Source organism: Marmota monax, unplaced genomic scaffold (assembly GCF_021218885.2).
Source record: "Marmota monax isolate L192 unplaced genomic scaffold, Marmota_monax_Labrador192_F-V1.1 WCK01_AAM20220418_F8-fsc00012, whole genome shotgun sequence".
NCBI classification, from domain to species: Eukaryota; Metazoa; Chordata; class Mammalia; order Rodentia; family Sciuridae; genus Marmota; species Marmota monax.
This window is the reverse complement of record NW_026695227.1, coordinates 28,971,237-29,235,634: the sequence shown is the minus strand read 5'-3', so window position 1 is coordinate 29,235,634 and position 264,398 is coordinate 28,971,237. Positions and strand designations below refer to the sequence as shown.

Sequence of the window (264,398 nt, the reverse complement as noted above, 5' to 3'; positions counted from 1 at the left end):
GGAAGTGAAGCCTGGAACGCAAATAACATGCAAATCTGTGACTTTCTGGCACTTTTAAAAACCAAACCTGTCTGGAGCCTGCCAGAGAACCCTCCTGAGGCCAGCCATGCCAATCAGGACTTCCAGCCCCTGGCTGACTGCGTCCCTTGTCTCCTTTCTCCTCTCCTTCACCCCATTCCCCTCAACATATCACCAAAGTGCTTCCCACTGCCCTACCTGTAAAATTCACGCTCACAAGAGTGAAACAAATACCAACTTCTCAAATAACTACTGTGATAGAGAAACGTTCTATCTATGTTGGGCTAGGGGAGTTTTTCTCCCTGGGATGTTTTTGATTTCTAACTTATTTTTAGGCATGATGAAGATTTTTTTAGCCTTCTGACAGTGGTTGGAGTGAGGAGGGAAACCTTCAGGCCACCCCTTTGTTCTAATTCCTGAATGTAGTTGAAGGTAGCTGAAGATCACCTGGGTCTGTTCTGTCACATAACAGAGAAAAGACTCTCTCAAAGCAGAGACAAGAACCCAAGTGTGTCTTCTAGCTCTCCTCCACTACTCTGTGAGAGCCTGCTCCAATCTTGAATCTGCAGAAATGTCCAAAGGAAAGGTGGGTACCTGTTTCTTAAGAAATACTCTCCTGACACTCTTCCTAAACACCAGGAAAAATGTTTTACTTCCTTGCCTACAGCTGCCCATTTCCCATCAGCCCATCACCAGCCAATGATCTATATCAATGATGGCCTGTCAGGCCCTTAACAGCCCACCACATCTCCAGCAGTCACCCACTTCTCCTGACTGCTTCTCTGTCCTGTCCTCTGCTGTTGGTCTAACAAGCCCAGCTGCTTTCGTCTAACTAGGGTCTGTCTACTTACTGATTCCTTGGGGTTCTGGTGGAATATCAACCCACACTCCAATTTTCACACTTATCTAGCTCCCTTACATACATTTTTTTCTCCATAATACTTATTAGTATCTGAGTGCATTATTTACTGTTTTGTTTCATCTGTCTCTTGTTAAAATGTCTGTTCATCCAAATACCTAGAACAGTGAAGGAGAGAATAATTAAAGGAGTGAATTGAATTACCATTATTTTTTTAGCATCTCTGAGCTGTGCTTCACTTTTTTGAAGTGAATAGCTTTCATCCTATTCCAAATTCTCACTTACTCATGCCTGGTTTATAGTGCTTCCTATCTCAGGGTCTCTGGCTTCAAATTCATGTTCCACTTTGCAGTTAGAGCCATCTTTCCCCAAGAGTATTCATAAAAACACTGAACATTTATTGAGGCCCTGTCCCCAGTCTTACAGTCTTATATGCTAAACACATCATATGCGTTATTTCTTTGATCCTCACTAGTCTGCGATGTAGGTATCGGTATTCCAGTTTCACAGATAAGAAAATAATAATAGTAAAGAGATTGGACAACCTGTCCCAAATCTCACGGATCAGTAGTTATAGAACAGGGTCTCCAAGTCAAGAGCACATGACTCCAAAGCCCTTAAAAAGTACTAAGATCTGTTGCTTCCACATGACCACTATTTCATTCCCACAGAAAATGCCTGACAGATTTCATGGGGCTCTCCTAGAGTGAAACAAAATAAGAGACTCTTCCATGAAGCCCACTTGGCCATCTTCTCTCATCAGTAGAATTGGGGTTCTTATTAATCTTTTCACCTTAGTTTGGAGGGCTAAACTAAGGAATAGTAGGGTCACTGCCTTTGGATTGATCTCTTGACTTCCCTAGACAGGAGGTAAAAGGAATTCTCTTTACCTCTCCCATGGCAACTTTCCCCAGCTGTCCTCTATCTTTCATCTCCCCCTTTCACCCTCAGCTCTTAGCAAAACTCTTTTCTTTCAAAGTCTCAGTCCTAACCTAGAAAGAAGAAGCCTGAGGATTGAGGGTGGTTAGGTAGGGAAACATCAAGCAGACCCTGCCCATCCTCACAAGGGGACTCAAAATCAGGTTTGCAGGTGAGGTGTGTGTGTGGATAGGAGCCTCCACCACACTTGAGGACATTTCTAGTGGTCCATTCTCTCTTTTCACCTCTGTGTTTCACACTCAGTCTCCTTGGTGTGGTGTGGAGTTTCCTCTGCCATTCCTACTGGTTCAAGAATCTCAGGAATGCAAAGCCCAGTGCCCTCCCTCTGTGCTCCACCTCCTGCCCCCCTACAATGAACCCCTCTGCCCTGTAGAGGCGGAACTTAGCTCAGGCAAGGGGCTGAGGGGGAAAGAAAGACTGGGCACGCTCAGCCTTTCCTCCCACCCTCTTGCTTATTCCTTGCCTGAAATCAGCCTGCCACTTTCATCTTCCTCTCAAACAGATGGCCTTTCCCACCCTCACCCTCACTGGAGGCCTCTCTTGATGGTAATTACTCCTAATTGTTTTCCCTTGGCTCAGAAGCCTGTCCTAGCCTGCATTGGGCCAACAGCTCTCCTGTGTCTGCTTAGAAAATGGGCTTAACTCAGAGTGAAAAAAGACGCAAGTCTCTTTGGGCCTCAAACCCCTGGCTTTCTAGATCTAATGCAGAGGGAAGGCTCCCATTTGGACTCTCCCAAAGGATAATTGCTGCAGAGAATAGTGATCAAAGTTGAGGAGCAAGTCCCCCTGAGGACCTCTGAGATCTCAGCCACAGAGATCTCTGGGGTCTGGCTGGGGAAGGGACAGGACTTCTCAATGGAGCCTTCAAGCCCCATTACTCTGACCTTGGTGGTGAAGAGCTGCCTCTCTCTCATCAGCCTACCAGAGGACTACCCATCACCCCTGCCCAGCCCCAGTCCCACATGCCACTCTACTCCCCAGCTGATGAGGCAAGGAGGCCTTTGCTCAGAGCTTGAGACCATCACAACCTCCCCCACTTCTCTCTCATGCATACACACTCATGTACACACACAGGGTACCTTTGTGTTGCTGTCTCCTGGTACCTGCAGCTTCTGGATCAATGCCAGGGTGACTAGTGGTAGGCTGGGGATGGAGAGTGAGGTTGTAGGACCGTGGATAGTGCAGAATGAGGAGAGCCTGCAGGGTGAGACACCTTTCTCCTTCCAAGGGCTGCTGATCCTGATTCATTCAACCCCAAGGAAAGGGCCCTCAAGAGTCTTATCTACCCCTTGGAAAAGGATTTGGGGATGTCAGCCAGAGATAAGAGGACATAAAAAATGTTTCGTTCATTCATTCATTCCATCAATAAATATTTACTGAATGCCTACTGTATGCCAGGCCCCTGTGTTAGATACAAGAAACTACTTCCATGTCCTGGTCCAAGCATGTAACAACCTTTCTATAGCCACAGCCTAAAGTATCATGCCCAATTCCATGGCCCCTGGCAGCCTGAGTTGCATCTTAGCTCATCTCCTACTCATTTGACCCCAACTCATTGCTGCTTCAGTCAGCTGCAGAGCAATTTTTGTGGAGGCACAGCAAGAGGGGACCTGGGAAGTAGACATGAGGATATAGAAAATGCCAGTTTCACCCACCCCAGACCCCCAGGGGAGTCTCAAAGACAAGCCCTAAAGGATCTGGCCTAGAAATTTCTCTTAGATTCAGGGACAGCATGGTTGCAGCTTCCTGACCTAAGGTTTTCCCATGTTTCGGTCAAGCTATCATTAAATTTTTATCAGAAAGTCCACATGGGTGTAAGAGTCTTCTCTTATTTACCTACCCACGCCTCTACCCTTCTACCCATCCATCTACCAATTTCATTCATTTACTCACTATTTCCTTTCTTTTTTTCTTTGGTTTTTATTTTATTTTTTTCTTCAACCTGGGATTGAACCCAGGTGTGCTTAACTACTGAGCCATATTTTAAATTTTGAGACAGGGTTTTGCTAAGTTGCTTAGGGCCTCACTAAATTGCTGAGGCTAGTTTTAAACTTATGAGCCTACTGCCTCAGCCTCGAGGGCCACTAGTATTACAGGCATGTGCCATCATGCCCGGCCTACACGCTTTTTAGAATCTACTCTGTGCCAAGCACTGCGGAGTGGATAAGATATGGTTTCTGTTGCCTGTGGTCTCCCAGGGTACCTCACTGAGCCTCAGATATTTCCTCAGAACCCAGATCTCCCTTCTCCCTCATGCGGGGACCATACTCCAACCCAGGAGGCCTCCAGGTGGGTAACTAGGAGTCCTGAACCATAGGCCACTGGTAATTGGGGCCAGCCAGGAGAATGGAGGCCAGGATGGTGGTTGGAGGAAGGAGGAAGGTGTCCAGCCAGGCCACTGAACCCATCACTGTGGTTTGGCTCTGCTGGTGAAAAAATACCAAGCTTGGACAACTGTCTCCCTGTATCCTGAGCTCTGGGTTGCTCCCAGACAGGAGTTACTCCATTAAACAAACCACAGCCAAGGGCAGCAGAGGCCCAGACCAAGAAAGGATTAGAAGGAGGAGTGGGAACATAGGGCCCAGGACAGGATTTGAGCCAGACTGTCCATCACAGGCACAATGGTGCAAGTGTAGCCTGTTGGCTGGCTGGAGGTGTGAACGTGCACAGCAGAGGCAGCAGGTGAGGCAGGGGAGAGTTGCATCCAGACTCAATGGCACAGAGAAGGCAGATAAATATGGTGTGAACCTGACAAGGACACAAGCAAATAGGAGCTGCTTGCTGGACTGTCTTAGAATATTAGCTGAAGATTCTTCCCCCAAAGTGCCAGCTGGAGGTTGGCAATAGGGTTGAGAAGAGAAGGTAATGATGGGACACCAGACAGGTGGTGTGTATGTGTATGCACTGGGTGCTCATGCTATTCTATACACGGGTCAGGGTCTGTGTGATGTCTTTCTTTTGCATCTATTACTTCATTCTAAAATCAGAAGGACTCTGAGAGGTCTGGGCTTCTCTGAGCTGCTCCTCCCCTTTCCACATGTGGCTGAGGGTGAGTTAATAGGACCAGCACACACAGGCTCACCCAGCCTTGGAGACAGAGGCCCATTCATTCCAGGAGCACTGGGCCCCTCTCTCAAGCTGGCCCGCAGTCCTGGTCCTGAACCACTAACATGCACAAGTGAGCGACGTGCGCTCTTGCACAGGCAGCCTTGCTCTTGAGCACAGCACACAAAGTCACACTCAAGTTCTTTTAACCCTTCACCACCACAGGCAGGGTGGATCTTGGCTTGGGCTCTGGCTTTGCCTTTATTGGTCCCTTTTACCCAACTGTGTACCCACCAGAGCCAACCCTTAAAAAACCTCTTCAGGACCCCAAGCAGCTCACCTTCGGTTTGCAAAGCTTCCAGAGGTCTGGGAAGAGAACTAAACACAATCTTAGCCAAAGAATAGCATGGAGACATTACCTTCCGATGGAGAAAGACAGATTGACTTTCTTTCTTTCTTTCTTTTCTTTTCTTTTCTTTTCTTTGTTTTTTTTGTATCAGGATTGAACCCGGGGGTGCTTAACTACTGAGCCATATCCCCAGCCCTTTTAATTTTTTATTTTGAGACAGGGTTTTGCTAAGTTGCTTAGGGCCTCACTAAGTTGCTGAGGCTGGCTTTGAACTTGTGATCCTCCTGCCTCAGCCTCCTGAGCCGCTAGGATTATAGGCATACACCACAGTGCTCAGCGAGAGATAACTCTTAATGTCTGGTTTGAGTCACAGCTATGCCACTGCATGCCATGAGACCACATGCAAGCTGTTTAACCCCTCTAGTTTGCACCTGTGAACTGTGAGACAAGAGAGAAGAGCTTGAGTGGGGGGCTCCCTGAGGGCCAATAGGTAAACTGAAATGATGTGCAATGCATGTGGAATTCCACAATTTGCTGGAAGTGTTTTTATAAATTTTAGCCAGGATCTCACAGGTCCTGGGAGCCTCTCAGAACTTAAGAACCAGTGAATTTCCTGAATATTCTTAGGACTCTATGTGAGTTGAATTATTTCTAAGTGATGCAAATGTGGCCATTATAGTCCACTCAGTTATCTAAGGCTAGTATCAACCACATTCTGACCCTACTGACTGGAGTTCTCCCTGATGACCCCCATTCCTATAATCCCAGGCTGTGGAACCACACTCCCCCATCACTTCCACCAAAAGCCTATTAGGCTCAGACTGACACTCTCCCATCTAATGGACCCTTTTGTTGGATGGGATCAAGCCCAGCAGAGGCCAATAGGAGATGGTAGATATTAGAAACAATGACAATGATATAACTAATGTCAATTGTGTGTTTACTACATGCCAGACTTGTGCCACTAACCAATAAAGTCATCCAGATGAGGAAGCTGGCTTGGGATGATTGTCAGGCTCACTCATCCAGTAAGTGGTAGAAATTAGCATTGACACAGGTCTGTGACTCCAATGTCTTCACTCTTGGAAGAGAAGGAATGAGAGGACATTGAGGAGATGACCCCATTCCTGGTGATGTTGAAGATGAGTTGGGCACTGTGCTGCAGAATTTGGGGCCCAACACTGTATGAGGAGTCTCCTTCCGGGAGAAGAAGGTGGCGCCCACAGTCTGCCTGAGCCAGTCCCTGGGGGTTGAAGGCAGTGAAGAGGCGGGGCCAGAGGCCCCAGCTTTTCCTAGTGCTTGCCAAGGCCTGGCTCAAAGCCCTCTTTGTTCACTGCTCAGGTTTCTATGAGGAGCTTTCCATTCCCTGGGTCCTCAGGCACCTTGGGCTGCACCACAAGTATATGAGGGTCTCCAGTCCCTCCACCCTCAGCTACAGAACAGCCAGCCTCCATCATGCCACAGGTTTTCTGAAAGTGTGGGTGGCTCAGGGACAAAAAGCAGGATTGCTACAATTACTGGGTGGGAGGAGGGCCGTGCCAGAGAGAATTAGAAAGGATCTGCAAACTCTTGTTCCGTCCAAAATCAAGCACAATTTACTTCCTCAGAGACAGAGAATTAAAGTGTTATCAACTTTTATTTTTATATTACTTTAAAGAGTTTGTAGTGGGCGTGATGGTGCCTACTGGTAAATTCCAGCTACGAAGGTGGCTGAGGCAGGAGGATCTCAAACTCAAGACCTTGTTTCAAAAAATAAAAAGGGCTGAGCATGTAGCTCTGTGGTATAGTGCCCCTGTATGCAGTCCCTAGTACAGGGGAAAAAATAAGTTTTGCAAATTATTATTAATTTTAAATTATTAGCAAATATTAAATATTAATTGCTATTTTATTTGTCTATTTAATTGTTAATTATTATTAATTTTTTTAAATTAGGATATCCCCAGTCCCTTTCTGATCCCCTTCCCCTCTCCTCTACTCCCTGTAATTCCCCCATTCTCCCATTCCAACCTCTGCAGCATCAGAAAGAGTGAGGATGACTGGAAAATATGCCAACTGATGGACACCTTTGAATCTAACTCCAACACTACTCATCTCAGACTGGAACCTAAAAGGAACCAGAATGTGCAGGATGGAGCCGGTAGCCCCAAGGAGCTCTGAGGGATGAAGCCCAACTCCATCAGTGGGAAGGAAGTTGGGAAACTTCCAACTCCTTTGTTGGTCCTCCTGCTGGACACACCCCCAAACTCCATTCTTTTCTTATTCTTTTGTGAGTTGGCCCTTCTGGATTTGGGCTTTTTTTTTTTTTTTTTGCTACTGGGAATTGAACCCAGGGGCACCTAATCACTGAGCAACATTCCCAACCCCCTTTTATATATCTTTTGAGAGACAGGGTCTCTCCAAGTTGCTTAGGACCTTGCTAAATTGCTGAGGCTGGCTTTGAATTCGGCAGTCCTCCTGCCTCACCCTTCCAAGCTGCTGAGATTACAGGCGTGTACCCCGCCCATTTGAATTTGGGCTCTTCCTCCCTCCTGAGGGTAGGGATGGTAGTCATTGTTGCAGTTCCCAAGCCTGTGGGAAATGTATAACCCTTTGGGAGCCTTTCTTTCCTTGTCCCATTCCCTGCTTTTGCAGGAGTGAGCATAGGGCTGCTTCTAGATAGGGGCCTGCTCACCTGGCCCCTCTCACCAAGTGCCTCTGAGGTGTCCTGGTGTCTGTTCCTGCTCCAGCACAACCTGTCTTCATACTCTGGCATCCTGGCCCAGTTTTATGCATAATTCCAGAGACTCCCTTTCAGTGCAGAGTAGTGTAACTGAGGACCCTGGGGGCTTGTAATGGCAGGAAATTTGGGACTGGATGATCCAAAGGCAGGCTAGAAACTACGTAAGACACCAGGAAGGTAGGGGTGCTATGTGAAAAAATTGCTCTCTTTCAATATTTGATATTTTTAGCATCGAAATAATCATTGTTGCAAAAGTCAGAACTTTGGACTTCTTTACACTTTTCTCATTGCAATTGTTTTTATTTTGAATACCAATCTTTTCAAAGCTGGACACTTGTAAAGATTTAAAACACACACCAAGGACTCTTCATTGTCCCTAAATAAGAAAAGAAGCAGCCTGGAAAAGGGATTAAACCCAGGGTTGCTTAGCCACTGAGCCATATCCCCAACCCTTTTAAAATTCTTTTATTTTGAGACAGAGTCTGGCTAAATTGCTTAGGGTCTCACTAAGTGCTGAAGCTGGCTTTGAACTCTCGATCTTCCTGCTTCAACCTCCCAAACTGCTGGAATTACCAGCATGGGCCACCAGGCTTGGCTCTGTTACCTCCATTTTATCCTCTGAGATAGGCATAATAATATCCAGCTTTCTTCTATCTACATGATATTATTATCAGGTTACTTTAGCAAATTGCAATGATGGCAAATGGGATGGCAGATGTCAAGCACATTAAAAACAGTGTATCAACATTAGTCACTGTTAGAGCAAAGAAAAGAGGGCAAATCCTGGAGTGACACTGGAAACATCTTGTCAACCTCTCAGCCTCCAGTCCGACCCAAAGATACCCAGGGCAGAAGAGCCCAGATGTCCTCACTCCAATTCTGGGCTCAGATCTTGGTGAAGGTGATATTCCTGTTGTTGAGAAGAACAGCTTTTGGTCACGTGACCAGTGATGCTTTAAATGTAATTCAAGGCAAGTTTCTACAAGGATTCCTGTAGCTTTACAAACATTAAGTAGGCCTACAGGGGAGTGGGGCCGCTTTAAGGAGCCCCTGCAATGTTGCAGGGCTGCTTGGTCAGTGTGGCGTTGATAAGAACTGTCATCACACGACCACCGACCACCATCTTCTCTCTGGCCAAGGCAATACAAAGTCCAATGTGCTCCTCTTTGGGCACACCATGGTTGCAGCCAGTGAGTTGAAAATTGGCTCTCCTTGGATGCCTCTCAAGCACTGCATTTTTTATTTTAGTGACTCTACCCAGCCCCACAGATGAATTTATCTTCTCTGTGTGCGCCCTTTGGCTGTTCCTGTTTCAGGGAACTGTGAGTTCAATAAGCTCCACTGTTCTTACAGGCTGGCCAAACAGCGTGGCTCTGTGCTCCTGGCCAGCCCATGGGGCCTGGAGTCCTGCCAGGAATTCCAGAGAGTTAGAATGTTAGGGCTGGACAGGACATCAGCCCTCACCTGGCCCTGCCCCAACCACCCTGCACATGGGGAAACTGAGGTCTAGAGAGGGGGAGACTTAAGGAGCATGAAATATCAGGCTTTCTTTTGTTAGGTTCAGCATTGCCTTGTGTGGGCATCAGGTGTCTCCACAAGTTGTCTCCTGTGGTGTTGGCCTCAGCCTTGGAGAGCTCGGACCCTCTCAGGCAGCTCACTCCATTGCTGGAGTAATAGGAATGTTCTTCCTAATGTTGTGCCCAGTCTCCTGCCTTCCTTTATTGCTTATTTCTTTGTGCAGTTTCAAGGAAAGATAGGATACAGCCTCTTAGAGAATCAAGGCGCCCTCAAAGGGAGTGGCACAGATTGTTCTGAATTATTCCCGGGGAGCCTCTGCCCACCAGACTGGAGAGAAGGCCCCATACCCTCGGTCTCAGACTCTGAACATAGAGACCTGGATTTCAATCCTGCTGTATTGCTTAATTGCTACCTGGTGGTAAGCACAGACTTTGTTTAAGTGCTATACCTGCATCTGAAAAAAACAGGGATACTGGTAGCTTCCACCTCCAAAGGCCAGGTAAGGGTACAGTGAGATAAGCTGAAAAATGATGAACTGGTTTATGGTCCACGTGTGGTTGATGTTGACCTAAATAATGCTGTTGCAAGAGCTTAGGCTCTGGATTCATATTGCCCTGCTTTGAACCCCAATTCCATCTCCTTACACAATTTATTTAACTACCCTGGGACTCTTATTCTTTTTTTTTTTTTTTGGTATTGGGGATTGAACTCAGAGGCACTCAATCACTGAGCCACATCCCCAGTCCTATTTTATATTTTATTTAGAGACGGGGTCTCACTGAGTTGCTTAGTGCCTTGTAGTTGCTGAGGCTTGCTTTGAACTTGTGATTCTCCTGTCTCAGCCTCCCAAGCCTCTGGGATTACAGGCGTGCGCCACCACGCCCGGCTGGACCTCTTATTCTCTGCCAATTCGAATCAATTCAGTTTGAAGTTATAAAAAAATCCAACTCAATTGACTTAAACAATAATGGACTTTATTCACAGATCTGAAAATCTGAAGGTCTTCTGAGTGCAGAAGTGGTTTGATCAAGCTTCAGCTTGTTCTCTGCAAATCTTTTGGCTCTGTCTTCTGGTATGTTAATTCATCTCAATATGACTCACCTATAATCTGAAAATGGCCACCAGCAGTTCCGGGTCTTACAGATACATATATCACAGTCTTGCACAAAAAGACAAGATCTTCTCTTATCATTACACCAGGTTTGTCCTATACTTCATATGGGAACATCTGAAGGAACTTTTGTACTATGAGCAATGGAATTAGCCTGATTGGCCCAGATCAACCAGGGCCTACCTGGGAACTGGGACTAAGGCTGACTTTGTCCAGCTTGCTGCCCAATGGAGGTTGGAGTGTGACAGATGGGAACCACAGAATTATTTGCAGAGGACATTCATAAGGGCTACATGAGCTAAGGCATTCTGCGTTTAGAGCAGTGCCTCATACACAGTGAATGCTAACCATTTTTATTAACCAGTATTGCTACTGGTGTCCTGGGCACACACCATAAACTAGTTTTAACGTTTGCTGGAGGTCATTTTGAGTATATATATTTGTGCATAATTATGTGGTACAGTAGAATTACCATATGTACACAACATATAATGATCAAATCAGGATAATTAGCATTGCAGTTCCTCAAACATTTATCATTTGCATATAATGAGAAACTTTGGGTTCTTTTCTAGTTATTTTGAAATACATCAAATTGATACTACTATCAAAAATTCTACTGTGCTATATAGAACATAAAAGCTAATTCTTTTAATCTAATTGTATCTTGGTACCTATTAGTTAATCTCTCTGTACCCTCCTTGCACTCCCTTCCTCATCTCTGGTGACCACTATTTTTCTTTCTTTTCTACGAGATTGACATTTTTAGCTTCCACAAATGAGTGACAACATGGAGTATTTGTCTTTCTGTGTGAAAGGAAAGCAAAGAACTGGGAGGTGCAAGAAATGAAAGACAGAGACCAGACAGAGATACACACGAGTTTATTTGTCAGAGCTGATGAATAAAGGCGCATCTCTCCATAGACAGAGAGAGGCAAAACAAGCTTGGGATTCGAGACATTTATCCGGTAGACTCAGGGATTAGAGCTGGCGGGTCCTAATGCAGGTGGTTAAGGGTGGGGTTGGTATGAGGGAGTGGTGAGCCTTTCTCAGAAAGGCCCTTGGGTGAGAAAGAGAAATTTTTCTTAAAATGGCAGCTGTCACTTAAAAATGGCCATCCAGATGCTAAGCAAGGACCTTACATTCCCCCCTTTTTTGTTTGTTATTGGGCCCCTTAAGGGACAGGGGAGTAGATCAATCTTCTGTAGCTTCTTCCTGCTGGGAAGGGGTGGCATCTGGACTCTTGTTAGGTGCGTGTGGTGTATTGAGGCAATTGTGATGATCAGGAGGTGCTGGGCAATGCTGACTCCAGATGGCCCAAATTTGGTGAGGGGTTGGAAATCCTGTAACAGAAGCTGGTTCACAGTTTGGTTAGAGATCCTTTGAATCTGGTCTTGAATAAATCTAATGATGCAGGGGGCAAGCATTAGCAAAAGGCCTATGACAAGGAGAGAGGTCAGGAAAGGAAGTGCCCACTGGAGAAGGGGGTTACTTAGCTGCCATCCTTCAGTTCCAATGGCAGTGGGAAGCTTTGAGGCCTGAAGAGATAAAGGGGGCATTAGTAGTTGAAGTTTCCTTGGTGGTAAGGAATCCGCGCTCCTTCCAAATAGCAGAGTGGGAAAGAAGTATGTGGAAAGCATATTTAGAGTCAGTGTAGACATTGAGGGAGGCTCCTTATGAGAGCAACAAGTTCAGCCTGCTGATTGGATATATTATTGGGGAGGTGAGCTGCTTCCACAAACCAAGGATAGAAAGACTATAGCATACCCTTCCCCACAAACTCCCTCCTGAAGTAAGGAGGAGCCATCTGTGAACCATGTGTATGATGCCTGGAGCAAAGGGCCTTTCTGTATGTGGGAGAGATGTGGAAGAAACTCCTCTAGAGTTTTAGTGCATGAATGGGTAAGAGGAGAAGAGGTGGAAGAGTCCTGAGGAGCAGGAAGGAGAGTAGCAGGATTCAAAGGTGGGATCTTCCACCAGGGAAACCTGTAGAGATAAAAGGTAACAGATGGGTAAGGAATGTAAACCCTTGTAAGTGAGGAGTTTCTTTATGTGATGGGGAGCCAGGATGATGAGTGGGGTCCCAAAGGTGAGTTTCTTTGACTCCTTAATGAGTAGAGAGGCTATGGCCAATGTTCGTGGTCAGGGGGACCATCCCTGAACAGTAGGGTCAAGACCCTTTGATAGATAAGCCACAGGGGAAAAGGTTGGCCCCAGCATGTGTCTGAGGACCCCTAGAGCAAATCCCTGCTTTTCAGTTGCATAAAGGTGAAATGGGTGTGTGAGATCTGGGAGATAGAGAGAGAGAAAGTTTTGAAGTCATGGGATGTAGCCAAGGGAAAAGTTAAATTGACACTTTTTTTTTCTTTTACCTTAGGCCTCTTATCAAGCCTGCTGAGTCTGTCCTTTTTATTTCAACGTTAGCTTCAGTGTGGCCTTGGCCAGGGAGACCGCTGCCTAGGGCTTTACAATGTAGGAGAGTTCTGGGTCCCTTGTTTGTCTAGAAGTAGGGTCTCTGGAGGAATCCAAAGCTTTAGTAGAAGCTGGGCAAGGCAGCAAGAAGAGCAAAGGGGAGGCTTAGAATGGAGAAAGGAGAAAGCCTGCACATATGGGATTTTCTTCCATTTTCCTGAGCCCTCGCAAAAGTTATATTGGAAGATTGAATTGGTCGATGGGCCTTTAGATCGGGAGCCAAATGGAGTGGGGATAAGTGGGTGAGGAGGCAGCCGAGAGGTGAGTCAGATGGCATTTGGGAGTTCCCCATGGCAAGTTGGAGTCTGGGACTGAGAGAAGGGAGTCACCCACTACTTCCCTAGTCCCAGGCAGCCCAAAGTCTTGGTTGCCTGGCCAGGGCTTTCGTGAGTTCTGCTGAGGAGCTGAGAACCAAGACCTGAGAGTGAACTCACCAAGGGGAAAGGATTGGGAGTTCCCCATGGAGAGTAAGAGTGAACTTGCCAAGGGGAAGGGATGGGTGGGGATCTTGGTACTGGGCCAAGATCTAAGTTCTAGAGAGGAGACTTGTACCCAAATGAGGCCGGAGTGTGGATGAAGAAGAAGAGCGCTGGGTGAATAGAAGAAGGTGTGTGGTCATTATCCTGGGCCCTCAGGCCAGGATCCCAAAGCAGCTCAAATCCCCAGAGGGGAGAGCAAAGCTGATGGGAGAATGTGATGGAGTCACTGGCACCAATGAAAGACAAGTGGCGCAGGACTAATCACACACATACCTGGGATACGAAGCGGGTTTATTGTCAGGAGCCTGACAAGGCTGCTCCACAAAAAGACAAAGACAGCAGCAGCAAGCAGGGACAGCTGGTATTGTGATTGGGCCAGAAAATGGAGGGGGTTTTGAGACGGATGTGAACGGGCTCGTGATGTGAGGCGATGGAAGGACTTGAAACATCTCCAGACATTAGGGGTCCACCTTAAAAGGGGGTGATGGGAAGGCACTGGCAGACAGAATAGGGGATGGTCCTAAGGTAAGGGTGAGGATCAGGGGAGCAGCAAGTGAGTCTGGATGGAAGCATTTATGAGGGGAGAAGGAAAGCATAGCCTCCAACTATGTCCCTTCCCATAAGGGGGAACAGGGCACTGTGGAATGACCAAAAAGGAGTGGGTAAAAATTAGAGAGCCAAAAGTGCAAACAAGGCTAGGTGTCTGTAAGGATTGGTAGTAGGCCCCCAGAACTCCTTGAGAGCTGAACATGTAGCCCTGGTGTCTAGGAGGAAAGAGACAGACCCACCCGAAATATGCAGTTACCCTGGGTTCCCATGGAGTGATGGTAGTGGTCAGGTGATGGGGACATGGGTCCCGTCAGTCCTCTGCAGCCAGTTCCAAGAGTTGGAAAGGGGAACCAGAAGGGCTGGATGGCTGGGGGACACTATGGGCTCGGGGACAGACAATGGCCCAGTGTCCCTCCTGATGGCATTTAGGACAAGGGCCCGGAAGCTTGCAAGGCTTGGGACATGTAAGAGCCCAGTGACTCATCTGACCACATTTAAAACAGGGTCCAGGTGGTCCTGAGGGACCCTTCCATAGGCCAGGGACAGATGCTGAGGCTGCATGGATCGCTTGAGCGAGCATCTGATATTTCTGCTTCTGGGACTTCTCATCTCTCCCATTATATACCTTAAAAGCCACTCCCAGAACCTCAGCTTGAGACATCTTAGTTTGGCCTTAATAACAAAGAAACCCTGGGAGTTTGGGGTCATTAGTAGTTGTCTCAGGGTCCATATTAGTATATTGTAATAAAGCCTTGGTCAGGCAATATAAAAATGCTGAAGAGTTTTCATTTTTATCTTGGATGACTTCCTGGAGTTTCCATAATTGATAGCCTTATAGGCTGCCTTTATAAGTCCTGCCATGAGGCAAGCAATGAATTGGTTTCTACTAGTTACTCCTCCAGGTGACTTATAATCCCAGTTGGGGTTCTGATCAGGGACCACTTCAGTGCCAATTGGATGGACAGAAAAGGACTGTTGTTACCTCATCAGCATAATTTCTATCTTGCTCCCAAACTTGCCTGCACTCCTTGGGCAGGAGGGTGTTAGACAAGATCATATGAACATCAAGGAGGGTCAAATCATATGATTGGGTCAGATATTGAAACTCTTTGATATATGTGGTGGGGCTTGAAGTATAGGACCCAAGCTACTTTTCTATCTGTGAAAGATCTGATGAAGAGAAAGGCACATGAACCCAGATTATACCATCTACCCCAGCCACCTCACATAGAGGACACAGAGATGCAGGTTGGGCAATGGCAACTTGTGAGCATGTAGCAGGAGGAGAGAAGGGTGGAGGGGCCAAGGGGACAGTTGCTGTGACGGCTTCATCAGAAAGAGAATTGTGGTGTGGTGGGGACTCATCTTCTGGGTCAAAGGAGAAAAGGAGTCCTGGGTAGGATTTTCTGTTCCTCTGAAAGCAGGCATAGAGGAGGTGAGAGCTGAGAGGACTTGTTTGGGAGAGCAAGAGTTGCAGAGAGAGGGCTTAGAACATAGACGTATGATATCTCTTTCCATTTTCCCAAACACTTAACAATAGTTGAAAAAAATCCCTGATAATATTGCCATCTAGAGTGCCATTAAGTGGCCATTTAGAGCCCAAAGAATATTGAGACCAGATCTGATTGCCAGGGTGAGAGAGAGAGACATCTTAGGTTAGCCAAGAAACAGCCTAGAGGATTTACCTTCAGTGGTTTTTCTCATAACCCAGGACCCAAATAAAAGACCACCTATAGACCTGGTTGACAGTAGGGATCAGCTGTAGCTGTGAAAGCTGTGGCTGAGGGTGCCCCCAACCACATAGTAACCCTAGGAGTGCCAGATGATCAACAGTCACTTCCCAGGACCCATAGGTTGTTTAGGTCGACCGGAGACAGGGGTCTTACCTGGAATGTCCAGTGGTGGGTGCAGAGAGGGTGTTTGGCAGGATGGAGGGCCTGGTCCCACAGTGGAATCTGGATTCGAGGCTCAGTGACCCTCAAAGATGGAAGCGGGTACACCCAGAACCCTAACCTGGGTTTTGGCACCAATGAAAGGAAAGTGAGAAACTGCAAGATGGGCAAGCAAGAAATGGAAGACGGAGACCAGGGAGAGATACACACGAGAGTTTATTTGACAGAGGCACATCTCTCCATAGACAGAGAGAGGCAAAACAGGCTTGGGATTCTGGGACTTTTATGGGGCAGGCTCAGGGAATTAGAGCCAGGTGGGTCCTAATGCAGGTGGTTAAGGGTGAGTGGGGTTGGTATGAGGGAGCGGTGAGCCTTTCTCAGAAAGAAATTTTTAAAAAAATGGCGGCTGTCACTTAAGATGGCTGTCCAGATGCGAAGCAAGGACCTTACCCTGTGCTTGACTTATTTCAGTTAACATAATTCCTCTAAATTACTGTAAATGACCAGATGTTGTTCTTTTTCTGGTTGATTAATACTCCATTATGTGTAGATACCACATTTTCTTCATCCCTTCATCCTCTTATGGTCACCTTTCTATTTCATAGAAGCCTATTGTTGCAACTCCCTCCCTATTTCTTTCTCTTTTGGCCATCTGCACAGCCTCAGGCCATTGGAAACCCTTTAGGTCTGTGGCTCTACCAGCCCACTCTTTTTTTTTTTTTTTTTTGGAGGGGGGCTATCAGGGATTGAACTCAGGACCACTTGACTACTGAGCCACATCCCCAGCTCTATTTTTATTTTATTTAGAGACAGGGTTTCACTGAGTTGCTTAGCACCTCACTTTTGCTGAAGCTGGCTTTGAACTTGCAATCCCCCTGCATCAGCCTCCTGAGCCACTGGGCTTACAGGTGTGTACCATTGCTCCTGGCTCTACCAGCCCACTCTTGATCATGATTTCTGAAACCCCCAAGCCCTCTGCATATTCAGTGGACAGTGGTGCTGCCTGTGTGTGTACCCTCAAAGTAGCTTCCTTTATAGTCTCTCAAAATTTTAATTTCTGCCTCCTAGAACTGCTTTAAGGCATCCCAAGCCCCAGCTCTGTTCTCTCCTTTAGTTTGTGTCACTGAGACCCAGCTCCAAGCCCCACCCTCTGCTGGTCCCACTGTCTCCAAGGGGGAGATTAACCTTTTCTAGACAGAAGTTTCAGGAGCATAGGTTACATGCCTTATCAACCTCTAATTCTATATGGCTCCCTCTCAAGTTTTGGAGGTGGAAAACTATGGAAGAGTTCTATAAGCAAAGAAATCATGTACATAGTTAATGTTGAACCCACTCTTTTCCAGATGGTGATTCTGTGGCCTTCTCTTTGGTCTTCTTGTATATCAGAGTCAGCCTGTCCTGCAGCTTTCTGAGGGCACAAGTAGCACAGGTATCTTAAGCTTCTAGGCTGGCACAGCTCATTGCCAGCGTCTAGAGAAATACAGCTGAGTGGGGCAATCCCTCTTGTCTTATTGGCAACGTACAACTTACTCCATGTAGACCTTGACACAGATCTTCCCAGTGAGTAGGCAAGGAATTATTATTTATAGTAACAGATAAGAAAACCAGGCTGGAAAGCTTTGAGTGGTTTGTTCAAGATCACCCAACTAGAGCAGCTGGTCGTTCAGTGGTGAACACATGCTTAGCATGTTCAAGTCCCTTGGTTCCATCCCCAGCATTGGGAAAAAAAAAAAAAAAAAGAACACCCAGAATTGGGACTCAAATCTAGGTCTTCTGGATCCAATGTTGTTGGGTCTGGTTCCTGGAAAGGAGAAACTTGTGAAACCGAGTCAGTGGCATCTCATGCCTAGCCCTGGTCCTGGCCTGGTACTTGGGGATCTTTGTCTTTTCTGTCTGAGCCTGAGCTTTCCAAGAGCTGGGTGGTGCAGCAGAGCAGGAACCCAGTGGGCAGTGGGAGCACCCTGCCCCTGCCTTGCCTTCTCCTCAGTCACAGGGACTCAGCAGGGTTCCCAGAAATTGGATTAAATCCTTAGCCACACCTATAAACATGGCCTGAGTCTCTTTCTGTCCTTGAGCACCAAGTCTCTCCCTGTCTCTGGGTGTACACATCTCAGGGTTTTCTTTCTCCTCTGCCTTCAGTCTCCCACTGACCCTCCCCACGTCTGTTCTTTCTGTTGAACTTGACTGTCTTTGCCTCCTGGCCTCTTTTGACATTCAGTGTCTGGGCTGTTATCTCTTTTGGCTTCGCCTTTCTCTCTTCTTCTCCCTCCCTCAGTTCCTCCTTTGGACCCTCTGGATCTAAAGAGGGGCTTCTGTGCAGTCTTCCCAAGAGCTCCTCCCCCTCTGCAGCCCACTCCCTGGGCCTGCCCTCATCACCTTAGGCGCCCCTCCTTGATGCCTGGGGCTGAGGCAGGCACAGGGAGGCTGTCAGAGCCACTTCCCTGGATACAAAAGCTTCTTTCTCCCCCTCAGAGATGAGGTTTCCAGGCAGGTTATTTTTATAGCAGGGCTCAGGCAGGATCCTTCAGAGAAAATAAACAAAGTCACACACACCAGTCCTTCACACCCTTCAGCCCCTTCCCTGGAAAGGGGCCCAGCCTGACTGAGCCGACATAGGGACGCCCACTGCCCCAGAGGGGCCATGCGGGCTGCTGCTCCCAGAGGCCAGGAGGTCCAGGCTGGGGGAGGGGAACCTGAGTGGGGAGTCTGCTTTCCCCTCGCAGGCTGGAGGAGACAGCCGGACTCAGGACCTCGGACCTCGGGGGGCACCTCACAGTCTGGACCAAGTTCTGCCTCTGTAGGGGAGAGTCATATTCACATGCAATCTTAACCCAAATTTTCTAAATGCTGACCAAGGGCCAGGCACTGTAAGAGCTTTCAAATACATATCATATATTCCTCATCCACTGACTTCAGTAGAATTCAGCTCTACAAATTGCTATTTAGTAGTCACTGCTATGCTCCTGGCACTCTTGTAGGTACCAGAGACAAGAATCAACAAAACAGGGAGGGCTGTCCTCGGAGAGCTTCCCAACTGGTGGGAGAGGCCTTGACTCTATACAGCAGTACAAGAAATAGAGGCAGGTAATTTTATCCTCATTTTGTAGTTGAGAAAACTGAGACTTTAGGCTAAGTGACTTGTCCAGGGAAGCTCATGCCTGTGAAGCTAAGGGGTCTGGGATCAGAGATGTCTTGAGTCAGGTTTCTTGGGGTAGGAATTTCAGCTGAGGGAATGGGGGATAGGAAGATTGAGAGGAGGATAGGGGAAAGAGCACAAACCCAAGTGCAATTTTCTTGGGCTCTCCAGACATTGCGGACTTAGGTGGGGCCCACACAGTTCTCTCCCTAATCCTGAGCGTGGGCAGTCAGCAAAACCTCCTCTCAGAGTCCCAGAAAGGAAGGCCTTTCATAACTAACTTTACTGTAGTCTTCTCAAAGCTCCTTTATGAGGAAGCCTTGAGTTTAAAAAAAAAAAAAAAAAAAACTTCATAAATTATGTGCATTCCCCGTCAGGCAGGACAAAAATACCCAGCCCCTGTGGGCCCTGCCCAGCTAAGGCAAACAGAGATCCCTGGAGCAACCTGGGAGTTCACACAGACTGGCCACTGTCCTCAGCCTCCCTCAGCCAGGATTGTCCCCTCACTCCAGAGAGCCCTCCTCCCCTCTTCCTCGGCAGGACAAGGCATTCCAGATCCCAGACATTCACACTAATTGCCCTTCAATAGGAGTAAGTTTTAATGTGTGGCCTCCGTCCCAACACACATTCGGCCTTTTTTATGACTAATCATAGAATGAAGGAATGTGTCCCTGCTTCAGAAATTCCAAGTATCATCAGTAGGTAGAGTTTCAGTGAATTCTCCAAGAGTCAATGGAGCCCCAAAATAACCTTCTGGTATCTACATTTCTTTATCTTTAAAATGGAGCTAATAATACATCTTTGAGCTACTAAGAGCTTAGAGATAGGCAGTGCTAAACACAGGGTCTGACCTGAGTGCTCAGCGTGTCAGAACTATTGGCCTACCTTCCCGAGTCTCAGCTTAATCCTCGTTCTTCAAGATTTGGGGGTGCCTATGCTGAATTTGGGCTGGGTGCTGGAGAGTCTCCTGGGCCTACACCATCCTCTGGGGTTTCCACCATGGAAGCTGGTCAGATCTTGCCTCCAGGACTGACAGAATCAGGCAAGAGAAGCTGGCAGCCCCTCCCCATTCCTGAGAATCCGGATTCTTTCCTTCCCAGACCCGAGCAGGGGGCAACACCCCATGTTAACTCTCCAGTTACCTTCCACCTTCTCCCAGGTCTCGGTTTATTATGTTTTGTTCTACTGGGAGCTGACCTTAGCTTTGCTTTAATGGCCTTTCCTCCTGCTGTCCCTCTTAGCTTTTGCATTGCCTCGCTGAGCTGCCTCCCCCGTTTCTGTCTCTGCTAATGAGGTTTCTAACAAAGCCATGTGTCACTGGAAGTCTGCTCACAGAGGAACTGCTGGACTGCAGCCTGGGGGACCTGGGCTCTGTGGGAGGAAGGGGATGTGGCAAGGGGGAAGGGAGGGACACAAAGTTTCTTTCAGAAAAGGCTGGGAGCTGGGTGGGGGAGGGAATGTATGTGGCAAGCCCTGCTTTCCTTCTGGCATGTTCCAGGGTGGCCACGGGTTGGTACCTGGAAAACTCATCCCAACCCCCACACTTTGTAAAGGCTGAAGAGCCGGGACCAAGCAGGGCCTGTCCTTGTGGGACACACCTAGCTCAGTGCCTGGCACAAGGAGATGCTGGGTAAGTATGTGTGATAGCCTCTCTCTATTCTACCCATGCAGGTGGCTTCAGAGCCCATGGCTCTGTGCATCCGCAGGTACCATCTCTGTCCCTCTGCACTGGGGAAGTTTCACACACCACCTCCACCAGCCATGCCTGCTCCTGGGAAGACTCTGGCTATTAGGTTAAACTTGATGGAAGAAGCAGCTCCAGAAAGAGCCTTGAAGAACAAACATAGTTGTGCCCAGAGGACAGAAGACTGTGAGTGGCATGGAATAGATATTCTTCAAGTCTCCAAAGGGCCATTAGACCCAGGAAATGGAGTTTGCTGTCAGGTTCCATGGAGCCTCTGACAAGAGAACATATGTAGAAAATGCATCACAATTCCACAAGCAGTCAACAAGTGTTTATCAAATACCTGCTCTCTGAAAAATGAGTTTTAAAAGGCTGCATTTGGCAAAAGCTAAACTCTAAGTTCAATGAAGGCACAACCTCCTCCGTTTGCCTGCTTTGGCTGTGTATTGGGTTCTATGCCAGGAGCATCATGTCATTCTGGTCTCCTAAGAAACCTGGGAGGAGGTAGATGTTGCTACCGTTACTCCTCATTACAGATGAGGCAACAGAGTAACAGAGAGGACACATGGCTGGCAAGCAGTAGCGCTAGGATCACACTCACAGATGGCTTTGAGCATGTGCTGTACTAGCTGTCCCACTTGCAGGGAGAAAGTCAAGATGGAGTAGGAAAAGGCTGTTGGACAATTCACACTAACAGAGCGATCTGAGCAGAGGTCTCGCCAGAGGCAGGAGCCCCCTGTCCTGTGCAGGTCATGCCCTAGACCTAGTAGAAGGGCCAGCCTGGTCTGAGGAGTTGCCCTCTCTCCTGATAGCAATAAGCACAGTGTTTTAGGGGAGCAGGCTGGCTGCTGCAGATAGGACAACCATGGCAGAGTGAGGTAGGACAAATCACTAGAGCTCTTTAGAAGTTCAGCAGCCCTTCTCTCTGGGAAGCCCAGGGCAGTCCCTTCCTGTTTAGATCAAAACTGCATCTGTCCATCAGACTACCATGTCCAGGCATCTTCAACTGAGGGCTGAAACCAAGTGGGCCATGTTCCCAGATCCATCTGCCAGATCCAAGGACTACTTAGATTGCTCTTGACTTAGTAGTTTCCTTAAATCAACTTTCTTATTCACTTCTGCTTTACCATAACTATTAAAATGAGAAACTGCCATCCAGAATCCATGCCAAATCACCCAGGGACCTCTGTATTGAAAAGTTGCCTTGTGACTGGTCACTCGCTCTTTTAGTTGAAGTGACCTCATTTGAAGATTTCACTTTAGGAAAGGGCAAGTTGCTTAGTGCAAGGGGATGGGGGAGGAGGGCAGGCACTGTGGGGTGGGGGGCTAGTAAACAAGGTCCTGGGGGACCTGGGTGGGTGTGAGCCTGAGAGGATAGGGAAGCTGAGAGTGTAGTCTGGAGAAGTAAATGAGGCCCTATTGAGGCTGTGGCTGCCAGGCGGTGTGCAGAGATACACTACAGATGTGAAGCTCCCCATAACTTTTATGGATGGTTTCTTCATAAATATCAGAGCAGTCTGTCTGCACTGGGAGCTGTGTTGTCCCAGGCACCTAGAGGGAGTTGGACAACGGGGCTGCTGCAGGGCAGGGTTCTGCACCTCCCCCCCAGCATCCCTTACTTTTTGCCCTCCCATCCCTTTGCCCTTTCTTTTTATCATGATTAGAACAGCTTCCAATTGCTGAGTGCTTTCTGTGAGTTTGACACTATATTAAGTTTTTTTCTCTGTTTTAACTTAATCTTTACAAGCACTTCAAAAAAGTAGGAACAAAAGCAAACAAAGGAAAGAATCAAAAAACAAGCAAATAAAAGACACAAACAAAAGGTGGATATGGGTTGAGCATTCCTAATCCCAAAATCCCAAATCAGCAATGCTTCCAAATCTGAAAAATTTTTGAGCTCCGAGCTGATGCCACATGTGAAAAATTTCACACCTGATCTCATGTGATAGGTAGCAGTCATAATTCAAGTGTGCTAAAAATAGAATATAAGATCATCTTCAGGAGGCTAGGAGTATGGCTCAGTGGTAGAGCATTTGCCTAGTATGTGCAAGGACCTGGGTTCAATTGCAAACACTGAAAAAAAAATTACCTATGCATATAGGTCTATATGAAATAATAAATTTCATGTTTAGACTTGAGTCTCAAGATGTCTCATTATGTATATGTAAATATTCCAAAATCTGAAAAATTTCAAAATCAAAAACACTTCAGCTCCCAAGAATTGTTTTAACAAGACATACTCAACCTGTATTAGTACCGTGTCACTTTCACACATCAGGAAACATGTAAACACATCCAATTGCACAGTAAAAAAGTAGAAGGGCCTCACTAGTCTCATGGACCCAGATCTGTGTGACTATGAAGCCCAAGCTCTGAGCTACTTGCACCCTGGCAACTCCTGCTATATCACACTCTCCCTCACCCTCCTCAGTACACCCCACTTCTTGTTCATCTTCTGCATCTCTTCTCAAAGCTAACCTCAGCTAGTGCCTCTCCCTCTGGGAATGCCTCTCAACAGGTCAACACCCCCCCATGAGCAGCCCTACTCATGAATAGTGCAGGTTGTTCTCATATCAGTTGACTGTCCTGTAATGAGACAGATTGATTAGTCTAATACAGCCATTGAAAGCCACTTGGATTATTGGCCTGGCTTCAGATAAACAGGATAAATAAACCTCAGCCAAAAAGGCAGTAGCTTCTGGGGTCTTTCTCAGAATGACACATCAAGTCAAGTTCTAGCTGGAAGCATGAATTTCTCCGAAGCACCTTTAAACAGTGTTCCTTGCTTTGTTTGGTTGACCTATCACAAGGACTCTATGTATTGATAATATTTTTTAAAAGAACGGAAGACACTCAAAGATCTTCTTGGGTCTATACAAAGACAGAATGTTCTAGGAAAGGAAAAATGCCTCAAGGAGAAAGTTCTTCAGTGATTGAGAGACAGAAGTGGTAGCCTGGAGCATTCATTCTGTCTGCGTAGCTCACAATGAATCAATCAGCCTACTGCATTCAACCACCAGAACTAGCCATACTGACTTCAACTCCATATTTCTTAACTCTGGAGCTTTTTGTCAAGTTATGTTGGTCTATTGATATATAATTTGAAAACATCCAACCCAGAAGCAATCAATTGGCACTTATGAACAAGTGATTCTCTGCCCATTAAAATTTCTCGAAACCCTGAATCACAGGTGCAGATATGTATGTCACTCAAACTCTGCCTTATGACGACTCCTATGTTGGGTTTTCCCCCTGAGGGCAAAGATCATAAACCAGAACACCTTTTCAACAACCTCCCCGGCCCAGGTGGGGAGTGCAGGCCTCAGGCTCCACTAGGTACTTGTCCATACTTCACATTGGGCTAGCAGTGCTGCTGGGCCTCTGAGTTGGGGGCACTCCAGTGTTTTGTTTTGTTTTTTAATTCTAACCCAATCAAGAAAGATAAAATAGAAGCTCTTAAGGAATCTCAGGAGCTGATGAACCCAGGCACAGGCCATCCACTGGATGGGGTGAAGACCTGGCTGAGAATCAGACCTAAGAATTGGTCCCGTTACTCCTATTGCCTTCTCTGTGGAGGCTGCTGGGAGGGAAAGCAGCTCAGACCCAGGCCCTCAAAGGCTTCACCAGGACAGACAGCGCTTGTTCCAAGCAATTCCTTCAGGGTTGAAATTCCGCTTCAGGTCTCAGCACCTACAGTCATTTTTCTTCCTTATTTATGTTTCCTGTGGAAAGTCTGAAGAAAAACCCATGGAGCATCTTCTGAGTTTGCATTTGGAAGGGAGAAAATATGCCTCTTCTCTGCTGGACAAACACTGAAGACATTGGGGCTTTCACAGCTCAAACACAAGTGGGTTTTCAAAGCCTCTGGCTCCGCGGCCCAGGCCTGGGAGCTGTTGGAGGGAAAGAGAGGGATGCAGCCACCTGGGCTGGGGAGGTTTGCTTTGGGAGCAGAGCTTGGAATTTGTGAATTTTCTACTCCAAGCACATTCTAAAGGTGCAGCCCTAGCCCCTTCTGCCCAAGCTCACCCAGGCAGTGGAGGTTCTGTGCCCTCACACAGGGCAAAGACCTCAGATGACCACCTCCCTGCCTCCATGTAGCCCTGGAGTGGGCGTGATAGAGGTTTAACAGAGAGGGTGCAGATGGTCAAAGATGGCCTCAGGGGCTCTGGTTCTTCTCTCTGGGTGATGCTGAGGATAGAACCATAGGGTGATAGTGAAGGAAAGAATTTGCCTTCGCACCTGCAAATTTTCCATGTTTTAGACACTAATCAGGGAGACCACTGGACAGTTGTTCTTATAAAGCCAGAACCAAGCGAATGGGAGATTCTTAAAGGTACAGGTTAGGGGTTTGGGTTGTGGCTCAGTGGTGGAGTGTTTGCCTAGCACATGTGAGGCACTGGGTTCAATCCTCAGCACCACATAAAAATAAATAAATAAATAAAAAGCATTGTGCCCATCTACAACTAAATATATATATATATATTATATATATATGTAAAGGTGCAGTCTAGCACCTTTATATATATACCTTCCTCCCTCTTTCTTCTTTCCTTCCCTCTTTCCTCTGTCCCTCCAGCTTATACTATTTTTTTTTTAGGAGAAACTAATATAATGAACTCCCAAATACCCATTACTAGTTCAATAGAAGTCAACTCATGAACAATCCTATTCAATCTACAGTTGCACCCACCCCATTCCCAGCCCCCACCTGGAATATTTGCAGCAAATCCCAGCCATCATATCATTTAATCCACAGATATGAGTTTTTGTTTCAGTGTTGAATTCATGAACTCTAAGGAAACTCCCCCACTCTACATCTCTACATACTTAGAAAAAATGTCCCTCTAGACATAGTGCGCTTTTGCTCTCTCTCTATATATAGATATAGATATAGATAGATAGATAATCTCCCCTGCTGGGGATTGAAACCAGGGTGTTTACCACTGTGCAACATCCTCAGACCTATTCAAATTTTAAAAATTTTTATGTAGGTCCTTGCTAAGTTGTTGGCCTCAAACTTGAAATCCTCCTGCCTTAGCTTTTTCAGGCATGGGCCACCTCACCAATAGCCACCCCAGCTAGGCACCTGAGCCTAGCTGTAAATTTCAAATCATTGCAGGGACTCAGGGAACCTCTGAAGTTCACCCACTGACTTGAGATTTAAAACTGCAGGCCCATAGGGAATCACTAGCTCTTGAGAAAAGCATTCCTTTCCATCTTTTAGAGCTGTTAGCTGTGCCTTCGAAGGAAATGTCTTTCTTATTTTAGTTGCAATTAGTATTTACTGACTGTGCAGTGACTGTCCTGGGCAATCCTGGGGAATGGTGAAAGCAGGTCAAGGCCAGCAGTGATCCCAATGCACTCACAGCCATCAGCCCACTGGGTGAGCACCAGTAAGGAGACCTCTTCCGTGGCAGCTCTCCTGAGTTTTCTATTGACCGGCTTTAGTGAGAGCTCTCAGCAGCTGCTAAGGTGTTTGTTTAAGGTCCTCATAAAGTCTTTAAGACAAAGATGGTGGATTTACCCATGACCTTCAAGTGTGGTTGGGAGTGAGTGCAAGGAGCTGTTTGAGATGCCTTTTCAATAAGTGAACAAAGCCACAGCTCTGAGGCCTTCAAGGCCTTCATGGGTGCCCAAGATGGACCAGGAAAGGAGAGGGGTTCCCTCAAGCCTGGATAATAGTCAGATTTTTTAACGAGGAAATGAACTTCTGGGTTTTGTTTTTCTTTTGAGACAATATATGGGAACAATGCTGTTTTAGAAGTGTGGGGTTCTTCTAAGACAGTAAAGCAGTGATCCCACCTGAATGCCCACTCCTTTGGCTATTCCCCATTGACATCCTACCCCCAGAGCCTGTAAACTTCATGCCTCAAACTTGAAATCCTCCTGCCTTAGCTTCAGGGACAAGTCCACATGGTGCCTAAAGAGAAAGAAAGTGTGGAGCTGGTGCAGGGATATGTGGGGCAATGCCACATGAGGAAATGCCATTGATGTGCATTGACACACTCTGGAATTGTCATCGAGTGAAGAGCACATCATCCAGAAAAGAAAGAAACTTTCCAAAAAATCCCAGAACAACTGAATAGACATGACGATGGTGGTGGGGTGGTGTAAATTCATATTCATCCCTCATGTCATAAAATAAAATCAATTGTATGTGGATCAAAGGTTGAAATAGAAAAATTAAACCCTTTAATTAAAAGAACTATGAGAATTTTTTTCGGGCTCATCAGTAGAGAACTTTCCTCACATGTGGGAGGCACTGGGTTTGAACCTCAGCACTACAAAAAAATAAACAAAATAAAAGTATTTGTCCATCTACAACCAAAAAAATGAAAATTTTCAAAATGTCTATGAATGAAACCATAAACAATAAAATAAAATGGTAAATATGACCATTTAAAGCAGAAAGTATTTGCACTGTACCCCCTCTGAAAACTGGGAGGATTGAACCAGCTTTGCCATGGAGAACCCATGAGGAGGAAAAAGAGAGGGCATGGTCCAAAAGTTAAGGAGAGATAGGGAAAATGCCAAAAAAGCAACGGGAAATCCACCAACAGGCCACTGGTAAATTATGGTTCATGAGGAAGGCCAGGCTGTGCGGCCATTACTTAGAAAAGGAGGGGATCTTTGTGATCTGTCATTGACTGTTCTTCACCCTGTATATACTGTGCCCTTGCCGTGAGCAGCAGGTGTGTAGAAGAAACACAAGTGTATAAATTTTGATCAAAGAAACAAAGCTCTTTGGAGGATGTTAACTGGGTTTGGCAGGAATAGAAGGGACTTCCTCATTTCCAAAGTGGTGCTGGTGACAGAGGGTTCAGCTGGGAACTGGTCCACATTTTGGCATGTGTTCTAGGTCTCTTGTTAGCTCGATAATTTATCATCAATGTCTTATTCAGGGAATATATTTGCCCCTTATTGAATTTTTATACATAGTTGTTTCTGTGGCTGGGCAGTAATCATGCACGAGTGTTACCATTCCACCAGTTCAGAGCACTCCATTTACCTGGAGAAACACGACTTTGCACTTGAAGCGGACAGAGAAAAAGAAAGTGGACGAACTGGAAGGCCCCAGCTCTCCTTTATCTCTGGCCCAAACTAGGTACCCCTTGGACAAGAGTCCCGCCAGGGCAGGGCCCAGAGTGGAAACTTTAAGGGGCACCGAAAAGCTCAGTGATCAAGATTAAGAGGATTTTATTGTAACATTTCAAAGATAAAAACGAATGCATAAAATCCATGATGAACGAAATATCAACATTTTAAATAAAGACAGGTCAGTGTTACTGATTTTTCCTTTTGCTTGGGCTCCAGTTTGGCTGGACATAGCAATGCCTCTCCACCAACCCAGTGTCTCATTTTCCCCATCTCTAAGTCAAGAGGATTAAGGCATTTGACCACTAAGGAGCCTGCTGGGCCCTAATGTTTATGGCTTGGTAATGAAGTGCCACTGAATAATGAGAGAGCATTTAACAAAGTGCTAATTGTGTAGCCTGGACAACAGTGCTGGTGGGGTGACAGAGCATCTTAGTGGAGACAAGGGACAGCAACAGGGTTGAGGCAGCTGGAGGAGATAAAGACATTTGGCCAGCTTTCTCTTGCTGTTTCCCACTGGGCACAGGTTACCAACAATGGGAGGGAGACGATTCGCTGTCCTTTTCTGACTCTGCTCTGGAGCTGGGCTTATATCCAGTCTAAACCCAGAGAAGGTTCATTCAGGTGTGGCTTGTGACCCAGGGCCTATGGCTAACAAAGCTTTCCAAGCTTATCTGCAGGGTGCTTGTAATCTGCCCATGGAGGGGCAGCTGCAGAGGTAACTTGCTCTGATATCCTGAGACGCAACCAGTACTTGTCCACCCTCCTCCTTTGCCCAGGGATGGCCAAAGCATCATGGCTTACTCTCATATAACCTTCCTGAACACACTGCTTTCTGTACTGAACCTTCTAAGTTTGGCATGACATGAATACATGAGAAGATCTGTGAGCACAAAGCTTACGAAATTCTATGGCTATGTCAAGACAAATCAGCTAATAATCACGTAGTTGGGGAATCCCATTTTCAAAGTGAATCACTTGCACCTCCACATCACCCAAGTCAAGAAGAAGTTCTCAGTGAGACTCTGTAAATTGATGCTCCACCCATTGGGACAGCCTTGTTGCCCGTGGGACTCAATTTCCTTAGAGCCTATTTCAGATGTACACATTTCCTGAACCTTCACAAGCTGAGAGATGAAGACTCAACTCTGCAATGTCATTCATCACATCACATTTGATGGTCCTCTTTAGAACAGCAAGAGTATCTAACTCTTCAGGAAAACCCACCTCTTCTCTTTGGCCCTAGTGTTTCTCAGCTGCTTGCTGAGCTGTATGTAGGAGGGGCAGCTAAAGACACATGGCATTGGAAAAAGCAGTGGCCTCCACCCTGGATGGGAAGAATAGCTCCCTTCATGGGGACTGCACTGGGAGCCAGGGTTCTGCAGGTCCCAGAGCGAGGAAGTGAATCAGCCCTTCCCGACCTTCAGCCACCCAGGCCCCTTCAGTCCCCTTTGGTGGTGTGGTATTTGGACATATTTTGTCAAAAACTAATGAACATCTCGCTTAGACGCTGGAAACAAACATAAGCCGCAGCCAATTCTTACACTTGCTAAGGGATGAATAAGTCCCTCTGGCTTCCCAACCAGCCAGGCCCAACAAGTGAAGTTAGAGACTGAGAAGTGAGTCCTTGGCCTTCACAGGGACTCATCCATCAGAGTGTGACCCTAGCTGGCTGCAGAGCCCGAGAGTATCAGTTCTCAACCTTGGGCATATGTTGGATTCACCTGGGGGGCATAAAAACTGTTGATACCTGGGTCCCCCCTCCCAGAAATCCTGATTTATCAGGTTTGGGGTGCAGTCACAGCATTGGGATTTTTTTTAAGTTCTCCAAGAGATCCAAATATGCAGTCAACTTTGGGAACCACTATCTTAGATCCACGCTTCTCAAACCTCAATGTACAAACAAATGATCTCAGGATCTTGTTAAAATGTAGATTATGATTCAGTAGGTCTGAGGAGGAACCAGAACTTGTGTATGTCTGACTAGCTCCAGGTGATGTAATGCAGCTGGTTTGCAGACTAAACTTTGAGTAGCAAGGACATGCTGCATAGTCCAATATGGTAGCTACCAACCATATATAGCTACTTAATTAAAATTAAAAGCAATTAAATTTAAGTAAACTTTAAAAATTCATTTCCTAAACTGCCTTAGCCACACTTCAAGTGCTCACAGCCACATGTGGTTGAAGCCACAATATTTCGCAGCACACATAGAGAATATTTTCATCATTCCAGAAAGTTCTGTTAGGCAGACCTTAGAGCAGCTGCTTGTCTCTGAACTTCTATTCAAGTTGCCACATCTTGGAATGTGAATGGAAGCTTTCTTGGTGGCAGGGAATATAAAACAGTTTTTATTTTTTGTACTGATCACATAGTGCCTGTACACTATACACTATATACTATAATAGATGCTCAGTTAATACTAGATCAGGTTAGGGCATTTATGTTTGGCAGGAACTACTGTCAAAGTAAGCACTAGCTGATTAACTGATGTCTGTTTGGGTATCAGCATTCCCATGGAGTAGTACTCAGGAAAGTTCAATGGACCTGTTTTCTTGGCAAACAGCAGTTTTGAAGTTGACTGCATATTAGATAACTATTATAAAGCAACACTGTAACTGCACCCCAAACCAGTAAGTGACTATATTGCAATGGGAATGTTTCCCTTACACCTAGCTTTCCCAGGATTCAGGCAAGAATAAGGAGGGCTTCATGAGGTCTCCCCTACCAGATCATCTGCCCACCATTCATCATTTTATAGCTCTGGAAGTGGCTAAGTTGCCAAGGTTCAGCTTCATCTCTCAAGTCCAATTCAGAAGAGAAAAACTGAGACATTCCCTCTCTCTGTGTCTCTCACGGCATTTTTCCTGGGCCTTGGGAAAGGGAAATGCCTGGAGAAGGCTTGCTTCCATTCCTGGGTAACTGTACTCTCTTCTTGGGCAACTGGACACAGATATATCTGGACAAGGATGCTGAGTCCCAGGAAGCACAGGGAGACTCCGTCTGTTGTAGTCATACTGGGTGGGAAAGTTACACCTTCAGCCAAGTGATCCCTCGTTTTAACTTCACAGTGGTTCAATCATGGATCATTGGTATAAAACTAAATTCTGCTAGGATCAGAGAAGTAGTAGAAAGGAAACTAGAGCTGGTATTTCTCATCACAAGTAGCCAACCCATTTTACTGATGACAAACTGGAGTCCACAGAAGAAAGCAATATGATCAAGATCACGTAGCAGGTTACGTGTGAAATCGAGGTTTCCTGACCCCGGGGGACAGTGTTCTTTTCGCTACTCTATGCCCAAGAGATTTTCAAGAATGTATAAACACTCAAGTAGAATAGAAATAAAAATAGAATTTTATATAAATTTGTATTATATTTCACTGCATTATTGTCACTATGGCATAATTGTTGCACCTTGTTTTTTCAGTCCAAAAATTGGTTTATGACTTTTCATCAAGTTATCATCACATGGTATGATTCTGTTCATCATGCCATTTAAAAGGTAAACAGCAGCAATGTGTTCACCAGTAGCATATAACACACATGATTTCTTGTATACTGCAAGACCCCAGCCCCAGAATTCTCAGCGTTGTCAGATTCTGAAAGCTGACTTGCATGACTTGTTTAGTGCTCTGCAGAACTAATGCAAACACATCTTGTATGCATGGCGCTGAGTACAGCACGCCAGATCAGAAAACCAGGTGGCATACAGAATCTTCAGACACGCAAGATTAAATTTTGCAAATCCATAGTTTTCAACAACGTAGTAAATCTTCTTAAGTGTAATATTTCAACTACAATGCATAAATCATTAACAACCAATATGTTAATATGTCAGATCAGAAAATTGTTCACTAAACTCATGAAGAAATGACATGCCTTGATTTGGACTATTTAATTTTAGCATATATTCATGAATATTTTGTGTATCTTTTTTGGAGGGGAAGGAGTACTGGGGATTGAACTCAGGGGCACTTAACCACTGAGCCACATCCCCAGCCCTATTTTGTATTTTATTTAGAGACAGAGTCTCACTGCATTGCTTAGCACCTCATTTTTGCTGAGGCTGGCTTTAAACTCATTATTCTCATGTCTCAGCCTCCTGAGATACTAGGATTACAGGCATGCACCACTGTGCCCAGCTATTCTGTGCATTTTAATCTGGCAACAAAGACTGTTAAGTAATAATTTTTTTATTTTTAAAAAAGCTTTACATAATGGTCTCACCCCCCCCCCTTTTTGGGGGGGTACCAGGGATTGAACTCAGGGACACTCAACCACTAAGTCATATCCCCAGCCTTTTTCATATTTCATTTAGAGACAGGGTATCACTGAGTTGCTTAACTAAGGTCTCCCTTGATTTTTGCGGAGGCTGGCTTTGAACTTGTGATCCTCCTGCCTCAGCCTCCTGAGCTCCTGGAATTATAGGAAGCTGAGACAGGAGAACTACGAGTTTAAAGCCAGCCTCTGCAATGGCAAGGTGCTAAGATACTTAGTGGGACCCTGTCTCTAAATAAGATAAAAAATAAGGGATGTGGCTCAGTGGTCAAGTGCCTCTGAGTTCAATTCCTGGTACCCACCCCACAAAAAAAAAAAAAAAAAAAAGGCTTGCAGGTAGTTTTCTTCCAAATACTGGTCTTTCCACAATATATCCAACTTGTCCGTTGGTTTAAGCTGATAGTTATTGATAGCTATCTGTCTCCCTACTAAGCTTCCTGATAAACTTAGGAGGTCCTGTTTTCCTAATTGGGGAAAAGACATGCTGAAATATTGGGTCTATTTATCTTCAGTGCCAAGTTTCCTTCCCAGGTAATATTGAAAGTTTGTGAATCCAGAGTTTGGGTTACTGACTTCACAATAATTAAAACGTCTTCAACTTCATACCTTAAATTCCAGGATATCCATCAATCAACCCAGAGCCTATCAGTTGTAATCCAAATTCATAAAACATAACTGTTCAGACAAAAATTTTAACAGGACCCAAATAATTAAAAACAGAGAAGTGAGATTGTTGTGTGTGTGTGTGTGTGTCTGTGTCTGTGTGTGTGTGTCTGTGTGAGATTGTCTCCTTATGTTATGGTAGGCATGTAGTAAATATATAGGGTGGAGACCCAGGAATGAGACACTAATGACAATAAACCTATACTCTGAGCCTCCCAGGTAAAGCATTCTGCTGAGGCTTCACTCATGTTACTTCAATTACTGGTTCACAGGGTGCTCTGCACAGCGGAGCTAAAGGAATGCTGGCCTAGGAATGAGACGGGGAAGGGGACAGGAGGGAAGTGGGAGAGACAAAGAGAAGGAGTGAGGGTACTGGGTGGGTTGTGAGCTGAGGGGCTGGCCCGCAGGCTGGAGTCGGGGCATGGGGGTGCAAAGGACAGCGATGACCTGGCTGCCCCACACAGGTGTCTCTGGTGGGGGCAGACAAGGTCCCTCACTGAGTTTGTGGCACACACTGTCCTTCTAGTCCCTCTCCAGATTGTTTTTGGCAGCAGAGCCAACTAGAAACTTCTCACATGTTCCCTTGAGCTTTTCAGGGACTTCCTGGAGGGCAGGCCCACCCCACAGAGCAGGATAAACTTGGTTTCCAGGGGCCAGCTGGCTTTCTCTGAGTAGTGAATAACCTGCAAGAACCAAAGAAGATCCAATCAACTCCATGCCTTCAATGATACTGCCCTCAGGAGCACTCAACTGTCAGGAGTCCCTGAAGGGCACCACTTCACATTAATTAAGGTGGTAGTAGGAAGGAGGGAAAGGTAGCAAATCCACTTCCCTCCCAGCTTTGCCTTGACACTTCCCATGGAATCCAGATGTCAAGTTCTAATTGTGGGCCAGTCTCTTCCTAGTATAATCCCATTTCCTAATGGAGAAATGAAATGTAGGAAAGCAACCTCCTACCTACTTCAGAAGGAGCCAATCTCCTGAGAGTTAACACATTCACACACACAGCAACAGCAGGCTTTTCCATTCCTCTCTGTCTTAGTCTGTTTTCTGGAGCTGTAACAAAATATCTGAGACTGGGTTATTTATAAGGAAAAAGTATATTTTGACTCACGATTCTGGAGACTGGGAAGTCCAAGAGCATGGTGCTAGTGAGGGCATTACGTTGCTTCATCTCATGGTGGAAAAGGAAAAGGCAAGTAGGGGTATGTGGAAGAGAATGAACAAATGAGCCAGTCTCGCTTTAAAGACTGTAGAAGAAGGAGAAGGAGAAGGAGAAGGAGAAGAAGAAGAAGAAGAAGAAGAAGAAGAAGAAGAAGAAGAGGAGGAGGAGGAGGAAGAAGAAGAAGACCCACTTGCAAGAATGAACTCCTTTCTGCAAGAAAGACATTTAATCCACTTACTGACATAATCACCTCCTAAGTCTTCATCTCCCAACTCCTTTATATGGCAAATTTCAACATGAAATTTCAAGGGAGTCAGGGAAGCCATATTCAAAACATAGCACTCTCCCTAACTCCTATCTCCCTTCTGCTACCTTAAACCCAGGCCCCCTGTTTGAGCTGCCTGCATCTAGGGCTCATGAGCCCAAGCACCCTAACTGCTGGCCATGTCAACCACACTCTTTCTATTTAAAGCTAGATATTATCTATTCATCCACCAGCAGTTAGATTTCTTGAGTCTTTGTGTTTTGGTATCAGGGATTAAACCCAGGGGTGCTTTACCACTGAGCCATGTCCCCAGCCCTTTTTGTTTTTTATTTTGAGGCAGGGTCTCACTAAGTTGCTCAGGCCCTCACTAACTTTCTGAAGCTGGCCTTGAACTTTTGATCCTTCTGTCTTAGCCTCCCAAAAGGCTGGGATTAGAGGTGTGTGCCATGGTGCCTATGATTTCTCTAGTCTTAATGCACAGAAGAGCTATCTGGAAAACGTGGTAAAAGCTAATTCTGATTTAGTAGCTTCTGTTTTTCTAACCCGGGGTAGTTTGATGCTGCTGGTCCATGGACCAAACTTCCATTTGCAGAACTTAGAGCACTCACTAGGTGACAGCACTGTGCAGATAGACTTTGTAGGGTAAATTTTGGTTTCTAAGTTATGGACCCTGCTCTCCAGGAGGTAATCAAATAGACTCACATGGGGTTTCTTACACATTTGAGGGATGGATGGATAGATGCATGAATGACTTAAGGCACAACTTCATGGTACTGGTTGTGCACAAGTTCATTAAGAGAAAAAGCCAGACAGATAGGAGGTAGAAGCCACTCATCTTGCCATGTCTCACAAGTAATTGACCCCTCAAAGGTGTTCACTGTGCCATTGCTTGGTGCTCTCTGGCTCTTGGAAATGGCTATAGTCTGATGTGGAACCCATTGCTTCATATGGAACTCTGCTGAGAGTGCTTGAACATCTCTGCATTGAGGCATTTATTTTCTTCCCTGAACCTCAGAACCATTAAAAGCTGACACATTCCTTAAAGCCAGAAACTATGAACTTCAAGAAATTGCAAGATTTTGCCTGGAAAGATTTTTTTAATGAAATGGGGAGATCATTTATGGATAAAAATATAGCCAGTTTTCAAAAAGTAAATCTGACAAACCCAGACATCATTATTCATAGCCCCCAAAAGCCTACCTAATAGGAGATAAGGAAAAGGGAAAAGCAAGAAGTAAGGCAGGTCTGAGCCAGATGCAGTGACAACTAGCACCCTTCAAGGAGTCTTACATGTCTGGCCTTGATTTCATCCTTACTTCTGTGTCTTATTCCCAGGGGCCTTGATGCTGACTCTGCACTGTTCTGGAACCCCTGCCATGTCTTCTCATTCACTGGCACTTGTTTGGACTCCAACAGGACCTGTTTTACCCTCTCAATATATCTCTGCCTTTGCAAACCCCACTCATCCTTGGAGTCTCTCGCAGAAAACTTTCCTCAGTTTATTCTTCCCCTCCCCCTTCCTTCCTCCCTGCTTCTCTTTTTCACCCCTCCTCTAGCCTTCTCTCCCCTCTGTTTCCTTTCTTTCCTTTTCTTTAACCATCAATGCCTTCTCTCCTCTTCTCTTCTCCCTCTCTCTCACACAGAGTATCTTTCTTGCAATATTTTTCATCAACATTTTCCTCTTATATCCTCTAGAGATTTGGAGGTAGCATCTGAATACTCTCTGTTTCCCCACTTCACACAGAAGTGGGTGTTTAGTACAAATGCTAAATGAATTTGTATGGCACTGGGACAGGACTAAAGAGACTGGGTGGGATTCTTAATGCTGTTTGCATTTGAGAATACATAGTAACACATTTATGCTCCTATGGAATGGAATGTACGCCATAAATCTGGAAAAACCCTATCCTGGACAGTCCTGATCCTGTTACTCTGCCCCAAAAATGCCAAAGGAAAACATAAACACAGCTTGAAAGGCTGTCTGAATCCAGCCCAACCAACAGAGTCTGGGTGTCACAGAGGGAACTGTGCCCACCCCCTCTCCTGGGCTGTCTGTGTGAAGTGTGTGCATTCACCACCTGCCATATTTGGGGTGGTTTTAAGTCTTTGGAATGTGAATCCTTCCTCACTTTATCACTATTTTTAAATGGGGTTTATGTAGAGGAAGAGAAAGAGATCTTTTCTTTAGGGTCTGCCTACAAAAATCTTTCTCAATAAGACTGTGTCTACGAGAGTCTAAATTTAATATGCCTATAAAAGAGAAAAAAATCGTGAAATGGTTATTTTTGTCTACACATCACAAAATTAGTGATTTAATCCATCTGTTTTGCTGAGTTTGTCTGATTTGACACTGATCGTATCTGTTTAACTGCTAACTGTTGTACTCACTGTTATGCATGTTGGGCTTAGAGATAAGTGAATGATCATGGTCATCTGGATCTTCTCCTCAGACATTCATGCCCATTTTCTACCAAGCAGGGAAGACAGAGAGCTTTATTTTAAGTACAATAGCTCCAGAGGTTGTGGCACTTCCTCAACTATCTGACCCTCGTATAAGGTTTTGCACATTAGATGAACGAACACTTATTTTCATTATGTTTTTAATTAACTTTTATTGGGGCATTATAATTATGCATAATAATGGGATTCACTGTGACAATTCTTATATGCATATAACATAATTGGGTCAATTTCAGTCCCCAGTACCTTCCCTTTTCCTCCTGCTTCCTCCGCTCATTCCCTTCCTCTACTCTACTGACCGCCCTTCTAATTTCATAATGTTTAAAATGGAATCATATTCCCCTGTCTCCTCTGAGAGACCATATTAAGCCTAAATTAACACTTTACTGAACATTTAAGTTCATCATTATCAGCCACAGGGACTGTAGCAGATGCTGTAAATGAGGACGATAGGGCCTTTGACTCTGTGCCCTATTGACCCTAGGCTTCCATTTCTCGTGTTCATCATGTCAATCTCATATTGCTCCTCTGTCTCCTCTCTTTTGGTCCCTCCTTCCCATTTTTAGTGTACTGTCTTCCAACAACTGCTCTCTTATCTTTTGTCTATTGTCTGCCTCAAATCAGTGAGATCAGATGATGCTACTTGTTAATACATTTTGTGAACTATGGACTCACAGACACAGTAAAAGTTATGCTACTTATTCTATAAAATGCATAAGCATAAGCTTTAGCGTGTAACATAAATTCTGGCTACTCAGAGGATTATTTCCCCCTTCTTTTAGATCTCATGGAAATGCACTGGATAATGAAATGGTTAGATAAAACATCTTCAAATCAGTAAATCAGTGATTTTTCATTTTTCTTTCTTTTTCTTTTCTTTTTTCTTTTTGCTACACATAGGCTTAATTCTAGTTTGAATCACAAATTAGAGGTTTTAAAATTGTAGTTGCTTGAATTCATGGATAGATAACATTAATACTGATGTTTAGTTGGCTTTAGAATTTAAGTAATTTCAATAGTTTATTTTGACTTTTTCAACTTATTTTATTTTTTTTTTGCTCTTGTCAATTCCCATCTCCAATGAATCTGGAATATAGGAGCTTAGGGTCAACAGGATACAGAATTAATGACTCTATAGTCCCCAGGGTTCTCATCTTACAATGAAGAAGTAGGAAACTAAACTTGACTTTTACAGATGGACTATGATTATTGGAAAGAATCCAGAGCACTTATATGTAGTCCAGCCTATTGGCAAAGATGAATTACAGAGTTAAAAAAGGAAATTAAGAGCACATTAGTAATGCAAGTATGTATCACTCTGCTGCTCAATAACCTAAGTTGTTTGGGGGTAAATTTCCATTTTTTTCATATATTTTAGTGTTTTCTCCCAAATTCTTTTTTCTTTTCCTGATGATTTTTTTTGACCATTTGTATTTAAGAACAATTGCTTGAATGTCTATATTTGAAGTTGCTTATTTATTTATTTATATCAGAGATTGAATCTAGGGGCACTTAACCACTGAGCCACGTCCCTGGCCCTTCTTTATATTTGTTTTTGTTTTTTAAGACAGGGCCTCACCAAGTTGCTGAGTATGGATTTGAACTTGCTATTCTCCTGCCTCAGACTCCTGAGCTGCTGGGATTACAAGTGTGCACCACCACACCTGGCTTATAGTTGCTTATGTATTGGTTGTATCATAAGATAAATTCTACTTTGCATCTAAATTAATTAGCCCACAAGTTCTTACCTATGTGCTAATAAAACCAAAAGGTCTTAACTATGTGCTAAAATTGTGTTAGGTACAGTCCTTGTCCCCAAGGAGCTTCCATGATCACTGGTGAGACAAGACCAGTGAAAATAAGAGGAGGGAATGAAAACCACACAAAAAATGTATGTAGCTTAGAGTACAGGTGTGGATATAGGATATAGATGCCAGAGGGAACCAGGAAGGATGGAAACAAGGCATTCTACAGATAGATACTGGGAAAGCCTTCTCTTAACAAGTATGCAGAATTTGGTTATGCTACCTTCTAGGTGGAGAAGATGGGACCCATGGCCCCAAGAAGAACATGGGACCCTGCAGCTTGAAGTGAGCTTTCTTCTAGCAGAGGCTGGGACTGGGGAAGGGCCTAGAGCTGAATGCAAGACTTGAAGATAGAAGGATTGGGAGGCAAGGAAGGTTCATGGCAGATAAAGGAGATGTTCCACAGTGGTCTAATCCTTCAACTTCTCCATCCAGACTGTACAAAACATGGAATCATCTTTTAAATAATAGAATTCTTTTTTCCCCTCTCCAGCCAGCATACTTGCACAGAAATTAAGTTGTCACACACTTGGAACTTCTGTTTCTACTTTGAGAATCTTCAAAGGGTGAGGTGGGGAGGGGGGAAGCCCAAACCCTCCTGCAAACGTGAACCCTGTTGGTGATGTCTAGGAGTAAACCTCCACAGAACCCAGTTCCCCCGAGAGGAAAGGTCTGCTTTAGTCAGACCCTAAACTCTGAGTTTCATTTTTGCTTTAAGTTCTTTGGGCACCATCTCATTCATGAGGAAGAAGGTCTGTATGGGAAATGTTCCTCGTTGGTAGCAAAGGAGACACCAAGGACCGAAAGAGGAAATCAGCTGGGCTGGGGAGAAAGCTGTTTGGGCTAAGCTGCGGGAAGGCAGTCACTGGGGGGAGGCGAGGTGAAGTAGGAAACAGAGGGCCAAGGGACCAACTAGGAAATTCTGGCGATTCTCCCCTAGCTCACAGAACTTGGTCCAGCTGGAGCGGCCTCCTGGCTCCCTGGCTTGGGACACACATTGACCAACCGCCCCTGGCCAGTCCTACTAGAAGCGCCCACTCCCCCGCGGGGACTCCCGGACCCCCGCCAGGAACAGTAGACACCACGTCTGAGCCTGGAAGTAGACAGTGCCCCCTCCTCCATCCGGGCAGCGTGCACCGTGCACCGTTTTGTCTCAGCTCCCTAGGTTCTTTGCGGCTCCTTCAGCCCCTTCCTAGAGCCTGCCCCTGCCCCCACACCTTCACACAGGTCTCTCTGTGCAGGAACACACAGGCCCCTTTCCTGGCCGTCTGCTCAGGCCAATGTCTGCCTAGTCTCCCGAGGACACTCTTTCATCGCTTAGCTAGATGGGGGAGGGATTGGGGAGGGGGGCATCGCTCTGAATCTCCAGGTGGGAGTCCAGAGCCAGGTACACCCGGAAAGTGCTAGAAGATAGGTCGGGGCAATCTCCAAAAGTGGCTCTACCAACCCGTCTTCAAGATTTAGGACCCCGGACAATTCGTAGGCTCCCCTCCTCCACCACTTCCAAACGCCAACGCGGTGCCCCTCTCCCACTACTGCTATTGCTTTCCACTTTCCTCCCTGTCCTTTCGGTCCTGGTCTAGGGCTCGTGGCATGTGCCTCTGCAAACAACCCCCTCCCCTCCAACCCCGGTAGAACTCCGAGGGGAGGGCCGAGAGGCCCCCCCTTCCAGCCTGTGGATGGAGAGGGCAGTGTCACAGTCCCAGGTGGAGGGGGGGGGGCTGGGGACCATCTCATCGCCCCGCCCGATCAGGCCACTGGGCACACAGAGGTGGGGGGCAAGAAGCCTGGGGGGCGCAGAGGGGGATCCGGCCCCGGCAGGTGCGGGCTCTGGCTGGGCCCGGGCGGGCTCCGGGGGCGGGGTCTCAGGTTACAGCCCCGCAGGGGGCCAGGGGGCGGCCCGCGGTTTGGGTGAATTTGCCAGCCTGGAGAGGGACCGGGTGCATATAACGGGCGCCGCTGCAGGGAGAAGACGCAGAGCGCTGCTGGGCTGCCGGGTCTCCCGCCTTCTCCTTCTAAACCAAGAGCCTTCTGCATGAGGGCGCGGTAGAGACCCGGACCCGCGCCGCGCTCCTGCCGCCTCGCCGCTCTCCGCCCGGGCCCGGCTCCGCCAGGCCCCGCGGTGAGCCATGATCCGCCTCGGGGCTCCCCAGACGCTGGTACTGCTGACGCTGCTCGTTGCCGCTGTCCTTCGGTGTCAGGGCCAGGATGTCCGTAAGTAGCCCACAAGTCCCTGCCTGCTTCCCTTCAATGCGTCCTTTCTCATCCTCGTCCCCAGTCTGCTGTGGCTCCGGAGCGGATGAGTCTGTGTTAGAAAGGCTCTCAGAGTGGTTGAGCCTCGAGATTTAGGCGCAGGATATGAGCGACTCACTAAGCCGAGTTCTGCAAGTGAAGGGCTCTGTTCCAGCGTCCTCAGTGCGGATCGCGGCTGGAGGCAATTGGAGGTCTCTACATTGAGTGAGAATATTGAACTTGTAAATTGTCGGATTCGAGAAGTTTGCGCACCGATATAAACGTGCTCTTTTCCGTCAGTTCTGATAGGTCCACAAGCGTTCAACTCGCCTTACTAATGCACTTCAGAATTCAGCAAAACAGATTATGGCCCATCGAATTTAGAAGAACTAAGAAAGAGATCGATCGAGGAAGCGAAAAGGATGACTTCGTAGCCTTCCAGGGGTTGGAGGTTAAGAGGTTCAAAGAGAAGTTAGACAAAGAGGACTAACTCTGACACTGGTGGGCTGAAATCTGAGGCCACAAAGAAAGGCTGCGGAGAGGCGCTAGGGGACCTCGGCGCATTTCTTGAGTTCCCTCCCCTCCCGGCTGGACTCAGAGTAAGGTGCAGCCCTCCTCTCGGGTTCCTCCCTTCCCTCTTCTGGTGAAGGCTACAGAAACTTCCCGTAGGAGAGGCCTTCTGAAAGGCAATAACATTCGAACCAGACCAGCTTTTCAAATGGCCCTGAAAATAGCACCCCAGAAGACTGAGGTCTTCTTCCCCTATTCCTTCAAGAGGTACTACAATGAGATACTTTTCTAAGCTTTTGGAACTCACTGAGCTGGTGTGTGTGTGTGTGTGTGTGTGTGTGTGTGTGTGTGTGTAAGGGGATATGGCTGGTTGGTTGCTGTGACTGTTTCAGCGGAATATAGTTAGAGATGGCAGTTTTACAGTTTGGTCCAAAGGCAGTTCGGACCGCACCTTTCCACTGCCCCCTTTCAAAAAGTCCACTGTCTGGGATTATATTCAGGACAAACGAAGCCTGGAAAGTGTATTAGGTAAAGAGGATTTTTTTCCACGTGTTTGGGCACGTTTCCGATGGCTGGAATTCCAGCCCCGTCTTTGTATGTTACAGATTGTAAATCAATCGCAGGTGAAACTTTTTTGGGGGGAGGGGAGATCAAAGTCTCTCTGCCTTATAGGCTTTGTGCGCTCTCGCCTGCCACCAGGCTGTCGCCAGAGATGATTTGGAAGGCGGCGGACCCAGGCGGACTTTCCGTTCATTAGAACTACTGATTCCGGCGGGGGCAGGGCTGGAGTCCGCGATGCAGCAGGAAGCCAGGGGCAGAAGGCTGGCTGCATCGCCCGGTAGTTTACTAAGCTGAGTCCCGCTCCGAATCATTTGGGGAATACGGCGTGTCTGGACGTCGTCTAGGCTCAGACTGACTGTATTTATTTATTTATTTATTTTTTTTACAAAATTTGCAAGCACACATCCAACAAATCTGTCTTCCTGACTGACCTCGCTTTAGTGCCCAATGAGATTTAACAGGGTGACTAAAATAATTCCCCAAGTTTTCATTTGAGATCACAGGGGCTCCGTTAAGCTGCAGAGCGTTCACTGCCGCATCTTTTCAGGCATAGAGTGAATTCCGTAGCTCTTTGGGTCCAAACCTTCCATTCGCCGCTCCTTCTCCCAAGGGAAGTTATTCAGCATCTGAACCACTGATTTTACACACAGCCTCGTCCCGTTTACTCAGGGCGCACCCCCGACCTCGGCGCCGCCTGAGGTCCCCAGATCCAAAGATGTGACGTGGGGGAAAAGCGCAGCCTGCGTGGACGTCAGGAATGTCAGAAACCTCGAATCTGCCACGCCCCTCCTCCCCATCTTTCCACGAGTTTGAGAAACTTCTTGGCGTCGGCTTCTTTGACCCACATCTGCATTTCACAGCCCTCGCCTCTGAAAGTGCCCCTGGCTCAGGGGAGAGACCTCAATCCTCCTTTGTAAGGCTGTTTGAGTTAGGAGATTGGCAGCGATGGCTTCCAGATGGGGCTGAAACCCTGCCCGTATTTATTTAAACTGGTTCCTCGCGGAGACCTGTGAATTGGGCTCTGTATGCGCTCGAGAAAAGCCCCATTCATGAGAGGCTAGGTCCGGTGGGTTCCCCGGGACTCCCCGACCCCCTCTCCCACAATGCCCCCCTGTGCCAGCCCGCCGCCACCTCCCGGGTTCCAGCCCTGTGCGAAGAGGCGGCAAAGCAAACAGTTCCCCGAAAGAGGTAGCTTTTTAATTGGCCTGCCACAAAGAATCACTTATAGAGCGCTTGGGTAATGAAGGGAACCGGATCAGGCGCGCTGGGATGCTATCTGCAGCCGTTTTCGTGCAGCAATTATGGTAGTGCTGTTCTTCTCCGTCCACACCTAAGGGATCCAGTTACGGTGCTGGCTCCTTTCAGGGGCAGTCATTTAATCCCACTTTTTACTCTCCCAGTGTCTGCGGGTGAGCCGCGTCCAAAACCTCAGCCACAAAGAGTCAGCCAGTGGCTCTCACACCCAACTCTGCCCGGCCCCGCCCCTGCTCCCGCGCATCCCGCGGGCGGCTCTTCCTGGAGAAATTTGATCCGCTTTTTCGACGCACCCGCCTCTCCAGGCATCGCCCCCTTTCCTTCCCCAGCCTTCCAGGGTGGGAGTGGGCTCTTCCATAGTCTAGAATGGGCACCATTACCGACGCCCCCTCTCCTCTTTCACCTTGCTCATCTCCTTCATTTTAGCGGTGGGTGTGACCCAGCAGCTTCGATGTTTCCTTTGGGATCCCCTCATCATCCCGATGACTATCTTACCTAAAGGGTAAATGGATTTCTTCTAGTGAAAAAGAAAAGAGAAACATTTATCTTGAGATTTGCTCTCTCCTTCAAGAGCAGTGGGCAGGTCCGTAGCTCTCCACGCTTACTGGGTTTGTGGCTCTATCCTATTATTCATCCACTGCTGTTGCCTTTGCTTTGGGGATTTTGATGAGAAAAACAGCGCTGGGCGCTCCCTAGCACGTGGTGCGGGCTCTTCAGCCCTTGGCGCTCTAAGGACTGCTCTTGTCAGCACAGGTTTCATTTGCAGCATGAATTCCAGACGGCAGGGCACTGGTGGAGAGGGACCAGTCCGGTGCTATTCTTTGTCTGCATTCTTGGAGGAGGCCAAGACCGGACTGGCCAATCTTAGCCCAGGCCCAGCATTTAAAGCCTCCTGTCCACAAATTGGGGTGCTGTCTGAAGATAGAGACAGGGCCTCTGGGGGGGGGCACTCCAGAGGTCAGCACTGGGGTGTGTGTGTGGGGTCCCTTCAGCCGGGCTTATCTTTCAAGTCATTTATTTGTCTGCCCTGGCCCCAAGTGTGTTATTCAAATGTGCCTGTTTTTCTTCCTAAATTGGTCCTAATGCTAACATGGTGTAAACAATGTGACAATATTCTAATTCTAATAGCCCCTCCTTTCCCTGACCCTTTCCCCTTACATTTTGTGAAGCCTGGCTGTTCATAGATTCTAATTTTTGTGGATCGAATTTTCTACATTCTCACTGAATTTTAGCTGTCAGTTGTATTTAGCAAATTCCACAATTCCTAGAGGAAGGTGAAAAAGAAGACCTCTCTGTACTTTGGCTTTGTGTTCTCACCATTTTTCAGTCTTCTCTACTTTTAAATTCCTTGGCTTACTGCTCAGAGTCCTCTTCCTGCACACCTTCCAAATCACCCTCATCACCAGATCTCCCCCATACTGGATGGATGAAAAGAATATAGCACATTGAGCTCCCCACCCCCTCTATCTTAATTGCTGGGTCAGAATTTTCACTGTGAATAAACAGCAGAGTTACAAGGCACATACTAAATATTTGTGGAATACATGGAAGAATGAATGATATGTTCGAAAAAATAATTTGTAAATTCTCTCTTAGTTGTGGTCCACATTCTTCAGCATTTGAGTGATGTCAAGTTGACTGCAACCTCTTTCTCTTTCTCTTCTGGCTCTCCACCCCACCTGCCCTTCGCTCTCTGCTTGCTCCACCCCACTTGGTGCAGAGGAGGCTGGCAGCTGTTTGCAGGATGGGCAGAGGTATAATGATAAGGATGTATGGAAGCCTGAGCCCTGCCGGATCTGTGTCTGTGACACTGGGACTGTCCTCTGCGATGACATAATCTGTGAAGACGTGAAAGACTGCCTCAGCCCTGAGATCCCCTTCGGAGAGTGCTGCCCCATCTGCCCAGCTGACCTCGCCACTACCAGTGGTCGTAATTTATTTATTTATTGTTTAACATAAATAAATTACTTGCAGGCACAGCAAATACCACCCCCCACACACCCTGCCATGGATGTTGGTCACCTCTGCAAAGCAGAAGGGCTGGTTATCCATGGGACCCCAGCAGCAGAAAGGGGCAGAAAGGAAAGGCCACTTCTCATTTGCAGGTTGAAACCCAGTGAGTCCGGGACACTAGAGGCGTCCTTCCTCACTCAACATCTCCAAAAACTATGCTTCTGACACATATGGAAATACAGATGTAATTCCACAAAAATACCTTCTCTGAAATCATATCTGTCAATTACTGGAGCCACAATGGAGAGCAAATACTCTAGCCAAACCATGAGTTAATTTCTCCTCTGTCACCTACACCTTGTATCTCTATAGACCTCCATGCATATGGTCCTCTGTATGGAGAAACCTCTGTGGATGAGTAGGGAGACAGAGGAGGAGGATTCTATTTTGAGGTATGGAACATTGGTGGTATTTCCTCTTTGCTTTTAACTCCCTTGGACTTGACCACCAATGAAAAAGTTAACAGGAGCAGGAGGGGCTGGGTTCTGGAGTTCAGTGGTAAAGGGTGAAGATGGATCTAGGGTAGAACCCCATGTGCCTGCACTCTGGTGGGTAGTTATTTACTCCCCGCTCAAACCAGTGCTGGTGGATGATGATATGTGCAGGGGACCCCTCCCTAGCACTCAAACAAATGTCCTGGCTCACTGCAGAGTGAGTGGTGACACATGTCTAGGCTTCTTGGGTAGCCCTCACTGTTCCTTTCAGAAAGGACAGTTGAAAAGGGAGCGAGAAGTTGCCTTTCCTTAACACTTCCCTACCACAGGCTCCTTGTATGTACAGACTTCCCATCATTTCTGAGGGGTCCAGGCCAGTGAAGTGTTGATTGCCCTAGGATTTTGCTGCTGTGGTGTGGGAGGGGGATTGACTTGGGATTTGGGATGGCCCTGGCTGCAGTGCTTTTGGTAACTTCTGTGTCCTACTGTTTTTTGTGCTTGCTTCAAGGAGACACGACTCTAATGTAAGACTTTTTAAGTCCCTAACTCTTCTTCTGGGAGGGTTTAGCATTGAGAAGGGCTTCTGGCCCTCTGGGGGAAAGAGAATTTTTCATACTTTCTTCCTTGGTGGCTGATTCCATCTTGGGCTCTTTCTTTTCTCTTTGCCCTGCTGGTTCTTTTGCATGCTGCCTGCTTTTTGAATAGCAAAGTCTTTATTCTTCGTGGGTTCTCAACAACCCTAGGGACACTGTGACCTTAACATTCCAATAGAAAGGTTCAGTGAAGTAACAAGAAGCAGTCTTTTTCCTTGGTTATGTCCTTTGATCCTCTAAAAAGAGTGTTTGAGTACAAGAACTTATCCATCTGAAGAATCTTACCATCTCCTGTATTTTTTTTTCCTTTGCAGGAAAACCAGGACCAAAGGTAAAGGCTTTTTTCATTTGCTTTTGTACTTCTTCAGAAGCAATGCTAGGCTGATCCAGTCTGAGATTATCTACTTACTTATTTATTTAATGGTACTAGCGATCAAACCCAGGGTTTTGCTCTACTCCTGAGCTGCATCCCCAGTCCTGGTTATTTCTTTAGACATCAGAAGATGTCTGTTTCAGAGGGCACCTCAACACTGGGACTGCTGGGCATGGTTTTAGATGGGGTTTAGTGGTTTACTCAGCTTAATCCTGTGAATGTTTGATGTTTCAGGGACAGAAAGGAGAACCAGGAGACATCAAGGATGTAAGTACAAATTATTCTCGTATCATGAGCATCTGCTGCTCTAAGTGGTTGTTGCCTGTACACTCCTCTAACTGGCCATCCTGTGGGTCTTTCACAGATCGTAGGACCCAGAGGACCTCCTGGGCCTCAGGTAAGAAAGAAAGACGTTTCTTCTCCCATCCCTCCCTAGCTGCATCTGGGTTACTGATCTGCAGGTTCCTGAACTTGTGGTCATCTATGTTCTTTACCTTCAGGGACCTGCAGGAGAACAAGGACCCAGAGGTGATCGTGGTGACAAAGGTGAAAAAGTGAGTAGAGAACAACACTGCTTGACCTCTGTAGACTCCCCATGTCGTCCAAGGCCTATGTGTGCCTGACTATGTCCTTAAGAGCTGCCTATAATCAGATGGCTCTTGAAGATACACTGCTTTCCATTGATGCCTTTTTTTTTCTGCCAAGGGTGCTCCTGGACCTCGTGGCAGAGATGGAGAGCCTGGAACCCCTGGAAATCCTGGCCCCCCTGGTCCTCCTGGCCCTCCTGGTCCCTCTGGCCTCGGTGGAGTAAGTATCCTTATTTCCCCTTCCCTCAGGCTGTCCCTCCAGAAATGTGGCTTCTAAATTGCTACTTGCACTTACCTGGCTGGCTCCCAGGGCTGCCAGTAGTGTGTACATAGCTTGTCCTTGGGCTTTGCCCCCAGCCCTATAATTGCATGGAATCACATATTAGGAATGAGACTGCGGTGCTACAGGCTGACACCCCCCCGACACACACCGGGTTTCTGTAAAGAAAGTTTTCAGTTACCTGGCTTCCTGATGTCTGTGCCATGTGGTTGATTCTTGGGGGTGGGTTTAGGGGCTTAGGGAAAGGATGACTGGGCACTTGTATTTTTTTGGAAGAGGAGTGACCACTGTCCTTGGAAGACATTTATTCTTGGTCCTTGCCAAGTACATTCCAAGCAACTATTCATTCGCATGAAAGAGCCCCACTGAGTAAAGGTGTGTGGCTAAACTCATGCTTGGAATTAAACCAATCAACAAATTATATTATTGCCCAGTTTTTGCAGGTTTGCCATTTTGATGTTTGCTGTGTTTCAAACTTAAACGGGCTCACAGACGCCTACTACATCCCTTACTGAAATATTTCAAGACTGTTGATTTTAGTCCTTTGCCAGGCAATAAAGTTTTAGAGAACAAAGACCACCTTTAAACGTGATGTTTTAGCTATATTTCTCAATATATGTTAAATAGTGTAGGTAATGTTTTAGGGCATACAAATAATTCTATACAATGAAATACAAGGAACTGACACTCCTCCAAATACTTCGTCTTCTAGTGAAATGTTTTTGCCACTGTAATTTTTTTCAAGTGTAAAAAGAATAGGATTTAATCAAGTGTTGCCACTATCATTTAGTAACATTCCAAAACTATTTCTCAGGCATCATTGGTAATTCTGATTAATGCCAGATTAGTCTCTAACAGAGATTATCCAAGTAGATTTCTTTATCTCTTGATACTTGCCCAGCAAGTGGGAAGAGCCTACTTCCTCTCAACCTCCTAATGTTTTTGGGTTGATTTGCAGAACTTCGCTGCCCAGATGGCTGGAGGATTTGATGAGAAGGCTGGTGGTGCCCAGATGGGAGTAATGCAAGGACCAATGGTAAGAAAAGACAATAGTTCTTTGCAGCCCAAATGGCAGGAGGTGGCCCTTAGCAGAGCCAGAGAGTCTGACAATCTCTGTTTTGTAGATAATTGCTTAGAGCAGCTCTTCTCCTTCAGTTATGTAACCGACCCTTTAGTTAGCCCAACATATTTGTTTTTTAATGGTGATGGATGCCAGTTTTAATGATGCACTGGAGTGACTAAGAAAAAGGAGGATGGAGAGATACATATAGTTGATGTGTTAGAAGGCCAGTCACTATTGCCCTTGGAATGAGAACTGAAGAATGCAGACAGCAGCCACTGTTCTCCAGCATCCACAAGACTTCCAGCAGGAAATATCAGCCCTGCAGTCCTGACTTGGCACATGCTAAATGAAACTCAGACTTTAGTAAACATGGCTCCTGTCCAGGAGAAAGCAAGGCCAACTTCTCTATCCAAATGGTGCCTATAAATAAAAACGGATGGTTTTGTGAGGAGTGGGAAATAAGAGGGAGCAGCCACTGTAGGGCCCCTGCCCATAGAGTATCTTCTTTTGTCCAGGCGTTTGACTGGGAGAAGGTGGCATCTTGGAGGCCACCGGTGAAGTATATATAAGTAAACCTCTGATTTTCTGTTCTAATGCAGGGCCCCATGGGACCTCGAGGACCTCCAGGTCCTGCTGGTGCTCCTGTAAGTATTGAGTTTTTTCCTCTTGGGGGTGTTGTAGATGCCTGTCAAACTCTCTGGTATCTTAGCACAGTTTGTGGGGGTCAGCCTGATATCCTCACTTTCTTTTTTAGGGTCCTCAAGGATTTCAAGGCAACCCTGGTGAACCCGGTGAACCTGGTGTCTCTGTGAGTAGCAGCAGGGGCCCCACTGTACCCTGGAAAGCCTCTGATGATAAACCCCTCGGACCCTAGCTGCCATCCCCTTTTGGGTTCTGCCAGCTCTTTCCCACAGTGAGATGGCCCAGGGAAAATTAAGATGTCACTTCCTGGCTATGGAAGAACTCTATGGCCAGACCATCAGGAACTCTGACATGACAGTCCTCTTTCTGGGGGTTGCCCTAGCCTGCATTGTCCATCACTTCCTGGACAATGATCTGTTCTGCACCTTGGCTCTGATCTTTCTTCTGTATAGGAGAATGGTTTTTCAAAACTACTATCCCTGAGTTTTGTCCACCATTAGGTGACTCCCCCTCTAACCATCTTTACTTTGTTTGTAGGGTCCCATGGGTCCCCGTGGTCCTCCTGGCCCCCCTGGGAAACCTGGTGATGATGTGAGTATACCCGGGTAGTCAAATGGGAATTTGCCTCCTTTGAAAAGGCCCCGACAGGGTGTGTTCTGGAGGGTGATAGGGAGGCACTTGGGTGGAAGCATCTTGAGGAACAAGAAGAGTCAGTCCAAAACTCTGATTCTACTTTCCTTGTGCATGCCCACTTGAGACTTAGCTTTCAAGTTTCCTGGAGACTGTTTGGATCCAATGAGAAAGGAAATAATGAAAACATCATTAGCCTCAGGAAGGGAAATTGAGAAGGGAGAGGAAAAACACAAGGCGGAAAGATGTAGAGAAGAACAAACAAAGAGAGAATCATTCAACACCCCAACATTATCTCAATTGTAAATGAGTTAGAAAAAGCTCAGCCTGAGTCAGGATGTCTACAAAGGATGCAAATAAAGTGAAGAGACAAGAGTTGGTGCTTTCAAGCTGCTTTTATGAATTGCATTAGATAGTAACATCTCTTGAGGTTAGGGCATACCAGCTCAGCCAGCAGAGCCCAGCCAGGGGAAGAAAGAGAGCCAGCCAGGAGAAGTTGGAGGCTGACAAGGACCAAGGAGCTTGCAAAAGAATAAACTGTGACCATGAGAGGCATCTGAGGAATGGGAATCTGAGGAAAGTGGGTGACATGAATAAGTTGGTGGGCAAAGGCATGGAAGGCTAGGGAGAGATGCTGCTCTGGGGTAGTCCAGCTGTGCTAACATGTCTTCCAAGAAAAATGAAGTCCTCTCTCTTCATTCAGGGAGAAGCTGGAAAACCTGGAAAATCTGGTGAAAGAGGTCTTCCTGGCCCTCAGGTAAAGCCCCACCTCTCCTGGCCTCAAACATCTTTCCCAGAGTCTCCCTTCTTGCACCATCCAGCACATACAACTCAATTATCTCCAACTAAAATCAAGTACTGGTGGTGCCTGCCTGTGTCACACATTTATGCTTACAATCTTGTTTGTGTGAACACAGATGGGGAGGCAAGGGTGAGGGCTCAGGGTCTGGTTGAATGAGCCATCCAGATGCTGAGGTGCATGCGCCTCTTTGGTGGCTGGAATGGGCTGGCTTTGCAGGCTCTTAGCAGTCCAGGGTAGCCTTCACCCATTCTACTCTGTGCTGAGCATCTCCTCCTTGGATTGCAGGGTGCTCGAGGCTTCCCAGGAACTCCAGGCCTTCCTGGTGTCAAAGGTCACAGAGTAAGTATCAGGGATGTGGGAGTTGCAAGAAAAGGGTTGCCTGGGAGAAAAGAATGTGCATTTCTTCTTGCCTGAGTTCCTGTAAGTGTGATTGAATGCTTTCTTTCATTCTTTAGGGTTACCCAGGCCTGGATGGTGCTAAGGGAGAAGCTGGTGCTCCGGGTGTAAAGGTAAGGGACTAGAAAGTACATAGCCAGGGATAGCCAAAACACAAAGCCTTTCTTTCCAGCCAAGGAGATGCTGCAGAATTTACGGAGCTAGAACATTAGAATAGTGTTGGTTGGGAATACCCAGGTTTGCTTCCCGGTGGGTGAACAGTAGGCTCTCCGGCTTGAGAATTGTCCCTCATAAGACTGAAGTTGTTACAGTATGTCAGTGCTAGCTGAGATGACTAGGCTTTTCAGTGGCTTTCTTGGGAGTTTTCTGGAAGCCGAGGCTCCAGACATTGACCCTGTGTGTCTTTTTTTCAGGGTGAGAGTGGTTCCCCTGGCGAGAATGGTTCTCCAGGTCCAATGGTGAGTATGAACGTCACTGGCAGGAAGGCCACCAGATATTCTCAGGGCCTTCCTAATACCTATCAGATGGCTTTACTTCAAACACCAGTTTTCCCTTTGTGCAAAGTAGATATCCCAGCTTTGTAGATTTGATCTGATTATGAGCAAAAAGAAACACGTACTAGATAGATGGCTTGTTCAAGGTTTCACCAGCATTTCCTTGTAATAGCACTGTGAATACACACTCAAATTATATTTCAATTTTTAAAATTCTATTTATTCTCACCATTTTGGAAGCTCATCTATTCTAAGAAGAAGTGCCCATAACAAGGTTCTCTATAGATAGCAACAGGAGCACTCCTGAGTTCCACATGGCAGAAAACCCTGTGGGTGCTCTGGGGAGTTGTGGGCTGGCCAGGAAGGGAGTGCCATCAGCAATTCCTCACCTTAGCCTCCTGGACGTGGACAGACGTTGCAGGCAGAAGTCATCACACAGAGCACTATTAAGCCAACTCCCACTTGGGCTATGTTTTCCAGGGTCCCCGCGGCCTGCCTGGTGAGAGAGGACGAACTGGCCCTGCTGGTGCTGCAGTAAGTAATCAACAAAGCCAAATGCCACCATATGCCAACACTTTAGAGTTTACAGGCTTATTACACTTGACCCTCAAAACAACTTGGCAAGGTATAGGGAGTATTGTAATCCCAGAAGAATTCATCCTGATTGTGCCCATAAAAAAATCTCCAGGCTGGGCCTGCACAGTGGGAGGACAGGGAGGAATATAGGAGGGTTGGTTGGTGAGAGCAGGGTTCTCTCTTAACCAGTCTGGATTATTCAGGTAACCCCTCAGCATCCCCCACCCCTCCCCAATCATTCCAATTGGAATTTATGGAGAAACTTAACTAGCTCTGCTGTTCCTGGTTGCTCAGATGATGGTATCTTAGAAAAGAGTAACAAGAGTCCCGCTTTGACTCATGGGCATGTGCACTTGATAGTGCCACTAGTGATGCTATATGATACTGGTGGCCTCCCATCTTCTGGGCCCTTCTTATGTTTAATACCTTTTATGCTTTTCTTCATCTAATTTTCCCCCACATCCTGTGAGGTAGGTTCTATTCTTCTCCTTATTTTATTCAAGAGGAAACAGAAAGGTTAAATAGCTTAAGACAAATGGTGCTTTGCAGCCTCAGACTCTGCTGGCCTCTAGTTAATGTGGGAAATTACTAGCAAGGGGATTGGCAGTCAATGGAGGGCGCAGGTGCCAGATGGAGGCGGTTAGCTTGGATCCCTTTGCAATAGAGAGGCCTTGTAGGTGCTTGGTCAGGCGAGTGATGTGATGAAAGCCGTGTTTAGGAAAGATTAAGCTTTCTGTTGGTTCCTACCCCAGCCACCCAAGCTCAGAGGCCCCTCCTCCCAGGGCTAGCCAAAATACATGGCTTCACTCAGTGGTGCTGCTGTCCGTACGATGTATTTATTTGGCAGAAACTTCCCTTAATTGCAGATGGGTGAAATAACAAGCCATCTTGATCCCCACTGGTCAGTCAGAGGTGCTCAAGTGCCTCTACCCAGGGTTACTTTGAGTAAGAAGATGAGAAGGTATCAGGCTTGCCAAGAAACCCTGTGGCTTAACAGACTAGCAGAATTCTGGCTGGGGGCTTTTAAGCAAGATTCTGAGCCACAGTGACTCAACCATGAGGGATAAAGATGACATCCCCTGATATTGTTCTCCCTCTTTGCTGGGTATAGTGGGCCTTGCGTCTCTGTTCTCCTTGCTGTTTCTGGTACCCACAATAGTCAGACTGGCAGTGAGTGTTTAAGATTTGGCTTAGAAGATTGACTACCATTATTTTTGAGCCCTTCCTTGTCCCGCCTCCCACTGCCTACGCCTCCACTCTGAGGCATCCCAGTGGCTTTCTGAGCCTGGGCTTCCAGAAGGTGGCATGCTGTCTCATGAGTTCCCTTCCTTGGGCCAGATGGTACCTTTTTCCCAGCCCTGCTGCAAGGAAAGCTGGCAGGTTCTGGCCTAGCTTTGGCCTCTCAGGACAGTGAGGCAGCTCCCTTCTGCTAATGCCCTGGGCTCTGCTGGCTGACCCCTGGAGGAAGAGTGTCCCATGGCTTCCCCAGGGACACAGTTTTCCAAAGCAGCCAGGCAGCCCAAAGAGCTACAGGAATCCTGAGGCTGTGTGTTCCCTCTGACATCTCTTTGGTTAAGTCTTGTCTTGTTTTCCTGTTGACTGTCAGTCCAGAGTCTCAGGCAGGAGAAATGTACCATAGTCAGGAGGAAGATTGAGTCTTATTTACAGCAGAGCTCCTCACAAAGCATCCTTCTCCTTTGGCTTCTGAAGAGAGACAGAGACTGGCAGGCAATGCTCAGCTAGGGCAAGGTCTCCTCCTGACCTGCTGGGGGCCCCTGCCAAGGACCAGGTCCCAGGCCTGGCTCTGCCTAGTTAGATGGCTCCTGGAGTTAGGATCAAGTTCCCTGGACCCTATGAGGCCTTGACAGAGAGGATCTAGAAGGTGTTCTTTACCTGGGAAACCCTCAAATTGCAAGTGCTGTAGAGAAGGAACTGGCAGCCTTGCCTTGCTCTGCAAAGCTGAGTCTTCCAAGGGCAAGAGCTCAGTGAGTCTGGTGCTTTGTCTCCATCATGGAGCTGCTGCTTCCTGGGCCACCAGGAGACATCCTTTGAGCTCCCTTTTTCTTAAGATCAGGTAATGTGGGGAGGGGCCAGAGCACAGCAGCAGCCTGGAGTTTACCAAGAGGAGACCTTAACCAAGACCTAAACATGTCTTAACCATGCCTAATCAAGCCTTGCAAGTGCTTCCTCTGTGCACAGGCAGCACAGACTGAGTCAAGGGCACTGCTGGGCTATTTCATTTCCCTTTACCCAATTCACCAAGTATGTTGTTGATAACTCAGACTTAAAGCTGGGGATATTTGGGTTATAAGCCGGTGATGAAGAAATGATGGGCTACTTGGGAAGTCACCTAAGCTTCATTAACATGAGAATAAGCTCACAACTGCCCTCTGACACCCACGGGTGCAGATGACATAGAGGGGATCCCTCACAGGCTTCCTGTAGCTCATACCTAGCCTTCCTCATGCTCAGCCCTGTGATGCCCCTGTACTTGTCTCGCATGTTTTCTGTGAGTGGAACAACTGGACCTATGGGCACTTCTCACATGGCTGCCTCTTTCTCCTTACTTGCAGGGTGCCCGGGGCAATGATGGCCAGCCAGGCCCCGCTGGGCCTCCGGTAAGTTCATTTTGTCCTCAGTAGGAGGCTGAGCCTGTTCAGTCCCATTGAGTAGCCCACGAAGACTGCAGGGTGCACATTGTCCTGGTGTAACTACAGCAGCAGCTGACTATTGTAGGAAAGGAGGGAGAGGGAGAAGGAATCTTCTTTGAGCAACTTGATCAAGCTTAGAAGCTCCACTTTTCTCTGCCACTTTCCAGCAAACTTTTTTAAGCTAGGAGATCAAAGAAATGACTGCTTTCTCACCACGTATATGCTCAGAAACTTGCTTTGCCTTCTAAAGATAAGCAAAGCAAGGCATCTCTGTGGATTTCATAGGGGACATAGGCAGTGGGGATAATTTCTATCCAGGAACTTTTAGCCACAATGGACACAGAGCAAAATCAGTACAAAGTGGGAAAGGAGTCTGAGGTGGGGTATCTCCCTTTGGGGGCTGAAGAGATTCTGCCCAGATGGATTTGCATTCACCTCTCCTCCCCCGCCTCTCCTGCTTCTTCTCTCCAGGGTCCCGTTGGTCCTGCTGGTGGTCCTGGATTCCCTGGTGCTCCTGGTGCCAAGGTGTGTGCCCTGCTGGGAGTCTGGAGGGCTGAGAAACTCCCTTTCCCATTACCCGTGCAAGGAACCCTTTAACAATGCCTCTTCCCTTCTGAGAAGTCTCCCCCACCCCATCCACTGTGGCTCCCCACCAAAGCAAGGAAGAAGGCCCAGTATCTACCTAGTGACCAACTGGAAGAGAGAGGAAGATGGGGTGATGGAAGCTGGAGGTCCTGTCGCAGCTTCAGAGTGGGGAAAGGCAGACAGAAGAGAAAGATGGGGGGACCCCAGAATCCCGGGAGGAAGAAGAACAGTAGGGAAAGAAGGGTGGAGGGGTCCAAAAGCTAGGCAGACCCAGGGGTTGCTGGAGGGAAATGGGCAGGGGAAGAGGACACCAGCAAAGTAGACTGCTCCTTGCTGTCCTCTGGCCCCTCTTGTTTCTGCTTCTCTTGGGGCGCTGGGCTCTTCTAAGCCATGTTAATGGAGTTCTTCCAAAGATGAATAGAGGCCAGTGGGAGGCCAGCCAGTTCAGGGAAAGGCCCAGCAGCCCAGGAGGGATTCCAGTGTGAACGTCCCTGGGAATGAATAAGGAGCCTCCATGTGTCACTGGCATCAGGTTGCTTTTCCCCTCCTGGGGGTTTCCATGGCAACCAGACAGTGTCTGAGGCCCTGGGAGCCCGGTGAAGGAGACCCATTGTGAAGAGGGACAGCGGAAGGTGAGGGGGCCTGACCTTTAGAAAACAATAATTACAAAAGTGAAGCAAGAATGTTGAGAAGAAACCTGAGGCAGTTCTGACCTCTCTCCAGGTCAGCAGCGCTCCCCAGGGACTCCCCATCTAGACAGCCCAGATCTCAGCAAGTTGTGACTTTCAGGAAAAAAAAAATGAAAATAAAAACAGAGGCTATTTTTGCAGGGGAGGGGGCTAGGCTGCTGTTAGGGCTGGAAAAAGGCGAGTTGGGTCTCCTGTCCCAGCTTGCTTCTGCCCTGCCTTTCTGGTACTTCAAACAGGCTTGGGCCAGAACCTGGGCTGCACTGGCCCCCCAGCAGCCAGGTAGAAGCCAACAGCATTTTGAGCTAAGATGCTCAAGGAAGCAGAGATCCTGGTAACTGGAAATTCACCTCCCTAAGACTCCTTTCCTTCATGGAATAGAAAACTAGAAGGTGATGGAAGAGACAGCAGTGCCTCTCCATCCAGACCCTCTGTCCATCATCCTAGAAGGCAGCTCCTCTAACCCAGGCTTCTCTGATGGGTGCAGACAGACCCAGCAAGCTGCCTTTTGCTGTAACCAAGCAGGCACTTGTGTGATTGTGACAATGTGGAGATAGGAGGTGGGAGGTCATCAAGTCATCAAGCTCAGTCAGGTGGGGACAAAAATGACAACAAAGCCCATATGTGAGCAGGTATGGACATGTGTGCTCACACACAAGGGTGGGTACACACAGCTGGCCTTGACCTGCTGTGGTATCCTCTTCTCTTCATCCTCCTGCTCTCTTTCCAGGGTGAGGCCGGCCCAACCGGTGCCCGTGGTCCTGAAGGTGCTCAAGGCCCTCGAGGTGAACCTGGTACTCCTGGGTCCCCTGGGCCTGCTGGTGCTTCCGTAAGTGCAGCTCCTTGTTGGCCTGGAGGGTCCAGGGTCTATAGCCTTGTAAATCCTGACTCCATGGGGCCCTCTGAGTGGTGAGGACCCCAGTCACCAGAACTTTTTTCTAGCCTAATGCCTGCCCTCTCACCTCCAGACACGTCTGTGTCTTTAGTCTTTCCCTTGAAACAATGTACCCCTGAAGTGGACCTGTCCCAGACCCCCGAAAGGGGACCTGGCGGGCTGGGAGGCATTTAGGATTCATTCTTTGCTGCTTATTTCACAATGACACTATCTTCTTGTTCAGGGTAACCCTGGAACTGACGGCATTCCTGGAGCCAAAGGATCTGCTGTGAGTGCTGCCCTGGGGCTGCTTCTGGTGGGTTCAGTTCTTCCTCAGCCTTCCCCTGACACTCCTCTTCTGCTCACGTTGACAGGGTGCTCCTGGGATTGCTGGTGCTCCTGGCTTCCCTGGACCCCGTGGTCCTCCTGGCCCTCAAGGTGCAACTGGTCCTCTTGGTCCAAAAGGTCAGACGGTAAGAACCTGAAGTAACCACCAAGTCCTACCTACATTCCTGGAGTCAGATCCCGAGCCTGTCCTTCCTGTGCTTTCCAGGCCTAACCTTACCTCAGTGTCCTCTGGCAGGGTTCTGCAGATGGGAGAGAACCCAGCGTGAGTACTTGCCTCTCTCTTTCATTTAGGGTGAGCCTGGTATTGCTGGCTTCAAAGGTGAACAAGGCCCCAAGGGAGAACCTGTGAGTATATGCCCGCAAGTGCTTGTCTTCCTTGCTACTGTCCTGGGGTGGGAGCATCCCCTCAGCCCTATGTCCCTCCCCCAGAGCCCATCCCCCTTCCAGGCCCTCTCCCATGTGCCTGGAGGAGTTAACAGGGCTTAAAGAACCCTGAAGAAGTTTCTGCTCCCAATTTGAATTTTATACTATCTCTCTCCTGGGCCACTTTCCCCTTCCTGTATGGCCTCTCTTTCTCAGGTGCCCCAGCCCTAGAACATTTCCAGGGTCACTTCCTCCACTTGGGGGCCGGAACTTGCCCCAGCGTCAGTGAAGACTCACCCTGTTTCTCTTTGTGTCTGTTCTCAGGGTCCCGCTGGCCCCCAGGGAGCCCCTGGTCCTGCTGGTGAAGAAGGCAAAAGAGGTGCTCGTGGAGAGCCTGGTGGTGCTGGGCCCATTGGTCCCCCCGGAGAAAGAGTAAGTGGGCGAGAAGTCCCCATCTCAGATTTGGCCCTGTGTTCTTACCAAGTCCTGTGACTCTTACTGAAAGCAAACTCCTCTTTACTCCATTCACCACCAGAGTGACATGGATCCTTATTCTATTTGTGCCCTGTACAACAGGATGACACAAAATAGTGAGCTCCTTCCTCAAAAGGCAGGGTCAGGGACAAGAAGTTGAACTTTCAGAATCTTGCTCCAAAGAAATTGTCTCGGTGGGTTGATGGGATGGACCCCCTGGAGCCTGGCTGGGCTCTCTCCAGGTACTGTTGTGTTAGGAATATTCTCACTCACTGCCTCCTTCCTGCTTCTTTCCAGGGTGCTCCTGGAAACCGTGGTTTCCCAGGTCAGGATGGTCTAGCAGGTCCCAAGGTGAGTGGAGAAAGAAGGGTTGGGCTCTTCCTGCATCTCTGGTTACAAGACATCCTACTTATTCCATCTCCTCTGGTATAGGGAGCCCCTGGAGAGCGAGGGCCCAGTGGCCTTGCTGGTCCCAAGGGAGCCAACGGTGACCCTGGCCGTCCTGGAGAACCTGGTCTCCCTGGAGCTCGGGTAAGTAGGGGAACTTCTGTTGCCCTTGGCTTCAGACCCTGAACCTCACACTCTGCCTCCCTCCCTCCTGTGCTGCCAGGATTGGGAGGTCTTGGGCCTGTCCCTGACACTACCCTCTTCTCTCTCTTGAACATAGGGTCTTACTGGTCGCCCTGGTGATGCTGGTCCTCAAGGCAAAGTTGGCCCTTCAGTAAGTCCATCATCCTGGGACTATTTGGAGAGTGGAGGGTATCTTTGGGGATGTAGTGGGAAGAGAGACAGCAGTGTGGGTGAAGGAAGCCTGGAATACCCTGAAATTTGAGATTTGGGTCAGGGAATAGATGATAGGTTCAGGCATGTGTGGCCTGTGCAGTAACCATGAGCTTTGAAAAATACCACCCCTTCATGCATTTGGGTCTCTCCTGGGGGCATGAGACAATGTCCAGTGTGTACTTTCAGGGACAGACTTCTGAACTTAGCAGCACCTTGTTACAGATGAGCCCATGTATATGGTGTGACCTGTTGGTTGCAGCCTTGGTCAATCCTGTATATGGCTGGTGCCTCATTCTGTGCCTGCCCCATAGCAAGCGAGTGGTAGATATTGATGAATTTACAGGGTCAGAGGTCTGTATTCTGAGAATGGCATTTCCTCTTTCAGGGAGCCCCTGGTGAAGATGGCCGTCCTGGACCTCCAGGTCCTCAGGGGGCCCGTGGACAGCCTGGTGTCATGGGTTTCCCTGGCCCCAAAGGTGCCAATGTAAGTAATAATTTGCTCTTCCATTTCCTTCCATGTGGTGTGGTCTCCCTCCTTGCCTCTTAGAGAAAGCACTAGAACTCAAACAAAGCTAACTCAAAGAAGTAATGAGTGGGATCTCTGTGCCATGGGCTGTTCTGGCCTCCACATCCTGCAGGAGAATGTGTGATATGGGGGAGACCCAGAGCCTCTTAGACCTCAGGATGTCACGGCCATGACATTGTGCCCTGGGCAGTGCCCATGGCCTAGCTGTCTCCGAATACAAGGGAAGAGCTGATACCTGATCTCATCCTCTGTTGTTCATCAGGATATGGCCCCAAGCCCCATTCTCCCCAGCCAGAGCTACCAAACCCTCTTGGCTACACTCTCTATAACACACCACTTCGTGGTTCTGCTCTCTTCTTTCTCCAGGGTGAGCCTGGCAAAGCTGGTGAGAAGGGTCTGCCTGGTGCTCCTGGTCTAAGAGTAAGTACCCACCCTACCGCCTGTACCTTTGTGTTGCTGGACACCTGCTAGGTATGGGGGTGACTCCCTTAGGTGTAATCTTGGGATCCCATGTGGCTGAGCCGATGCTGGGATGGGCCTTTTGGGATCATGGCTGCTGTAGGTCAGCAGGCTGGGAAAATAGGGAAGGCTTCTATGAGGAGACAGTAAAGAAAAGGTGGGGGCCAGTGGGGAGGGACAGAAAGAGGTGGAAATGAATTCAACTGGGAAATCATGGAGGTCTGGAAACTATGGGTCAAAAAATGCATCTGCCCAGTCCTGGGGGGGCTATGGAACTGAAGGAGAGTGTAAGTCATTATTTCACTTTTTTTTCTGTCCTCTAGGGTCTTCCTGGCAAAGATGGTGAGACAGGCGCTGCAGGACCCCCTGGCCCTGCTGTAAGTACCTGCCAGCCTCTCTCAGTGGCCCTGTGGGCAGGGGCTTGTGGGGTGGAGCAGGGGATCCTCAGGCTCATCCACTAATGGAGCTGACAGACTCAGATCTGGGTTAAACCAGGATACCAGACCCAGAAGCTGAGATGGGGTGTCCCAGGAGGCAGTTTGGACCCCACCCTGGTGCAGGGGAATAGGTAGTTGATGGAAATGGTGCTCACATTGACGGGACCATGCAGGGAGGCGTTGATCCTGTCCACCTTGCTAACCGCCCTAGGGCCCCGCCAGCCTCAGCTCTTGGGTTCTCAGGAGCACTAGCTTAGCCTACCTTTTCTTTTCCTCTGCAGGGACCTGCTGGTGAACGAGGCGAGCAGGGTGCTCCTGGGCCATCTGGGTTCCAGGTAGGTAGCTGTCCAGCTCCTTCCTACACCTTGGGCTCTCTGGGGTAGCAGTAGGCACCATGGATAGAGGACCTACCCCTGTCAAGGGGTGCCAGGGAACTGCAGCTTTGCTGATACCCTGGTTCTTGTTGCTTCTTCCTTTGGGTCTGCCCAGTGCTATGCCTCCTTGGAGGACAGAGGCAGAAAAGTCACTCATTTGCTAACCCTGTCACTTTGACTTTTAGGGACTTCCTGGCCCTCCTGGTCCCCCAGGTGAAGGTGGAAAACCAGGAGAGCAGGTGAGTATGCAGCTTTCTGAGCCTATAACCTGAGCCTATAAACTGATAACAAGAGACATGTGAATGTCCCAGATGCACATCCCAACTCTCCACAGACGACACATTCTGAGTTCAGCCCTCTTATGGGAGGGCTATCCCCAGGGGAGGGATGACCCAGGCTCTGGATCATGCTGTCTTCATTCTTTCTCATCCTTCTTTGTTCTCCAGGGTGTTCCTGGTGAAGCTGGAGCCCCCGGCCTTGTGGGTCCCAGGGTGAGTATCCTGTTGGCCATTACTGGGGCCTCCTTGGGTCTACCCTCTCTGTACAGTTCTGCCAACGCTTCCCAGACCACATCCTGCTCTGGAGAGTCCTACTCCCCTTCCTGCATCCCTGCTTTGCCTTGGCCTCCTTCCCACCACTCTTGCCTGATGGCATCTTGGTGTCTTTCTCCCAGGGTGAACGAGGTTTCCCAGGTGAACGTGGCTCTCCTGGTGCCCAGGGACTCCAGGGTGCCCGTGGCCTCCCTGGCACTCCTGGCACTGATGGTCCCAAAGTAAGTGAGGCTGGTTCCTGCAGGGATCTTCTGGGAGCCTGGGGAGGGCCCACCGAGGGTGGAGAGGAAGGAGAGACACTCAGAGGGAATGCAGAGTAGCAGAGGCAAGTGGAAGATGGAACTAGAAAGGAGGTCTGGGCAGGAGGAAGGCAAGGAAACAGGACTTTGGGACACTGGTTCTCAGCTACACACTGAGGCCCTGGGGAAGTGCTGCCCACTACAGATTCCTCTTGCCTTCTTCCCAGGGTGCATCTGGCCCAGCTGGCCCCCCTGGGGCTCAGGGCCCTCCAGGTCTACAGGGAATGCCTGGTGAGAGGGGAGCAGCTGGTATTGCTGGGCCCAAGGGAGACAGGGTAAGTACCAGGTCTAAGTACCTCTCTCCAGAGCCATGACTTTGCCCCATTCCTGCCCCTCATACTCATTTCCCATTCCCTCTGGATGAGAGTCTTGGTTCCCTCTTCTTGAAGAACTTGGAGACGTCACTTCCAAACTCTGCCTTTTAGGGCCACCCTTTCCCCATCTCCTCATCTTAGTCCTGTTACTCCCTGTCATGCACCCTGAGACCATAGCAAATCCCTCTTGGGCAGGAACTGAGTCCTGGAGCTCCAGCCAGGCTGGGACTAAGATGGCCAAGGGGTCCTGGAGTGCCCATCTGAGACAGCTGGTTTTCTCTTCCCCTAGGGTGATGTTGGTGAGAAAGGTCCTGAGGGAGCCCCTGGAAAGGACGGTGGACGAGTAAGTAAATGCTAGTTGTGAGACTTGAGAATTGGGGTGGGGACAGATACAGGGGACCTCATAAGTCTCTGTCATAGAGGAGGGAAGAAGCTGGGACAGAGAACCCACAGAGACTTTCTGTCAAAGGCGGGGGGCCAGACAGTGAGCGGGAACTCTGGGAATCTTAGGAGTATACCAAGGTCCACTGGGGTGGGCCCCAGAGTCCCTGTGGGGCCCCTATGTGTCTGGCCCTGCCTTCCTGCCTCCTTAACCTTTGCTTCCTCTCTCCCAGGGTCTGACTGGTCCCATTGGCCCCCCTGGCCCGGCCGGTGCAAATGGTGAGAAGGTGAGTCGCGGCTGGCCTTCCTCGCTCTGCCTTCCCTCTCCCAGCAAGCCATCTTCTCATCTCCTGCCAGAGATGCTGTGTCTCCTCCTCACTCATCAACAAGCCACCAGGGCTGGAGGAGTGAAGGGTGGGGGTCTTCTCAGTAGGGAAGCCATTGGCTATGTGCCCTGGGGGGTGGGACAGTGGGACTGGGGGTAGAATGCCCTCGGTGAAGGCCCTGAAGAGGCTGTAGAGGTGCCTGAAATCACAGGGAGAAAATATGCTGGGGTATACTAGGCCCCCAGAGTCCCCTTCCCAACATCAGGGCTTCCTGGATGTGCTTGGCTCTCGGAAGACCCCACTTTGGTTTCCCACCTCCTCATTCCTGGCTTCCCCCACAGGGAGAAGTTGGCCCTCCTGGCCCTGCAGGAAGTGCTGGTGCTCGAGGTGCCCCGGTGAGTATCTGCCCCTCAGAGCTGGGCCTGCAGCCTCCAGGAGCCTGGATGCCAGCTCCATCCCTCAGCCTCACCCTGCAGGCTGTCCAGTGCCAACTCCCTCCTTGCCCTTTGAGTTCAAGGGTGGGAGGAGAGATGGGAAGGGAAGGGAGAAGTGATATGGGAGAAGTGATATGGATGTGATCAGGGCACAGGGCCTTTGAGTCAGCAGACCCTTTGGTCAAGAAAGGTTTTCTGCCCTTGGTCCATTTGTTTAGGATCAGACAACTTTCAGATGCCTTCTCTCAGGGGGTGACTGGACATGAAGTTGGGCTGGACAGGGCAGAGAGCTCTGCGCTCTTAGGAGGGAACAGAATCAGGCAAGCAGTGGGGACTGATCTTCCCTGGGTCTGCTCTTTTCACAGGGTGAACGTGGAGAGACTGGGCCCCCTGGACCTGCTGGATTCGCTGGACCTCCTGTGAGAATCTCTGTCCACCCCACTCTCAGCCCCCCTGCATGCAGGCCAGCTCCCCATCCAGCACTCAATGGCATCTTTTAGCCTTTTGGGGAGAGAGGGAGACAGAGAGTTTATGGAAGAGGGAAATGTTCTCTCTCCTTCTCTCCGTTCACACTTCCTTGTGACTATAGCAATCCTGGCTCAGACCCTTTTTCAGGTTCAGAGTGGACACACACACCTACACACAAACACACACAGGCAGACATGCACACTCACATACTCCCAGAGTCTCTGGCCCTTTTGGCAGAACCTCAAGTGTTTGGCTTGCCCTTCCTTTATTCACCCCCTTCTCCCATTCCAGGGTGCTGATGGCCAACCAGGTGCCAAGGGTGAGCAAGGAGAGGCTGGACAGAAAGGCGATGCTGGTGCCCCTGGTCCCCAGGGACCCTCTGGAGCTCCTGGGCCTCAGGTAGGTAAAGCTGAGCTCCCCAAGAACTGTCTCTGAGAGGCAGGGTTGCTGGGTGCAGGGGAGAGGTCCTGTAGATTGGACAGGCAGAGTCTGTCTGTTATTGGAAGGGATTTTCACTGTCTTGGGTGTGGTGGGTGAAGTACTTGGGTGGGGGTCTTCAGGGACCTGCACAAAGTACAGACTGTATCTCCACTGGCCACAGACAGCCAGGACCAAGCAGCTGGTCTCTTGAGGAGAGGGGTGAGAGGGCAGGAAGGGCTTCCTGGGAGGTGAGACCTGGAACTAACTCCATAGGTGCCTGGAGGGCTTCATGTGTTGGCAGGGTGGACAAGCCTGCCTGTTACAGCTTTTTCAGGATGGGATCATATTGGCAAGAAGCTGTGCTTTGAAAACCGAGCCCTCAGGAGTCTGATGTTGGGTCTCAGGTAGAAGCCTAATGTTCTCCCCGGGCTACAGGCCTCATTGTTTCCTTCTTTCCTTCTCAGGGTCCTACTGGAGTGACTGGTCCTAAAGGAGCCCGAGGTGCCCAAGGTCCCCCGGTAAGTGAGGTCTCCTCTCCCCTGAATTACAAAGAAGGCTAGGCCCTAGGCTCCTGGAGCAGCCAGTGTTCAAGAGTCCCCACCTCTTCCTTTCTCAGTACTGCTTATGCCACAGCCTAAGACTATCCCCCACTCAGGTGGGAGAGAGGGTGCCCTAGGCTCACTGAAGCACTGAATGGCCCTCATGGGCAGGAGACCAAGGAGCCACACCTACCTGATTCCATGGCCAGACCCAGTGGGGCCCTTTCTCCCTCTAATCCCTTCTTGATGTTTTGTGACCCCTCACCCATTGCCCACCCCCAGTTCTGAGACACCCCCTATCTACCCTGCCAGTTTGACTCTTGACCTTCCTGAGGACTGAGGTATTCAGGGGCTTTCCTCTCTTCTTCTCTCCTCACATAGGGAGCCACTGGATTCCCTGGAGCTGCTGGCCGTGTTGGACCCCCAGGCTCCAATGTGAGTGTCACTCCTGGCAGGCATCTACCCCACTCCTAGCCCAGGAGGCCCAGGCAGGGGTGGAGTTGTCTGAATCAAGAGATCTCCAGGCTGGTTCCCATTTCTCTTTGCTCATTCCCATTCTTCTGAGAAGGAGCTCATTGACCATGAGGGTCTGTCCCCGTAAACAGCTGGGAGCAGGGTTGGGACCATACATCTTCCACACAGGCCTGGTCTCACCCCTCAAATATTTGGTTCAGTGGGCAGGAAAGTTGGCATAATTGCCTTCAATCTGGACACATTTCTTGAGCAAGCTCTGTGTACCTGGCTCCATGCTTTATAAGGAAGCCAGCAGATCCCAAATCTGACACGTAGGGGCTGCAGGGAGACATCAGTTACAAGGAAGAGTCAGTCAGTGCACCAATGCCAAGTGCAGAAGAAGTGGGGCTCAGCGGATGTTTTCTCTGATATAAGGAAACTGATTCATAGTGGGGTAGGGAGAGGGAGCATGGGAGGAATAGACAAACTCTGGATAGGGCAGAGGAGTGGGAAGGGAAGGGAGGGGGGCATGGGGTTAGCAAGGATGGTGGAATGTGATAGTCATCATTATCCAAAGTACATATATGGAGACATGAATTGGTGTCAACATACTTTGTATACAACCAGAAAAAAAAAAATAGAATAAGAAGTGGGGCTTGGTCAAGCAGAAGACATGGGGTCCAAGGAGCAAGGTTGAGGCTATTTCTTTAGAAATGGGGAATTGAGGATGAAGGACAAAGCAGGAGGGATTCCATGGGGAAAAAAGAGGTATTAAGCTTCCCTTAGTGTGTATGGAGTGGGGGAACAGGGAAGTCCCTCAAAGGAGCCGCTGTCTCTGAGGCTGCAGTAGCTTTGGCAGCCTGGATGATAAGGGTGAGGTAAATTCTCACTTTCTGCATTTGTTCCTCCTAGGGCAATCCTGGACCCCCTGGTCCCCCTGGTCCTTCTGGAAAAGATGGTCCCAAAGGTGTTCGAGGAGACATTGGTCCACCTGGCAGAGCTGGTGATCCTGGCCTCCAAGGTCCTGCAGGACCCCCTGGCGAGAAGGGAGAGCCTGGTGATGATGGTCCTGCTGTAAGTCCCTCACCAGGCCTGTGCCAAGGTCCCCAAGCACAGGAGTGTAAGAAGCTCCTGTGGGCAGGAAAAATCATGGCCAGGTGGAGCCACTGGGTCAGTTCTCATTTTCCACCTCTCCTCTCAGGGTGTCGACGGTCCTCCAGGTCCCCAGGGTCTGGCTGGTCAGAGGGGCATCGTTGGTCTACCTGGACAGCGTGGTGAGAGAGGATTCCCTGGCCTGCCTGGCCCATCGGTGAGTGAGAGAGGCTTTTCACTCCAGCCTAGCTAGGCCCTGCCTGGCTCAGGGTGAGTGTGGGTTACCGTCCTAGGCTTACACCCACTCAGCACTCTCAGAATTGTCCCTGAGTCATGGATATCCCCTAAAATGAGCGGTGGGTCCCTGGGCAGGGATGCTTAGCATGTACACTCATGGTCTTTGTCCATCCCTGCAGGGTGAGCCCGGCAAGCAGGGTGCGCCTGGTGCATCTGGAGATCGAGGTCCTCCTGGTCCTGTGGGGCCTCCTGGTCTGACTGGTCCTGCAGGTGAACCTGGACGGGAGGTAAGTGGGGAATCTCTCTGGGGTGGTCCTGACCAGGGAGTGGGGTTGATGCATCTCTTTCCAGTCCAGCCAAGTCCTGGGGCGCTGGAAAAGTGAGTGGCAGGATAGACTGATGGGCCCAAGAGCCTGGTGCAGTTGTGTGTGTGTATGTGGTGGGCAGGGGGACAGCACAGAGACTATGAGATGGACAAGCAGAGAAGAGGGAAGGTGAGAGGGCCAAGGGGAGATGGCAGAGAGAGCTCTGAGCACATTCTTTTTTCCTTTGCCCAGGGAAGCCCAGGTGCTGATGGTCCACCTGGCAGAGATGGTGCAGCTGGAGTCAAGGTGAGTATCTGGTGTCTTCTGATTGTGCTGGGTGGAGAGGACATTGACTTAGTATGATAGGTTGGTCTGGTTGGCAGGCTAGAATCAGCCTTGCCTCAATCTGAAAGGAGCTTCTGTCCCTACCTCTTCTGGAATGTTCTTCTCTGAGTCTGAGCCCTCTCTCCTGACAGGGTGATCGTGGTGAGACTGGTGCCGTGGGTGCTCCCGGAGCACCTGGACCCCCTGGTTCTCCTGGCCCAGCTGGCCCAACTGGCAAGCAGGGAGACAGAGGAGAAGCTGTGAGTATCCTTCATTCAGCAGAACTGGTAGTGAGCTGAGTGATCAGGGAGTGATTCCATGATGGCCTTCCCTCATGCCACCGGTCTGGAGGAACTCCCTGGATCCAGGGGTCTCTGGACCATGGGGGCAGCAGCCTTGGTGCCCAGCCCAGTGGTAAATGTGGAGGAGCGAAGTCCCTGTCCTGGCTTTTCCTTGACTCTGCTCTCACTCTTTCCTCACAGGGTGCACAAGGCCCCATGGGACCTTCAGGACCGGCTGGAGCCCGGGGAATCCCAGTGAGTATTAGAATCTCCTGTGCTAGGTCCATGACAGGGGTGGTCCTGGAAGAAAACAGGGACACTGTTGTTACTGAGACTTCTTGGCTTAGGTGGAACAAACATAGGGCTCTGCTGGCCCTGACCTGGCCTAATCTATGTCTATCTTGTTCCTAGGGCCCTCAAGGTCCCCGAGGTGACAAAGGAGAATCTGGAGAGCCTGGCGAGAGGGGATTGAAGGGACACCGTGGCTTCACTGGTCTGCAAGGCCTTCCCGGTCCTCCTGTGAGTGTCACTGTCTGCAAAAGTCTGCTCAAAGCCTCCTGCTGCTCAGAGGCCTAAGCAGCAGGACTTCCCTTGCTGCTGTGATAGCTTGGGGTCATCCTCAGAAATTCCCTGGGCAAACTCAGGGTGACTGAGGAGGTAGAAAGGGAATATGTGCGCGCGCGTGTGTGTGTGTGTTTGTGTGCTGACCTCTGCCTTTTGCCACTTCCTTCCACACAGGGTCCTTCTGGAGACCAAGGTGCTTCTGGTCCTGCTGGTCCTTCTGGCCCTAGAGTAAGTGAGATGGAGTTGGGGGATGGAGAGAGCCTTTCTGGAGGGGTGGGCCATTGTACTGACCAGGGTTTTCAATGGTTGGTGGAGGAGCCTTGGGCTTAGGGGTCCTCACTCAGGAGGTACCCCGAGGGAGGTAGGACCAGCTTGGCATCACTATGGCCACAAAAACACTTGTGATGATGATCACAAGAGCAGCTCACAGCTGTCAGACAGACTCTTAAGTATTGGCTTTAAAACAGGAGTTAAGGGGGATAAGAGAGCCATGGTGTTAATCTGCTGGTCCTTGGCCAAACAGAGGCCAATTTGGGGCGATACAGCTGAGCAATGTGAAGAATTAGGGGCTGAATGGCTGGTGCCATCATGATGGCCACCTAACTAGCTACAGCTACTCTTCAGCCTTCTCTGTGAAGTCCATTTCTTTCTCACCACTTCTTCTCTCTCCTGGCCTGCAGGGTCCACCTGGCCCTGTTGGTCCCTCTGGCAAAGATGGTGCTAATGGAATCCCTGGCCCCATTGGGCCTCCTGGTCCCCGTGGACGTTCAGGCGAAACTGGTCCTGCTGTAAGTGTCTTGACTCGTTCCTTATGGTCTGAGGTATTCCCAGCATCTCTTTGGTGCTCAGAGTCTCTTTGGGGGCATTAGCCTCTAAGTAGTGGTGAAGTCATCCTTTATTCAGAGTTTCCTGGGGGGCTCAAGGAACCAATGGTGGGTGCTGGGAAACAAAAGGTAGGGGCTAAGGAAGAAATGGGGAAGAGGCTTAGAAGAGGCTACAGTTTTCTTGGTCCTGGGTTTCTTCCCTTACCCCTGCCACAGGACTGGGAAGAGGACGCTCTCGTCTACTTTTGCAAATAGAGACAGACACGAAACTCCTCCCCTGGGTTCCTGGCTGATCTTTCTGTTCCCTACTGCAGGGTCCTCCTGGAAATCCTGGACCCCCTGGCCCTCCAGGTCCCCCTGGCCCTGGCATCGACATGTCTGCCTTTGCTGGCCTAGGCCAGAGAGAGAAGGGCCCTGACCCCCTGCAGTACATGCGGGCTGACCAGGCAGCTGGAACCTTAAGACAGCATGACGCCGAGGTGGATGCCACACTCAAGTCCCTCAACAACCAGATTGAGAGCATCCGCAGCCCCGAGGGTTCCCGCAAGAACCCTGCTCGTACCTGCCGGGACCTGAAACTCTGCCACCCTGAATGGAAGAGCGGTGAGCCTGGACAACAGGGTCCCCTGCCCCAGAGAGTGAAGAGTCAGCCCACTTCAGTGGCAAGGCAGAGACATCCCTTGGTGCAGGGCAGAACTAGGCCTGGAAGGTTCTGGCAGATGGTTGCTCTCCCATTTCTCAGCAGAGAAGCTACAGCCCTGGCACTTGTCCTACCATGGCAGAAGTGACTTCAGGGTGGACTCCATCCTGCTCTGGTCTTGACTTTTATGCCTGTAAACTTCTTTACTATTAGATGGCCCATCCCAATCTCCTTGCCTCACATGTTCTTCTGTCTCCCCTCCCTTTAGGCCACACACAAGCCTCCCCACCAACTCCCGATTTCCCTGTAGGCCCTCTGTCTCTCCCAGTCAGTCTGGCCCTCCTGGGTTTTTGAGTCTGAGTCTGCTGAGCCTGATGGGGTACTGCCTCTTCTCTTGTAGGAGACTACTGGATTGACCCCAATCAGGGCTGCACCTTGGACGCCATGAAGGTTTTCTGCAACATGGAGACAGGCGAAACCTGCGTCTACCCCAACCCAGCAAATGTACCCAAGAAGAACTGGTGGAGCAGCAAGAGCAAGGACAAGAAGCACATCTGGTTTGGAGAAACCATCAATGGTGGCTTCCATGTGAGTATCTGGGTGCTCCAGGCCTGAGCTGGCTCCTTGGTCTTTCTTTTTCCCTGGATGTTGTCAGCACCTTCCCCACATTCATCAGTTTTTCTCTGGGCTTGGGGGGAAAGGAGAGAAGAAAAAGAGTATTTTTTTTCTATTTGGAGTTGAAAATAGATCCTCTGAGCTTGCTCCATTCCCTGGAAGCAGAAATGTCCTCTCAGCTTCCCGCCACCCAACATCCCCCTCAGCTCCTCTGATCCCTGAATAGTTAACATCTCTAAAGCCCCTGACCCCAGTAAATGCCAGCTCACAGGCCTCATACCTTGGCTCTCTGCCCCACAGTTCAGCTATGGAGATGACAACCTGGCTCCCAACACTGCCAGCGTCCAGATGACCTTCCTACGTCTCCTGTCAACTGAGGGCTCCCAGAACATCACCTACCACTGCAAGAACAGCATCGCCTACCTGGACGAAGCAGCTGGCAACCTCAAGAAGGCCTTGCTCATCCAGGGCTCCAATGATGTGGAGATCCGGGCTGAGGGCAACAGCAGGTTCACGTACACTGCCCTGAAGGATGGCTGCACGGTGAGTGGGGCTGACTGGACCTGCCAGAGAGAAGAGCTACCCAGAACCTGGAAGTTGCCTTTGTGAGATGGAGGGTTGGCCTATCACAGGTGTCCTAGTCCTAAAGTGACAGATTATCAGAAGTGTGAGTTTGAGGGGTTGTATTGAGAAGACAAATTGAGTGACAAGTGAGGGAAAGGTACATATTGTTCTATCAGCTTGTCTACTTCCTGGCTTAGGAGAAATAAGGCCCTATCTGGCCTGCTCAGTGACTTTTGCAGAAGTGCTCACGTAATGTATATAGGCATCCCTACAAGAGCAAGTAAAGAGGGAATCACAGGTGGGAATCCACTGTGGTGTGGAGAAGGAAGGGACAGGACAGGAAGGTGGAGGAGATCTCTGCTGCTAAGGATAGGAGTTGAAGCAGAGAGGGCTTGAGCAAGCCAAGAACAGGTCTAGGGAGCCTCATGAGTATCTTTCACACTGTAGTTGTTCGATTTGGGGTTCCTAGGAAGTTATCACTGGATTGCAAAACATCTACTGGATAGCATCTCTTCTCTTTCCTTCTAGAAACACACCGGTAAGTGGGGCAACACTGTCATCGAGTACCGGTCACAGAAGACTTCACGCCTCCCCATCATTGACATTGCACCCATGGACATAGGAGGGCCTGAGCAAGAATTTGGTGTGGACATAGGGCCTGTCTGCTTCTTGTAAAAACCCAAACCCAGAAACAACACAATCCATTGCAAACCCAAAGGACCCAAGTACTTTCCAATCCCAGTCACTCTAGGATTCTGCACTGAATGGCTGACCTGACCTGATGACCATTCATCTTCCCCTCTCACAGTTTGGACTGTTCTCCCCTCTCTAAGAGACCTGAACTGGGCAGACTGCAAAATAAAATCTCATGTTCTATTTATTTATTGTCTTCCTGTAAGACCTTTGGGTCAAGGCAGAGACAGGAAACTAACTGGTGTGAGTCAAATGCCCCCTGAGTGACTGCCCCCAGCCCAGGCAAAAAGACCCCCTGAAGGTGCCGGGCGCAGGAACTGTGTGTGTCCTACACAATGGTGCTATTCTGTGTCAAACACCTCTGTATTTTTTAAAACATCAATTGATATTAAAAATTAAAAAATTATTGGAAAGTACACATTGCCTTGTGCTTTGTTCTTTAGTTTGTTTTCCATTAGTCCTTGATTCTGCATGTGGTCCTGGGGCTGCCTTCTGTGGACTTTTCAACTGAGAGCAAGGTTGAAGCCACACTGCCTGGTTTAGTGACCTCCCACATGCCTCTTTTGTCAACTTGGCACTGTATGGAACCCAGTGGTAAACCAGGATCAGAGACTAAGTCTGTTAGTCAGCTTTGTGTTACTACAATAAAAACACCAGACACAGGCTATTTATGAGGTAAAGTGAGGCTTATTTTGGCTCATAGTTCTGGAGGTTCAAATCCAAGATCAGGCAGCCCTCTTGGTCTGGGCATCTGATGAGGGCAGCACATCATGGCAGTAGTGTGTCTCAGAGTGAGTTCCCACATTATGAGCCAGGAAGCAGAGTGAGAGGAAGACATCCGGCCCACAGTCCCTTCTGAGTGCACACCCCAATGATCTGAGGATCTCCCATGAGGCCCCACCTCTCCAAGCTTCCACCCCGCCCCCAGTAGCATTAGTCTGGGGACCAAGCCTTTAACATGTGGAACTTTGAGGGCCACTGTACATATTCAAACCATAGCATGACAGTTTGGGAAGGGAGACACCCTAGAGGGATTGCCTTGTTCTTGAAAGCAACCAATGAACACAAGTTGTAAAGCAAGAGGCATGGTGCACCATGAACTTAGAGAGCAAGGCCATGTGTGGGCCAAACTGCTGAGTGGGAGAGAAGGTGGGGTGAAAAAGCAGGAAGGAGGGCAAGAAGGGACCCCTGACAAGTGCACATGAGTAATCAGGGTGGTTATTTGCATCTTTCAGTACAAATTTTAGGTCAAGGAGAAGTGGGTTATTAATCTCCACCCCTCCTGCTCCTCCTTATTCCTCTTTCCCACCCTTCCTTCTGGCCCCCATTCTTCACTTCCTGGACCTGCACTTAAAGCTTCCACTCATCTCCTCTGAACACCAGATGTAAGATTGTGACCTCCATCTTAGATGGACAGCATTCCCTTTCTCATTATTACCAGGTCTCCCTTGCTTTCCAGTGCCTCAGATAGTATAGAGGTAAGCAAGTTGTTCCCTTCTCCACTAGAGGGCCCCAGTGGTGGTGATGTGTGAAGTGGACAGCAGATAGGAAACCAATCAGAATCCATGACAATTTTTTTTTTCTTTTTCTTTTTTTTCCTGTAGTACTGGAGGGCACTCTACTGCTGAGCTATATCCCCTATCCTTATTTTTACTTCTTATTAATTTTTAAATTTTTGAGACAGGGTCTCACTAAGTTGCCCAGGCTGGCCTTGAACTTGTGATCCTCTTGCCTCAGCCCCCAAGTCACCGGGATGATTTTTATAAAACCAATTTTAAAAGATCTGGCATGGCTAACAAACCAGAGAGCCAAGGCTTTCTCTACCCACTTCTAACATCCCTGCCCCCTTCCTCTAGATTAAGGTCGACATACTACAAATAAATAAAAAAGAAATACTACAAATAAATAAAAGACACTTTTGCTGGATTTATTGATATTTATACTTAACTTATGATGTAACTTAGTTGAATGAAGTTACCTGTGGTCTACATGGGACTGATAAAGATTCAAGGCTTGTGTAGACTTCCAGCTATATCACTCAAAAAAATGCATCAAAAATTGCAATCTTTGGCATACAGCAGGTGTTCAATGCTTTTTCTGGAATGAATAAATTACAAATAAATGGAGATTCCTATAGGTAGCAACTCTTCAACCAAGCGACATGATATAAATAGTTAGAGATCTATAGGTCACAGTATAGGTCAAGAGGAAGCTACAGAGAAATGATCTCCAGCAAGCCTCATCTCTAAGAAATAATCTTTGCAAATTTCAATCCACTGGAAACAATGGTGATGATAATGACATCTAAGCCAAAAACTTCCCCTAATTTTGGATTGCTGAGAGAAAAATTCTGGATATTTGTTCCAAGAATGGACAGATTCCACAATAAAATTATGCAGGGCATCCCAAAGTGCTATGAGATGCTAAGAATAAAATTAGGTATGAGAGCTCGTAACACCAAGACCAGACTCATTGCTATATGTTTAGAAAATTTAACTGCTCTCACTTAAATATTATTAACTGGATTTTAAGTTAATATCAAGAAGCAAGAAATGTTTCTGAGGCACAAGGTCACAAAAAATAAATTAGTCGAAACTAAAGTACCAATATGAGTAGCTTTTCCAAAATCATTAAGAAAATATGCTACAGAGGCTATTTGGAAAATGGAAAAACTAAAGAGATGATACAGAGAGTGAACATCATCAGGAGTTCAGGCATGTTCTGATTAGGGCAACATTTTCAGAAATGACTTGCCCCTGTCCAAGTAGTGATATTCCTTCACTAAGATCTATCACTGTCACCACTAATGTGTACACCCTTCATACCACCTGGTTATTTCTGAAACTCCAGTGTTCAACCCTTGATGGTGGTCAGTCTCAGCCAGTCATGAAATTTAGCCATAATTTGATAGATCCTCTGCAGCCCATCCTCTGGTGGTTCAGAGGGTGGAGACAGTTGAGGAAACTTCCAACCTCAAACCAATTCCTCTTAGTAAAGACAAAAGCCACACTGGGGGTACCCCCACAGGAAGCAGTTTCTCACTCTCTGGCATATCTGACTTTTTCAGCCTCCAGGGGGCGCTGTGTGCTTTATTCTGGAAGAGTAATAGGGCAGTCAGTTGCCTGCAGAGGCAGATGAAGTGAGGCTGTTTGCTGTGACAACACTCATGGGGACAGCAAGTTGTCTGGGTTCCTTTTATTTCCTTCCCATAGTGGACCCTGTGCTGACTCACTTACTATTCTATGGTTTCCTCAGGGTTACCTACAAAGGCATCTAGACAATTAGAGACACAGAGGAATCAAAAACAGAGTTTATTTATTTTTTTAATCAAACCCCCAATCCATGTTCCAGCCAATGGATGAAGGGTAAACCAAGCCCCACATAGACTTTGGGTAGAAACAAGTGTGACTTTCTACAGGAAAAAAAAAAAGAAAGAAAGAAAATCTTTCTTTTAAAAGCTTCTAGGCATTTGGAAACAGATCAAACAAATGCACACATTGAGTGGTTCCATGCCCTCTTCTTTTAGGTATTTCAAGGGTACCCTGATGCCACTCTGTGCAGATGAGGCACTGACATATCTGCAGATGCACTAACAGTCCTATCTTCATGCCACTCTGTGGTTTGATAACCCAGAAGCATGGTATAGATTCAGCTTATAATGCCTCAAGAACAGCTAAAAAGATCTAAATTAAATTCTTCAAACTTTATTGAGTGCCAACTATTTGCTGGGCACAAGCGAGGCACTGGGCAGTGATTCTGCTGGTTCTGAGAAACATACATGGTGCTATAGGAAGGAGGTTCCCCCTAAGGGGTAGGAGGGAGGTTTGCTGTGGGCTAAGAAAAAAAATTTGTCCTCTTCTTATACCACCTGGGATCAGTATGGAACTCAGGAACAGATGCTGGGCTCTCTTTTATAGGTATTGCCACTGGAGAACCATGAGCAGATGCTAAACAGCTGTGGAATTTGCTCCACAATCTACATAGTGATGTGTCTCCAAGGAGCTCTGGGTCATGTGACCAATATATAAAATCTTCACTGAAGTTCTAGGAAAAAGAAAACCAAGAAGAAATGAAATAAGCAAGGAAATTTGCCCAAGTAGTTTCTTGCAAGTTCAAGCAACAATACCCCCGAGACACATATCTTCATTGTTATGCAACTAGGAAGTCAGAGGATCTTTCTATACCCGAAGATACTGTGTTGTGAGGTGATCTTCTAAATAAGTGGTTCTGAACCAGGGATGATTTTCCCCTGTGGAAACTATGGCAATGTTGGAGACATTTTGGGTTGTTTCAACCAAGTATGGGGCTGAGTGTACCAGTAGCTAGTTGGTACAGACCAGGGATGCTGTTAAACATCAAAAACAAAAATTGTTTCTGGCACAAAATATCACCAGTGCCACGCTGAGAACCCTTGCTCTAATCCTCACATTTCAGATGTCAGTAGCAGAACCTGTCACCTGCAAATGTGACAGTCACGGGTTCATGAATAATCCTGAAGTTTCATGACACATGATAATTTGTGTGGCTAGAGAGTAAGTCTGGTCAAATACCTAGTACTTATACCTTGAGAAAGCTTTTCTGTTCTTTACTGGTCTCATTAGGATTCTAAAGCGATCGCGTGTTCTTAGTTAAACTAGATCCCACTTCATAGAGAAAATGACATATTCAACAGTTCACTGTGAACCTGGTGACTTGTGTAGGGGATCTGAGCTCCACATCTAGAGAACACCAAGGGGCTTTGAGATCTCTCTGGCTATGTGTCTCTGAGTAAGGGCAGTAAGCTCACAAGGTCCAATAGTTCAAGCCATCAGGGTAAGGAAGCAAGGGACATACCGCATGAAGATCACTATGTTGTGCACCAGGATGTCAGGTAATGTACAGAAGAAGCTACCAAGCAGCAATACAGAGACAGGCAGTTTGATTTAAAACAGGAAAAAAAAATAGAAGAATCAATAGAAGAGTATTAAATTATTTAGGGTGATTCCCAACACCCACCCTTCTGACCCAAATGCTGCTAAGGCCCACCAGTTCTAAGCCACCAACAAGGGTCATTCTCATCGTTCCCCGTTGTGATCCTTTTCTGTTTTTCCAAAGTGCTGGAGCTTGGTAATGTTTCTAGTGGGTTAATGATTTCTTTTAGAAATTCCAGCACTTCAATCACAGATAAAACAATATCTCTTCCAAATAAAACTTAAGATAGCCAAAGCTAGGAAGCCTACAGGGCAAAGGCTAAGACTTAAGGCAGAACCTGGCACCAGACAACTGAGTACGGCTCTGAATTCCTTTCCTCTGATAAAGACCACACATATAAAAAGCATTGTCCTTACTACACATAAGAAAATGGTCCTCCCATCTCTGCCTTCACCGTAAAATTCACCTGAAAACAAGATACTTGGAGTCAGACAGTGGTCAAGGACAGCACTATTATCAGAAACCCTCAGACCCTGGACCATGGTTCCATCACATATAAAATATGTCCCCGAGACTATCCTTGATCTAGCCTATGAGCTTCTAATTACTACTCTGACCTCTTCCCCTTTGAGAGGTCAATGGATTTCAGATTATAATACTGCCTCTTCTTGATATGTAGCAAGTCTTTCTCTTACAAATTCTTTTGCTCCTCAAATTCTTAAATGCTAACTATTTTCTCCATCCTTCTCCACAATTGTTCATAATTACAGAGCCCATTAGATCTTTCTCATCAATCAGTGCCTATGTGTGGAAACCAGGAGAAGAAAAGTAATGCAGCTGTGTTATGGTTTAGATGTGGTATTCCCCAAAAGCTCACCTGTGAGACAATGCAAGAAGGTTTGGAGGAGAAATGATTGGGTTATAGCCTTAGCCAAATCAGCCAGTCAATCCTTTATGGGATTAACTGAAGTGGTAGGGTGTGGCTGGAGAGGGTGGGAATTGGGGCATGGCTTGGGTGTATATATTTTGTATCTGGAGAGTAGAATCTTGCTTTTCTTTTTGATCACCATGATGTGAGCTGCTTCCCTCCGCCACTCTCTCCTGCCATGATGTTCAGCCTCACCTCTAGTCCTGAGGAATGGAGCTGCCTTTTATGGACTAAGACTTATGAAACCATGAGCCCTCAGATAGACTTCTCTGTAGTTGTTCTGGTCAGATCCTTTAGACACAGCAGTGGAAAAGCTGACTAAAATAAGCTGTGTGTCCTCACAGCACTTACTTTGCTCCCACACTGTGGGACAGGGACTCCCAAAAAACAGCTTACCAGTTGCTCACTCCGCGGTGGAATGGGGGAGATGTTAGTGGTCACATATGTGCCAACCACTGTGTTCATGTACTGAACCTGGCTGGACAGTCTGGTCACTGTCACAGGATAGAAGTTGGAGTTTCTGATTTTCAGGGTGGCCTGCATCAGGGCAAATGAGGAAACAAGTGTAAGCATCCTGGTCCAAGACCAGCAGGTGCACAATCCAGGCAGTGAAGCCCTAAGCCTTACCGTGATGGCGAGAATTACAAGTGAGTCCTGCTTATTAAATGTGACTTTCACCACTTTGATGCCATCATCACCCACGAGGACTGAATGTGGAAACAGGAAGAAAACCACCAAACCAGATGCCAGGAGACAGAGTAGGACCGACAGAAGGACATACTGCTTACTGCAAATGACATAACAAATGCCCCAATGAGCAGTCAGATCAAGGTGCAACTGACAGAGATTAAATGTAAAAATAGGGAACAAAGGTGAGAGTGAAAGGAGAATACAAATAGCCAGGAACCAGAAACCAAGCAAGAAGGGATGGAGCAGAAGAAGCCTTTTAAAACCAGTTTGGACACTGTTAAGTGAAGCCTGGGAGGAGCTACGTGGACAAAGAATTTCCTCACTCCTAGGACACCCTACTTCTCCAATTCCTTTCAATCTCACCCCTTCACTTGGCTCTCAGAACATTTCTAGCTTCAAGTTTCTTTCCCCAGATTGTGATGGGGCAGAAATATCCTTCTTGAGCAAATTGTAATAAAGGAAATGGGTCATTTACAAGAACAGATGTAGTTTTCACAGAATTAACTTACAGTCATAACATATAAAAAGAAATAGGGACAGGAGTAGGTATTAGCAGGTAGGAGGCAATTAACTCACGTTCTCTGAGGGCGCAATCTCTGATCACTATGTGGGATCAAAGCCACCAATTCATTGACTTGCTCTGGAAAAGAATGAAACACATATTTTGTAAATCCCACCTACTTGGCAATACTTTTCTTAGCACTTCACTGCAGCCTGCCACAGCAAATATTTTCCTGGGATTAGATATTTAAAAAGTACTAATTTCATATGGTAGGTTTAATGAACAAGAATAAATAAATTAATAAAGAATATTATAAATTACAAAACACCTGTAAGTACTTTCAGGTCAGTGGCATAAAGTTGAGAAACCTGGGATCTTATTCTGTTTTAATGCATGGCCAACTTGGCAAAGTCATCAACCTCTCAGAGCCACTGTTTACTCACCTTTAATATAAAGGGTTAGAGTAAATGTTTTTTAAGCTCTTTGTGACTCTCCATCTAAACTCTAAAAGACTCTCTGAGTGCTTTCTTAATAATAGATAATCCTGAAGGTAGCCCAGGCTCCTCTTCTGAACATTTGTTTATTTCTCCTCACCTGATACATTTTGCTGACATTGGGCTATTAATTCACTAACTGCTTCTTTATTAAGAAGCTTCCAAGATGGTCCGCCTACAAAGCTGTGCCAGTCCTTATGCACAAGAACAATAAGATATGTACTAAACAACCCCATAACATAGAATGAGAAGAATATTCCAAACCACAGTAGAGTCGGGGAGCATGGGGATAAAAGAATGGAAGTAAAGAAAAGAAAGGGTTTCAAATATAAAGAGACCAAGAGAAGTTGTGGAATCTGCCCAAGTGTATCAAGTCAGCTGAGCTGGTTTCAAATCAGGGCACTCTGGGACTATAAAAGTACTAATGCCTCAGAGATAAGCTGTTAGGGCAGACATAAGAACCCCTGCCTTAACCAGGAATCAGTCCTTCCCTGATCACCAGATTCAAACCTGTTGGGATATAGCCTGTTCCTTGGCACGTGAGACAGGTGATGCTATCTCTCCCTGTGAACTCCACATATGGGAACTGAGCAATGGCTTCTTCCTGTTCTAGATCAGTCAGCAAAGCCTCCCTGTCATCTTCTTTCTTTCGCTTGCAGGAGGGAGCATGTGCAAAGGAGAATGCTGAGATCCCATGGCCGTGATGTGCCACGCGTGTCATGTCCTAGATAAAAAGAGTCAAGTGAGTGCATGTTAGAGTCCACACTGGGCCACGACAGAAGACATTGCTTCTTTCTGTAAGAAAAGTGAATACACACACAAATTAGGGGTTGCCATCCTGAGTGTGAGACCAACAACCTCACAATGTCTACCGGGACACTCACTTTGTAGCAGCACTGCTCTCCCCTTTACATACAGTGGGGGTAATGGGCCTGCCTTCTGCCAATCTGTCCAGCTCCTCACCGCCCTGGGACTTGCCCCAGCCACCTGGTCCAGTTCGCCCCTTACTCTCCACTATCTGCAGACTCTGTATCTTCCTCGAGAAAAACCTTCCTGAACAAACAGGTGAACCAAATTAATAACAGGCCTTAGCGAACCCCCTCCTCCTCCACTCCCAGCCCCAAGAGGTGGGCTCAGGTCACGCCCCCCTGAAAAAGCGATGTTTCGATCTCATCAGAGTCACCCAGGCGGAGCGAACTCCGGCGTCCCCGAACCTTCAGGGCTCGAACCCCGGAAGCTACTTCCTGGGCGGCTCCCTCAGCCACCTAATCGCTTCAGCGGGTTTATACCTGCCTCTTCGGTCCTTGCAGCTGGCAGTCGGTGCGCAGGCGCAGAACGGCTAGGAGGCGCTGGGGACGGCAGCGTGCACTCGCGTCTGCGCCCTCGAAACTCAGGCACTTCCTTTCTACTATGTCGCTGTCGCGCTCCCGCTCACTGGTAGACGGCAGCACAGAGCAGAGGAGGATGGTGACCCTGGAGGCTGGGGAGGGCCTACCCCAGCGAGAGGGCGGTGCTTCCCTGCTCCCTGAAACTTGGGCGACTTTGTTGCAGGAGAAGGAAGGCGCCACGGCGACCAAGGTCGTTCGCTTTGCCCGGGGCCTTGTAGACGTTGAGGTCGTAAAGCCAAACACCCAGACCCTGCCCTCGGTCGGGTAGAGGCTCCAGACACTCTGGTGTTGTAGATAACAGTGCGGCAGGAGGACGCACAAATAGTCCCTTAGCGCAGCATAGGGAAACTTCCAGGAAGCGTCCTGTCAGTTTCTTTCCGGAACAAACCCAAGCGCTGAGCTCTGAAAGTAGGATGCGCTGGGATGTAGACTGATTCTCTTCAGGACCTCGCCGTCCCAGCCTTCCACAACACTGGCGTGCACGTAAAAGACCAGAGGGTTCTTTTCTAACAGATGGAGTTGTACATGCTTCCAGGCTGAGCTTAGCCCGCAGCAGAAGGAAGGCTGAGGCACACATTAAACAGCTGAAGTCACTAAAGATGATGTGCGGAGAGGAGATATTCTGAGATTGTATGAATGAGGGACCCACTTGGCAATGAAGAGCGAGGTTGGGCACCTGATTTCTGCTACTTCCATATTCTCTTTATTCGCCTGCTGCTGTCTAGGCACCTGCCAACTGCTGCCCGCCATCAGCCCACTGAGCCATTGCTCCCCTTCTTCCACCCCTAAGCTACACCTTCTCCTTCCTGAAATCTGTTTTTTTTCCTTCTCCTTGTAGTTTACAGTTCTTATTTAAACAAATCTATGTTGTTGGGGGAAAGCAGATGCTCAACTTAAGACACATTCCCCATAAAACTAAAGCTTTCCAATCGCCATATTAAATTGGTAAGGTAAAAGTAAGCAAGTCCAAATTGAATGAAACCATAAAATACCTTTATTAAGACCACGTAAAAAACTAGACTTATTCTATTTATTTAACTTTTTTCTATAAGAACATAAATATCAGATAAGTTGAATATTCTCTATTTTGGTAAATAATTTTTTGGGAAAAAATAGCTGATAAAAATGTTTGTGACCACAGGTGCCCATTAACATATATACAATGTGTTACTTGGTGCTGTTGTATGTTTCTCGTTTCCCAAAGGTTCAAGTACTGGATGCTCAGTCTCTGGAGAGATGATGTGAGAAGTGGTGGAACCCTTACCACATCAGGCTTAGTGCAAAGTCATTGGGGGCACTGCCCTAAGAAGAGATTAATATAATTTTGGGGGGAAACCTGGTTCATTCTTCCAGAAATGGGTTTTCATAAAAAGAAGACACACCTGTACCCTCTTTCCAGCTTCCTGTCTTACCATGAGATCTCTTCTTCTCACATGCACTCCCACCATGATGCCATCCACCATGTTGTGAAACAATCTTCACCAGAGCCCAATCTTGGACTTTCAGCCTCCAAAAACTGTAAGGTTCTCTGAAGTTTTGCCCTTGGTGGCTTTTCTCCTTATCGGCCCCCACACTTATGGTAGTGTAGCAGTTGCTAATTTTCAGTGTATGGCTCCTGGTTGATGGAGAGACTGCACTGCAGTTTCTTGTGGTCATTCTCCCTCACCTCCATACCAGAGGCCACCTTGGGAAATTCTGCAGAAATAATTTTCATATATTAGAATTTATATGGACAGGGCATAAATAATTAATGGAAAATAAAGTCATCAAACACCTAAAAAACAAAAACAAAAAACATTCCCCAGCTTCTTTTGCAGATAGAAGTGGCCATGTGACACTGTTTTGGCCAATGAGGTGAAAGAAGTTGTATGGAACTTTTGGGAAAGCACTTTAAAAGGAAAGGAGACTCAAGTGGTCTTTTGATCTTCTTTTTCCTATTTGGAATTTGGACTTGATGTTGGAGACAGGGAAGCCACCTTTGACCATGAGGCGGGAAGTGCATGCTAAGGAAGGCTAGGTATCAGGATAAAAGTCCATGATCAGGTCCTGGACTGATTGTCTTCCGAGTTCTCATTATGTGAGAAAAATAACTGTAAGCCAGCTTTGGGGGTGTCTTTTCATAGTGGAATACTATCCTAACAAATATAGACACAGAGCTACTTAAGGGAAAACACAAGCAGGCAGCCTTTTATATATATATACATACACACACACATACATACACACACATATTTAGATGTATGAACCTTTATTTTATTCATTTGTGGTGCTAAGAATCGAACCTGGTGCCTCACACATGCTAGGCAAGTGCTCTACCACTGAGCCACAGCCTCAGCCCCAGGACAGCCTATTTTAACCACATGCCACGTAGGCCACACTTAGGTTTCCATCCTCTCCCAAGTCTAGCCCTCAAGATTCTCACCCTTTGAAAGAGGAAGACACCAGTCTTCCAAGTTAGTCTTTCCTGTCTGAGGACTTGCCTCCTTCAGGTGTTTCACTTGGAGAATGACCTCTACTGAGACCCCATCCTCTCTTACTGCATGGGTGTCACTTCAGTTCATGACCTCTGCTGGACACCCTGCCCAGGACAGGATGCAATAAACCTAACATCTGCATTATGGATGGACATTACAGAGGAATTTCAGACTATACCAGAAGTAGGAGAAATGAGTCAGCTGCCTGATCCATATCAACTGAGGAGGAAGAGGAGGCCAGAAGAAGGTAGGGAGCTTGGGATGCTTTCTAAAGGGAAGGAAATAGTCTAAGGGCTTGGAATCTGTGGTCAGGGAGAGACAGGCCTTGGGGTTGATGGGAGACTGGAAAGGAGTCCAGGGCATCACCAGCACAACCCGAAGCTCTCTGACAGTCTGCTTCCAAAAGTGTGTCTTGGGACAGATAGATTTTACTTTTTAGTGTAACTTTTATTGCTCCTTTTCTCCCTGACACCCAGCTTGATGTCTGATGCATAGTAGGCCCTCAATAAATGCTTGCAGAACCACACAGCCTGGAGGTTGGCCAAGATGGCCTGCGGAGTAGTCCCAACATCCTCTGGAGCCATATGGGAGACAGTTTTAATTGGGCAGTACATTCCTAAGGAGACAGCCATCACTTCTCACTTGTGCATGGCTTCCAGGTTTGTCTCACCATCCTGGTTATGAGCAGTGAAGTTACTGCAGACATGAGCTCACTGGGGCTCTCCGGGTGAGCCAGGGCAGAGTGGGGCCAATTGGGCATCCCTATCCTTCCAACCTCCTCCATGGCCATTATGTACTAGGGCCCCATAGGCTGAAGGCAGGAGAGCCCTGATAGAGCTGCTGATCCTAAAAGGCCCTGAGGAGGAACAGGAGGTCAGGGATGAGCTCTGCTCAACTCTGTCCTCCCTTTGTCAGCTGAGATTTACACTTGGAAGTCTTTATTCTGCCCCCTTTATTTATTCCATAGATGATAAAACTGCTTGAGATTAAATGGCACCCAATAAGTGGAAACACCAACACCAGAACCAAGTACTCTGTCTCCTTCTTTGGTATACTTTACGGAAGGACCTGATGATCTGCTAAATCCCTTTGCACAAGAAACCTTTTTATTTAATGGAGTCTGTGTTTATTCTCTCGTGAATCAGGGATCCCAGAACCCAAAGCTCTGGCCTATGGGTTTCTACTGCAAGAAAGTTCCAGGTTCAGTTCTCTAAGGGAAGAAAAGTCTAAAGAAAGAAGGGGGAAAGAAAGTTCTCTTGCATTTAAGAACAGCACACAGCCACAAAGTCAGATGTGTGAAACAGCTCCGTGTCCTCTTCCCCTCTCCCTCCATGGTCAATGGTTGCATTTAGGCCCTTCCCATTTAAAAAAAAAAAATTTCTAGTTGTAGTTGGACACAATACCTTTATTTTATTTATTTATTTTTATGTGGTGTTGAGGCTCGAACCCAGTGCCTCATACATGAGGGCAAGCGCTCTGTCACTGAGCCATAACCCCAGCCATGCCTTCCTACCTTTTGCGTAGGCAATTACAATTGCTTTCCTGGTTGACTTTCTAATTTAATTAAATATTATAATTTCCTAATATGTGTCAGGCACAGTAGTATATGGTTCCTGAACGTTATTCCATTTAATCTTTCTAACTCTACAGGCTTAATACCATCATCCCCATTTGACAGATGAGGTATCTGTGACTCACAGAAGTGACGTGGCTTGCCCAGCATCACACCGCTGGGTTACAAGCACACAGCAGCTCTGGCCTCTCGCCCTCCCAGTCCTTCCTCCATCCATGGATCCAGTGGCCTAGTCTAATGGCCCTTTTCTAAAATGCAAATGTGGGTATATCATTCTGTTTCTTAAAGCCTCTATGGCTCCTTTCAGCCCCAGGGTAAGACTCCCCCACCCCAACTCGCCAGGCTTTTTCCTCTCTCCTGCTGCCTTCTTCCTGCTAACCACACACTTGAGCCACAGAAGACTATTTGTAGCTTCCTAAACATGCCCGTACTGCATGTGCTTGTTTGTTCCAGCCTCTCTGGATAGGATGTTCTTTTCTCTCTGCCCCACCCCACTCCACACCCCATTTCCTACACTCGGACAGACCCTACACAGCTATCCAAGCCCAGCCCAGATGTTGCTTCAACATTTTTTTGCAAAACCACGTTCTGCCCCACCCCACATGCATGTACACACGCACACATGTCGCGTTCCTCATGACTAAAACATTCAGGGTCACTCCAGGTGAACTGGGCTGCACGAAATAATCACACAAGAGACAGAGATACCTTTTTCTTTGGGGTCCTGTGATGGCTCCTCTGACCTTAAGGTTCCACAGAAAGAGAAAGAGAGAGCACACGCTGAACCCTTTTATCGAGGAGAAGCCATTCAAATGAGGCAAAGGGTCAGGAGTTGAATGTAGCTTTGTGATGTCTGCTGTCAGCAGGTTGACTGACATCTAGGAAGGCCACACCCAAAGGAAGAGCAAGAAAAGGGGACACACAAAGGGCATTTCCATGGAACATTCAATCCCAAACAGGGCAAAGGGGTAACATCACAAAGGAACAGGTGAGTGTAACTCAATCCATGGGGCGACAAGTCTGAAGATGCGTCCTCAGAGTTCTGGGACGGGGCAATGTCCAGGTCACTATGAGATGTAGTCAAAGCCTCTCCACTCTGGGATGGAGAATGCGAATCATTCAGACTGGCTGCCCACACACATACACAGATGCATAGTAACAAGCGCATACACACAGACACCCACAGACACACGCATGAACAGACAGTCCCCCTTAACCCTCTCTCTTGATACCCCTCCCCCTACTACCCTGACCCCACACACTCATTCTGCTCTTCTACTGCCACTGCTCCATTTAGGGCCTCTGTTGTGGTTATCTGGTGGGGTCCCTCTAGCACCTAAGTCTCCCCCATCATATAGCCACTGTTTTTCCACCAGGCTGTATGTCCTGTTAGTCTGTGAACTCTGTGGGGGCTTTGAGAAAAGCCTGACAGACAGTAGGAGCTCCTTAAATATTTGTTGAATGAATGAGTTGAGTGAATGATTGGAAAGTATCTTGGAGCAGGGACAGCATCAATCTTCTGTGTCCCTGTCATGTGGCATGTGCCCATCACCTAGTGGACAAGAATTCAGTTAGGATGAATGAATAAAGACAAGAGGAAGAGAGGGGAACTTAGGGGAGGAGGCTGGGGAGGCATGGGGGCTTGGGACTTCTGTGCAGGGAAGATGCATCTCTCTTCCTTCCACCAGGGGGCGCAGGAGACCAGCAGCCAGCCTCCAGACTCAAGGGCCCTCTTAAAACCCACAGAAGCTTTGGGGTTGTTTGTTCCCTTTTGCAGAAGGGTTCAGGAGGCAGCTGAGATCAGAGAAGGAGCCCACCCAAAGCTGGTTCACCTGCAGCAGCAGGCCCTGGATGGCCTGGCCTGATCTTGTTTGCTGGGACAGGAAGGGATCTGGATGCCCCCAGGCCAGGTTCACCTTGGAACAGGTAGATGCTCTCAGCTGGAGGCTATGACTAGAGCTGAGTTAGTTCAGAGCCAGAAAAGGGCTTAAATTCCTTCAGCCATTACATCATGAGCACGAAGGGAGGTCGTTTGCACAAATTCCTGGACACTGGCAACTCTTGAGAATTCACATCCTGTCCCCCTTCCAGTCAAGGCCAACCCAATTTGCCAGGAGCCTTGGCTTTAGTTCCAGGTACCACCAGTGCCAGGACTGATGTTGGGCTCCATGGCACAGTGATGGGCAGGACATGGTCCCTGCCCTCCAGCTACTTCCCTCTGACGGAGACAGCCAGCACCCTGCAGGTGGTTAAGAGAGCGGGCTCTGGAGCCTGGAGGCCTGGGTATGAGTCCTGGCTCAGCCCCTCACTGGCTGTATGACTTGGGCATAATCCTTAATTTTTCCCTGACTCAGTTTCCTCATTGGTGGGGTTTTTAAAAAAACGTAAATAAGTTGATCTATGAAAGCCTTTAGCTGAGTTTTAGAGTAGTGTCAGTCAAGAAATAGACATTCAGTACATGTCAGCTGTGACCACGATGCTGATTCTCTATCAGCAGCAGAACCTTGCATCAGAGAGCACATGTGAGACTGGCTGAACTAGTGTCCTGGCACTCCTGATACCATTTTTTGGTTAGTCTTGGGCATCCATTCAGCAGGTCATTGTGGCAAAAGAGTACTGAGTGCCCTGACCTTTTAGGACTGAAAAGGAACAAAGAAAGCCAACCAGAGAGTACAGGCCCAGAGGTGCCAAATGCCTGGGAAAGTTCACAGAGGAAAGGAGACACAGTCAGGGAGAGGAAGAGTCCAGTCCCCCAACCTACCCCTTGTCTCCTGGGGTCCTAGGGCTCAAGGCTGTGAGACCACCTGGCTGGACCCACCCATTCCAAACAAGATAGTTTGGAGGTTTCTGTCAAATTAGAGGTCACAGACATTTTTATAATCTTAATTTTTTGGAGCACTGGGCTTTTGTCTTCCCTTCTGTGAACAGGGTTGCAAGGGGACCTGGATAAACAGTGAGGGAGAGAACTGAGCAGGTAGGAAGGTGCCAGGGAGATGAGAAGCAGGCCAGGACACTGGAGAGAGGGAACATGAATGTAAATCACTGTGCCACCATGGCTGGGTCCTGTCCCCTGTAGGTACTCTGAAATGGTGGGCACCACATTTTGGATGCTGGCCTCTTGGGTCCTGTCTCTGCTCTGCTTTATCTTTCTTTGCTATATGGCTTTTGTCCCTGCCCTGAGTAGAGGCTCAGAAGCCTTCCAGATGCAGCTCTGTGACTTCTCCATGATGATCCTGGAGGAACTCTGACTCTCTACTGGGGACAATCTCTCTCTGAATTCTCCCATTGTTTACACATTTGGTTTTCAGTGTCTGCTGGGGATTAGTTCCAGGACTTCTGCAGATACAAGACTCAGGAAAGCCCAATTTCCTTATATGAAATGGCATAGTAATTGCATGTAACCTACGTATGTCCTTATGTATACTTCAAGCCATCTCTAGGTTAATTATACTACCTAATGCAATGTAAGTGCTATGCAAATAATTGCTATACTGTATTGTTTGGGGAATGATAATAAGGAAAAGAGTCTGCACACATTCAGTACAGACACAGTTTTTTTTTTTCTCCAAATACAGTTGGCCCTCAGTATCCGTGGGTTCTGTGTCTGAGAATTCAACCCACTGCAGACCAAAAATATTTTTTAAAAAAATTTTCATCGATTCTGAATACATGCAGACTTTTCTCCTTGTCATTATTTCCTAGACAATACAGCATGACAACTCTCCACAGCATTTACCTCATAGTAGGTATAAGTAATCTAAAGAATATCTGAAGTATCCAGGAAGATTGTGTGCAGGTTATATATGTAAGTACTAAAGGACTTGAGCATCCTTGGGTTTTAGTCTTCATACAGTGGAGAGTCCTAAAATCCTCCCTTTTGGATATGGAAGGCCAGGGCTGGCTGCATTTCTGTCCTGGAGCTTGTGTCTCACCCTGCCTGAGTGCTCAGAGGCAGAACAGCCCAGCGACCAAGGTGGATACTGCACTAACTCCTTGGGCCCAGCCCCCAACTCCACTGCTTCCTTGGTGTATGGTGGTGTGAGAGTTTCTTACCTTCTGTGTGCCTCAATTTCTTTCTCTATAAGATAGGGATAATAATAGTAGTACCTTTCTTGCAGGGGTTTGAAACAGGTCACTGAATAGAAAGCGCCAGCATTTAAACATTCCATCTTGTCTGCTGTTGTAGTCATGAGAGAGTTTGCGCCTGGGTCATACCCTAAGGCCATTTGTGTCCCGCACCGTCCCAGTGCAGGGCCCTACTGACCATTTGTGGAACAAGCATGGGATTCTTGTGTCCTCTCCCCTGGTCTTCGTGCCCCTGCAGGCCCCTGCAGAGCGGCCTGTCTCTGTGGCTGAGGCTCTTCCTCCCACAGCCCCGCCTGTGCCCCAGCAATTTTCCCTGGCAGCTCCCACGTTCTGGACTAACTTTAGGGTTGGTTTCCAGCTGTGGTTGGATTTTTCTGTTTGAAAAATATTTTAAGCAGCTGGTGGGGAAGGGGTGGAGAGGTGGGAAAAGAATAACAAATAAGCTTGTGAAAGGAAGATTGTCTATATGGCCTGAAGCTACTACTGCCCACAGCTTGGTCTCATGACAAGGGCTATCAGGTGGTTGGGGGTGGGAAGCCACCCTCTGGTGGCTTCACAGGTTAAGGAGAGAGCCTCTGTGCCTGTCACAAATACCCCTTGTGCTTTCTTTCACGTTGTGCCCTTCTTGAATTCTGAGAATAAAAGAAATAAACACATGGGATAGAGCTGGGTGTGCAGCAGGCAGGATTGAGGTTAGACACTGGAAAGAGCTTCCTAATACAGAACCCATCCCTGCAATCCACCTTTATTTCACCCGAGACTCTGCCTTGGAGGCTCTTACCCAACATCTCACTTCCCACTATCCTCTTCCATTCTGCCATCCTCCTGCACGGTTTCCTCTTTTTCTTCCCTCAGCCCTGCTCTACCACTGCAGCCCTCAGGCTTTGGAGCTTTCTGAGGAATCGTCCCCTCAGCCTGGGCAGAGAGCTCCAGGGTTGGCAGCAGGACAGGCGACAGCCAGGACGGGAGGCCCCCCAGACACCCCACACGCAGAAGGAAGATTCATGCTGTCCTGTGTGGCTGAGGCAGATTGTAGAGATAGAGAGTCACAGAAAACTCAGGACAGGAGAGAAGCTAAATCACAGAGTCCAACAAAAGCCAAGTCAGAGAGAGACAGGGAGAAAGTCAGACTTGGAGGGAGGGAGCAGACGGTCACCAGCAGTGCCCTGGCCAGGCCCACATGGACATTCCTGTGGCTTCTGATGGCAGGGTGGGCTCAGCCCTGAGGGATCCCTGGTGCCAGCGTTGGGGGGGCCCAGCATGGGGTCTTGGGCCTGGGCGGCAGGGAGGGCCTGACCTCCACGTCCTGGCTTCTCCTGGGGGTTCCCTCCTCTGCACTGTGGGGAGACTGTGGAGCCAGAGCAAGGAGGGATGTCAGTGGGACAGAAAGGTGCTGGACTGAGGACCAGGAAGGGGTCACGCTGTTGGAGCCTACAGAGTGGTGGGCAGGTGTGGCAACGAGGCCTTCCAGGGTCCAGGCAGCTTGGCAGGGCTGAGGATGATACCAGTCAGGAAGTCAGGGTGGGAAGATGGGCCTGCTGCTCCCAGAAGTCTATGGGCAGGGGTGGGGGTTGGGAGACCTGGGGAAGGCAAAGCTCTTCTGAGTGTATTGACAGCCTTCTTCAAGAATTTCCCTAAGTGGGCCCGGGGGTATAGCTCCGTGTTAGAGTGCTTGCCTAGCATGCTCAAGGCCCAGGGTTCCAACCCTGGCACCACAAAAAAAAAAAAAAAAAAAATTCCCCAAGTGATCTGCACCCCTTAGGCACCTCTGCCCTGCTAGGCATCCCCCAGCAAGGAAAACGACATTGGTCTGAATTTTTGCCTGAAATCTGTACTTAGCAGATCCTTGCCGCCTTGCTAATTCACACTACAGCCCTGCTGCTCTCCACCCTCTTCCATTCCCCAGGGAAACCAGGCAAATTGGAGAGCCTCAGAGGGTGCAAAAATGGGATTCTGCACTGCCCGATACCATTTTACTTTGTACTGAGCATGAAAATTTCCAAAGTACGTACCTTTTCTCCTCTTACTGTGAAACAGATCATATGTGTATTAAATACATATGGACAGTTTAATAAACAAGTACAAATCAAACACCTGTGTTTCTACAGTGAGGTCAAAGTAGAGTATTTCCAGCACCCCAGAAGTTCCTGTCACCTCTGGTTCCAGCCCCATCCCTTACCCCAGAAAGAACTGGTATCCTGACTCCCATAATCGTAATTTCCTTGTTTATCTTCCGAAGCATTTAGAGTTCCTTAGATATTATCAGCTTTTGAGTTTTACAATGGCCTTATTATTCCCATCTTACAGATGAGGGAACTGAGGCTTAGAAAGGTTAAAATAACTAGTCCAAGGCCAGCCTCCAAGTAAATGGTGGAAGCAGGGTCATAGTTTGGATTGGCTGATGTCCTGGAGTGGTCCCTTGCTCAAATAAGAATCCACAGGAAACCCTGGGCCATCCATAGCAGTGGAGACAGGAATCCCAGTGCCCTAGAAAGGAGGAGACCATCTTCATGGCCAGGCTGGTGCCTCCCTTCAGCATTGTTGATTTTCTAGGCTCCCAAGGGTATTGCTTTGTGAGTACCTGGTTAGGAATAGAGGAGGCACAGGGCAATAAATGGGAGGTTGGGAAGCACAGGGGCTGGGGCTGATCTGGGATGGGATCTATGCCTAGAGAGAACCTTGGGCCTGGGCTGGCATAAGCCAAGGGAACCCAGGACTATGGGTATGTGCCTGAGCCAGGTGTTTCCCATGCTTTGCCAGATTTACCAGGTGTGCTCTCCTTGTCGGGCAGGTGTGCTTGGTGTGTGTGTGCAGATGCCTGGCTTAGGCTACAGACTTGCATTGTTCTGAACCATCTCACCCACCCTCACCTCTTTATCTTTTAAATTATAAAACTGTACGAGCTTATTATAAAAAGTTCAAATATCAAAGTCTCTCCTGATTCAAACCCAAATCTCAGCTATAATTTCTTTTTCTAATTTAGCACTTATCCTTCTATTCTTCTTTCTAAGCACATTGAAATATATAGTTACATTATTTAGACATACATATCCAAATGTAGTGGAATTGAGTCTATTTTTAACAACGATTTCAGGATCTACAGCCTTTTTCACCATCCCCCCCCCCATTTAATATACTTTCTTCTTCTTCACCATCAGTATGAGTGGATTTCTTTCACTTTTAACAGCTAAAGAGCATTCCATTCAATGAGTGTATGTATGCTTAACTGGGTGGGTTCACCTCCCTGTGTCCGAGCTCCCCTAGTCTTCCAGAAGCTGAGACAGTAGGAGTGCCAAGGGAATGGGGGAGGACCAGAAGACTGGTTCCAGACTGTCAGCCCCACCCTTGAGCCAGCTGCCTTTTGACCTCCTACAAATAGATTTCAGGTCTCTGCCCCTCTCACCATCCCTACAGCTCCACCCACCCAAAGTCCACATTTCCTCTACCTGTCCTATGTCTTCAGTCCCCCTGCCCTTCTCCTCCTCACCGTGACTTCTTCAGAGTGCTGAGGGTCTGGGGTCTTCGGGGTGAGCTCCTTGCCTCCCAGCACTTGGCCTCTGAGGCTGTCTGATCTCAGAGTTGGGAGGAATTAGGCCTTAAGGGACCCTGAGCATAGGAGGCTCTGGCCTGGCAGTGAGCACGCCTCCTACCCAGGCTGACCCAAGGGAGGTGTCATGCTAACTGGCACTGCCCATGCCCAGATGGCAGTTTCCTGCTTCCCAGAGGGCATTGGGGATGGGGACTGTGCCAGATAGGCATGGTGCCCCCGCCCCGTACCAATGTCATGGAAAATCTGAGACCTTGATCTTTGTTCTTGATTGTTCCTTCTGGATTTTTATAACTGGAAACTCTCGGAGTCTTTGTTCCCATCAGCTTGAGAGGGAGGGTTGAGGGTGGGGAGAGGGGAGGTGGCTGAGTCAGCAGTAGTTGGAACTTCCTTAGACTAGCGGTGACCCCTTCTCTCTCTCCACTCACGGTTTACCTATCAGCAATCTGAGCTTCCGACTGGGAGGCCCTGAAAGCAGGGCCTTCCTGAGCATGCCATCCCTTCTCGTCTTGCCCCAATTCCCTTTGCTCCAGACACCTCCAATTTCTCTTATGCCCAGGTGGCATGCGGTTCCCAGCCCTTCTCCTTCCTCACGGCAGGTCTAGTATGTCTGTTTACTGTGGGATACAATTAGAAGTTTTACAATTAGAACTTTGTGAGGTTTCTCCCTCCTCCTGAACAAGCCCAGCCTCCTAGTGACCCCTCCCCTCCTCTCTCCCTCATGGCCAGAGTTCATGGAAACTTCTTGGGTCAATGACTATCCTTCCTTTCCTGCTCAGGAGAGCAGGACCCAACCCCCCTCCACTGGCCTGGCACTTTCTTTCCCTCACAGCCCAGCTGTCCTCCCTGTGGGGGAGGAGGGCCTGCCTAGGGATGAACCCAAAGCAGGGCCTCACTGACTTCTGTCATCACCTGCTGTTGAAGGAGGTGTTCCTCTGTTCCCTGTGACTTGACAGGTAAACCTGGGGGCAGAAGGAGAAGCAGAAAGGGAAGCAGGAGCCCCAGCTCCAGGTAAGGAAAGTTGGTGGTGCTGAAGCCCAAAGCCAGAAGGCCCCAATCCTTGCCCACCAGCTTTTACACTCAAAACTAACCACTTACTCAATGGATGCAAAGATGCTGTTAGAAAACTAGCATCGCTGAGTGTGGTGGTGCACACCTGTAATCCCAGCGACTCTGGAGGCTGAGGTAGCAGGATCCTAAATTCAAAGCCAGCCTCAGCAATTTAGTGAGGCCCTAAGCAACTTACTGAGACCCAGTCTCAAAATAAAAAAATTTTTAAAGGGCTGGGGATGTGGTTCGATGGTAAAGTGTCCCTGGGTTCAATCCCTGGTTAAAAAAAAAAAAGAAGAAGAAAAAACAAGAAACAAAAAACCCAGCACCACTGTGAGAAACTTGTAATCTGGTATGTGGAGTTGTGTGTTTTCGGGGCAGATATGGTTCATGTTTGGACCTCAGGAGAGGGACACCTGAGAGGCTGGTTGCCACCAAGGCCTACTTCCTGGGGATGGGAAGAAAGCTGAGGCTGACCTGCAGGGGTCATCAGAGAGGAAGAAGGAAGTAGGATTGAGGAGTAGGGGAGCTGCCTCTGGATTCCCATGAATAGGCCTCCTCTGTGTGGCAGGGGCTCAGAGGGGCCCTGTTGGTCTGTCTGAGCAATGGACTCGACCACTGGAGCAGGTGGCTATGGGGCAGAGGAATGGACCTTGCCAGCCTGAGCACTGAACCCATGACTTCCTCTTGGTGATGCTCTATTAGAAACCATTGCTCCCAGCCAGTGGAAGGGTAAGACTGAGGAGAGCCATTCTGGGCCCTGTAGGTCAGGGCACTGCACCCCCCACATCCGATTCACTGCCCAAGCGGAACAGATTATTTTTGTTTCTTCAGACCCGGCCAGTGCCTTTGCCCCCCTCTCCAGGAGTTACTCAGTTACCAGCATAGGTTTTCTATTTCCAGAGCAAAGGCGGGTCCTCCCTGCAGGGCTTCCTCCACCTGAGGGCCTGGCACTTCCCCTCCATCCAGCCTAGGGAGGGGCTGGGGCCCAGGGCCAGGTCCAAGGTAGAGAGGACAGGGGCATCTGAGGAGAGGGCTAACCCTGCTCTCCTTCCCATCTGCACTTTTCAGTGATCTCCCAGGCCATTCCCAGAAGCACACAGCATGTTCTACCTCTCACCTTTCAAAGTGTCCCTCTCCAAGATCCATGCCCTCTGCCAGCCAGCCTCATTGCTCTGATCCTTTCACAACTGCCCTCCTCACAAGAGAGGGGACACTGGCTGTTTCTGCTTCCCAACCCCCAGCCATTTTCTCCTTTACCCTCCAGACTGGCTTCTGCCCCCACCACCTACACCAACACTGTACTGCAACTATTCATATTCAATCTGTCAAATCTCAGGAACACTTCTTTGCTGTGTCTGCCCCTCTCAGCAGCCCAGCTTGGCTGCCTTCCATCTGAGGCCCTCTGTGACCTGGGTTCCCCATGGTGTTCTCCTTGCGGGCTTCTTTCCTCCTTAATACCAGGTCCTTCTCAGACTTCTTGGCAGGTTCCTCCTCAGAGTGACTCTAATACAAGTGCTCCTTGGAATTGGTTCTGGGTTTTCCTGGCTCTAGACACTACCCATAAGCTAGAAGCCCCATGTTTCTTACTGCAGCCCATCCCTCCAGAAAAAGTTCCTACTGGACTTTCTACTTGAAGTCTCCCAGACATCACCCATCATAGCTGTACTTTCACACACATGCAAAGATGTGCTGTCCACAAAAGCAGGAACTTAACAGCCAGAGGTGACTTGAAGAAAGTCTAATGCCATTCTCATCCCAAACATCCCTAGAAATATTTATAGGAATCACTCTTGGGATGAATGTGAAAATCCATATGATCTCATCTCAACAAATCTGAGTTACATGTACATGCACATATTAAAACGTGTTCACTTACATTTCTTTCCCCTTCATAGAACATGAATGAGGCAGTCATTGGGCAAGTATCAGGTTAACTTCATGAATGAAGACAGCCAAACCAGAATATTTAGATACAAAAATCTCCCACTGGCTTGAATTGTCTGGTTTGGCCACCTATACCTAGCAAATTAACCAGAAAATTGCCAAAGCCCTGAACTTGTGCTGGATAGGCACACTTTTCCGGTGGCCTGCATCCTTGCAGATACATAGATAGTGCTCTACACCTTGTTATTAAATATATCTCTCCACATATTATTACATCTAATACATATTTATTACCAACTCAATGATTGTCCCAGATTATCTAGATTAATCTTTCATACCAGGCTGGTTTTCTGCAGCTCCCTATCATGTGAGTGAACCACAGGGATAAAAGATGGGAAGGGAGGCAAACTAGAAAGGCCGTTATTACATCTGTTCTTGTTTCCATTCTCTATTAACATGTGTTCAGAAGATGTAGTGATATTTACTATTAGTCTAAATTGTAATAATTGGCAGAGAAAGCCTGATTTTCAACAGAATCCCAGGTAAAAACATCAAATATGAATATGAAAACAAAAAGCAAGAGGGCAAGTATAAGGTAGTCAAAAGGATATATATATATATATATATATATATATATATATATATATATATATATGTATATATATATATATTTCCCCTCCCTCAATTGCCTTAGGGATGTGCTTTCAACATTCGTCCCTGCTCCATTGTGCTGTGATGGGGTATGCCTATGTACTCTTTTTCTGTATTTGGTACTAGGGATTCAACCCAGGGGTGCTTAACCACTGAGCTATGTCCCCAGCCCTTTTTGAGACAGGGTCTCGCTAAGTTGCTTAGGGCCCTGCTAAGCTGCTGAGGCTGGCCTCAAACTTGCACTCCTCCTGTCTCAGCCTCCCAAATCACTGGGACTACAGGTGTGCACCACTGCACACTTGTACTCTTGAGAGGTTCTTTCCAGTCTATAATACTTAGACCCTCCAAGAGTGTATCACTTAAGCAATTCTTTAGGTGCTGATGAGTGGTGGTCTGATGTGGTAGAAATAGTGCTTTTTAAATTTTAATGTGCATATAAAATGTGAATTGCGAGGAATCTTGGTAAAATGCAGACACTAATTCACTAGGTCTGTGTTTGAAATTCTATATTTCTAACAAGCTCCCAGGGTAGTCTCATCTTGCTGGTCCATAGGCCACACTTTCAGAAGCAAAGGTATAAAACATACTGGGCCTGGAGTTAGAGGTCCAAGGTCTGTTCATAGTTTCTTATCTTTGCTGACCCTCAGTTTCTTCTTTTGCAAAAGAAAAATAATATTGAGTACAGACTTCCTAGAGGGTGTTGTGAGGCTTTTAGGAGATAACATATCTGAAAACCCTCTTTATACTGTGAAATGCCTTGCACGTGTTTGTTAGTACTGTTTTGGGGTTGCCTGGCTTTGCCTTCAAAGACTCTGGGACAGGCACTGCTGACCTAGCAGGCAGGACTGATGGAATGATAGCAGCTTGCATTCAATGGAACATTCACATGAAGCAGTTTCCCTGGAAGCTGTTATTTGCAGAGCTAGATGCTCTGTATCTCTCCCTCCACCCTCAGATTACTAGTCTGCATGTGCTCCTGACCCTGACCCAGAGAGGCCACATGGCTCCCAGCTGTGCTGGGGCATCCAGGATGCCTTCTTTGCTCTCCCAGCTTATGGGCTCTCCCATTAGCTAACCACACATTCTACTCTGGCCCTGGGCCCAACCCTGCACTGGGCACTTTTCCTTCTTCATTTTCCCCCTCAAGCAGCCAGTGTCCTTATGCCCTCATGCTCACCACCCCTCAATCCCATGCCCTCAGTCCGCTCAACTCTCCCCTCTTAAAAGCATTTGATATACAAATCAGAATAAGTTAGCAATAACTCATAAGACTTAGCGGTGATCTCCTTTATGAACACAGTCAAGATGGGAGTCAGAACACACAATTTCAAGCCCTGGAGCCTTGGAAAGGCAGTGTTTTGGAAATCCTAGACTTCAGTGTCCTGCTCTGTATGCCTTCTCATTTTCCATTCTCAGTAGGCAACCTTCAAACCTTGCCGTGTTCCTGATTTGCTTCTGACCCAATTGGGTATGTTTGTAAAACCGGAGACCAACTCCTGTGATTTCATAGGCTGATCAGTCTATGTGAAAATCAGGCAGGTCTGGCCTATTGGCCACATAGAAGCTTGGGCAGAGCCATCATTATCATCCAAAGGATCTCAGCCTGCTTCCTGCCTGCAGTGACCATGACAGGTAATTCTCATGTGTGGGACACAGTGTCCTTGGTGTGCCCTGGGCAATGAACACTCCTGTCTCAGCTGTAACTAACCTTTTCTCTCTTATTCAAGTAAATCTCATCCAAGTTAAATGAGAAAACTACTGTTATAAGGATGACCTTGATTTTCTTGATTTTATTATTTTTTAAGGGTTCCAAAACTTGGTTCTTTACTTATAATCAGTAATAAATAGCAACATATAATGCTGGTTGAAGATTTCTGTCCACACATTCTCTGTTTGCTCCAGTGTGAGGGCCACAGACTGCATGCTCAACTAGGGGATTTGGTTTTATAAACAAACCACTGAATATCTATTATGTATCAGGCTGCCAGCCTTGGAAAATACAAAGATAAATAAGACATTAGCCTGTGTTTCCTAATGGAAAGAGGAGGGAGACTGGTTTCCTGAGAACAGTATATTTTCTCAGGCTTTTATCATATCAACACCTTTGAGGATTTCTGTCTCCTCTTTTATTTCCTTTTTCTATCTAGATGAATGTTGCTCTTTCTTTTAAAACCTCATCAGTCTTACTAATCTTATCAAAAACTGGCTTTTAGGTTTATTGATTATTATTTGCTTCTTGATTGATTAATTTTTGCTTTCATTTTTTGTTTCTACTTTTTTTAATATTCTCTTATTATTTTTTAATGTTTACTCTTATTTTCTAACCAATATATTCAAAATTGCACATTTTCCAATAAGAGTTGTGTTCACTGAATTCACAACTCTTGAGGTACATTGTTTTTATTATTATTTGGTTGTAACTATTTCTCAAGCAGAGTTATTTTTCTTTGACCTGTAAATGCTTTAGCGAGAGCAATTGAAGTTTTCCCATTAAATATTTCATTTATTTTCTTGAAATTATATTTTTATTCTACTTCATTATGGTCACAGGATATATAATTTTTTAAATCATTTTGTGATCTACTATATGATTACTTTTATGAAGATTTTGTCATTTATTCTTTTTTGAAAAAATATTTTTTTTAGTTGTAGATGGATACATTTATTTATTTATTTATTTGTTTTTGTATGGTCCAGAGGATTGAACCCAGTGCCTCACACATGCCAGATGAATACATTACCACTGAGCCATAACCCCAGCCCCTTGTCATTTATTCTTAAAAAAATATTTGCCTTTTATAGTTAGGGGTAAAATTTTCATACATCCATCAGATAGAACTTAATTATAAATTTTTGTAAGAAAATTTATATTCTTATTCAGTTTTTGACTTTTTAAATTTGTGTTTCTAAAAAAGGTGAATGGAAAGCTTCCGCTCTGACTATATGTTCATTGATTTCTTTTTGTAATTTTGTTAATTTTTGCTTTCTATATTTCAAAACTATATTGCTAAATTCATGAATATTTAGTATTATTATGTCTTCATGGTATATCTTTTTTTTAAAATATTTTTTTAGTTGTAGTTGGACAAAATACCTTTATTTATTTATTTGTTTTTTATGTGGTGCTGAGGATCGAACCCAAGGCCTTACACGTGCTAGACGAGCACTCTACCACTGAGCCCCAACCCCAGCCCTTCAAGGTATATCTTTAATCCTTTTTATCTCTATAATGCTTGTGGGATTTTTGTCAATTTTTGTTTTTGTGTTAAACTCTATTTCATCTGATATGAACGTTGCTATCCTAACTTGTAAAATAATGCTTCACTTTCAGCATTTTGGTGTTATTACAAATTATTAACAAGCTATAGATGGACTTTAAAAAAAAATCCAGTCTGAAAATCTCAGTCCTTTAGTAGATACACAAATCCATTAGCATCATACACATTTACTTTTTTAGTATCCCTGGGTTTTGAGCAGGAGGTATTAGAGAGACTGAGGGCACCATTGTCATTCCCAGGAGAATGAACTTGAATTATTCGCCTACAATTCTCTGGAGTTCTAGCCATGAACTTGTTTTATCCTACACTTACCATGCAATCATCCCTCTGTATGTGACCTGGATGGGTCCTATGTACCTCTGTTCCCCATTGCCCAATCCACAGGAGGGTATTTAACTTGGCATCCATTTCCTTCAGCAGATAGGATGGATGCACACAAGTTCAGCCACACGGAGCCCCATTGGCATCCACGAGTCTGAGCCAAACCCTTTGTTCTCATCTGCACTTTCCTCCCTCCTCTTCTCCCCATGTTGCTGTGGTCTCTCCTGTCCCATGGATCCCTCTCCCACTCTCCTTCCTTGTACTCATAGGCAGACACCCACTACCCCTCACACATGTGCGTGCATGCACACACACACACACACACACACGGACAGATTTCTATATTGGTTCCAGGATAAACTGGATAAGGAGGAATTTTCTCTTGAAGAGTTACATTGGCAGGAATGTCTCTGCATTTCTTTGAAGTCATCAAAGTAGATGTTTTTGGAGGGGTAGGTGGCTACATCAATCAGGTGGCCAAATGGTGTCACTGGAGAAGATTTAAGAAGCATCTGTAGTCACTCAGTTGTGAGTCTGTTTCCTGCACATGACAGGGTTAATTTTGGAGACTGCATTCTCTCTCCCCATCCAGCCCGAGGTTACACTTCACAAGGGTAGACTGGGCTTGAACAGAGGAGGCTGTATACTTTCTGAAATTTCCAGCCTAGTTGGTTGGGGGTTGGAAACTGTGGGGGATGTGCTCTGGAAACTGAGGGGTAACATCCTGGAAGGTAGGAGGCAAGCGTCCTAATGTGCCTGTGCACCTATGAGTCTGAGGAATGCAACATGAGTCATCAAGGGAGGTTACGAGTAATAGGACATACAGTCTGTTCCCTATGCTATGCTACCTTCTGGCCCAGCAAGAGGGAGTTCTTTTAGGACCTGATCAGGTGCCAGGTAGAGTGCAGGGACCCAGGGAGACATGGGTGACAGAGCCTGAGGGTGGGAATGATTTGAGGAGTGTGATGACACTGGGACATTGTGAGTGTGGTTAAGTTAATCTCTACCATTCCAGCCTTTGCTAAATGACAGTCTCTGAAGGCCAGCTCATCAGAGACCCCCCTCAAGGGCAGTGTTGGCTTCATAGCTTATTAGCCTTCCTACTGGTGGGAAGTGATAGGAGGGACCAGATTTTCTCTGTAACAAGAGAGTTCTCAGAAACTATAAGTTATGCTCAAACAGCTCCATTAAAAATATATTTCCATGCAAATCACTGACCAAAAATGATGCATTGAAATAATTTCTACAGTATCCTGTGGCCAATCATATTAGCTTTCGATATAAATGATTAGGATGAAAGGCAGTAGCCAAGAAGGGGGGCACATCTGTACAACACCTTCTACTGCTTAAGCTAAGAGGTCAAAGCTAAGAAATCCACATATGCTGATGCCTGAAGTGTGGGCTTTTTAGCCCCTGCATTTGACAAAGCAACCAGGTGATCTTCTCTCTTGGAAACTTTCTCCTTTACTTTGGTTCATCCCCAAGCATGTCCAGATATAATCAACCCAGGTAGCATTAGCAGGTCAAGTCTGGCCCAGATGGACAGAGCTGGGTGTGAACAGCACTCAGCCTTGGGAGCAGGGCAGTAGGAACACAAAGTTGGGGGTGGCAGTCCATAGTATAGGGGGGCATGGGCCTGAATTCCAGGATCCTTTGACATCCCCCTCCCCTGATTCAGGTTTTCTTCCATTAGTTTAGGACAGAAAGCAAATCTTTAAACAAACTCTGCACTATCACCCTGGTCACACACGAGAACAGACTTGAGGCTCATCTGTAGAACCAGGAGATGTGGAGGTACTCTCTGCCCCCCTTGACTTGCCTCAGCTCTATCTCCTCAGGTGGGGAGTCGTTGGAGTAGTGGGTGTACTGAGGTCCCTGAGGGCACCCTGGAAGCAGTGCACTCAAGATAGGCAAACAGCTCTGGATTAAGTCTCCCAGTAGTACTGTGTGGGTGGGTCCCTTCCTCCCCAGCACCCGGCAGTTAGAGTAATTGTTCCAATTTCTGATTACCACCATGGCAGGTGAGCTGTGTAATTGCACTTGGTGGGGAGAACAGGGGGGAGACCTGAATCTAACAAAGCAAGTTTATGGAATTGAAAGCTGGCTTGTTGACAGGAAGTCTTCCTGCACCTGGTGCCTCAGGAGAAAGAATCTGTTCTGGGGGCGCCTTGGGGTCTGGGGTTGGGCATTAGAGCAAGGATGGAGTACTGACATTGGGCAGATATTCCCAACTGTGGGTCAGCTTACAGTGGGTTTTTCTGGCTGACAGTGACACTAATAATCTCTAAGTCAGATCTTGAGTTTGTCTTTGGACATCAAATCAGGGAGGGCCTGATGTTGGCAACAGATCCCCATTTGAGCCCATGCCTCCAGCTATCTCTCCAGTGTGCATGAATGGGTTCAAAGGTCTTGCTGAGGGCTTCAGGCCAGGCTTATGAGCTTCTGGAGCCATGGAGGACTGTATGGCCTGGGCTGTGACGCCTATGTGTTTCTCGCCTGTGGGCTCAGGCGGGCTGCAGGGCAGCATGGACTTTGGGTTCAGTTTCCCCCTCTGCACTCACCATGTTGACCTGGGTCTCCTATCCAATCTTGGCCTGGTCTCTTTTGTCTGGGGACCAGACAATCAGGGTAGAGGACCTGATTGTGCAATTTGGGACCAGACCTCTGTTGTGGGGGCTTGCTCTGGGCTTGAGAGGGAGTTTGGGCCATGGGCTAAACAAACTGAGTCTCTGGGAAGAACTGCCCTGACCAGCTAGCTGCTTGAGGTTAAAGGAGAAGCCCCAGTGTCCAGGGCCAAGCCACACAGAATCATTTGGAAGAAGAAGGCAGCTTAGCAAAAGGATGTTTCCCTGGACACTTTGTCTGGGGCTTCAGTCTACCTTATTTTTACTAACAATCAGTTACCTGGTCCTTAAATTTCCATAGAAATAGAGAAGCTTTACTCTAGCATTCCCAGGGCTGGGCCAGCTGTGGGGTTGGGCCAGAGGTGAGAAATAATACTTAACTTTCTTGAATGAAAAGGTTGATAAGGAGTAAAGAGTGGACAAAGAAGCCTCATGGGGCATGTTGTGGGATTTAGGTCACTCTGGGGCCTCATTATTCCTAATAGCACTAACTCCAGCTCTTCCCCAGAAACTAACTTCGAAGTGTTTGGTTGTTCTAAAGCTTTCCTAGGATCATTCTAAGACTAAAGAGGATATTTTGGGAAAAGAATGTCCTTATTTAAAGCTGAAAAAACCAGCGTGATTCTTGCTGTTCTAGTAAATTTATCAATCCCCTATAATTTTCTTGACCCAAAAGATAATAAGCTGAGCTCTTAAATAAGGGCTCAACCACATCCTTCCCCTGTGTGTGATCTCTTTGCTCCTCCTTTTCCTCCAAACCCAGCCTCACAGCCCTGGCAGAAGTGGTCAGTCAGCCACAATTCCAGGCATGGTTTCCCACCACTCTGATACATAGACCCTAAATAGTTCAGGCTCCAGTCTCTGGGAAGCCCCTAATGTCCCTGGGCTAGATGCTCCCACAAAGACATATGATATGCCTAATGATATGATATTCCTCCAAGCCCTGTGCAGTCATGGGAAGTGACTGTATTCATGGAGGGTCTCTGAACTGGGGAGGCAGGAGGTGAGCTTTGCTTTCATGGAAAGATTTCCCTCTTGGAATTGTTTCCTCTATAGTCCCCACCAGCAGGGGAATAGTCATGGCAAAGGTCTCAGGGTTAAACATCATCCTGGTTGAGTCCATACATGACCCAGGTCATGTCAAGGTCAACATCATGGCAAGGTGAATGAGTCTCCTGTTTTCCTTATAAATGGAGTATTCTCTGAACCTTACTCCTACCTTCACACCTCCAGACCCATTCTCTACCTTTCAGTGCCCTTTTCCATGTCACAGGAACCTCTCACTTCTGGACTCATCTCCCTGTGCTCCCTTGCTGAATGACTTCTAATTGGGTCCAGCAGAGGAGACATGTTCACGGGATCTGAGGGCCAAGGGAGGGAGAGTTTTCAAGTATTCCTCCTGGCTGCTCCTTGTTTCAGGGCCCTTCTCTGCTGCTGTGACTACAGTTCCTGGGAGGTGCCCTGCTTTCCATGGTTCCAGCTGTCATTGGGTTAGGTTACTACTTCTTCCTTTATCCCTCAGGCCACCCAGGTCAAGGTGGTAGGGATTCACTGTCATTCCCACACTCCCTTTTTATGACCTTATCCTTGCCAACACTTCTGTCAACTGATCTTTCTTCAAAATCTCTTCATGTGAATCCTCTGGGATGAATTATATTTTCTTTAGGGCCCTGACTAATACATATCACCTCCTTCATTTCCCAGATAGTGCTTCTGTGACCAAGGGGATCCTTGGGCAGGTTCTCAAAACTTCATTTGAAGCTTCATTCAAAGCCTAATAAGAGGCTGCAGCTCTGGCCCACTGTGTTCTCCTACTTAGAAAAGCTGATCCCACTCTCTCTCACCCTTGGTCAGTCCATCTTAAGGACCTGGTGGTGGGTGTTGGTAGACTTGGGCAGGAGGACATTATCGAGGCCATGGACACAGAATTGTCTCCACCACAACTTTGTTCTGGCACAACATCAAGACTCCTGGGCATCCTCCTACCTTAAGGGGAACAGTTCTAAGAAAGAAGAGCAGGAATCATATTAAGCACCAAGAAGAGAAGAGAAAAGAAAGGCAAGTGCATTAAAAACTACTCCCAGCTGGGCACAGTGGCACATGCCTATAATCCCAGTGGCTTGGGAGGTTGAGATGGGAGGATCACAAGTTCAAAGCCAGCCTCAGTAAAGGCGAGGTGCTAAGCAACTCAGTGAGACCCTGTCTCTAAATAAAATACAAAATAGGGCTGGGGATGGGGATCAAAGGTTTAGTGCCCCTGAGTTCAATCCCCAGTACCACCCCCCCCTTCAGAAAAACTACTTCCAGATATTAATCAAATAAGAGAAATATTCCCGTGCTGGCCAGAAGATGTCTGAGGTACTAGTGGGGAAAAGGATGTAGAACATGGTCCTCAAGGATAAAGGCTATATTCCTTGACAAGTATGAAAATCAATGATTTTCCCAATCTGGCTGAAACTCAATTTTGCAGACTTTCTGTGCCATCGCTTCTCACTTGAGCCCTCCAAGTTGCTGAGCTTCTTGCTCTCCCCCAAAGCTTCTGAGTACTTCCCTGTCATCACACTCGCACTCCCTCTGAAGAGAAAACCCTTCTGCACTGGTTTTCCAGTGCTGTGTAATATGTACCACACATGGAATGGCTTTGAACAACACCCACCTGCTGTCTCACTGCTCTATAGGTCAGAAGTCCAGGCAGGTGCACAAGATTCTCTGCTTAGCATCTCACAGGCCAAAGTCAATGTGTTGGCCATGTGGTTTATTATCTGAAGTCTCTGGGACAGAATCTGCTTCTGAACTCATTAGGTCATCAGAATTCAGGGACTGAAATCCCTATGTTTCTTGCTGGCTGTCAGCTGGGTCTGTCATAGGTCCTCAAGATAATCTGTGTATTGGGCTGGGGTTGTGGCTCAGAAGTAGAGCGCTCGCCTAGCATGCATGAGGCATGCTACTCACTATACCTTCTCTGCTACAACCGTCACTACCACTGTAAAACCTTCTCAGTCTCATCATTCAGAATTAACTCTTCTCTGAAGTTGTATCATGTTTTCTTAGTCCATCTGGGTTGCTATAGCAAAATACCTTACACTGAGGCATTAAAAAAAAAAAAAAGAATTAACTCTTCTCTGGCTGAAACTCAATTTTGCAGACTTTCTGTGCATCCCTTCACACTCATTCCCTCCAAGTTGCTGAGCTACTTGCTCCCTCCCAAGGCTGCTGAGTATTCCCCTGTCGTTAGCTCTTCTCTGACCCTTGGTTGGATTTCTTATGCTACAGTATTCAAGAGCTCCTTGAGAACAAAAACTCATCTTTGTGTCTTCTATTGTACCAATGCCTTTCACTTAGTAAGTACTCAATAAACATTTGTCAAAAGACAAGAAAGAAAGAAGGGAGGAAGCAGGGGTGGAAGGGAGAAGTTAAAGATTTAATGACAAGCACCTGAAGTCACCTGGTTGGAAGGATCGCATTTCCATAAAAAATGGAGAGTGTAGGATCACTAAATGTTTTTAGTTTCTTTCTCCTTCTCTTCCTCCTCTATTCTATTTCTTCTTCAAATTATATTTGGAAAACTTTCAGGTTCAGCACTTGCTTATTACCCCAGAGGCAAAAGGTAACATTTTATACGTTTGTTTCCTAGCAAAAAGCATGGTCTATTCATTGAAGAACCAAAGTAGGCGCCTACCATTATTAAATGTTTAAATGTTTAAAGCAACTGAGGAGTTGATGATGACTAGATGATCCCATCTAGTCCTTCTCTTTCTTTAGGAATAAGGCGTGGTTAGCCATTCACCTCAGGTAAGGCAAGTGCTCCCAGCCTAGTGGCTCCCCCAGGCCCCATAACCTCTCTTGCAGGAGTTCTGGGTTGGCCCCCTCTCTGTCATCTCCCATGTTTTTCATTTCTTCTCTTCCTAATCCAGAGCCAGGTACTAAAATGGAGACTGGTGACCCAAGTAAGGAAATGCAGATTTGGGGTACATTAACATTTTTTTTGTACTGGAGATTGAACTGAGGAGCACTCGACCACTGAGCCACATCCCCAGCCCTATTTTGTATTTTATTTAGAGATAGGGTCTCACTGAGTTGCTTAGCACCTTGCTTTTGCTGGGGCTGAGCTTTGAACTTGCAATCCTCAGCCTCAGCCTCCCCCGCCACTGGGATTACAGTCGTGCACCACCATGCCGGGCACATTTTTTAAAGTAAGATGTGTATATGGTAAAACCCCAAGCAAAAAAGGAAGAAGAAAAGTGAAAATCTCCTTCCACACATCCCTCACCCAACCCAAGCTCTTTCTCCAAAGACTTACTCTTAACAGTTTCTTACCTCTCCTTCAGAAAAAAAGTTTCCTGAAACCTGCATTCTAATCTCAATCATACTTCTGCAGCTAGTACACAGTTTAAGTGACACCTTATTTCTGTAAAGATAATTTTTCTTTCTTCTGAACTATTAAGCCAATTTAGAAGCATTTAGCAAAACTATTTGCCAAGCAAATTAAAGTATTGAACTTGTTTGCAGTTCATCCAAGACGAAGATGAGATATTATTTTAATTCCCTCACATAACAGCCGCCTCTTCTCCCCGACTCTGTTCCCTAATCACTTCCCACCTCATCTTCTCTTGCCCAGATGAAAGCAGTCAAAAAGTTCAGGAAGACAGTTGCAAAGACCTAGCAATATTTCCTCCAGGAAGTAAGTGAGTGGACAAAACCGCCTCCTTCCTGCTCCGCCAGCCTACCCTGGCTTCAGCCCTTCATGGATGCAGCACAAGGCAATGCAAACAGGGAACGGCCAGAAGGTCCTGGCACAGGAATCCTTGCTAGCTACAAAATAACATCCTTGTTAGTTACATTCTAATTAACCTGTTAGGATGTAATTTTGAGCACTTATTGACGTTGTATATGTTTTGTGTGCCTGTGTGTTTATTGAGGGTGCTAATTTTTCTGTTTATAAAGAGAGCCAAAAGAGTCCAATGCTAGGAACAACTGGACTAAGACCTTAATTTAAAAACACCTTAAGAGATCTGTCACCTAGATTTTGGGACAACCTTGGGCAAAGGTCTCCATCTTCTTACTACCACTTACTTCCAGGATCATTTCCATCCCCACTTCTATTATTTATACACCTTCTACTTAAAGCCTGGGAGATCCTCCTGACTCTCCAATTTGCTACAGGACTTTCAAACAATCTAAAACTCACTGAGTGTGAAGCCGTTTATAAAACCTAGAGCAATGTCTCCAAAAGTCTGAACAATGTAAGAAATGTCCACTGTATGCTTGAAGGAATACTTTCAATAGATTTTTAAAAACCCTGCATGCTGTTCTTTGGTTAAAAGAATTCCAATACAGATTCACACATGAAAGGCCCTGAGAAGTCCTGTATTGAAGAAATCTATTTGATGTTGATTCTTTCATTCATTCAAATATTCAAGTTCCTACCATATGATATGTTATTCATGTTTTTGAATCATAAAACATGCCCTTGTGGTCATAAGTTATTTTAAAACTTTAAAATTTTATTCATGTAGATTATTGTTTTGTAATTTTTAAATATTTTATTGCCAATTGTTTCTCGACTATTGGCTTTACCGGAGCTTTAGCAATGAGTAGGATAAATATGGCTTTTAATTTTAATCTGAAGAGCAGATAATATACAAATGAAACTTAAAATTTCAAACAGTTCTAAAGATGGTCATAAAGAGTGATGTGGTGAGGGTATGTACTTTAGATGAGGTAGACAGGGAAGTCCCTCTCTAGGACAAGACATTTGATCTGAGACTTAAATGACAAAAAGAAGCCAGCCATGTGAAGGTATGGGGAAGGGTACTGCAGGCAGAGGGACTAGAAGATGCTGATCCTGAGGTTGGAGTGAACCTCTCATGTTTGGTGAGATCTGATAGGTAGGAAGGAGCCATGTCATTCAGGACCCTGTTGGTTATAGCAAGGCATTTACTTTATGCAGCATTTGCCAAACGTAGTTGGTCATAGAACTTTTTTTTCCAGTGTGAAAGTATCTATTAACATCCCATAGAATTAGTATGCTGTGGAACACAGTTTGCAACACCCAGATCTGAAGTGTTACCCCCTCAAAGTGTTGACATCCTCTTGGAGGAATTTGCATTCTGACAGGGGTTAAACAGAATAGAACACCAATGTATATTTGAAGGCTTCAGCTAGCAGATGGGAGAGGATGATCATCCTTCCTTTCCTCTTTTGATTTTTATTTTGAATCATAAAACGTGCCCTCGTGGTCATAAGTTATTTTAAAAACTTTAAAAGTTTATTTGTATAGACTATTGTTTTTGTAAGTTTTAAATATTTTATTGCCAATATGTTTCTCGACTGTTGGCTTTTTTATTACATCCTAAAAAAGTTTCGAAATCAGCAGGATTGAATGACAGAAAGAAGGGAAGGGCAAACAAGTTTAAGATACTTCTGTGGGGAAAAGAGAAGAGCAAGGGGTATGAGTATCTTTGGGCCACTATGATGGAGTTAAAGATACAGGCCACTTAGTTATTTCTTATCCTCTCTGGAGAGTGTAAGCAAATGGGCATGAGCCTGGTAAGAGGAATTGAAATCAGAAATCAGGAAGAACCTCAAGACTGGAGAAAAATGTAAGACTGCAAGGAGTTACTGAGAAGTGGTATGAAATCTTCAGGAACCTTTTAGAACGTGGACAAACTCATCTGCCTGGAGAGATTTTAGGTTAACTTCCTGGAATCTCATTTTGATTCAAGGCAGTGGAAGTGAAAATAGGAGGGTTAGGAAATTAGTCACAGAGTCTAGGAAAGTTAACAAGAAATGGTTTTGTCATGTGAAGTCAGCTTCCAAACAAATTAATAATAGCTAAGATTTTTTAAAAAGGGATAAAAATTGACATTTATTGAATGCTTCCTACATTTCAGACGACCTACTAGTTGCTTTTTGTGCATTATTTAATCTTCACAACACCTCTGTGAGGTAAAAAACAAATGATCTCTATTATGTAAGATGAAGAAGCTGGGGACTTGAGTGGTTAAATAACTAACTCAAAGTCACGCAGTGATTAAAGGACAGGCCTGAGATTCAAACTCAGGTCAGTTTTAATCTGGAGGCATAGCACTTAGACCTTACTCTATATTGCCAAAATATGGAGGCAAAACATTGATCACTACCTTGTTGAGTTTGAAGATATTGAGGGGGGAAAGGACTCTTTTTTATCCTAAGTCTGGATACAAAGTTGTTAACCGGATTTTTCTTTTCTTTTTTTTTTTTTTTTTTTTGAGCTAAAAAGAACAGAAGCCGGGCGCAGTAGCACACATCTGTAATCCCAGCAGCTCAGGAGGCAGAGGCAGGAAGATCACGAGTTCAAAGCCAGCCTCAGCAATTTAGTGAGGCCCTTATAAGTAACTCAATGAGACCCTGTCTCTAAATAAAGTACAGAAAAGGGCTGGGTGTAGCTCAGTGGGTAAGCATGCCTGGATTTGATTCCCAATACCAAAAACAAAAAAAAAAAAAAAACAGAACAGAGATAGCACAACAAGAAGATTGGAATGCCTGTGAATGGGCAAGATTTCACAACGCTCTTTCAGTCCTGGATAACAGGACAGATTTGTAAAGCAGAGCCCAGGGCCTGGGAACTTGGAGAAAGGTACAGGTATTGGCAAAGGTACTCCCTATAGAGACAGAGAAGAGCAGATATGATCATGCAGGCTCTGGAGGAAGCATGTGCATGGCAGGGAAGGCCAGAGGATGGCAGACGAGAGGCCCACACAACTACCTGAAATGACTAAATGAAAAATTAAAACGAGAAATTGGGTGTGGTATGGTGACAGCTCAGGAGGCTGAGGCAGGAGGATCATGAGTTCAAAACAGCCTCAGCAATTTAATGAGGCCCTAAGCAACTCAGCGAGACCCTATCTCTGAATAAAATATTAAAAAAAAAAAAAAAAGCAAACAAAGGGCTGGGGATGTGGCTCAGTGGTTAAGTGCCCCAGGTTCAAACCCCAGTACCTGCCCCACCCCATTGAGAGATTGGGTGAACTGGTCACTGGAATCCACCTTAGCAAGGAGAAGTGGGAAGAGGTTTTTACCTACTGAGTTCCCAGCTCACATCCACCATCAGCTATCTGTCTCTATATAGCTCACCTATCAATACCTCCTTTATTTACCATGTTAGTTTTTATTGATTATTGAGGCACAGATATGATATGCAAAGGTTTTACTGTGGTTACCCACACATAAATATTACACTGCAAAAAATACCCAATAACCTAGATTAAGAAAGGCAATGTTATCCCCTCCCAGTTCACCATTCTCCCAGACTTCATGTTAGATCATTCCCTTTTATCATCTGTGTGTTTATATCTAAACATTAGATTACTTAATTTTACAGGTTTTGAACATTAAATAAATGAAACTATCCTGTATACATTCGGTCACTTGCCTCCTTACCTTAATTTCCTGTTTTTGAAATGTACCGTGTGAATGAACATTGTCGTAATTCCTTCATTTTTCACTGCCATGTAGCATCCCATGTTTTGGAACATGCCACAGTTTACCTATTCGTGATTCCATTGAAGGATAGTCATTTTTTCCCAGAGGTTCTTTTTGTTATTTTAAATAATTTTAAGGGAATATTTGGTACTCATCTGCCGCAGTCTGGCTGGGCACAAATGCCGCAGTCTGGCTGGGCACACAATCACGAGCCACCACACAGCTTGTAGATTCAAACAGCAACTCTTTATTCCCGAACTCACACCAGCCGTCTACAATCACGTTCTGGGGAAATCCACGTTCTCTGCCCAAATCCACCTTCTCTCCCAAATTCACCTCCACTGGGCTTCTATCTCCAAAATATACTGTCTGAATCCCGTGAGAACTCAAGGGGAACTCAGGCAGCAGGATACGCCCTATTCCCAGCAGGAATAATCTTAAACCTTAAACCTGGAACCTAAACTGGGAACACCCTAAACAAGATTATCTTAAAACCGGGAACACCCTAATCTGCCTTGGTCCTTGAGCAAGGTCACGTACATTCAATGTCACTGCAACATGTCAGCAACATGGGGTACGCTGGCAAGGAAATTGTCATACCTACTTGGCTAATGGCTCCCAGCATCTCCCCCCTTCTGATTAATTAAACAACAAGCAATGTGGCTTAAGGACCGTGCCTGGTAGGTTGTCCAATTCAACATATGGTTCTTACCCGTCATCGGAAAACTGACCTTTAGGCGTCAGCCTCCTGTCTTAGGTTGATACCACTGCAATTGAATCATACCCGTCACTGACTACCGGTCCAGCATACAGCCATACTTGTGGATAGGTCTATGCACCAGTGGGGGGGTGAGGTTCTTTGCCTCACCTCTGTTGGCCCCCAAATTTGGCCTTGGTGCCAGTGGGGGAGTGAGGTTAATGTGGCTTATGGACCGTGCCTGGTAGGTTGTCCAATTCAACATATGGTTCTTACCCGTCATCGGAAAACTGACCTTTAGGCGTCAGCCTCCTGTCTTAGGTTGATACCACTGCAATTGGATCATACCCGTCACTGACTACCGGTCCAGCATAAGCCATTGGCCCCCAAATTTTAGACCATCACTAGCAGAAGGGAGGAGGATACAGAAATGCCACGACACCAAGCCAATTGACGGCTCCTTGGGAAAAATTGCATCACTGGTGACACCATCAGCAAAGATATGTCAGCACTACCACAATTAACATGGGGTGCGCTGGCAAGGAAATAAAAATTGCATCACTAGTGACACCATCAGCAAAGATATGCCAGCATTACCACAATTCGCTGCACCAAACGATAGTTACATAGTCCAGGCAAGTTCTGCAAGCAGTTCAAAGCAGAGGAATCTATCAATATGTCCATTTCCTCCCAAAATCTGTTTCCTCCCAAAGTAAGTTGACTCTTTGATTGAGCATTACTTGTTGAGTTCTTCACCGGCACTGGGATGGAGATAGGAATTCTGGCAATGATGCTAAAGAGACATTATCCTGAAAAGAATTATTAAATATAATGAAAAGGAAAGGTGAAAGTAAACAAACAGATCTGTTAACCTACTTTAAAAACAATCCTTAACAGCTTTTTACCTAATTTAAATTAGTAAACAAACAGATCTGTTAACCACCTTTAAAAACAATCCTTAACAGCTGTTTACATAATTTAAATTAAACCATTTAAATCACGTGAATAAAAAAATAATAATAATTCGGATCCATTTTTTCATGAGCGCTCCTCATATAAGAAATATGGACATACGCACATACAGACATACAACACAAAACACAAGAGTGTACACAAACGTACAACACATAAGAAAATAGTAAAGGCCTTGTAGCTTTACCTAGGTGAAATCTCCATTGCAATGTTTAAAAACTCCACAGTCAAAAAATAAAACTGATCAGAAAAACATTAACCTAGGTTTGTATGAGCTCAAAAAATAAAAATAGAACCTTATGATGTGGAAAAATGCAATAATAAAATAGCTATTGAAAAAAGCATCCTGGTTAATCACTGTCGCAGATGTAAGAATGGCCAAGCTGGAGTTCTGGATATCAGCTGTTATGGATTTGAGTCAAATCATCTTCTTTTCGATCTGTAGAAACTGTTTTAGTTAATCTCTCTGGAATCCAAATGGGCTGCTGTTCTCCCTGTGGAAAAACACAAACAGACCCCCGACTCCAGACAATCACTGGGTCAGGACCTTTCCATTGTCCTGTTAGAATATCTTTCCAAAGTACTTTAGGCTTATGTACATTTTTTGGATACATATGCCTTTCCGCAGCACTAAGTCCTGATGAATCCAAATTTAAAAAGTTTAGAGTAAAAAGCATTATTTTAAGTTTATCTTTGGGGGATATATACCCCCTTCCAATTCCCTCTTTTTGCTTTAATAAGTATATGTCTGTATCTAATAGTTGTCTTAGCTTTTTGCATTTTCTATCTGAAATACCTTACTTGACATTTTCAACCATTTTTTATCTTATTTCTATCTTCTAGTTTTTTTTTCTAAGGTTTGTATATTTACCCTTAGTTGCTTATTTTCCTCCTAGTTTTTTTTTTTTTTTTTTTTTTTTGTGGGTTTAAAATTCTTGTCTTCCTACATTTTTTTTTCTACATCTTCTTTTTCTTTTTTTTAACTTTCTATACTTCTGTCTTTAAAGTTTTTCACTTTAAATTTTTAATCCTTTATCTAAATATCTTTTATCCTATTATCTTCCCATTTTTTTTAAGTAATGCCTTTAAGATTAACTAGGCTTCGAATGATGCAATAAAGCAATCTTTTTTCCGACATGAAGGTATCTCGACCACCTTCAATTTAACCTTTTAAAGCCTTTTAATTATCATCTATACTGTACTTTTAAATGTACTTTTTCACCACCTACAACTTCACTCTTTTAAACGAGGCTTAGATTCTGTTTAAATCGCTTCAATGTTAGTTTACATGGCTGCCCTTCAACCAAAGGCTTTTTTTTTTTTTAACTCCATTGAGAAGCTTTGTCTCAATCTGCCATGTACAAATACCTTTTTCTTCTTTCTTCCTTTCTCAAGCTTTTAAAGTAAGTCTAGTTTCCTCAAATTCTTTTTAAATGGCATTTACAACTTTTTACTTTACCACACAGAGATTATCTCATCTAGAAACATTTCTTTTTCCTTTAACCTTTTATATTAAAATATATTTCCACATCTTGAATCTTTTTCTATCTCTTTTTTAACCGTTAACCCTTTTTATAAATTCACATTTGAAACAACTCTTATAAAATTTCTGATTTAGACAAATTACTCCACTTTAATAAGATGAAAGACTTTCATGTTTTTTATGATACTATAATACTATAATTGAAACCAACTGAAATTTTTTTTACTCTTTGTATATAAATTACACATGATAGAATCTTAACACTTAGTAACCTTGTTTTAACAAAGACACAGACCAAAGCAATATTAAACCTTTTTTCCATTCACCAATTTATGAAAACACACATAATGTTTAAATATATTACCTTATGGAACTTAATAAGTAAAGAGTACTTGATCTTATATTTAGTGGTTGATATTTTAACACTTTAGCTTTGTAAATTAATTAGATGTCTGTAAAAACCAAGATCTTAGACAAGTGTAGTAAACAGAACTAGCCATCTCTTTCTTGAAGAAAAATCCTTCTACAGGATACCATGGTGGTCCCATTGATATACTTAATAACTCGTCTTTAAAAAGCCATGGGCTACATTTTTGTATTGTATCAACATATGCCTTAACTGTTCTTGGTCTTACTGGGGTGCCTCCTTCCTCTAACAATTTCTCTTGCTCGGAGGCGAACAACTTCAAACCTTGAGTCAACCATTTTCCCCAGTTTGCCTGAGAAAGTTCTAGGAACAGGCAACTTGAAATAAAAACAAAATAAATCAAAACAATAACACGTTGTTTTTTGAAATGTTCACCCATTCTTTCTCTCTTCCTCAAGGGTGAGAAATTTCACTTACCTCTAAGATTCAGAAGTTCCCCATACGGGCCACCAAATGCCACAGTCTGGCTGGGCACAAATGCCGCAGTCTGGCTGGGCACACAATCACGAGCCACCACACAGCTTGTAGATTCAAACAGCAACTCTTTATTCCCGAACTCACACCAGCCGTCTACAATCACGTTCTGGGGAAATCCACGTTCTCTGCCCAAATCCACCTTCTCTCCCAAATTCACCTCCACTGGGCTTCTATCTCCAAAATATACTGTCTGAATCCCGTGAGAACTCAAGGGGAACTCAGGCAGCAGGATACGCCCTATTCCCAGCAGGAATAATCTTAAACCTTAAACCTGGAACCTAAACTGGGAACACCCTAAACAAGATTATCTTAAAACCGGGAACACCCTAATCTGCCTTGGTCCTTGAGCAAGGTCACGTACATTCAATGTCACTGCAACATGTCAGCAACATGGGGTACGCTGGCAAGGAAATTGTCATACCTACTTGGCTAATGGCTCCCAGCACTCATCTCTTGGTGCCCACGAACAAGCTTCTCTGGAGTGCATATCTAGGAGCGGAATTGCTGGGTGATGAGGTCGGAGCATGTTAAACTTAACTAGGAAGTGATAAGCCATTCTTTATGGTGGCTCCAATTTGCCCTACCTTCAGCAATGTGGGTAGTACTTCCAAATGCTCCACATCTTTGCTAAAACTCACAGTGACTTTTGAATGTTGGAGGTGTGAAATAGTGGTTTCAATTTGTATTTGTCTAACTACTAATCAGGTTGGACATTTTCCCCTATATGTTTATGGACCATTTCTGTATCTTCTGTGAAATGCATGTTCAGATCTTCTGCTCATCTTTTATGTGATAGCTTCTATTTCTCTCATTGACTCAGAGCTGTTCTTGACCTCTGATGCTAGTTTTTGTTGGTTACCTGTGTGGCAAACATCTTGCTCTTCTCTTGGTCTTGTTCTAGTATTTGGTTGTGGTCTTTTTATAACAGAAATTCTTCATTGCACTACAGTCAAATGTGTTCATCACTTCCTTTGAGTTTACCCCCTTATCTTTCTTAAGAAAATCTTCCTTTTTGAACATTCAATAAATCTTTTATTTTAGGATAGTTTTAAGTATATAGAAAAGTTGTAAGAGCATTACAGGGTTTTTACTCCACACCCAGTTTCCCTACACTCACCACACTAATGAATAAAAATATTGCTAAATACTATTATCTAAATATAAAGTATAAAAAAATCATTTAGATTTGTTTAGTTTGCCTGCTCCTGGATTCCATCTAGGATGTCACACTGTCTCTTTAAACTTCCTTATTTTGGGTGCTCTTACAGTTTTTGAGGAGAACTGGTCAGATATTTTGTAGAATGTTCTTTAATTTGTTTTTGTTGTTATTGTAGTTGTTTTGTTTTTGGTACTGGGATTGAACCCAGGGGTGCTTAACCATTGAGCCACATCCACAACCCTTTTTTGTTTTATTTTGAGACAGGGTCTTGCTAAGCTGCTTGGGGCCTCACTAAGTTGCTGAGGCTGGCTTTGAACTTGCAACCATCCTGCCTCAGCCTCCTGAGCTGCTGGGATTACAGGCATGTGCCACCCCACCTGGCAATGTCCTTCAATTTAAGTTTCTCTCTTCTTCTTTTCAGAAATTATGGGTTTTAGGGAAGAACACTACAAAGGTAAATCCCATTTTCATCCAATCATATCAAACGTATATACCATTAATAATTATTTACCACTGATATTGTTAAGTTTGCTCACCTGGCTAAGTAAGACTGTCAGGTGTCTCCACTGTGGAGTTAAGTTTCCCATCCCTTTCCAAACTGTGCATGTTAGAAGAAAATCTCAAGGTACATGCTGCACTGATGAGTAAGGAGTCATGCATCACCTCCTTGAGTGGATGGTATCTGTGCAAATTATTTAGAATTCTTCTTATAGGAAATTTGTCTACTCTTCTCTGCTTATTTACTTATTCTACTTATTCTATTCTGTTTATCATGAGTTTTTATTTATCATATGTGGAAATTGTGTTATTAGCTTTTTATTGCTGTGACCAAAATATCCAACAAGAACAACTCAGAGGAAGAAAGATTTATTTTGGTTCATGGTTTCAGAGGATTCAGTCCATGACTGGTTGACTCCAAGACAGAAACATCATGGTGGATGGATGTGGTAGAGTAAAGATGCTCATCTCATGGTAGCCAAGAAGCAGAGAATAGTCTAGGGAGAGATAAACCCACCCCAGGGATGCCTCCAATGACCTACTTCTTCCAACTAGGTCCCACTTCCTGCTAGTATATTTAGCTAGCAATGAATTAATCCACTGATAAGGTCAGAATTTTCATGATCAAATCATTACCTAAAAATCCCATCTGGGAATCTTGCTGCATTGGGGACCATGCTGTCCCTGATGTTCTTTGAGGCTACATTCCAGATCCAAACCATAACAAAGGGTGTAATTCAAGTTTCTCCCTGTTAGAGGGGTATGTTACAGATGAGCAAGGGAGGAGGCTGGAATGAACTTTGTGGCTTTAAAAGAGAATTGATGACTTTAATACAAACTCATGTTTAGCTTAATAAAGATCCCGATGAATAGGTACAGAAATAATTATAGATATGTATATACACACATATATAGTACACATACACACATATTTCCTAGCTTGGTTTGCTGAGAGGGTCTAGAAACAAGATACCCCAATAGCATGCCTGGTGCACAGATCTCAATTTCTAATACCATTCTTCAGTAAAAGGAACCAGAGCTCTTTGGAGAAGTGGCTGATTCTAGGGACAAACATGGAGCATTTCGTAATGCCAGCAACTAAGAAGTTAATCAGAAATACACACACACACACACAAACACACACACAAAATGATGGGGGTGGTGATAGCATCAAAGGGATACAGGAGTCAAATAAAAGAGGTCTTTATGGCCAAAGTTGGAATAATTTGAGCCCCCAATAAATAATGGAATATTGGATTATAACCTAAAATAATCTTCATGGAGTTCTATCAGTATTCTACGCTATCTTCTAAGAGTTTTTCTTAATTTTGAATTTCCCCTTTTAAGTCTCTTGTCAAACTATAGGTAGTTTGTGTGTACTGTTTGGAGTAAGATCCAGTTTCATCTCCTTCCATATGATAACTAGCCTTATGTATTTGACAGCCCCTCTCCCCCCACTAATATGCGATACCTATTCTGTTACAAATAAATATCCACATGCACGTGGGTCTGTGTTTCAATTCTGATTTATTGGTCTATTGCCTTTCTGTGTTTTGTTATTTCATAAATTATTATAATTTTATACTATGACTTGGTACTGGGCAGAGGAATTACCCACCTTGTACTTCTTCTCTTTTCAAATCAGGAGTATTTTGTCTGTATTTGACCCTTAATTTTCCCAAACAATCTTAGAAATAGCACTTCCAAGAAAAATTGTTAGAATTTTTATTGTAATTGCATTGAATTCACAATTCAATTTTGTGGTACTAGAGATTGAACACAGGGGCCCTTTACCACTGAGCTAAATCCCCAACCCTTTTTATTTTCTATTTTGAGACATGATCTCACTAATAGACAAGGCTGGACTTGAATTTGTGATCCTTCTGCCTTAGCCTCCTAAGTCTCAGAAATTATAGGTATGTACCTATAGGTATGAGCCTGGCACATAATTCAATTTTGTAAATAAATGGCATTTTTATTACATGTGTCTCCTTAGCCAAGAACACAATGTATCTCTTCATTTATTTGATCTTCTCTAATATGTTACACAACTGTAATAGAGATGTGTAATTTTCTCCATGAAGAACTTGAACACCTTTTCTTATACTTTATTTCCAGTAATTTAATTTCCATTCTCTTTATTTTTCCTTTTCTTACTGTTTTTTGAACTCATATGCTTTTCCCCTATCCCCTAACTTCTTTTTTTTTTAAATATCTTTACTTCATTTATTTATTTTTCTGTGGTGCTGAGGGTCAAACCCAGTGCCTCACATGTGCCAGGTGAGTGCTCTACTGCTGAGCCACAACCCCAGCCCTCCCCTGACTTCTTAAATAGAATACTTAGCACATTAATTTTGAACATTAGAAGTATTTTACTGCACCGGGTGTGGTGACACACACCTGTAACCCCAGCTACTCAGGAGGCTGAGGCAGGAGGATCGCAAATTCAAGGCCTTTCTGGGCAATGTTAGTAGACCCTCTCTGAAAATTTTTAAAAATGAAAATGGCTGGGGATGTAGCCCAGTGGTAGAGCACCCCTGGGTTCAATCTCCAGTACTGAAAAAATAGAAAAAAAAGTGCAACCATTTGCAGCTATAACACATGGGCTCCACCATCAGATGCCTGGGCCCACTTCCTGCCTTTGCTATTACTGGTTGTGCCATGTCATTAGCCTCTTTGAGCTTCAACTTGTTCATTTATACCTGTCTGAAAGTTGTTATGAAAATTAAATGAGTAAGATATACATATTGTTGACATACTTTGGTTTACTGCTACCATTTTATTAAGCACTTTGTCCTGATTTTGATTCTGTTCCTTGTGCATAAAACAACACCTGCCACAAGGTACAGTCTAGGTAAATATTAGTATTATACTTCTCTGTGTAAGTATTATTTTAGCTTCATCCATAAATTTCAATATATAGTATTGCTATTAAGTTCTAGGTATTTTCTCTTTTACATAATAGTTTGTTTTCAGACACATGTTTTAGAATTCCCTATTGTTAAGGGCTTTTCTTGGGCTCCTTGTTATTGACACTGGGGTATTCTTTAGTATTTCCAGTTACCCTCCTTTCCTGGACCTGGGGGAAGGTTGTCCTTCACTGACTCCTGAAGTTGTGGTCACGTGATTTTTCTCTGGCCAGTGAAATGCAATGAAGGTATTTATGAAAGCAGCATTCTACACACTCTTTCTCTTTCCACAAGGACTGGGAAAACACGGGTGAAGATGCACTAGATCAGAGTAGTCTAGAACACAGAACCACACAGAGAGCAGCTACTCTGGAGGGTTGTCTACACCTTGAGCAAATAATAATAATAAAAGTAATAATAAATTTTTGTCCTATCAGGTTACTCAAGGCTTTTGTTGTTGTTGTTTGCTTGTTTCTCACACTAGGGATTGAACCAGGGCACTCTACCACTGAGCCCTTTTATCTTTTATTTTGAGACAGTGTCTTGTTAAGTTGCCTAGGTTGGCCTCCAGCTTTTAATCCTCCTCTCTAGCTTCCCTAGTCGCTGGGATCACAGGTCTATGCCACTATGCTAGACCTGCTATTCGAGTTTTGATGTTGTTACCACAGCATAACTTACCCTTTCCTGATTGATATTACTTCTTTTTAGTTGAATTGTGGTCAAATATTCCTATTGGTATAAAAGCAGTCCTTTAAACCTGTTGAGGCTAGCTTAAGGGATAACGTGTGGCCAATTTTCATAAACATCCCATGTAGTGCTCAATAATACTTATTCTGGGGTTCAGTGAATTAGACAAAGGGGAATGAAGGGAAGGAAGAGAGGATGGGAATAGGAAAGGCAGTAGAATGAGTGTGACATAACTTTTCTATGTTCATATGTGAATACACCACCAGTGATACTTCACGTCATGTACAACCCCAAGAATGGGATCCTAATTAGAATAAGTCATACTCTGTGTATGTATGATATGTCAAAATACTGTCAATGTATGTCTAAAAAGAACAAATAAAACATTTTAAAAAGTACTTATTCTCTACTAAGTGGAATGTTCTGCATATGAATATTAAACTCATTAATTGTCTTTTTTATCACTTAGTTTTTTGTTCACTTAATCTGTCACTTCTCTAGAGTCATGTTGAAATTTCTCACTGTGATAGTGAGAAACTTATCATCCTACCATTTTACTACATTTTTTTTTGAGGCTATGTGGTTGGATGCATACAAGTTTAGAATTATTTCAGCTGCCTTAAAGACTATTAGCATATATCTGGAATTTTAAAAATCCAATCTGACTGTTTTCATCACTTATCTATTTAATTACAACTTATTGTGGTTGTTGACATACTTTGGTTTACTGCTACCACTTTATTAAGCACTTTGTCCTGATTTTGTATCTGTTTCTTATTGCTCTTGAGAATCCAGTTTTACCTCTAGCCACAGTTCCATGGTAGGGGAACTTTCTCCTTGGAAGCTTGACATAATCTCTTCTTTTTCCTTTGATGGCAAGTTTCCCATGATATTCCTAGATGTGATTTTTTAAAAATATTATCTTTTCGGCATTCACTAGTTAAAGATTCATATTTTCCACAGTTCTGGAAACATCTCAGTCATTGTCTTTTTGAAGACATTTTCTCTTTCTTATTCTTCTATTTCCTTCTAGAGCCCTAATTAAACACAGTTCAGTTTTTGTACTCTCTTTTTTGTATCCCCTAGCCTTTCATATTTTTATGTCTTTATCTTTTTCATCTATATTCTTTGTAATTTTTTCAGCTCTAACTTCCAGTTTATTAATGCTTTCCTCAGCTATGTCTAACCTACTACTTAATCTGTCCACTGAACGTTAAGCCTCAAGTAATTATTATTATTTTTTTAATATTTATTTATTTTAGTTCTCCGCAGACACAACATCTTTGTTTGTATGTGGTGCTGAGGATCGAACCCGGGCCGCACACATGCCAGGCGAGCGCGCTACCGCTTGAGCCACATCCCCAGCCCCCTCAAGTAATTATTTTTTAAAGCAGAAAATTTTTTAATTCTTTCCCAAGTCTTCTTAATTATCCATAATCACTTGTTATCTGTGTATTTTTTAGCTTCCTTTTTCTTTTTTCTTTTTTAGTTGTAAATGGACCTTTATTTTGTTTATATGTGGTGCTGAGAATCGAACCCAGTGCCTCACACATCCTAGGCAAGCGCTCTGCCACTGAGCCACAACCCCATCTTCCCCCCTTTTTTAAAATTTCTTTAAGCCTATTAAACTTAACTGTGTTATGTCTCAGAATTTTAACATCTGAAGCCTTTGGGAAACTTTCTGCTAATTCTCACTCAATGTGTTTTATTTCCAGGTGTATTTTTTGAGCTACAATTTTCCTTGGCATTTCATCTTTGACATATCTTTGGGTACTAAGATGAGGTTGGGTGTTCCTGTGGAGACGAGTTATGTTTGATTTTGCTCAGTTACCTGAGTAGTACCAACCTGGAATCACTTTAAATTTTATGCTTGAGAGTTTTGTTTGTTTATTTTTGTTTTTTGTTGTGTTTTTTGGATTACATAGCATATGAATTTAGACTACAAACTCAGAGTCACATTGACTTGTGGTTGTGAATTCTAAAGGGATATTTATTATTTTTCCTACCATCTAGAATGACTCAAGCCAGTTTCCCTGCTGTTATCTTTTACATGGAGGTTTATTTCTCATTAACCTTATACAAAGAGTCTTGGCAAATACCTTTAGAGGGTACAGCTTTATGCAAGATGATTCCTTGGCTTTACCTCCTGTCCCTACACCCTGTGAAGCCATCAAAGTGAAAGCTCAGGGTTACCAGAGTTCTATAGAAACTCTGAGGGTGAAGGTGACTATTGGTTCTGGCTTACCAATCTGTGTTCTTACTTGTACTTTGAATTCTGCAGATTTCTTTCTTTACTGCCAGTTTGATGATAGATTTAAGATTTTAGAAAATTGTTGTTTTAAGTGGGAGGATCATTTATGATATCTAATCCATTGTACTGTTGCAAAAGACATTTTTTTTTTCAAAACCATGATTAAGAGGAAGGTAATGCAATGTTGACACATACCATTCGTTGTCAGTTGTTCTGTTCTAACACCACCTGCCCCCAGATGCCCTCTACTTACAGGGTGTGTGCAACTTGGGAGAAAGAAACATGGCAATAAATCCTTGATTACTGAGGATCAAATGTTAATTGATCATCTAATGCAGTAAAATAACAAGTGATTAGAAGGGAGACATTATTAACCACAAAGCAGGTTTTGTGTCTCCTCTCATTTGGAGCTTTGATAAGGAAATATACTGGCAGTGGGCACCAAAAGGAGCCTTTCTATTGGACTGGAGTGCACTGGTACAACCTACAGGGTTTACTATGTCAGTTCAAAGTTTAAGACTCTGGGAATCAGGGAGAAGGTGAGGGGAAGCTAAGAATGTAGAGACATTTGATTCTGTAAAGTTTGAGCTCCCAACATGGTGGAAATGGTGGACTCACTTCAGTTATCTCTAGGAAGTGAAAGTGGAGTTTTAACATTTACCTCTAGTATTCACTTCTAATTCCCATCCAGATCAAGTGTAAGGTTCCTGGGAAGAGAGAAAAAAAAAAAAAAAAAAAAAGAACAAGAGAGAAAAAGGTGGGAAAGACAAAAATAACAAGATTTCTATAGAAAAAAAAATTATCTGTGGAGTTGTTCTTGGTCCATCATCCTTCTCAGAACCTCCATTCCAGCCCTGTGAGGTATTGCCAGCCTGTGTTTTCACATCTGAGAACCTGAACTACTTGCTTAAATGTTCTTTGTCACCCCTATTCAACCATGTTTTAGATTTCACTGCAGGAAAAGGAAGGAGAATGGGTAGACAATATTGGCAACTGACATATTTTTCTCCTACCTGTTCTGGTCAGTCTTAGACTCACGGACCACATGCTCTGGATGGCCCTCAAGCTGCCCACCATGGGACAGATGAGGAGCCTGTTAATGGAAGGAACAGAGGAACATGAGGTAAACTGGGAACAGAGGGGCAGAAGGGGAAGCTCTAAGGAGTACCTGGCTTGTCTTTATAGAGCAGAAGCATGGGGGAAGGAAAGCTTACCAGGAAAAAGTTTGAGTGGAGTGAGGTCCTGAAAGAAGGATTGGAAACCCCTCATGGTATGGGCCTCCTCATCACATTCTTTTTGGACTTGGTAGCTGCTACTCAGAGGTCAGCCAAGCTGGACCCTCCTCCTTTTGAGGGGTTTCAGGAACCCTAACTGAGTGACAGCTGTCTTTGAGAATGTTGGTTGAAGGAAGGTTCTTGGCAGTGGCCAAGCTAAAAATGAATAGGCTACTCTCCTGCTCCTGACTACCCTTAAGTAGCTACCACACCCTCTTCAGATAGCCACTTTCAGGAGAGCCTGTCCTCTGGTATAATCTGGACGGGGATCTGTGGCATTAGAGATTTGGTAGCTGTCATCCCAGAAGCAAACCATAGTTTGACTTTTACCTTCATCCTTCTATAGGTTCAACTTAAATAAGCCAAGCAGGTCCAAGTGGATTTAGCTCCCTCAGGTGTCTTAAAGAGAATCTGTCTTGACCTCCAAGTCATTTCTGGAGACTTTGCAATATATATATATATATATATGCATACACACACACACACACACATACTTGTTATGTATACTGCCTTAGGCAATGGAACACACAAAGATGTGGTGTTTGCCCTAGGGGAGCTTCTGATCCAGCTGTCAATATGCCAATAATATGACCAACACCATGGAAGCCCCCATGTGCCTCTCTTAGTCATGCCATCATCTCCAGCCTCCTTCCCAAAGGTATCCCTGTTCTGACTTCTAACCCTAGAGATTTGCAGACTAGCTTTTAAACTGAACCTGAAGGTTAACTTGAGTTGGTATGTGCCACATACAGCAAAATCAAAGGATACCATTTTTCTAATTTGTGAGATCTCCTTTACAGATCCAAAATCTATGTTTCTGGGGGTATATTTCAAGCATTTTCCCCAAAAGTGAGAGGTCTAACACATGGTGAGACAGTCTGGGTCTGTGATGTCATGGATATAAGCATCCTGCCTCCCATTAGAATCCATGAATGCCACCTGAATCTACTCACCACCCTAGGACATCAGCAGGGGCTCCACAAGTCCCTGGTGGGTCCCTTAGCTTGCAGCCTAGAACTGCTTAAAGATTCAGTGTACATATTTGTGGGACTGAGCAATAGAAGCATAAGGGTCTTCACCATTACAGGTCCAGGACACAGCAAACTGACCCTGATTCCAAAGAGGACTCCTTTTGCTTGAGAGGAGCCATCTTGACAAGATGCTAACTTTGGATACTAACTGCTCAGAATCACAGCCTCAGCATGTGACTTAAAGTCCTAACAGATACTTGCAAACTGTTTTTAAAAAGTAATCATAAAGCCAGGCACGATGTCACATGCCTGTAATCTCAACGACTCAGGAGCCTGAGGCAGGAAGATCTCAAGTTCAAGGCCAGCTTCAGCAACATATGAAGCCCTAAGCAACTTAGTGAGGCCCTGTCTTGAAATAAAAAATAAAAAGGGTTGGGAATGTAGCTCAGGGGTACCCCTGGGTCCGGTCTCCAGTAACAAAAAAAAAAAAAAAAAAAAAAAAAAGATAGAAATGCAATCTGAATTCTTCAGTGAGTTGGAAGAAATACCATTTTTCTGCAGTACAATCCACATTTCATATACCCTGAGGTCTTAACTTTCATCTTCACCTGCAAAAAGGAGACTATAAATGTCATGCACTTCTGGAAACCAAGAAATTAGTTCCCTCAAAGGGATGAGTCCTTTCTATATAAGGAGTACAACTAGCACAAAAGTATTATCATCTTAATTGTTTTACTCTAAAAATCCCAAATATTCCTTTCCAGCTCTGGCCTGGAAAGCCCTGGCACAAACAGCTCCCATTCTTAGGTTTGAATTTTGTGCCTCAAACAGCAATGGCAGCCCAGATCTTAGAGGGTAGGCCTCCAGACCTCCTGAAATGCACATTAGCTACAATCTGGGCAATTCTTTCCAGGTGATTCTCTTCTTGGTCTCGTGAGGTAGATTAAATTCCCTTTCCTCCCAGCTCTCAAAGAGGAAGTGGCCTCTTGGAGGCAATCGAGCAAGGCTTTATAATATCAATACCCCACAAAACCCCACAGTCTGGAGCCTACTGCTTCTCTCATTGGATCAAAATTTTCCACTTCCAGTCAAGATCTCAAGAAGTTAGTTCAAATCTAAAATATATTGGGCAAAAGGCAAAAAAAAATTAGTTATGTGTATCTGGGGGTTTAATATACTTTTAATGGTGTTATGTGCCACCATTTTAAGAATAGATGGCAATACTGCTGATAGACCTACAGATTTTTTTTTTAATCACAGTAAAGTTCAGTGCTCCTTTTCTTTTTTCCTTTCATACTTCCTTTCTTTCTTCCCTCCCTTCAATCATCCTTTTCTTCCTAATCAGTGAGATAAGAATTAAAGAGCAAAGAAAAGGGAAATACCCTGTTGAGACTCCAGAGGCTATGACAATTTTAAGGGAATTTGCAAAATGATTACAAAGAACTGATATCAGCTATTAAGTTAATATTCATCTAATGTTTATTATGTGCCTGGCACATAATTAACAACCCTATGAAGTCAACAACCCTGTGAGTATTACTTTCCCCATTCTGCTGATGGCAAAACCATCAGTAAGATGGTTCAGAAAGATTAAGTACTTTTCCCCAAGTCACTTAGACACTAAGAAACAGTGCAAGCCCAAATGCTTTACCTCCCCACTCTCCCTCCAGTATCAATCCCTGGAACCTTGTAGAAATGTGTCAGGGACCTTACTAGGCACATGGAGATCACTAATCCAAATTTTTTCATATTTCAAAGGAAAGTCTAAAAAAAAAAAAGGTAACTCTATTTGGGGTATAGAGATCCAGACTAAAGATAAGTCCCCTCACCAGACTATTCTAAATATGGGAGCTATAGCTCCCAGGGAAGAACTTCCAAAGGGGAAGAGTATAGAGTGTGGTAGCTCTCAGGCAGCCTTCTAGCTACCTTCCCTAAGGTGAGTGTTGCCATTTCTCCAGAAGGCAGAGGAAGGGCAGGGTAATGAGAAGAGCAAGACCCCTGTTTCAAGGCAGGAGACAGCCTCTAAGTCCCTGCTTGGTGGCTCACTGACCATAAACTTGGATGGGTTGCCTAAACTTGCTGAATCTTTCTGTTCTCTAGAGCAGTGGCCTCCAAGAGGGGATACGCTATAGGATTTCTTGAGCAAGAGAAGGCAATATTGTGACTTCCTTTTTTTTGGCTGGGTAGGAGGGGGGGCTGTTACCAGGGATTGAACTTAGGGCTCTCAACCACTGAGCCACATCCCCAGCCCTATTTTATATTTTATTAGAGATAAGGTCTCACTGAGTTGCTTAGTGTCCCGCTGTTTCTGAGGTTGGCTTTGAACTCGTGATCCTCCTGCCTCAGCTTCCGGAGCCAGTTGGATTACAGGTGTACACCACCACCCCTGAGGTGACTTCCTTTTTTATTTGTTTTTTATCTTTGAAAATTTGAGCTTTAGCTTTAGTTAACAGAGGGACACCAGCATCACCAGCAAAGATGGCCATATGTCAAGCATGTTGGGTGAAGTATCTGAATGCAAAGAAGTAATGTCAGAGAAGTCAGTAAAATGTTCCAAAAAGTATCAAGGATGTCATTTGAAATTAAAAGTAATGGTTATTTTTTTTTAAAAGAGAGAGAGAGAGAGAGAGAGAGAGAATTTTTAATATTTATTTTTTAGTTTTTGGCGGACACAACATCTTTGTTTGTATGTGGTGCTGAGGATCAAACCCGGGCTGCACGCATGCCAGGCGAGCGCGCTACCGCTTGAGCCACATCCCCAGCCCAAGAAGTAATGGTTATTACTGTTAATGATAACTCTCACCTAGAAAATGTAATGTGACTTGAGATATTAGCCAATGATAGTACTTTAAAAATAATATTCACATATGCAGATGACAATTTTCCATTTTGAAAATAGGGTTTTACATCACAAATATTTTGAGACCACTTCTCAGCTGTAGGACATGTGGATGATACAAAGCATCACCACACCACTGTTTCAGTCCAGGGTGACTCCCATTGCAAGAGGAGATGGAGGCCAGAAACAACAATATTAACAATGGCAACATTTTTAATGGCACAGAACAATGAGGCAAATGCAACAGAAAGGGGAAGCCATGCTTTGTAGTGTTTGTCCCAGGCCAGAGGCCAAAGGCAAAGGAGATGAGCTGTCAACAGCCACATCTTTCTGGAGTTGGGGCCCCAGGGGAGAGATGCTTAACACATTCCTGGGCTGCTTACGGAATGTCCTTCCTGTTCTGGAGAAACAAGCAGGCGTGCCCAGGATGAGGCTTGTAGAGCTTTGGCTTATTGGTATGAAGAAAAGGAGCTCATTGCCCAATCATGCTCCCTGGAGACTTTCCTCTGAAGAGGGAGGGCTTCTTTTGTCAGTAGCTTTTCCCTACTGACCTTTTGAGTAGCAATGTAACACTAACTCTACTCTCACCTGTTCCTGAGGTGCTTAATCTCATGTCACAGAGCCTCTCCACTTATCTTTATCACTAGGCTCTTCCACAAGACACCCTTCCCTAGAGGAGCGAAACAGGAATTCCCCAAAGGTAATGGGATGTTGTTCTCTTGTCTCCTGCAAGAGTGATCATGGTTGTTGCAAAACCCATAACCCTAAATAGCCACAAATGGGAAAGGACTCCAAGCCTCTAGTTTATTCCATTGGTCTCAATGGTTGGGGTTGGGGCTTGGAAAGAAGTCATCACTGTCTGCTGGGGTTTGGACAGAAGCCCAGCAAATACCTGGGAGCCTGGGAGAGCTCTGAGCTGCCAATGCTTGGAGGTGCAGGTGGGAGTCTGTACCTTCCTTCGTCCAGCCCCCAGGCTCTGCATTACCATGCCAGCACACACTGTGTGTGGGCCAGCAGTCTGGCAACCTGGGGCTCTAGGATATGGAAGCAGGTGGGAAAGACTAGTGCCAAAAGCCCCAAGGATGGAGACATGAGCTGGGCTACTGGGAATGAAGCCCTGGAGCCAGATGGATTTGGAGTGAATATCTGGCAGTGCCCAACTCTTTCTAGGGCAAGCTGAGTCTGCAGGCTGTCACTTCTCATGGCATGGCATGCGACTCCCCAGAACTAAAGAAGTTCTAGTTCTAGAGAAGTCAGGATTTCTGAGATGCCATAAAGCTTCCCAAGGCTGAAAAAACCTCCACAAACTGGAATATGCAAGAGGCTGATAAGATCACAACAGAATTAAGGCCACAAAAGCCAACACTGAGTGGATACAGTGACACTGGGTCACTTCCTCAGTGACCTTGCCCTGACTGTATGACTTTGGAGGGAGGATCCTTGAAAGGCCTGAAGCCACCATGGAACCACTGTAGGGTTCTGAGGTTGCTCCTTATAAGCATGCTGGTCTCTCAAATGCCTTTCTGTCGATCTTATTTCAGGTTCTAACTAAGGGAATCCCATGGTGACATGGACTTGTGCAGGTCATTCAGAAAGGCGAAATTCAATCGAATGCCTGGATAGACCCTTCTATCTATTGGTTAGTCAAACAATAAGTTCAGCATAGCCCATGACCTACTGCAGGATTTTTAAAACTCTGGGTCACAACCCATGAATGATTTGTGAAATCAGTTTGCTGGACCCCAAACTGAAAGAAGGGGAGGAAGAAAAAAAGGAAGGAAGGAGAAGGGAGGGAAGAGGGGAGGAAGGGGAAAAATAGAAAACATTGTAGGGAAACCTCTCATTTCTTGAACTTTATCTATATGCATTAGTATACTAAGTTATGATAAAAACTCATTTGTTACTATGGGTTGAGTTAAAATTTCAAAAAACACTGTCCTGGAAAGACCTTTTGTTTGGTTTGCCTTCATTGCTTACAGCTTTTTCCATTTATTCATTTCATTTTCACCATCTGGAACATAAACAGAGAGAACAGTTCCAGATCCTTTTTGTCCTGAAAGATAAATTAGCTAACCTTTCTGGACTTAATTTTTTAAAAATATAAAACAATGGGCTAGGGTTGTGGCTCTGGTAGAGTGCTCGCCTAGCATGCATGAGGCACTGGGTTAGATCCTCAGCACCACATAAAAATAAAATAAAGATATTGTGCCCACCTAAAACTGAAATAAATATTTATATATTTATATAAATATTTATATAAATATATATATGATGGGGCTGGGGTTGTGGCTCAGTGTCAGAGCACTTGCCTTGCACATGTGAGGCACTGGGTTCGATCCTCAGCACCACATAAAAATAAATCAACAAAATAAAGATTAAAAAATTTATATTTTATATATATATATATATATATATATATATATATATATATATATATATAAAGAGAACTAAATGAGAAGCCTTGTCCCTATGTCTGTCTCTCCCAATGTTCTTTGAGTTTACTGACAGTCTTCTCTTCAGTCCTCCCATGCCCATAACCATAAAATATTTAAGGGGAAAAGGGGGCCCTAAAAAAGGCAAAAGCAAACAGTCAGATGGGAGTGTTCTACAGAGAGTTCAAAGGGCACACTTTTACCTGGTGAGCAGCTTCTGGACAGCTTAGACCCTCTGTCCATGGAGACAGGGTCCCTGTGAACCTTAAAGGGACAAGGTGATCCATTCAAAGTCTTGGCATCATGGCAAGAGGTTCAGAGAGTGTCCATCAGCCTTGAAGGCAGTATCCAGGCTACAGAAAAGAGGAGCCCATCAGCTGAGTGTAGGCTGCAGCCCTGTACCCTGACTACAGCCCCACCTGTCTGGGCACCTGCAGGCTCCCAGAGCCTGTCAGAGAGGTTAAGAGGCCAGGTTCTGCTTTCCCCTGGATTCTGTAGAATAAAGCCCACAAGGGTGGCCTCACCTCACAAGGGTGGCATGCACCTGGCAGGGCTCTTTTGTTTTGATACACATCTTTGAGTCTCTAGCACTGGAGTGTGGCATCTCAAACATAGCAAGCACTTAGTAAATATCCCCTGTTGCAATTGATTAGAGATAGGTACTGACCAAAACCAATCTGAACATTCCCCTAGTAACCACCACTATCCCTCCTAAAGACAAGTGAAAATACAAGAAATGTTAACTTTAGAGGGGAAAGGGGGAAAATTCATGTTTTCTGTAGAGGATCTGGTAAATGGTCTACATAGCAGTCTAACTAAAGGAATTCTAAGCTACTAAATCTGCAGGGTTTTTGTTTGTTTTTGAGTTGCTGGGGATTGAACCTGGGGTTTCATAAACACTATACAATAAGTGTTCTAACACTGGGCTACTGCCCCAACCCAAATCTATACTGCAGAAATGCCACCTGTCATCAGGCTTTGAGAGAAGGGGACTCTCTTTCTCACTAGCCTTTCTGGTACCTGGCTAGAAAGAAGCAGGATCAGGAGACAATTAGTGATTACAACTGAACAGGGAAAAGTGCAACTCATGTATTCTTGCTTTTTTATTTTTGCAAAATAACCTTTCTCATAAGAATAAAGCTGAGGTGAAAAAAATCCATTTGTTTTCAATGTAGATATAAGAGGCTTGTTATCAGGTGACAAACTATGCAATACAGCAATTCATAATAGAAAGACTAGAGAAATGATGGGTCATTTTGGCCTGGAGATGTTGCAGAAGATTTGATGGAACATACAGGATCTGGGCTGGGGATGTGGCTCAAGCGGTAGCGCGCTCGCCTGGCATGCATGCAGCCCGGGGTTCGATCCTCAGCACCACATACAAACAAAGATGTTGTGTCCGCTGAAAAAACTAAAAAATAAATATTAAAAAATTCAAAAAAAAAAACATACAGGATCTAAAGGACAGGTCTGGAGAGACAGATGAGAGACAGTCATTCAGGTATGGGGAGGTTGATAAGAAAATGGTTAGGGACATAGTGATATGACTATGATAGGATATATGTTAACACAGTGACAATATTTATAATCTTATAATCTTGGAGAAGGCTGGTTTAGCTAGACAACTGGTGAAAAGTACATGGGAATATTTTTTATTTTTTGAGAGGCAGCATGGAACAGTAAGGATGTTCAGAGAGAAGACCTGTGTTCAAGTGGCTCTATCATTTCCTAGCTGTAAAAATATTGACAATTCTGCACATCTGTTGTACAATAGGGAGAGTATTTTCTAATCTGCCTGTCCCAAAAAGTTATAATAAAGGCTGAATAAAATATTTCAACTGGCTGTGGTGGTACATGCCTTCAATCCCAGCGAGATTAAAGATAGAGAGCAGGTGGGTTGCAAGTTTGAAGGCAGCCTCGATATCTAAGCAAGACTCTCAGCAACTTAGCAAGTAAAAGGACTGGGGATATAGCTGAGTGGTAAAGAATTCCATCTCCAGTACCAAAAAAAGAAAAGAAAAGAAAGAAAGAAAAGATATTCCAAAGAATCCTTTTATACTCTAAAATGTTTTATACATGTTAAATACTAGTTTCACTGCTTCAACCAAAAGCTGTGAAAAAAGACTCATAGTCAACAACTATGGAATTCTTATTACTCATCTTTCATTACCTTTTTTTAAGGTTTATTTGCAAGATGCTATGCCCTTTAAACACCACAAAAGTGACTTCTGAGTGATCAACCTCTTCCAGAGGCTCATGGGACTTCCTCAGGTGTTGGCTGTTAGAGATATCTCTTATACTTTTCTTCCCATGAGAATCACTGCTAGCTTTCTCAGGATGCTTTGAGCAAGGGAGGTATTTCTTTACTTTTCTTAAAATAGAGAATCTGTCCATTAGATAGATAGAACCTTCAAAGGGACACTTCCATCTATCTGTTTCTTGGGGGAACTGATGATCTATTCCCAAGCTAAACAATGGGTATCTCTCTCCCTTTCCCGCCCTGCCTCCTTTTAAGCCTTGCCAGAGAAAGTGCCTTAATGAACTGCTTCAGCTTCACCTCACAACTTCACCATTTGAACTTCCTTCTGTTTAGCTTCAGTCCATTTCTTGGGATCATATTGTTGAGATCTGGGAAAGGCTGGTTATCAGTCTGGAATAGCTGTCTCCAAATTGGTTCATTGCACCAGCAAACTTGCTGGGCTCTGGTACTAGTCCTTTGCTGCATTGCTGCAGTGCTGGGTCATGGAGGGCAAATCACTCACCCTTTCTATGCCTCAATTTCTTGCCTATTGCACTTGTTCCCTCAGCGCAGGCTTTCTCCTCTGCAAGAGGCAAACAGCAATATCTTCCCTACCTAAAGGAGGTCACCATCTGCTGGATGACTTTGTGGGTATCTCTATTCTGGAACATGCTGTTGCGATTTTGTTGTGATTACTATATATATTTAAACATTCTCCTACTGGACAGTTCCCCTCTAAGGGGGCGGGGGACCCCGTCTTTTTCACCTCTCTTCTAGCATTGAGTGCTTATATTGGTAAGCAGAGTGAAGTTAATTTTTAGCCAAAAATTTATGTGGTGAATTTTCCACAATCATCCACTAATCCTGGACTCAGAATGCACTTTTTCCCTTTTTATCTCCTCCCTTCCCTTACAGCAACGTCACGGTGGGAAGCGGGGCTGGGGGGCAGGGGGGACAGGGGATCAGAGCAGCTAAGACTAAGCGCGCGGGAATGAGATTAGCGATGGGCCAGGAACGTGCTTAGGGCTGTCGCTGCCAAGGGGACGTCGGTGGTAGCAATGATGCAACTCCAGGCTCCACTTCGACAGGGTGTGCTGTTTTATCCTAATTCTTGGAATAGGGTTGAGGTTCCTGGCGTTCTGCAGAAGTAACACCGCTGTAAGCGGCGCTCGGGATTCCCCACGAACGCGGAGAGAATGGCTCTGGTTCGGCAGGCGCCCCCCAGCGACCTGCGGGGGACAAGGCCCAGGCCGGGTCAGCCTAGGTGGGGGTGACGCACCTGGCTGAGGCGTCCGCAGCAGGCTGGGTAGAACCACGGCAGCAGGGGTAGCGGGGAGGCATCCTCTATTATCGCAGGCAGAAGCGTGGATCTGCACATACGAAATCATTGAAAACTCCGTCCCACACGGGGCAGGGTATGCCTAACTCTATCGAGGCAGCCGTGAGAGGTTTCACCAGGCAAGGACTCCAAGGCGGCCGTGCAGTGGTTGATTCCAAGTCAAGATGGTTGCAGCGCGGAGGGAGCGCTTGGCAACAGGGGACAGAGGCTGTGGGCGGGACCAGTGGGCGGGGCGGGGCCGGGGGCGGGGCCAGGTGCTGGGCAGTCCGTGCTTGTCAAAAGGCAGCAGGGGAGTCGGGAGCGCCAGGCTGCGTGTTCACCCGCCGGACCAGGTGCGGACCTGGGAGCTGCGGGGAAGGGGGTTCTAGGATAGGGACTGAATCCTGGCTCGGGGCTTCGGAGGTCCGGAGATCTGAGTGCCCGTGTGCAAGCACTTGAGTGTAAGTCTCAGGAACAAAACTTGGCGACTGAGATCCGGGCTGTTGTGCCATGAGGTTGGGACACTGAGGGGGCACTGAGGTTTGAAAAAGTTGAAGTTTGTGCCAAGCTGGCGAGGGGGCAGCCACCTCCTCGATGTTCATTCAGGCAATTCAGCGTAGAAAGTGCTCAGCTAGGACAGGGCTTAGCATTTGGGTTACTAGACCCATTTGTTTCTTCCTCCATCGGGCGCCTTGGCATGGAGGGGAAGAATAAGGAAGGGTGCGATTGGCTGTCGATGGTACTAAGGACTTCTGGGGGTGGAGTGTGTGTAGCTTTATTTATTATCCTGTAGAGCCCTAGTATGGCCACCTGTGATGGTGAAGTTGGATCTTTTACGTAGAGTATTTTTCTTTTCTTGACTTTAGCCACCAATTATTTGAGACGTAATTGACTGGTGCAGTGGATTAACTTTTCAGGAGAGCCAATCCATAGATGTCCAGAGGAACACAAGGGCAAGCATATAAGCCCGGTGGGGGCCTGAGGAGCTGTTTCTGCTTGGAGAGTGAGGGGCCCCGAATTTGTTGGTGGTGGGAGAGAATTCAAAGGAAGTATCTAGGAAGGAATTTTGTGTGGTGGCCAGGGTCAGCGGACAGCTGTGCCCTCTCCCATGGACCAGAGGCTAAGACAGTCTGCTTGGGCTAGGGGGACCTTGAATCTCTGTACCTAGGCCCTTCTCTTCCTCCTCCTCCTCCTCCTCCTCCTCCTTGTGGTGAGTGAGTCAGCCTCCTGTCTGGGCTCAGCTGCAGCCAGAGGGGCCAGAGCCCAGGCAAGCAGTTGGGCAGGCATTTTCTGAGCATTGCAGAAGTTCTCCTGGGCAGAGTTCAGCTCTGCTGTGGCTCCCTGCTGGAAGGCAGTCTTCCCATGGCTATTGGGCAGTGGGCAGGGGTTCAGACACCCAACACAGCAGTGGTTATTTGATGGCTATGGGATGATTCTAGAAGGAGTTGACTGTGAAGGGATTGTGGCTTTGTGGTAAGTCCACATCTCTTATCCTTCTCTAGAACTGAGAGGTACACCCCAGCACTGCAGAATTTTCCAGCTTCTCATCCCATTTGTTCTCTGTGGTCTTGTAGCTGCCCATCTCTGCTACTGAGGTAGGCATGAAGAAGAAATTGGGAGGATTCTGGAACCACAAAATGCAAATAATGCTTTAACCCAGTCTAGAGAGTTGGGGGTGGTTTGCTGAGGTGGGGATGGGTTGTCTGTACACAGGAGCCTCAATGCTATGAACTGAGAATGTTGTGTATTGGGGGCCCTTCCTCTATCCCCTCGCCATTGGAGTGCTGGAGGGAATTGTGGGTCACTCTGGAGTAGTTTCAGGACTGCCATGTAGCCAGACCAGGAGGTAGTAAAAGTGAAAATTTCTCCCTGGCTTTTGTTGTGGGTGCTGAAGATCCATGAGCAGAAATAGGTGCCCCAGAGCCCATGGCCCCCCACTCAGTAGCCTTTCTAGACCTGTTTGAGAGGAATTCAGGGAGGCCAACAAGGCTGCTGGGCTGACTCAAACTGCAAAAAGCTGGGGAATTCATGGTCTGTGCTCTGGCTGGGTCCCATGTCTTTGGGTTTGGCTGGTCCTGATTAGCTATGACTTGGTCCCTTACCAAGACTGAAAATAGAGTAAGAAAGGAGGGAAAGGAAGACAGTGGGGAAGCTCTCTTGACCCCTCACTTTTCTTAAGCCAAGACCATCAGACTTTGTTTGTACATTGTGGTAGGTCCAGGTGCTCTTTGGGTGCTTTGGCTATTTGGTTTTATGGTTCTCCAGTCTTCTTCCTCTCTTTGGTCTCAGAACTGATACCTTTTGGGACTGAGTTGTAAAGGAAGCTCCAATCCATCTCCTGGGCCTCTACCCTCTACTCAGCACATAAAGAAGGTGAGGCCTGAAGGGCTAGACCAAGTTGTTATCCAAGACATGAGAAAGAGTTCTGGTTTTTCACTTCTTTGCCCCATATCCTAAGGAAACCATGAACATCCTAGTTGAGATCAGCTTCTGGAACCTCTGCTAGAAACCTGCTGTTGTCTATGCAGCAATGGGGTTCTCCTGGCTACAGAGTAGGACCAGGAAGAACCTGAATAACATTCAGATTTATTCTGGATAGGAACTTATTTGGCTCTAGCTTCCATTAGCTTTTGCTGCAGGTCCATTTGGAAGGCAGGTAGAGAGAAGTAAGGAAATGATTGATGAAGAGCCTCTGTGTGCCCAGCGTGGTGCCAGGCCATCTGAGGAATGAAAGGAAGCAGATCCCAGCAGACCAGGCTCCTGCCGCCAAGACAATCAGAGCCTCAGGAGGGGCAGCAGCCCTCTGTCTCTCCCTTCACTACTTTCCAGATCTGGAGGGATCCAGCTGGACTGAAGCCTTCTTGGCTGTTGCTCTAAACCATGAGGGCTTCATTTCTAATTAGGCTCCTCTCTGATTTCATCATCGCTTTCCCTAGTGTCAGTGTCCCACTGAAGATGCTAGAGTGGTTGTATAATTTATCATTCAAACTAGGATATTTTTGGGAGTGACTGGGATGTTCTGCATGATTTTTGCCAGGGTAATGCACATAAACCAAGACTGTCCAGGGCAAACAAGAAATTTTAATCATCCTAGTAAATGCCATTCCAAACCCAGCAGAGGTCACACACAGTGATGAGGGGACAATGGAGGCTTAATGTTGAGGGGAAGATGGGGGTAGTTTAATTTTAATAAACACCCCAGTCTGCTCCCTGGGATTATCAGCCAATTCCAGTCTTCTTCCCAAAGGTAGCACTGCTCCCAGTCACCTTCTCTCAGGACCCAACCCACCACCTATGTAACTTCCCTTCACCCTTGGCTTATGATTGGCCTCACCTTAGGTTTTTCTGCCCCACCCCTACCTCAGACAGGGACTGGAAGACCTGCCAACTCCTCTTCCGCTTCCCCTGGGGGAACTGGGAATTATAGTAGGGCCAAGACTCACTGGGCTTCATGCTTCCTCTCCCCTCTTTTCCCCTTCTGCCATCTCTTCATTTTGTCCTTCTAGCTTCCCAGACCTCTGAGGACCATACCACCCCACAGGAAAGTCCAGCTCTCAGTGGGTAAACAACCAGGAAGGAAAGGGTAGTCAACCTTGTCTGTATAGATAAAGAACGAAAGTCACTTGTAATTGTGATCCAGGGAAATGACAACCAAGATGGAGACTAAAACCGGAGAGAAGCTGCTTAGCAGGAGATGGAGTCAGTCCCCTTGAACACTAGAGTTTGATTCCCCAGTTAGGACTGTTGAGAGTCCTGACTGTTGGGGAAATGGTCCAGGGTGGGGACAGATAGTTCTTGCTCAACCCAAGCTTTAGGCGTTGGTGGCAGCAACAGCATCCTGTGGTGGTGACACAGGAAGATAAACTGCCCTCGCTTCAGAGTCCTTGCACTTTGTGGTCCAGATGCTCGGGGAAGGCTCTTTGGAGAGTCCCCAGAGGTCTAGCTTCTGAGTGATTAGAGCATAAGGCATGGCGGGAGCCGAGTCTCCTCTGTGACTGTGTAGTGACTCCTGTGCTGTGGCAGGAAGGAAGTCATTCTCATTGTAACACACGAAAGGGCAAGTGAAGTCCTCTTGGGAAATCCCACCTGGGAAGCAATTTGTGGAGAGGGGAAGGTGACAGAACTTTGGACTGGTGAGGGAGGGCTGGGGTGACTAGTGGGTAAATGGCAGGAAGGAGAAGCAGAATCAGTAGGCGCTCTGTGAGTCTGAGTGTGTGTCATGCCTTTGCAAACCTGCCCTACAGGTCCCATGCCAAGGAATAGACTAAGCAGTGTTCCCAGAACCAAATGCCACACAAAGTCCTCATTCTGCACAGGGGAGAGTCCTGGTCCTGCACAGGGTGTGGACAGCTGCACCAGCGGGAAAGTGGAGTTGGGGCAGGACCCAAGGCCAGTTCCTGGGAAGCTGCTGCCTCTTGCTGGCCTTTTGATGACAAGCTTTGAAGTGTTATGCAAGGTGTGACATTCCAGACACTATGGAGCACCAAGGAAGCTCAAGGGTTTACTAGTGGCATATCCAGTGTGTGCCACCTGCTGGCGCCAGAGTTATAGCTCTAGGAACAGTGGCTTACTGGGCACTCATTTGGTGGCAATTGCAGTGCTAAGAACATTGCAAGCGCAGCCTCCCAGACCCATCAGCCGCGGTTCCAGTGAGTCAGGAATCACTGCTATGTTCACCTTACAAATGAGGAAACTGAGGCTGGAGAGGTTAAGCAATTGCCAAAGTGACATAACGTGTAAGAAGGAGAGTCAGGACTCACATGCAGGTCTGCAGGCTGCCAAAGCCTCCACAGAACTCTACCACCTCTGCATTCACAAGACAGCCACAGGGCACTCAGTGCCGTGTCATGCCTATTACAGGCCTGCAATAAATATTTGTGAGCAGCAGAGTTAGATTTACTAACTAGTTTGAACAAGTTGACCTGAGAGCAAGCTCAGTTGGCCCAAAGGTTACTCTGGGGATGGTGGCATCTCAGAAGGCTACCTCTGCCAGCACCTTTAGACGTGAGTGTCTCTCTGGCAGTCTTAGGCATAGTCCTTGGATTAATATGAGGCATAAAAAAGAATCCGAGAGATGTAACATTGTACAGAGAGGTTAATGTTGAGGAATCAAATAAGACTTGAATGACATGGGAGGGAAATGTGAAACTCTTCCCATTTCAAACAAAGCACTCTACTGATAGCCTCCTATGCGCTAAGTGCAACAGGGAAAAAGCCCGTCATCCCACCCATTAATAGGGAGCTATTCTCCACTTGCCCACCTTTTCTCCCCTCCTGGTTGTTCCTAAAGGGCTCCCAAACCTAGTTCTCCTAGAAGGAGAAATGGACTCTAACTTCTTATGACAGCCTCCTGCCAGGTCCTGTGCTGATCTCTATTCTCTTTTAATCTACACAGCGTTGTTTTGGGGTATTATAATTTCTCTCTCTCTCTCTCTCTCTCTCTCTCTCTCTCTCTCTCTTCCCCCCTCTCCCCCCTCCTATCATTCTCTTTAGTGTGTAGTTTGGGGAGATTTTAGGTAATGCTGCTAGAAGCTGTGCCAGCAGTCTGGCAGAACAGGAGAAGTACAGAGTCTAAGTTCAACTCTTGGGTTCAAGTCTTGGCTCTGTCACTTTCTAGCTGGCAAACTTGGGCAAATTTCTTAATCTCTCCAAAATCTTAGTTTCCTTATCTGTAAATAGGGGATAATAATAGCTCCCTTGTTGGATTTATGAAGATTAGATAAAATAAGTCAGTTTCTTGGCATAAACTGGGCCCTTGAAATCATGTGCAGTTATTCAGCAGATGTGGGATGAAGTCCTACTATGTGTCAGCACTACTCAAGATACTTGGAATTTAATGGTAGGGGGCAGGGGGCTCTTGCAAATGTTTTTAAATCGAGTATCCCCTAAACCTGTCATTGTGAGAAGCCCCACATGGACTCAGGAATGGTGTCCTGGTACCTGGCTAAACTCAGATTCAGTAAATTGATTTCTCTTTCTGCCATTTGTTAGATGATAAGCTTGGAAAGGTTACTTGTCTTCTCTGGGACTTAGTTCTTCAATTCTTTTTGTTTATTGTTTTTTTTTTAACTGTGAAATAAATACATCTGACATACGAGAGAATATAATATGCTTATAGATGGATTATAGTATAATATCATATAGCGCTATACTCACCACTAAGTTAGGAATGGAACATTTACAATATCTTAAAAGCCCCTTTCTCTCTTCCCATTTGCATCCCCCTTCCTGGTTTCCCCACCCCAAGGTGAATTTTGGTTAATTATTTCCTGGCTTTTCTTTGTAGGTACCATCTCTGTATGTTTTACAGAACAACATGTTTGTTTTGTTATACATGGCTTTGAAGTTTACACACTTGTGCTCTCTGTGATGCTCTTCTTTCACTGAGTATTGTATTTCTTTCTAGAACTTGGGATTGAACCCAGGGGCACTTTACCCCCGAACTACATCCCCAGCCCCTTTAATTTTTTATTTTGAGACAGGGTCTTACTAAGTTGCCAAGGCTGGCTTTGAACTTGCAATTCTCCTGCCTCAGCCTCCTGAGTTTCTGGGATTACAGGTGGGCACCCCTATGCCCAATCTCGGTGTTATATTTCTGAGGTTTGTTCATATGATGCACATTGGTGCAGCACATTCATTTGCACTGCTGTGTAGTATTCTGTCGTATGAATACCACAACTTCTATGTTCTCCCTCTTTTTAATGGACATTTGGGTCATTTCCAGTTAAAGGGCTATTATGATGTGACAATACTGTGAGTGAGGAACATGGTATGCTTTTCTCCTGAGGCACATGTAAGAATCTCTGTAAGGCATATACCTAGGAATGGAATTGCTGGCTTACATGGAATTCTGTGTTTGGCATTACTAAACAATGCCAAACTGTTCTCCACAGTAGTTATACCAAAAAGCACTCCTTTGAGTAGTGGATGAAAGGTCACATTTTTTCCATCATCCTTTTTCATGTTTGCCATAGACTTCATTTCTAAAATGAAAAAGTTGTATTAGATGAGTTTCTGTAGCCCCTTTTAGCTGTAATAGAATTGTCTAGGGGTGGGATATAGCTCAGTTGGTAGAGTGCTTGCCTTGAATGCATAAAGCCCTGGGTTCAATCCCCAAAACCACACACACAAAAAAGAATTGTCCATGGATCCAGTACCTGGTGTCTGGCTGATACGTTGTGCAAAAGTAACCCCCTTCATGCCTCAACCTGACTCTGAGAGCTCTGTGCCTCCAGGTGCAGTTGAAGCCCTTCCTCTCTGGGCTTTCATCAGCAGTGAATGAGGAATCCCATGACATTTGGTGACTTCTTCAGTTGGGCCAAGAGTGTCAGGTGTCAGTGCTGAGCTCATACTAGATACTCAATTAATACCTAATGAATTGTTTCTTGACAAGTGGATTGGAAGGGAGATAAATTTTCCTTGGGCATCAATTTGAGAAAAGGACATGAAGTATCAGAACCACGTGTGTGCTAGCTAAATCAAAGTACATGGAGCTGGATATATGAGGGGATTCCCATCCATCCAGGGCTTTTGTATGTGTGTGGTGTTGGTGACTGAACCCAGGAGCACTTTAGCACTGAGATGCATCCCAAGTCCTTATTGTTTTATATTTGAGACAGGGTCTCCCTAAATTGTTGAGATTGGCATTTAACTTGTTATCCTCCTGCCTCAGCCTCCCAAGTTCTGGGGATTATAGGTGTGTGCCACCACGACTTGCCCGCCCAGAGCTTCTTGATCATTTAAGGGCTAGATGGAAGGTAATCCACTAGCCAACTATTCAGAGTAGGGCCTTGTTCTCTGGTGTTCTGTCTTGTCCCAGCTGAGAAGCTGGAGGGTTGAGATGAGGGAACAAGGGAAGTGCCATGGAAAAGTGGAGAATCCTTCCAGAGAATCTCCCTCCTTGGGTTGAACATACTACCTGGGGGTGCTGGGGAAAGGAGGTGTTAGATATACCCAGCATCCTGGTAGTCACATAAACAGCTAACTGCCCACCCACTCAGCCACCCACGCAACAAAAGAATGTGGCTGGCTGGGCAGTTGCTTGGGCCACCCCAGCTCTCAACTCTGTAATTATCCAGCCAGTCTGTGCCTGTCAGCTCCAGGGGCTGGCAAGTGCCTCTGCCCTGAGCCTCACCTTGGCTACCAGGCCCATGCCAGGTTCAGAGGCAGGGCCCTGCCTAGTCTTCTGCCCCCATTTCTACCCCCTGCTCCACCCAGTGTCTCTCTCTCTCTCTCTCTCTTTCTCTCTGCACCAACCTTTGACCCTTATGAGGTTACTGTATTATGTAATAGCTGAAAGTTGTATTACCAATGATTATGTATAACTTACTATGTTCCAGGAACTGTGTTAAATGTTTTCCATACATTTTTAAATTTATGCCTCTCAATAATCCTACGAGGTAGATATTATCCCTATTTTAGGAAGAGGAAACCGAAGTTCTTGACTCTAAATAAAATGCAAAACAAGGGCTGGGGATGTGGTTCATTGTTTGAGTCCCCATGGGTTCAATCTCTAGTACCACCCCACCCCCCGCCCCCCCCAAAAGAGGCTAAATTGCATGCCCAAAGTCATTGAGGTACTAAGTCAGAACCAGAACTTCAATTCAGGTTTTTCTAAGTCCAGTGTGGATGGCTCCCTTCTTCACTTGTCCCCTGTCTTTGCCTGTAGTATCCCGATCAACAGCTCAGCCTTTGCCCTTCCCTCCTTGTCTGAGGAAGGCTGAAAAGAAGGCAGCATGTGGTGGCTGTGCAGGGTGAACAGGGCAGTTCCAAGCTGGCCACGAGATACTGGAAAACACCTTTAGGGCAGAGTTCTTTGTTCCAAATGGCTCTGAATTTCCGGGCTTCTGCCAGGGGTGGGAAGTTACCTCTGCCCAGCCTATTTGGCAAGCACACCCACATCTTGGGTGCCATGATGTTAAGAAATGGAGGATGGGCAGCCTCAGGTAAAATTCCATTGTCACGAACTCCATTCGAGATCTGACCGACTTTGTTGAAATCCAGTGTGCAGCCTGGGAAACCGGAGGCGAAGCAGAGCTACTTTGCCATTGGTTGTCTCTTGGTGAAGCCCTGGAAGGTTTGGAGGCTAGAAAGAGAAGTCACTCACCCTGGGTCCTCCTGGAATGCCAACTGCTTGACATTCTGGGCAGGGCTGGCATGGAGAGAGTAGTACTTCGCTCCACTTGACAATTTTTGACTGTGTGTTCAACTGTTCATTGTTCCCACTCTACTGTGAGCCCCTGAGAACAGATCTGAATCCCATCCCGTCACTTCACAATACCTTACGAATGTGCTCAAAAGATGTTTATGGATGAAGATGTGTTTGTACGTAGACTGGGATCCATCCCCTGAGCTAGAAAGGAAGATTGAAGGGAAATTGCTCTGTGAGGTTAGATCATCTCGCACAGCTGGGCTGAGCTCAGATGGATTCTTTCCAGTGTTTGTACCAATTGTGCACAATAACAAGTATAACATTTACTGAGCAGGTACTATGTGCCAGGTGCTGTGCTGAGCATTTGATATGCATTATCTTGTTGAATCCTCACACACCAAGAAGGTAAGTGCTATTATTTTTCTTACTTAACATTTGAGGAAACAGAAGCTTAGAGAGCACAGGTAATTGGTTCTGGTTCCATAGCTAATGTCAGGGAGAAATCAGGAATTGGAGCCAACTAGGCAGGCTTCCTCCAGAGCCTGTTCTTTTAAATACATGTTCCTGACCACAGACCTCTGTCACTATGGCCAGGTTCAGGGGACCAAGGCCAGGGAGAGGGAGTGAGGCTAGAGAGGTACAAACCCTGATGAGATGAACTGGGGGGCAAGAGCCTGGTCTTGAGCCAGAGGATTTGCTGCTAGGACTGCAGTCCATTGTGGTTGCATGATCTGTTTTGTTTTGTTTTAATATATATATAGGACTTTTTTTTTTCAAAAGTGAAATCTGTATTTGTAATCTCTGTTGGTGATGGGGGTAAACAGAACACATCTCAGCCAGGTTAGCTTGCAAGCCTCTACAGTGTCCTCTGGATGGTTTTGTTGTTGTTTACGTAAATGCTATATCAAAACAGGGAAAACCCCTTTAGTGAGAATTCCTCACTAGAGGAATCAATGATCACCACACATTATAATGCAGAGGGTTTCTCTCTGGTGAGTTATCAAGAAACTTTTCAGAATGAAATCCCCTGAATGACTTCTCTTTACAACCCCAATCCCTTCCCACCCCTTTCTCCTTCCCTTTCCTCCCTCTTTCTTCCTTTAATACTTGGTGTTTCCAGTCAGGGATTTCCCCAGAGATATTAGAGGGAAGGTCATGTGAGAGAAATCAAAAGGGAAAGGGTCTCTAGGCATAGCAAAAAAAAAAAAAAAAAAAAAAGATCAACAGCCCAGGGAAGTTTTTGGAATGTGCTTGGTGCACAACTTGCACTCTAGGGAAGTCCTTCTTGCCCTCTGTCCACCTCCTGCCCCACATGGTGCTGGGGATGGAAGCCAGGGCCTCAGGAGTGCTGGGAAAGCCCTCCACCACCAAACTGCACCCCAGCCCCCGCGCTGCACTTGGCTCGCCTAGGCAATGAGGACCTCAGACTGGCGGAGAGGATCATGATCCATAGAATTCTTCAAGTTGTTTTTTCACAGCTTCCACTTTATATATGATACTATCCTCCCATTGCTCTTAAACACCCAGGGAGAATCAAAGTAACATAATAGCTAACATTTTTATAGAGTGTAACATTTTTTGTAACACCTTTTAAGTATTTTTCTCAGCTGATACAATAATCTTGTATCTATAGACAGGCAAATGTTATGCTTTGTTTGAGGTGTGGTAAAGTAGCAGGGATTTTTTCCCCCTCTTCTTTCCATTCTATAAGAGAATAGGAACTATGGAGACTTAAAACCCTTGGCCCCCTCAGGCTTTCCCTATCCTGCCACCCTCAGTGCCCACCCTGGAATCTACAGGTGGTAGCAGATACTTAAGTGTTTGAGCCCTGGATTAAGGTCCCCACCTCCCTGAAAATCCTGGCTCCAGGGAGAGTAGGGAGTGAGCATGGGAAGGGCCCTAAGCAGATGGTGGCCTGTGGCCAGCCTTCTCCCAAGCCTACCCCCAGTGCCTGTCACCCTGAGCTATTATTCCAAATGCTGGGCAGAAAATAGCTCACTCAAGGGAATTATTTTTGTCTGTTAAACTTCAATCCAGGGCTCCTGAAGAACCGAGTTGGAGAGTTGTTTTTCAGGTCAGGGAGAGTTCTGGGAAAAGAAGGGGAAGCAGTGGGTGGAGGGGCTGCTGCTTCTCCCCCAGGGGCAGAGGAAGGTGCCACAGCCTCTGGCTTCCTCTCATAAGCTGTTCCCCCTTGGCTGCTGACTGGCAGAAGGTCTGGCTGACATGGTGGCCTAGCCCAGCAGCTGGAGCTGGCTTTCACTCACAAGTCCTTTATCTGAGCTCTGCTCTGAGCTACTCCATCAATTTCCCTCTTTAGGGATGTTTGCCTCTGCTGGGAAGAGTTTGAGTGATGAGAATGAAAGTTCTATTTCCTGGGACAGAGGCCAGGTGGGCAGCAGGCCTAACTCAAGGAGCTGGGGACTTCAGGAAGCTGACTGCTAGGAGGGACAGAGGTCCTTTCTCTAGAGACCCAGGGTTTAGCTCCTCCTCTGTCCTAGGGCAGCATTCATTGAAAACTGCTCTGTGAATTAAATCTGCTCTCTCTTGACCTCTGGGTACCAAAGAAAAACAAGGAGGAGGAGCAAGAGAAAGATGGTGAATGGATAGTGCCAGGGAAGGTGGATTATAGTTTGGGGAGGATTCATGGGTCAGGACAGAGGCAGCTCTTCTATCACTTTGTGGCTCTGGGGAAGAATCCTCCAGACAGATTATGGTGCTTGGCTTCATATGTTGAAATAAGAGGATTACCTTCAATTATAGCTTTGAGGATAAGGTGAAAGTCTTGTATAATGTTAGCCAACAATGAATTTGGATTTCAGGTCTCAGGGAATGGATTGGGATTTTCCTATATATATATGGGACTTTCCACCTGTGTCCATGGTGCAAGTTTTTTATGAGCATCGTGAATTTGTGCCTGGTACCCTTCCTTAGAGCAAGTCCTAGCAACAAGGAAGTGACCTTGTTGGCCAGGAGAGTAGAGTGGGCTGAGTGGCCTGGTGACGGCAGGTTTGGGAACCTGGAGGCTGTTTGGTGTCAGCAATCATGTACCCAGCAACCATATCTGGGCACCCTGGACAGACTGATGAATGAAGAAAGGATTGACTGGCGATATAATGGTTGACCAGTTTTCCAACTTCCACCTGCCCTTGTTGAACCTATTTTTTTTTTCTTTTCTTTTCTCTCATGAAACTTTTTTTTTTTTTTCTTGTTGAGCTGGACTGAAGTTTCAAGAACTCTGTCCTCTGCCCCTTCCTTTCAACTCAATTACTAATGGTTCTAGTCCCAGATTAATGGCTCTAGGTGTACACCCATAAGACTCTCAGTTGTGCTGCAGAAGAGACCAGCTGCTCTGCTGAACTCTGGGATCATTTCTCAATGGACCAATGAGAGAGAGGCCCCATTTTTATTTTCTTCACAACACTGATACTGGAATCTGAATGGGCTCTAAAAGTCTTCAGTTCCAAAATGTTATTACAGTAATTTTAAATTCCTGGAATTTAAGACTCTGTGGGTTTACTAGAAGTTCTCAGTAGAGAAAAGAATGGAATATTCTTCCTACAGGTTTTTAAAATGCATGTGACTGGTTGATTCATCTCTTCCTGGTGCCTTCCTACGTGTTCCAGCCATATTGGACTAGTCTCTCCACTTCAAAGGTGCCCTTTCCCTTTTGCCTCTCAGCCTTCGCACGCATAGTATTCCTAATATTGGAACTTTGTTAGCCTCTTACCACTCTCACACTAAACTCTCCTGCTCCTTCCAGTCCTTGCCGACAGGTTGGGATAAGACCTCCTCCAAAAAGCCTGCTCTTATCTCTTCTTACCAAGACAAGGCCAGGGGCTCTCCTGTAAGCTCCAATTTTCCTTTCCTTTGCATCATAGCATGTGTCACACTGAATTGGAGGGGTCTGATTTTCTTCCCCTGTAGACAATAAATTCCAAGAGGCCAGGGCCTGTGTCCTGCATGCTATTGTGATTCCTGCTTCTAGTATATACATTGCCATGTAGTTGGTGCTTAAGCTAGGTAGAGATCATCATCAAAGATCAGACATCAGGGGCTGGGTTGTGGCTCAGAGGTAGAGTGCTTGCCTAGCATGCGTGAGGTACTGGGTTTGATACTCAGCACCACTTAAAAATAAAATAAAGACATTGTGTCGACCTGTAACTAAAAAAATTAAAAAGATCAGACAGCAGCCAGGCTGGTGGTGCACACCTGTAATCCCAACAGCTTGGGAGGCTAAGGTAGAAAGATCACAAGTTCAAGGCAGCTTCAGCAATTTAGCAAAGCTTTAAGAAACTTACTGAGACCCTGTCTCGAAATAAAAAATAAAAAGGGCTGGAGGTATGGTCCAGTGGTTAATTGCCCCTGCTATAACTAATGCCAATCACAGTGTAAGGCCGAGGAGACCTTACAAGAAGAAATGCAGCAGCCTCTCTGCCCTCCAAGGAGGTCCCCAATAGGAAATCCACCATAGGATAACCAGAAACCCAGAAACCCAGTGAAACAGAAGATCTGAAAAAGCTCTTTAGGGGGAAAATCATTCTAATCAGAAAGTGGGTAGAAGCTAGAATTGACTTGGGGTGACTGCTGCTGCACTCTAAAGTAAAAGGGAACCTCTCACTTGACCTAGGCCCTGAGACACTTCATGAATATGGGAAGTATCCACACCCTCACTAATAATCCAGAAGAAGGAGATGATACCTTTGGGTAAATCAACCCCATTTGGGTCTGAAGTTCCCTGTCCATCTCAGAGGACCCCAGGTACCCTTCTCTGATTCTGACATAGGCCTCAGAATCTACCCCAGAATAACCAAATGGCCTTCTCAGGCCTCTAAGAGCTGAAGTATCCAGGAGTTCAGAACAAGCCTAGTGTCTAGGTCAAGCTACTTCCTGCCACCTGCCAGCTCCAGCCCCTTGGCACCCACCTCAGCCTTTCCCTGTCCTCTGCTTTCTGCTGCATGCGCTGGTCGGCAGGAGTCAGGTGAGGGCTGCTGTTGCCCTGATGACATACTGGGGCCTTTCAGAGGTTGTCATGTTTCAGGTGCTGCTAGAGTGAGAACAGATGCATAATAGGGGACAAGCACAAGATGATCGGGGAAGTGGGAGGAGGTGACACTAGAGGAGAGGGGGAGAGAAAGAATGATGGGCACAAAGGGTTAGTATCAGTAACACCTTGAGGACCACAGGCCTTATCTTCCTTGGGGAAGGAAAGTCGAGATTCTGCTTTTGGGGAGAAAGATTAAAATGACCCATTTCCATCCACTTGGAGCAGCCAGAATTTTGGAAGCCACAGCATATGGGGTGGTCAATTTTTTCTCAGATCAGCAAAAATGTGGCTTTCTGGGAAATGTTTGTGTGGGGTGGACCTTTTAGGACCAACAGCAGATTTCTGATCCTTCACAGTGCTTCTCTGGGGCCTGCAGCTTTTCTCCTCATTGTCCTGGGTTCTCCAGTGATACTCTGCAACACAATTCTGGCAGTGATAGCTAACTTTATTAGTTTGCAGGTACGAGGCCCCTGTGTGAGTGTTCCTCAGAGGTCAGCCCACAGCAGCCCTGAGAATCAGTTACTGTCATATCCCAGTTTATAGACAAGGAAACAGGAATGGACTTGGGGAAGCTGGACTGTGGTTGGTAGCCAAGGGTACCCAGCTGGTCAAGGTGACTAGATGTAAGCAAGGGATCTCAGGCCAAGGATCACCAGTCCTAGGAGCTGCCAAGACCCAAGATGGGGATACTGACCTGTTACACAATGCAGGAAGAGTGAGTTATTCAGAGATTGCAAGGGTCCTACAAGGAAAGTGAGTGGCCAGGGTGGATTGGATAGACAGGGGAGGGCCTTGGAGTAATCTGTCTGAGACAGATGGGAACTCAAGCCTTAGAGGTCACAGCATTAAGACAAATGCTTAGCCTGGAGACAGGCACACAGGGATGCCAAAGGTGGGCTTGAGAGTGTCCTGGAAGAAAGCAAAACTCTTTGCTATTGTCTCAAAGGCTTTGAAAAAAATTTAATGAAAATATCATTTAGTCATCAGCTGTACCAGCAATAGCAGTTTTTGAATTCTCAGAGAAGGCTGGACCTTCTTTCCCTGTATTTTTGATGCTTTCCCTGTGAGGCTGCCTAGTCTCTATTTCTTGGTCCCCAAGTCACTGACAAATAACCTCCTTAGTCCCATTGACTTTTGCCCGTAGCAGATATACTTGAGAAATACTTCCATCCTAGTATCTCAGGAAAATCCATCTAGAGTAGGGAAAGACAAAGCCAGGCAAATCCCACTTCTCTCTAAAATACTTTATGGCTGTCTTGAGTTCTTATCCATGTCTTTGGCCTTCAAGACTGGAGCCAGAAGCTGGACTTGGTCAGATGGGAGCGAGTGATCTCATCCTTTCTGATTCTCTGTATTGGTTGTAAGGAAGGAGTCAGTGTTGGGTAGTTCCCATTAAATCTTCATCAGGGCCTCTCATCAGGCCTTTCCACAACTCTCCTCTGCTGAATAGTGAAATACATACAGGGCCCCATAGCCATTTCTCCCCCATGCCACACTCTTCTAGAAGCATCTGAGGCCAGCAATTAGAGTCCTCCAAACTTGACCAGAGTGCAAAATGGGGAAACACATTCCCCTATTATGTGGCCTTGAACAAGTCACTTTCCCTCTGATGGCTTCGGTTTCCTCGGCTGTAAAACCAGAGTGATTGGTTTTACAGTTTATGATGGGGTCAATTCCCTATGCCTTACTGGCCACTGTGGTGGCTGCCCATACTTTCCAGCAGTGACAGGGCATAGCCTGCCTGTTACCTGGAGAGCAGTAATCAGCCCAGAAATCTTGTTGACAAAGCTGAGGGCAGAGTTTCCACTGGAAAAAAGCAGCTTGCAGGAATAATTGTTGCTGATAAGAAGTGGAAACTACTTAAGGAAGCCATGTGTCTACTGCCCCACTGCCTGGGGCCTCCTGCCTCTGAGTTCTGCTCAGCTCCAAGATGCTACTCTATACCCAAGAATGATGGGACAGTCAGCCAAGAAAGAGTCTTGGTGAATGGGAGTTTAGAGCCCTTTTCTATGGAGTGACCCACTAGCCTCTGACACTGTATGGTGTCAGTCCATGACTTTAACAGATCATCAAAGGTGATGCATAGACCCAAAAGGGTTGATTAAGAACCGCCTTCAGGAGTTAACTCCCTCCTGCCACTACTGAACCATCTGCCGCATACTTTCCCATTGCTCAGCTGGTGGGTAAGTATGTTTGGTAGGCCTTACAAATGTGCTTTGGGCTGTGGTACTGAGGGCCATCTTCCCCGGAAACCACAGAACTGCAGATAGAGGAGACAGGGAGCATTGGCAGGAGCACAGGCAGCTATGTACATGCTTCCAAGAGCCCTTTCCCTGTGCTGGGAGCTGCTTCCCAGGTGAAGGCTGCTGTGGCCGATGTGGTCTGCACTTAACTGCCTTACTCATTCAAAATTAATGATAGCCCAGGCTATCTTCCATCTTCTCCTTCTCCCCCTACTACAAACATGGGCATTGTAGATTTTGGGGTGGGGGTGGGTAAAAAGAGATTGAACTCAGGGGCACTCAACTACTGAGCCACATCCCCACCCCTATTTTGTATTTTATTTAGAGATAGGATCTCACAGAGTTGCTTAGAACCTTGCTTTTGCTGGGGCTGGCTTTGAACTTGTGATCCTCCTGCCTCAGATACCCAAGCTGCTGGGATTACAGGTGTGTGCCATCGTGCCCCGCAGATTTTTGTATTTTTTAATGACAACTTTCTGACTGATGGGAGAAAAGTGTACTGAGGACTAAGCTTCTTTTTCTAATTTTCACAGTGATACCAATTGGTGGCCCCTCCAAGTGCTCCTCTAGAGGCCTTGTGTAAATGGCCTAGTAGGTTCATCTTCTGTAGCTATACAGAGCTGGTCTAGGACCAGCAACTGAAAGCTACAGGGAATATTTCAGCTGTGCATAGTGATGCATTTTATAAGCATACAGTCATTCAGAGAGAGTGGATTGCCATGGGAGATGGCTCTCCATTAGGACACATATTCAAGCACAGGCCAGGAAACCCTTTGTTTAGAATAAGAAGGGATTTTAAGATGGTTGGAAAAGGTAGTGCTAAATTGTCTTCTAATCTTGCTATTTCCTGGAATGACTAATATCTGTTGTTTTTGCTTTGGATCTTGTAGCCTGTAGAAAATGATTTTCAACCATTCTCACCCATGTCTAAAAATATATATGTATGGAGGAGCTGGGGAGACAGTAGGACAAAGTAGGAGCTTACATACGACTGACTATTTATACAGTACATCCTCTCCCCTCTTTCCCTTATTTTTTCTCTGCCCACAGCATCCCCCTGCCAGTTTTTTTTTTTTTTTTTTTTTTTTTTGGTGGGGGAAATAATGCTGAGATTGTTCTGGAAAAGAAAATGGGCACATGCTGGCGGGGGAGGGGTAGAGAAGGAAGAAAGGGCATCACCTTAGCTAGCCATGATAACACTATGCTTCAGTTACATGATAGAATAAAGAGATGAAAGATGAAGAGCTGGGTAGGTCACACAGTGCTCAGCATGCCATGGGCCAAGCCAAAAGGATGATGAAATGAAAATTGTCAAGAAGGGTGGACACGCAGACCTGTCTGCTCCAGAGAGAGTCCCACATGTGGTTCCCTCTGTGTGTGCCAATTTTTTTTAAAAAAATATTCTGTTTTAGTTGTAGTTGGACACAATACCTTTATTTTATTTTTATGTGGTACTGAGGATTGAACTCAGAGCGCCGCACTTGCTAGGCACTCTACTGCTGAGCCACAACCCCAGCCCCTGTGTGTGCCAATTTTAAGGAAAAAAAAAAAAAAAAACTCTTTCTCTGTAGTGAAATTGCTTAGCTTTCTATTTCTTTCTAGAAGGAGTGGGAACTTTGAGCCAATGTCAACAATTAGAAATTCCAGTTTTGATTACTCAGGTCCCGTCCTGACTGAGAACCCTACTCCTGGGTACCCATTATCCACTGGGGTTCATTGGGGCCACATCTTTCATGCCTTTCCTGGTTATTAGCGTCTGAGGATAGTAGTTCTCAGTTGCTCAGACAGGTGTGTTGGGTCTCGTCTGAGGCGTCAGGGAGAAAGCTCCGTGAATGCATTTCATTGAAGTCCTCATCATGATGGGAATTCTGGTCTTGGAGTCACACACTTTCAGAGCTGGAAAAGACATTAGTGGTAAGCCTCTTGTCCACCCCTGGGTCCTCCTCAGAGTCATAGCCATACCATCCTCAGGACTCAGAGGCAGGTCCAATCAATGTGGTAGAGTTAAAATGAGCCCAGGGCAGGAAGGAGATGAAGATTTTGATCCTTGTCTTCTCAGGACACCCTAAAACCACTTCTGGAAAAAAAAATCTTGGGCAAGGCTCTTCCCAAGGATGCCCATTGAACAGAAGCTGCCGGAAGACGGGTGCCTGCTGTGTGAGTTGGCAGGCAGTGGTTGTGGTTTCCGTGACTGGAAGGAACAACATGATCTTCTCATTTCTTGCCAGGACTGGGGTCAAGGCCAGGGTCACAGAGAGGTTTGGACGTGAGATTTAGTCTCTGGAGGAATGGAAGCAAGAGACTTTCTGCAGAGTTGGGCTCCTTCCTCCTGCTTCTCCAAAGCTCAGTGCTGAGGGTTTCAGTATTTCTAAAGCAGGGTCAGGAAGGGGTTGCAAAAGCAGTGGGATATTTTCTGTACTCAGAACATGATTGCTGGTGGGTGTGGGAGAGCGCATGACGTGATTAGGGGAACATGAAGTGATTTTTATGACCTGTCCTCTTTTCAATTCTGTGTCTTTGCTCTACTTTCTTATCAATCTGCACTTGAATCTGGAAGTTCAATCTACGGTAATCGCTCCTAAAAGAGTCATCCAGTACTGAAAAGTTGAGTGGGAAGGAAGGGACCATCTGTTGAACAGAGCTTCCCCAGATGAGGGGCTGATTGGTGGAAAGCAGATCCTGACTGAAGCCTGCCATCCCCTGGCCTGGGGATCCTTGGAAGGAAAAGAGCCACAACATTCTTCCCTCATGACCGGGAGATTGTTCTCTGCATTGTTCCCTGACTTCGTGGAGGTGAAGGGTGTCCAGGGATTGGGGCTGGGGAAATGATTAAAATATTTCTCTTAGGAAATGTAGCAGAGTGGAGACTCAGAGCTAAGCTGCCTTGTTTCAAACTCTGGCTCCAAAGATGATCCACTTTCCCATGCTTCCATTTTCCATCCCTAAGATAGAGATAATAACAGGACCCTCCTGATGAGGTTGTGGTGAGGGTTAAATGAGTAAGTATGCATGAAGAACTTGGAGCAGGACCCAGTACAGAGCAATAGGTGCCTGCTCTGATGATCATCAATGGAAATGGGAGGCCAAGGAAGAACTTTGGTGTTACCATCAGCCTGCCCTCATTTGGCCTTGCCTGGTACCACCACTTGCCTGGCCCTGGGACTGGCAAGTCACTCAAAGTGCCCCAAACTTTGATTTTGCCGCCTTTGAAATGGGACTACTCTGTACCTCCCAGAACTGTTGTAAGCGTTAATTGTAATAAAGGGTGCAGCACTTACCAGGCTTGGCAGGCACACTGTGGATACTTTGTAACTTTTTTTTTTTTTTAAGTTCAAGAGTAGTTATCACCTCTGACCTCTAAAAACCTTAGGATCTGAGGACAGGAAAGCAGTGGTCCTCTCTGTTCCCACTTTGTTCTCACCCCAGTCTTCCTGAAGATTGGGTAGAGAGCCCAAGAAATCCATAAGGATATTGAGTAGAATCCAGAAGAGCATGGTCAGCCAGGGGACATGGGTCATGTGAGCAGAGGGAGCAAAGGAGAGCATGTCCCTAGCAGGCATACCTCCCACCACCCATGGCCCTGGGAAGTAGTAATCCAACCCACTCAGCTCGTCAGTCATCCTCACAGAGGAGTACTCTTGGGCTCCACTGGCATTTTCCTTGGATGTTCCCTGGGGGCTGGCAGTACCTGACAGGTGGAAAATGGGCTCAGTGGCTAGCAGTTCTAGGATTGTCCCCAAGTCTTGGAAGCCCCTTGGAGCTCTCCCCTTCCCTGTCTAGTCAGGTCACTAGGAGAGAGAGGTTTCTGAAGGGAAGCAAAACCTGAGTGACAAGACCCTCCCCACCTGCGGTTTGGCTCAAAGGCCTTTGCCAAGGTTCAGGGTTGGGTTACATAGCTATGTATTTCCCCAGTAATACATCAAGAAAGGGAGGAAGTGTGTGTGTGTGTGTGTGTGTGTGTGTGTGTGTGTGTGCGCGCGCGTGTATCTGTCTGTCTCATGGGTAGAAGTGGGGAGGGTGAAATTCTGCCAGCTCCACCTTGGTGACTTGTCATGCCACTAAGACCCAGAGTCTGGGCACCAGAATCAGCCCTCCCTCAGCCTTTACTAAGGCTGGAGTGTTAGGCATGTCTGGGAAAGAGCTAAAAGTGGCAGGAAACATCCTGTTTGAAAGCAATATGTTGCTGTTTTTAACCCCTGCAGCATCTGCTCCGCCTACACCCAGGCTCCACAGACAGGAGACCCAGACACCTGCCTTTGAAGCCATCCCAAGAGGCCAGGACCCCGGGCAGCCATCTCAGCCCTAGTGGTTCCTAGCTTCTGGAGACTCCTCTGCCATCCTGCTTGGGAAACAATCTCCTTCCCCCTCTCAGCAGTGTGCCAGGCCACCCTATGGCTCTGCTTCTCAGGGCATCCTCAAAACCTAGGGATGGGAGCAGTGGAATGAACAGATCTCCTTTAGAAAAAGGTCCTTCCTCCCTTAGCTATGAGTTGAGGAGGAGGGCCTAAGTGGGGGGGGGCTGTTTGCATTTGCCCAGTTTGTTCATTCATTCATTCATTTATTTGTTTGTTTGATTATTTATTTGTTTATTGTGGTGCTAGGGATTAAACCCAGTACCTCACGCATACAGGCAAGTGCTCTATCACTGAGCTACATCCCCAGTCCACATCTGCCCAGTTCTAGTTGCCACCCTCAACCCTTCCCACTCCTTCATGCTGCTCCCTGCCTCTGGGTGCCACTCACCTCCCACCCCATCACCTCTTCCAATGACAACATGGCATATCTGCCCCCATGTCAGTCTCAAGTTTTCAGTCCCTGGTTTGAGGCCTAACATCCCTGGAAAGAATCTGTACCTTGTGCTCCTTGGAAGACTGCCTGGGAGATTAGCACAAGACTAGATAAAATGTCTCCCCTTCTTCATTTTAGGGTCCTTGGTTGGACGCATCTGTGAGACCTCACAGAGGAGTACTCTTGGGCTCCACGAACCTGCTCCCTGCTCTTTCAGGTAGGTATGGCCTCATTAGCTGCAACCTCCCTGGATTGCTGTTTTCAAGGGGCAGGGATATGTTATAGGAAGCGGGTGGGGAGGAGAAGGAAGGGAGTATACTGTCTGGGCCTTTGCAAATGGGGGTCAACAGAATGTGCAGCTGAGACCCACAAGCACATGGGGCGTGGTGGCAGTTCAGAGAGTGGCTTGGCAAGGAGGGGAACCCCAGGGCGTCTATGTTTGACATTTCCTAGCTAGCTCCTATCTCCTCTTTCTCCTGCCCCCTGTAGTCTCTGCCTATCTCTTCTGGTACTTTAAGTTCTCAAGCCACAGAACTCTGGGCCCCTTCACACCTGGACTCAGGCCTTGGGCGCTGGCTTTCTATGGCAGCAGGTAACCCCAAGCAGGGCTGGGGCTGCTCTCAGCTCTGTTGAAATGGTCCTAATCACTGTGGCTCTCTAGCAGCTGATCCAGCCTTTCTGTGCAACCTAGCCCAGTGCCTAGGCCCTTGCCCCCATGCCAGGAGACCTCCTGACTCTCAGACAGTGCCTCAGCCCCTGCAGGACTGCAGCTTGACATACCATGGCATTGTGCAGTTCCAACTCGCTTGAGTCATAATGTCTCCAATGAGGCCATGTGCTGCTGAACCCTTGTTGAAATGATTTGGTTAGTATTCCTCTCCACCTCCTATTTTTTTGTTTACACCAAATCCACCGGATGTTGGTGAGTCTGGATGACCCAGACTCTGTAGCAACATCCTGATGATTCTGAGCTTCTTCATGTCAGTCGACCAAAGTTAAGCCACAAGCATCCTAGACAGTTTCTCCTATTACCCCACTATGGTACCGGGCTCTGGGATCCCTGCCTACCTCTTGGATGCCTAGATGTCCTAGAAACTTACAGAAGTCAGCTTGGACTTGGAATAATCTATGGGGATGTTGTTGACAGACCCAGAGGCAATTTTTCTTTTATTTTTAATTGTTTTAAAATTTAAAAATATTTTATGTATGTGTAGATGGGCATATATGGCATAGATATTGCTAGGCACAGTGGCATAAACCTGTAATTCTAATGACTCAGGAGGCTGAGACAGGAGGATCCCAAATTTGAGGCCAGTTTCAGAAATTTAACAAGGCCCTAAGCAACTTAGTGAGGCCCTGACTCAAAATAAAACAATAAAATGAGCTGGATACATAGCTCAGTGGTAAAGTGCCCTGGACTCAATCCTAATACCAAAAATAAAATAATAAAATAAAACTAGACATTGTGTTTTAGTAGAGAGAGAGAGGAGTTTAACAAATATAAATCTAACTATAAAATGGATGGGTAATAGTGTCATCGTTATTACATTAAAGTTCCCAGAAAAAGAAAAGCTGAAAGAAAAGATTAAGGGATCGTTGTTAGTCTGATCAGGATTCCCTCCATCCCTTTGGGACTGACAATGACATATCCTTGCTTATCTGCCCAATTTCCTTCCCTGAGCACAAAGCTCTTTGCAAAATTGAGAGAGAGAGAGAGAGAGAGAGAGAGAGAGAGAGAGAGAGAGAGAGAAAATATGGATTTTTTTTGTCCATTTGGCAGTAGGTAGTAGTTGCTGGAGATGCCTCCAGGTCTGGGCTTCTCTGGGTCTCGCTTATAAGGCGGTGGGAGCAGCAGCACCTACCTGGGAGGAGCGCATGAGGATGCAGTGAAATTAGACTCTAATGAGCCTTCCTATTCCAAACCTGGTTCAGAGACTAGTCATTGAAAAGCAGCTCAGCACCCCACCTTGAGAGACCCAGAATCTACCCCTTTCCCCTGGGGGAATGGGAAAAAATGGTGGCCTGGGTAGGAATAGGGATACTCATCCCTTCTTTCTGGCTTTCTCTCTTACTTTTTTTCTAATCCTGAGTAACCCTCTTGTGTTGGGGCAGAGGAGCCACTTAAACCTGTGATGGCCCTTATAAGGATTCAGATAAAATGGGGAAGCCGTAAGCCTAAAATCCCAGCAGCTTGGGAGGCTGAAGTAGGAGGATCACAAGTTCAAAGCCAGCCTCAGCAACTTAGCGAAGCTGTACGAAATCTAGTGAGACCCTGTCTCAAGATTTTTTTTAAAAAAGGAGCTGGGGTGTGGTTCAGTGTTAAGTGCCCTTGGGTTCAATCCCTGGTACCATCCCCTCCCCCCCCCAAAAAAAAGATATAATGGGGAAAACTGGAAGGTAGCAGAGTCTGAAAGCATTTGGGGGAGGGCTTAGTGTCCCAGAATTGGCTCTGAGCCTAACAGCTGTCGGATCGTGGAAGTGGCAGGCGAAGCCAAGGGCCCAATCTGCCTAATGGAAGAGTGGTTAGCCACTTCCTGAGAAGGGCTTCCCAGCGTTGTGACATTTTGTTCCCTCTCCCCTTTCCTCAAGTGTGAAATCCATCTCTAGATGATAGTGTCTATTTATAAAAGCCATCTCTGAAAACAAAATTAGTTAATTGTATATGACTCACATTACTCAGAAGGACGTTCAATATAATGTTAAATGTTATTGCAAAAAAAAAAAAACAGGGGGAAAGATTTTTCTTACCTTCATATCAGGACATGCTGCAAGGAGCAAGATCTGGAATGACAAGGGTTCAGGGTTGGGCATTAGGGGACTCCCATTTTTCTCTTGAAGGGCACAGTGGAAAAGATGGGGGCATCTGCTACTGAGTTGCAGCTGGTACCAGCATCATGTATGTGTTCACTGGGGTCACCTTTCTGTGCACCCTATGAAGTAAAATGCCTTTAGATGAGGACCGTGGGGCCATAAAGAGGCCAAGTACCTCACCTAAAGGAGCCCTGCTGATAACAGTATTTGAACCCAGGCAGTTTGATTCCCAGCCTTGCTCTGAGCTAGCTGGGGAAGGAGAGCCACACAGTGAGAGCTCCAAAGAACTCACGCTCTGTCTTGGGCCCCAGGGAGCTGCCAGGCTTTGCTGAGCTCTCTGGTAGGATGGTGATGCAAAAGGATGCCAGCTGGCCCTGGAACTGACTCTGACCCTAGCTGTGGCCTGACTACCATTCTTGCAGGGATGGAGGCGATGGCAGCCAGCACTTCCCTGCCTGACCCTGGTGACTTTGACCGGAATGTGCCCCGGATCTGTGGGGTGTGTGGAGACCGAGCCACAGGCTTCCACTTCAATGCTATGACCTGTGAAGGCTGTAAAGGCTTCTTCAGGTGAGTCTCTTACCAGGTTCCCCTGAGGGCAAGAAAAGATGAGCAAGATTTTCCCTTGAAGAAGACCCCTGCACTTTCCAATTCTCCTTCCTCATCGTGTCCATGGAACATGCCAGCCCTCACAGTCACTGGTAGCAATAGGGCTTTGGTGAGAGGTTTCTTCTTCCCACCTCCTCTCAGCTCCAGCTGTGGTCTCTAACCCCTCAGAAGTTGCTTTCCTAAGATGGTTGTGTTTCTGTCCTCTAGCCCTTGACCCAGACACCTGCACTGACTCATGTGGGTCTGTCCTTTTTCTCCTTGGTTGATGGATTGAAGCTTCCAAATCTAAAAGTCAGACAATGACTTTGAGGAAGCCCCAGAGCTTGGCTTCAGAGCTTACCTTCCCATCCAATCCAAACTGTTCCTTGGAACAAGGGAGAATGCACCCCTGGCTGGGCCACTGCGTCTGATTTGCACCCAGCTCCTTATCCATGGCTGGCTTGTCCCAGGTTGAGTGTATAGGCAGTGCCAGGAATGTACCAGCACTCCCAATTGGGTCAATCAGGGCTGGTGTCTCTTCCAGCAGCCTCTGCTCTTCTTGGGATTACAAGTGCAGACAATCTGGGGAAAGTGCTAGGAAGACTGAAGGATGCTTCTATCTAAAGGCACAGAGGGAAGATGGGAAAGTGATGAATTGTTTGGTGGAAGTGGGAACTATAAAAAATTAGCATTTGGCAAATATTAGAAAACAAGCAGCCAGAAAAATCACCTTGACTGGAGGTGGGTAAAGAGGAGAACAGGGCTCTAACCACCAAGAGAGGCAAGAGCAAATCGATTCTGGAAAAAGGACAGTATTCTGAGGCCCACCTGGCCCCTGCCTGAACTGACAAACTCACCTGACCTTGGGGGCAGAGTAAAACCAAGTGCAGGGCCCTTGTGTGGGACTCTCCTCCAGCTCCCCACTCACCTACCCTCTGCCCAGGAACCAGCAGGCCCAGGGTTTCATGGCCCTGAGCAGTCACTGGGCAGCAGGGTTTCTGTGGGTGCTAATTGCCTGTTTGGCCTGGCACAGGTTGCCGGCTTGCCTTCCTGGCAGGCTGTTCCCCAACTCGGGGAACCAGACCAGCAGCATCACTGGCTCTGGGTCCTGTTGCCACATCTGTCAGTCCTTAGGGCGGAAGCCCACACTTCCCCTAGGTGGGCCTTCTAGAGCTTGGGCCCTTTGTACTAGGTACTACCTACACCCCTTCCTGCCAGGGGCTGTGAATGGGGGGGACTGCCTTGGAAGAGATAATTGAGGGGTCTAGGTCCACACTTGAGAGCCGCTTCCTGGCATGCAGTCAGTCAGGAAATCATGGGCTGCAGGGCTGGCTGGTGCCATTCATTGTATGTCCTTGCTCAGATAACTTGACTTCCCTGTGTTTCAGTTAACTGATTATATGTGTGTATTAATATCTGACGCCTCAATGATACAAATTTAATCTGGAAATTAATGAGATGACTTATATAAAAGTGCTTTGAAAAATACGAATCTCAATATAAGGATATAATTTTTGAGCCTGATGAGCCAATACTGATGCCCTTAAGCATCCACTAATGTCTCCATGGCCATTCATTCTCTGGCCATGCTCCTTGTGTTTTGTTTTGTTTTCACTCACTTCTTCACCAGATTTGAAAAGACATTGGGTAGGAGCTGCCAAAATGGAGATTCTCACCAAATAGCATATGTCACCAATCTGTAAAGAAAATGTCCCCAACAGCTCTTTGGGCTGCTTGTTTAATTTATGAAGCTTCTACCCCCAAATCACCTGACTCTTTCCATCTCTCTCTTCCCCTGGGATCCAGCTCTCAAAATGGAGCCCGTAGATGATCACTTGTTGGATTATGACATATTGGAGGTCTGTCCCTCACTAGGGTAGCTCTAACTCCCATGTACCTGTGGTTGCTGCCCTGGGATAGAACACTGAATGCAGGAACCTCAGGATAGGACTGTGTGAGGCCTCCAGGTGGTGAGAGGACTGGTCCTGACATGCCCAAGGCCAAGTGTGGGAGATGGCAGAATGGACAGGGGTGCTACATTTGCACATGCATCACATGCATGTCACTGTAGACCAACAATACAATTGTTTTGCTTGAGAGCACATAACCCCCTCAGCCCTTCTAGACTGGACCCCTTAGGGTCTGCTGCTAGCTGATTACTACCACCACTGCTTTCAGGGGCTGCCATTGTGGGGAACAAGTTGCTTTTGTCTTGTTACTCTTCTCTCTACCTTCTAGCTTCACTCTCCGTGTCTTGGTGACTAAGCCAGGCTGCACTTTTTAAAGAGGCAACAACATCTCTTGCTGGGCATGGTGGCTCACACCTGTAATCCAACAACTTGGGAGGCTGAGGTAGAAGGATAATAAGTTCAAGGCCAGCCTCAGCAACTTAGACTCTATCTCAAAAAATACAAAGAAGGGGGCTGAGATGTAGCTCAGTGGTAGAGCACCCCAGGACTTAATTCCCAGGAACACAAAAATAAATAAATAGCCAACATCTTTGAGTTTGTCTTGAATATTGTTTAATCTACAAATAAAAGTAAATAAATAAGCCCACAAACACACAGATATATATACAGCTGATCTTCCTTATTTGTGGATTTGTGCTTGAAAATTTGCCCACTTGCTAAAAGTTACCATAATCAGTACTTGAAGTACTTTTATGGCACTTACGGATCTGTGCAGAAATGAGTCACCTGATGCTATTTCAGTTCTCATACTATAAACAAGTGGGATTTTGTTTGTTTGTTTGTTTTAGCAATTCACTTAGTGCTATATCTTTTTGAATTCTTTGTTTTTGGTGATTTCAGGACTTAAAATGGTTCCCACACACAGCGCTGAAGTGCTGCTAAGTATTTTTAAGCACAAGAAAGCCATGAAGTGTCCTAAGGAAAGATCACGTATGTTAGACAAGCTTCCTTCAGACATGAGCTGTTGAATGTTGGCTCAATATTAATAAATCAACTGTATATTAAGTAAGGCACCTTTAGACAGAAAGTACATGTAAATCAAGGTTCGTCAGTTGATGAAAATGTGACCAGCACCTAACCCAGTATTTCCCCCAATATTCACTAACCCAGTGTTCACAGTGACTTATAGATCATAATGACTGTGAATAACAAGAATTGATTTTATCTCCATCATGTCCCTTCTTCCCCACCCCCTTTGCTTCTCCTCCTTTGCTTTATTCAAACTTTATTTGGAATTTTTTCACATTAGCCAGTTGAGATAGTTGCCTAAGAATCTTGTTGTCACTTTTGTCTGTTTATGCAGTTTGGGTCCCAGGAAGTAGCTGGTACCTTCTCTGTGTCAGGCACCCCCTCCTCAGGGACTCAAAAATGAGTGACACCAAGTCCTTGTTCTTAAGGAGACTCAACCCTTATCATGGAAACTCTTGGGAAACATTGCTTTAATGGTGGGTCACTGGCTGGTTTCCAAGCTCTGGAGACTGGCCATCCTATTTGATCATTTTAGTGTTTGGTTTAGCTTCTAAGATAGTCAAGCTAAATTGCTCTAGGAGCTAGTTCATCCCAAGCTAAGTCCAAGTCTCAACCTAATCAAACCAAAGGGCAATAATGAAGATTAGAAGATTGGACCATTGTTCTATTGATTTGTGGTCAGGAATTAGAGGTCATTGCTGGTCAATTCCTCCTGTAAGCTATTTCCTGTTGCATCTGCTTCCTACTCTTCTGGAGTACGTGGACTTTGTCAGAGAAAGATGATATTTCCAACATGAATAAAAGGTCTGTCCAGATAAGCTTGTAGATGGTTGAGAACTTCTTAGCTATGCATTAACCAGCGCAGATAGCAAGAGGAAGGACAAAAATATGTAGATCTATTACAAATTATATATAGTGGATGATCCATATATATGGATGTAAATGAATCAAGATTGATGGTGAAGTCTAAGAGGTGATCTTGGGAGGTAGGTTGAGAAACAATTCATTGTTTGCCTCTCTATCTTGTCTTCTTCCTCCCTGTTGTTACCTCCTTAATTAAGACACTGTGAAGCTGTTTTCTGCAAGCTCTAAGATAACAGGGTGGAGAAATATGTTCTTGTTTGCTAGCTCAAAGTCCTCAGGGACCTTGTTAATTACTGGTCCTGTGGAGAGCAGGGTCTAAAAAGCAGACTGGTAAGTATCCAGAAACATGAGGAATGTTCTAGCTTTCAGGAAGTTCACCCAGTTGATAGGTGTAGCTCTTTAAGAATGTTGACATGGGGGCTGGAGTTATGGCTCAGTGGTAAAGTGTTCCCCTAGCATGATGCATCAGGCACTGGATTCGATCCTGAGAACCAAAATGTAAAATAAAGATATTTTGTGTCCACCTAAAACTAAAAATAAATATTAATTTTTTTTTAAAAAAAGGAATGTTGACATGAAGGGAAACACAGAGAAATAGGGCAAATTTCCAGGTAATTAAAACCCAAAGTGCTTGCAGGCAGCAGAGGAAATAGGGAAAAAAAATTTTTAGGAAAGGCCACACAGAGCATTCCATGGGCATAAGTAAATGGCTCACCAGGAAGTCATTGCTACTGGAAAGAACCCTGTCCAAGTCAACTGGTCTCCCTCCTCAGGTGCTCCAAGATGTGGTTGAAAGAGGATGAGCACAGTTAGCTATGAATGGCACAAGGGTAACCTGCAAAAGCCTGGGAGAACATTTATCTGGAAAGGAAAAGTCACTAGCGTTGTCAAGAAAGAGTTGCAAAGATATGAAGAATATCTCATAGTTCCTTTTGGTCATTGTTTTATTTCTTTAGGAATTTAGCCCTTTAATCTGAGTTCATTTTCATGAATTCACCCTCAGCATGCTCTGGGGATCCTCTCTGCTTGGGCAATGTAGGGCCAGTGCAACATGTGGCCAGATGTTACCCAGCACTTCCAAACCATCCATCTAGGGACTGCCTATATTCCAATGGCTTCTTCATTCTCAAGAAGTCCTTCAAACAACCTCTGCTCCTGCTTCTGGACTTTGCAGGAGTTGGAGGGGGTCATGCTTTTGACCTGTGCTCCAGATTGAGAAATGGTACATTCATGATGAAAACCTTTGAATGTAAGACAAGAAGCTTTAGAGTCGAACAGATCTTCATTCTAATCCCACCTTTCATACTTATTAGCTGTAGGACATTAGCCAAGTTATTCAACTTTCCTGTGGCTTTTTGTTTCACTTGTAAAATAGGAATAATACCTTCCCCGAAGGTTGTTGAAGGTATTGGAGAGAATGTGTGAGTATTGATATAGAAGGCCTTCAGTGGAGATAGCTGGTATTCCTTGGTAGTGTCTTTGAGGACAGACTATCTGTTCCTCCCCTTCTCTACTATGGAAGCTCAGATATGAAGATGATGTGTTGGCAGGGGCCTCTGAAAAGAAGTCCCTGCACAGAAAGAATTAAATATCAGATATGAAAAAGGAAGAGGTGGCCCGGTGGGTTCTGGGAGACTGTCCTATCCATTAAAGTCTCCCTGGGAACTGGTTGGTGCTCAGTGGAACTAGGGAATGGTTACTGTAACCGGCACAAGGTCTGGGGCAATAAACATCAGGAGCAATGATGAATAAATATGAGCTTGGCGTGGTGGTACACACCTGTAATTCCAGCAGCTGGGGAGGCTGAGGCAAGAGGATTGAAAGTTCAAAGCCAGCCTCAGCAATTTAGCAAGGCCTTAAGCAATGTAGCAAGACCCTGTCTCAAAATAAAATATAAAAAGTCTGGGGATGGGTCTGAAGCTGGGGCTCATTGGTAGTGCACTTGCCTGGTATGTGTGAGGCACTAGGTTCAATTCTCAGCACTGCATATAAATAAATTAAAAAAAAAAAAAAGTCTGGGGATGTGGCTCAGGAGCATTTAACTCAATCCCTGGTACTATCTATCTATCTGTCTCTATATCTATATATATGTATGTGTATATATGTATGTATATATATGTATGTGTATATATATGTGTGTATGTATATAGATGTATATATTTATATATATGTGTGTGTGTGTGTGTATGTATATGTATATGTATATATATATATATATATATATATATATATATATATATATATATATAAAGCATCAATATGTTTTGAACCTCTTCTGCCTGCAGAATCCTGCTCTAGGAACTAGAGGATTGGTGTAGGACATGATGCCTGCTTCCAGGGTCTCAGATTCTCAATGGGATGGTTAAAATCTAACTCTCTTTAATCCCCTGCCAGCACTGCCTCCCATTGCCTCTCCCTGCTAGATTCTCTCCCTTTCCTTTATTTGGTATTGACTTTGTCCAGGTCTGATTCTCTGTTCCTTTATTTAATCCTGATAATAACTCCCTCTGTAGGGCTGTTTTGTTTTACAGATGTGGAAACTAAGGCATGAGAGGTTAAGTAACTTGCCCAAGGTTATGCATTAGGGTTTAAACTACCTAGATCAATCAAGCCAAAGCCTGTTTTTCATTTTTAGTTTTGATATAGTTATGTTGGGAAAGGGTTTTTAAAAAGTGATGTCCATAATTTTTTTTAAAAAGCTAATAGTTCAAAAGTATATAAAAGCAAAACCTAGGTTTTTCGCCCAACCCAATTCTCAAGTTCCCTACCTCCTCCCACAAGCTATTGCTGTTACCCCTTGTGTTTGCTTCTGGATTCTTTGCATGAAAATACAGTGTGTGTGTGTATGTGTGTGTGTGCGCTTGCGCACGTGCATACATGTGACACATGCAGAGGAGTGATGCTGTCGTCACTGCTCTGCATCTTGCTTTCATCTACTAAAGAATATTTCTTCAAGTTTGTTCCCATTTTAACATTCTTAGTCATGCGGTGTTGTATTGAGGTTCTGTGGTGTAATAAGCAAGTCCTCTATGATGGGCATGTAGGTTCTGTCTGGTGTCTCCAGGCACTTTTGCAGTGTCTTGAGCCCAGGCCCTGATCTACCTGCAGGATGGACCCCTGGAATTGGATTTAATGTGTTAAAAGATCTGTGCAGGGCTGGGATTGTGGCTCAGTGGTAGAGCGCTTGCCTAGCATACGTGAGATGCTGGGTTCGATCCCCAGCACCACATAAAAACAAACAAATAAAATAAAGGTATTTTGTCCATCTATAACTAAAAATATATATATATTAAAAAAAAGATCTGTGCATTTAACATATTTGGTTTATGTTGCCAAATTGCCTTCTAGAAAAGAGGTCTGAGCTCTTTCTCACAGTGTTAACCTTCCTTTAAAATGTAAAAGTCTACCTGCTCAGAACCCCTTAATGCCACCACTTATAAACCTGCCATGTAGACCCCTATCAGATGACATTGGTCTTTTTTCCCCTTTGATTATGCTTGACAAATAGAAATAGTCTGTATTTAGGGGATACAACTCAGTGTTTTGTTGTGCATATGCATTGTGTATTGACCACCATAGTCAAGCTAGGTGACATTTCTTTTTTTTTTTAATACTTATTTTTTAGTTATAGATAGAAACAATACCTTTATTTTATTTATTTATTTTTATGTGGTACTGAGGATCCAACCTAGGACCTCGCCATGTGAGGCCAGCACTCTACTGCTGAGCCACAATCCCAGCCCCAAGCTAGGTGACATTTCTATCACCTCACCCGAGTCTTTCATATCAGGGGCTCCATCCAGCTCCTGTGTCCTTACCAAGCATGGGATCTCTGTGACACTCAGCGGCAGCAGAGCCCACAGGGGGCATTTGACTCCACACTGCTGGCAGAGACAGCTACATGAGCAGGGCCTTCTGCCCCAGGCTTGAGGCCCCAGCCCCCTATGCTTGACGCTTTCATGAACTTTCTGTCTTCCTCATGTTTTGATGAATTGGTTTCTGGCATGAGAATCGGTCAATGTCCTCTCTCACCCCTGGCTTTCTAGAAACTGTGTCTATATTTAGCTTTGTTGCACCACCCCTGCCCCCCTTCCTGAGCTGGGGTATAATTGCCAACCATCCAGGGGATGACAGGGTTCAGCTCAGAGAGCAGCCGAGGCATCAGGCTCCTGCGGAATCCCAAAGCTCTTGTTTCTCAAACCAAACCAGCTCAGCAATTAGTGTTGGGAGAAAGGCGGAGTAGGGTGTGGATCTGTAGGACAAAGCACAGAGCCAGGACTGGGCGGTCTGGCTGCCCTGACTCCTTGTGGGCAGAGACTAGATGACAGCCACATGTGTGGAAGTGGGAGGGCAGGATTGAGGGTGTAGCTCAGTGGTAAGGTGCTTGCCTAGCATGAGCAAGGCCTTTGGTTCAATCCCCAACACCACAAAAAAAAAGAAAAGAAGGTGGAAGGACAGGGAAAAAGTTGGCCTCTCAGCCAAGAGGAGTGTGGCCCCACAAACATCCATATTGGACCAGACACATGTGAAAGGTCACCCTGGGATCTGGGTCAGGATTCCATGAAGGACCCAAGGTTGGTTGCTGGAATCAGCAAGTGGGCTTTCTGAACCCTCCCTGAACATTGACCCCACACTCCAGAACATGTGTCCAATCTCCATCTTCCAGGCCTTCCTCTGGTTCTGCATTTAGAAGACCTGGTCACTGTATTTTTAAACAATGATAATAATAATTGAAAAGCACCAGAGATGGGGTGTGGCTCACTGATAGTGTGCTTGCCTAGCATGTGCAAAGCCCTGGGTTCAATCTTTAGCACCAAAAACAAAAACAAAAAACAAACAAACAAAAAACTTTCCATAAAATGTATAAGCTGCTTTTTTTGCATTGCCTAAAAAAGGGCCAAGAGGGTCGGAGTTGTGGCTCAGTGGTAGAGCGCTTTCCTAAAGTGTGAGGCACTGGGTTCCATCCCCGGCATCACATAAAATAAACAAATAAAATAAAGGCATTGTGTCCATCTACAACTAAATTTTTTAAAAAAAAAAGGGCCAAGAGCACAGGCTATATTCTTCCCAGTTCTAGTCCTACTGTGAGATTGTGTGCCTGCCCCTAGAAAGTGCCAGAACTTTATAATTCTCCTTCTCCTCCCTTCCCTCTTTCTCTATCTCATTTTCTTCCTCTTCCTTCCTCTCTTTATCCTTTGTAATACTCTTGAGTTTCATACTACACTTTGTATAGTGTTTTCTGTTAACCCAGCTCTGTAATCCTTGTATTCCTAACCCAGCCTCAGTAGAGTCCATTCTTGCAATAAGGTGAAGTTTGGCTGAGTGGCTACCTACAACGTCTTCTGTGTGGAAGCCTGATATTGGGCTTCAGGTTTAAAACTACATGAGAACAATTTTTTAAAAAGAGTGAAGTGCCAAAGTCTCTTTTCAGGCAACCTCGCTTTTGGAGGCTATCCCCTGGTGAGGCTCAGAGGCAGGCTCCCTAAAGCCCAAGGAAGGACAGGGGAGCCTCTGAAGGGCTCCAGATGCCCCCTTTTGGGGTCTCAGCAAGCTCTCAGCCCTAGCTAGGGACAGATGAGGCTTTGACTCAGGTCACTGGCCAGGCCAACAGCCCACCTGTGAGCTCTTCTTGGTGCCCATGGCCCTAGAAGCTTCACAGGAAGAGGTCAGAGCCAGACAAGACAGTGGGTGGAGGACAGAGTGGTTCCTTGGACCCCTGGGCTAAATGCCTGGTTTTGAAGAAAAAAAAAAAAAGGAAATGAGAGTTTTCTCTGAATTAGAAATGTTTGGTCTTTGAGTGGGTTTAGAGAATTGTGGGCATTTGTGGTAACAGGTGAAGCCTCAAAAACCACTGAGTGGAAGGAGGGAAAGGAGCGAGGGAGGGGCGCCCGTCCTGCAGTAGAGCCAAGCCTGTGGTGGTGGCTGTCTGATCTCTGGGTAGCCCAACAGTTTCCATATTCTGCTGTTGCTCAGGAAAGAACTATCCCTGCAATCGGGGTCTTGAGGCTAAGTTGAAAAGTTGGACAGTGGTGGACAATGGCTCGATATTGTATCACTCTCTGGGCAGTAACTACAGGACAGGCTGGGCCATAGCTGGGCTGGGCATGGATCTAAGGCACCCCTAATAGACTGGCACTGCTCCACCTCCCCTCACAACCCTGGGTCTGCTCCTGTCCCCTGGGGTAATGAGGGTCATCACAAAAGCATACCAGAGCTAGTGTCTAAAAACCAATAGCAGCTACTTCCTCTACCACTGGGTCCTTCTTGGTCTTGAGATGCACTCAAGGGCTTGCTTCCTGGGACTGTTTGCATGTGGGCTCAGTTTTACCCAGTACTTTGAGTTTCTGGAGTTGAAAATAATCCAAGAATCTGGAAACTGAGTCTCAGATTCCCAACTTCCAGATCTGAAAGCCTTAACTTTTGCTAAATAGTCTTATTGATAAGTTTCCTAACCTCAGTGGTCACATTAATTAAATGAAGGGGTCACACTAATGGTCTCTGGTCACCTGTGGATATGAGGATCTGTGACTAACTGGGCTGCTGCAGAGTCTCACTCCGATCTCTTCTCCCCCATCCCATGGCCAGATTGGTCTGGTCCCCATCTGTCTGTTTATTGGACCGAGTCTGTCAACTGATGAGTGTGATTGTCCTAAACCCCATACGTGTTCCAGGGAACATGATCAGTGAGTCTTTTTTTTTTTTTTAACCCAAGAATCCTAATTAGTGTCTTGTCATCTGGAGAGAATGATGCTACTTGCTCATCTTTGGGAGAGAAAGGGCTGGGACTGGGACTTTTTGAGGTTCTGTTATCTCCATACTCAGAAGTTCTCTGGAAGATGCTACTACTCACACAAAAAAGAGATTCTGTCACCATTTTTCTTTAGCTAAATTTTGTCACCTTCCCTGGGGGGAAAAGTGGGGCCTGATCATGTTGGGGCTGGAAGGCATACATTGATTATAAGTTTTACCCATTCCTGAGCCCAGGCTCTTTGCAGTGTGACTTTGAAGTTCCTCTCATGAAATGGAGCCATCTTTCTCCACTCCTTGAATCTAAACTGATTGGTAACTTGTTTTGATCCATAGAGTGTATGGACATTTTTGCGCAGAGCTATAAGCTAGAGGACTTCCACCCTCCCTCACTATGTGCATAAGCCTGGGCTGGCCTGCTGGGGGGTGAGAGGCACATGAAGGGATGGTGAGAAGCCTCTAGGACAGGGATAGGGAGAGTCTTTGAGGGAGGTGTTCTTTATGCAGCCTCCAAAGTCTACACGGTGTGGTTGGCATGGGAGAGAACATCAAATTAGGAAAATGAGCCCTCAAGCTTGCACAAGCAAGCAAGGGCATATGTGTGCATACTACACACACACACACACACACACACACACTATCACACACAGAGAATATTCCATACTACACCCCACAGGGGAGGGCAGCTCCCTAGCTCAAAACTCTTTGATAGTTTTCAGTTCTTATAGTTTTCCCTGGCTTCCTCTGCCTTCCAGGAGGCCATTGCTCCTACCTGCTCCTCCCTTTCTGGGCAGGCTGTTCAGGTGAATAGAGCTATGGTTTGGGGTTGGGCCTTTTCTCCCTTCTCTACGTTCCTGTGCACAAATCCATCCCTGGATCACAGGATGTCCTAGACACAGACATCTAGACTGTCCTAGTCACAGACCTCTAAACTCTAGAAGACTGAAAGCTGAGACTGGCATCCTTGCCTCTCATTAAAAGCCTCATTATGAGGGCTACTCTGCAGATTTTAGGGATTTAGAAAATTTTACTGGAAAAATTCACTTGTGTATTTCCTGTGTCATTTTAAAAAGAGAGGGGAACTAAAGGCTGTAAAAGTAAGTAAAAGCAATGATGAGAGCTAAGGAGGCAATAAATGAAGGAGGAGGGACTGGTTGGTACATGAAGCTAGGGCAGGGCATAGGGAACTGGGGTCACTGACGGTGGCCTAGGGGCTGGGATGGGCCCTGCATCCTGGAGGGGGGCAGGGGTGGAATGGACCTGGCAGGCTATTCATAGCCAGCACTAAGGAATCAGAAGGTCAGTGACCTAGTGCAGGCATGTGCTTTCTCTGCAGGCGGAGCATGAAACGGAAGGCGCTCTTCACCTGTCCCTTCAGTGGGGACTGTCGCATCACCAAGGACAACCGACGCCACTGCCAGGCCTGCCGGCTCAAGCGCTGTGTGGAAATTGGCATGATGAAGGAATGTGAGTGCCTAGGGCGCGAGGCAGGGGTGGAGGATGAACTGGAATCGCGTGAAGGCTTTGACCACCATCATGCAAGTTTTGCCTGAGAGTTCTGTCTGCCTTTTCTCTGTATGACCAGCTGCTAGGGTAGGACTGTTGGAGCGGTAGGGCCAAATGCACCAAGGAGCCCTTGAGCCTCTCTAGGTCCTGTGCTTTTGTCCTGAGACCCCTGGAGGATCCCTCAGAGTGAGCAGAGAGAGGGAGAGGGGGCACTGCTTTCATGACCCCCAGGTCACAGTCTTTCTCCAGGATATCATCATAGTCTCACTGCTCCCTGTTTATTCCCTAGACCTAGAGGAAAAGATGAGGCTCAGACTTCTCTGGACTTTGGAGGGAGAGCAGCTGTGGTGAGGAGGGGCAGGTGGTGGGGAGAAGAAATATGCAGAGCCTAGCAGGAAGGGGTCCCCACCCTGGCCTTCAGCCATGTAGGTCCTGTGATCAATCTGAGGGCTGGTGCCCTGGGAAGGCTGGGGGAAGATTCTGCTAGGTGAAGCACCAAGGCTCTAGGATGACCCTCACTTCCTATAGCACTTCCTATACAACTCTAGGGTTGGAGAAGAAGACCACCGTGGCTGATTTACAGGGATATTCTGACCCACCATTAAAAATAAGCCCTGGAGTAGGGCATAGTGGTACACACCTGTAATCCCAGCAACTTGGGAGGCTGATGCATTAGGATCACAAGTTGGAGGCTAGCCTCAGCAATTTAGTGAGATCCTGTCTCAAAATAAAAAATAAAAAGGGCTGGGATGTGGCTCAGCAGTAAAGTACCCCTGAGTTAAGTCCCCAGTACCGAAAAAGAAAAAGAAACCCAAAACAAAAACAAGCCCTTGACTTGAATGCTGTTGAATTCAGCCAATGCTGGGAGAGGCTTGCTTATAGCGCCCCCTAGGCTGGAGCAAGGGGGCTAGACCAGCCCAGCCATAGGAGGCTGGTGCACTTTTTATTCTCACTCTACTCCCGCTGAGCACTCTGGTCTGCAGTTGGCTGGCAGACCTCTACCCCAGCCCCAGAACAGAACCCATGCCCTGCCAAGCTGTGGCCTGGGGAGTCTGGGGTGGGAGGTGGGCTTTCAAACACAAGAATCCCAGAAGCCCTCCTGGCTTTGGGACCATTTTGGGGGTAGGTAAGGAAAGATATGCCAGTAACAGCTGAGAAAGTAATAGGAAAGGCCTTAGGTGATGAGAAATGTCTTCCTCAATGGGAATAAAATTCACCATTGCTAGGAAACAGGCAGTGTTTGAGCCCTACCTTGGGCTTCCTCCTAGGCCTTGACTAAGGCTCATCACCTTGATCCCAGCTCCCCAGCCAACACTGGCAGCTCTGGGAGGAGTTTCCAGGCTGTGGTTCCTCACCCCTACAGGAGGGTGCAGGCCTAGACATGCTGATCACTCTACCCAGTCCCTGCCCCACCCCAGCTCCTGTTTTTATGCTGGAGAGAGTGAGAACATGCAGTCCCAAGGTCTGGGGACCTATGAGCCTTTGCACCCCATCTTAGTGAGGTCTGCTCTGTGGGCATAAACAAGGTGCAGCACCTGCCCTGCCTCTGTGAAGCACATTGCCCTTCAGGGCAGGGAGCTTCAGCCACCCAAGAATGGCCTGGGCTCCATCTTGGCATTCAGTAAGACACTTGTCTCAGGAGTTAGGTCAACTTTGCTGATGGCCCAGGAGCCTTTGGCCTGTTCCTTAGGGAAAGGGGATGTCCTGTTAGCCTGTTAGAGGAGGAAGACAGAGATCCTCTGAAACCCAAAAAAGTAAAAACATCAGGATTAGGGTCAGAAAATAATTTAGTGGCTAGACTAGAATAGCATCCAACCCATGTCCCCTCCTAAACCCCTCCAGATCCCCCAAGGAGCACAGAAACTACGGTGAGGAGCAATACCAGGTCCCAGGAGCTAAATCAGGAGCCCCTGGTCATGAACACCACACCACATAGTGGGTCCAGTCATCCAAAACTGAATGCCCACACCAATCAGCTTTGTGCCTCTGCCTAGACCTGCCCTATGGAGCCCTGTGCCCTGTCCTGCCCACAAGCTCTTGTGCCTCCAGGGCAGGCGGCTGTACTGAGCTGTGGATGAGCTGTAGTTAGAACTGAAGCACTGGGCCAGCACAAGCCCATCTTTTTCACTGCCCTGAAGGGTAGGTTGTCCCCGAAGAGATTTAGTTCCTGCTCACGTCAGCTCAGCTGACGTGTGTCCGGGCCCAGAGTCCCTAGCTCAGAGTCCTAGGAGAGCTGTTCCCTGATTGGCAAGCTGTTGTCCCAGGGCCTAGCCTCCCTAAAACAATCAAGTGACTCAAAATTTGTAAAACCATAGGAAAGGAGCTAAAAACCCAGGCTCCCTTCTGGCCAGAGCAGATAGATAGGCCCTCTACAGAGGAGACATAGAAAGGGAAAGGGGGTGAAGATAGAAATTAGTGTTTTTTTTCTTTTTTTTTTTTTTCCTGGGAGTTGGGGAAGTACTGGGGATTGAACTCAGGGGCACTCAATCACTGAGCCACATCCACAGACCTATTTTGAGTTTGATTTAGAGACAGGGTCTCACTGAGTTGCTTAGCACCTTGCTTTTGCTGAGGCTGGCTTTGAACTCTTTATCCTCCTGCCTCAGTCTCCCAAGCCTCTGGGATTACAGGCATACACTGCTGTGCCCTGCTTTGATTTTGTTTTTGAGAAAAATGAAAAAGAAGGTTTATTACTTTGCTAGCAAAGGAGAAACACAGGGAACTCCTGTCCCAGAGGCTGTGATTCTGCCCATCAGCAGGAACAGGGTGCTTTGAAAGAGCTCATTTAAAAGCTACCTTCCACATGTTCTCTGTTGGAGTTGTAATTCATGTGTTAATTTGGGAGATAGTCATTTCTGAGGTCTTCTGGTACCATCCCCAAAGTCTGGGTTACTTTATTCCTATGGTGAGTGTGTACTCAAATACAGATAAATCTCCCTAAATGGGGAAAAAAATCCAATTTATCCTGAGATTAGGGAGGAGGAGAGATTAAAGAGGAGCAAGGAGAGAGGAAGAGAAAGAAACATGTTCATTTAAAAAATCAGTTGCAGGGGGGCTGGGGTTGTAGCTCGGTGGTGGAGCGCTTGCCTCACGTATGTGAGGCACTGTGTTCAATTCTCAGCAGTGCATATACATAAATACAATAAAGGTCCTTCAACAACTAAAAAAAAAAAAAAGTTTAAATCAGTTGCTGGGCTGGGAATATAGCTCAGTTGGGAGAGTGCTTGCCTTGCATGCACAAGGCTTTGGGTTCAATCCCCAGCACCACACAAACAAACAAACAAACAAATAAATCAGTTGCAGTGGCAGAGCAGCAAGGGCTATATTCAAAGCATAAAGTGGACCACTGTTACATTTCCCCACTGTGAATTCCTGCATTCCATTTCTATGGGAAAATGGGCAACAACATCTCTAAACTGCTTCCTTCTGAAAGGGAGCAAAGTTAAGGGAAGTAACCCAAAGTTCTTGTTCTCTATCATGTGGGATATGGACGTTTAAGAGTATTCAATATCAGAGCAGTCCAGAGGTCCACAGTGGCAGATGGCAGGTGACTGGACAAGGCATACATAGGACAGGGATCATGCTGAGACAACTATAAACAAGACAGCAAAGATTACTTTTTTGTAAACAATTGGCACAAAAACAATTAGTATTTCAGCCAGTCTCTGAAAACCATGAAGACAGTAACTCATGGTCATGTCAGTGAAAAATAGATGAAGTTTATGGATATAGAAGGTTAGTAATATTTGTAGGTCTATGAGATCAGGATCAAATCAACTCAGGACAAACATGAGTTCTTTGTGATCATTATTATTATGCATTCCCACACAAGAACCCTTCCTTTATAGCCTCCAGCTTTACTCACTCTTGGTAGGGCTGACACAAGTATACATCTTTAGTTATATATAAAAAAACATTGTTTTTCCTTTTAAATGTCCATGTAGGACTGTGCTTAGGCTAGGAACAAGATCAGTTTTGACCAACTTGGTCTTAAATACCACTCTCCTGCCAGGTATTTAAGACCAAGTTGGTCAAAACTGACCTTGTTCCTATCTACTCTTAAGGGTCAGCTGAGATTCCTCAGAGGTCACTCTTGGGGATGTGTGCAAAGCCTCTTGGCTCCTTTAGCAGAAGCCAGTGTTTATTGATACAAGATACTGTGTCAGACATGCATTTTCTTCTTAAACTCTTACAACAACCCCTAAATATGTAAATACTTCTATTTTTTTTTTAATAGCTAAGAAAAGCCAGTCATGGTAGAGCACACCAGTAATCCTAGTGGCTCAGGAGAATGAGGCAGGAGTTCAAAGCCAGTCTCAGCAACTTAGCAAGGCCCTAAGCAACTTAGTAAGACCCCGTCTCTAAATACAAGATAGAAAGGGCTGAGGATGTAGCTCACTGGCTAAGCGCCCCTGGGTTCAATCCCTGGTACAAAAAAAAAAAAAACTAAGAAAGATTGAAGGAATTAAAATATGCCTCTGAGCTAATAAGATGATGGTATCAACGTTCAACATTCATTCTAACATAGGTCTGTCTGCTTCCAAAGGCCAGGCTTATGGGGTCCACCCCAGGGCAGCCTCTCGGGTGCTTCTAATAGTCAGAGCTCTCTCCATTTTACCTTTCCAGATACTGCCTGCGGACAAGCTAAAGAGAGCTTTGTCCCCACCAAGAGTCCTCTTCTTTCTCTTCCAATTCTTGTTGACTGTATGTCCTTGGAACCCAAGACATTCCATAGTTGAGCTCTTGCATGTTGCTTATTCTATACTCATCCTACACAGAACCACCTATTATGTAAACCTCAGTTTTTTTTTTTTGCAAATATATATGTTTTCTCTCCAGTGTTAGCACAGTGCCTGGCACATAGTAGGTGCTCAATAAATCTGTGTTGAGAACAATTTGGTGGCTAAGCTGGAATACAGCTATATTCAAAGCATAAAGTGGATGATTGTTACATTTCCCCAGTGTGAATTTCTACAAACAGATGGAGTTTATCAATGTAGGAGGTTAGGAAGATTTGTAGGTCTGAGATCAGGCTCAACTCAACTCAGGACAAACATGCAACTCCAGAGTCCTTTGTGATTGTTATTATTTGGCACTCCTACCCAAGAACCCTTCCTTTATAGCCTCCAGCTTTACTTACTTATTATGGGTTGCATCCAACCCATGTCCCCTCCTAGACCTCTCCATGTCCCCACATGAAGCACATAGCTCCACACTATACTTCTTAGGTCTCTATATCGCCACTTGTCTATAGAAGCCAAAAAGATTATTCCAAACCTGATAATTGTCTCTGTCATTCATTTGGAAAAATATTTTGTCCACTTCCTTTGATACCCATGGCCATCGTGAAATGTTTTTAAATCATTTATGTTTGCGGATCTGATTTCCCAACTCGAGTCTAGGCTTTGTTGACAGAGAACATGGCTTACAAGGAAATAACTTGCACAAAGTCACATCTAGCTAGGAACTTGGGAGATGTCAAAAAAGCTGTTGAGCAGCAGTGTAGTTTTCACAGTGTTTCACAATGAGCAGGGACCAAAGCTCATAGCTTTATTCACTGGAGAGCCCCTCAAATGCAGCTCTTTCAGACCTATTTACCCTTATTCTAGCTCAGTGGCTTTTCTCTTCAAAACGTGTCTCTTGCCAGGAATGGAGGCACTTGCCTGTAATCCCAGTGACTCAGAAGTTTGAGGCAGGAGGATCACAGGTTCAAGGACAACTTCAGAAACCAATGAAATTAATAACCCCTTTAAAAATTATTTCATAAATCATAATAGTATCTGTATATGTGAGAGGCTTATGGCTTATTCAGTCCCTAAACTACATGGCCTTGTGGGAGGGAGGTTCCTGGATTGGGCACCTTGGGTAAAACAGAGTTTCTTAGGTTTCTTTGTCCAGTCTCCCACTCGCCCAAAGATGGTGGTTGCTATCTGAGGCAATAGTTGGGAAGAACACTGTTTTAGAGTTAACCATGAATCCTTTTTGTCTTTTTAAAGTAAGCCATTGACATTCTTTGCTACTTTATTGAATTCTTTATACTCTTCAGATGGATTGGAGCACCTTGTTTGTCAGAATTGATGGCTGAGAGCCAGAGTCCTACTGAGCAGTCATAGCTGGCTAGGGTCAGAGGCAGTATGGGGTTATGATTATAGCCATTGACTCCAGAACCAGACTGCCCAGGTCTGAACATCAGCTCTACCATTTGTTAGCTGTGTGACTTGAGACTCTGTTCCCTCTTCTGCAAAATGGGCATACTAATAGTGCCTGCCTTTAAGGATTGTTAAGAGAGGACTAAATATATATAAGTGCATGTACAAAAAGCACTTAGAACAGTGCCTGGTATACAACAAGAAATTATGTATGTTATACATTACTATTAATGCTATCTTTTTATTATACCAGACTTGATTGCCAAGATTTCTAGCTCCCAACAGATCAGAAGTAACACTGGAGGGAAGAAAAGCACACTTCTAGAGGCAGATACTGACAAGAGGAGGCAATGCATAGCTTAGCAGAAAGGCACAGACCAAGCTGTGAGAAGGAGCACAACACTCCAAAGTGCACAACCCTGAGGTCATGACCTTGACCTGAATGTTTGAAGAGTATTCAGAATGAGGTCTCTGAATCATTGAGAAAAGGTTTTAGGATGTACAAGGATGCCATTACAAGATAGTCTTTCTGAAAAATATTTCAATCACAATTATTTAATCAAAGAGTTTAGCTTCGCTCAGTTATGCAGTGGCCAGGTGTGCCATGTGTGCCATTTCCAACATTTCAGGGGATGTATGACTTGATGCATTCCTTACTGTCCTTCCCCAAGCCCAGGAAAATGACTTGCACATAGTAGGTGCAGTCTGTGTTGATGTGCTCAATGTTTGGTGTCAGACTTTCTGGCAAGCACCATGGCCAGAAAGCCCCTCTGGTTGAGCCTGTGTTGGGAAAGGCAAGAATTCTAAGACAGGGCCCCTGTCCTTAAGTAAACTACAGTCTAGTGAAGGAGACTTTCACTTCTTAGGTTTTCTCTGTAGGCATTTATTAAAACCTATACTAACCATTAGTATTAAAGAATGGAAGTTGAAGCCTGGCAACATGGCTAATGCATGTAATTCTAGTGGCTCAGGAGGCTGGGGCAGGAGGATTGCAAGTTCAAAGCCAGTCTCAGCAACTTAGCAAGACCCTAAGCAACTCAATGACACCCTGTCTCTAAATAAAATATTTTAAAAAGAGCCAGGATGTGGTTCAATGTCTAAGTGCATTGAGTTCAGTCCCTGGTGCCAAAAAAAAAAAAAGAATGGAAGATGATTAGGGGTCAATGTGAATGGGAAAGATTAAATACGTGTCAGCCACAAGAAACGAGAGCACAGTGCAGATCAGGGCAGTCAAAAAAGGAGGGTGTTAAGCTGGGCATTGAGAAAGTGATAAAACTTATACAGCTACTGGGGAGGGAAGACCCAACTGGACAAACATCCAGCACAGGTGGAAATTCAGGGGGAGGTGTGCGCAGGTCATGTTCACAGGTCAGCAATGCCAACATGCCTACAGCAGAAGCAGTGTCCAGAGGTGCTGGGAAATGAGGTTGGAAAGTTAGAAAGAAGCCAGATCTTGGAGATCCTTGACTTTGGTTTGAGCCTGGTAAGCAGGAAGGAGCTAAGAAACATTTCTAAGCAGGAGAATAACATCATAGAATCACAGGAGGGATGCCAAAGTCCATTAAGACTGAGAAACATGCCTGTGGATATCCACAGTGTGCCTGGCAGAGCCTGGCCTACTTAGTTCTGATCACATTACCCCCTTTATCCACCCTTCAGATGAGCAAGAAAGAACAGACACCTAATCTGGGATTCCCCAGGCCAGGGCCTTATATCCTGCCTTTCCCTGCTCTGCTCCTTTCTCCCCACCCTTCTTGATCTCTTAGAGTCTGAGTAGACACCCTCTGTGGGAGGAGATTGGCAGCTCTGGGTGGTTGAGTCAATCACCTGGGCATGGCCTCCTCCCAGCCCTCCTCTTGGTATGGCTTAGCTCAGCGTGAAGGGAAGGCTCCATCTTTTGCCGTAGGCTTACTTTTCCTGCTATGCCTGTGGCCCTAGTTGTATCCTCCCACCAGCCTTAGGTTCTTCTTCAGGCCCCACCAACTTCTCTCATTATCCCCTTACCTAGGGGACCTGGGTCAATTGGCCTTTCTTGAAGCCTGGAACCCACCCACTCTGAGGTTATTGATCCTTTCCCTGCTCTTGTGAAACTCCCCAGCACTGTGGGCAGATGCCTGGCAGCTCCAGTGAAGAGCAAGTAGCTACAGGATGCCCCAGTGCCCACTCCTGCCATCAGCGCTCTGCAAGCCCTGGCCAGGAGGTCTGTTTGCCTGGCTGTTGTGCCAGGCATCCCTGCTACAGCCCCACCCTCCAGGGCAGCCATCCCAGCACAGTGTGGCAGGTCATCCTTGCCCAAACCTGCAAGTGACAGAGGGTCTCATGGCCAGTCATCCACTAGCAACTTGGAGAGAACATCCCAGATTAGAGATGTGAGGTGTCAGCCTTCAGAGACTCTAAGAGAGCTCAAAAACTTCCTTAAGTAGAAATATCAAGACTGGACAGACTGGAAGATGGGTAGTTTTGCAGATAACCAAAGAAGTTGGTCAGGGTAGACCAGATGCCTGAGTTTCCTGCTGGGAAATGGATGTGAGAATGACTATGAAGAGGGATCTTTTTGGCATCTCTTATCATCCATCACTCCAACTGTGAGTGTCCACACAGTTGTTCATTCACTGTAACGTTACCTTCATATCTCTCTTCTTCAGGACCATAGGCCATGGGATGGGAGGGTGGAGGAAGACTAATGCTTCATGAGCACCTGCACAGTGTCAGCCTTGCATCTGGGTCCTAAAACTCCCCCACCTACACACACATACACACACACATTATGGAGAAAATAACAAGAAACAAGTTATATGGTCCAACTTCTCATTCTATAAATGGAAGAACAAAAGCCTAGAATTGTTTTTTAGGGTACTGGGATTGGGGCCACTCAACCACTGAGCCACATCCCCAGCCCTTTTTTTGTATTTTATTTAGAGACAGGGTCTCACCGAGTTGATTAGTACTTCGCTATTGCTGAGGCTGGCTTTGAACTCGTGATCCTCCAGTCTCAGCTTTCCAAGCCGTTAGGATTACAAGTGTGCGCCACTGCACCTGGCAAAAGCCTAGAGTTTGAGCAGTTTGCTAAAGATCCCACAACTTGTTCTTGGGAATCCAGACTCCCTAATGCCAGCCCATCTTGCCTCCCAGATCCTCTTTCTTCTTCTTGGATGTCCTGCCTTTTCATCAGAGCTAACCTAATTTATTTCCATATTGTGGCATTGGAGCCCCAGGGAGCCCCAAGTGTGAGGAGACAGCCAGTTCCTCCCATGCTGGTCCTTTAATACTGGATGAACATTTCCTGGAGGAGCTGTGGACCAGCCCTCCTGACTCCCCTTCCTGCTCCCACAGTCATACTGACAGATGAGGAGGTGCAGCGCAAGCGGGAGATGATCCTAAAGCGGAAGGAGGAAGAGGCCTTGAAGGATAGTCTGCGGCCCAAGCTATCTGAGGAACAGCAGCACATCATTGCCATCCTGCTGGACGCCCACCACAAGACCTATGATCCCACCTATGCCGACTTTGACCAGTTCCGGGTATGTCCTCCAGCCAGGGAGTATGAGCAAGAGCTAGTGGAGAACCAGAAATGAGCTGGGCTGGGAGCAGGAATGGGGGGCCATGGGCCTGCTGGCATGGAATCAGGGAAGGGACAGAAGCTGCTCTGCCCCTCTGGCATTGGGAGGCCTTCCATTCCTGTAGATCTTCCTTGAAAGCATTGCTGACAGAGATCAGGACCAAAACAAAAAGGCATTCCTGAAAATAGGGGCCTCTGAGACCCCATCTTTCCCTTCCAGCCTCCAGTTCGAGACCATGAGAGAGAAGGGAGTTATCCTGCAGGGCACACTCCCAGCTTTTCCAGGAATTCCTCTTCCTCTGGCTCAGATCTCTACACCACCTCTCTAGGTAAGCCGGACTTCCCACCACTGCCAGGCCAACAGGGGAGGGGAGCCCACCCACCTGTCCTTGAGCTGCTGGATGACAAGAGGCAGAAAGCTCCCTACTGTGACCAGCATTTGCATACTGTGCACCACACAGTGTCCTCAAAACAACCTCATTTTCACAGAAGGGCACTGACTTGCATGGGGCCCATGCTGAGGGAGAGTTCAAGCTCTGATGCAGCCTGTGTGGAAAGGACCATCTGATTCATGCTCTTTCCTCTAAGCCAGGTTCTGGCTCCCTCCCTGGGGGTGACCTGATTCCTTTAAATGATGTTTTGATTCTGGGCTGTTTGGGGAGGTGAAATCAGAGTGGAAAGCAGACATGTTCCTGAGCTCTGGGAGAGCACTATAGCCCTGGAGGATCGGCCACCTCCAGTTCACCCAAGAGCCTGGGAGGCACAGTCTTTCCTTCTTATGGCCTTTTTATACCTTTCTCCTCATCCTCCTCCTCATCCTCCCCTGCCCTTGTCCTTTCTCCCTCCACCCCTCACCCAGCTCTGGTGTCCTCCACTTAGGGCCTATTTGAGGGCAGGGATAGAAACCCTATCTTCCCTCTGGATAACTACATCCCTTAGATAAGGAATTTTCAGACTCAGTGATGGATCTGTGCATGGATCCAGAATAGACGGAAGGGGTTCCAGGGCCAGCAGGACAGAGGTAACTGTTGGAGCATACATTGTTAAAGGGCATTATCTATAAAACTTATTTTATGTATAATCTTTAATCTTCCTGAGCCAAGAAAATTACCATTAACATTAGGAAGTATCTCTTCTTCATCTTTTTTTTAAAAAACACATATGTTTGAAGGGAGGCTGTCACTATGGGATCCCTTGTATTCAGAAATGGAATTGTGCCCTAAGTCAGATCACTGCTTTTTTTTTCCTCTTAATAGTATACGTATGTCAGGTGCAGTGGCACATGACTGTGATCCCAGTGACTCAGGAGGCTGAGACTTGGCGATTGCAAATTTGAGGCTAGCCTGGTCAATTTGGCAAGACTCTGTCTCAAAATATAAAGAACTGTAGATGAAGCTCAGTAGTAAAAGCACCCATGGGTTCAATCCCTAGTACTTCCAAAAAAATTGAAATAGTATATTGTATCATATTTCCATGTCTTTCACTATTCATCTATAATATAGTATTAGTATTTAAAGGCTGCATAGTATTCGGAGATATAACATATCTAAATCCCCTGCCACCTGGATAGCTAGATTATTTCCCAGCTTTTCAGAAGGATAATACTTTGCTTGTAGATAAATATTTACAGTTATATTCTGAATTCTTTCCTTATGGTGAATTCATGAAAGTGGGATTACTGGTCAAAAAGTATACTTAATTACAGACTTTGACCCCTATTGTCAAATAGCTTAGATCACCTGTACAAATGTACACCTGTAGCTCTGCATGATAATTGCCTAATTCTCTGTATCTTTACAAATACTGGTATCAACATTTAAACATTTGTTTGCAGTTTATAGGTGAATAGTGTAGATGTTCTACTTTGTAGTTCTTTCATCACTAGGGAGGTTGAACATCCCCCCCCCCACACACACACACAAGTTGATTGGTCCCAAATTCATTTTTAATGGAGATCACAGAAGGGCACTGACTTGTACTGGGCCCATGCTGAGGGAGAGGCCAAGTTCTGATGCAGGCTGTGTGGAAAGGACCATCTGATCCATGCTCTGCAAAATCACGTGGTCTGCAAAATCATGGCTCAAGGAAGTCTTGTTTCTCTAAGTATTTCCAGCTCTTTGATTTTACTGCTTCACACCTCACACTGCTAGAAGAGACCAGAAGAGACCCAGAGGGAATCCTGGAGCTGCAGTGTGGCCTTTGGAGGGAGGCTGTCACTGTGGGGTCCCTTGTTGGCTTTGCTTCCAGGGCACATGAGGTCCTTGTAGGGGCAGGCAAGAGGGACCTGACCTGAGTATTCTTTTCTTGTGGGGAAGTATTAAGGATTAAACCCGGGATGCGTAGCCACTGAGCCTCATTCCCAGCCCTTTTTATTTTTTGAGACAGGTTCTTGCTAAGTTGCTTAGGGCCTCACTAAGTTGCTGAAGCTGCCTTTGAACTCACAATCCTCATGCTTCTGACTCCAGAGCCATTGGGATTACAGGTATGCACCACCATGCCTGGCTCTGGTCTGAGTATTCTTAAATAGTTCCTACTCTTTCCTCCTTTTCCCCAGACATGATGGAGCCATCTAACTTCTCCAACCTGGATCTAAGTGAAGAAGACCCAGATGATCCTTCTGTGACTTTGGACCTGTCCCAACTATCCATGCTGCCCCACCTAGCTGACCTGGTCAGTTACAGCATCCAAAAGGTGATCGGCTTTGCCAAGATGATCCCAGGATTCAGGTAAGAAGTTTCTGCAATGTCTGGGGATCAGTCAGAATCCTAGATGGAGGTAGAAGGTTTGGAGGTTACCAACCCACTGCTTCCTCAAAACAGAGATTGGGCTCTACCTCAGACCTCCAGAATCAGAATCATTGGTGGAGGCCCAGGAATCTGTATTTTAGGAAATGTAGCCCATCCAGCACTGCTTTATGAGCCAGCAATACCAAGTTGTCATTTTTAATAAATATATTGGGAGATAACTACATCCATATTTATGTATATTAAATGTTCATTCTTTCCAAAACTTCACTGTGTATCTTGCTTTAAAATATATATATAATGTAGCTGGGTGCAGTGGTGTACACCTGTAATCCCAGAGGCTCAGGGGGCTAAGGCAGTAGGATCATGAATTCAAAGCTGGCCTCAGCAATGGTGAGGCACTAAGAAACTCAGTGAGACCCTGTCTCTAAATAAAATACAAAAAAGGGCTGGGGAGGGCTGGGTTTGTGGCTCAGTGGTAGAGCACTTGCCTAGCATATGTGAAGCACTGAGTTCAATTCTCAGCACCACATATAAGTAAATAAATGAAATAAAGGTACACTAACAACTAAAAAAATTAAAAATATTTTTTTAAAAAGGGGGCTGGGTATGTGGCTCAGTGGTTAAGCACCACTGGATTCAATCCCCAATACCAAAATAAATAAATACATAATAGGATCCTGTAAGCTGGAAAATAAGTCATTGTTGGACAGCTCTGGATGGAACTAACATGAACTGCCATTATTTGTTTTGTGGATCTCTCTGCTGCATACGGAAGCCATCAATTAGTTATTGTCTAAATTACCACATTGCCCTGCTTAATGGCAATGTATAGATGAGGATTGCTCTTCAGAATTAGGATGGAAGTCAGGTGCTTCAACGCTTTCCAGTTTGTTTCTGTGCTGAGACAACTAGCCCTGCTTTATTTTATGCCTCTCACCAACCCAAATGCCAGAAACTCTCCAATGCTCTTGCCCTGAAATTAATGTGAAAATTGTAAAGAAAAGAACGTCAGGGGGCCGGGGTTGAGGCTCTGTGGTAGCGCGCTTGCCTAGCATGCATGAGGCACTAGGTTCAATTCTCAGCACCGCATACAAATAAATAAAATAAGGTCCACCGACAACTAAAAATATTAAAAAAAAAAAAAAAAGAATGTCAAACAATGTTGAGACACTCTTGCCACATGCACATTTGGGTTGCCGCAACAGGAGCAAGGGCCACGCTGGCAGTCAGACAGGACAAGTGACTGAGTCTCCTGTGAGTCCCTGGGTTTAACCTCCAGAGCCTTCCCTTGGAACCAAAAACACATTCCGTTGAACACAAGTTTCAACTCCCTCCTCCATGCTTCATGTTACTGTTTGCAAACTCCATCTCTTCCAAAGTCTTGTTTTGTGTAAATAGAGAAAAAACACTTCAAGGTGCCAAAGTCTACTCTGAAGCACCTGGCTTCCATCCTCATCTGCACAGGATTCATTCTTCCCTGCTCTAGTGGGGAGTTGGACAGATGGCCTGAGGCTCTCTCCAGAGGCTAAGTTGTGGTGTTCTAAGTGGTGGCTAGGATTGTGCACATGGGAAACCATCCTGCAAGGAAATTACTCATTAAAATGCATCTCTCAGCACTATTCCTTTTCCCTAAGTGTCCCCAGCCTCCGTTTTTCTCCAGTGTCCTTTGGTACCTGTTCCTTACCTCCCCCTCAATTTTTCTCCCCAAGTCTGAGCTGAAGTCTGCCCTCTTCTTTTCAAGTCTTATCTTCCCTAGGGTTCGTTAGTCTGGTTCTGTAGTCATGGCTAAAGGGAGGTACATGTGAGCAGGTAATAGGGGTACCAAACCATTGATACAAAATGTGTTAAACTCATCCTGAATGTCCTTGGGTTAACTTCTCTTTCTGTAGCGTGACTTGAGAAGTTTCAGAGCAGAATGTTTTTCCATATAAATGGAGCAGACTTTGGCAAGAGCATGGGGGGACACTGATGTGGACACACTGTGACCAGATGGAGAGGGTGCTGAGCTCAGATGGGAGCAACTTCCAGGGGCCAGTCAGGGCCAGTCCAGCAGCTCCCTGGTCTTTCTGGTTTCCATGCTAAGGGTTTTGATTTCTCAAGAAGTGGAAGAACAGTGGCCGTGGTCCCTGGTGGCTTTGATCTTGCTGCCTGTAGGCGGGGGGTGGTGGGTGTGGGGAAGGCAGGATGAGACTTCTGTGTAGGTGAGGGGAGTGGGGGGTCTGGATGAGACTCCAGCTTGGGCATGGGACCAGTATGGGGCGGAACTGGATGGGTTGCTCTGGGCTTGAACTGCACTGTAGTGAACGCTTGGCCCCACTCCCTCCTCCCACCGCCTCTCTTTCATCCTTTCAGACTTACCCCACAAACCTCCCTCTTTCTTGGTACTGCAAAAGAAATGCATAGAAGAAGTGTTGCAAATCTGAGGGTGCTTGGTCCTTACATCCAGGAAGAGCCTTGGATGTGAGGACCAAGCACCCTGAGATTCCACAGCCAAGTGGGTGCACAAGGGACTAGGCCACTCCAGCTGGAGCCCAGATGTGTGGGCTAAAACCTTTCAACCTTACTGCCACTTCCATTTCCAGGGACTCCTTCTTGAGACAAAGGCTCAGGGGTCGTGGTACTTCCTTTGTCCTGTGCCCTTTCCTCCACATTCATTTACCCATCCATCAAACAAACAACTTTCTTTTTTTTTTTAATTTTTAATATTTATTTTTTAGTTTTCGGCGGACACAACATCTTTGTTTGTATGTGGTGCTGAGGATCGAACCCGGGCTGCACACCTGCCAGGCGAGCGCGCTACCGCTTGAGCCACATCCCCAGCCCCAAACAACTTTCTTATATAAACTGTGAGGGATAAAAGTTGACTAGGACACAGTCCCTGCCTCCAGGTACTGAGTGTCTGATGGAAGAGATAGGCATGTGAGCAATTGCTGTAGAGAGATAAGAGCTCTCCTGGAAACCTGCTAGAGATACCTTGGGAATTCAGGCGAGGAGGGGCTGGACTCTGCCCTTGGGGGTGGGAAAGACCAGACAGCAACATCATACCAGGCACGCCTCAGGTACTCAGAAGTGGCCACAGGTGTGACGATAACAAGGGTATAAATATCACACAGGTCAGGGAGGAGGCAGAGCCAGAGCAGGCTCCAGTTGTCACAGAGCAGCCCTCTTACTGGTTTCCTTAAACTCTATGTCTATTCCCACCCACCACCATCCCCAGTTCTGGCTGTGAACCGCACTTAGAAAGTCCCTGTCTTTCCTGGCTGTGGGTGGTAATGTAGGGTCATCAGAGGTTTGCTTCATAGCAGTAGCATGTCTGGGTCACAACAAGCAGCAACCCTACTGAAATCCCCTGGCCAACCACCCAGAGGATGTGTGTTCACTTATGCCATCCATCCTGACTGGGGCACTGAACAGATAGTCCTCGCAAAATTACCTATTGTAGCAAAAGTTAGAAGCTACCATAACATCCCAAAATAGGTAAATGGGAGACTGCTTAAATAACATTGAGTGTACTGATGTAAGATTACCCAGCCCACTAAGAACTGGGTGAAAGAATTTTCAGTGATATGGGAAGCTGGAATTAGTATGAACTCAAGTATGTTTAAAAAAAAATATATATATATATATATATATATATATATATATATATATATGTGTGTGTGTGTGTGTGTGTGTGTGTGTGTGTGTGTGTATGTGTGTGTGTGTGTGTATGTATATGTTAGTTGTGATTATAAGTAATTTTATTTGCTTTTATACATTTGTTTTCCAAAGATTTAATTATACATATGTTTTACTTGTATGATGAGTTAAAAAACCAAAACACAATGGAGGTGATGTTAATTTTTATTTTTATCTTTTTTTTAATTTAATAACTTTTTATTTTTATTATTTTTATGTGGTGCTGAGGATTGAACCCAGGGCCTTGCATGTGTGAGGCAAGTGCTCTACCGCTGAGCCATAACCCCAGCCCCTAATTTTTATTTTTTAAATGTAGAGTGAACAGCTAGAGAAAAGTGACAAAGATAAGGAAACATTTAGACTTAGACAGTTATTAGCCCATCTTTCCTAGAGAATATAGAAAGAGGACATGCTAATTTTTTCTTTTTTAAAAAAAAAAATTCCACCAGGCATGATGGTGCATGCCTATAATCCCAGCAGCTCAGGAGGCTGAGTCAGGAGGATTGCGAGTTTAAAGCCAGCTTCAAAAATGGCAAGGCACTAAGCAACTTAGTGAGACCTTGTCTCTAAATAAAATACAAAATAGGGCTGGGGATGTGGCTCAGTGATCGAGTGCCCCTGAGTTCAATCCCTGGTACCAAGAAAAGAAAAGGATGTGGTTGTGCCAACATCAGGAGTTGACCCCCGAGGTTTACCTGGGACTTCTATAAAACTGTAAGATAAAACATTCCTGCTGTTGTAAGTCTCTAAGATTTGTGGTCATTTGTTACAACAGCCAGGAAAAGCATACCCAGGCTTAAGAAGAGAAATCATAGTCATCAGTTGTCAGAGAAAATCAGTTGACAAAATTCAATACCCCAAAATCAACCAAACAAATGAATGGGAAAAAATGAATAAATAAATTTTTTTTAAATTCCACTAGCATGGTTAAAGGGCCGTCTCAAGGATAAGGGAGAATTCTGATTCTTCCGAGTGCAAAACTACAAGCATTGGGTGAATATCTCTGCATGTGGGTTGAAGCTGAACAGAAGAAGAGGCCATCAAGGCAGGAACTATCTAACAACCTGATGGCTGAGTCCAGAGACTATGAGCTCCCTACATCAGGAGCATACTGTGGAGGCTATGTAAGCGCTATCTGTCAGGCATGCAGGAAGAGGAATTGGCCCACTTGGTCTCCAAGAGGCTTTCCAACTCTTGCATTTTGTGTATTGCTCAATACCAATCCTTTGCCTACCATCCTAATCATGCAAGCCCTTTTATTCCCCATCATCTATCACCTGTTGATATAGAACTCCCATCAGTTAATATCTGCTTCCTTATTTATATACTGAAGAGCAGCCATAGAGAAGATGCCAGCCTATCTACATGATTTCCAGGAGAAAACTGACAGTCAGGAAGAAAAAGGAGGAAAAAGCCAAAAGCAAGTGGGTCCATGGTCTCTGGTTTTGCCTTGCCATTATTCAGACAAGCCCAGCTTATGACTCAGAACAGTGGAACTAATTGTTGGGCTCTTATCACATAAACACATTTATTGATCCTCTTGTACTCAAGGCTTGATGGTCAGAGTATGGGCAACAGTAAGGTAATTAAAAGATGGTATTGGCCCTCAAGTAACTTACAAATAAGAGCCAGAGACTAGCATGAACAGAACTGAAGGCGAAAGGACAAAATAAGAGCCAAGCGATGTGCAGTGGGTCATAAAGAAATGGCTTCTGCTAAAGAGAATGGGGGAGGGAGGTCCAAGAGATAACACTGGATTCAGGATAAGGACAGTATGATGGAACATTAGAAGAAGGGTGTTCCTCACTGGAGCTGGAGTATGCTCTAAGGTCTGAAAGCACACAGCATCTGAATACAGAGTGGCCTAGTGTTGCTAGAAATGGAGGGTTGATGGCATTTGAGTTGGGAGGGGTGGGCTGGAAAGACAGATTGGATCCAAGTTATGGGTGTTTGAGAATCAGTGAGGTTTTCTGAGCACAAAAGTGACATTTACCTGGAAGAGCAGGAGGAAAGATGAATGAGAGCTCTAAGAGATGAGTCCAGAACCCCAAGAGGAGGCTATTTTAAGAGATGATGGAGCTCTTGATGGAGCAGTCCTGGTGAGAGTAGGAATAAGGTCAAGGGCTTGAGAAAGGTCCTGGAGGCAGAGCTTACTACTGAGAAGGACAGGTGGACAGGAAGAGGGAGAAGAAATGAAAACAGGGGATTTGTTGAAGATGACTTGGGCCAAAGCATTTGCAGACCATCCTATCCACGCCACAGTATGGGGAGCTTCCTTTGGCTTTCTCTTCCCATCACTAATAGCTCTGGCTGCGTAGTCACTGGATTTTACTTCTCTTATTAACTGAGCTACTTCAATTTTCACCTTGGCATATGGTCAGTGTTGAGTTGTTCTCCCTCGAGGAACATTCTTGCCCTCTCCAACCAGGCAGCAAACCCCTCAGTGGAGGACAGAGGCACACAATGGTCACCTAGCAGGTGTAACCCTAAACTGATTGGTGTGACTTGAAGGTCTTGACTGGTGGCCTGATCTCCTCACCTCCCCAACCACCACAGAGATCTCACCTCTGAGGACCAGATCGTGCTGCTGAAGTCGAGTGCCATCGAGGTGATCATGCTGCGCTCCAACCAGTCCTTCACTATGGATGACATGTCCTGGAACTGCGGCAACCAGGACTATAAGTATGATGTTACTGATGTGACCAAAGGTGTGTCTAGATTCTGCTTCCACCTTTTCCAACTCCCAGACTCTGGTTCCATCCCACTTGAGGTCTTGGGTTCCCATCAGGCACATGGAAGACAGTGGGGGGTGGAGCTAGGCAACAACAGGGAGAGGAGTGCAAGGACAGGCAGGGGTTGGAGGTGGGGTGGGTAGCTCCTGGGTTCTATCCACAGTTCCTGGTCATTCTTTCTGATAGCTGGGCACACCCAGGAGCTGATTGAACCCCTCATCAAATTCCAAGTGGGGCTGAAGAAGCTGAATTTGCATGAGGAAGAACATGTCCTGCTCATGGCTATCTGCATCGTCTCCCCAGGTATGGAGCCCAGGAGTGAGGAACTCTCTAGGAAGTGGTGAAAGACAATGACCTGCGGAGGGCCAGCAGGGCAATCTGGAGGGAAAATTGATCAAAAGGAAAGGCAAATAGGGAAATAGAGAAACATCGCTTTGCTGGCTTTGTATGGCCCTTAGGGTGTATAATGGTTGAGGGGTCCCTCATCCCTCACTGCCCTTGGCTTTTTCTTCTAGAGACAGTAGGTGATTCACAGGATTCTGAGAAACCAGATAAACAGGGTTTCTCAGGCCACAGACAGGCCTGGGTGTTCCCAATACTTGGGCTCTCTTCTGTGTGAACTGGAATGAACTTTTCTGTCACTTGAGGTTCCTCAGAAGAACACAAAACCTTGAGGATGATGAATGATTCTGCATTTACCTGGATGGTTCTGGAGGCAGTGTGTTTTGACCCTTGACCTTTTCTGTTTGTTTGGGGTGGGAAGAGGGCAAAAAGGCCAAGGAGGAAGTTGTTGTGGCCCTGGGGATGTTCTCTTGGTGATGAAGCCCAAATTTGTGGATCTATAGAATATATGACAGCAGCAGGGCGCCTGATTAAGACATGGAGCTGAAGAGCCATCAGGAATGGCCCTCTTGAGGAAGGTCTTGTAAGCTGTTACCCACAGGATCAGTCAGTCAGGCAAAGATAGAATAGCTGAGTTCCAAGCTGAGGAAACACAAAAGCAAAGCCCGGAGGCCAGAGAGTGCATTGCTCCGGACACTGATGCAGGCACAATGTACAGACAGAGGAAGTGAGGTGAGGTGGGGACAGGACCAGATGGGCTCCTGAAAAGACAACGTCCTCCATGCAGTGGGAAGTTGTTGAGGGACTTAAGGCAGGTGTCTCAGGTCAGCAATCATACAGGGTGGCCTGGGCAGTGCCTCACAAGGTATCCATATGAGTGAGACTGAGCAGCGAGGGAGTCAGCTTGGAGCCCCTGTGTCTTCTCCTCCTATCCCCTGTGCCACAGACCGACCTGGGGTGCAGGACGCCAAGCTGGTGGAGGCCATCCAGGATCGCCTGTCCAACACGCTGCAGACCTATATTCGCTGCCGCCACCCACCCCCAGGCAGCCACCTACTCTATGCTAAGATGATCCAGAAGCTGGCGGACCTGCGTAGCCTCAACGAGGAACATTCCAAGCAGTATCGCTCCCTCTCCTTCCAGCCTGACAGCAGCATGAAGCTCACGCCCCTTGTGCTTGAGGTGTTTGGCAATGAGATCTCCTGACTAGGGTGGCCTGTGGTGGCGCCTGGGCGGGGTTGCTCCTCCAGGGCCTGGTGCCCAGGCCCCAGACTGGCTGCAGCCCAGCAACCCCTCCCACCCCTCCTGGAGTTCAACCCCACCTCTGCCATCTCCCTTGTCTGTCTGGCCCATCCTGTCTCCTGTCCAGTCTAACACCAGGTCCCCCTTCTCTGCAGGCCACAGGTTGCCCCCTGACCCATGAGACCTCAGTCATGAGTTACTGTTTATTTGACAAAGAAAAATCAAGTGGAGACAGAGGGCAGAGGCTGGAGGAGGGGCCTTGCCCAAGGATGTCCCCACCACTCCCTAAGTGGCTGCTGCTAATGCAAAGGAAGGCAGGCAGGACAAATGCACCCACTCCTCAGGGACAGAGATACTTGTACCTCCCCTAGCCCATATGTCCAGAGCCTGGTGAGGAGACCCCTCCCCCTGCCCACACAGAATACATAACTGACCCACAATCCTTACCCCACTCCATCTTATCCTGCTACCTATCTGTGCTGTTCTGTCCCATCCACAATAGTGCCTCCTCCCTCTGCCTTCCTTCCCCTGGCCTGCCTGGGGCACTCACTGCCAAGAATGAGCAAATCCAAGAAAAAACTAAGGTCATGATACCCCTTCACCCACCCTGCTGGCCAAAGGGTACTCTCCCAGTCTTGGTATGCCCACCTCCATCCCTTTGCCATGGCAATCCTCTCATGGGCAGTAGCTGTGGTATGCTGGGCTTCCTGCCTATGGCAGGAGCTGCTGGCTCAGAACCCACCCACTGAGAAGCCCCAGGAGAGCAGAACACAGGGTCAGGCAGTGGACAACAGGCAAACCAGCCTCCCAGAATGGCAATGGATGCTGGTCCAAGGCTGTCTCTGTCACAAAGTCCAGGGTTGGTTGAGAGGGAGCTCTCCTTCCAACCATCCACATGGCAAGATGGAATTACCCTCGGATTGCAAAGAAGGCCTGCCTGCCACTGTCCTCCTCCTCACCCTGCCAGTGCCTTACCTCCCACCCAGGAGGGCAGGCCCTCCTACCTTGACCCCCAAGGGGACCTCACCCTCTCTGATCACCAACGGTGGCAAGGAAGTTGTCCCAATCTCCTCTTGCCCCAGTCTGGAACAATAGGGCCTCCCTCTGACAAGTACATAGGGCTTGCATCTTCTTCCCCTGACAGGGTGGGATAGAGGACTGCCCACATGTAACTCCAAGATAGCTACCCAGATGCAGAACAAGAAGCCAGCACCATGGGCTGGGGATGTGGCTCAAGCCGTAGCGCGCTCGCCTGGCATGCGTGCGGCCCGGGTTCGATCCTCAGCACCACATACAAACAAAGATGTTGTGTCCGCCGAAAACTAAAAAATAAATATTAAAAATTCTCTCTCTCTCTCTCCCTCCCTCCCTCCCTCACTCTATCTTTAAAAAAAAAATGAATAAAGGTGTTGTGTCCAACTGAAAAAGAAATATTTAAAAAAAAAAAGAAGCCAGCACCTGCACCTCGGGGCTTGGTGGGGGGAGCTGGTAGATCCAGGGGCTGGTCAGAGCATGGGGGGATCCAGCAGGGTGGGGCTGGTTCCCTTCTCATCACTCTACCACCCAGAACTCACAGGGAGCATGGCCAGGGGGGGAATGCATAACTTCAGACTCCATTTCCTCCTCTAGTGGCCACACCCAGGATATGGGAACCCTCCCTGCTGAATGGGTTGTGGGTGTGTGGGCCACACAGAGGGGCTTCTTCCAGAGGGACTCATGGAGGGACTCATGGAGGGTCTTTGAGATGACTGCTTGAATTAGGGGAGTATTTCTGCATCAACTTGGAGGTAAGATCAGTAGGAATATGGCCACCCGAATCCCAAGAAGATGCACCCCTCCACCTACATCTGTCATTTCCTGAAAACTGGGAGGAATCAGACTTAACGTGGCAAGAGCTGTCAGTGTCCTCCTGGCCCTGCATTTCCCAGAATTCTTCAGGTGAAAACATTCTGAAGGCCACATTCCATATTACAGAATAGCATACCTATGGCTTCATCTCATTAGATATGAGTTGCTTTCAGAATCAGACTCCACTATGTTCTAATATTGAGGGTACCAGGCAGAGCCATTTATGGGGGGAAAACTTACATTGTGAAAATACTGTACATTAGTGAATATTGTTATTATTGTATAAGGGTCTAGGGAAAGACCTTTGATTTTAGCTGTAGAATGTTTTTAGCTGTAGAATGCATTGATCTAACTTTCTATTCAGTCGGGGAAGAAAGCTTAAAAATTGTTAAAGTAGTTCAACCCCCTTGTTAAAGGAAACTGACACTTAGAGGAGGGTATGACTTACCCATGATCAAATAACTATTTTTAAGTTGCTCCAGGAGCTGAGGCTGAGGCAGAAGGATCACAAGTTCAAAGCCAGCCTCAGCAACTTAGTGAGCCCCTGAGCAACTTAAAGAGATCCTATCTCAAAATAAAACATAAAAGGGGTTGGGGATGTGGTTAGCACTCTTGGGTTCAATCCCTGGTACAAAAGAAAAAAACTAAACAAACAAGCAAATAAGTCACTCCAGGGCTGGACAAGAATTTGGACTTATAGTCCAGTGCCCTTTTCAATATAAAACACTTAAGCTCAGACCCTATTTTCCGTTTCCCTGATGACTGACCCAAATTTAAACAGAGCATGTCTAGATCTGGAACCCCTTCCTTTTTTCCCTGGGTTGTAGCCCCACTGACCCATCAGAAGAAGGAGGGGGAAGGACATTCAGCCTGTGTCTCAATGTGAATCAACCCCTCCCCTCTGGTGGCCCTGGCCTTTGGTCTCTGCCTCAGCCCAGTATAATGCTGTTGTTGCCTTATCAATAAAGTACCTTGATCTTTGTAATGTCTGCACTTCCCTAGCTCTCCCTCTGACCCTGCCCTCTCTTGGGAACTCAAGGGGACCCCCTGGGAACAACAGTTATTCAGTCCAGGGGCAAATAACCAGGACTCCAAAAGGGAAGTCTAGGAGCTGGGAGGAAAAGAAAAAAGAAACAAGTGAAGATTTAGGGATCTGAATTGGGAGAAAACTGTATTGTCTAGTGTGTTAGAATGAAAGTGTGAAGGTGGACATGTATAAAGCGAAAACTTTTAAAGTATATATTAGAAGTGAAGGAAAGCACACACCAAAGTGGAAAATAAACAAGATTCCAGGCATAGGGAGATCCTTCTGCTGGCTAACCGGAAGCAAGTAGGGGGAATCCAAGTGAGGCCAACAGAAGAGGTTGGAATGTATGACAAATTTGGTGAAAGTCAGACATTAAGCAGCAGAAGAAAGCTTTAAAGGGTGCCTCCCAACTGATTTCCAAATAGAAAAAAAAAAAAAAAGTTTGCCAGAAATTGTCAAGTAAACCAATGGGAAAAAAAAAAAAAAAGCTCTGCTTATGGTAATAAAGCTGGCTCATACTTACATAGCACTTAACTTTGTGGCAAATACTGCTGTAAATAAATGCTTTATGAAAACCAACTTGCTTTATCCTTATAAGGACCCTATGGGAGATGGGCTATTATTACCCCCACTTGACAGAGAGAATAACTTGCTGAAAGCTACATTGGTGATGAGAGGGATGAGATTTGGACCCTTCAGAAGCCATTGATTAACTGCTACATTATTGTATTGCTTCCTACTGGGTTTGACAGTCTTGCTAGCACTTTCCTAAAGTGGATAGAGGGGAGGTTCCCTTTCCTAAAATGGGCCCTGAGATGGGGAAATTAGAGATGTTAGACCAAAATGCTCTACTCTCAGAAGTATTTGGTCAAGCCGGGTACGGTGGCACATGCTTGTAATCCCAGCGGCTCCGGAGGCTGAGACAGGAGGATCAAGAGTTCAAAGCCAGCCTCAGCAACAGCAAGGTACCAAGCAACTCAGTGAGCCCTTGTCTCTAAATAAAATATAAAATAATTCTATGGATGTGGTTCAGTAGTCAAGTGCCCCTGAATTCAATCCCTGGTACAAAAAAAAAAAAAAGTGTTTGGTCAGATGTGTTGTGGAAGTTCCAGTGTGGCACTTACCTAAAAACCTCAAGAATGAAAAGCAGACAACTGTTGGCAAAAAAGATCGCTGCTGCCCTGGTGACCAGGAGGATTGCAAATGACGCCTATGTACAAGTAGGACTCCCTAGGGGCCCTGAAGAGTGAAAGCCTATGCACCCTCTTCTGCAATGAAGCGTGGCTCATGATGAAGGTTAGCATTGCTAAACACAGCAAACAAGAACCACCCACTGAGGACACAGCATTGGGATCTGTAAATGGAGTAATCATGCCCAAACAATGTATTTATTTAGGATAAGTTGGCCTCGGAACTTGCAAATGTGATTGAGTTTTCAGAAAGATCTGCAAAAAATTTCAAACCATAGGCTAAAACGTGTCACGGGGGGATGAGAAATTGAGAATTGGACTTGGGGGTTATTTGATCATGAAAAATGAATAAAAGTAGAGAAAAGAAACCAACAACTACATAAATTGGCATGTCTCTAGCTAAAAAAGCATGAATCTGAGAAATTACTAGAAGATTCAGACTTAGTTGTTGTTGCTGTTTTGTACTGGGGATTGAACCCAGGGGCACCTTACAACTGAGTCACATCCCCAGCCCTTTTTATTACTCATTTTGACACAGGATCTCACTAGGTTACTGAGCTAGCCTTGAACTTGTAATCATTCTGCCTCAACCTCCCAAGTCTCTGGGATTACACAACTGTGCTGGGCCTTACTTAGTATTTTTATAGATGATCAAGGGGGAACACAAAAATCTCCAAAGCTGTGTGTTATAACTGACTTTTCCAGGTAAACTCGGGAAAATCTTATAATTAGGACAAAGTGATTTTGAGTTTTTGCATCCCATGTTTTGGTTCCGTATCTGTAACTGTTCAATGAGGTAGCCACTAGCCATATCTAACTATTTATATTTGAAATAATTGAAATGAGCTGGGCACAATGGGATGTAATTATAATCCCAGCTACTCAGGAGGCTGAGGCCGGAGGGTCACAAGTTTAAGGTCAAGCTGGGCAACTTAGCAAGACTCCTCTCAAAATAAAATGAAAGGGCTGAGGGTGTAGTTCAGGGGTAGAGCATCCTTGGGTTCAGTCTCCCAGAACCAAAAATATATGTGTTTGTATGTATGTGTGTGTATGTGTGTGTGTGTATATATATATATACACACATATATATAAACTAATTTAAATGAAAATTAAATAAAAGTAAACTTTCAGCTCCTAGGCTACACAAGCCACAGCTCCAGTACTCAGTCATCTTCGGGCTACCATGAGGGACGGTGTAGATACAGGACATTTTCATCATCATAGAAAGTTCTGCTGGATAGCACTGGTCTAGTCTACATCATGCATTCTTCTCTGATATCACTGTGGGTGACTGACTGAGGATGTGACCCTAACATGCTTCTGCTGACCTTTGGGGCAGTAGACACTGCGTGTTTGACATCACACAGTGACAAAGCAGTATAGGGAACATCTTCCCCTTCCTCAAGCTGGGCTACTGGGATATGCTGAGATATGCTGAGATATGCTCCTCAAGAATCATAAAGGAGAAATACCTCAAAGACCATGAGGTTCACAGGCTCAGAGCATTATGTGACATACATAGGTCATTGGTGTGTGGGGAAATATTGACTGCTTCAGCCCTGGGGACAAGCAAACAAGGCCTGCCTGGAGTGGCCAGAGCCCTCAGGTCTATTTCTCCAGCTTCTATGGCAACACCTTGGAGGCTGCCTATTCAGCATGGGATTTGTGCCTTCCTCCTGGCCCCTGCAGGTGACAAGAAGGGTAAGTGCCATCTGGCATTCCCAGTATGACCAAGGAGGTAATGATGTGCTGACATCCTGATGGTAACTAGTTCTCATTGTGGGAAAGGAGCCTGTGAGGCTTTTGGGGGACTCTGTGCTCTGAGGACCAGGAAGCACTCCAGGGTGCAGAGCTGGTGGATGGCGGGGGGATTCTAGAACTCTCTGTCCCAGAGAGCTGCTCTGAATCTCTGTATTCACATATGGCATATATGACATTCTAAAAAGTGTTCCAAAATGGGTTCTGGAGAAGTAGACTGAAATAGAGATTGAAATACAGGGGACTTATTGGAAAGAGGTCTCAGGACCATCAGCTATGGTGAAAGGGAAGGAAGTAAGATCAGATAGAGGGAAGAGTTGGGCTGAAACACAGTCTAACAAGGGTTTCAATAAACCCTGGCCAGGAACTCTGAAACCAGGATGGCCTTTGGATTGTCCTGAGTTGAGATGAGGAAGACTGGCTTTTCTATTTCTACATCAGATAGTCATTGAATGCAGTCTTCACAAGAAAATGTGACCTTGAACTAGGCTGTTCTTTTCAGCAAAGAGCCAATGGGACTAGGAAGTGTTTCTTCACATTTTGGGTAACTGGGCAAGCCCTTTGGCAGTGGACCACTCTGGCCTGGGGGGATCTAGAAGAGTCCCAGACTCTTCTTTGCGGCTCTGGGGTGAGGGATAGCAACTGTTTCTGAAACTACCTCCTGAAGAGGGTATCTCCAGCCTCCCCAGCTATGAACCATCTGTTTTCTTCCAAAATCATCTTGAGTTTCCCCACTAGAGGGTGCTACTGCCCTATAGGGATGGGCTTGAGCGAACTGGCCTCCTACCCTCTATCTCTGTGATGCTGACAAATCCAACAAGGTCCCAAGTCCCTGCTACTGAGGGCACCTGGTGGTATTCACCTTTCCTCATGCTCTGGGGCTTTCTGGGCCACCTCCAGAGGAGTCCCAGCGATAGGAATAGCTGATATACACCTCAGCCAGGGGCCTTCCAAGTCAGAGATCTGTGCCTGGGGCCAGTGAGCACCATCCATGCTGGCAGTGAGAGGGGCTGCAGGTTCCTTTTGAGGCCCAGCTGACTAGTGCTTTCTAAATACCCAGACACACCCTGAGCTCAGTGCTGGGGACAGAGCAATAAGAGTCACTGCCCCCAAGAAAGACACAGTCCAATAGGAAAAGACAGACCCACAAACAGACAGATTACAAGGCAGTAACAGTAGAAACCACAAAATGTTAACAGTTAACAGCATAAATTGCTGGGTCCTTGGCTTCTTGGATGACCTTGCGCAAGTTACTTAATGTTTTTGAGCCTCAGTTGCTTTCTCTATTAAATGGCAACAATGATTGTAGCTACCTCATAGCCTTGCTGTTCTGCCTTGTTCCACATAAAGTATTAAATTACACTACCCATCAATCAGAAAAGCTAGCCAGCTTCACTACTGGGCTGCAGTGTGGAGGAATTGTTACAAATAAGTGTTCGCCAAGGAGGTGACTTTGTCTCCATGCTTGACCACTGATCCTGGGTGTCCCCAATCTGATCTCTTTGTCCCACAATTCCCACCTCTGGATCTCAGCCTCTGCTGCTAGGGACTGTTGCTGCATGAATATCTTTGAGAACTGGAGGAAGTGTCATCGGGCCATTTGGCCACCAGGGGACAGGTGTGCCACTTAATAAACCAAATTGGCCCCAGCTGAATCAGTCCTGCCTGGGAAGAACATTTTCAGGAAAGAGATGGGAAGGTAGGAAGGTAAATCTGAAATACACAGAACTGTAGTAACTACTGCCCCAGGCTTCTTTCTTTGCAAGCTTTAGCCCCCCCTCAGTAAAAAACTACCACCGAAACTACTACACAGGTATCACTGACCCTAGTTAATGTCAGTATTTTCTGGTAAAGGAAGAGGGGCTTATGCTTACAGAAAGGAGAACCAATACAGATTTCAAGAATCAGGTTGGGGCTGGGGTTTTGGCTCAATGGTAGAGTGCTTGCCTAGCATGCATGAGGCCCTGGGTTCAAGCCTCAGCACTACAAATAAATAAATAAAAGTTCATCAAAAACTAATAAAAAATTTTTAAAAAAAGAATCAGTTTGGATCTATTATTTGGCATATCATGGTTCCTCATTCATTTATCCCACAATTTAGTAGAACCTGCTCCTTTGGAGCACCCGCGCATCCCAGCGTGATCTCTCCTGGGTCCTGGTCACTGTTTTTGATGTTAGAACTCCAGTCCCCACTGTGTTCACCTACTCCCAGCTCTCTGAGCATGCATCTCAGGCCCTGCCTCTAGATCAGCAGCTCTCAAATGTTTTGGTCTTAGGATCCTTTTACTTTCCTAAAAAATAAGGACTTCTTTTTATGTAGGTTATATCTAGCAAAATTTACCATGTTCAAAATTAAAACTGAAAACATTGTTAAGATGTGTTTATTAATTTTCTTTTTCAGTACTAGTGATTGAACCCAGGGGTACTCTACTGCAGAGCTACATTCTCAACCCTTTTTATTTTTTATTCTGAGACAGCGTCTTACTAAGTTGCCCAGGTTGGTATCCAATTTGCGTTCCTGCTGCCTCAGCCTTCTGAGTTGCTGGAGGTATTTATTAAATTTTTACATCTGGCATATGTATTGATTTTTTAAAACATAAACAATATCAAACCTAGTAAAAGCCGGGCACTGTGGTGCATGACTGTAATCCCAGCAGCTCAGGAGGCTGAGACATGAGAATCACGAGTTCAAAGCCAGTCTCATCAACAGCCAGGCACTAAGCAACTCAGTGAGACCCTGTCTCTAAATAAAATACAAAATAGGGCTGGGGATGTGGTTCAGTGGTCAAGTGCCCCTGAGTTCAATTCCCAGTACCCTCCCCCCAAAAAAATCTATTAGAAATTAACATCAACACAATTTTTTTTTATTAAAATGACCATTCTTCAAAGGAGAACTGATTAAACAACAGAGAGTATTGCTTTGCAAATCTTTTTTATGTCTGGCTTAGTAGGAGGCAACTAGATTCTCATATCAGCTTCTGTATTCAAGCTGGTATGATATCATAGGTCTTCATGGAGCCTCTGGAAAATTCCACCATATACTTGTGAGAAACTGAGAGTAATAAAGGCAAATAATATCTTAGTATTATTTTGAAAATAGTTTGGATTGTGCAGATTCCCTGAAGGGTCTCAGGGATCCACATGGGTCTGCAGACTAAACTCTGAAACCCACGCTAACTACCTTTCTACTTGTTGTTTTCTTGGCCCCAAATGCCCTTGCATGGTTCCTTCAGTTTTCTCAATGAGACTAACTCCTACTGATCAGGCTTAAATTTCCAGCTCAGCCTTGTTGTCTTTCATGAACTCTCCCCTGACCTTCACCGCTCTCTACCCTCTGCTTGCCCCATTTGGGTAGAACTATGCTCTCTATTCTAGAATGAAGTACATTGTGTGTTTTAAATTTCTGTTTACCAGACTGGAACAAAGTAGGGATTCCATAGATGTAGCTGAATACATGGATGGATGATTGAATATGACACAATGTACTAACCACTTACTTCTGTTAGCATCTCAAAGATCTGGTCTTGGCAATAAATGTTAAGTTTAAAAAGTTAGTTCTGTCAGGGGAGCTAGGGTTGTGGCTCAGTGGTAGAGTACTTGGCTAGCACATGTGAGGCCCTGGGTTCTATTCTCAGCAGCACATATAAATAACTAAAAAATAAAGAGACATTAACAATTAAAAATAAAAGAAAAAAAAAGTTAGTTCTGTCACAGTCCCCCGCTAGAAAATGAATGCAAACAGACTTATGCAAATGCAAACCCTTCCCCTGAACTTTGGAAACTGATAAGTTCATGTGGCTTCAGAACCCACATGGTAACTCCCTCTCCCTAAAGTATGGGCCGTATCTCCCTCATTCTTTGGTCCAATTTGCTTTTGGGGCCAAAATGCAGAACTTAGCACTTATCCCTACTGACATTTATTTGATTTGATTTATGCCCCATTAGCCTATTCAAATCTTTTGAATCCTCTTTTTGTCACTCAATATTCTCACTATCTCTTCTGGCCTTGTATCTTCCAAAATTTAGGTCTGTAAACCCATGTTCATAGTTGATGAAGATAGATGCAAAGATTATCTAACCTTCCTGCAGGTTGACCTTAGCAAATTACCCAGAAACTTTTTTTTTTTTTTTTTTTTGGTACCAGTGATTGAACCCAGGCATGTATCACTGTGCCTGGCTCAGAAACTCTTTTGTTCAGGGTTGAAGACCCAGCCGGTAAGGAAGGGAAAGAAGTGGGTAATGAGAGGTTGTCTCCTGTGAAGGGAGCAGTTGGAAAGATTGGGTCATTCACAGGAATGTGGGGGAACTTGTCAGTGCTTCTCAGGACACAATATTCCACCCCAAGTCTGAAGAGATTCCTGCAGAATTAGACCAGATCTGAGCCCAGGGTTATCTGATCTAGGGAATGCAGGAAGGGGTGGATCAAGTATCAAATTCCAAGCTGGATTGTTCTGCAAATTCCATCTGAGCTGGACTCAGGGAAGAAGGCATGACCTCCTAGATCCTGGTTGCTGAAAGAGGGAAGACGGGGAGAAGTTCCAGTCAGCATTGGGGATGGTAAGCAGAATGCTTCTTAGGCATCCAGACCTTGAAGGGGAATGGAGAAATCTTACATAACCAACCTGACAGCCCTCAGTTGTCCTCATGGGGTCTTCCTTCTGCTCTTTTCACTTGTACTCAGAGTCTACATGCAAAGGCCTGTGCCACCATGACGCAAACCCATCTAAGACTCCTGCAGACATCTGTGAACATCTGTGGCCGCTGGGCTGAGGCCAGGGCAGGTGCCCAAAACTTGGTCAGTGCCTGGTTAGTGCCATTTCTCCCACCGTCTAACAGGATGGCCTGATAGATGGAGCTATCTTGATCAGAGGCTATCAGAAAAGGCTTGGCCTTCTCACCTCCAGTCCCACTGATTTAAATTTCTTACCCTTTGCTACACAGAAGCCGAGAAGAGTCACAGGATAGCTTATGAAGCAGCCCTGGGTGATAAAGAGTGGATGGGGGAGAAGTGATAAAGGGAAAGGGGGAGAAGCTAGCTTCACTTCCTCTCTGATAGGGACCCCACCCCAAGAGGCTCCCTGCCTTAGGCTGTGTTTACAGGAAGAGCCTGAGGTGGCTGAGGAGGGGATGGGGAGGATAATAAATAGGGTATCAGTGGCTTCTGTTGTCCTTGCCCTGGAAGATGACTGTTCATTGTTCATTCACTCAGCAAATACCAACCACAACTCCTCCTACCACAGGCCCAGTGCAATGCTAGGCTGTGAGGGCCACAAAGGCAAATTAAGCTCTGCAGCTATTCCACTTTCCTGTCCACCTTAAGCAAAGCAGCCAATTAGAGAGTAAGAGCATGGACTTCAAGAATAGGTCATCTCAGCTGGGCACCACAGGGCATGTCTGTAATCCCCATGACTCAGGAGGCTGAGGCAGGAGGATATCAAGTCAAGGCCAATGTCAGCAATTTAGCAAGGCCCTTAACAACAAAATAAAAAATAAAAAGGGCTGGGGGTGTAACTTAGTGGTAAATCACTCCTGGCACTCCTAGGTTCAATCTCTAGTACCAAAAAAAAAAAAAAAAAAAAGAAACAAAGAAAAAGAGAGAAAAGCCCGCGTCATCCCAAATCCAGGTAGTGTCTCTCATTGGCTGGGTAACTTCAGGGGAAATGGTTTGAGCTCTCTGGGCCTCTGTTTCCTCATCCATGAATGACAACATAAAGTCTTTGTAAAGATAACACCAGGGAAAGCTTGCAGCAAGCCTCCTTGACAGGGCCTTGTCGGGGAGTAACAGTTAAGAATAAGAGAGATGTCAGGCACACTGCACATACCTGTAATCCCAGCTATTGGAGGAGGCTCAGGCAGGAGAATCACAAGTTCACTAAATTGCTGGTGCCTGAGCAACTTAGGGAGACCCTGTCTCAAATAAAATATAGAAAGGGCTGGGGATATGACTCAATCATGAAGCACTTCTGGGTACAAAACACAAACAAAACAAGAGCAGCAGACACTGTATCCAGAAGTAGCAGGCTGATTCTTACCTGTACTCTGTGTCTCTCTTCTGTGAATTGAAGATGATAGTGGTACTTTACTCAAAGGTATGAAGACTAAATTTGTTAATATATAGGTTTTTTAAAAAAATTTTTAGTTGTAGATGGACATAATACTTTTATTTAATATATTCATTTTCATGTGGCTCTGAGAAGCGAACGCAGTGCCTCACACATGCCAGGCAAGCACTCTACCACTGAGCCACATCCCCAACCCTGTTAATATATAGTTTTAAAAATTGTGCCTGCCTGTTGCTAAGTGCTGAACAAATATTAGCCATTATTATTATCTTTTTATCATCTTCTGGGGATCCCAACTTCTATCCAGACTTGGTCTTCTTTAGAACCAGCCCTACCCCCACACCCAAGCCAGGTTGGAGGAGATAGGAGTTGGAAGCTGGAACCCCAATGAGGTTCAAAAGCTGGGGTACACTCCATGCTGACCTATAGTGTTTCCAACCCTGCTCAGTTCCCCAGTTCCGAGGGGAGATAGGGGCAGCTTCTAAGGAGGCAGGAGACCTGGTGGTGGAGAGTGCTGAGGCTGAGGGTGTCTAGTGCGAGGGCACCATCATCTCAGTTCCATTATCTCCTCCTGCAAAGCCTTCTCCACCCATCAACTCCCAACCGAGATTACAGACCCGCAACTGTCTCCAACTGCTCTGATTCAGGGATAAGGCTGGACCCCGTCCCCAGTGCCACAGACCCCATGGCCACCCCTCCCCATGCCACACATTGACAGGAGTCTGCCTTCCTCTCTGGGAGCAGGGGCACCCCAGAGGCTCCTTGAACCAGGTGTAACCAGGAGAACCCAGGCATCTGTCCGGAAATGGCAATATTCGGGGTCATCCTCTCTCCAACTCGGGTCTTCCTATCTCTGCCTCATTGCTGGTCTCCAGGCTGCTTCCGCAGTGTCTCCTTCTCTCTTAAGCTGACTTTCCCCCACCTCAGAGCCCTGAAGCTGCACACCTGGTCCCACATCAGATAACCCAACCACAGCTCCCAGCAGCCCCTCCTCGCCCCTCATCCTCTTCCTCCCCTGCCTCCCCCCCTTCTATCTCCTTGAACCAGGGCCAGGGGAGGGGGGCACCCAAAGCCCTGCTGGGGAATGAGGGTGTGAGAGACAACCCTTCCTACCCCCAGCATGTGTGTGCTGCAAACACACACACACACACACACACAATGGAAACTATACCCCTGTGCCTAGTCGGAAACAGTGATAGGGGAGTGACCAGGACCAGGCCTTGAGATACTAGGAAAATCCAGTCTGACAAAGTGAGGAGGTGGGGGGTCTCAGAAAGGTACAGCCTCTGGGGCTGGGAGTTCTGCCATTTCCTGTTTCTAGGCAAAGAGAAGCAAGCTTCTTCCCCTTTTCCAGGGTTTCCTGCTTGTATGAGGTCATATCTAGTCTGAGGACTAGAGGCCTTCCCAGTAGGACCCTCCTCAGGCCAGGGTCTGGGCTAGGGAGATGGGTGGGTATGATCTGGACCAGCCCCAGCCTCCAGTGGAAGCCACATAGGGGTGATGGTGGCCGCAGAAGAGGAGTTGAGACAGGGCATGTTGACAGCTGTGTAAGGCACCGTGGGAAGGGGAGTTGTGGGTCCTAGGAAGAGGGAGGGGGACAAAGACTAGTGGGTGCCTGAGAGCTGGGGTTGGAGGTTTTAATGCCTCTTGACAACAAATGAATCATAGGCAAATGATGTGGAAATGATGTCGTAAATAAAGATGTGTTATTTCAAGGCTTCAGTGTGTCATTGTAGGAAGAGAAGAGAGTGGGGGAAGAGCTAGAGGCTGTCCAGGCCGGATGGTGCCTGTAGGTGGGGGCTCAGGTAGAGTTCCTGTGGGGAGTGATGGAAGTAATGGCCCACTCACATGTCATGTCACCTTCAGGGCGATGTGAAACAGCAGGTGGCCGACCACAGCCCACCAGCCCTCCCCCCAGAGCACATAGACCTCACATCCTCTCAGCATCTTGGTGATTCCCCCCAACCCTCCCCAACCTCGCTGTGGCCACTCCTACAGACATGTAGCACACCATTCCTCCTGGGCCTGCTCTCCACATCCTGGACCCTGTCCCTTTACTCTTAGGCTATGGCTTTGTCCTCAGCAGTAGCAGATGAGACAACAGAGCTCTAGGAGCCTGGCAGGGAATGGGGTGGGGGTGAGCACCTGGCCATTGCCCCCACCACAAGCTTTCTTCCATCAGGAGTGTGCTGAGCCAATACTCACAGCGACACAGCACATGGACTGAGCTCAGGAAGCCGACTTGCTAGATAAATGAACATGTGATCTCTCAAGGTTGTCAGGGACCTCTTCATAGCCAAGTCTAGGCTTTAGGTGAGATTTCGTCCCTGCTTTCCACAATGTTAACAATTATTAAATGACAGAAAAACATGTATACTCAGCCAGGCTCGGTGGCGTACAACTGTAATACTCTGGAGGCTGAGACTGGAAGATTGAAAGTTCAAAGCCAGCCTCGGCAGTGGCAAGGTGCTAAGCAACTCAGCGAAACCCTGCCTCTAAATAAAATACAAAATAGGGCTGGGGATGTGGCTCAGTGATCAAGTGCCCCTGAGTTCAATCCCTGGTACCAAAAAAAAAAAAAAAAAAGAAAAGAAAGAAAAACATGTATACTCATACCATCCTACATAATCATTACCTGTTGTGCATATTTCCTTTTAATTTTTTTCTTCTGTTCATGTTTTTAAATTTAGTTACCATCACTGGGCATGCACAAATCTATATTTTCTTTGATGCTCTTACATTCATAAACATCTTTTTAACAGCTTCATAATTTTCTGTTAAGTGGAACTACCATAATTTATCTCACAATTTTCCAATTGTAGGTGTTAAAATTATTTCTGATTTTCCATATTACAAAAGAGTGTGATGGTAAATGTCATTATGCACGTATTTTGCCCCCATCCCTAATTTTTTAACTAGAAATCTACTTTAAGATATGCTGGATGGGGTATTGGGCAAAGAGTAAAAACATTTTATAGCTCTTACTACAGATAGATAGAGATATATAGATATATGTCTATATCTATAGATATATAAATATTGTCAAGTTGACTTCAAAAGCAGTTATGCCATCACTGACAGTATGCACACTTCACCATTTTCTCACTGATGAGAGATGTCTATTATGGTTCATTTATTTTTACCTTTTAAAATGTTCTTGAGGAGCCAGGTACACTGGTGCTCACCTGTAATATCAGTGACTCAGGAGGCTGAGGCAGGAGAATTGCAAGTTCAAAGCCAGTCTCAGCCAATTAGAAAAGCCCTAACCAACTTAGTGAGACCCTGTCTCACATTAAAAAATTAAAAGAAAAAAGGGCTGGAGATGTGGCTCAGAGGTTAAGCACCTTTGGGTTCAATCCCCAGTACCAAAAAAAAAAAAAAAAAAAAAAAGTTCCTGAAGTACTGGGACTCAAATCCAAGTACACAAGGCAAGCACTCTACTACTCAGCTGCATCCTCTGTCCTTTTTATTTTATTTTGAGACAGGGTCTTGCTAAGAAGCCCAGGCTAGTCTTGAACTTGCAATCCTCCTACCTCAGCTTCCTGAGTCTCTGAGGCTGTAGATGTGCACCACCATGCCAGTCCAATTTCTGGGTCTTTACTTGTCTTTTCCCCTCTTCTGAACTCCAGAGGGTAAACTGTCCCACATCTTCTAAATGCCCCACTAGCACTTCAAAATTTACCTGTCCACAGCTTGATTCTGCGTTTCCCTCCAAATTTGCTTCTCCTCCCATATGTCCTAACTCTGTTACCTGAATGCCTTTGGATCTTGGGTTGTTTGAGAAAAAGGAGGTAGAAGCACTTGAAGAGGAAGCAGGATTCTACTAACCTTCGACTCAGAGGAAGAGGCCTGGGAAGATGGGGAGAATGCTAGCTTCATGGTTAATGCAAGATGCCGCTGTGAGTTGACTGCAGTGGTGCACACGTGTAATCCCAGTGGTTTGGGAGTCTTGAGGCAGGAGGATTGCAAATTCAAAGCTAGCCTCAGAAATGTAGCAAGGCCCTAAGCAACCCTGTCTCAAAAAAAAAAAAAAAAAAAACAGCTGGGGATGTGGCCCAGTGGTTAAGCACTGGGTTCAATCTTCAGCAGGGGGTGGGGGTGGGGTGGGGGGGTGGGGAATGCTGCTGTTGAGATGGGACAAAAAGGACAGTAAGTGTGATGATGAATGATTGATTGGTTTGGGAAGGTGGTGGCTAGTTCAAAAGGAAATAAAATGCTAATACTGCTAGGACACTTCCCCTCCTCAGCCACCAGTTGCCAAGGTCACCTGCTGCAGGGAATTGTTCCTCTCAAAAAGGAGCTGTTAATGAATACCTCCTGGGTGGCTCCCTTCCTTTCTGGGAAGATATGCAAAATAAAGAGAGGTATCCCCTGGGCAGCTCCTCTTGTAGTCAAGGTAAGAGGAAGAGGGATCAGGAGGGGAAAGGAAACCTAAGATCTATGAAAGGAACAAGACACTAGCCTGTCTCTCTCTCTCTCTGTTCTGTCATTTATTTTATTTTTTGGTGCCAGGGATGGAACTCAGGGGCACCCACTGAGCCACATCCCCAGCCCTATTTTGTATTTTATTTAGAGACAGGGTCTTAGTGTTGCTTAGTACTTTGCTTAGTACTTTGCTTTTGCTGAGGCTGGCTTTGAACTTCCAATCCTCCTATCTCAGTCTTGCAATTTCAAGACTAGCCTGGGCTACTTAGCAAGACCCTGTCTCAAAATAAAATAAAAAGGACAGAGGATGCAGCTGAGTAGTAGAGTGCTTGCCTTGTGTACTTGGATTTGAGTCCCAGTACTCCAGCGCCACCATGCCCAGCCTAATTTAATCTATTTATTTTTACTTTTGGGGGATGGCTACTAAAAAACTTAAAATTGCATGGGCCTCATATTCTGTTTCTACTGGATAGTTCTGGTCTAGACTCTTCCAAAAGATGAAACCTGGGGCTGCAAGCTGAGAAAGCAATGGCCAGATGCAGGTACAACCCCCACTGGAACTGTGGGCAAACTGAAGTGCCAACCAGAGTGGCCTGTCTCCCAGGCCAAGCAAAGCAACATTTTCTGAATAATTCCTTCAAGTCTTGACTTCATGCCATCCTCTAAGCTGGGCCTTAGCTCTCCTGACCTTGTCCTACAGATGCCCTGTTCTTCTTCTGGAGAAATAGTCTCCAAGGACCACTTAGAGTGTTGGGTCACCTCATCTCAATAGCTTACCAGGAGGTGCACATTCTTCTTGCGCCAGGCCCTGGAATCTTTTCCCGGGGCAACGCTCCTCCCGTGAGACTTCACAGCCTCGGAATTGGGCTTAGGCTCAGCCCACCTAAAGGGTGATAAATAGAAGGAGGCTCACCTTGACCTGGTCCTCCAGGTACTCTGCCTTAGTATTCAGCACGTTTTGTGTTCCATTTCTAAAGCCTTAAAACTATCTTATTGTCCCACTGACAGGGAAAAAGAAAGAGAACATGAGGAGGGAAGGGCTGGGGGGTTCTCATCTCATTCGCCCTTTCTTGTGCCCCAGCTAAGCCGCAGCGGGGCACAGAGGAGGGGCCTAGTCTGTGGGCCAGCCCTCCTTCTCTGTGCCTAGCAGACTCCACCTCTCCCAGGTCCTGGCTGTGATCCGAAGGCCCCAGGCAAGTGGGGGAGGGGCAACCTCTCCTACTTTCCCAGCAGCTGCCACTGCCTCTTCCTGTTTTGCTAAAACTCTGGCTTTGGACCCGAGGGGGGAGGGGGAAGTCGCCTGTAGCTCCCGCCCCCCAAAGGTCAACTTCATCCCCCGGGGTCCTCTTAGTTAGTTATTTATAGCCCCCCTAGGCCCTGCTGAGGAGCTGGCGCTCTCCTCCCTCATATGTCAGCAGCTGTGGCCATCGCCCCAGGGATGCAGCCAGATGTGCAGATCACTCCAGATGTGTAGTGCCAAGATTTGGAAGAGGACATCAGGCCCTTTGTGAAGTTCATATGGCATCCCCTGCAGCCTGGCCCAGGCGTCTCTTGACTCTGAGACCATACCTGAGTATCTCAGGAGGCTGAAAGAAGTTTGAACTTATTTTCCCTTTTTCCATCGCCTGGTCAGGCTATCCAGTCAGCTAGGATGACACCAAACTGATTGGATTCATTTGCATAAATTAGGTCAGTGCTCACTTTGAAACTTAATTTGTAAAGAAACAGGCTTAGAGAGATAGAAGAGACAGGACACTTTCTTCTACTCCCAATGTTGGCATCTGAGCTCTATCTCTAACAGAGCCCAGCTTGCGTCAGGCACTGTGCTAAGCACTGCATGTCCTGGTCTCAGCAACCCTCCCAGCAACCCTAATACGGCAAGCCCTTCATACCCTCATCTGCAGAGGAGAAAATCAAGCCTCCCCCAGGTTAAATAATGTGCCTAAGATTACACAGTGGGGAAGTTACAAACTCCAGCCCTGGCCACAGACTCCTAATACTTGTTCTTAGCCACAATGAACACCACCTCCCTGGTCCATTCCTCTGCAAGTTTTTTTTTTTTTAATTTTTTATTGTTGGTTGTTCAAAACATTACATAGTTCTTGATATATCATATTTCACACTTTGATTCAAGTGGGTTATGAACTCCCATTTTTACCCCATATACAGATTGCAGAATCACATCAGTTACACATCCATTGATTTACATATTGCCATACTAGTGTCTGTTGTGTTCTGCTGCAAGTTTTTAAACGACCTCCTGAAAGCCCGGGAGAGAGCCCTGCAGCCCAGCCTCAGGGGCTGCCCAAGGGGAAGATGTGCAGTCTGCACCTTGTGGGCTTCCTCTGCCCTCCTATCCCTGGCCATCCAGGCCAAGCTGGAGTGAGGGATCCAATGGGGTAGAGACGTGTAGAATTGGTTTCCTCTGATATCCAGCACCCAGAAGGCGGGTGAAAGCAGAATCCCTGCCTCAGTAGACAGTGGCCTGTCAGGTCCCTTCTAATGGGAAACACCGTGTCCTCTGCAGCCTGTGCTGTTGGAGTCCCTGGTTGGACAGTTGTCAGTACTCCAGATTATTTTCTTAGACTGCACCCTGCCCCCCAAAAGACAATGAATTCCTGCATGGCAGAGACTGTGGCTTATTTTGTCTTTGTATTCAGGAGCCTGGCAATGGTGTCTGGTCCAGAATAGGGACTCAATAAATATGAGCTGATGAAGAGGAATGTGCTGAATCCTGCCATCTCAGCCAGGACACCCCCTCTTGAGCTTAGCCACCCTCAAGCCCATTTCACCCTTGTCTCAGCTCCTTGCTCTTTTTGCGGCCTCCTCTCCCCTGACACACAGAGACATAATCCAAACCACCCTAAAAGGCACTCCTAGGGGAAATGGGTGGGTGTTCTTTGGCCAGGACCTTCTCAATGGTCTCTCTTGGAGATTCCAGGGGCCATATATTCATGCATTCAAAGAGGAACCATTGAGATTTGTAGCAGAATGGAATCCTGCCCACCAACCAATACAGCCATTGGGGCAACAGAGGGTCATGCTGGGGGATAGGGCAAGTGGTGGACCACTGCATCCCTGCAGGGGCCCACTGGAGCAAATAATCATGATCTGGCTGCAGAAAGGCATTTTGCAACTCAGATGAATTTCTTCTCGTTCACGATTAGAGCATGGCCCAGTGGCTGCCTCCCTGACCATAATCTCAGCTGGCACAGGCATCTCTGGGCTGGGCCACCAGGCTTCATTCGGAAGGAGCACTGACCTAGAAGCTGGGAGGCCTGAGTTCTCTGCCTGCTCCTATCTCTGATTAACTGTGTCATCTCTGGCAAGCTATTTCTTCCTGTGTCCTCAGTTTCTTCTCCTGTAAGAGAAGTGATTTGGATTAGATCAAGGAGCTCCAAACCTGACCATGCCTTGGAATGACCTGGGGAGTTGCAGAGTCAGATTGCATCTGTGATGGGGCCCCAGGAAGCTGCTTTTCACAGGTTTTCTTAAGTAGTTTTGTTAGGTTTGGGGGACCCTGTAAACTAGATAATCTTATAAATCACTTGCAACTCTTGGAAGCAGATTCTAGTAAACAGAATGGTCCCATGTCAAGGTTCTGCTGTTGTGGAGTTTTATCAGAGGGCAGGTGGTGGCTAGTTTATTTTATCTATCTATCTATCTATCTATCTATCTATCTATCTATCTACCTACCTACCAGGGATTATACCCAGAGGCACTTAACCACTGAGACACATTCCCAGCCTGGGTAGGTATTTTTTTGGTCATTATCACCATCATTAATGTTATCATTATTATTACTTTGCTGCTATTCTAGTGTCACAGAGGGATGTGGTGGTGCCCCATCTGTGGGTTCAGCCATGAACAAGGCCCTGGCCTAAGGGGGTCTTGGGTTACTTCAGGGTTGGGAGTGGGCTTTGGAGAGGAGGGAAGGGTGGGAAGGGCCTTCTCTGGTGGGTGGAGCCTCTTGGCAAGGAACTTCTGCTTTCCCTCTCTTCTGGGTGGAGTTTGGCTACATGGGCTTTGGCACCAACCTCTGGTGCTGAGAGAGTCTCTCCCCACCCATGTTCCTCCCCCATTTTCCCAGCTAGCTGCTCAGCTCTGGGGACTGCCCCTTCTACCCTTCCTTTCCTGACTTCCTCCCCAGGTTCCCTGGAGCCCTTGCCAACCTCATTCTTGAGCCTGCTAATCTGTCTGCCACCCCTCTGCTTTCTTGCCTCGCCCTTGCACATGCCATTCTCCCTACCTGGAATGTCACCCCCCTGCTCTCCCTGCACTGATTCACATTTCTGGGTTCCTTCAAAATCCAGCTCAACATTCGCCCACTTCATCCAGGCCCTGTTCTGCCTTGATCTGCTCAGCTCTCTCCTCTTCGTCATAGGCTTATTTACACTTAGAATAATAGAATCAGAAAAATGCCTATAGACTAGGAAAAATAAGTAGGGATGATCTAAATCAACCCCCTTCCTGTGGTAGATGAGAAAATTCAGGACTAGAGAGGCTGTGACTTGGCTAAGATCACCCAGATTGTGAGATTTCTTGAATAGTTGGCTTTCTAAGAGGGTTTCAAGTATATTCTATGCTTGTTTGGTTTCCTCAACACATCGTGATTAATGTGAGGGCAGCGGCTGTGTTTGTGTTTTTATCTTTAATGTTCTTTATTCCCATACTCTGGGGAGGGCTGTGTGTGTGTGTGTGTGTGTGTGTGTGTGAGAGAGAGAGAGAGAGAGAAGGAGAGAGAGAGACATCAAGGTATTTCACATGGTATCAGGGCAAAAATTCTACTACTACTCATAGTGGTGCTGTTTAGCCACACAGAGACATCAAAAAGCAAAAAACAGTGGTACAAAATTTTGCATATATTATTCGTATAATTTCAGAGCAGCTCTGTGAGGTAGATAGCCAAGATATTGCTATTACACAGAAAACTTAGATTTAGGTATCACTCAAGCTAGGCGTGGTAGCTCATGCCTGTAATTCCAGCTACTGGGGGTGCAGAGGTAGGAGGATCATAAGTTTGAGGCCAACTTGAACAACTTAGCGAGACTGTTTTAAAATTTAAAAAGGGCTGGGATGTAGCTCAGTGATAGAGTGCCACTGGGTTTAATCTCTAGAAACAAACAAACAAAAAGATATCACCCAGGAGGTTTGTGGCAGAACTGAGTGTAGAACTCAGGCTCCCTGACTTCCAATCCAGGGCCCTGATACCCACAATGCCTCTCTCCTGGCTCTTTCCTTATGTGCTTGGATGTAGTTATCAAGGTAGTGACCTCTGTCATCTTTTTCATTGGCTGTACCTTTTTCATTTTGGGGTTGAAGAGACCCTGTCTTTGACTTCCTGCCCCTCCCCATCCTGTCCCAGTGCTTTCTCCTCATGTCCCCCCACCACACTGCTGGCACCTAGACACATACAAGCTTACTCAGAACTGCAGGTGTCTAGGGCAACAGACCACAGGGTAAACCACACCACCTTTGTTGACTCTAAAGGAGGTAAGGGCACGCCGGGGGAAGGGACTTGCTTAGTTCTCCACCAACTCAAGATCCCATGGTCATCTCCCCTGCCAACCTGGGCCATCTAGACTGGCAGCCATGCTGCAGCCTCTTCCTGATTTATTCATTCACTTCTGGTCCAGAAGCACCTGGCACCTCTTGTCTTAGACCCTGAAATCTTAGATGAGTGTCTGCCTGCCTGCAGCCCAAAGCCATACCCAGGATGCTTACTTAGCTCCTTAATCCTGTGCAAAGCAACAGAGAAAGGGGGCAGAGGGAACAAGGATATGACCACATGACTGGAGCCAGCAAGACAGGAGACTTGGCATCAGGAACGATATGCACAGGTCAACAGGGAACTCAAGGAATCAGGCTGCTCAGGAATAGGAGACCCTGACAAAGCTTGGCCACTGTTCTGACCTGCTAGGAGAAGTAACACAGGCTCTGAATCAGAATATACTTGAGATCAAGTCACTTACTGTCTCTGTGGCCTTAGGCGAATCATTTTGTCTTTCTGAACTGTAGTTTGCTCACTAAAACAATGGGGATGATAATGAGGTGTAAGCAAAAGGACCTTGAACAACATGTGAAACATAGGAGATGCTCAAGAAATCTTCAATTTTTTTCCCCTCCCTGCCTCTCCCACTCTCTTCCTTCCTTCTCCTTCTTCTCTCTGTCCCATGAAACCCCTTTACTTGGAGTTGGGGATTTAACCTCCCCTATTAATTTACAAGTCTGAAACTCTATGCATTGGCATTCGATCCCAGGCCCAGAAACTGGAGCACAAGGCCTGGCCCAATCCCATGCAATGGCTGTCCACTGAGACCCTGGGGAGTGAGCATGCCTCTGTGGGAAGAGGTTGTCTGTAGTAAGTGCACAGTTATGGGAGGACTTGTTGCTGAAGCTGCCACATTGAGAAGGCTGGGACAGGAGTGATCTTGAGGTTTAGACTTGAGGACTTTCTGGAACTTTGAATCCTGGCACAAAGTAGGCACCCAATAATATTTATTGAATGAATGAATGGCCCTATAACTTACCCATTGTGCAACTTTGGTCAGGTTTCTTCATCTTTATGGGCCATACTTTATTCACGAGCATAACAAGGATTATTGTTAAGAATAAATGATCTAATGTTTGTCTAAGGGCTAGCGTAGGTCTGCTACATGGTAAATAGTCAGTAAAGGGTAGCTAACTAAGGGAAGAAAGAAGAAGGATAAAGAGAAGGTCAAGTAGTCCCAGAGCCCCAAAGGGAAGCCGAGAGGGGTGTGCTCAGGCTTTGTGTGGGCCAGAGACCCCAGGGAAGACTTGAGGCAAGTCCTTTGGGGCCAATCTCTTATGCTAGGTGTTTAGCTCAGCAGGCTGTGAAAGGCCTGGACTTGAGAGACTTTATAGAAGCTCCCCATGGTAACCAGGGTAGAGGAGAGAGAGATAGCCTGCATTTTATAGTCTCATGTCTCTAGGGTTCATGGAGGCTCTCTAACATATCCCAGCAGGGCACATGTGACTTAGAAACTGTCTTAGGACTCCACAATAGGGCAGGGGCTGGTGGAGTGGTAGGTAAATCTAGTGGGGGAAAGAGGGACACAGTCCAGCCTCTCAGCTGCAGGTCACACACACTGTCTGCCTGTATTTGGCAGGCAGTGAGTCCTGGTGTGTATAGAAAGCCACATGTTGAACACTGTAAGGACAGACAGGCAGCAAGACATCTCTGTTCGGGTCACTCACAAGTCAGTGATCAGGTTGAAAAGAAAAAGCAGATTTATAGGTAAATATGTGAATGATGCATCTGGTAGAAATGAGCAAAAAAGGACCCAACTTCAGTACAGAAATAGACATAGCAGAGCGAGAGGTACATGTGTTATGGGGGGGGCGGGTGTATAGTGGGGATACAGGAGGGAGATAATAGGGGCTGTCTGTAGTAACTGGGGTTACTGGAGTCTGCAGTAAACAGGAATTTTGCTGGGGGCTGTGGGCCTCCAGGAGGGATTGGAAGAGGTTGATCTGGTTAGGAAGTGAGCATTGGGGAGATGTAAGAGCAGGTGTCTTGCAGAGCTAGCATGGATACTCATGTGACAGAAGAGTGTATTTGGGGGTGACCAGCTAAAGAAGGTTCCTGAAGGCCATGAACATCTGTCCCAGTTCAACAAAAAACCCACATGGAGTTTGATTTCTGTTCAAAGCACTATCAGAAATGCAGCCATGACTCAGCTAGTAGCTGGCAGTAGTTGCAGCATTCAAGCCAGATATCTACTCTTGAAGCTCTTGGGGAAGAAGGAAGAGTTGAAACTAGTTGATGAGGTGGGTGAAGGTCAGAGAGAAAAACCAATACACTGGGGGCGGGTCCTTTCAGGGAAGGGAAAAATCCTACTGGCAATGGAATCTGCCTTCCTGGAGAAGACTATGGGTTTTGAGAAGCAGAAAGCTTTTTTTTTTTTTGTACCCGGAATTGAACTCAGGGGCACTCAACCACTGAGCCACATCCCCAGCCCTATTTTGTATTTTACTTAGGGACAGGGTCTCCCTGAGTTGCTTAGCACTTTGCTTTTGCTGAGGCTGGCTTTGAAATTGTGATCCTCCCCAGCCACTGGGATTACAGGTGTGTACCACCACGCCCGGCAAGAAGTAGAAAGATTTCAATAGGAGAAAGAGACTGGTGAGGACATTTATTTTTGGAGGGAGAACAATGAGCCAAAGGCATGGAGTGAGAAAGCATGAAGACAGGAGGGGTATGGTCTGCTATTATTTCAGTCTACTAAAAAAATAATAGTACCAATAGTAAATAAAATCATTAATCACTAAGTATCAGGAAGCACTGGGCAAGGACAGGGGTGTGTAGCATGGTACCATGTTATAGGAGAACTTGAATATCAGGAAAGGAGTTTGTGAATATAAGTTAACAAGTTCAGAGGGGTTCTATCTACCTGCCAGTGAGCACTGGGACAAGAAAAGCACCTGAAATAGGAAGTCAGCAGCTAAGCATCACAGGCCAGAGCAGTGACTGAGGGAATAAGTCTGTGGTCAGAGTTTTTCTTCAGCATGGCTAAACACTTCTAGGCCCCTATAGACTCTTGCTTCCAATCCAACATGGTTCCACCACTGCGTCTGCCTCAACTTCTGTAAACTCTGGAGGTCCTAGGTTGAGGGAGTAGGTTCAGGTCAGAAGGAAACTAACTCCTCCCTGCTTTCCAGTGGCACCTCACCCACACTATAGGAGAGCCCTGTTTTCTGGGTCAGGGACCTCTGGCCTTCCCAGGAGCTTTCTGACCCAGCATATTGCTGGAGGCTGACACTGCTGATAGTAGGCCAGGAAGTACAACGGGGAGGTCCTCAGCCCCTGACCTCTGAATCTGACCTTCTCTCCAGCCCAAAGAGGGGTAGTGAGTGGGTGGGAGGAGGGTAGAGGCAGGGAGGGCCGCTTTGCAAAGCCTGCCCTGAGCTGAGTTTATTAGCTGAGGGAGGGCTGGAGGCGGCTACATTCCGACTCACAGACTGGAACATTTCTGTGATCCGCTGTAATGCACTGGGGGACACTGGGCACATTGCTGAAGTTTGACTCATAGGGACCGGGAGGGGGAAAGGAGGGGGGGTTGTAGAGGGAGAGGAATGGGAGAAAGAGAGGAAGAGGAGAGGAGGGAAGGAAATCCCTTGAGAAATTTCTTTTAAAAAAAAAGAAAGAAAAGAAAACTTTCAAAATCTGCACCACCCCCATCCCCTTTTTCTTTTAATAGGAACAGGCTGGACCCTTCTATTCCCTTCAGCAGAAATGGGGGGGGGTTGCCAGTGGGGGAGGGCTGGCAGTGATTCAAATCAGATCCTGGAACTTTCCCGAGGCGAGAGAGAGAGAGAGAGAGAGAGAGAGTGTGTGTGTGTGTGTGTGTGTGTGTGTGTGTGAGAGAGAGAGAGAGAGAGAGAGAGAGAGAGATTGGGGGTGTCCGTTTGGGAATCCTTGCGTGGGACTTTGCATGGGACTCCAAGCGTGTCCATCTGTCCCTGTATGCGGCTATTTGCTCGTGGACTGTATGTGTACATAGGTGTGTGCACGGGGGTCCTTCCCTGAAGCGTGTGTCTGTGTAAATGATCCTGCCCCTGTGTAAACATGGATGTATGCTCGTTTTGTATGCAAGGGTGCGTGCGCTCAGGTATCTGGGTTTCCGGGAATTGTGCTCCGGTCGGAGCGCCGCGCGGCGGCTGGGGCTCGGCAGCAGCGCGCGGGTCGGACCGCGTCCCGCGTTCCGGGTTCGGCGCTGCAGGCCAGGCGGTGCACCGCTCCCCGCCGCGATCAGGCGGCGCGCAGTGTCTGCGGCCCGCCTGTGCGCCGCGCAGTGCAGTGTCTGCCGGGGTGGTGTGTCCCAGGGCCGCGAGCGCCTGCCCCCTCCCTCCCCTCCCCCTTGGCCCGCTCTCAGACTCAGATAAAGCATTTCCTTCCATTGTCATCCTACCCGGCCGGCCGGGCTGCCAGGGCCCTCCCCCTCCCGGCCCCCTCCCTTCCTCTCGCCGTTTCTCAGTCGCTCTGCAGCCTCCGGCGACTGGGGGGATGTGAGGCCGGCGCCCCAGCCCCCCGCTCCGCCATGAGCCCCCCGCTCTGAGGGCCCCGGTCCCTGGATGCACAGCCCCGGCGCTGGTGAGTACTGGGCGGCCGCCCCCCGCCCCGCCCGCCCCGCCCTGTGCGGCACCCAGCGGCGCCCGCCCAGGCTCGGGCTCCGGCTCCGGCTCCAGCTCGGGCTCCGACCAGCTCCGCGGCCCGGGCCGGGTTTGCGCCCCGCGACCGCACCCGCCCTGCCTGGCTCCGCGGAGCTCGGGCAGCCTCAGGGCCGGAGCTGGTTCCGGGGCCGGAGGGCTCGGGCCTCCTGCGGGGCGCCCACATCCGCCTGCCCGGGGCAGCGACAGGCCCGAGGGAGGGAGCTGGGAGGCCCCGGGCCGTGGGTGCCCGGGCCCTGCGTTCCATCACCCCTATTCCCGGGGAGGACAAGCTGGGAGACCGGGGAAGCAGGGACGGCTGCCGTGGCCCGAGGAGGGGGCGGTACTCCGAAGTGGAAGGTTTGGAAGTTCAGGGGCAAAGGGCAGGACCCACTAAGTTGGAGCCCAGCTTGTTGGGGCTGGACATCAGCGCCCTCATCCCGCGGAGTCCGGCAGGGCCCTACTCAGATTTTTGGGTGGAGAAAACGGTCCTCTGGAGGGGTCTCGGGTTGGGAGACTTATCCGAGCACTGACTCTTGCTCACCCATCAGGGTAAAGAGACACCTGCGCCCAAGAGAGCTGGGAAGGGCAGTACCTGCAGGAGAACCGGAAGGTGGGGACCACTGGCTGTATACTGAAGGCTGGGGACCTGAATATGTGATCTCTAGTCCTAGGGTCTGTTGGTGCCGGTGAATGTGAGAGCAGGGCAGAGGCAAATCTGGCAAACTAAGCTGGATTCCGATTACCAATTTTTAGGCGTGCAGGTTAGGGGACAGCTATCTGAGGCCTGCAGGCCACCTTGCGTGCGTCCCCCCATTTCCTTCCCTCTGGCTGCCCATTTGTGTCTGACCTCGACCAGCCATTGCTGCGCCTCATTCCTTGTCCTTATTGACTGTACGATATACCAGAAGGCCTCCTGCAATGAACACTGGCCGTCTTGCTGCTAACCATCCCTCCCACACCCCTCTTCAACATCTACTTCAAGCCCCCACTGCCTGCCAGTTTCTAAGGTGTGAATGGGCATTGGTTCTCAACAACCATGATGGGAGCTCAACATCCGAACCATCAGCCTGTTCCCAGACTTGCACCTGAACCCATGGGTACCTTCCTTCAAGTCCCCATCCAGCCATTGGGCCGAAAGAAAGGAGACTATGACTCAGGTTACTGTGCTCTAATGGGGCACTTTGGTGGCCCATTTCTCCATGACAGGATCCCACAGGCTTCTGGGCTGACACACATACTTCCCTCCTCATCCTGACCCTCTTATACATTCCAAGCCCTTCTGCAGCTTCTGCAAACCATCTCTGGGCTTCTCATTGCTTAGCATTTCCCTCACCCTCCCTGCTGTTTCCTTGCCTTCTGCCCTCATTCCCTAATTTTTCTTTTCAGTCACTGCTGAGGGAAACTGAGGCACACAGCAGTTTCACTGTATGGTACCCAGTGAACTGAAACTGGAACAAGTCCTGGACCCATTTGTGACTTGTCCCCTGCCTTTAGTCCCCTGCCTTTAGCTCCTTCCTGCCTAGCAGCATCAGGAGCAGAGTCAAACTCAGAGCTACCCCTTGGTGTTGCACCTGGAATGGTTGAGGGTAGTGCTCCTATAAGGAGCATTCTGTCCCTTAGTTCAACCTATTGTGTGGGTATCTCCCTGGCCACCAAGGCTTACTTTGGGTTGTAGAGGCAGGGACATTTTAATTTCTAACCACTTTTATTTCAAGCTCAGATTCCTTGTCACTAAATGGGGCAGAAATTCCAAGTGCACTATCCAGAGCCCAGAGCAAGAGTGGCTGACCATAAAGACATAAGTCAGTGTCTAACTAGGTGTGTGTGTGTGTGTGTGTGTATTATAACCCCCGACTTCCATTAGGAATAGTGGACCTCAGCTTTGGTGTTTGGACATCAGAGTTGAAACTTTCACAACTGTGATATAAAACTTTTGGGCAATTGAGAAACTTGTATGTGGTGGTGATGGGGGGGGGATGGAGACCCTCTTGTAAGACTCACTGGAAGACAGAAGCCTCTGTAATCCCACCTCCTCTTTGTCTTCTTTCCCCTGACCTTTCATTAAGAACTGGTAGTTTTGAAGTTGGCAGAGGCCTGAGACAAGATGAACTAATGCAAGGGCCAGGGTCAACCAGCCAGGGAATGGCAGGCAGCCTGAATGCGCTGGGACCAGGCTTTCTGCCTCTGCTGGTGCCTATTCTCCTGACCCTGGTGCATGCGTAGATGTGGAGCTGGGGCTTCCAGTGAAGTGCAGGATATTGCTGGAACAGGGCCCCAGGAAGACCTGGGACTGGGGGAGGACATATGTCCCCTGGAGGCTCAAGCTCCTAGACTATGAATTTGTGTGTGTTGGATTTGTTAGGTGGATGGGCACTTCCTCTGGGGCAGGAAGCATTGATTTCCTGTGGTGGTAGTGGTGGTGGGGAGGTTGGTAGGGATTAGGAATGGGGGGCTCAGCTTTGGGCTATCCCTGATGTTTGGGACCACAAAGAGTTTCTCCTTGAGGCTGCTTCCGCCAATCCAGGGGAGGCAGGAAAGAGATGCTGGCCAGGAGGCCCAGGCTGAGGCTGGAGAAGGAGGCTATGAGGCCAATGAGATGGGGGTGGGCAACACAGCAGGAAGCCCGGTCAGCAGGTGACCCTGCCGGGTATTGTGTTTCCTTTATAATATTTTCTCCTGTTTCTGTGGTAACCTTCCCTGGGGGACCTAGGCCTTAGGGCTGCAGGAAAGTGCCCCCAGACAGCCCTTTCCTTAGAGGCCTACACGTATTAGGAGGAGTCCCCAGATCTAGCCACCTATTAACCCTTTTGGCTTCCTAGGACCAGGGCCTGGGAATCCAGGCAAGTAGCCTGAGGGAGCATTGATTTGGAGGCTCAGTGGTGGCCCTCTGTCATCTCTTGGGGGGCCGTGGAACAGAAAGGGTGCTGGATATGGGAGGGCTCCTAGAAACTTGAGTCATCAGTCTCAGTCTCTGCCTCTCCTCATCCCACCTCTCTCTACTGCCCTCCTCTAGCCACACAAGGGGGAGGTGAACAGCATGTTGCCTGGGGCAAGGGGGAGAGGTGTGGGTGGCAGAGGTGGGAGGGATGTTTTCATCAGCAGAGCATAGCTCCTTTGGTTCTGGACCAGTTCCCAGAGGCAAAATAAATTCAGGATAGCATCTCTAAAGTGTGAGTCTCCATATGATGTGTATGTGCACACACACTGGGTGTGTGGTGGGTAGGTGTCTGTTTGCCCCAGCTGTGAGCTGTGAATATGGATGTTGTGGTTCCATGGCATCTTGTGACCAATGTTGTGGCTCTGTGCTGGGTATTTGGGAGGGGGGTATGCTCACATATAGTACAGATGTGTGTCATCTGTATAGTATATACCTTTGCAATCTGTGGCTCTGTGTGGGGTATATGGACATGTTTGGGGGAATGAATACCTGTGTAGCAGTGGCTTTTAAATGAAAGTCCAGATGTTGACTTGTAAAGCACCATTTCATCCATGGTCCTCAAATGCCAGTTCCTAGACCATTTGCTTCAGAATCACATGAGGAATGTGTTATAAACATCCTTAGGCCCTATTCCAGAATCTGTCAGAATCTGCAGGGTTGGGGGCCTTGGAATCTAGATTTTAACGTGTACCTCAGGTAATTTTGGTGCAAAGCTGTTTGAGAAAACCCAATCTGGGCCAACCTCTTCATTTTTTCTTTAAAGAAACAGAACTGCATAAGATATATAATTTGTCCAAGGTCAGAGGGTTATTAAAAGGAAGAACCAAGATATGATGCAAGTCTTCCAAAACTTGTCCAGGACTTAGTGCTCAACCATGAATCCTGTATGTGCACACACCCACACATGGTGTGTTAAAGGAGACCAGACCGGGCTGGTGAAGATTCTGACTCTGATGGGGGATGAACTTTCTTCTGGGGTCCCAGCCTTCTTGACCTTGTTCTTCTTGTTACATTGTTTCCTCCTGGGGGAAATCCTGGAACTGTTGCATATCAGTCCTAAAGGTTGATGTTGGCAGCCAGGGACACTTTACCCAGCTGGTCAATCAGCAATTCATCCATTCATTGGATGCTTGCTGAGCCTTATGTGTGCCAGCCAGCCTGGGCACAGATGTGCAATGGACACAAAGGCACACCATCTAACTTCAGGGAACTTCCCCTTTAGTGAAGGAGACAAATAGAAGCAAGAAAGCAAGTAAAGGAATGAGTATATGAGGGCATAGCTCAGTTAATAGAGTGCTTGCCTCACATGCCAAAGCTTTGGGTTCAATTCCCAGCACCAACAGAAAAAAATATAAAAATAAAAAAAGGAATGAGTATATGTGATTAGTTACACATTGTGATAAGCCCTACATAGAAATGACTAGCTATAGCAATAAAAAATAACAAGGTGGAACTTCCTTAGATAGGGCCATGGAAGGCCCAGCTGAAACACTGATTACTTCTCCTACCTCCTTGGACTGACAATGTGCCCCCAAAGCCTGCTGAGTCGTGCTTGAGGACTTCCTGGACCCAGGTGGGGGATTTGGGCTGAGGACTGGTGCTGAATTGCTGGCCTCTCTCCTGGCATGGAGGACAGTAGTCTCCTCTACTTAAGCAGCTCCTTTGGGACAGAGCAGGGGGAAATCAGGGGGAGCAGAAAGAAGCCAAAATCCAGGTTGCTCCCTTGCTTGGGGTGGAGGTCGAGTGCAGGACCTTGTGGCCATATAGAATTGTTAGAAAGGAGCCAGCCTCCCTGCTGGAGCTCCCAAGCACCACCTCATTCCTGACTTTCCTTTCCTCTCATTTCATTCCCTTCCTCCAGGTCTCCCCACCTGGGAACTGCTGTGCCTGGGAACCACTGTACCCAGTCCCTCCCCTCTGAGCCTACCCTGGCTACCTCTGGCCACTGGGATTTATTTACCTGGCTCAGGAATTAGAGGGAGTCAAGGCTTAGAGAGGACCTGGGCCCTGAGAAAGAGGACAGGGTTCAAGAGAGGGCTGAGGTTGGCCCTGCAGGGCCCAGAATAGTAGAGAGTATGGAGAGGTCTGAACCCAGATGACCCTTGGTTGGGCTCTCCAAAGCCTCTTGTAGGCCCTTGGCATCTGCTTTTCAAACTGGGTGAGCCTCTGAGATAAGAGGGGCAGAAGGATCTGATTGGAGCCACCTGCTCTACATCTGCTAGAAGGAAATGCCCCCTTGGGTCCACCTGCAGCCCTGCCCCTGCATCCTCTCTCAGGGGGTTAACTTTCACATTAGCAACTTGGGTGAAAAGTTCCTCCTCTAGGTCAGCAAGCAGCCTTCAGACTCTCTGGCCTCCAACCTCTCCTCTGTGGAAGTTTTCCCTGGGAGACCCAGAGCTTCCAGCAGGGAAGTGCAGCCCTTTCCTTAGAGGAGCCCTCAAGTAAGAGAAGGGGGCAGGGTCTGCTTTCCTCCTCTTCCTAGCTGCCAGGTCTGTCTTCTCCTTGGGCCTTTCTTCAGACTGCTGGGTGCCCTCCCAGTCCTTCCCTGCAGGAGCAGCACAGCAGGCTCCTATGAGGAAGGCTCTGGGCTACAATTCCATCCCCACCCTGTCTCCACACCACTTAACTTTTCCCCTATGTTCTTACAGGGAATGGAAACCCTGATGGTCAGAAACCTTGGGCCTTCAGAGCCAGCCTCACAAGCTAGGAATAATGCGTGGACCCCATTCCCCTTGGGTTCCGCTTAACTCCCAGTAGTGCCCATTCCAAGAAGTCCAGCTCTGGGTCCTACAGCAACATCCCCCGCGCCCGCCCCCAGAAGTCCCCAACCCTCCCACCGCCGCTCCCCAGGATGGCCGGGAGGAGCAGGGCAGGCTGGGAGTTACAGGTTCGGAAAGAGTCCGGGGTGGGGGAATTCGGCGACAGGGCTGCAACCGTCTTGTTTTGCTTGCCCCACAAACCTGCACGTCCGGGGCATCCGCTGCACCCTCCGGGGCATTCAGGTTGTAGAACTGCTCTCAGAATGACAGACTGGTGGCACCCGGTTGGGACAGGGGGTGGGAGGGTGAAGGGGGGAGCCCCAGGCAAGGGGGAGCTGGAGGGTTAAAAATAGCAGCAGCCGGGTTTCGGTTAGCAAATGTGGAGGCGGGGAGCTGGAGGCGGGGCGGCAGCAGCAAACAGAGCTGTGCTTCCCCGGGTCTCGGGAGTGAGTCACGGTGGAGACGCTGCGGAGGTGAGGGCACAGCACAGCACCCCACCCGGCCGGGCCTGGCAAGGGGCTGCGTGCGCAGGCCGGGTCCCCAGAGGCCCAGAGCTAAAGGGGTTTATGACTCTCCCTTCTGGGACTTCAGGGCTGTCTTGAGAGCTTGGCCGCGGGGCATTGTGTGATATGGGGGAAGAAGTGGCCCAGGACCTGGGTTTGAATCCCAGTGGAATGGGTGCACAAGGATGCTGAGAGCACTCAGTGTCCAGCCCCCCCGCCCCCCCATTTGCCAACATGAACACTTGGTGGATTCTAAAGTACCCTACAGAGGTTAATTATCACCTTAGACCCCTGTGTGCCCATTGCAGAGTCTAATAGGCTCATCCTATAAGGGATGGGGAGGAATGGATGGCCTTGGCATAATCCCTGTTTCTTCCTGCAAGCAGTTAAACATGACCTTGGGCACCTTCCTCACTGTGCCTCAGTTTCTTCATCAGTAATGTGAAAATAATTATAGTCTCAATCTCATGGAGTTGCTGTAAAGATTAAAGGAGCTGGGTGTGGTGGTGCAGGCCTCTGATCCCAGCTGAGGCAGGAGGATTGAAAGTTCAAGGTCAGCCTTAAAAAAAAAAAAAAGAAAAAGGATTGGGGATCTAACTCAGAGGTAAAGTGCCCCTGGGCTCAATTCCCAGTACCAAAAAACAAACAAAAACCCACTTAAGATTAAAGGACTTAGTGTAAGTAAAGTTAGTTCTATGCCTGGTTGCCTGGTATGAAGTCAGTGCACACTGAATACTCATCATTATTATTGATGTTATTGTTCATATTTGTGAAGGTCAGGGATAGGGAATGTTGAAGACATGAAGAACAGAAACTTGGGCCCAGCCCCAGTTCACAGAATAAACCAGGCCAAACTCCCTGCTCCAGATTCCTCCACCCATAAGGGCCTGGAACAGCAGGAATCTGTAGCCAGAAGTCACAGGGTGGACCCTTACTTCTCTTGTTAACTCCCTTCCCAGTGGGGCAGGGTGAGGGGAGACCCCAGCATGCAGCCAGCTGGCCCTTGGGAGGGGCTGCTATGTCAGCCAGGGGAGGGGCTGGGACAGGCCACCCCAATGGCCTTGCTATGGGGTTCATTGCCAGCCTCTGCTGCAGTGACCTTTATTTTAGCTCCTTGGTGACAGCTCCTAAGAAGAACATGAAGCAGCGGAGGGTGGGCAGGTTAGTGACGTCAGCAGTGAGTATTCCCAGCACAGCAGCCCTGGAAGAGGCATGAGGCATTTCTTTCAGGAAATGATCATTATTCAGCCAACAGGCATTCTTAATGGAAGGCCTGACTTTATGCCTAGCCTGGGCTAGGCCCTTAGCATGATTCAGAAGAGGCAGAGGACTCTAGGTTGTAGATAACATGGAACCTCAGAGAATTCTGGGTCCAAGAAAACATGGAGGTGAAGAAAGTCCTGTGGCCTAGTTCTCACAGGAACCTGGGGTCAGATGTTTGCTCCCATAGGTTGTACCATCTTTGTGTGCATGTGCATGCATGTATACACTGCACTTATTGCAGAGGTACTTTATGGGCATTGAAGATAGCAGACAATACAGAGCCGCAAACCTTAAAAAATAAAAACCGTAACACCGCAGTCAGAGAGACTACCATAGGCCCACAGTGCATACCTTTACATTCCTCACATCCCTTTTTATCAACATGAGATCACACTGCACATACTGTTTTTGTTTTTCAGTCAAGGATCTCTTCTCATTGCAGTTAACTTTCATCTCATCAGGTCCTCAGTTGGCCATATATTTTTTATTACAGTTGGTTTTTCCAATTGGTGCCAGGATCATGCATCTGTCTGTTGAATTCCCTGAAAGCTGTGTAAGCACCCCGGCTGGATTTGTGATCTGGAAAAATCTCGGACTAAGTGTCAAGGGCAATCCTAGCTGCACAAGGGAAGTGGGGCACCTGGAGAATCTCCCCAAAAGACTTCTTCCATTTTCCAAAAATAGGCAAAAAGAGGGGATATTAAGACATGACTAGATTGGGATCTCTAGGGTATTAACTGTCATTAATATTAGTGACATCCTTGTGAGTGCTAGTATTCTGAGCTTGTTGCAATTCCTGGACTCATTCAGATGCCTCAGTTTGCCTGTTTTTACTGAGTGTCCCACCCCAAGGCCAGGGTCTTCAGGATAGCCTCTGACTTTTTATGCCATCTGGCTGTGTACCTAGTCTTCAGGAAGCCACCCTGTAGGTGGGTGCTTCCTTCTGCCTCTACCTCATCCACCTGCCCAAGATCTGCCCGGATGTGAGGCCTGGGAGTGAGGGAGAGACTATCTCTTTCCAAGGGAACTCACCCCGAGTACCACTCCACTGGTGACTTGCTCTGGTTATGCAACTCAAATTTTCTACAGGGCTTGACAGTTTCCAGAGTGCTTGCCCAGCGTGTGATCTTCCAAAGCAGCCCTGGGAGGTCTGCTAGTTTACTTATACCCTACTGGAGGCAGCCACAGGAAACACAATAAAATGGTAAAATGTACATTTGAAAAGCAGGGAAAATACAAGATGAAAAAGGAAGTGAAGATGGGGGGTGGCCTCCTGGAGACAGGAGGCCAGTGAGGGACACAGACCAAGATCATGATCTGTTTTTATTTTTGTTATTGTTGATATCTTTTGGATGGAGCACAGCACACTTTGTAGGAACATGCTGATGCTGGGAATCACACCCTTGGGTTATATTGTCCCTTCTGTGGCCTCATATCACCATCTACTAGGAGGTAGGCTGAGTTAACTATACACACCAGTGTATTGATTATGACCTTAGGTTCTCGAGTCCCAGTTGCCCCATGTACCATCCATGTGACCTTGCAAGTCTCTCTCTCTTTCATTTTTATTTTTTGTAGTGCTAGCGTTTGAACCCCAAGCCTTGTGCATACTAAGTAAACACTTTACCACTGAGTTACACCCCCAACCATTGCAAGTTACTTAACCTCTCTCTCTAAGCCTCAGTTTCCTCCTTTGTAATAACAGTTTCCACCTTACAGGCTGTTGTGAGAACTACATGAGATGGTTAGAGTGAAATGCTTAGTATGGTAACCAGCACACTGTTAGCAATTAACACATGCCATTAATATTGATCTTCTTAATTAATAATTAGGATAATATTATCATTATTAATATTATAACTTGCTGGTTATAATAGTCACAGTCTTGTGAATGGGCTGGCTTGTTTTTGGGTGGCATAGGCAAGAGGAGCCAAAGGAGGACATCTCTTGGCTCATGGTGTATCTGGGAGAGGCAGACAGGAGTAGGATATACCGGGAAACAGGGTCTGGCCCAGGGGGAGCCAACTGAGAGAGCAAGGGAATGCCTGTGAGACCTCAGAGGGGAGAAGGAGCCGCCCTGAGAGGCAGCCCTAGGGCGGTGACTGTGCTTCCTGTTGGGGCAAGCACTTGAGAAAGACTGGCTCAGACTGGCTGCTAAGAGGGAGCAGCTGGTCTAAGTGGGGCGCCATGGGGTGGGGGAGGGGGAATAGACTAAGGCAGAAGCTGACAGGACCTAAACTCTTATCCCTATATTACCATGGGGCCTCAAATCTTGCCTGCTCAGGATGTTTTGCTTATGATAGGAAAGATGGTGGTTAGACTTTGTGGGGGAACTTATTATCTTAGGGATTGAAAACACTGGAGTGGGGGAGTTGAGGGTGAATGTGGAACTTACGTATTTGAGGGTTTGAATCTAGGAACTTCAGATTCAAGGGAAGCCTGCTTGCTCAGGAATTCCCTAAGTGAGCAGGGCAGTGGGGAGCAGGCCTAGCTGTAAGGAGGCAACTGTGGTCATAGGAACTGGATGCAGGCTTGCCAGGTCTGGCACCCTGAAGAAGCATCTGTGCCCTCCCTCCACAATGTAGGGAAGGCTGAGGGGTGGTCTGAGAGGTGAGGTGGCAGGGCCTGAAGGACCCGGCACTCTCCAGAGAGTGCCAGGCCCAGGAACCACGTCCACATGTAACTGAGATAAGGCCCAGGGCCCCTGGTCCCAGGATCTAGCCAGGTCTCCTCCCATGAGGCGAGGCCACCAGAGTGGGACAGATCTGGGGTGGGGGACAAGAAGCTAGGAAGAATGCTTTCCCACCCCTGGGGAGCTCAAGCTGCCACTGCCATGGTTACCTCTGCTTCCTGTTTGATTCATCTCAAACAGCAGAAGTGAGGGGGGTGGGTACTGGCTCCCAGCTCAGGCCACCGCTGCGTGGGGCTGTTTACAACAGCCGCATGTGGGATTCCCAGAAAGAGACTCCAAACCGGACATCCTGCGGCTGCAAAATACCCAGGTGTCAAGAGCTAAAAATAGCTGCTACAGGGCCCCAGCCACCCAGAGGTGACGGGGAAAGGGGCATGCTCACTGTGGAGGCTGGAGGGCAGTCTGTAGTCTGCATATCCAGCCTCTGCCCTCTGGGTGCACAGCTGCTGAACCTACAGGGCCTCTTGTCCCCTTGCTTTGGATGACCGGAAGCTTCCATCTGGGCAGACTGACATTCCAGGCTGCTCACCTGCCAGCTGAGCTTCTGCCCCAAGGGCCAGCTGGCCCCTCTGTCTGTACACAGAAACCATGCAGCTTGCTTTGGGATACTAATGAGAGTCTCAGAAGGACTTGGGATCTTCTAGAAAAAGCACCTGGCAGGGCACCAAGAGCAGGGAATATGGAGCTGATGCTCTTCTAAGACCCAACCTGTTGCCAGCTCTTGTTTTTAGCATGCAGTCCCAAATCACTGCTCGGTTTCTGCAAGTCAGCAGTTGCTATAAGTGTTTCTTCAAGGTTGCCTTCAAGGGCGCCCAGAGACCAGAAGGGCAGCTGCTGCCCTCTCACCTGCAGCAGGCCTAGGGATTACCACCGGCACTTAGTTTTGGGGGCTCTGCTCTGAGATCTTCCCATCTTTCCTCATGCCTATTAAGGGCCAGCAACTGCCCTATGCTGGCCCACCAGAGAGAAGTGTAAATGCTGGAGAGAGCAGTGGGATGTTTTGCTTGAGAGCAGGGATTCTGGAGCTGCTCTGTGTCACCTCAGACAAGTTATTTAATGCTACTGGGTGTCAGTCTGCTCATGTATATAATGGGGATAAAACCAGTAACCACCTCATAGGCTTGTCATAAGTGTTAGACAACCGAGCAAGTGTAAGGCACCTGGAACAGCTTGTGGCACATGATGAAATTTTAGCCTATGGAGGTTCGTTAGGGCTGGAGGGTAGCTAGGGCACATGCTTAGTTTAGCATGTTCAGTCCCCATCACCAAAACAAAAGTTCAGGTGGATGAGAAAGGGAAGAGGCTGTACTTAAGAGAGATTGGGGAGAAGAGATTGGGTGGGGGAGTCATCCAGGAGAAAATGGTCTGTGGTTGAGGAGGCAGGATAGTGGGGACCAGACACTCCATAACTAATGGCAGACGGAGGCTGCACACAGGTTTGGGAGGCAAACCGTGAGGATCACTAGCTTTGAGGGAACAGCCTCACCTGCTGGGTACCTCTCAGCCGGCACTGCTGAGCTCAGCTGGCCTCTTCCAGTAGGTGTTCTTATCTCCTGATGGCAGATAGGGCTGCCGGGCTTGACCAGGTTAAAGTGTGTTTCTGGCACTCCTGCCTGACCTCAAAACCAGTGACCTCTATGCATTGGACCCTCACTTTTCTCACAGTTTGTGGCCTACCAGGTTTCACGTGGCAGAGGTTTCCAGCTCAGTCTCAGCCCCTGGGTTCTGGATAAATCTGAACACGAAGCAGTTTAGAAAACACCTTATGGTGAAGGTTCCAAGGCATGGGAACATTTCCAGATGAGAATCCACAAGTACTCATTGATTTGCACAGCCCTCTTGAGATCTTTAAGCAGATTACTTCCATCAGTATTAAGTCAGGATTGGAGGTTGAAGTCACCATTGCAGATATGTAAGTTAACTGTTTTAATAAATTGAGAATCAGTTGTTAAATTTCTTTGTTTTTTATTCAGAATTTTGGAAATAGAAATTGTGTTATGAATTAAAAAAAAAAGTAGTTTAGTACTAAGATAGTGATATAGAAGTTTTTGGAGGAGGATCACAAGACACTGTTTGGGCTAGAGGTGTAGCTCAGTGGCAGAATATTTGCCTAGCATGTTCGAGGCCCTAGGTTTGATCCCTACTACTGTTTAAAACAAAAAAGAAAGAAAGATGCTGTTATGAAGGGCTGGTTCTAGGGAGTCTGGGATGAGTGAGGAACTGAGATTTTGTCTTATACTTTTGGACTCTTTGAATTTTTTTGGTTTTGGTTGCATGATAATTATACATAATAGTATGCCATATTTATAAATGTATATAATATAATTTGATCAATCTCATTCCCCAGTTACCCTCCCTTTCCCTCCCCTCCTCCCTCCCCCTGATTCTCTTTGTCTACTCTACTGATCTCCCTTTTATTATTATTATTATTATTAGAGTTTTCTAAGTATCTCTAAGTAGTACCCCTTAAAAAATTAAGGGCTATATTTGAAATTTCTTGAGAGTAAGAAACAAGTTTCATTCATATTTTCTTCTCTTCAGCCCCAACATCAGTGGCCTCCTGTGAAGGGAGTTAGCATATATATATATTTTTAATATTTATTTTTTAGTTGTAGGTGGACATAATACATTTATTTTATTTACTTATATGTGGTGCTGGGAATCGAACCCAGGGCCTCACATGTGCTAGGCGAGCACTCTACCACTGAGCCACAACCCCAGCCCAAGCACCTATTATTTTGCATCCACTTCTTGCACTGGCCTGGCCTGGCTAGACCTCTGGCCTTCTGGGAGGTCATGACCTAGCATCTTCCCCCTTTTTCTTTACTCCTCTGCCAAGTGAGAGAACATCAGCCTGAATGACCTCTAAGGCCCCATCAGCTCTTAGTGAGCTTGGGTTCTGAGAGGCAGATGCCTAGAAGAGGAGCAGTTTCTCCATGCTCAGCCCTCGCTGGGTCTCAGGGGCCTGGCCGTCACAGTGTTCTTCTACTGTTTAGTTTATTTTTGAATCTTCCTGAAGCCATATCACCTTCTCTGCCAGCCACCTTGTAGAGTCAAACTTCCCCTCCTGGTCAGGGACAGAGAATCCAAGGCTGCAACACAGGCTGGGAAAGGAGTCAGCCCTGAATGCTGACTTCCTACTACTGCCTGCTTTCTCCCAGCCTTTCTGTTGCTTCCTTTTCAGCTAGTCAGGAGTCCTGGGAGGTGGGAACATCTTGAACAATGACATCAGAGACATTGGGAGAAGGCATTTGGGTGACAATGATCCTGGAAAAGACTGTACCCCAACACAAGGCCAGAAGCCCCTGGGAGATAAGGGATCACCAAGTCTCAGTCTTCTGGCCATCTGGTGTAGGCTTGTAGGGGGTAAAGTCACAACTGCTGGGCAAGTAAGCCCATGGCTGGGGCTTGAGGCAATAAGGTAGGAGTAGTGGGGAACCTAGCTTGTTTTAGGTGCTCATGGGGTAGATTGTGGTGTTTATGTCTACTCTGAAGGTAACCAAGGGCTGGGAAACTTGCAGGTCAGGGACTCTGTGACTCTTGGTTCTGGGTGAGATCAGGTTCTCTGGTTTATTTAGGAAGGTGACTTAGTAGGCCCAGATGCCCAATACTGAGTAAACTACTTCTTAAACTGTACACAGTTGCTTCCAAAGAAGATAGAAATGGGGAGTAGCCAGGATTCTAAGAAAGAGAGCTCTTCAACCTGCAGAGAGCTGTGTGGAGAAGAGTCCAACCCTGGGCAGTGAGTGTTCTTGGTCCCTTGGGTCCATTTACTCCTCATTTTATTTTGGTCTGACCCCAAATGAGTGATTAACAGCCCTCTAAGAGAGGCAGTGAGGTCAATGAGAAGGGGTGGGGGGTTGTTCCTAAACTCAAGCCAGAACCTGAATGCAGGTTTTGCTTTCTTATTTCAGTTTGTCTACTGATGGGTGCCATGAGATGCTTTTTGTCTTTCTGGGACACAAAGAGAGCTGTTCCTAAGGTCTTGTCTCAGTTGCTGTGCTCCTCTGAACTTGAAGGCTCTCAGCACAGAGCCAGGGAATGGAAGGAGAAGCAAGACTTTTTTTCTAGGAAGTGCTTTTGGAAATAGTTCCTTTGACAACACACATTTCAGGGTCATTAATTTTTCTTCTATCCAGAGAGTGCTTGGTGTCCAGAATCTGTGGTTACCAGGGAGAGAGGCACAGAGAACCTGGCTCTGCTCCCAAGTGTGAAGGCTGCTAACCAGTCCTTGGGCAGGGACTAAAGGGAAAGTGGGACAGAATTCTCAGAAGGCAGGGGACGCGAGGGCTGACATGGTCTCTGGGAGTACACTGGGAGCCAGACCAGAGACCTCTCTTGGGGGAACCAGGTACCACAGAAGAAAGAAAAGGTCGTAGGACACCCAGCCTGAGGGTTACCATGACAGGGGGAGGGCAGTCTGCCTCTAGCATAAGTGTTCCTTGGGGATCACAAACTTTGAGAAATATTCATGCCATGTTTTAGGTAGGGAGTCAGGAGACCATCATATGTTCAATTCACCCATCACCATCAGGGCCTGCCTTGTGCACAGCAAGCTATCAGGGGCAGATATTCTGACAAATCACACCACCAAGACCATGATTAGTGAAGCGATGGACAAAGAGCAAATCTGTGGGAAGTGAGAAGAGGTCAGGGTGATCCTCAAGAGGGGATGGGCTTGGGCAGAATTTGAATAGGTGGGATGACATGTCCTGACTGAACTTTCTCATCAACCAACCAAAGCAAATGGGGCACTAGTGTTTGAGGGCACAAGTGTGGGAGTCCCTGTGCTTGGAGCTTCCCCTCCCCCACAGTGCCTGCCTACATGGAGTACTCCTTTCTCAGCTCTGGAAGAGGAACTGTGAGTGTCCCTGAAGCTCAGGTCTAGAGCATACCACCTTCTGCTTGCGCTTCAGAAAATATATCTTCTGAGGCCTGAGTTGTGGCTCAGTGGTAGAGCACTTGCCTAGTATGCATGAGACACTAGGTTCAATCCCTGGCACCACATAAAAATAAACAAATAAAATAAAGCTATTGTGTCCATCTATAACTTAAAAAAAAAGAATATTAAAAAAAAGGGAATATTTCCTCCAACTTTGGCCCAGGTTTCCCCCAAATGCCTCTTCCAGCTGGCCTCTTGGTCCTTGTCCCTGAATTGGGATGGCAGGAGGGAAAGATGTCCACCTTGGACAGGTGGCCTTAGGACTCACCTCTGTCTTCTCCTATCAGCCCAACTCAGGGGTATTTCTGTTGCCAATCAACCCCGGGCCCTACTCTAGATTCCTAGGTTCTGATGGGATAGGAGGCCAGAGTTAGACTTAGGAGCCTAGGAGCTCAGATTATCCAAGAAGGAGAATGAGGTGGGTCTCTTCTCTAGGACAACAGAGGCAGCTGGACATAGGATGGGGCAGTAGGAGGAAAGGGGTCCTCACTGTGGGGTCCTCAGTTCCAGATCCAACCACTTTACAGGTTCCACCAGAGGCGGCCCTCCAGGCCATAACCCAGTCCCCAACTGTAGAAACCTTTTTCTTCCCGCCTGCTCCTTTCTTTTCGAACCTGGAAGGCCTGTTAGCTCCTGCTTCTCCTCTCCAGGCCTGGTCTCCCCTACTCCCTGCTGACTTCCTCACCCTGTGCTCCTATCTCTCCCCCCAGTCTGTTTCTTTCCCTTCAGGCTATGGGAGCCTGGTGTGGCTGCCCAGGGAAGATTGTATCTGACTGAATCAGGGCAGGCTGAGGGCATTGCTGGGTGAGCCGGGACCTCCTTCAGTTCTTGCTGTGGACCGGGTCCAAGCGACTGAGGTATCTGAGTTACTCTCGGTAGTTGACTGAAGAAGAGGGAGCTGGAGATCTTCTCAGTCAGCATGCAGCAGCAGGGAGCCTGTCTGGCGTGGACCTCTCTACTCCCTTGTCCCTTCCCTGTCCCCTCTCAGCACTCCTTTACTCCGTCTCTCTTCTCTCTACAGATGGGACCCAGGTGAGCCCGGGTGCCCACTGCCCCAGTCCTCCTGGCACAGGTAAGAGTCAGGCCTGAGGGACACTGTGGTGGGAGGTAGAAGTGGATGGAAGGGACATAAGAGGCGTGAGGACTCAGGGTTGGAAAAGCAGAGATCTGGCTGATGGGCCGGAGTTGGGAAGTTGGGGTTCCAGTGGAGGGGACAAAGTTGGGGTTCTAGCTGAAGGGGAGGAATGGAATCAGAGGCACCTCTGGGTCCAGGCTGCTTGCAGTGCTGGGAAGCACAACAGGAAAAGGAAAGACGGGATGCTCCTCTTGTCCTGGCAGGGTTTAGTGAAACAGGAAAGAAAGTAGGAAGCTAATATTTATTCTCAGACCCCTGCCCCACGTCAGGCACTGGGCGAGGTGTATCCTTGTTTGTTGACTTGTTCAGTTCCCAGCTGACCCTGCAGGGAGGGCATGGTAGACCTTGAGGGGTGGGAAGATGCCCCAGGCTCCTCCAGTGGAACAGAAAAGACTCCTCTGCCTTGGTGAGAAGGTTCTCTTCCTTGTCCTCCCTGCTGGCCCACACCTCCTCTGTTATTAGGCCACTCTGGGAAAAAAATCCGAGTGGACTTTCTGTTGCTGCATTGGTTTAGGACACGCCCACAGGGCTAGTTTGGGACTAGAGGTCTGAGGCTTTCTCTTCCTTAATGACACCTCAGAATGCACAGCCTGATGCCTAGTAATTTGGTATGGAAGGGAGAATGGAACTCAGGATCTTTGTTTCAGTCCCAGCTGTCCTAAAGCTTATAGGCTGTTTGGGGAGACAGAACACACAAATGAAAGGAGAGAAAAAATAGTACAATGCAATATGTGACGAATATCCAATGAGAGGTGTCTGATTCATGAGTTCATCCATTCATTCCAGAATCTTTAATGAGCCCCATCACTGTGCCAGGGTACCTTCTGAAGCATTTTAGGAGGGATACAGAGATTTATTCATTGATTCCATGTTTGTTGAATTTATCATTTGCCAGGTACTATTTTAGGCCTGGGAATAAAATGAGCAATTCACAAAACCAAGTCCTGCCCTTGGAGCTTAACTCAGGTATGGGACTGCCCACAAAGTGCCTATCATGCCAGGGAGCAGTGAACATAAAATCTGAGAGGGAGGGACTCTGGGCTCTGCACTGGGTCCAGGGAAGAGGAAAGACACTGGTTGGGCTTTAAGCAATGGGTAGGATTTGAAAAGGTAGAAGTAGAAGTGTGAGGACAGCACTAGTAGGAGGACATTGTGAAAAAATTCAGAGGACATTCTGTACGTGGGCTTGTTACTGGGTGGAAGCTGATAGCTGAGGAGGAAGGTTTGTGTTCAGATGTAGGAGACCAAGTTGAGAGAAGCCGAGTTAGGACCAGATTATCGAGTCTTCAAATGCTAAATCACCCTGACAGGCTCCGCAGGACTCCAGGCAGAGCCCTCCCTAAGTTCTCAGCAGCCTCCTGCTCATTAGGTGGTGGTGGTATTGAGAGTAAGGAATGGGGCGACTGTTGGGGAACTGCTCCTAGCCTGTGTGTGGCTGAAGTGACTGTCCTTAGTTCTGGGTGACCAACCTTGGTTTCCCCTAAGCCCTGTATCATTAGGGGAGTCATCCCAGGAAGCCAGTAAACCAGAACCTTGGAGGACTGAGACCTTTCATAGAGCAGGAGTGTGTTGGCATTGGAGACCCAGACTCAACCAGAATGGGACTCTAGACTCCTAAGTAGCCACATGAATGAGGAGTGAGGACACAGCTGCAGCAGGGGATTATCCTGGGGAAGGGAAAGCAGGAGGAGGTGGGACAGAGCTGTGCATTGTCTACTGTGGCCACATCTGGATGCACACCCATCTCCTCAGGTTTCTTGATATCTGGAGAGTCGCGGTGGATATCTATTTGCTTTGCCCCTCTTGAGTCTATGTCATAGTGTTGGAGTGATTTCCCTTAGTGACAACCTATTGTCAGCCTCTCTTCCTTTGCGCAGCAAGAAACCCCCTCCAAAGGAGGTGACTTCCTGGAAGTTGGTGGAAAATAGAGCACTGACTTCTGTAAGACTGGGAACCATGCTCACCGTGCTCCTAGCTGGGTGACCTTGAACAGGCCTTTTATGTTTGGGCCTCAGTTTCTTCATGTAGCATATCAGAATAGTAATAATGACCTCCCAGGACAGGTGGAGGTGATGAGATGACAGATTTTGCAGACTCTTGTGCACATGGTGCACTATAGATGTTAAGATGGTGATTAGTGGTTGTGTTGGTCCTAGAGGCTGCATTTCCTGCTTCCCTAACTGGTACTTTGCCAGGATGCTTTTCCAGTCCCCTCAGCTCCAGGCCCAGAGGACAGCTGCGGCTGCTCCATAAAGAGATGCCTGAAGGAGGCTCTCTGGGGAAGTTTCCCTCATGGTGTGTCCTGTAGTGGGAATGGCCTGCTCCCACCTCCTCCTGCTTTCCCTTCCCCAGGATAATCCCCTGTTGCAGCTCCACCTCCCAGTATCTCCAAGTCTCTGGCTGCTCAGTGCAGCCTGGCCCAGCTGGCTGTGCTGGCATGGACCCTGGTCTGGTGGCTAACTATAAATAACCCCTGCACCCACGGGCTTGGCAGGGTGCTTCTGGCGTGGGTGCAGAGGACACTGGAGAAGAGGCAGCTGAGCCTGCTGTCCTCACCAGGCCAGGCCCAGAGCTGGCCTGGAGGGGCTGGGAGCAGCCTCCGTGAGCATGTGGGTTTGATGAGCTGAGGGAAGCTGCATTGGGAATAGTGTTCCACACTGGGAACAGGTCCAGGGTGATCAACTAGGGCTGGCTATGGGCCCCAGCCATCACTTCTGAATCCCAGAACTCACGACAGAGTACAAGAGGTCACAATTTAGGGTCTGTTGTCTGATCTCTGCTGGTGAGCCTAACCCATTAGAGGGTAGCTGGGCAAACCCCCTCATTCCAGAGGGAAGGAAGGAAAGGAGAGGGTGGAGCCTAGAATGTACCGCTGCAGCAGTGATGCAGTGTGAGTAAATCCCCATAGCCCTCAGCCCAGGCCTGGGGAGGAGTGGTCAATGCAGTGGTAGAGGGGCTTTGTAATTTTATGACTGCCTTTCCTACAGGCAAAATAGAATTGATAGCACTTACTTGCAGGCCAGGATTAAGAAGAGAAAAGGCCCATTGGAGGTGTTTTGCTGTTGCTGAGTTTGCCTGTGCTCAAGTCCCTGGAGATCAGCTTTCCAGTGACCCTGCCCCTCTGTTCACAGGCTGCCCCACGCCCCGTGCAGACACGCCAAGCCCTCAGCTCCAGCCCATGGACCTGCGAGTGGGCCAGCGGCCCGCAGTGGAGCCCCAGCCAGAGCCCACACTGCTGGCCTTGCAGCATCCTCAGCGCCTTCATCGCCACCTCTTCCTAGCAGGCCTGCAGCAACAGCAGCAGCAGCAGCAACAGCAGCAGCAGCAGCAGCAGCAGCAGCGCACAGCCGAGCCCATGAGGGTAAAGACGGAGCTCCCTGCACATGCCTTCCCTCCCTCTCTCCCTGCAGCCTCCTCCACCCCAGTCTCAGGCCTCCACTCCTGCTTCTTCTTGGGCTGCTGGCCCCACCCACAGCTCTCAATGGACCCACCGATGATGCCCGAATTGCAGGGGGCACAGCAGGAGCAAGAGTTGCGGCAGCTTCTCAATAAGGACAAGAGCAAGCGAAGTAAGGATGGGATCTCTGCCTGCCCCCACTTGGGTGTCTGTGATTGCCCTTGGGTCTGGGAAGCATTAAATGGGAGGGTCACAGCTGCTGGGTCATTCTCTGCGTGCCTGTAAATGGAGGTGGGTGTGGGGGTGTCTGTAGGCTTCATGGGAGAGGTGAGGCCTTAGGCTTGGCTCTTGCCTGAGGAGTCCCTGGGACACTGTGTACTGGAGATGTGGACAGGGCAATGGCAGAGAATGTTCTGGGAGGCCACTTGTTTCCCCTCTCCCAGCCCACTTCTGACCCTTTGCCCCACAGGTGCTGTAGCCAGCAGCGTGGTCAAGCAGAAATTGGCAGAAGTGATCCTGAAGAAACAGCAAGCAGCCCTGGAGAGAACAGTCCATCCCAATAGCCCCAGCATTCCCTACAGGTAGCTCCCTGTCCCCACCTGTCCCTCGGGTTCTTCCCACATACGTTCCCCCCCCACCCCCATATTACCCTGTCAGCCCCCTTTCTTCCCCAGGGCCCATCGCCCTTCCTATACACATAATGCACCTCCAAACACACCTCAACCAATGTCTGCCTTCTCTCCATTCATTCTCTCTCCTTCTCTCACCTGAGACCCTTCCTGTACACATACTCACCCCCCATCCTGGCTTTCTTTTGCACATGAGACTCTCTCTCTTTGTTTTCCCCTAAGCACAAAAATATCCTAGTTCCTAGAGCAGGTTTCTATTGCAGGGGACTAAGTCCCTAGTGGGCCTGTTACCAAGCACCCAGACTCTGGCTTCTATGCCTAGATTGGAGGTCTGCATTATGGCTGCTGGGTAGCATGGGTAGCCCACTGCTGCCACCTGGAGATGGCTCCCATTCTTGCCTGGCCCTGTCATCTCTGCCTCCCTGGCAGGTCCCAGGGCCCACATTCAGGAAGGCGGCTGTGCAGTGTGAGGTCTCTGTGGGCCTTTGGGTGTCCGCCCCTCTGAAGCACCTTGGCACTCACTCCACAGAACCCTTGAACCATTGGATACAGAAGGAGCTGCCCGCTCCATGCTCAGCAGCTTTTTGCCTCCTGTTCCCAGCCTGCCCAGTGACCCCCCAGAACACTTCCCCCTGCGTAAGACAGGTGAGCTGGACAGACAGGAACTCTTCAGATTAGGGTTAGGGGAAGGGCCTTGAATTTGGGTCAGTAGTGCAGAGCCAGGAGGGCTGGGAGTGCTGGGTTGGGCAGGAACAGCATGCTGTGGGGTTTTCTCTTACATAGCTCTCAGAGATGACCGGAAGGGGAGGGACCTAAGGGCAGAGGAGAGAAGGGTGGCTGCCATGGGGCTTGAGTAATGCTGGTACTCCCCTCCAGTCTCTGAGCCCAACCTGAAACTACGCTACAAACCTAAGAAGTCCCTGGAGCGGAGGAAGAACCCACTGCTTAGAAAAGAGAGTGCGCCGCCGAGTCTCCGGCGCCGGCCGGCAGAGACCTTCGGAGGTGAGGGCCAGCAGAGTGGGTGGGGTTGTCCTAGGCCCTAGTTGGTCTTGACCCTTTGGGTCCCCCCTACCCCTAGTAGACAGGAGTCTCCCTTTGGGGGCTACCAAGTGTGTTGTACTATATCCCACACACCCACTGTGAGGTGAGTTGGGGCTGATAGGCAGCTCCTACTGGGCAAACTGACATTTGTCTGAAAAGGGAGCACCTTTAAAAAAAATTGCCCAAGATGCTATAGCCTAGCTGTGGCCTGCCATCTTCCTGCTCGTCAGGGAATAAGTCAGGAAGCAGAGGCAACCTGTTGGGGAAGGGGTTGTGCCTGGGAATCCTGCACCAGGGGACACTATGCCTTTGCATCTACCCTTTGGCCCTGATTACACCTCCCTTTCTTCCCAACCCTCAGACTCCTCCCCTAGTAGTAGCAGCACGCCTGCGTCAGGGTGCAGCTCCCCCAATGACAGCGAGCATGGCCCCAACCCTGTCTTGGGCTCGGAGGTAAGGCCTTGTGGGGACTGGGCTTCCTGGGGCACTTCTGAGGTTCAGCCTTTTTCCAGCATGTGGCCCAATCTGGCCTGGGGCCACAGGGTCTGGGCGGCCCCCACCAGGGCCTCCTGGGTGTTCTGGGAAAGGCGTGCCAGGGGTAGAGGTCTGGGACCGGTGACCCGTCGCCCTGCTCCCCATGGCAGGCGCTCTTGGGCCAGAGGCTGCGGCTGCAGGAGACTTCTCTGGCCCCGTTCGCCTTGCCGACAGTGTCCTTGCTGCCCACAATCACGTTGGGGCTGCCCGCCCCTGCCAGGGTGAGTGGCTGGGCGCCCCTCCCCCACTCCAAGCTCATCCAGCCTCATTCACACCCTTGTCCTACTGTCTGACCCCATCACCTTCACAGTCCTCTGCTGGAATCTTCTCCCCATGACTTCTCCCTGCCTCTCCCCTAGGGTGATGGTGACCGCAGGACCCATCCAGCTCTGGGCCCTCGTCCAGTCCTGGGGAGCCCCCATGCTCCCCTCTTCCTGCCCCACGGTCTGGAGCCGGAGGCTGGGGGCACCTTGCCCTCTCGCCTGCAGCCCATTCTCCTTCTGGATCCCTCAGTCTCTCACACCCCTCTGCTGACTGGTGAGTCCTACGGCTTCTCCTGGGAAGGGGCTGGATCTTGCACCCTGCCAAGGGCCACGCTTGAGGAGGGAATCCATCCTTCCAGACTTAGTCCTGTGCGTCTCCCTGCCAAGCCCCTGCCCCCACCAAGCCCTTGCTTCCTTCCCTGGCTCCCCATGGTTCCCTCCTTATGCCCCACCCCATTCTTTCCAGTGCCCGGGCTTGGGCCCTTGCCCTTCCACTTAGCCCAGTCCCTACTGACCACCGAGCGGCTCTCTGGGTCAGGCCTCCATTGGCCTCTGAGCTGGACCCGCTCAGAGCCCCTGCCCCCCAGTGCCACTGCTTCCCCATTGCTGGGCCCCCTGCAGACCCGCCCGGAGCGGCTCAAACCTCACATCCAGCTGATCAAGGTGAGAGGAACTGGGTAGAGGAGGGACTGAGGGGATGCTTAACTGGGATCCTGGGAAAGAAGAAGGGGGCTTATGGAGGGCAGGAACCTGGGAGGCAAAAGAGAAAATGACTACCAGAGTTCTAGCAAGATGAATGGCTGCCCTGCCCAGCTCACCACCTCCCACCTCACCCCTATTGCTCCACCTGGCTTCTTAGCCAGCCATCTCACCTCCCCAGAGACCAGCCAAGATGAGTGAGAAGCCCCGACTGCAACAGATACCCTCAGCTGAGGACCTAGAGACCGATGGCCGGGGAGTAGGGCAGGTGGTGGATGATGTCCTGGAACACAGGGAGTCAAGCCATGGGCAGCCTGAAGCCAGAGGCCCCGTTTCTCTCCCACAGCACCAGCAGGTATGGCTGTGCCCAAGTTGCCCGTCAGAAAGTGTAATCAGAAGGACTACAGCCTGGCCTAAGATGGGGAAGGGAGGTAGATACGCAATCATGGAAGTCTGACCTGGAGGTCTTTGCAGGATTGTTTCCTTCTGAGGGCCATGAGGGAGAATCTGTTCTAGGACTTTCTCCTTAGCTTACAGACAGTGGTCTTCTCCCTGTACACTGTCTTCCCCCAGTCTGTGTTCAAATTTTTTTCTTTTAATAACAACGACAGTTCTATTGTATTAGGGCTCACCCTAATGGCCTTATTTTAACTTGATTTTCTCTGCAAAGATCCTGCCTGTCTCTAAATAAGGCTACTTTCTGAAGTCCTGGGGGTTAGGACTTCAGTGTATGAATTTGGTGGAGGACACAATTTCATGATAATACTTGATAATAGTCCATATATATACAGTGCCTCTGCAAGTTCCTGTGTTCTAGCATAGCTCTTGTAGATGAGGAGATCCTGGTCAGAGTTAGCTGAAGTGCCTAGGGAGCTCTGGTGGAACAGGGTGGTCAATCTCGGGTGTAGGTCTTTAAAGGGCCTGTTGAGGGCAGGAGTCTCAGAGAGTTAAAGGCCAGAGCCTAGGTGGGAAGCAGGGCTAGATGCATCCTGGAATCTCTTCAGGAAAGGGGTATGCCTGGAGGTTCCTAAGACTTTGGTTAGGAGAAGATGGAGCAGATTCTGAGAAACTAGAGACTGAGGCCCCTGTTTTCCCTCAGGTGTTGCTCTGGGAACAGCAGCGTCTGGCTGGGCGGCTTTCCCGGGGAAGCATCGGGGACTCTGTGCTGCTTCCTCTGGCCCAGGGCAGACACCGGCCCTTGTCCAGGGCTCAGTCTTCCCCAGCTGCACCTGCCTCTCTACCGACCCCAGAGCCCACCTGCCAGGCCCGAGTCCTCACCAATCCAGAGGCACCCCCCAGGACCCTGCCCTTCACCACAGGTAAGCCAGGATTAGAGTGCGGGGCAGAAGGAAGGGCCTGGGAACACAAGTCTTGGTCTGTACATGATGGCACTTGGTACATTTTTAAGAGACTTCAGAGTGCTTTCCTAGTCTTACTGGACCCCTACAGTATCCCATGAAGCAGGTGGATAGATAAGTTATTGTTTTACACATGGACACCAAGACTCAGGGAACCTGTGACAAGCCTCTGGTAATGTAACAAGTTGGCCAGTATAAGAATTTGAGTCCCCTGCCACCATGTCTACCCCTTTTAAAAAATGTTATTTATTACTGTTGTTTTGTTTCTAAAAAGCTCAAAAGCATTTCAGAAATTTTGAAAAATATAGAAAAGCATAATAATAAAATAAAAGTCACTAAGTAGTATCCCACCACCCAGAAGTCACTCATCTTAAATTCTGCTGTAAGTCAGTACAGGCTGTGTTCTAGCTAGATGCACTTGTGCAGATGCCATGAATACATTGACTAGATTTTGTACCCCGCTTTATTAGTCTTGATATAATTAACCTTCAAAACTGAGATTCTTTTATTTCATCTCAGGGTTTTATTTTTATTTTATTTCTTATTGGTTGGATGTTTAGATTGTTATTCATTTTTCCTCATTTTAATTCTCTTATGCATAAGTCTTTACTCATCCTGGGATTATTTTCTGAGGGTCATTCTTAAGGAGTAGCATTCCTGGGTCAAACGGTCTGAGCATTTTGAAGGTCTGTGGTGTCCCAAGATATGCAGATACCCTGCCATAGAAGTGTACTCTACTGACCTCTAGAAGCTTCCCCTGGGACAGGCTGAAATAATTCTTTGGTCCCTGTGGAGTGGTTCCAGAAACCTACCTCGTACCCTACAAGAATACTAAAGTCCACAGATGCTCCAGACCTTTATATAAAATGGTATAGGATTTTCATATGACCTGTACACATCCTCACACCTACTTTTCTTTTTTTTTTCTTTTGTGTGTGGTGCTGTGGATTGAACCCCAGGGCCTCATGCATCCTGGGCAAGCGCTTTACCACTCAACTATATCCCCGGCCCTTCCCAGTATACTTTAAATCATCTTTAGAGTATTTATAATGCCTACTGCAATGTAAATGCTGTGCAAATAGTTATATAATTATATTGTTTAGGGAATAATGACAAGGAAGAAATGTCTGTACATGTTTAGTACCTAGGAATTTTTTTTTTTTTTCTGAATACTTTGATTCCCAGTTGGGAGAGCTGGCTGAGCTGGCTATAGTCACTCTCCAGAGCTATGGTCATTGTATGATATGGCCTTGTGATATTGTGGAGTACCTAGCTCCCAGTTTGGGGGTTCTCTAGGAATTCTTTCTCCTCTTGCTCCCCGTTAGTGGCCTTTGGGTTCATGATACATTTTACAGAGGGAAATGCCTGGTGTCAGGCCGGCTGTTTATTCCCCGAGCCCTTGAGGGCACGGTAGATGTGATGGGCCATGTGGGGAGACAGCGGCCGTGTGGCAGCTCTGTTGGCTGGCCCTGTGTTGATGTGTCCATCAGGCTGTCCAGTTGCCCTGGCACTCGTGGAGTTGTACATACGGAAGTGCAGGGTTAGGGCTCAGCAGCGGAGCAGCAGGATGAGGAATGCTGGTCTGTATGGGGTGTGTGGTGCCATGCCTGACTCTAGGTGGATCCATGTGGGCACCGGGTGGTCTGTCAGTAGTTCACTGTTGGGGGGTTGGGGTGCTCTCTGGCACTCCTGCCCTGAACCCTGCTCCTGGCAGGGCTGGTCTATGACTCAGTCATGCTGAAGCATCAGTGCTCCTGTGGAGACAACAGCAGGCACCCTGAGCACGCTGGCCGCATCCAGAGCATCTGGTCCCGGCTGCAGGAGCGGGGCCTCCGGAGCCAGTGTGAGGTGAGGAGGCTGGGTGGGGGTCTCAGAGCCCGTGGAGGTAAAGGTAATGGGAGGGAAGAAAAGGTGAGAGATGGAAGCGGAGGGGTAGACAAAGGCTTAGGAGCTCTGTGGGCTCTTCCTCAGTGTCTCCGGGGCCGGAAGGCCTCCTTGGAGGAACTGCAGTCAGTCCACTCTGAGCGACATGTGCTCCTCTATGGCACCAACCCACTCAGCCGCCTCAAACTGGACAATGGGAAGCTAGAAGGTAGGAGATGGATGGTGCTTGGCCCCAGATATCCCCGAGCACACCCACCTTACCCGCTCCCATGCTCTTTTCTCCGTCCTGCCGGGCCAGCCTCCTCCAGCCTCCTGGACATCCCCGCTTGAACTCACTGCTCCCATCCCTCTGCTGCCCAGCTACTCCTCTCCCTACCCGGTTTCTCTCCCTCAACACCTACCTGGCCTCTTCTGGGCCTCTCCCCACAGGGCTCCTGGCACAGCGGATGTTTGTGATGCTGCCCTGTGGTGGGGTTGGGGTAAGTGTGCCCAGAGGTCTCCAGTGGGCATTGCTTAGTGTTCTCGACTCTCCTCCCTTCAGTTTTCCCAGGCCCAGCCCCCACTGGCTGTTCTTGTGGTTCTGCCAGACCTGGTGGGCCAGGGACTTTCCCATGATGCCCCTCTGCTGGCTGGAATCTCCTTGTGGATGGGTGTATCCTGGGTCCATCAGTGTCCCTGATTGTGGAGTCCAGTGCCTCCACCTATTTAGAAGATGTCTGGTAGATATTAACTGAGGCCCAAAGAGCAAGGCCAAAATTGGGGCTTAAGATTGTCCCCTCTCATTAAGGCGCCAGTGGCTGGGCATGGGCCATTCCACGCCAGCCCCCAGGCTCCTTTGTCTGCCCTGCAGTGGCCCTGTCAGCAGTCACAGTGGCCTCAGGCTGGTCCCCGTCCTTGGGCTGCCTAGTGTGGGGCTGAGGTGGTTCTCCCTGTGTCCTTGGAGATCCAGGAACTTCCCTAGCTGGGACCCAGCCTCCCAACCCCCAGCTTTGCTTCTTCACTCCTCACCTGTCAAGGGCTTCCTGCCTGCTCTGGCAAGGCTCTCCCTGTGGTGGTATCAAGCATGGTGTGTGAAGGCAGGGGATGGAGGTCAAGTTCAGCGAAAATGGGAGCTGTAGTGGGGGGCTGTTTGGGAGCCAGTCAGTGCCCTGTTCACAACTCCCCATTTCTTGCCACTTTCTGGTTTTTCCAACTGTTGTTGCTTCTGTTTTCTCCTCCCTCCTCTCCCTCTCTGTCCTTCTCTCTCTCTCTCTCTCCAGCCTCTTGCGACTCTCTCTGCCTTCCTCGCCTCTCTTGGTCCGCCTCGCCCTCCCCATCTCCCCATCATGCCCCCCGGCCCCTCCCTAGCCTTGAGGCCCAGGGACTGGGTTTGGGGGGCCTCCCAGCCTGGGCTAGGGGCCCTGAGTGGAAGACAGTGGTGCAGACGGCCCCTCCAGCTCCGACCGTCCCGCAGGGCCTGAGCAGAGTCAGCTGGGGCTTAAAACCCCCTCCCGGCCCAAACCCCAATCCCGCCCAGGTAACGCCATGCCCCCTCCCCTGACCGGGGAGGCAGGCGTGATGCTGCCAGCAGAATGCTGGCCACAAATAGGCTGGTGCTGGGACTTATGCTGGGAAGGAGAAGCCCTGCTGGGATTGGGGGACACAGGAGGCCTTGCCTTTGGGCGGTGGGGCACTGGGGAGGCAGCGCCGTCTGCCCAGCTCCCTGCCCCTGGGGTCCTGGCCATGGGATGGGTACCACCCCACTGGGTGCTAGCTCCTGTGGGAAGCCTTGGATGATGCGGGCTCTGACTCTGGCCCCCACAGGTGGATACTGACACCATCTGGAACGAGCTGCATTCCTCCAATGCAGCCCGCTGGGCCTCTGGCAGCGTCACTGACCTCGCCTTCAAAGTGGCTTCCCGTGAGCTAAAGGTAGGAGGTTTTGATTGAAGGCAGGCACACCTTGGAGGAGGCAGAGGATGGGGAAGCGGGATTCAGAGCCCAAATCCCTGACCTCTCATTCCTCTTGGATATTGCCGCAAGGTTTGGGAGGCAAAATCGAGGGCTCTGAGGAGCAGGGTAAGATTTGAACCTGAGATTTGTGTTACTTGGGGAATCAAGCCACTCTGCCCCTGGACTCTGGTTTCTTAGAGACACAGGGTCCTGATCATCCAGGACCATTTAAGACCCACTGCATGGCTGTAGATAAATCATAGGCCATCTCTGGACCTCATGCATTAGCCTGTTGCTTTTATGTAGGGCCAAGGGGCTCTACAGCTGTTGGTGTCATGCTTGTTTGCTCTAAGCGGGGCACCTTCTAGGGATTTGTCCTGAAGTGTACATGCCTGTCATGTAGGACCTTATAGCCCAGTGTGTTCACAGTGTGCTCAGTGTCAGCTCTCCTTGGCCAAGCTTTGCAGTTAGCACAGCTCTGGTATTAAAATCCTGGCTCCACCATTTACAACCAGGCATCTTGGGACATGTTACTTAACTTACCTAAGTTCTGGATTCCTCCTCATCTATGAACTGGAAATGGTGATAATGTTTATCCTATGGCTCACATAGAAAGTGTTTAGCACAGGGCCAGGTGTGTAATTTTTACATAACACTCAGTAGCTGTCACTGCCAAGTGATTACCACCAGAACACAAGAGGGAAGGATTCTCTGTTCAAGTTCAGCCTAAAAGCAGTGGACACCCAGCATGGGGGCCAAGGCCTGGGCCACTCAGCACCAGCCAGGACATTGTTAGACATGTTGGCAGCTGTTGCACTGTGGCCACTTCTCAGAAGAGGAGACTGGGCCCTGGGGGAAGGTTCATGCAGATGCAGGTCAAGGACTGGCTGTTTGGTGACAAGCACTCTTTCCCTTTCCAGAATGGTTTTGCTGTGGTGCGGCCCCCAGGACACCATGCAGATCATTCCACAGCTATGTAAGGACTGGGAGAAGTCTGGGTGGGATGAAGTGGGGACAGGCCCTCAGAGCCTTCTCATAGGCTGGGCCATGCTAGGTACTGGGGGTTAGGGAACTGGACAGATGCCAGCATGGGGAATGAATGGGCTGACAGGACCCGCTTTGCTTTTCACAGGGGCTTCTGCTTCTTCAACTCAGTGGCTATAGCCTGCCGGCAGCTGCAACAACAGGGCAAGGCCAGCAAGATTCTCATTGTAGACTGGGTAGGTCTTGGCTCCTTGCACCTTTAGATTCAAGAGCCCTGAGCCTGGCATGAGAACTGTGGCTGCATGCCTTGGTCCTGCATTAAGCATACAAACTCCCACAGTGGATAGGAGCTCCATTTGAGTGTTGTCTTTTGGTCTCTGTTGGCTTCTTTTGGCAGATCTAGTGATTTCTGCATTTTCCCTATGTGTAGTGACAATAACAATAACATCAGAGAACATCATTATTTCACTAATCCCATCCAAACACTGGTTTTACATCTGATCCTGACCATAACCCATTTCACAGATGAGGAAAGTGAACACAGAGAGGTGAAGTAACTTGCACACTCACTCGCCTCATGATATGTGAGGCTAGGATTTGAACCCAGGCCTATTAGCTCTAGAGTACATGCATTTAACAACTAAGCTACATTTCTTCTGCACCGACAGCCGTGAAAGTAGAAGTTGAGAACAGTGGAGGAACTTTGCACACTTGACCCCATGCATGGTCCCGTGAGTCAAGTGCAGGACCCAGTTCTTCTTAGGAGGGATGGGACTGGGCTCATGTACCTGACCCTCTGTCACTGAGCTTGGTTTCTGATCACACACTTGGACAAGATGCAGTAGAAGGACTATGAGCATGATTCTGTACTTTTTCCTTACCTGATACTGGTTCACCCCCACACACTCCTCTCTCCTGTGGTCTGGCCTACCCTAGCTAGCTATCTTGATATCTAGCTATCTAGATGGATTGATAGAAAGGCAGATAGGTAGAGAGAAATGATTTATACATTACTCATATATATGTATACATAGAGAATGTCTTTCCACATGGAGAGATAAGGTTCCATAGAGTAATTGGGGCTACTCAACCATGTAGCTCTAGGAACCCTAGTTTCCTAACCTCCGGTCTAGGTTTCTGACCTTCAGAATGGTCACCAACCTTGAAATCCTTCCAACACATCCTGGCCTCCATTTCTCTGCTTTTGGACCTTCCCTAATCTCCACCACCCTGCACAGGATGTTCACCATGGCAATGGCACCCAGAAAACCTTCTATCAGGATCCCAGTGTACTCTACATCTCCCTGCATCGCCACGATGACGGCAACTTCTTCCCAGGCAGTGGGGCTGTAGAAGAGGTAAACACACATCAGGACTCTCCTCCTGCCCTTGCCCTGTCCCTGCCATGGGAGCTATGTGATCCTGGGCAGATTGCTTAACCTCTCCATTCCTCAGTTTCCCCATCTGGAAGTGAAGAGTCTTGATGAGCTCTTCCTGCAGCACCAGCATCCTGAGATTCCTCTTCTGGGCCTCTGCTCTCCTCATGTCTCTCTTGTCCTGTTTCCCAGGTGGGGGCTGGCAGTGGTGAGGGCTTCAATGTCAACGTGGCCTGGGCTGGAGGCCTGGAACCCCCCATAGGGGATCCTGAGTACCTGGCTGCCTTCAGGTAAAAATACTCTAGGAACCCAGAGGAGGCCCAGCTCAGCAAGGCCACCCTGCCCTGCCCCTTCTTCTCCAGCACCAGGTTGGAGGTGATCAGCTGGCATGTCCGCCTGTTCTTACTCCGTTACTAGACGCTGTAGGCTAGCGCTAATGGGAAGATGAGATGCACACAATGAGAAAGTCTAAGAGTACTTAAAAAAGTCACACACTACCAAGAGCCAGTGTTGAGCTGAGTGTCAGGAGATGGTCAGAGTGTAGGGAGCAGAGACATCATATTCAAAGAAGGCTGCCTGGAGGAGGTGGGCATTGAGCAAGAGAGGAGAAAAACTATGGAAAAAGAGAAAAGAGCTGATGGCCATATTGAAGGAGCTACTTCAAAAAACTAGATAGAAGAGCTTCAGGCTCTGTCAGGAGCCCTTACCTCTTTCACTCTGGGCCCCTGTACTTCCTTCAGGGAAAGGGATCTGGGAAGTAGATCTCTAGACATTTTAGAGATATTCTCCATGAGAGCTAATTCCATAGGAGCCCTGGGTGGACTTCCTGGCATCTGTGCCCAGGGCTTTTTAAAGAATGGACCAAAATGGACCCCAGAGTTGCATTAGGGCTAGGGGGGGTGTAGCTGTTGGGAGTCTTCCAAGAGAAAGGATACGGGGAATTTGGTGGCCCAGTACCTGAGTTGCCCAGGTCAGCTCTCCAGTGGCAAGTAGTGGGGTGTTGATTATTTTCAGTGCCCAAGGCTTAGTGACCAGAGTCCTGCTCAATTGGCTGTGAGATTGTCCCTTCCCTATGGCCCTGCCCATTGCCCTCTAAAGGTTCTCTCTCTCTCTCACATACACACACACACACACACACACACTATGCTTTTTTCCCATCTGGTGCCCATCCTCCCTTTCTGCCTCTTGCTAGCTAACTTCCCTGTGTGACTGAGTTCTCAGGCTGTGTATAACAGGGACATGGTGGCCAGCCAAGATCAAAGAAATCAGAGGGATCCGTTAAATCCTGCTAGGAGATTGAGTGTCTTGGAATCCTGAAAGCAGGATGCCCCCAGCACAGTTGGCAGGAGAGGGCTGGCATAGGCAGGGCCTCGGCCTTGGCCCTGGCTTCTCTGTGCTGTGTGCCAGGCCCCTCTTCTCCTTGCAACCTCACAGGACAGTCGTGATGCCCATCGCCCGTGAGTTCTCTCCAGACCTGGTCCTGGTGTCTGCTGGGTTTGATGCTGCTGAGGGTCACCCAGCTCCACTGGGTGGCTATCATGTTTCTGCCAAATGTAAGGGGGCCCCAGCCAGCAGGGTGTGTAGGGAATGAGAGCCAGGCTGTATGGGATGGAGGGGGTGGGGGGGATGCACTTCCCACATCTAAAGGGGAAGGTGGCAGTGGCCAGCCCAGAGCTGAGTGTGAAGACTAGAGTATGGCAGCTGGCCCTGGAATTCACTGGGATCTCCCAGCCTAGCATAGCCCAGATCCCTTCTCAGGACCAGGTCAGTTTACTATGGAGGCCTTGACTCTGGAGATTTACATCTAACAGATGGAAATTCAGCCAAAGAACTCCCCGCCCCAACTCTGGTTTCCAAGCAGGGCTGGCAGTTCCTCTAGAGGGAGGATGGGGAGGAGCAGTGTCCTGAGAACAGAGGGTACCCATGCAGCCTGATGGGTCATGGGCCCTGGGGACAGAGAAGAGGTGGTGTGGCTCAATGAAAAAGGCTCAGGCTGGAGTTGATGCCCCAGGTTCGAGCCCTAGCCCTGTGACTTACTGCCATAGGGTCTTGTGCAAGTCTCTTAATTGCTCTGAGCCTTGGATGAGGCACCGTGATAGGCTTTGTATGGGATTCCACGTGAAAGCACTTTGCCTTTGAGTCCTTATTTATGGAGGAAGCAAGCAGAGAAACATCAGACATGGAGAGTGGGTCCACCTCTCCTTCATCCCTGTTCCCTCCTATTTCTCCCCACTAACCAACCATCTAGGTTTTGGGTACATGACGCAGCAACTGATGAACCTGGCAGGAGGTGCAGTGGTGCTGGCCTTGGAGGGTGGCCATGACCTCACAGCCATCTGTGACGCCTCTGAGGCCTGTGTGGCTGCTCTTCTAGGCAACAAGGTGAGCTGCCCCTTGCCCCTGCCCCTTGCTGCTATAGGACAGGTGAGCCAGCTCTCACAGGCCTGCTCTCAAGAGTAGGCAGACAGATAAGGCAGGGGAATGAGGTAGGCACAGTGGACACCTCTTTCCAAGTCAGATCTGGGGTCAGCATCTCCTGACTTGGGCAGAGCCAGGAGCACATACCTGTTTTTGTCCAGAAGGCGAGGGCCCTTCTGGAGAGAGCTGGGCCTGTAAGTCCTTGAGAGACTGGTGACTGGTGGACTGTTTTCTGTAGGTGGATCCCCTTTCAGAAGAAGGCTGGAAACAGAAACCCAACCTTAATGCAATCCGCTCTCTGGAAGCCGTGATCCGGGTGCACAGTGAGTGTGTGACAGGACACCTGCTGATCTCAAACCTGGGAGAAACTCAGCGATCTACTACCCGCAGGGGAAAGGATCCCAAGGATTCCAATGACTCTAGACACCAGAATCCTAGGGATTCCTGCAAAACACTCAGCAGTATTGGTGGGCAGCCTCCCATTAGCTCTCCAGATGGACCCAGCAGGGACCACCAGATAGTGACCTCCTCAAGGAGAGGACTGGCCTCACATCTCTCGCCACAGCCCTGCACCAGGGCCAGGCTGACAGCAACACTCAGGCCTTATTTGCTGAAAGGCTGGTTCCTATCCCTCCCCTTCAGTTCTGGCCATAGGGTTCTTGGGAGTTCTACATGCTTAGAGCTGGGGTTTTAGAATAACCCCCATATTTGGAAAGCACTTTAAAGTTTCAACTTCAACATAACATACGTTGAGCACTTCATGATCTATGCTAGGGATAAAAAAAATGAATAAAATAGAGTCCCCACATCAAGGACTTGGCCAAAGAGGTGTACAAAATAGTATAGACATGGCTGAGCCTTTGCGGAGCTTTCCTAAGTGCCAAAACTTTTCCTAAGTTTTTGTGCTAGACTGTTCCATGTCTAGTGTTGCTCACAGCTGTGGGCAGGATGAGCATTCCCATGTCCAGATAGGGCTGCCGTGTTCCCAAGTCCACACTCCCTTGTCCTGGGGGTGGGGCTGAGCACAGGTGATGGTTGTATGAGACCTTGTGCTCCAGGAGGCCAGAGCTCAGGGACATATGAGATAATTGACAGAGACCCCATCTAGTGGCAAGTGGGCCCTTCTGGTGCTTTCCAAGATCTCCATACATATGGGGAATGGTGGGAGGTAGCCTTTTAGTCAGTGGGGATGGGAAAGATTTGGGCAACTTCAAGGACACCTCATAGCCATGTTGAACCTGCTCTTCTCACCCTTCAGAGCTATGGAGGGAGGGGTGGGTTGGGGGAAGGGGCCAAGAAGAGAGCCAATACCAAGCTGAGGATTCATTCACTATTGGGCTTTGGGCCCAAGCCACTAGCATCATGTCTGATCTGGGATGCAGGGTGGGGGGACTGTTTTCCCCAACCTTTCTGACCTGGCTTCTTGTCTCAGGTAAATATTGGGGCTGCATGCAGCGCCTGGCCTCCTGTCCAGACTCCTGGGTGCCCAGAGTGCCAGGGGCCGATGCAGAAGAAGTAGAAGCTGTGACTGCGCTGGCGTCCCTCTCTGTGGGCCTCCTCACGGAGGAGAGGTAATGCCAGACCCCTGCTCCTGGTCCCATGGTCTCTTCACCCCGTCAGATCCTCCCAACTTGAAGACCCCAAAACCCCATGCAGCTACCCAACTACCAGGGTTGTGAGGGAAGCTCTGCTAAGGCTGTGCCTGAAGCCCTTGTCCCTCCCTCAGGCCCTCAGAACAGCTGGTGGAAGAGGAAGAACCTATGAATCTCTAAGACTTTGGAACACATCCGCTCACCCATTCTACCCTTCGGACATGGCTCTCCTAACTTCTGCCACCAGCCCTATTCCTGTGTCTTCTTAGATCCTGTGCACAGATTGTTGGGGCCAGAGAACAGCCTGCCTTGACAGTTACAGCATGGGTGCTTGAGAAGGCCTGAGGCTTGAGAAGATCAAGGCTTGAGAACTGCCTTGACGATTACTGCATGGGGACCAGAGAAGACCCTAAAAGCAGACAGGCTGTGCGCCAGGCCCTAGCAGGGCTCTTATGAATGGAGTCTAACCCTCCTGTGTCTGGGCCCTCAGCTGTGGCCTCCATGCCTCAGGACTGCACAGAGGAGGACTGGCATAAGTGGGCCTGCCCTTAACCACTATTCTTGGCTCTCCAGACCCCAGACTTTGCACACAGTCCCAGGCTCCATGCAGAAATGTGAACTTGACCTCAGCTAGGGTGGCCCTTCCTAGGTTCTGTGGGCTGGAGGTGGGTGGCAAGGAGGCCCCTATCTTTGAGTACAAAGGGAGTTCTGTCTCTCACCTACTTCCTCCAGTGCCTCTGGAAGCTTTCCTGCACCACTGGGCACTGAAAGCTCCTCTGAAAACTCTCTGAGAGCAGTCACCTGCAGACCTCCCATTTGGTCACTGTCCCTGCCAGAGGCCACCCTATACCAACCATCTCAGTGCCCTGGTGGAGTAGACAGGTGCTGTCAGAGCCCTGTGCTTCCTGATCCAATGGTGCCAAACTTTCATCTCCCCTCAGAAGCACAACACAACCCCCAGGGATCCCTCAGTCACTGCCCTCCTTCATGAGCCTATTTCTGGGGTCTCTCCTGCCCCAGCTCTGACTTCTGCCCCATGTAGAACTGGCTTGGCTGAGGGGGAAGAGGGCAGGAGACTAGACACAGACTGCCCTGGCAAAATCTTCAAGGCTTTTGGGATCCCTGCCTGGGGCCAAGAAGGAAGTATTTGTGTATGTGTGAGTGTGTGTGTGTATGTGTGAGTGTGTGTGTGTGTGTGCGCGCGCGCGCGCATGCACGCATGCGTGTGCATGCATGTCTTCCCCGGGACCCACCATACCTTGTGTATGTCTGCATGTTTTTGTAAAAAAGAAAAAAAAAAAAGGAAAAAAAATCTGAACAATAAATGTTCTATTTGCTTTAAAGTACCTGTGAGAGGGTTCCTGGAGATGACTAGTGGCCGTCAGTGGGTAAGCACGTGGTACATGGCTCTAAAGCACAATGTGCATCTGATTCAATCAAGGCCAAGAAGGGGCACAGTTAGGTTGGGCTCAGCCTCCTCTCCAGCCCTTTGCCCTTACATGGCTACTGCCCTGCAGGAAGAAGCCCTCTGAACACACTGTAGCTGCCCCTGCTTTCTCCACCACAGGGTGAGAAAGAGGAAGCAGCCCTGGGTGGAAACATGGATCCAGGAACTAGGTAGGAGGAAGAGGGAGTGTGTTCAGACATAGCTAGCCAGTGCACCCCCAAAGGGTCCTGAAGCAGACACACCCAGGCTTGAGTCCCGTCTGGGAGCTCAGCTGTCACATCACCTCCTGAGACCTCTGTTTATCAGTACAAGTCTCCAGAAGTAGCATTGTTTCTGGTTCCTTCCTGCTCTAATGTGCCCTGACTTCTTTAGCATATATGAGATGAGAAGAAAGAATGGGCGAGGCAACAGGCCAGGACAAGCCCATCCAGTGTAAGCAAAGGGAGGCGCCAGTGCCTGCCTTCCTGGCTTTGAGTCCACCATTCTTCCCAGCCTGGCCCCTAGCCCTGAGCAGCCTGGCAGGGGTGGAGGGAAGAAGTGCTCAACCCTTTCCCACCTGTCCTGGCTTGGGAGAGGACACGGGTCCCTGAAGGGGCTGCTGAGGCTCTACCTTGGGCTTCCTTTCCCTGGCTGGGCATGCTAGGAAATGATTTACTCAGCTAGAGAAACCCTTCTACCACTCCTACAGCCCCCATGATTGCCTCCCAAGAACCAAGCAGAGACTGTTTGATATAAATGGCCGCTGTATTTCCGCTAAAGTGACAGTGACACAGATAAGGCAAAGAGCTGGGGGCAGTGGAGAAGGAGACGTGCAAAATGGCAACCTAATATAAAAAAGATACATGTAACAGCCCCTTCCCTCCCAAGTTAGGTGAGCCCTTGGGCCAGTGTAGGGAGATTCAGGAGGGAGATTTGGAAAGATAAAAGCTCTAGTTGAAGGGCAGTGAGCAGGGGCTGGAGTTGGGGGAGAAGGTCTCATGGCTGGGGCTGGTCTGGTGCAATGAGGAACAGGCGGAATCACAAGGCCTAGGGCTCCTTTTCAGCCTGCACCGTGTTACCCACTTCCCAATACCCTTCTGGGGGTAGGAGTGTGATCCCCGTGGCCCTTAGTTTAAACAGGCCTGCTCTGGGGTGTGTAGATGTGTGCATGTGACAGGGGGTGGAGGGGAGAATGGCTGTCTGGCCATAGTGTACTTTCAGAAGTCCAGCTCTGGGAGAAAGGGTGGGAAGAAGGTCACAGAACTCTCCACTCAACTCCCCAGGCTTTGGGGAAAGAGCCAAAAGTTGCCTATGACTGATGACTTCAGCTACCTGACCCTTGATGAATAACAGGTTGGGGTGCTGAGGTGGGAAGTGAGAGGTCTCCGTTAGCGATTTCTCCCTTGATGTGACCTCACCAGGTTCCCACCCCAGCCTCAGGGAGAGGGCCTGGAGTGGCAGGGACCAAACCACCTGCCCCTAGCCCCTGGCACCAGGCATAGGTCAAGGCCTCACAGTCCTACCCTTGACCCTTTGACTTTGTTGCCCTGGTCCTACTTACAAAGATTGCTCACCAAGTGCTAAGAAAATAGATCCATTTGAAAAGGTCTAAAGCTGCCCTCCAGCCAGGCCGATGAGCTACCTGGCTGGACCTCCTTTCCACTGCACCCAGGTCTCCCCCCAAAGGGACCAGGCAGTTTCCCGGGAAACTGCACTCAAACTGCTATGTTCCTTTTGACACAGTTCTGGGTCCCCAGGGGGTAGGGGCAGGGCCTCCTGATGCCTCAAAGGCCAAGTCCAGGTCCTGAGGGCCCCCCCGGACCACAGTGACCTCACTCCCTGGGTCAGAAATCACTGAGGATGCTGATGTCGGCAAAGTCGGCCCTGTATCGGTGGGCGTAGAGGCTGAGCAAGAAGGCCCACTTGAAGGAAATGAAGCTCCAGACGCAGGAGAGGTAGTAGCTGGTTGGGTCTGTGGGGCCTGCAGAAGAGAAGAGCCCAATTGTGACTAGATGACTACTCCCCAGCTGGTCACCCTTCCCACTAAACATCCCTGTACCTCTTGCCACTCCAGTCCTATAGGAAGACTGAAGCGGGTAGGAAGTCTTAAGAGTTCTCCAGTGTTTGCAGGCAGGAAGCCATGGAGATGAGAGAAGGCCAGGACTGGCCAGTCACAGGTCTGTATCTGACACTCTGCTTTTGTATCATGTATGTACCCCAGGCCACTTGCAAGTTGTTTGTGCATCAGCCTGTAGAGGGGCAGGGGGCGGGGCCTCTGTCCACTTCCTGTTACAGCTACTAGAGGGCGCACCCTTCTCAGAGATGGGCGGAGACTAAATGGTGTCAATAACCATTCTGGAGGATACTTACATGGGCCATGCTCTATGCTCAACACTTCACACCTTCTCCCTCAGGGGCAGGGACTTTCATTCTCCTCACATTAAACATAAGAAAACCCAGGCATGGGAAGGTTAAGTGATTTGCCCAGTCCGTTGGATATAAATTGTGGAACCAAGATCGGAACCTCAGGGTCTACTCCTAGGCTTTCTCCATCCATACCCACCCTGCTCTCCCTGGGGGACCCTTACTCTGGTGCCGGGTAATGGCCAACGTGAGGAAGGTGCAGAAGGCAGCAATGGAGACGGCCGAGAAGAGAATGCCCACAAGGAAGAAGCCACGTAGTCCCTTAAGCCAGGTCCTCCAGTAATCCTGCATGTACATCACATGCGTCACCAGGACCCATAGCGCCAGCACACCTGGGGGACAAACTCTGTCAGAATGACCTGCGAACCTGCCCACCATGATGCGGCCCCCTCTCCTCACCCTACTCCAGCCCAGTGACTCCAGGATCCTAGGAGTCTTCCGTTTCACTAGGCCAGACCTATTTGCATAATACTGAAAGGACAGATCTTCCTGCTCTCACAACCCCATGACTGTGGAGTCTTCCCTGGAGTGTGACATCACAACTTTAATGCAGAAGTACATGAAACTCTTGCTGCTTTCTAAGAAGCCAGACAGTAAAGATATTTGTGAAAATATGAATCAATGCCATTCCTCTTTTTTTTTCAAACATGAGTATCTTTCTGAAAAATGTTTTTTTTAATATGACTTTAAAGTGCATAAAAACATTTGCTTTGATTTCCAATATGGTACATATCAATAGATAGAACTCACAATTTGCTCTGAGTTTTACTTCAAGAGTTTTAAATAAAGGGATCTGAACACCAGAAAGTTTGAGAACTGTGGCAGTCCAGCCTGCTTTCTGAGCATTTCCCACTACTTACCCAGAGGCTACAGAGAGGGGTAAGGAGTCCCTCACCACCCCCTCCCATGCTCTTCCTGCATCTTGATCACCAAGGCTCAGGACCTATAGCAGAGCTCTTGGGCAGCAGGGATCTTCCCAGACTTTCTGCATTCCTAGAGGAAGTCCAGCCAGGAGGCTCCCAGGGCCACCTAGCACCCAAGAGACCTTCTTGATCTTGGCTAGGTCCATTTTTTTTTTTTTTTTTCAGTTTGCAGCAAAGGGCAGGCCCAACACTCTGGAGCCTATCCTGGGCTTGCCCTCTGGCCTGGATGTCCTTCCAGTTTCCCTCAAGGAGGCCATCTGCTACTCAGCCAATACAATAGAACACAGCAAGCCTCTGTACCAGGCAGTGCCTGCTGGCATGACCCAAAGAGTGGAACAAATATCAATTCCACTGGCAAGGGTCCAGAGCAGGGCCATGGGGTCCTAGCAATGGAAGACAGAACCAGCTGCCAAGCACTCAGATGGCTGGCCCGAGAGAGTCAGCTGAGGCAGGAGACCTTTCAAACAGGGAGCAGCACGCATTTCATGCATAGCAGTCTCCCGCATGCACACAGGAAAGCCAGGCATCTGACTGGGAAAGTGATTATCTCTAGCTGATACTTCATTTCTTAGGCTGGGTGGGGAGTGTAATGGTGTTTATTAAATGAGCTATCCTTTTTTATGTGCCTGAAATATTTCACATTTTTTTTAAGTTAGAGGAGAAAGGCAGGGCAAAGCTAGTTATCCTGGAGCTATGCTGTGGTAACCAATTCAGCTGTCTGTCAAGATTTGGGCAGCCTAGTGAGGGATAAAACTCTATGAGACTGCAAGCCAAGAAAACTGGGGCCTGGTGCTCTAGTGCCCCAGAGCTTCGGTATTCCCACTTCTAAAAATGGGTAAACCCTGTGGTCCTGCCAGTTTGGATAAAAGGGGGGCCCCAGGGTTCCACCGTAGGAGGGTGGAGACCCACCTACTCTGCAGCTTCCCCTCCCACCCTGTTGACTCAATAAACTTTCAGTGCTGCCCCTGTCTACCTTCAACCTTCTCCAGGGTTGGGGGCCTGGAACATGGCCTTCTCCACCCCTGAGATCAAGGTGAATCACGATCAGCAGCTCTCCATCCTGCCTACACAGGAGGCTGGATAGGCTTGCAATAGATAGAATAATAATCCATGGCTTTGGCTTCATCCTACGTGATTGGATTTCTGGCAGCCATCTGTCCCAGAAGTCTCTCTGGCTCCTCGCACAGACACCCAAAGGCCTCATTTGGGGAAGCTCTTTGGTTTCTCTAAGGGCCCCAGGGATGAGGCGTGTTGACACTAAGCACATTCAAAAAGTATCAGAAGGGCACCCCTGTGTAACAGGCCCATATATCCTCTCTCCTCATGCCATGCAGGCAATAGATGAGCTCTAATACCCTTTCCCACTAGAAAATTCTGGAAGTCAGCTTAAGGAGGAAATAAGGAGGTCAGAGCAAATCCTCTGTGACTCAGCAATTTCTGGGTTAGAAAATGCTGAAGCAGGGAACTGTGAGGATGCCATCTCTTAGTTCACTGACCATGACCAGCAGGTCGCTGCAAAGTCCTACCCCTTATATACCAAAAAGGGCAGACAGCAGGAAGAAAAGGAAGATGGCTGTTTTGGGGTGTTCTTTGTTAATAAGCACACACAACTTTATCCACATGCCATCTCCCCTCAACCCTGCTCCAGCCCTGCATACAGACCCTCCGCAGATAAGCACATGCTGATCCTGGAGGCAGGCCCGTTCCCACCCACCCTGGCTCTCACTTTTTCCTTTTTTTTTTTATGGGGGGTTACTAGGGATTGAGCTCAGGGGTACTCAACCACTGAGCCGCATCCCCAGGTGTGTTTTGTATTTTATTTAGAGACAGGGTCTTACTGAGTTGCTTAGTGGCTCGTTATTGCTGAGGCTGGCTTTAAACCCATGATCCTCCTGTCTCAGCCTCCTGAGGTGCTGGGATTACAGGCATTCACCACTGTGCCCCGCCTCACCACCCTTCTTGAAGAAAGACTATCCCCATCAAGTCTCCCTGAGTGGTCCTCAAAAGATAGTGTCCCTCCCTGGTCCCCTCTCAGGCAGGAGGCACCTCCACCCTGCACACTTCCCTAGGATACTCTGGGACCACAGAGAGCCTCATCTGCACAAGTCAGGGAAGATTTGGGATAAGTCCCCAACCCCACATGAGTGCAAGCCCTTGGGAGACATGACTCTTATTCCTGCCTGGCCCCTGGGCTCACAGGGGTGTTCAGTGAAAGTATCCCCAGTTTCAGGGCTGGAGGTGAGGACCCAGGAGACATCAAGGAAGGTCATAGGTACACTCAGACAGGTAGGACATGACCAGGGTCAGGGCCTGTTTACGCACTCCAGCTCTCTCTCCTTGCCCTGGGGAGAAAAGAGGCCCAGAGCCCAGGGCTCCTCTCACTCAGGTCAAGTGGGAAGCACACCAGCTGTTTTAGATCCCTGTGGCAAATTTTTTCCTTTCTTTTCACTTGGTCCAGCAGACCTCGGGCAAGCACCAGTGTGTTTCCCTGGGGTTTATACAGCAAAGCAGGAGCAGGTGAGTCCAACGGCCTCTCCAGGAAAACAGCATCAGTGTCTCCCCATCCCCAAACCCTCTGCCCACTAGGCCCAAAAGCTGGCATGCCCAATCAGCCCCGCCTGGCCCAGCACAGGTCAGAGAACCCTGAGGCTGCTCTCCAGTGACTCAGCAACTTTTTGGGCCACAAAACATCAAGTCAGAAGTGGAGTACATCCAGTCAGAAACCCGCTGACACTTCACCCCAAAAGAGGAAGAAGGCTGGCTAGCTGCAGACCTCTCAGAACCCACTCAGGGTGGGGAAGGTGTGGCCTCCACCCCTCTATCAGCCTCTGCAGCTGTCATCAAGCAGTTTGGCTCTTACGTGGCCACCTTTGGTTGTCAAAGTTCTGACTGCCAGGGAGACGGACCCTACTCCAGCTACTGCTGCCCTGGCGCCCTTCCCTGAACGCAGCTCCACACCTGCCTCGGAGGCCCAGTGAAGCCTGGGGTGAGGGAGAGAGCAGCGGTTGGGTCAGAAGGAAACCCTGGGCGACTCCCTGTGGAGTAAGATAGAGTCTTTTCCACAGCTGGGAGATGAAAGCTTCAGGGAGGGGACAGCAGCATTGTACCATTTTAGACCTAGAGGGGAGTCAGATATGTATTTCAGTGGCATCTCCTCCCACTCCTCCCATATGAGGAAACCCAGGCCCAGGAGGCATTGACATCCCAAGGTCACATGGCTAGATAGGGCTCACCTCCACTTTCACAGGCCAAACTCTCAACACACTCAGCTTGGATCCCTGGAATGGTCCTCCCTCCTTCTGCCAAACATTCTGCTTATCTGAGGTCTCAGCAACACAGTCATTGGGGGCTGGCAGAGCCTTCTAAAGGAGAGATCAGCAGGACCAATAGGAAATATGGGGAGGAGGTGGGGGGAGGGAGAGAGGAGCCAGGGTTTTGTGGATAACTGAGGGACAGGACCCCTTAGGTAGGGTATCCAGATAGGCATGTGAACATCCCTGCCACGGAATCCACCTGCCCCTTCCTGGTGACCCCAGTGCCTTGCTTGCCATGGCCTAGGCCTGACAACATATGACCCTCTTATAAAAAATGTTCCTTCTCTACCCAAGGATCGCGCTCAGTGAAAGCTCAGTGGTAGTGAGTAAATTATTATTTTTAGTTATTCCATTTAAAGACTTTGGCAGAGGATTTTCATAATGGAATAAGTTCATCATATGTAAAAGTATTATCCTGTGTGTACGTTTTTCCAGAGTCCTTTTCCCACACGTATTATTTCATGTAATTGTTATAACATTAGTTAAGAGATTTACTCTAAGCCTGTTTTCTTATCTGTAAAATGGGTATAACACTAAAGCTTCATCATTGGACAAATGTAAGGATTAGATGAGATTATGGAGTTAGACTGCTTAACACAATGCCTGGCACAAAGAAAGCATCAAAAAAAAAGTTAGCAAATAGAAATAATATTTTTCATTTTCACACCAATTCTGTGACACAGAGAGATTAAATCACATACCCAAAGTTGCACAGTTAAGAACAGAGCAGTGTTGAGCACAGGGCCTCTACCAGCACATTGATAGCCTGAGACACAAAAAAATGGGGTCTGCAGGGGTTTGGCAGACCTTGGCCAAGGAACCCACAAGCGGTGGCAAAGAGGCACCAATGTGGGTGGAAAGAAAATGTCCAGTTAGCATCAGATCCCTAAAACAGTACTCTTGCTCTCCGCTGAGCTGGGGCTCTGCTGGGTTGGGGATCCACACTGGAAAGAAGCAGAGCTTCCCCAGGAAAGCGCGTCCTCGCCCAGCCCTCTTCCTTTCCCACTTATTATAAAGAGCGCAGGAGCAGCGAGGATCCTCCAGGATGAGTGTCTGTGTGCTGCGGGGCAAGGGGTCTTCCCATTCAGCGGTGGAAGGCAGTGGCCAGCTAAGCCCGGCGCGCAAAGAACGCTGTCGTGGGGCAACTGGGAGGAGAGCTGAGGGGTAGGGAGCAGGATCGTGCCATCGGCAGGGGTGGGCCATTGGCACCCCCGGGTTGCGCCGGCTTGGCGGACATCGGGTCCCAGAGGCACCAGAGATGCCCGGGAGCCCGGGCCGCACGGGGCCTGCGCTGCCAACGGCAGCTTTTGAGTAAACACCCTGCCAGCTCCTGTGGCGGCGGCTGCCATCGAGGAGGAGCCGCGGAGAGCCGCTGACAGCGCCCGCCCTGCCCCGAGTCGGGGCCCGCTCCCCCCGCGCGTCCCCCCAAGCGCCCCGGGGTACCTGCGAGACCCCCCATCGCCGCAGTTCCTGGCTCTCTGTAGACCACCGTCCAGACCAGGAAGATGGAGAAGCCGGCCACCGAGCTGATGCCCGAGTAGGCGGCACGGAGGCCAAGCTGCAGCCGGGACGGGGCCATGGGGCTGCGGCGCCAGAAGGACCGAGCGCGAACGTCGCCGAGTCACAGGTGCAGGGTCCGGAGCCCCAGCCGGAGCCCGAGCCACGGGCACCCGGCGCTCCGCCCCAGCCCGCCCCCGGCGCCGCCGGCACAGCGCCCTCCCCGGCCGGAGGCCGCCCGCGCCGCGATCGGCGACCGCATCACCCGGGATTTGACAAACCACCTGATGGCTTGGGGGTGTCTGCTGGAAGGGCAGGTTCCTCGGCTCATTCCCAGACAGAGCTACCGAGTTAGGATAGTTGGGCCTTGGCGGCGCCCAATATGCCTTTGAACAAACCAGCTTCGGTGATTACGTTTTAAATTACAAATATCTCTGAATAGGAGGTGCATTCTCATTTAAAGTTTAAGACGGCAGTTTCTCGTTAAGAATTAATGTATACAGAGCCGGTCGTGGTGTTACATGCCTGTAATCCCAGCAACTAGGGAGGCTGAGGCAGCTTCAGCAATTTAGTCAGTTCCTGTCTCAAAAATAACGAACAAACTTACTAACTAACTAACTAAGTAACTAAATAGCTGGGGGTGTAACTAAGTGGTAGAGCACTCGCCTAGCATGCAAGGCTCTGGGTTCCATTCCCAGCATATATGTGTTATGAGTGTGTATGTACACACACACACACACACACACACACATCTGGGGGTAGTGCTGGGATTTACATATGGAAGTCTGGGTTGCAGCTCAGTGGTAGAGCTCAGTGTGTGAGACCCTGGGTTCAATAATCTACACTCCCTCCCCCCCCCCCAAAAAAAAAAGAAAAAGAAAAATTAGTGAATATAGTAGTAATTTATCCCACCCACATTCCTATCAACCAATCCCTTCCCACAGACTTTTTGTACATTTCAGAAGATTCCTCCACACACCAAAGTCACCTTTTAACCCCAAACACATTATCTTCACTTAAGTTCCCCTTTCCTTTTGTCTTCACAATTCTCATCCTCCAAATCCCACTAAACATCCCCCAACACTTGGAATCAGAGGATGCCCGAGTAGAGCCTGAATCTGCAGCAGTATCCTGATCTCTCACTGTGGGCCCAGCTCATGCTGGGAGCTGGCGGGAGAGTCAAAGCGTAACCAGGGCTGGGCCATGGAATACTTGAAGTCTACTTGGGGAGGCTCATCACAGACCTGCACAAAATAGGTAACCAGTACTCCTTGGCCTCATTTCCTCTTGCTGCTTTAACAGATTACCACAGATATAGTGGCTTAAAACAACACAAACTTTTATCATCCTGTAGGTTAGAAATACAAATAGGAGTCTCACTGGACTAAAATCAAGGGACTGTCAGGTTGCCTTACTTCTGGAGGCCCTGGGGGAGAATCTGTTTCCTTGCCTTCAGCAGCTTCTGGAGGCTGCCCACGGGCCTTGACTTGGGGCTGTCTTCTTCCCACCTTTCCTTGTGATTGAGGACCCCAGTAATCCAGGAAAAGCTCCACATCTCAAGATCCTTAACTTTATCATATTAACAAAATCCCTTTGCCAGTTAAGATAACACATTCCCAGGTTGTGGGGATCAGAATGTTGACATCTTGGGGGAGCCATTATTCTGCTTACCATATCTTTCTGGAATGTAAATTCCATGAGCCAGGACGATGCTAGTTTCATCCACCCCCAACACCTACAAGAATGTCTGGCACTTAATAATCCCTTAATAAACATTTGTTGAATAGGTGAGTATGAGTGAATAAAGAATTAAATAATAATAAAGGGGATTACACACAGGGAACCTAGTTGGACATGCTTAATTGTCAAATGAGTGATATAAACTAGTGAAAATTACCTTTGCATTACTTCAGATTAATTTGAAGATTGTCTTTAAAAAAAAAAAATTAGCCAGGCATGGTGGCATACACCTGTAATCCCAGTAACTCCAGAGGCTGAAGCAGAAGGATCACAAGTTCAAAGCCAGCCTCAGCAATTTAGCAAGGCCCAAAGTAACTTAACAAGGCACTATCTCAAAATAAAATATAAAAAGGGCTGGGGATATGGCTCAGTTATTAAGCCTCCCTGGGTTCGATTCCTGGATACCAAAAATAAATAAATAGAATAAAACAAAAAATAAAAACATTAAGTCCAAATCCTATTTCTGCCTATTACATATTGAATCTGAGAGTGTATTTTTTTTTTAATAAGAAGCTATTTTAAGGCAACAAGCTGAGCACTCAGCGCTCCTTTAGGAGCTGAGCTACTGGTTATTCAGAAGTGAGGGTGAACTCCATCGTCCAGAGCACATTGCATGGATGCCTTCTGAGCTGGCCAGGATGGACGACAATATAGGCAAAAAGAACGGCACATGTGATGATCTCCCAGAGGGAAGGAATAACAGGGCAGGTTCAGGAACTATCAGAAAGTATGTGGCTAGACACTCAGGTTTCCAGTGGTGGGTTTGAGATTAGAAAGGCTCTTGTTTGGCCTCTGCCCCTGCCTTCCCCCCAACCCCCAACACCTACAAGAATGTCTGGCACATAATAATCCCTTAATAAACATTTGTTGAATAGGTGAGTATGAGTGAACAGGGATCAAACCCAGGGCTGGGTAGGATGTGGTAGTGGAGGGAGTAACAACTCTGTGCTTTAGAAATACTGAAGAGAGTAACAGTGCGAGGGCAGAGTGCCCAGAAAAGACTAGATGCAGAGGGTAGTAGGACACCTGATCAACTCCTGGTGCACAAGTTACTGCATTTCTTAGATGAAGACAGCTGTGATATCTCCTCAAGTTGTTGTGACGAGGAGTGGGTGCTGAGAAGACTGCCTTGCACGTCAGAGGTACTTGACAAAAGCCAGAAAGTGTAATTAGTAGTAGCAGAAGGCTGTCATATCGAGAGGTGACAAGGGGCCTCAGAATTGATTAGGTGGAGGTGGAGAGAAGGGAGAGAGGGAGCCAATTCCAGAAACACTTAAGCTATTTGAACCTAAAGGTCAGGCAGGAATTCATTAGCTGGGCCAACAGAAAGGAGGACAGCAAAAATATTGAGTGGACATAGTAGGAGTATCAGAGGGCAGTGAGAGAGCAAACGAGCTGGAGAGTGAGATTGTGCAAGAAAAAAGACAATTATGTAACAGTAGTTTAGGCTCAGGTTGTACATGATCAATTTTGTATTTTAGATTTTTTTTTTTAAATTGTGGAAACAGAAAGCAGCTATTAAAAGGCTTGAGATTCAAATGGGATCAGAGGCCCATTTTCACCATTTACTGTATGACCCTGGACAGATTTCCCTAACTCAGAGCTGCCCAGTGGAACTTTCTGCCACAAAGGAAACAGTTTATATCTGCATTCTACACTAGTCACATGCGGCTACTGAGTGCATGATATGTGGCTAATGTGACTGTGGAGCTCATTTTTTTTATTGCATTTATTATTATTATTATTATTATTATTATTATTATTATTTTGGGTACTGGGGCTTGAACTCAGGGGCACTCAACCACTGAGCCACACCCCCAGCCCTATTTTGTATTTTATTTAGAGACAGGGTCTCACTGAGTTGTTAAACACTTTGCCATTGCTGAGGCTGGTTTTGAATTTGAGATCTGCCTGTCTCAGCCTCCCACGCCACTGGGATTACAGGTGTGTGCCACTACACCTGGCTCAACAAATTATTAATGCTGTTGTTGAAATTGTTTATTGTCAATTGGGTATGTGACCTACTAAATTTGAACTCCACTTCCAAGCCTCCCTCCACTACCACATCCAACCCAGCCCTGGGTTTGATCCCTGTTCACTCATACTCACCTATTCAACAAATGTTTATTAAGGGATTATTATGTGCCAGACATTCTTGTAGGTGTTGGGGGTTGGAGGGAAGGCAGGGGCAGAGGCCAAACAAGAGCCTTTCTAATCTCAAACCCACCACTGGAAACCTGAGTGTCTAGCCACATACTTTCTGGTATAATATTCCTTATTATACCAGGAATAAGCAATGTCTTCAGAAGATTAGCTAGACTGTGACATCCTGGTTAGATTTGATGGGAAAAGAAGATTATAGAGGAGAAAGCCTTTACAAGGCCATTTGGGATAATTAAGATCTTATCTGGAGAGAGACCATGGGAATGGGAAAGAATGGACTGTGGAGCTATCACACATACGAGTCTTCTCACATCAACCTCCTTTCCTAAGAGCACACACCTATCCCATCCCAGGGTAGATATCCCTGCATCCCCTACATGACAGCAACTGTCCCTGTCTGTAGCAGAGACCATTAATACTCACCAATATCTGTGGATATCTTCTGGGCATGTGACCTACTAAATTTGAACTCCACTTACAAGCCTCCTTGTAGTTGAATGGATGCCACAGGACTGAGCTCTGAGAAATAGAATGAAGGCAGAAGCAATATGTGCCATTTCCAGCTGGATTCATGACAATTTCCCTTATGTCCTGCAGTCCCTCTTTTCAATGTGTGATGATTTTAAAGAGGCCAT

The 264,398-nt window shown here is 47.3% G+C and overlaps 5 protein-coding genes and 2 long non-coding RNA genes across 15 annotated transcripts; 3 read left to right on the top strand and 4 right to left on the bottom strand.

Annotated features, from left to right (window-relative positions):
• The first annotated feature begins 46,675 nt into the window (after positions 1-46,675).
• Positions 46,676-71,235, top strand: Col2a1 (collagen type II alpha 1 chain). Its single transcript, XM_046435541.2, has 51 exons — positions 46,676-46,740; positions 46,838-46,870; positions 46,974-47,027; positions 47,179-47,280; positions 48,299-48,376; positions 49,003-49,047; positions 49,158-49,211; positions 49,583-49,636; positions 50,379-50,432; positions 50,763-50,816; positions 50,933-50,986; positions 51,287-51,331; positions 51,848-51,901; positions 54,517-54,561; positions 55,066-55,119; positions 56,596-56,694; positions 56,984-57,028; positions 57,114-57,212; positions 57,379-57,432; positions 57,775-57,882; positions 58,222-58,275; positions 58,357-58,455; positions 58,592-58,645; positions 59,093-59,191; positions 59,600-59,653; positions 60,016-60,069; positions 60,411-60,464; positions 60,689-60,742; positions 60,950-60,994; positions 61,177-61,275; positions 61,521-61,628; positions 61,957-62,010; positions 62,282-62,335; positions 62,716-62,769; positions 63,174-63,227; positions 63,568-63,675; positions 64,161-64,214; positions 64,617-64,670; positions 65,601-65,762; positions 65,890-65,997; positions 66,197-66,304; positions 66,575-66,628; positions 66,799-66,906; positions 67,129-67,182; positions 67,339-67,446; positions 67,666-67,719; positions 68,172-68,279; positions 68,630-68,918; positions 69,356-69,543; positions 69,871-70,113; positions 70,663-71,235. Exons 1-51 carry the CDS (start codon positions 46,699-46,701, stop codon positions 70,807-70,809), a joined length of 4,164 nt encoding a protein of 1,387 aa, XP_046291497.2. The 5' UTR covers positions 46,676-46,698; the 3' UTR covers positions 70,810-71,235.
• Positions 71,236-74,122: 2,887 nt separating this feature from the next.
• Positions 74,123-79,048, bottom strand: Tmem106c (transmembrane protein 106C). The gene is given in 8 exon segments (XM_046435540.1): positions 74,123-74,871; positions 75,661-75,714; positions 76,155-76,204; positions 77,063-77,203; positions 77,294-77,453; positions 77,933-77,996; positions 78,863-79,027; positions 79,030-79,048. Coding segments are annotated over 8 exon segments (750 nt in total). The 3' UTR covers positions 74,123-74,774.
• Positions 79,049-90,081: 11,033 nt separating this feature from the next.
• LOC124086982 (uncharacterized) lies at positions 90,082-91,684 on the bottom strand. The gene is made up of 2 exons (XR_006849981.2): positions 91,361-91,684; positions 90,082-90,454 (listed from the first exon to the last, which is right to left on the bottom strand). It is a non-coding gene; the product is annotated as an uncharacterized LOC124086982 (long non-coding RNA).
• Positions 91,685-98,189: 6,505 nt separating this feature from the next.
• Positions 98,190-192,287, top strand: Vdr (vitamin D receptor). Of its 3 annotated transcripts, none has more exons than XM_058576128.1 (10): positions 98,190-98,208; positions 153,692-153,770; positions 156,787-156,934; positions 168,839-168,969; positions 178,491-178,675; positions 178,934-179,042; positions 181,268-181,439; positions 187,695-187,846; positions 188,057-188,173; positions 189,159-192,287. In XM_058576128.1, exons 3-10 carry the CDS (start codon positions 156,789-156,791, stop codon positions 189,416-189,418), a joined length of 1,272 nt encoding a protein of 423 aa, XP_058432111.1. In that variant the 5' UTR covers positions 98,190-98,208; positions 153,692-153,770; positions 156,787-156,788; the 3' UTR covers positions 189,419-192,287. The 3 variants fall into 3 exon arrangements, with proteins under 3 accessions (XP_058432111.1, XP_046291495.1, XP_058432110.1); XM_046435539.2 differs by lacking the exon at positions 98,190-98,208 and adding an exon at positions 132,654-132,788; XM_058576127.1 differs by lacking the exons at positions 98,190-98,208; positions 153,692-153,770; positions 156,787-156,934 and adding an exon at positions 132,770-132,788.
• Positions 109,919-114,170, bottom strand: LOC131423851 (uncharacterized). Its single transcript, XR_009225945.1, has 2 exons — positions 113,691-114,170; positions 109,919-111,857 (listed from the first exon to the last, which is right to left on the bottom strand). It is a non-coding gene; the product is annotated as an uncharacterized LOC131423851 (long non-coding RNA).
• A 23,408-nt stretch (positions 192,288-215,695) lies between the features above and the next one.
• Hdac7 (histone deacetylase 7) lies at positions 215,696-251,619 on the top strand. Of its 7 annotated transcripts, none has more exons than XM_046435704.2 (26): positions 215,696-215,878; positions 232,056-232,106; positions 235,301-235,530; positions 235,681-235,738; positions 236,036-236,147; positions 236,725-236,840; positions 237,072-237,197; positions 237,598-237,689; positions 237,881-237,991; positions 238,130-238,307; positions 238,500-238,696; positions 238,893-239,087; positions 239,832-240,051; positions 241,805-241,938; positions 242,062-242,182; positions 242,404-242,453; positions 243,778-243,885; positions 244,827-244,882; positions 245,039-245,126; positions 246,129-246,248; positions 246,459-246,556; positions 247,701-247,819; positions 248,515-248,648; positions 248,923-249,007; positions 250,117-250,255; positions 250,411-251,619. In XM_046435704.2, the coding sequence occupies exons 1-26, from the start codon at positions 215,860-215,862 to the stop codon at positions 250,454-250,456; spliced, it is 3,003 nt and encodes a 1,000-aa protein (XP_046291660.1). In that variant the 5' UTR covers positions 215,696-215,859; the 3' UTR covers positions 250,457-251,619. The 7 variants fall into 7 exon arrangements, with proteins under 7 accessions (XP_046291660.1, XP_046291658.1, XP_046291661.1 ...); XM_046435702.2 differs by having other exon boundaries at positions 235,645-235,738; XM_046435703.2 differs by having other exon boundaries at positions 215,697-215,878; positions 235,645-235,738; positions 238,914-239,087.
• Positions 251,620-252,448: 829 nt separating this feature from the next.
• On the bottom strand, positions 252,449-260,043 carry Slc48a1 (solute carrier family 48 member 1). Its single transcript, XM_046435715.2, has 3 exons — positions 259,807-260,043; positions 254,291-254,458; positions 252,449-253,683 (listed from the first exon to the last, which is right to left on the bottom strand). Exons 1-3 carry the CDS (start codon positions 259,940-259,942, stop codon positions 253,547-253,549), a joined length of 441 nt encoding a protein of 146 aa, XP_046291671.1. The 5' UTR covers positions 259,943-260,043; the 3' UTR covers positions 252,449-253,546.
• Between the last annotated feature and the right edge of the window lie 4,355 nt (positions 260,044-264,398).

Bases quoted from the DNA above. Each gene is read 5' to 3' on its own strand.
- Col2a1 (XM_046435541.2), top strand. From the start codon at position 46,699: ATGTTTCAGGGACAGAAAGGAGAACCAGGAGACATCAAGGAT. The intron at 56,695-56,983 runs GTAAGTGCAGCT...CTTCTTGTTCAG, and splicing joins CTGGGCCTGCTGGTGCTTCC to GGTAACCCTGGAACTGACGG. The intron at 62,770-63,173 runs GTGAGTATCTGC...CTCTTTTCACAG, and splicing joins CTGGTGCTCGAGGTGCCCCG to GGTGAACGTGGAGAGACTGG.
- Vdr (XM_058576128.1), top strand. From the start codon at position 156,789: ATGGAGGCGATGGCAGCCAGCACTTCCCTGCCTGACCCTGGTGACTTT. The intron at 156,935-168,838 runs GTGAGTCTCTTA...CTTTCTCTGCAG, and splicing joins GGCTGTAAAGGCTTCTTCAG to GCGGAGCATGAAACGGAAGG. The intron at 187,847-188,056 runs GTGTGTCTAGAT...TCTTTCTGATAG, and splicing joins TGTTACTGATGTGACCAAAG to CTGGGCACACCCAGGAGCTG.
- Hdac7 (XM_046435702.2), top strand. The intron at 236,841-237,071 runs GTGAGCTGGACA...ACTCCCCTCCAG, and splicing joins CTTCCCCCTGCGTAAGACAG to TCTCTGAGCCCAACCTGAAA. The intron at 250,256-250,410 runs GTAATGCCAGAC...TCCCTCCCTCAG, and splicing joins GGCCTCCTCACGGAGGAGAG to GCCCTCAGAACAGCTGGTGG.
- Slc48a1 (XM_046435715.2), bottom strand. From the start codon at position 259,942: ATGGCCCCGTCCCGGCTGCAGCTTGGCCTCCGTGCCGCCTACTCGGGC. The intron at 254,459-259,806 runs GTACCCCGGGGC...TTTGTCCCCCAG, and splicing joins GGCGATGGGGGGTCTCGCAG to GTGTGCTGGCGCTATGGGTC. The intron at 253,684-254,290 runs GTAAGGGTCCCC...TCTCTTCTGCAG, and splicing joins GGCCATTACCCGGCACCAGA to GCCCCACAGACCCAACCAGC.